Genomic DNA, 270954 nt, shown 5'->3' on the forward strand with positions numbered 1-270954 from the left:
GACAGGCAAGCACACACTATGGCTGTATCCCAATTCAGGGTCTGCAGCCTTTTTTGGGGGGGAACTTTATTAAAGAACAGCATACAGAAAATGTATACAACTTTCAACAAAATTAACATATGCCAAGGGGTGTAATAAAAAAGTTACATACATACAAATAGTACAAATAGTAATAGTTTTCATAGCCTTTTTATTAAGTGATCCACGAATCAATTTTATGTAAGATAAAGTATCATTATAGTAGTGCTTAAAATTAGGCTTTTGGCTACTGTATTTGCATTTGTGAAAATAAAATTTAGCTAAGATAACCTCAAAAAGGGACTGATCATTGCAAGTATTAAAAAAAGAAATACCAAAAAATATTTTTTAGGATCCAACTCAGGTGCTAAAACTTAAAGTGTCCTCGTATTATAAATGAAGCGTACACTTAACGGTCCAAAACACCAGAAGGATCGATGAAAAACAATGAACCAAATCCAAGCAACTGTACAAAATAGTAGGGACTTTTACATTCCGTAACTCCCCCCTTATTCACTTCTCATTCTGAAGATGGGTAAACTTCTGTCCCATTAACAAAACCCTGGCATCCGACATAATAAGACTTTTTATTTTCTCTGCGAGCCTTCTCAATAATGGGTTGCTCCGGCGCTGTGTCTTCTTTTGAAAGGTCCTCAGCAAACTTCAGGTCCCGGTTCTCCTTTAGGAATGGAGATGTCTTGGCTGCTTACCACAGGCTATCTCTGGTTCTGCGGGAGATGAACTGGATGATAATAGTTCATCTGGGACTGGTGCTGTTTGGGTGTTTGGGGCTGACCCAATGTACGGTGTCAATGGTATCATAAAGTTGATTTTTACATTCAGGCCACAAGGCCTGACAAATCTCAACAGCAACTCTCCATGTAGCCTCCTGTTGTACTTCTTTGACACTGAACAGCCTGAGGTTCCACCGTCTGGAGTATCGCTCGAAATCTATGATTCTTTGCTGGTTTTTATCCTTACGCTATTCCTCTTTGGCGATTTTCTGCTCCAAAGTGCCCACTCTGCATTTGACATCTTTTATCTCCTCACATGCAAAGTCCAAAGTTTTTCTGATTCAGGCAATCTGTAACGCAAGGTCATCCATTCTTTCGTTTATTAGCTTTTATAGAGTTTCAACCACATCCACACTATCTTCCTTGGAGTACAACGCTTTCTTTTGCGACGGAGATTGGGTGGGTGAGACGGGTAGAGGTGGTAGAGGTGGAAGGTCCATCACATCCTCAGTTATTGGGAGAGGTAGTGAAATAGCCGAGTAGTCATGGCAGTTGTCGACCAGTGGGTTTACCGACACGGCTGTTTGGTTAGCATTAGCCATTAGCAGTAGCTTTGTTCTGGAGCTAGCCGAGGGTCTTTTATTATCACGCTGTGACATTTTTCACTTTATTCATCAAATTCAGTCCTTTCCTGGATTAAATACCTAAGAAGCTTCCAAAGTCTGAGTTGAGACGATGTTCCTACCGTATTATAAGGTTACATTTGCTAAGCTTGGCAGTAAGCATCTGGTTACTCAGACATCTTGGAACGCCCCCCCAGGTCTGCAGCCTTCAAGGCCGCATTTGAAGGCCGATTATGTCACAGCGACATGACGAAGGGTGTCTCAATTCAAAGGCTGCTCCAAATGCGGCCGACAAATGCGTCTGTCACTACCCGATCCATACCGGAAACCCGATCCGTACCACGCATGTGCGAAAGGCCCCTACTTCCGCTCAAAGCATTTTACGATAGTTACGGGTCAGAGTATCTGTTAAGATGTTAATAATAATAACTATCTTTTAAAATGTTTGCAGTAATGAAACATTTCAATATAAGATAGACAAAAAAAAAAAAAAAAGATAGTTACGGATCAGGTCTACCCGATCCAACCGTGCATGTACAGATGTTCTCTTCTTCTTCTGTTTCGTTTAATGGCAGTTTACTCCCCAGTGTACGAGGATACAGGCAATTGCTGACCGAGCGAATGAGCCGTATTGTAAACTGAGCTTGCGTCATTACAAATGGTGTTTGTGTATGCATGTGAAATTTGACTTAGTGATAGTCGAGTGTGTTTATGCATGTCTGTGTGGAGAGAATTGATTGGAATTGTGATGATGATGTCCGCTATCACTGTCAATTGTCAGTAAACACTTTATCTGCCTGATGAATCATCACGTGACATATTACTAAGTCTGTATTAATTCTGTAATTAGGCACCATTCTTCTTATTTTACAGCGCTGTTGTTTAATCGGGGGAAGCTCTCCACTGAAGTGAAAAGCATGAATTTGTTTGTATACGGAGGTGTCCGTTGTTTAAATGTCCCGGGCAGTCGAAAAGGAGGCAGAGCTGTCGAGAAATGCTAGGAGCTAACTGGGCACTTACCATGCCATTCAAATATATTAATGTTGGCAAAGAGAGGAAGTGATTTGCGCATGCGAGGTATGGATCGGGTTACCAGTACGGATAGGGTAGGGACAGCGTCCTTCATTTCCCCGAACTTGAAGGATGGGTCGGTGTATCCTTCGTGGACCAACCTATCCCAGAATTTATAGCGTGGCAGTGGGTGTGGATAATTTTGCCGAAAAAAACGGTGGATGGCAGAAGCGGGGCAGCCAAAGAGTGAACTTTTAAAAGTAAGTACTGAATATTATGTCACTTATTTATGTGCGAATGTTTTTATAACGAAGAACATTAAAAAATTACTGTTGGGATTCACTGCACTGTTAATGTTAGCTATGTTATACTGCTGCCTCGGACTTCAACGTTTGTTTGAACGAGCTGACGGTTCACTCGTTAAGCTGAAAGAAAGATGGTTTAATCACAGGAGTCACACGTGTGTCCACTGTAGCACCTGGGAACTCTTCTTGTTTAGCACTCGTAATAACACAAACACAAAATCCTCCTTTTCTTGTGCTGTTTTGTAGCAGTGTGTACACCTGAGACTGTCACCTGTCTGTCTGTCTTGCACTCTCTCTCTGTTTCTTTCTCTCTGATTGTGTAATAAAAGTATGAACATGTATTTATAAGTTACACTTGTGTTTGAATCCTGCAGCTTATCACACATTTGATTTCCATGTGTGACAACTGCAAATGTCAAGAGTGAGGACAGACTGAGGGACCCACAGCTGCACATCATCTGTGAGGCTTTGCACCCCTGATGATCCACCAGGACAAACTCAGCAGTGTGTGAGGAAGAGGAGGAGGAAGAGCCAGCAGCAGCTGACAGATGGAGAGAAAAGACAGACTGTTCCCTGTTTGTGAAGGACTGACAGAAAAGTTTAAAATAACTAATTGTCTGTCCTGAATCAGTCTCATTAGGTAATGTTCGAATGATTTTATCATTCAAGTGTTTTCAGTGTGGGAGAAAGTACTCAGGGCCTTCAAGTTACACACTATGAAAGGCAGTAACAAGTTTAATATTCAAAGACCTAAAGTATGTATCAGCAGCAGAATGGAGCTAAAAATAAATGTCCATATGTTTATCAGTTATATGAAGCTTTGAGTATTTTGGATTAGTAGTATTGCTGTGTTTGTTGTATCATATTGCTGTAATTGTTTATATGCTTTATATATTTTAAGATAAGTTCATCTATCCGGTCTTTAAGTCCTATGTCAAATGATCACTGTGGCATCACTGAGAGTTGAAAAACTGTCTAAATTCTTTCTTCTGTAATAAAATGATCAAAATGTGGCTGCTCTACCAGGTGTAACAATTAAGTTTAACATCCAGGCATCCATTAAAACGGAATTTATTAAATTTAACGGAATTAGAAGTTAGCAGGGAGTTAGCTCGCTAGTTTCCTTCTAAATATAATATATATTCTGATCAGAACACAAATTAAGATGTACAGCTCTGCTATCAATTCTGACAAAAATAAAGACAGGAAAGTAAACAGCAGTGACATTTGTAGGGTTACCGAAGTTTGGCTAGCTGGTATATAACGATGTGCTAGCGACACTGCTATGTTAGCATAATATAAACAGTGAAGCTGGAGGATGAACGCTAACTTTTTCCCACTCAAGAAAAGTTCACGTGAGGGTTCCCGAAGGTTAGGGACAAATGCAATTGCATGGCAGGATGCTGTAAACGGACCAGACTTCAGTCAGGAGAACAACTGAGATAATCCATCCACAATACAAGGTTAGTCATTAATATACTCCTGCATGGGCTGGGCTGTAGTTACAGTTTTAAAAACTGAGCTTTAAAATGAATAGCGGTAATAAAACCTGAGAGAGGCCGGCACTGATCAATGACTGTTTCTAGGGGCTTGTTGAGATTAAATAGAACAAGATATAAAGCATTAACAAACATGTTAAAACACAAAAGCCTTATTAAACACAGGGTAGTTTGGGCCTGGAAGCAGGATTAATCACGTCATCACTTAAAGACCGGATAGTGTTACATGATATTCTATAAGGATGTTATGTGTTTGTATACTTTCTGCCCAGTTTGACCCATTTAGCAGAAGTCAGCCTGTTTAAGGATCTGATATTTATTCTGTTTGACTTAAAACACTTATGACTTGGTATGATTTTCTCACCCAATAAAGGAATATTTAATATATCAGTCTACTCATCATTGTATTAGAAACAGTTATCACAGCTCGTACATTTTCTTTTACACATATATGTAAGCGTTGAGCCAAATTCAGTAATGCCAACATATTGAAAGAACAACATTTGTGTCCTATATATAATACATCTATATATACACTCTAAAAGACACTTGTCTTTGAGTGAAGATTTAAGGTGATAGGAAATATAAATAACTGCAACTAGAATCTTTACTGAAGTTCAGTATTTGACACAGAGTTCAAGTTCACTGCTGTAATAACTAATGATGATTAATATAATAATAACTTTAAAGTTGGCCATATTATATTTACATTACCAAAGTGGCACAGGCACAATACGAACACAGAACAGAGGGAACACAGAACAGTGGAACCAAAACCTAAGAACTAACAAAGACAAATCAAGAAATCAAAAATTAATAATAACAAACAGAAAACACTGGGTCACCGACACAGGACCATGACAGTCCTGGTGGTGTATTGGCCTTTCTGCAGTTCAGACCTTTTTGACACATCAAGTAAAAACATGATAAACTGGAGAAGGGGCTGTTTTCAGTCTGGAAAACATCTGTCTCCCACAAGTCCAGCAGCTGTCTCCTCAGTTGTTTATGGACTGTTGTTAAAATAAGTGTGGCTGCTACACAGTGGTAAACATGACCCTGTCCATGTTTTTGAGATGTGTTGTTGCCATCAAATTCAAGTTGAGTGAATATTTTTTCCTAAAATGGTCTCAGTGTAAACGTGATGTGTTTCTATTTTTATGAGATTTGCAAATCATTGCATTCTGTTTTTATTTACACTTAATCCCACCTTTGTTTGGAACTAAATTCTCCTTAACAATTATGTATTAAAGCTCACTCAGGTCAGACTCCAGTCAGACACAAAACTCCTGCATAGATTCATGGTTAACAGTTATTAGAAAAATAAGGTGTTTATTCACTTAGTGTGTGTGTACTTTAAGAAGTGACTGAGGAGTTACTGTTTTCAATTGAAAACAAATTATTGAAATAAAGACTTTAATTTTTATATTAATAGATGTTATATTTTCATTATAATAACCTGTAGTGGGTGTAACAAGTAAACACAGTATTTCCCTGTCACTTTATCACTGTAATATAAACAATGGTACATTTTATTACCAGTAACAGAGACGTTGACAGAGTCACTTGTGGAGATGCTGGAGCCGTGTGAATATTCACACTGGTACAATCCATCCTTGTCAAAATCTACTTGGAGGATCTTGAATGTAGCAGAGTTGGTAGTTGATGTTTTTTTCTGACTGAATGAGCCTGAAATCTGCTTCAGAGTAAATTCTCCTTGTAGAAGCTGTTGGCTTTGAGGTGATATTGAACAAGTGATGCTGACATCGCTTCTCCATTTTACTTTACCAGCAGGAATCATGAAAATTCTGGGCTTTGGGAGGATCACTGAGAAAATAGCAGTCACTGTGAGACAGCTTGTGTAACCATAATGACAACAGTTTTATATTGTCATATTTATAACTATAAGTGTTTAAAATAATTAATTCCTCACCTGAGCAGACAACACCAGCATCCTTACTGTGTGTACAGTCATGTGTCCCAAATCCTCTGTGCTGACACTCAGTCAGAGATCTCTCACTTCCTGAACAGTCCACATCATCAAGCCAGATGGATCCACTTCCCTCACCAAAGCTGGCTGATACAGCAGCACTCTGTACCGTTCCACAGCCCAGCTCTCTGCAAACCACCTCAGCATCATTCATGTCCCAGTTATCATCACAGACTGTTCCCCAAGTGTGGTTGTAAAAGATTTCGACTCTTCCAGAGCAAAGAACGTCCCCGGTAAACCTGATGGGTCCACCTGAACACACAGTACATGCATTTTAAATACCATGTTTTTTTCATGGTTATTAATAGGGATGGGTACCGGTATCCACATAAACGGCAGTAACCAGACCGAAAAGCAGCGCACATTTCGGTGCTTGATTTCAGTGCTTTTTTTTCCTGAGATGTCATACACTTTGGATTCTAGCCAATCATTTTACGTTTCCGAGGATAGTAGGCGGGCCCAGGTACGTACGTTCTTTTAGAGCAGAGCTACAGATTAAAAATGCCCAAGGCGAAGCGGTCAAAGTCTGGCTGTACTTCACAGCAAAAGATGCAAACTCAGCAGCCTGCAACAAGTGCTTTAAGCTGATACTGTGCAAAGGAGGTAACTCCTCGAATCTGATGAAACACCTGGCAACGCATAGTGCTTTAATTAAAAGCCGAGAAATGCACCATATTTGATAGCTTTCTGCGATACTTTACACCGAGCACATCTACTGCGGGTGGGTTGCCTGTTATCGGACCGGAGTTAGCAACATCCCCCAAAAACCCGAAGAGTAGAGTCCTGGCCCCTAGCCCTGTCAGTGTAGCAGAAATGATGACGGATGATGATGGCAGCAGCAGCCGTTCTTCTCTACGTGAGTAGCTTCATGTTGTTCGTGTATAATTAACGTTGAGTACGCTAACCACATTATTACATTAATGCATGTAAGGTGAACTAGCAAACACCGTCGTAGTTACATGCGGCTGTCTTCTTGTTTGATGGCAGATACTCCCTTCACCCTGGCCAAAAAGGCTAAAATGACCAAAGAAAAAGTGGAAAACAGCTAAACATGAGAGGTTTTTGGACAAAGTTTGTGTTTTTTCCATTGTTTAAGCACTGCTTCCAGCCAAGAGTGATGCCATAAATCCCCTATAGCAGCAGAAAAGGCTAACATTGTTATCTTTTTACAAAAAAACAGCTGAACATGAGAGGTTTTTGGACCAATTTTGTGTTCTCCATTCTTTAAGCACCGGTTCGAGCACCGTTTAAGCTCCGGCACCGTTTCAAAAGTACCGTTTTGGTACTGGTATCAGATAAAACCTAAACGATACCCATCCCTAGTTATTAACAGCAGTTAACTGAAGATCTTTGTGAGAATCGTTTCTGTGCAAGTTTTCATCATCCCAAGTTCACTCAAATTCACAGTGGAGAATGAAAAGATGAAAATATGATGAAAAACATATTTCTCTATAAATTACAGCTACATTCATAGTTGAACATTCTACTACTGAATACAGCACAGTATGGCTGTTTACGTTCTCAATCATGCAGGTCGTAGTAATCCAGGGCACTTGGAAAGAAAGGCCATCTTACAATGCTGTGATTGCAGCCATTCCCCAACTCTCTGTGAATGGTACTCATGGCCATTGATCAGTGGGCTTTGATCAGTGGGTTTTGGTCAGCGGTTGTTGATCAATGGTCATGAGAATTTGCATAATTAAGATTAAGGAACTGACCTCTCAGCCCATTGTTCCTTCACTAGCCTGGTTTCAGCCATTATGCAAATGTACTGTTTATAAGATTGAGGAAACCTGCAGTCAGCTGAGATTGAAGAAGTCACTTGGATGAGTGACGAAACGTTTCTCCCACAAAACGCTACGTCCAGATGAACAGATGAATCTATTTAATAATTGTAGAAATTTGTTTTGCATTTGTTTTACACGTGCATTAAATTAAAGTTGATTACGTCAATTAAGCATTATTAGGTGGAGGGTGGGGGGGGTTCCCTATTTTTTTTGCTGGGAGTTGGTAACCCTATTAGTTAGGTTGTTTAATATTTCTGCTAAGTACTCTTTAAAATACCAGAATAGGGAGGATGGTGTAGGTTTAAATTTGTTAGATTGATCAGTGTCGCTGAACTATGAAATATTTTGGTGCAGTGTATTTTTTCATACACGTATAACAGAATAGCTTTAGTGTTTTGTTTTTTAAAACTTGAGTATGAACTTATACAAAATGTAGCAAGATATAGGGAGTGCAGAATTATTAGGCAAATGAGTATTTTGTCCACATCATCCTCTTCATGCATGTTGTCTTACTCCAAGCTGTATAGGCTCGAAAGCCCACTACCAATTAAGCATATTAGGTGATGTGCATCTCTGTAATGAGAAGGGGTGTGGTCTAATGACATCAACACCCTATATCAGGTGTGCATAATTATTAGGCAACTTCCTTTCCTTTGGCAAAATGGGTCAAAAGAAGGACTTGACAGGCTCAGAAAAGTCAAAAATAGTGAGATATCTTGCAGAGGGATGCAGCAGTCTTAAAATTGCATGATCACTCGCTTCTGAAGCGTGATCATCGAACAATCAAGCGTTTCATTCAAAATAGTCAACAGGGTCGCAAGAAGCGTGTGGAAAAACCAAGGCGCAAAATAACTGCCCATGAACTGAGAAAAGTCAAGCGTGCAGCTGCCAAGATGCCACTTGCCACCAGTTTGGCCATATTTCAGAGCTGCAACATCACTGGAGTGCCCAAAAGCACAAGGTGTGCAATACTCAGAGACATGGCCGAGGTAAGAAAGGCTGAAAGACGACCACCACTGAACAAGACACACAAGCTGAAACGTCAAGACTGGGCCAAGAAATATCTCAAGACTGATTTTTCTAAGGTTTTATGGACTGATGAAATGAGAGTGAGTCTTGATGGGCCAGATGGATGGGCCCGTGGCTGGATTGGTAAAGGGCAGAGAGCTCCAGTCCCACTCAGACGCCAGCAAGGTGGAGGTGGAGTAGTGGTTTGGGCTGGTATCATCAAAGATGAGCTTGTGGGACCTTTTTCGGTTGAGGATGGAGTCAAGCTCAACTCCCAGTCCTACTGCCAGTTTCTGGAAGACACCTTCTTCAAGCAGTGGTACAGGAAGAAGTCTGCATCCTTCAAGAAAAACATGATTTTCATGCAGGACAATGCTCCATCACACGCCAGTCCAAGTACTCCACAGCGTGGCTGGCAAGAAAGGGTATAAAAGAAGAAAAACTAATGACATGGCCTCCTTGTTCACCTGATCTGAACCCCATTGAGAACCTGTGGTCCATCATCAAATGTGAGATTTACAAGGAGGAAAAACAGTACACCTCTCTGAACAGTGTCTGGGAGGCTGTGGTTGCTGCTGCACGCAATGTTGATGGTGAACAGATCAAAACACTGACAGAATCCATGGATGGCAGGCTTTTGAGTGTCCTTGCAAAGAAAGGTGGCTATATTGGTCGCTGATTTGTTTTTGTTTTGTTTTTGAATGTCAGAAATGTATATTTGTGAATGTGGAGATGTTATATTGGTTTCACTGGTAAAATAAATAATTGAAATGGGTATATATTTGTTTTTGTTAAGTTGCCTAATAATTATGCACAGTAATAGTCACCTGCACACACAGATATCCCCCTAAAATAGCTCAAACTAAAACAAACTAAAAACTACTTCCAAAAACATTCAGCTTTGATATTAATGAGTTTTTGGGTTCATTGAGAACATGGTTGTTGTTCAATAATAAAATTATTCCTCAAAATACAACTTGCCTAATAATTCTGCACTCCCTGTATAAACAAAAGAAAAACTGTTTTATTGATTATAAAATACACTATATCGGATTCATATTGGTATTGGCAGATATCCAAATTTATGATATTGGTATCGGTATCGGACATAAAAAAAATGGTACTGTGCCATCTATAATCATTCAACTGTAAATTGCAAATTTAGATTTTTGTTTATCCTTTTACCTTAATTTTAAAGTATATATTTATTTCTTACTCTTCTTATATTAATGGTTGTCTTTTGCACTGAATGGAATTGGAGCCTCTACGTCTCGTTTCTCTGTATACTGTACTGTATACAGCAGAGATGACAATAAAGTTTACTTTGACTTTGACTTTGACTATTTCTCTCTGGATTACAGCTGCATGGACCATTTTGTTACTGAATACTGTGTATGATTAAAAAGAGCATCTGTCAAGCTGTGCTGTGTGGCAGGTAGGTTAGGACCCAAATCCAGAACTCGGAAAGCAGGACAGTAAAACTGAGGGCAGCTTTATCACACTGTTAAATGATTTGGCAGAAACCAGGAGCTAATAAGGCTTCGGGGAAAAACAACAACAGGATGCACAGCTAGATGGCCAACAATCAGTGAAAAACCAAGACAATACATACGCACACATTGATGAGGGAACAGGCAACAAATGCAACAACAATAGGAACAAGTGCGAGGTAAGGAGACTAAGGAAGTTAAACTGAACTCATCCCTCACCAAACGAGAGAATATCAAAATAAAACAGGAAGAAACTAACACAGAGACCAAGAATATAAGACACAAACTTGACACAGAGACATAAGCCAAAAACAAGAGACAAGACTGAGGGAACAGAATGGGGGTAATAAAGGGGATAAACTACCTAAAACACCTAAATAAAGTCTGATAGTAAACAATACAAAAAAGAGTAAATTTAGTATAAACAAAACTAAAAAACCCAAAACTCAAAACCATGAGAGCACGAGGCATTGAGACAGAACAAACCCCAAAAAGTGAGCCTTCATTGGCTGTTGCAAAAATCTGAGTACAACACTGGTCCCCAAAGGACCAGTGTTGTACTAAAACGTTGTTTTTATCACAGCATGCTGATATCACCCTGCTTTTATTGCAGTGTGATCATGTCAGCCTGTTATGGTATCACAATGATGCTGTAACAGCTCTCTTCAGTCCTTTTCACATGATATATTACTTAATGTGGTTGCTGGACATTTTTTTCAAGGTCAACTTTGACCTTGGACTCGAACAATAAAGGTCGAGATCAAGTGCTTAGCTAACCTAGATACTCATGATCCCAAAGGCCTAGTCTATTGGTGTGAAGTTTGAAGACATAAAAAATTGAAGGTAATATTAAGTTTTTAAGTTTCACATTAGGTGTGACGTTGACCTGTTTTTTACAAAAATTAAATCAGCTTGAGCTGTTATTGGTATCTACCATCACACAAAATTTCAAAAACATATCTTGTAAACTGTGGATGCTGACTGCTCACAAACAGAAAGAGAACACAAAGAGAAACAATTACAAACTCCTTCCCTTTGGGGAAGAATAAAGTATAAACACACACACAGTGATTGAGAATGAGATGCATGCTTCTATAGAGGAAATCAAACACAGATGAACAAAAGGGGGGGAAAAGAACAGGAAGTGAAGCTAAAAAGCGACACTATATACATTATAATAATTAACATACATATTTCTGTCCTCATTACAGCTGCATGGACCATTTTGTTACTGAATACTGTGTATGAGACAGAAAACATCTCACCTGAACAGATGACACCAGCATCCTCATCATGTCCACAGTCGTGTAAACCAAATCCTAGGTGCTGACACCCAGATAGAGATCTCTCACTTCCTAAACAGGAAACATCATCCAGCCAGATTTGTCCTGTTCCTTCACCAAAGTGAGCTGATCGGGGGGCCTCCAGTGCCAGTCCACAGTCTAACTCTCTGCAAACCACCTCAGCATCATATAAGTCCCAGCCATCATCACAGACTGTTCCCCATCTGTTGTTGTGATAGATTTCAATTCTTCCGGAGCAACGAGTTAACCCAGACTTATCTGGATTAACTAATCTTATCTGAGCATCTAACAAAAGAAAAAGCAGATTACACTGTGTTTTATATTGTAATTCATTATCTTATTTATCTATTTTATTTATAAAATAAATATATCAGTTAAAAACATATGTGTGGAGTATCAGGATGACAAAGCAACTCTAATAAATAATTGAGAAAGGAAATTAAATAATAAAAAAAACAGTTTTTAAAATTCTGAAATCAGATTTTAAAAAATCGTTTTTATTGAGTGTTCAGTTTTCTTCTGTAAATCCTTTCCGCTCACTTTTTTAATTCATGCTTTAATAGTTCAGTTAGAAATACTACTTTAAAATGTATTTTTCCCATTGAAATATCAAATAATCAATTATTCTTTAATTTAAACTTTGTTAATGTTAATGTTTGTTTGTTACTTTTAAAAAACTCAATTTTAATTGTTTTGAGAATGGTTAATATTGTACAATTAATTAATAATTAATGGCAGCGCTGTCCCAGTCAGCTCGAATAGTGTGGAACCCTTCCACAGATGCGTTGTCATTGGGAATACCCTGGTTCATCCATGATTCAGTGAAACACATCAAGCTACACTCCGGTATTCCCTCTGACTCCGTGCTAGCGCTACTAGCTCGTTGATTTTATTTGCTAACGACCAAACACTTCCCAATATAATAGACGGCAGACACGGTTTGTACCCCCTCCTCACTTCGAGCCTCCTCTGTCTCATCATCTCCTTCCTTCTCCTCTTCTGTCCTCGACCTCTGCATCCTCAGTGTATTTTCCTCCAGATTTCAGCTGGTAGGTCTATGGGTTTGACCGATGAGCCAGCCGGCATCAGGGCGATCAGCTTATCTCTCGAGTAAACAGACCGTGTAGTATGTAACAGTTGTGCCGCGGTCCCATTCCTCAATAAAAGTAACAGTGGTGAGTGAGCGTTCAGCGTTTTTCCGCCTGGTCATGTGGCGTCTGCCCATTTTAGTTTGAGCTTGGAGTCCACACCTGCCTCATCCACCTGTTCTTTACTGGCGCCAGTCAGCAGGAGGTGTATTTAAGATCAGCATCTCCAGCAGTTCTCTGCCTGTCCATCAGCTATCTTATGGTTGTACCTTATGTTACATAAGTTGTTTTCGAGTTGTATAAACCTTGATCTGTTCTCCCTCCAAGCAGTCATGCCATGAGTCTAGGTTACACGAACTACTCACCGCTTGCATTAGCCGCTGATCTTAACCTCAGGATTACTCACCTGTCTGGCATCACACTTCTCTAGATTTTCAATGTCTTACCTTCCTGTCCTCCTGCCCACTGGCTCGTGTTGCACCTGGAAAACAGGTTGGAAATTGCCCCTGGGCACTATTTCCTTACTAAAACGTTGCTTTTGGTAGAATACACTGGAAAGAGATCCCAGAGAGAGAGAGAGTATGTTGCTGCTTACACTATCTGTGCCCTCAGCAAATCAAGCACTCAGGCCGTCCGGCCTCCTTCAACCACTATCTACACCATGGTATCACATTGCCGTAGATTTTGTCACCAGTTTATCCACGTCCTCAGAAAAAACAGTAATCCTTACCATAGTTGACAAATTCTCAAAATCTGCACATTTCATTGCCCTTGAGAAGCTACCCACTGCCACAGAAACAGCTAATCTGCTTATCCATCATGTTTTCAGGCTCCTTGCAATCCCACAGGAAATAGTCTCCAATCGAGGGCCACAGTTCACTTCCCAGACTTGGAAGGCTTTCGGCACCTTATTAGGTTAGCTTAAAATCCGTTTTCCACCCCCAGACCAACAGTCAAACCAAAAAGTTAAATGAAGAACTTGAAACTGTTCTCAGAAGTGTCACTTCCCATAACCCGGCCACCTTGTCCTCCCTTGGATTAAATTCATTCACGCAAATGACTCTTCTCTTAAGGCTTTTCTCCACTATTTCCTGAGAAAGAGTTTGACCTGGCAGTCCTGTCCGTGCAAGACCAAATGAAGTGGACCCAACAAATTTAGGCATGTACTCAGGAAGCTTTGCTCCATGCTTCGGACCGTTGTTATGCTGACCGGCGGCGGATGCCTGCCCCCAGGTATGAATCAGGCCATGGGGTTTGGCTTGTTGCCTAGGACATTACAATCAAAGCACTGTCACACAAACTTGCACCCTGTTTCATTGGCCCTTTTGAGATTGAAACTGTCATCAGCCCTCTAGCCGTTCAACTCAAACTGCTGTCAGCTCTCCACATTCATCCTACCTCATCATGCCTCACAAATGAACATCATTAGCTGCTGATCTCAACCTCAGGATTACTCACTTGTCTGGCATCACACGTCTCTGGATTTTCACCATCTCGCCTGCCTGTCCTCATGCCTCGCTCCTGGGAAACATGTTGGAAATGGCTTGCCCCTGGACACTCACTCAGATCCCCAGCTCTCACGACCGCTTGCCTCCAAACTCAAGTAAGACACTCACCATGCCAGGGTTACTCTGTATCTAACTTCTTCTCAATCTGATAAGTAAGTGATCTCCCATATTGCTTTCCAGCCACCTGGACATGAGAGTACGATTCTATTTAAACCTTTTAATTGCTATTTAATTTAAGCACAGTGTAGTTTTAAATAAGTAAAAAGAAAAAGTATCATATCTGATCAATCTGAACTTGGTAAAATATATAATTAAAAGTATATTGTTATTATTATTAAACTTTTTAAATTGTTTTTGTAACATTTAGATTATGTTGCCAGTAATTTAGTTTTCTTTTAAAAGCTCAAAGACATTTTTCTTCAGAAAATATGAACGCTGCAGACTGCAGCTGTTTTCAATTTTTTTAATTATATTTTTTCTATTTCTGTTTTTTATGGTCTTCTTGGTTTGTTTGTTTTTCTAGTTGTATTTTTTTCATTAATAGAGTTTCTGCCCTATGTATTGAATTTTTTGTTGTTTTAACCTCCAGCATCTTGAATCCATATAAAATTATATTTTCTATGAGTTCTGAGTTTTATGGGATTTTACAACCAATAAATTAATTTAGTAATAATTAGATTTTTTTTTTTATTATTATTTTTCTCCTCTTTGGTTTTCCTTTTTAGCTTAGTTATGCATCTAGTACTGTGGTATGCTTTCAACAAAATTGCATTAGAATTAGGTTAATATGTACCAATCAAAACTTATTTTAAAATATTCAATAGATCTCTGGATTTTATATGTTTAAAAATTCATTAAATTATTACAAAATAATACTAAAATAAATATAAATAAATATAGAATTAATCTAATCAAAAAATTAGATAAACATAAAGCATCACATGTATCAAAAGAAAAAATGATTTAATATAGCAAAACTGCTTTACGTGATGGTTGGTAGAACAGGTGTCAGTCTGGTGCTTTCAGTAATGCACAGTTTATTTTTAATATATGATATTAATGACAGAAAAATTGACTGACCTGCAGAAACTGAAGATGCAAACAGATATGAGACTGTAGAAAAGAAAATATAACTTATTATGCTGAAATAATGAGCTGTTCTTGTTTCTAATTTGGATACAATAAATAACAGAGCAAAGAATGAAAATAATTAAGTGATATGAAGTTCATCTCACCGATGGCCAAATAGAAGAAGTTTCTCTGTTGTGTCCACATGACTGAGACTCAAAAAGTGTTCTGTGTAAAATGAGTCATATGTGACAGAAAAGTTCCGTCTGTGGTCGACGCAAACACTTCACACTGTGTTCTTCCCCTTGAAACGCCTCCTCCTATTTCCTAGTGTCTTAAAGACTCTGAAATAAACCAATCCACAAAGTTTATACAAAGTAAAATATAATCATTTTAGATTTGTGTATGTAGAACAGCAGCCCTGTGCAGTGTCATGTGAACCTGCAGGTTCACATCCTGCATTTGACGCCATTGGTTTAGACAAAATTGAAACACTCAGAAGGGTGTCAGTGGTGAGGACAGCTCAGTGTTTCATGGTAAAAAGACAATGAATGCATTTGCATATATGCATATATCTTTCTTATTTTTTTGTCACGACTAGTGAAAAGAAATCCAAAGGCTCACAGAAGAATTTTCATCAACAGAGATAAAGAGATATACTATGACAGGGAAACACATGAAGAGGAAATAAACATTTCATAACTGCTGACAGTTTGTTCCAGCCTGAGTGATACTTGCTGGTGACAGCTGAAAAAAAATTTCTGAAACCAGTCTTATCAAAAGTCTGATCAGATGTTGCAACCCATATTTATGCAAGCACAGGTCTGCTGGTACAACCACTGCTAACTGTTTTACAGACAGATTTTTTTCTCTTTCACTTAACCAACTTACTAACGGACTCATGCTGTTGATATTTCTATTTATCATTTAATTTCATATATTCCTTTTACTGTATCCACCATAGATTAGAACCAAGGAGTGTTTGAATGAGGGTCACACTCAAATGTGTATGACAAGCAAAAAGCCACAGGCTGAAACACGTCCATGTCTTTCTGAGGTCATGTAATATTAAAAACATACAATACTTCAATTTGAGTTCTGACATTTTCATGAATATTTTCTGGGTAATTGTTAGACAAAGATCAGCCTGTGCTTTGATTAGTTCAGTGAAAAATGTACCAGTGACAACTTCACTATCGATATTTCATGAAAGGTTATTTTCATATTGTAACCCTGAAGGATCCGACACAACTCAGGAATCTCACTTTCAGCCTTTTTATTTTGTTCACACTGTTTCTGTGATTAATACTCTGTTGTTCGGTACTTTGCAGTGCTCCCAGCTCCGACTCTCTGCTACAGCCGCTACTAAAAAAGGAAAGGCATGATTAGAAGATGTTCACCAGCTGCAAAACCCAGCCTTCCCTACCAGTACATCTGAATCCACTGCTCCAGTCCTCCCCTGCAGTTGCACCACCAAGCTCACCCCGCCACACAGTTTGCAAAAGGATGGAGATTCATTTCTGCAACCATGAAAAATTGTAATGAACTTGTTATGTATAACACTGACATCTGGTGGAGGAAGAGTGTATATGTGCTTTGTGAACATACAATGAATAACGTGATTCAGAAATTAATGCAAAATAACATAATTGAATACATGATGTTTGTTGAAATAATGATCAAAATTGTGAAAGTCTCTTCAAATGTTCATATTTAATGAGAATGTTTAGCATTCATTGACCAACCAAAACTCACTTATGCTTACTTATTTATTAAAACAAAATTCCGTTGAATCATCAAATTTTTGTAAGCATTTTATCTGTTACATTTTAACCAGTGTTTGAATCATAAAATGTAAGGGTCACCATGGGTGGAATTGTCACAGTGCTGGGTCTGCGATCGAGTATCTGTGTATTATTGATTCTGACCTAATATTCTTTGATTACTGTTATTCCTGATTTTGATTGTCTTTGTTTCTTATGTCTCTGGTGATCGTAGTTCTCCCTCCCGTAGTATTTATCTTAGACTGTGTTTAGTCTCTGTTCTCATGTCTTCTCTGTGAGTGTCCTGTGTCCCACATCTCATGTCTGGACACCATTGTCTCTATGTTTCCCACTGTTCCCGAGTCAGTCATGTTTCCATATATCAGTGTGTTGCACACTTGGACAAACGACACTTCCAGGCGTGCATGAGTTTATAATTATTTCTCTTTACTTGTTCATTTGCTCTGCAAATACAAAAACACAAGCACTTTGGTTTAGCGTAGCTTCACTCTGCAGGCTGTCCGTGCACTAAAACACACAGGACCCCCAAAGGCTGTCCCATCAAGTGCCTGCGTGAGCATCACCCATGGGAATCATCACTGACCAAAATATTCCAGCCGGATTGCCAGTGAGCGCAGTATGTGTCAGAAATACAGTAATAAAGAACTGAATGCACCCAGTAACAACAATAAGCACCCCAAACAGGTAACATTATTGAAGGGGGGCAGTATCTATTACAATACATCCATCTGTGTCCACCCATTAAATGAGTCCCACAAGTGTCTCCGTCATTATGAATGTCTCATGCTTCCTGTTTTATTTTGATAATCCCTTGTCCTGTGTTCAGTGTATTGAGTTTTGCTTCCCCTTGTCTCATTATGTCAGATTACCCTCAGCTGTGTTCCCTGCCTGTGTGCCATTCCGTCGTTCCCCTCCGTGTGTTTATATAGTGTGTGTTTCCCTCTGTTCCTCGTCGGACCGCTTGCTTGTCATCCTCTGCATTTACTCTGTCTGTCTTCCCCCGTGTTTACAGGTTTCTTGTTCCAGGTCTCTGTTTTTCAGGTTGTATATTTAGTTACCCCAGTCTAGGTTCTTGTTAGTTTCTCTCAGTTTTCCTTTGCTTTTTTTTTTAATAGTAGTGTTTTTTAGCCAAAATAAACGCTCATTTTTTGTTCACCTCACTCTGACTCCATTGTCTGCATTTGTGTCCCCAATCTCCTCAAGCCATGCTGTCTGACATCGCAGACGTCACAGGAATAATACGTGTCCTGGCTCAACACTTTGACCTGAAGCTTGTGGCTGGAAGAACTCCAACTCCCTGTGTATTTGTCCAGGTCCCTCCTTTCATGATTGCAAATGGTTAAAAAGCACCAACACATCTTTTCTATTTTGGTTTAAATAAACTGGCTACCAACTTCTGGACGGTATGGTGGTTCAGTGTTTAGTGGTGTTTCCTCGCAGATGGTTCCTGCTTCAAACCATTTATCAGCTGATGGATTTATTTCTGAGTGGATCCTTTTCCACCTACTGAAGGAATATGTGACCCACAGTTCAAAAGTTATTTGATAAACAAGTATACCATTCACCTTTTCTCGACAACACTCCCCAAATCCTGGTATAATGGGTTTAAATTATACATAACGTCATTGAACAATGAAAATGTAAAAGTGCTGACTGAGCTGGTGGATCGAGCAGTCAGTGTGGATTTAGCATGACGTCACTGGAGGTCCTACATCTGGTTCTCAAACAGCTCAGACAGCTGTTTACAGTCTTCTCATATTTACTTTCTTCAAGATTAGAGATGGGAACTGAGGACTGCTTCTTGCAGAGAACTGGTTCCCAGTAGTTCAGTTCCTTGGAAATGTTATCTGCAATTCTGCTTATTGACAATCAGCTGATTTCAGTTTCTGTGTCATTAGGTAAAAAAAATAAATAAATAATGGCACAGTCTACAAAACACACAGTCTATAAAATATAAGCGAAATTTAAGCATTTTATTTATATTTTATTACACAAAATGACAAGGGCGTGATGTTAAACTGAAAACGTGACCCAGGACAGAAACTTTCACCCTTTGAAAGATTCAGCACAGACAGCATGCTAATGCTAAGCTAGCCAAGAACCCAGAGTTAAATCTGAGTGAATGCCGACCCGAGCCAAGCAGCCAGACCCTGAACCTCAACAGGTAGTAAAAGCAGTGATGAGCAGTCATAACGTTAATAAACCAGGTAATAAAAGAAAAAGTATTTAACGTACTAATAGGAAATGAAAATTCTCTACAGTCCTGTTGTCAGTGTTGATCTTGAACAGCAGGGGGCGTAGCTTTGCCATTTAAGCAGTAGCAGTGAGAGCTCAGAGTGCAGCAGGAAAATACAGGAAGTCCAACAACAGATGTTGTTCAGTGGGATCATGATGTGAGAAATTTCACTGATCCTGTACTGTGTCAGAATTAGTCACCACAATACAGCCACATCTTGGATCAGTGTTGTCTGACATGCTCTCAGAAATCAGTATATTTTCCTTGATTTCTTTCCTTTGCAGATGGTTGTGGAATGAAAACGCCACATATGTCCCACCAAGATTTGTTAGCCACATGGACGGAGTCAAAGACAGGGCTGATATAATCTGTCAGGAGGTTTAAGAGTTCCCACTGACCTCCTCCAACCTGAAGTGATCAGATCCCAAGAAAGTAGAGGGTGTTAAAGGAGTCACTTCTTTTCTTCTACAAAAACAATATATGAGGCAAAGACAGTTTGTTCAATCCTAACATGAATGAAAGTCAATATTTGGTATGATGAACTTTGTTGATTAAAACAGCCTGAACTCTCTTAGGCAACTTTCTTCTAATTTCTTTAGCAGTCTTCAGAAATACTTCTCAAGGGTTTCTTGGTAAATGATTCAAAGCACAAACAACTCCTTTTACTTCCTTTTGTTCTGTTCTCTTCCAATACATTGTTGCAATATGCCCTAATCTTATAACATCAGTTATAAAATGATTCTCAATCTAGTTCTTGTGTAATTTGGCAGCCTTTCCTCAGTGTTTCCCTTCCTTAAGAAGTGCTTCTTGACAGCTTCCCACTCTCATACTTTGCATGGAAAATAACCCAAATACATGAGCAGAAACAGGCAACAGATTAAACTGAAAACTAGCTTTATTCCAAGTGGCTGAAGGTCTACAAATCAAAGTCCATAAATTCAAAAGGAAAATACCAAGAAGTTCCAGAAGAAGAGGTAATCTGTACTTTTTAAAATGCTGGAGGAGAAACAAAAACAAAACATAAAAAGTAAACAAACAAGAATTCTAAGTCCTAAAACTCAAACCTCTGAGTCCATGACCCAAGACCACGACAATCTGCCAAATGTGTCTCTCAGGTCCTGTGTCAGGTCTTTATTGGATGTTTTCCTGTTTCTTACTGACATGACTTTCAGAAACTGTTCATCTGGTGTAGTTTCTGACTCCTGCAACATCTTGTCCAGTTTTGTATGGTCACACTGCACACCACGTTTAGATAAGCCAGCTAAAAGCTGTTGCTGGTGATGTCACAGACACAGTTAAGTCACCCCTTGGTCACCCAGCCATAAAAGCCGGATGTAGTATTGTGGTCACCCTGCCATGCAGGCTTGGACATGTAACGCTTTGATATTGATCCAGGTAAAGCAGTGGTGTGTGTGTGTTATATGTTTAGGTCTGGGTCATAACAATACCACAGGTGTATCTACTAGGAGGCTGAGGGTATTTCTGCCTGTATTTCTCCTTCTCATCACTGTCATACATCCATGCTGCAGCCGTCAGTAAAGTTGCAGTCACAATATTGAAACATCTAGCTAGTGCCACATAGTAGGAAGATATAAATGCAGGAACTAAATGTCAGATGAATTCAAAGAGTTCAAAAATATCACCAAACATAAAAACATGTTTATGTGCAGATTGACACACATTCTGTCTGTTAGCCAAAGATACAGTTTAGTGAGAAGTAAAAAACTTAATGTGTGAAAACTTCACTGGCAGAGATGGAGGAAGATGTAAGAAAGTGAGGACTGGAGAGGATGAAGGATTATTTTCAAACTTAAGTCACAGTCATGCTATTAAGAGTTTATACTGGACAGTAAAGGCAGGTTAAATAGAGCCGCTGCAGTAATTTGTCAGACATTTAAAACATAAACATAATTAAACAATATTTAAACAACTTTAATACAAATTCCCAGAAAACTTTAGACTTGTGTGTTTTTTTCTGTTTCTATTCTATTTCTTGGACTGCTTCCTCCTCGGCCTCCACTTCTTCATCTCTGGAAACATCCATCTCATCGTTCTCCTTTTTGTCTGATTTCTGCTTTTTGATGACCTGCAGAGACGGGACAGAATCCATGTTACTGTTCCTACACTTCTCAGCTACTACTCTGTTTCATACATGCTTTTATTCACTCTGATGTACCTTATAGTAGAAATGAAGGGCAATGTTCTCCAAAAGCAGAATCAGTGGCAGGAAAACATATCTCAGGATTGGAGTTCTTGAATCTGTGGAAAGAGATCAGTATCATCAGAATATCAATTGTTTCAACTGCTTTAAATGTCTGAAAACAGATTATATGGAAAACCCTCCCCATAAACCGTCCATGTTAACATGAACAGATTATGAAACAATGGGCTGCCAGTGAATGGCGTGTAAAGGTCTCTCCTCTCACAACCTTACTACATCACACTTAGACACTCCAGACACACATGGTTTAGGAAGCCTGGCTTTGTCTGACCAGTATGGTGGCCACATTGCATCATTATCAGACTGAACAGCAGCCACTGATGAACTATGGGCTCAAATTGTGGTCATAAATATTTTGTACTTTTAAATCAAATGCTCCATAAAGCACAACAGCAAAACCCATCTGTTCTCTCATTGGATTGTTAAATTTGTGATTGACATGACATTGACCAATCAGCTCAAAGGAAGAAAAAACAGGTCAAAATTTGTACTTGTAAGTTGAAATCCACACGCAGCCAGAGGGAACCTGAGCGCAGAGTTTTACACGTAGTTTTTTGCTTTGTATCTGTAACCAACCTTAACAAAAAAATTTGTAACTTGTGTAAATATTCTTTACAAACACAAATCTTTTTTACACACACACAAATTCTCATCTGTAGATGCACAAACATAAAACTTTCAGATATTTTGGTTTACAAGGTTACAAAACTGAGTACACAAATACGCATTTGATTTACAAGTACAAAATATTTATGACCACAATTTGAGCCCATAATGAATTACCTACATTTAGATTTGTAAATCTTTGGATAGTCAAACAGTTGTGTAGTCACAGTTATGTTAACTACAAAGGTTGAGTTCTGTCATCTACTTACATATCACAGAAACATAAATCTGCCGATATTCAGGAGAAGTGAATGTTCCTGCTGACAGAGTTATCTCATACACACAGCTGTACTCGCCCTCATGTCCAAAGTCAGCTACAGGGAAACTAAAGGAGGCTGAGTTGTTGACAGATGGCTTGGTGTGTTTGGTGCGTTTCATATTGGAGCCATAGAAGATGAGATTGAAAACTCCACCAGGATAGTTTTCATTATTTGTGCAGGTGAAGACGAAGCTGTAACCCTTGATGATCTCTGCACCTTCAGAAACCCTGACCAGTCCTCCATTTGGAGATGTCACAGAGATGCTGGGCTGCTGCAGGTACACTGAGAACAAAAGAAAGAACAAATAAAGAAACTGTAGTAAGTAAACAGGGACCTGGTGGCAGAAATAAACTCTGTGTCACTGTCTGTGAGGGTTCTCAGTCATCCAGGTCATCGTAGTCTAAGGAGCTTGGAAAGAAAAGCGTCTGGACTTCTTTAAGTTGCTTGAAGACGTTTTCATATCTCATCTGAGAAGCTTCTTCTGTGTCACTGTTTTAATGTGATATAAAGACACTTTACTTTCATTGTGCACAGGTGGAACTGAAGTTTAAAAAAAAGGGAGTCTCATCTATTATAACCAGTGATGGGAATAACAGCGTAGAACGAGATGTAGTTCATACATCATGTTCTACGCTTTAGAGTTGTATGACTAGAGATCAGACCTTTTGCTGTAAAGAAAGAACAGAAACCATCTACTTTAAAAAGAACAATTATGAAACATATATGTCAAATACAATATATTTTTAAAGATGCAGATGATATATAATGTGGTGTGTGTGTTTGTGTGTATAGATAGGTTGTATAATATATTCTTTACATACTTTACTTTCAAGCAATCAAAACAAGATTTGCAGATTTGTTGGAAAGTGAAGATGATCTCGTGGCTGCTGTGACTTTGCCCAAGTTCAAACTATGTTGGCTGCAGACACAGGAAAGGAAGGACAAGGCCAAGGCAAGTCTGCTGGCAGAGTGATGGAACATTGTCCTTGACAAAGACCAGCGAGCAGGTACCAGCACACCAACATGCCAGCTTAGCACAGACTCAGCCACAGAGGATGACTTTTTTTCCTTTGAAGATGAGGACGACACCTCTGCTACTTTAGAAAGTCAAGTTATAGATTATTTCAAATCAGGATCACATGGAATGGACTCTCTGAATAGATATACACTGATAAAGAATATTTCACTAAGATACAATGCAGCCACGCCATCCAGTGCCCCAGTAGAAAGATTGTTTAGCCTTGGAAAGCTTGTCTTCTCTCCAAAGAGGAACAGGCTCTCTGATGAGAAATTTGAGAAGCTCCTTGTTTTGATATACAACCACTGGTTTAATGGCTAGGATGAATGGATGTAAGGGGTTTGTGGATGTGGCAAATAAGAATTCGTCATGTTTTAAAAAAGCAGAGGACATTAAAACAGGACTCTCTAATATACCTCTACTGCGAGAACAGCACGTATGACTTCAAATAGATTGTAATTGGCCATGGAGTTGACACCTTGTATTACCTGTTTACATTTTTATACCTTATAAAAATGTTTTAGTTTTATTATACAGTGTACTTTTTCAGTATTACATTGAAATCCCTTCGACTATTTACTTATACATGGAGGAAAACACTTGTTTAGCCAGAGTTCTCTAAAGCTGTTACTGTTTGGCTCATTTATTTTCCACTACATTGCTTAAAAAGCATTATTTAATTTAATACTTATTTGATAGCCAGTTTCAGCCTGTTTATGTGCATAAATATCAAAGGCTCTGACACATCTGTTGTGTTTTATTGTATTATTTATTACAAATTAAAAAATAATTCTTTCTACAATTATAAAATATTATCTGATTGGTGTTTTGTCATATTATCACAGTAACATTTGAATAGTGTGTATACATATATATTAATGTTTCCTGTTAGTTCCTTCTGTTAAGTGGCCATTTACTTTAATTATATATTTAGTTTTATGACAGACAGCTGCATATATGTTTTAGTATGTTCAAGTATCTTTTAGTAATTTATATTTTATTATTTTAGTAACTTTGATTAAGACGCCGATCCAAGTTGTACATATTTAAACATTTTTTAAAGTAACGCAATAGTTACTTTTCCTAGTAATTAATTACTTTGATAATATTGTAACTCAGTTACTAACATAGTTACTAACATAGTTACTAACATAGCTTTTTTTGAAGTAACTAGTAACTGTAACTAATTACTTTTTCAAAGTAACTTGCCCAACATTGATTATAACAACATGACTTCATAGTAAAAGAGTCCAGGTGGTGAACTGGCCTGTTAGTCCAGACCTTTTTGACACATCAAATAAAAACATGATAAACGGGAGTCGGGACGGTTGAGCAGCTTGAATCCTCAGTCTGGACAACATTCGTCTCCTATAAGTCCAGCAGCTGGTCTCCTCAGTTGTTTGGCCAAACATAGTTGGTATTTTAAGGGAGGAGTGTTATGGCTCCTGGTTCAATTGGGCCCGCCTTCCTGAATGGAAATTCAAGCGTGCCAGGGCTCAGAGGTGATTGGCTGGCCGGGGACCTATGCCCACCCAACTGCATATCGGAGTGTGCCAGTCTACACACACCACTGGGTGCTGCGGGATCCTCGGGTGCAGCGGACCAATGACGCGGCAGCTCATGCTACCTGCAGTACAAAAAGGCTGAGGATTCTTCACTGTGGGTGACTCTTATTTGAACAGACTGTGTAGGCTGTCCCTCCTGCCTCTGCCTTTGAGCCTCTGTTTTGAGTTGCTGCCCTTATGGTTAGAGTTCTTGTGTTATTTAAATGTATGAGAGTTGTTTTTTGTTGTTTAAATTGCCTAGTGAGTCATTTCACTAACGGTTTTCAGTTGTGGTAATAAACCTTGTGTTTTTTAAGCTGACCCTTCTGGCTTTGGGCTCATTTATGTTACCTCCCCTGTCGCCTATCAGAGCCGGGTCGTAACGATGGACTGTTGTTAAAGTAAGAGTGGATGTTACACAGTAGTAAAGACGACCCTGTCCAAGTTTTTGAGATTTGTTGTTGCCATCAAATTCAAACTGAGTGAATATTTTTTATTAAAATGGTCTCAGTGTAAACATGTGATGTGTGTTCTATGTTTATGAGATTCACAGATCATTGAATTCTATTTCTATTTACACTTGATCCCAACTTTTTGGAACTAAATTCTCCTTAAAAATTATCTGTTAAAGGAAACTCAGGTCAGACTCAGTCAGACACAAAACTCCTGCATAGATTCATGATTAGCAGTTAATATAAATATATTGTGTTTTTTCACTTAGTGTGTGTGTACTCTAGGAGGTGACTGAGGAGTGTAGCTGTTACTAATTGATTGACAAATTATTGAAATAAAGACTTTAATTTTTATCTTAATAGATGTGATATCATGCTAATAACCTGTAGTTGGTGTAACAAATCAATACAGTATTTTCCCTGTCACTTAATCACTATAATATACACAATATTACATTTTATTACCAGTAACAGAGACGTTGACAGAGTCACTTGTGGAGATGCTGGAGCCGTATGAATATTCACACTGGTACAATCCATCCTTGTCAAAATCTACTTGGAGGATCTTGAATGTAGCAGAGTTGGTAGTTGATGGTTTTTTCTGACTGAATGAGCCTGAAATCTGCTTCAGAGTAAATTCTCCTTGTAGAAGCTGTTGGCTTTGAGGTGATATTGAACAAGTGATGCTGACGTCGCTTCTCCGGTCAACTTTACCAGCAGGAATCATGAAGATTCTGGGCTTTGGGAGGATCACTAAGAAAACGGAAATCACAGAGAGACAGTGTGTGTAACAATAATGACAACAGTTTTATCTTGTTATATTTATAATTTTCAGTATTTACAAAAATCACTTCTCACCTGAGCAGACAACACCAGCATCCTGACTGTGTGTACAGTTATGTGTCCCAAATCCTCTGTGCTGACACTCAGTCAGAGAGCTCTCACTTCCTGAACAGGACACATCATCAAGCCAGATGGATCCACTTCCCTCACCAAAGCTGGCTGATACAGCAGCACTCTGTGCCGTTCCACAGCCCAACTCTCTGCAAACCACCTCAGTATCATTCATGTCCCAGTTATCATCACAGACTGTTCCCCAAGTGTAGTTGTAAAAGATTTCGACTCTTCCAGAGCACAAAGTGCTTCCAGATAATCTGACTGGCACATCTAGGCACAGTGAACATAATAAAATAAACAACAAGACAAAACATTTTGATGAAATGAGTGTTATTTAGTGTGTAATTAATTCATCATTACAATCATTAATTTGCTAACTCTACATATTGAGCTGCTCATTTATTCTAAAAAATACTAAAGGGACAGATTCATTTGAATGCTTCATTCTAACACTTGTACTGTATTACCAGCGATTTAATATGAATCACAATGAGGACTGTGCATGCAAGGTGCTTATATCTGAAATTAAAATAAAACAAATTTTAAAAAAATTGGAAGAAAATCAATCTCTTATGAAAGCTAAAGTGCTGAATCTTGATACTGTCAAACTAAATATACCTCATGATTTCCACACAATGCAGTTGCTATTAAACGGCAATGGCTACACAGACTCACCCACATTTTTCTTTTTTTTAAGTATCAGCAATGAAAGTATCTAAAAGCATGTAAACAGCAAGAGATACCAGGATGGCCAATACAGTGGCTAATGGTATGCTGGCACAGCACAGCTGTGCCACTTCCTGTTTTGCCAGTACTGGCAAAAGAAGATCTGTTAACATGATTTTGCTTGTGGGCTATAGACATGTTTCCACGAGGGCCACTTAAAGTTTACTTTGTCATGTATGAAAATGTAAAAGTGCACCAGGCATTGTCCCAAAGTCGCAGTTGTTAAAGGACACTTCACTGTTTATTTGTAAATTACGGAGCCCCTCTGATGACATGGTCCAAAAAATAAATATATTGTGGCCACAAAATACTACTTCTTTTCGTGCCCACGAAATACTATTTCAAGGGCACTAAAGAGGTATAACGTGCGCACGAAATGCTAATTTGTGGGCACGAAACACTTGACCGATAACCGTGATCCTTCCCAGGCCCTTGCAGTTGGTTGACAATAAAATCTATCCCGCGCCCAGGTCGTACTTTCACGCCTGGGCTCTCAATATCCTGTTTAAATGTCTCTCCGTAATAATGGTTCCTTGCATTGCCAGGCTTTTCAAAATGCATTTGTAGCTCATTCCCAGCCTAAAATAAAACTCAATTATACTGTCTCTGTCCATGGTGTATAGGTTTAGCCTACTCTTATGCTTATGTCTCACGCAGCTGTCCAGGAGTTGTATCAATATGATGTGCGACGTTTTCTATTTCGTTGCCACAGGTTACAAATGCGTAATTCATTGGCACGTTATACCTATTTCGTGCCATTGAAATAGTATTTCGTGGCCACAAATAGTATTTTGTGGGCATGTTATACTATTTCGAGGGCACGAAGTAGTATTTTGTGGCCACAATTTATTTATTTTTTGGACCATGTCATCAGAGGGGCTCCATAGTAAATGAATAAAATATTTTGTTTTATTTCTTAAATGACAAATATTATCTTGACTTAAAGTGTCTAAATAATGTGATTGTTTAAGTCTATTTTGACTTTCCATCTTTATTCTGTTTTAGATGGTCTGTATGCTGCTGTTATAGAATGCATTCTATTTCTTTTATAAAGACACACATTGCTTTCCAAGAGCCTTGATATCAGTTTGAACTGCTATAAAAATCAAAACTCCTATTTTGATTTTTATCCCTTGATACATATGGCCTGGACATTATGTTCACTCAGATGTAACTGTGTTTATGTTCAGCTAAAGCTGCTGACTTCTTGCCTACGTCAGTCTTGACAATGACATTTTTATTCCGAATGGTATTTACACCAATATAAAAGAATGATCAAATGATATTATTGGATTGTACATGTGTGAATTTGACAGTAGAGACCGATTTTGAAGTGAAAACTTGCATAAACACACAGCACACAAATAATTATGTTACACAAAGACATGAAGACCTAAATGTGTGATTATCTGCAAATGGAGAAAACCTCTGCCACTTTTGTCCAGATACATCCTTTACATTATGTTTTACTATGTTTTACTATGAACCCGAACTGTGTACTGCACTTAACCGTTTTTATATTTTGTTCTGTTTTGCATGTATGGTTCATTAAATTAAAAGTTGCAAACAATGTCAAGTTTTTTGATCAAGAATTTTGAAAGGGGGGCAACTGTTGTATTTGTTTTGGTCTGTTTGTTGACTGTAGTAAATGTTGGAACAAAGTGTCCTAATTGTTTAAGAGTTGTCATTGTATGATTTCATGTAAACTATTAACCCTTTAGGACCTACCATAGAACGTAGTCCGCCAGAGCTTATCTTTATATTTTTACATGATGTAGTGCCATTTCTGGGAGTATTTCAAGTTGTTATACATCAATACAACCATTATGTCCCAAATTTGAAAACTACATCACTTCCAGTTTGGAGCAGGCAATGGCGGACATGCGATAGTTCACGCTGACGTCTATTCCAACATAAGAAGTGTTATGAACAGCAGGTCGGATTGGCAAAGTGTGTTTCTGGAATATTATGTTTTTGTTGCTGCAAATGCTTTTTATTCAATTTTTTGCAAAGCCATGTGTGGAAGGAAACTGTGACCTAGGACAAGCTGAATGCATAAGATTAAGTACAACTCCTCCGGTTTCATATGCAAAAAAAATTATTGCGCTATCTTATGTGGCTGCAATTCTGCCGGGATTTAAAAATAGTTACGCAAAACGGACCATGCCTGCTCTGACCGGTCATAAAGGGTTAATAATTGTGTAATTCAAGCACAACGTTCTTCCAATATCTGTTGCAGAAGTTCCCATAAATATGTGGCACTTGTAGGCTGCTTTGCTTTCACTCTTCTGTCCAGTTTTGTGCCAAACCAGCTTGACCACAGTCTCCAGCTTAAGTCTGGAGACTGTGCTGGCCACTCCATGTTTCCAAGTTGCTGTAGGATGAACCCCTGACCAACTAGGTGCATACCAGAGGGTATTGGATTGCGCTGCAGAATGCTGTGGTAGCCATTTTGGTTCAGGGTGCGTCTCACTCTGCACAAGTCACCGACCCTGGATCCAGCAAAACAGCCCCAGACCGTCACACTTCCTCCTCCATGTTTGACAGTCGATGCCACACACTGTGGAACCATCCTTTCACCTACTCCACGGCGCATAAACATCCTGTGTGATGAACCTAAGACTTCAAATTTTGATTCATCAGTCCATAATACCTTCTAGTCTTCAGTAGTCCAGTGGTGGTGTTTCATGGCCCAGGCAAGCCTCTTTGTCTTACTCATGTCTTAGCAGTGGCTTTCTTGCTGCAACTCATACTGTCAAACCTGCAACTTGAAATCTTCTTTTCACAGCTGAAATTGAGACTTGATAACTACAACCACTATTAAGCTGTACTTGAGACTGTTGTCCTGTGAGCTGCCTATCACTCTCAGAAACTTGCCCTCTGAATCAGTTGTGGATTTGGGTCTGCCAGACCTCTTCCTCTCAGACTTTGCCCCAGTTTCTGAGCACCTTTTGATGGCGAAGGAAACTGTCCTCACTGACACCTTTTCTTTGCAATTTCTCTGTAGGAAAGACCTACATTTTTAAGTGTTAGGATGGTCTGTCTCTCTTCTATTGTTAATTGCCTTTTTCTTGCCATTTTTGTAGCAACACACTATTTTCTGCATTACAATAACTGCTCATGAGGGTATGATACCACAGTGTTTTCCAACACTGCGTTCATGCAGACAGAGGGGGTTATAAGTAATCCAGAAAAGTTGGAACACGTGTGGGGAGCAAGCAACCTCCAAATCAAGCTATTCATCGGACTTGAACAACTTAAAATACAATAAAAACCTGGAGAAATTGGGTTGTTATGAAGATTTTGACTTTTTTTTTCTACTTTTGTAGTGTATTTCACATCCTCTCATCTCTAGCTATCACAGCCCTGTTTTTATACTCTATACTATATTTGCCTCGTTTGTTATGTTGTGTCTGTTGTTTGGTAATAAGAAAATGTAAAGCTACCAAACTACATTTTAATTTTCATGTTTTAATTACTTCAAATGTTTAGAGAGAATAGCACATTTATTTGGCTAAGAATATTTGTCCACATCTAAGTCTGTTTGCAAGTCATTTAGGTCATATTTTGGTGCAATTACATTGCAGAGTAATGACAACCCTATTCTTTTATCAGCTTTTATCATGAATCATGTTTTAAAAGTGGTGAGAATACATTTTGTTTTACATTACTGAGATGTTTTTCTTCTGAGCCTTTCGAGCAACAGAGCAGTTAATAAATCTGTTTTACTTTCTTCAACTTATCTAATAGTAGTAGAAGTAAAAACATACTTTTAATAAATCAGAGGAGGATGAAATAATGAAATAATGATAATAAATAATTATACGCTCTCTATGTTCTATGTTCCCAGTAATTGAGTTTTCTTTAAAGGCTTAAAGACATTTTTCTTCATAAAATATGAATCCTGATTTCTACTCTTTTATGATTTTTTTTTTCTATTTCATTTTTTTTTTGGTCTACCTGGTGTGTTTCTTGCTGTATTTGAATTTGCTTGTTTATTTATTTATTTATCAATCTTTAAAAAATGATAAATATTTTAACCTCGAACAACTGTGATATTTTCTATGAGACCAGCGCTTCATGAGATGATAATCTATTCTCGCCCATATGGCCTTGTTTTATAATTACTTTTTATAATGTCTACATTTTCAGTTAGTCAGTTACATCCAATAAATTAATTAATTTAATTATGCATTCAGTACTGTCTTATGTGCTATGCTTTCAATAAAATCAAATTATAAAACATTATTTTATTTGAATGAGGTTAATATGTACCATCAAAACAAATGTTAAAATATTCATTGTATGTGATTTTATATATATATATTTTTAAACAATAGCAGCAGCAGTCACCTAAAGCAGCTTTAAAGACTCTACAATAATAGACAGAAACTCTAAGAATCAAATGACCTCCTCTGAGCAAGCACTGGTAACAGTGGGAAGGAAAAGCTTCGTTTTAACAGGAAGAAACCTCCAGCAGAACAAGGCTCAGAGAGGGGCAGCTATCTGCTGGGGGTAAGGCAGGAGAAAGACAGGAAGTGGAAAAGAGACAGAGATTAATAATAACTGTGTTAAATGCAGAGTCGTCTATAAAAACATAATGAATGAAAACGGTGAGTAAAGAAGAAATAATCAGTACATTATGGAAAACGCTGAGGATACTATATTTTACATTGTTTGTGATTTTGAGCGTTAGATCCTTCTTGGCTAATTTTTGTTTTTGAAGTCTTGCGAGCAGACAGTCTTTTATGTGATGGGATTTGGAAGATGACCGGAGAAGAGAAACTGCAGAAAGGAAGGTAAGTGTCATGGTCTGGGCGGGCCTGAGTAACTTTCCTCAGCATCAGCTCTCCTCCTCTGGGTGGAGCCCTTCCTGCCCCTCCCCGTTCCTCAGCTGCAGGCAATTATTCTGGCAGTATTTAGGAGCAGCGCACACTATGAGTCTTTGCCAGATCGTCTGCTAACCTCAGTTAGTTCACAGCCTTATGTTCCTGTGTATTTTTCAGTGTGCATTACTTACCCCTCTCTTCCTGTCTCCTAGTCGGTACCTAGACTCATCATTCCAAAACCTGCCATAGCCTCGTTGCTAGATTCCGGTCAGCTGCTGCTTAATCCTTTTCAGACAAACTGCCACTCACACCTGCCTGCCTCCCTGCATACCTGTATTGGACTCAGCACTCGCCTGGACCTCGCCTCGCCTCCACCTTCAGCTAATCCCCGCCTGCGAACACGTAAGCCATCCCAGCTTGTCAAATGGAGAAACACTCACAACACCTTGGACTGTTCTGATTTTCATCTCCTACGTTTCAGTGCCCTGGTCTGCCACAGCTTCCACCAGCCCCACTCCAGTTTCAGCAGTTTAGTGACCTGACTGTTCCATGCTCACCCTAGCCCCGCACCTCACAGACACCATGCTTTTGCACTAAGTTTAATCTTGTTTTCTGTCTTAAATATTTATGTTAGAAACACGTGTAAATAAAAGTTTTTGTTTTCGCAAATCACTTCGAGCTTCCGGTCTTTGGTTCTGCGCCTGAGTCCATTCCACGTCACGGGCCTCTGAGCTATGACAGTAAGAGTGCTATTCTGCTTCTTGTTCCTAACTCCAGACAGTCACACAAAGGAGAGCTGCTCCATATTTAAAACAATTCATTTAATTAATAAATAATAATAAAAAAATAATAAGAAAGATAAATAAAAACAGAGAATTAATTAATCAAAATTATAGATAAACATAAAGCCAAACAGAAGAGAAAATTATTCATTTAATGTATTTCCATTTGTCAGTCTGGTGTTTTTGGTAACGCCTTCATCCACGCACAGTTTAATTTTAGTATATGAGACTATTTAAAGAAAACTTTTGCATGTGAAACTAAGTTTAAAAAACATGACTGACCTTCAGCAGCTGAAGATGCAGACAGACAAGAGACTGTAGAAAAGAAATTAGAATTCATTATTCTGAAATAATAAGCGCTTCCTGTCTGGATACAATAAAAACAAAAACTTAAACTGGACACAGCATACCAAATTAAGAAAAGAATTAAATGATATTAAATTCATCTCACCGATGGCCAAATAGAAGAAGTTTATCTCTTGTGTCCACATGGCTGAGACTCAAAATGTGTTCTGTGTGAAATGAATCATCAGTGACAGAAAAGTTCAATCTACCCAAACGCCTCCTCCTCCATAGTATTTTAAAGTAAAGACATTGTAAAATTGTTATCATTTAACAGTAAAATATAATAATTTTAGATTTAGATTTTAGAACAGCAGCCCTGTGCAGTGTCTAAACAAACACAAAGCAATTCAAAAATAAAGTTTACTTTGGCACCTAAATGAAATGAGAGAAATATGTATGTGCAGCATTAGAGTGAGTTGAATGAAGGATTGTGTTTCAAACTGTGTTCATTTTAAAAGTTACTGACAGGAAGTTGGCTTCATTACTACAAAATTCCTACATAACATCTCCAGCTACAACTTCCAGGAACGTGAACACAAAATACTGATGTGTGTTTATAAACTGTTCTTCTATATGTTGAAATCAGAAATTGTTCAAATAATCTGAGGTTTTTACACAGCAGGTGTTTTCCTAAACTTGTACATGGACGACTTATCTGTAGAGTATGTTGTTTCTTAAAGTTTTGTAATATGCATGAGCATGACATACAGAGCTAATATTTGAAGTTTTATGGCAGATGGAATAAATTAGTTATTCTTACCAGTTCTGTAATCCACAACAGTTAGAAAGTGAAGGCTACTTCTTGATAGTTGCAGGTTTCTGCAGACGTCTGAAGGCTGCAGGTATTTCTTCCACCTGCAGTCTCAAACTGATGTGATGTTGCCTTTAAACCAGAGTTACACAGATTAAGACACATTGAGATCCTCTGATTGATATTTCTGGCACTCTGCTGCAAAATAACCACAGAAACCTCAGTGTGTGATGTAGCTCAGTACATCAAGTATCTTTCCACTCTGAAAACACTTTAATCTGAACCATGCAGACCATGCAGTTTACTTAAATCTTCTTTCTAAACCAAATTAAACTGTCACACAAACTGCAGTCTCTGAGTTGGAGTCAGAAATGTGTTTGTGTCTGTACAAGTTTTTTAATAGTATTTTTAAAATAGCAGCACTGGAAGCCCTGAAACATTAATGTCATGGTCCATCCTGTCCTCCACCACTTATTCTTTTCTATATTTCCCTCTCTTTTTCCATGTTGTTTGTCTCGTGCTCAAACTGTGGCCTTCACATGTTTCCTGCACTCTGCTGTCTGAAACACCTGCAATCAAACTCCACTTACCTCCTGTTTAAAATCTCTGCCTCAGATTCTTCTGCCTGCTTATGTGTTAGTGACACTCAGGCTCTTAGTTACCTCAGTGATTTAAAGTTCATGCCGTTCGTCCTCAGTGTATCAGTCAGTGTCTCAGTACTATCCAGGGCCTCGTTGCCTGCTGATCTTTCTCACTCAATATTGGATACAAATTCTACCTGGATTCCCCCCGTTCACATTATTTTACTCAATTTAATAAATCTTTTACCTGCATTTGGCACCACTGATTTACAATAACTTGAAACATTCAGAAGGGAGATCGGCCCACTTTAAATCAGGTATGGTTTGACTTCTATGAGTCGAGTCCTTGTAAACTCTCCGCAGTGTCAGTGGTGAGGACAGCTCAATGTTTCATGGTATTAAAAATAATGAATGCATTTGTCATGTTTGCCTAACAAGCTCAACTGTCATGCCCATATCCCAGTATATTTCATTGTGATCTGCAATCAGCTGCAGATTATTCTTAAAAATTGTTTTGAGGTAAATGCTAAATTCCTCACAGTGACAATATTAATATCCACATGTAAAATTACTATATTTTTTCTTTTTGTTTGTCAAGACTGATGAAAAGAAATCCAAAGGCTCGCAGCAGAATTTGCATCAACAGAGATAAAGAGATATACTGTGAGGGTAAAGTGCACAAAGAGGAAGTCAACATTTCACGTCTGCCTCAGAGGTTTTAACCACTGACAGTTTGTTCCAGCCTCAGTGATACTTGTTGGTGACAGCTGAAAAAGAAATTCTCTGAAAGCAGTCTTATCAAATGTCTGATCAGATGTTGCAGTCCTACTTAAGTACATATTTATCAAAGAACAGCTCTGCTGGGGTAAACAGTGCTAACTGTTTTTGTCATGGTCCTGGGTCAGTGACCCAGCGCTTTGAGTTTATTATTATTATTATTATTTTCTAGTTTATTTTGATTTTGTATTAGTTCTTTGGGTTTGGTTGTCGTGTTTATTATCCCTACCTATGTCTTCCCTCTGTGTTCTGTTCGGGTCCCGGAGTTTTGTGTTGAAAAACAGTCTGTGTGTTTCCTGTTTTACTTTGTAGGTCTGTGTCTCGTTATGTCCATTAGTTCCAGCTGTGTCCCCTCCTGTGTGCCATTTCTTGATTACCTGGTGTGTGTATTTATAGTGTGTGTCTGCCTGTGCTTCTCGTCACATCGTCTGTGTTTCTCCGTGTATCTTCTGCATTACTCTGCATTATTTTGGTGTTTCTCCGTGTCTCTCTGCCCCTCGCCTCGTGTCCTCCCTTTGTGTTCATTTTCCCAGTTTAGGTTTATGTTCAGTCCTGCCCTCTCCTTGGTTTATTCTTTGTAAATAAAAACACAGTCGCATCTCCACCATCGTCTGCAGTTTTACACACACATTTTTTTTCTTTTACTTGACTACCAACTTAGTAAGGAACTCATGCTGTGAATATTTCTATTCATGAGTAAATTTGATATTTTTTATTGTATCCACCATCGATTAGAACAAGGAGTGTTTAAAAAGTGTCACACCCAAATGTGTATCAGAAACAGTGAAACAGGCTGAAACACGTCCATGTCTTTCTGATGCCATGTAATATTAAAAACATACCATACTTAAATTTGAGTTCTGATATTTTCATGAATATTTTCTGGGTAATTGTTAGACAAAGATCAGCCTGTGCTTTCATTAGTTCAGTGACAACTTCACTATCGATATTTCATGAAAGGTTATTTTCATATTGTAACCCTGAAGGATCCGACACAACTCAGGAATCTCACTTTCAGCTTTTTTATTTTGTTCACACTGTTTCGGTAATTGATACTCTATGGTTCGGTACTGTGCAGTGCTCCCAGCTCCAACTCTCTGCTACAGCCGCTACTGAAATAGGGAAGGCATAATTAGAAGATGTTCACCAGCTGCAAAACCCAGCCTTCCCTCCCAGTACATCTGAATCCACTGCTCCAGTCCTCCACTGAAGTCGCGCCACTTTGAATCATCAAATGTTTGTAAGCATTTTATCTGTTACATTTTAACCAGTGTTTGAATCATAAAATGTAAGGGTCACCATGGGTGGAATTGTCACAGTACTGGGTCTGCGATCCAGTAGTTTTGTGTTTTTGATTATGACCTAATATTCTTTGATTATTGTTATTCATGGTTTTGATTATCTTTGTTTCTTATGTGGACAAATATTGGACAAACGACACTTCCAGGCGTGCATGAGTTTAGAATCATTTCTCTTTACTTGTTCATTTGCTCTGCAAATACAAAAACACAAGCACTTTGGTTTAGCGTAGCTTCACTCTGCTGGCTGTTCGTGCAGTAAAACACACAGGACCCCAAAAGCTGTCCTGCGTGCCTGCGTAGGCGTCACCCATGAGAATCATCACTGACCAAAATATTCCAGCCGGATTGCCAGTGAGCACAGTATGTGTCACAAATACAGTAATAAAGAACTGAATGCACCCAGTAACAACAATAAACACCCCAACAGGTAACATCATGGAAGGGGGGCAGTATCTATTACAATACATCCATCTGTGTCCACCCATTAAATGAGTCCCACAAGTGTCTCCGTCATTATGAATGTCATGCTTCCTGTTTTATTTTGATAGTCCCTTGTCCTGTGTTCAGAGTAATGCATTTTGCTTCCCCTTGTCTCGTGCCATTGCAGACATCACAGGAGTAATACGTGTGCTGGTTCAACACTTTGACCTGAAGCTTATGGCTGAAAGAACTCCAACTCCCTGTGTATTTGTCCAGGTCCCTCCTTTCATGATTGCAAATGGTTAAAAAGCACCAACACATCTTTTCTATTTTGGTTTAAATAAACTGGCTACCAACTAAATATTGTTCTGGACGGTACGATGGTTCAGTGTTTAGTGGTGTTTCCTCACAGATGGTTCCTGCTTCAAACCATTTATCAACTGATGGATTTCTCTGAGGTGTTTAAATCTTCTGTTCATAGCCTGTACATAGCTTGTACTCACTACAGCCTGTACATAGTTATAGTTATAGAATATTCATAACATACTTCACACCGTGTACATTATAACATACCATAATAGACCCATTTTCTGTAATATACTTACACATCTATATTATTGCTAATATATATTGTAATATATCTATATCACGGTTAAAGCACTTTCTGGATGGATGCAAACTGCATTTCGTTGCCCTGTACCTGTGCATGTGCAATGACAATAAAGTTGAATTCTAATTCTAATTCCAATTCTCCCTGTTCCTGTGTCTCTTTTACAGCAATGATTAGATGTTTCTGTCATAGTTTACATATCACTTTAGTGAAAATGTGAATATTTTTGAGTGGATCGTTTTCCACCTACTGAAGCAATATATGACCCCTGGCTCAAAAGTTATATGATAAACAAGTATACCATTCACCTTTTGTCAACAACACTAATGGGTTTGATTCAGTAAAGGACTAGATGTTACAATCCCGGACAATGCATTGCTTTTAATGGAGAAAATCTTGAGGGATGGCTGTTATGAGAAAAGGAGCCCAGAAACTTTGAAGGTGAAGGGATCTATAACAATTTAAAATTTAAAATTTACAGTTTGATGATTTAAAGTCTCACACACAACCTGTCGAAAGGGGAGGGGGCGGCTGCTTCCAAATAGAGCACATTTCATTCACAATGATGTAAATCCAAGCCCATTATGTATTCATGATTTGAATCTTGGGTTGAGCGAAAACCCAGAAATAAACCGTAGACAAGATGGACAAGAAAAGTTCAAAGCCATCAGGTGCTCGGTTTAGAAAAAAAGAGAAAAGAAGAGGAGGAGAAACGAGCAAAAGATACAGGTAAGCAGATGTGTCATTGGATAATGCCAGGTCATGTATCCTGAAACAATCAGAATCATATTCAGAATACTTTATTAATCCCTGAGGAAATAATGTGGGTTACAGTTGCTCCAAGAAGAAATGATAAAAATAGTTACAGTAACAGACTAAACTCCAAACAATACATTATGTTACAGATTTTACACATTTAAGAAATAGCACTAATATATGCAGATCACTCAGTTATAAATATCAAGGATTAAAAGAGGTGATTATAAATAAATATCAAGAAAACTGACAAGAATATTCCAGAGTAGAAAAGAGCATGTGTAAAAGGGTATAATTATTGCAGTGTTTACAGTGTGTTAGATGGAGGAGTTGTACAGGGAGATGGCCACGGGCAGGAATGATTTCCTGTGTTGGACAGTGGTGCTTTTTGGTAATCTCAGTCTCTCACTGAACGTGCTTCTGTGACTAGCCAGCATGTCATGTAATGGAATGGGTGGGAGGGTGCCAGAGGGAGTGTTCGCCCAGGGTGCCAAACAGGCTAGGACCGCCACTGCACATGAAGGTCTCTTTGTTCTTTCTTAGCATTTTGAATCTGGTGCCAGATGACACTGGCATGCTCCAGACATCCTGAGAAGCCCCGTATGCCAGCCTTCTGCACTGATGTGTCAATATAGTTGTTTACACTCCCCAAATCCTGGTATAATGGGTTTAAATTATACATAACTTCATGGAACAATGAAAATGTAGAAGTGCTGACTGAGCTGACAAAACCAGTCAGTGTGGATTTAGCATGACGTCACTGGAGGTCCTACATCTGGTTCTCAAAGAGCTCAGACAGCTGTTTACAGTCTTCTCAGGTATACTTTCTTCAAGATTAGGGATGGGAAATGAGGACTGCTTCTTGCAGAGAACTGGTTCCCAGTAGTTCAGTTCCTTGGAAATGTTATCTGCGATTGTGCTTATTGGTTCCATCAGCTGATTTCAGTTTGTGTGTCATTAGGTGAAAAGTAATGGCACAGTCTACAAAACACACAGTCTATAAAATATAAGCAAAATATAAGCATTTTATTTATATTTTGTTACACAAAATGACATGGGCATGATGTTAAACTGGAAACTGCACCCAGGACAAAAACAACTGAGTTGTGCTGCTGACACAACTTTGACTCTTTGGAAGATTCAGCACAGACAGCATGCTGATGCTAAGCTAGCCAAGAACCCAGAATTAAATCTGAGTGAATGTCGACCGGAGCCAAGCAGACGGACCCTGAACTTCAACAGGTAGCAAAAGATAAGATAAGATAACCTTTATTAGTCCCACACGTGGGAAAATTGTTAAAATTACGAGAAAGTAAAGAGGAGATAAGAAAGTAGCTCAGAATGAGCGGAGCTGCTGTAACAGACTGCCACGCACGGGGGGCGCCAGAAGCAGTCATAAAGTTAATAAACTGTTTTTTAACCAGGTAATAAAAGAAAAAGTATTTAATGTTCTAGGAAATAAAACCGCTAATGAAAAGTCTCTACAGTCCTGTTGTCAGTGTTGATCTTGAACAGCAGGGGGCGTAGCTTTGCCATTTTACAGCAGCAGCAGTGAGAGCTCAGCGTGCAGCAGGAAAATACAGGAAGTACAACAAAAGATGTTGTTCAGTGGGATCATGATGTGAGAAATTTCACTGATCCTATACTGTGTCAGAATTACTCAGCACAATACAGCCACATGTTGGATCAGTGGTGTCTGACATGCTCTCAGAAATCAGTATATTTTCCTTGATTTCTTTCCTTTGCAGATGGTTGTGGAATAAAAACACCACATATGTCCCACCAGGATTTGTGAGCCACAAGGACGGAGTCAAAGACAGGGCTGATATAATCTGTCAGGAGGTTTAATGGTTCCCACTGACCTCCTCCAGCCTGAAACAATCTGCGGGTGTTTAAGGAGTATTTTTGTGTTACTGATGGTGAGAGGAGGTTTGAAATTTTCGTATATCTGAGTATATTTTTTCACCATCAGACAGTCTCTCAGATAAAACCCCCCTCCCCCCCAAATTTAATAATTAACAAAACTTGATTTGGGTTTTTTTGGAAGGATACAAAAAAAACCAAAATATATTTTAAAAAATCAGAGTGTCAACAATAAAACTGATTTTTAATTTCCTGCAGTTGACTTTGATAAAAATGAAAGTAATGTAACCAAATTCAGGCCCATCATTTAGTCTGTTTTTGTCAAACGTTACACAATCACAACATCTCCGGTTTATTAGCCTTTCATTCCCTTATCTCTCTCACTGACTTCCTGTGTTTCTGCTGTCAGCTCTGTTTTCACACTTTATGTATTTTAAGTTTTAAGCTGCATGAATGTGAGACAGCTTCATGTTCATTATTACAGTACTGTGCAAAAGTCAATTGTTTTCTTTATACAAACACAGTATATGAGGAAAAAACAGTTTGTACAATTCCAACGTGGATGACAGTCAATATTTGGCGTGATAAACTTAATTGATTAACACAGCCTGAACTGTCTTAGCTAGCGTTTTTCTTTAATTTTTCTAGTAGTCTTCAGGAAACATTCTCCAGGTGTGACGATGATTCAAAGCACAAACAACACTTTTTACTGCCTTTTGGGGGGTTTTCTACCAATATATTGTTGTAATTTGACCTAACCTTATAACGTCAGTTTCCTCTGATTCTAAATCCAGTTCTGTGTAATTTATCAGCATTTCCTCCCTGTTTCTCTTCCTTAACAACTGCTTCATGACAGCTGCCCACTCTCATACTCTGCATCGAAAATAACCGAAATACATGTTAAATATATGTTGAGCTCTGGGTCATCACAATAACACAGGTGTATCTACTGGGAGCCTGACGGGGTCCCACTGGCCCCTACCCGTCAGTACAGTTGCAGTCACAATACTGAAGCATCTAGCTAGTGCCACAGAATAGGATGCTATAAATGTCAGAACTTTTTGTTAAGTGACAGATAATTTGAAAGACTTCAAAAATATCACCAAACATAAAAACATGTTTATGTGCAGATTGACTCACATTCTGTCTGTTAGCCAAAGATACAGTTTAGTGAGAAGTAAAAAACTTAATGTGTGAAAACTTCACTGGCAGAGATGGAGGAAGAAGTAAGAAAGTGAGGACTGGAGAGGATGAAGGATTATTTTCAAACTTAAGTCACAGTCATGCTATTAAGAGTTTATACTGGACAGTAAAGGCAGGTTAAATAGAGTAGCTGCAGTAATGTGTCAGACACTTAAAAAAAACATAATTAAACAAGATTCAAACAATTTTAATCTAAATTCCAACAAAAATTTAGACTTGTCTGTTTGTTTCCATATGTTTCTATTCTATTTCTTGGACTGCTTCCTCGCCGGCCTCCACTTCTTCAGCTCTGGAAACATCCGTCTCATCGTTCTCCTTTTTGTCTGATTTCTGCTTTTTGATGACCTGGAGAGACGGTACACAATCCATGTTACTGTTCATACACTTCTCAGCTACTACTCTGTTTCATACATGCAGTTATTTACTCTGATGTACCTTATAGTAGAAATGAAGGGCAATGTTCTCCAAAAGCAGAATCAGTGGCAGGAAAACATATCTCAGGATTGGAATGATTGAATCTGTGGAAAGAGATCAGTCACCATGAAACAAACATGACTGGTTTTAAAAAACTTAAAACAAATTATGTGAAAAACCTCATAAATCATCCATGTTAACATGAACAGATTATGAAACAATGGGCTGCCAGTGAATTGCGTGTAAAAGTCACCCCACCCACCAATAGCCTTACTACATCACACTTAGACACTCCATACACGCAGCGTTTAAGAGGCGTGACTCCATCTGACCAATATAGTGGCCACATTGCTTCAGACTGAACAGCAGCCACTAATGACCTACGTACAGATAAGTTTGGAAATCTTTAGACAGTCAAACAATATTTTGTTATTTCAGCAGTTTAGTCACAGTTATATGATCTAAATGGTCTTAAAGTCAGTTTCTGCTTGATTTTGAAAGATTCAACAAAAGTATTCATTGTGCTGTGAAGGAATTAACATTTTATACCCATAATTTTCAGGGTCTTAACAGGTGTGGGTGTTACGGCCGTGGCCATAAGAAGTCTGTGTTAGCTGTTCCTGTGTGTTTATGTGCTGTGTTTTAAGAACCTTTGCAGATTATTTTCTCTGAGGAAGAGCAATGGGCTGCTGACTGGTTCATGGATCATGTGACTGGGTTTAAAGCCGCTCCAACAGCTGCCGAGAGAGGAGAGAGAGAGAGAAGCGAGGGAGTGCGAGAGTGATCAGATTGACAGCGGACTCAGACCCAGCCCTGGCTTCCAAACTTTTCGTGTTCTCCGTGTATGTGTGAGCGTGCCCTCTTTGAGAGCCGCCAGATTTGTGTAAATAGGTTCAGTGCTTATGTCTGCATAGGCTGAAGCTGAAGGGGTGAGCCGCCTTTTGTTTCCCAATCTTTTTCTCCTGTTTCTGAGCTATGAAGCTAGGGATTGTCATTCATTATTTGTGCAGGTGATTATGAAGCAAAATTGGAGTTTAATCTATTATAATAACATGGCTTTGATAATGAAAGATGTACCTAAACAGATGACACCAGCATCACAATAATGTCCACAGTAGTTTCTTATAATCCTCTGTGCTGACTCAGTAATTTGAAGGTAAACAAGAAACAAATGACAATATCTGAACACTGTTAGCTACATCAGCTGAGCATCCAAATGTAAGACATTGAGACAGAATAAACCTCAAAAGTGAGCCTTCATTGGCTGTTGCAAAAATCTGAGCATATCCCCCCTGATGGACAAGTGCTGTACCGAAACGTTTTTATCACACCTTGTTGATGTCAGCCTCCGTTTATGATGATGTGAGGCCAGTTATGGCATCACAAAGATGCTGTAACAGCTCTCTTCTGGCCTTTTCATATGATATATTACTTGATGTGGTTACTGGACATTTTTTTCTAGGTCAACTTTGACCTTGGACTTGAACAATGAAGGTCAGGATCAAGTGCTTAGCTAACCTAGATACTCATGATCCCAAAGGCCTAGTGTATTGGTGTGAAGTTTGAGGACATAAAAAAATTGTAGTAATATTAAGTTTTTACTGATTTTCACATTAGGTGTGACCTCAACCTGATTTTTACAAAAATGAAATCAGCTCGAGCTGTCATTGGTATCTACCATCACACAAAAGATGTCTTGTAAACTGTGGACGCTGACTGCTAACAAATACACAGAGAAACAATTACAAACTCCTTCCCTTTGGGGGAGAATAAAGTATAAACACACAGACAGTGATTGGGAATGAGATGCAGGCTTCTATAGAGGAAAATAAACACATGAACAAAAAACAAGGGAAAAGAACAGGAAGTGAAGCTAAAAAGCAACACTGTAGCCATTATAATAATTAACATACAGATTTCTCTCCTGATTACAGCCGCATGGAACATTTTGTTATTGAATACTGTGTACGAGACAAAAAACATCTCACCTGAACAGATGACACCAGCATCCTCATGATGTCTACAGTCGTGTGAACCAAATCCTCTGTGCTGACACTCAGTTAGAGAACTCTCCCTTCCTGAACAGGACACATCATCGAGCCAGATTTGTCGTGTTCCTTCACCAAAGTGAGCTGATTGAGTGGCCTCCAGTGCCCATCCACAGCCTAACTGTCTGCAGACCACCTCAGCATCATTTATGCCCCAGCCATCATCACAGACTGTTCCCCAGCTGTTGTTGTGATAGATTTCAACTCTTCCAGAGCAACGAGCTGACCCAGACTTATCTGGATTAACTAATCTTATCTGACCATCTAACAAAAGAGAGAGCAGATTACACTCTGTGTTTCTTATTTTATTTTATTTTGTTTTATTTTATTTTATTTTATTTTGAGTTAAAGAAGCATTAATGGTGTAAACGGGTCATTATATGAGTTAAAACTTAGAAACGTATGTGTGGAGTATCAGGATGACAAACCAAATCTAATAAATAATTGAGAAAGGAAATGAAATAATTTAAAAAAACAATAGTTTTTAAATTCTGAATTCAGATTTTTAAAAATTGGTTTTTTTTTGGAGCATTCAGTTTTCTTCCCTAAATCTTTTCCACTCACTTTATTTATTCATGCTTTCATATTTCAATTAGAAATATTATAATAATAATAATCAATTATTCCTTAATTTAAACTTTGTTGATGTTAAATAATTCATTTGTAATTGTTTTAAGAACGGTTAATATTGTCATACAATTAATTGATAATTATTATATTAATTATTAGTTTATTTCCAAGTCTTTTCAGGTTCTCTCAGGTGGAGGTCTAAGTGTCTGTAATTGATAACTGTGTGGTACAAACATTAAGGTGCACAGATTTAGTCAGCAATATGAGAGAAGATACTCAGGGTATTGTCCCAAACAGATATCAATTTGAGCTGCACCTATTTTTACTTTTATTACATATTGTCTGGACATTATGTTCATTCAGATGTAATGAGCCTTGTTTGAATTTAGGTGTTTATGTTCAGTTGTGACGACGTCTTCTAACTTCTTTTTCTCAATGACACAAACATATGTTTGGATTAAATGTGTGCTAACTTGATAGTAGAGACCTGATTTTAAAACTTTTCTTTCCAGTTTTTGTAGTGAAAACTTCAAAAAACACACAACATATAAATACATATATTAGACAAAGACCTGAAGATCTAAATGTGTCATTATTTACAAATTATTATCTGCCACTTTTCCAAGAGTGGGTAGAAACTGTTTCATGATTTTTTTTACTGTGAACCAGAATTGTCTACTGCACTTGAATTAAGAAATAATTTAACAACAAGCTTGAAACCATCTTCAGGTGTGCAGCACCAGGTGGACTGGATCTTCACGCTGACTCTAAGTTTAGGTTACCCCTGGTTTAATGATTTTACTTTTTCTTATATTTTGTTTGTGTGGGCCATTAAAAGGCACAGAGCACTTTCATTTTTATAACAAACTATCTGAAGTCGCAAATAATTATAATTTTTGTGATCAAAAAAATCTGAAAGGTGGACAACTTCTGTCTTTGTTTTGGTCTGGTCTGGAGCTAATAAGCCTTGTCCGGGGGCGGGGGACTAAGGAAGTTAAACTGAACAGAGACAAAGAATAAGAGACACGAACTTGACATAGAGACAGCTCAGCTTGAGCTGTTATTGGTATCTACCATCACACAAAATTTGAAAAAGATATCTTGTAAACTGTGGATGCTGACTGCTAACAGACAGACAGAGAAACAATTACAAACTCCTTCACTTCCTGGGAGAAAAAAGTATAAACACACACACAGTGATTGGGAATGAGATGCATGCTTCTATAAAGAAAATCAAACACAAATGAACACAAAGGAGGGAAAAGAACAGGAAGTGAAGCTAAAAAGCGACACTATATACATTATAATAATTAACATACATTTTCTCTCCTGATTACAGCTGCATGGACCATTTTGTTACTGAATACTGTGTATGAGACAAAAAACATCTCACCTGAACAGACGACACCAGCATCTTCATGATGTCCACAGTTGTGTGAACCAAATCCTCTGTGCTGACACTCAGTTAGAGATCTCTCCCTTCCTGAACAGAATACATCATCCAGCCAGATTTCTCCTGTTCCTTCACCAAAGTGAGCTGATCGGGGGGCCTCCAGTGCCCATCCACAGCCTAACTCTCTGCAGACCACCTCAGCATCATTTAAGTCCCAGCCATCATCACAGACTGTTCCCCAGCTGTTCTTGTGATAGATTTCAACTCTTCCGGAGCAACGAGCTGACCCAGACTTATCTGGATTAACTAATCTTATCTGAGCATCTAACAAAAGAGAGAGCAGATTAAACTGTGTGCTTCTTATTTTATTTTATGTTAATATCTTATTTATTTATTTTATTTTAAGTCAAAGAAGCAATAATGGTGTAAATGGGTCATTATATGAGTTAAAACTTAGAAACGTATGTGTGGAGTATCAGGATGACAAAGCAAATGTAATAAATAATTGAGAAAGGAAATGAAATAACTTAAAAAAACAATAGTGTTAGGTTGAAATTGTTAAATGTTGTCATTGTGTTACTTAAATTTGTAATCCTTAGTTCAAGCTATAGGATCAAAGACATTCTTCTGTTTCTTTTCCCCTCCCCAGCCTGTTGAATGGTGAGGGGGGCTATAGTGTAACTGTAGGCACATCCTATGTGAGGGTTCTGCTTTCTTATTTAGTGAGAATGTTTTACTTCCTGTCCTTTATGTGCTCACCTGTGCTTGTGTATGGTGAGACTGTTAAAAAGGCAGGGGTGAGGGGAGATGACCGTTTGTCAGCAGGAAGCCACACAAACGCACCCCCATACACACACTCACTCACGTGCACATGCATACATACACACACAGTGTTTTAACCTTTTGTGACCATAGGTTTTTTACAATGGGTGTTTGTGTGACCACTGAGTTAATAACAGAGCTGCGAGAGGGGGACGGTTTTTGGAGTTGTCTGGGATCAGGTGAGGAGCTTACAGCTCCAAGACCCTGGTCTGATCGGCTCCCCTTGCAAGTTAAAATGGATCGAGCTCTGTCTTGCTTTGTTCACGGGAATAAGTCTCTAAACCAGCGGGGCCTGCGAAGCGCAGACCCAACAAATAGTTTTTTTTCAAAATTCTGAATTCCGATTTTTTTTTATGGTTTTTTTGAGCTTTCAGTTTTCTTCCCTAAATCTTTTCCACTCACTTTATTTATTCATTCTTTCATATTTCAGTTAGAAATATTAGTTTTAATTTAAAATGTGTTTCCCATTAAAATTTCAAATAATCAATTATTCTTTAGTTTAAACTTTGTTGATGTTAAATAATTCATTTGTAATTGTTTTAAGAATGGTTAATATTGTCATACAATTAATTGATAATTATTATATTAATTATTAGTTTATTTCCAAGTCTTTTCAGGTTCTCTGAGGTGGAGGTGTAAGTGTCTGTAATTGATAACTGTGTGGTACAAACATTAAGGCGCACAGATTTAGTCAGCAATATGAGAGAAGATACTCAGGGTATTGTCCCAAACAGATATCAGTTTGAGCTGCACCTATTTTTACTTTTATTACATATTGTCTGGACATTATGTTCATTCAGATGTAATGAGCCTTGTTTGAATTTAGGTGCTTAGGTTCAGTTGTGACGACGTCTTCTAACTTCTTTTTCTCAATGACACAAACATATGTTTGAATTAAATGTGTTTTAATTTGATAGTAGAGATCTGATTTTAAAACTTTTCTTTCCAGTTTTTGTAGTGAAAACTTCAAAAAACACATAACATATAAATACATATATTAGACAAAGACCTCAAGATCTAAATGTGTCATTATTTACAAATTATTATCTGCCACTTTTCCAAGAGTGGGTAGAAACTATTAGTTTAGGTGACCTGTGGTTTAATGATTTTATTTTTTCTTCTGTTTTTGTTTCTGTGGCCCATTAAAAGACAGTTGGCACAGAGCACTTTGATTTTTATAACAAACTATCTGAAGTTGGAAATAATTGTAATGTTTGAAATAAAAAAAATCTGAGAATGGGACAACTGGTGTCTTTGTTTTGGTCTGTTTATTAACTTTAGTAAATGCTGAGACAAGGAAAGAAAGTGTGTCGTAATTGTTTATTAAGGGTTGTCACTGTATGTGTTATGATCTGAGTGAGCGTTCAGGGTTTTCCCACCTGGTCATGCGGCATCCGCCCATTTGAGCTTGGAGTCCACACCTGCCTCATCCACCTTTTCTTCACTGCCAGCAGTCAGCAGGAGGTGTATTTAAGATCAGCATTTCTACCAGTTCTCCGCCTGTCCATTAGCAGTATTGGATAAGTTACTTAATTAGTAACTTAGTTACATTACTAGTTACTTCTATCACAAGTAACGCAGTTGCTTCAAGTTACTCGTTACTTTCAAGGTAACTAGTTACTAGGGAAAGTAACTTTGGTTTTACTCAGAATTCTCTTATTGATGTTTTCCTTCCCTAACTGAATGTGCATATTTCCACGGGAGAGGTCCCACGCCTGGGCCTTCGTCGGCTGCCGCCATGATTCTAGCCTACGTCACAGCATCACGTACGCTTTTTACGTCCAACACGGAAACTGCAGTCGTGGTGCTTTCGATTGTACTCGGAACTCAGAAATTCTGCCTCCTGAGTAGGAAGATGTAGGTAACTCCAGACTGCAGATGAGCTGCATATGTGTTTAGTAGTAATTTGTTTTTGTAGAGGGCTACCCCCCTTTTCCCTGTTAATGGCCTACCTGACCCCTGGCAAAACTTTGCTAGACCTGCCCCTGCACAGTTACCAGCCGTCAGCTACGTAGAAAAGGATCCTGGTGTCGAAAGTAATATAAAATAAATTCTAACAACAGCTTATCAAGTTTAAACGTGCTGCTGTTGTTCAGCCGCTGGTTTCTTCTTTCTGGTGCAAAGTGTGCCCAAAAAAACAAGAGAGACGGACTCGCGACAAAAAAGCTGATCAGCTGATCATTGATCAGTTTCATGATTGAAATAGCAGCAGGAGAGGGAGGGAGAGAGAATGAGAGGCAGTCGCTCGATATATCGGTTGTTAATCTCTATGCTTTACAAACATTCAGAGATGAACTTACACACTTGCTTTACTTCTTTGGGACAGCTTTCTCGGAGATGAAATGCCGGTTTGGTAGCGAGGCTCCAAATGCTCAACCAGACTGCCGACAGGTCTCGCACGCCACAGCCGCTCTATCACGTGACGCATACTGCTCCGACGTGCTAAGGTTATGAGCTGTCGCAAGTTTTGTGAGGTGTTTTTGTGATGTTTAATGGATCGGATTACATTTTTTATTTCTCTACGATATCCGATCCAGTGATTTAGGTCAGTATCAGACCGATACGGATCCGTAATATCGGATCGGTCCATCCCTAGTCTGTGTTCCGATTTCCGAGGTAAGTCAAATGCAACACACAAAGTAACGAATAACAACCCTATCTAAATCCCAGTAACGATAAACGCGTTCCTGATTTTGGCGTAATAACTAGTTACCGTTCTCGTTACAACAATAATAACGTAGTTACTTAATAACGCGTTAGTCCCTACACTGTCCATCATTCTTATTGTTGTAACTTATGTTACACAAGTGGTTTTAGAGTTGTATAAACTTTGATCTCTTCTCCCTCCAAGCAGTCATGCCATGAGTCTAGGTCACGCAAACTACTCACCACTTGCAGCTGCTGATCTTAATCTCAGTATTACTCACGTGTCTGGCATCATGTTTCTCTAGACTTTCAACGTCTTACGTGCCTGTCCTCCTGCTCACTGGTTCCTGTTGGACCTGGAAAACAGAGTGGAAATTGCCCCTGGACACTGACCAGCCCGATTCTGGTACCGGGCCCCGCAGATGATGCTATTTTCTCACAGTAGCCTGTTCTGCTGTCATCAATTGGGGCCACACAGCAAGATTCATCTGTCATCCCGGAGTAAGTAGGACCACTTCCTTAATAAAACGTTGCTTTTGGTGGAATACGTTGGAATGAGATGCCAGGGAGTATGTCACTCCTTACACCATCTGTGCCCACAGCAAATCAAGCACTCAGCGACCGTCCGGCCTCCTTCAACCACTATCTACACCATGGTCTCACATCATGTTAGATTTCGTCAGCGGTTTACCCATGTCCTCAGAAAAACAGTACTACCCACTGCCACAGAAACAGCTAATCTGCTTGTCCATGTTTTAAGGTTCCATGCAGTCCCACAGGAAATGTCTGCAAACGAGGGCCACAGTTCAATTTCCAGACTTGGAAGGCCTTCTGCACCTCAATTGGTGTCAATGTTAGTGGTCCAATTTCCATGTGACTTCCCATAACCCGGCCACCGTATCCTAGCAACTTCCTTGGATTGAATTCACACAACTGACTCACCTCCTCCGCTACAGGCTTTTCTCCATTTGAGGTAACCCTTGGATACCAACTACCACTATTTCCTGAGAATGAGTTTGACCCGGCAGTCCTGTCTGTGCAACACCATACGCAGCGCACCCAACTAATGTTGTACTTGGGAAGCTTTGCTCTTTGCTTTAGATCATTGTTACGCTGACTGGCGCTGGACGTCTGCCCCCATGTATGAATCAGGTGCCCCGGACACTCACTCAGACCCCCACTTCTCACAACCATTCGCCCCCATTATAAAGTAAGACACTCACCATGCCAGGGTTACTCTGTTTCTGACTCCTTCTCACTCTGATAAGTAACCAATCTCCCATATTGAATCATACTGGCCTTTACAGCATGATTCAATTTAAATCTTTTAATTATTTTGTAATTTAAGCACAATGTAGTTTTAAATAAGTTTTAAAAAATATATTAAGTCATTGAACAGGAGTTGATTTTTTTTTCCTTTTAAGTTTAAAATTGTAAAACATTTAAAATATTTTGAAAAACAAACATAATGAACTGAAAACTAGTACTGTGTTGCAATTTTATTATTATGTTAATAGGTTATTAATATTTCATTTAACATGTGAACGTTTCAGGTAATGCAGTCTACAGTTATTCATACTGTTTTTATGTTAAGTTAAAAATCATATTTTAATAAATCATTTCGAAATAATTACGTTTTTTAAATCGTTTTTGTAACATTTAGATTATGTTGCCAGTAATTTAGTCTTTTGAGAGCTCAAAGACATTTTTCTTCATAAAATATGAACGCTGCAGACTGCAGCTGTTTTATATTCTTTTTATTATTTTTTTTCTATTTCAGTTTTGTATGCTCTTCTTTATTTGTTTCTTTTTCTGGTTGAATTTGCTCATTAATAAAGTTTCTGCCATATGTATTAATTTTAAAAAAAATAATGTTTTAACCTCCAGCTACTAGAATTCCTATAAGATGATATTTTCCATGAGTTCTGAGTTTTATGAGATTTTACAACCAATAAATTAATTTAATAATAATTTAAATTTCTTTTTTTAATTATTTCTTTTTTTTTCTTTTGTTTTGTTGTCCTTTTTAGCTTAGTTATGCATCAAGTACTGTGCTGTGTGCTATGCATTCAACAAAATCAAGGTGTAAAATATTATTGCACTAGAATTAGGTTAATCTGTAGCTTTCAAAACATATTTTAAAATATTCATGAGATCTGTGGGTTTTATATTTTTAACAATTAATTAAATTATTAAAAAATAATAATAAAATAAATATAAATGAAAATAAAATTAATCTAATCAAAAAAATTAGATAAACATGTATGTATCAAAAGAACAAAACAGAGGAGAAAAAATTGATTTAATTTGATTTAATAACGGTTTTATGTGGTGGTTGGTAGAATAGTTGTCAGTCTAGTGCTGTCATCCATTCACAGTTTATTTTAAATATATATTAGTATTCGCAGAAAAATTGGCTGACCTGCAGACACTGAAGATGCAAACAGATACGAGACTGTAGAAAAGAAAATATAACTTATTATGCTGAAATAATGAACTGTTCTTGTTTCTAATTTGGATACAATAAATAACAGAGCAAAGAAAGAAAATAATTAAGTGATATAAAGTTCATCTCACCGATGGCCAAATAGAAGAAGTTTCTCTGTTTTGTCCACATGGCTGAGACTCAAAATGTGTTCTGTGTAAAATGAGTCATCAGTGACAGAAAAGTTCAGTCTGTGGTCGACCCAAACACTTCATACTGGGGGTTTTTCCTCTTCAAATGCCTCCTCCTCCTTCCTAGTGTTTTAAAGTGAAGTCTGTACAAACATTGTGGATTGGTTTATTTCAAAGTAAAATATAATCATTTTAGATTTGTGTATGTAGAACAGCAGCCCTGTGCAGTGTCATGTGAACCTTTGTCTAAACAAACACAAAGCGAATCAAAACAGAAATTTCATTTGGCACCTAAATGAAATGAGAGAAATATGTATGTGCAGCATTAGAGTGAGTTGAACATCTGAATCTAGATGAAATGAAGAAATGTGTTTCAAACTGTGTTCATCTCTGAAAGTTACTGACAGACGGTTTGTTTTGTTATTACAAAAATCTATGAAAACAGCTGCAGCTACAACCTGCAGGAACTGCTGACCACAAAATACTGATGTGTTCATAAACTGTTCTTATATATCTAGAATTCAGACATTCAGTTCGTTCAAACAAAGTGTTTCCTCAACTTGTACATGGACGACTTATCTGTACAGTATGTTGTTGTTGTTGTTTTAAAGTTTTGTAATTTGCATGACCATGACAAATGAAGCTAATATTTGAAGTTTCATTTAACTGTGAGGCAGATGGAATAAAATGAATTAGTTATTCTTACCAGTTCTGTAATCCACAACAGTTAGAAAGCTAAAGTGAAGGTTACTTCTTGATAGTTGCAGGTCTCTGTAGACGTCTGAAGGCTGCAGGTATTTGTTCCACCTGCAGTCTCAAACTGATGTGATGCTGCTGTTAAACCACAGTTACATAGATTAACATGCCAGATCCTCTGATTGATATTTCTGGCACTCTGCCGTAAAATAACCACAGAACCCTCAGTGTGGTTAGTACATCAGTACATCAAGCATTTTCCCACACTGAAAACGCTTTAATTTGAACCGTGCAAATGTGCAGCTTACTTAAAGCATATTTCTAAACCAAGTACCTCAGGAGTATATGTGTCTCTCTTTTTTTCTCTTCCAATCCCAAACAGGAAACTAGTTTTCCTCAACATTATATTCACAAATAAAACATTTGAATGTAACCTACAAAAAAAATCTGTTTGCATCATTGCGAAGCATGCACAGAAAACACGATGACCACAGGATGTTTAACATGTTCAACAACAATGTGAGGTTAAATCATTAAATATCTGGAAGGACCCCAAAATTGTATCAAACTGTGTTCTTGTCATCAAAAACTCATACTGACATGCTGGTACAAACCAGTCTTGTTTACACAAAATGCTTTCCCTAGAATGACTCAATTCAATTCAATTCAGTTTTATTTATATAGCGCCAAATCACAACAACAGTCACCTCAAGGTACTTTATATTGTACAGCAGATCGTACAATAATAGATACAGAGAAAAACCCAACAATTATATGACCCCCTATGAGCAAGCACTTTGGCAACAGTGGGAAGGAAAAACTCCCTTTTAACAGGAAGAAACCTCCGGCAGAACCAGGCTCAGGGAGGGGCGGCCATCTGCTGCGACCAGTTGGGGTGATTGAAAGAAGACAGGATAAAGACATGCTGTGGAAGAGAGCCAGAGATTAATAACAAGTATGATTCAATGCAGAGAAGTCTATTAACACATAGTGAGTGAGAAAGATGACTGGAAAGGAAAAACTCAATGCATCATGGGAATCCCCTGTCGGGAATAGAAATATTTTACTGCTATTATTTGTTGCTATTTTTATAATCATCATTACCATTTCATGTCGGCTTACAGAACAGGTGCCTGGAGTTATATCCTTATATTCTTTAGAGCTAAGATTTAAGTTTGTATCATTTATCACTTAGATCCTTTTATGTAAGTTTAAGGTTCATTTAGGTTCATTTTAAGTAAGTTTCCTTCATGGTGTGAGGGTGACATTTAGCCTAGAAATTATACATAGTTTAGCTGTGTATGTGCACAGGCCTTATGTCTGGCTGAGACGGGAGGTGTAAGGCTAGCAGAGGTGCAGACGGGGTCATGACACATACATAGCCTACACAGCAGGCACACACACACTCACGCACACACGTACACATCATAGTAGATTGACTAGAGTAGGTAAAAGTCAAGATGTATTTTGGCTGCAAGTGCAAGTTTGCCGGCATATTGTTAGATGCTTACAGGAAGTGGAACAGATGTCCCAGAAGATAAGCGACAGCGAAGGCGGGCTGACAGGAAGCACCTGGCGTTGACTCGAAGAAGATGTTCTGTGTTAGACTATGTTAAGAGTTATTGTGGTTTGGGCTGACGTATGCTTTGTGTAAATCTGCCTAGTAACAGAAGAGGGGGTGGTACAATTCTCACATCTATAAAGTCTTTGTGTTGATTTTGGCAAGACAGTTCAACACTGATTGGGTTGTTGAACTCACACATGTGTTCATTAAAATGCCGTCTAACTACACCAGGCTGGATCTGTGGTTGTTTTTAAATTCCCTTTTTCAATATATATTTTTTGAACCTTAACATTTGGGGGCATCGTCCGGGTGAGAAAGAGGGAGTTTTGGTGTAGATGGAGAGATCCAGGGTCCGTGGTAATTGGACGGGCAGACGGTAATCAGTGGTGAAAGTGAGCAGGCATTCCCCGGGGCATTTAAAGGTAAGACACTGCCTGTTGAAATATATTTCCAAAAGGTGTCACATTGGGCATGTCAAATTAAAAGCCTGGTCACTGAAATTACTGGTGAATGTCTGTTTGATTTTGATGGTAATCTTATGAGCATGCTGGTTGAAGTAATGACATGATGATGATGATAAGTGATAAAAGTACTGGGTTCAAGTCCCAAAGAAAAGGAAAAGAGTTAAAGTGAGTTCAAGTCTCACGTAGAAAGTAGGGAAATTTGGTCATTTTTGTGGGTTCAAGTCCCGCTGGACATTGGGTCTATCTTGTGATGGTCATTTTGTGGGTTCGAGTCCCCTATGTCCACAAAGGTACATCTGCCTCAATCTTAATCCTGTTTTGGGCTTAGATTGTTGTTTCAAATTACTCTAAATTCTGCTAGAACGACAGCGGCGTCTGTTAAGAAGCGCATTTTCTCCTTGGTAACGCTTGCGCTAAGGCAGGACGCTGACCTTAGACCTACTGGACAGTAGGGATAGTACCGTCGACAGCGGGGGAGAGGTTGGGAAACTCCGAAATTGCTAGGGGTTCAAGTCCCCTATTTTTGCGCTTTTTTGGCTACCGGTAAATTAAGTTAGGGCTAGAAATCTGGACAGAGCAGTTCGAGTCTGGTCTGTTAAATTGGTCGCAAAAAACCTGAGGTTTGCCCGTTCGAGTCGGTTATGGTAAATTGTTCGAAATTTGTAGGAGCGACAAGGCCTAAAAAATCTGTGCAGTGTAATATAAGACGTCTTGTGTAAATATAATAATATGAGATCTATGTATGAGATCAGTCTCTGTGTGTCAGAGCACTACCGGATGTGCACTGATGGTGTGTGTAAATGCAAATGAGCAGCGGTAACGCGCAGAGAGGGTGCTTTCGGTTTCGAGTGTACGGAGCTTTATTGAAAATATCGCTGAATGCCTGTATATAAGAGGTTGGTGTTGCTTATTATGAGAGTATAAATGCAGTAATTAATAATACATTAGTGTGGATGTATGGTAATGACTGAATTTTGATGGATGTATATATCTTGAGCCATAAATGCTGGTGTGTTTTATTTTTCAGTTAGGTGTGTGTGAGAGAAGCCGTGAGGATGATGAGAGGTTTCAGTTTTTCTTTTTCTTTTTTCTTTTGACTTGCTCTTTCTGATCATGGAAGGCATGTCCAAAATACTCGCATGAAAGCGTATTTCGTGTGATTTTAACTGTGTGAATGCTGTCAGTATTTGATTTGAGTGACTCTGCGTGAGTTGTCTGAGTGAGAGAAAAGGCAGTGTGTGTGAGACGATTCATGGCGTCTGTAAGAGGTTAGAACTTTTAAATGTGTGTATGAAATAATGGTATGAAAAAGATGTTTCTTGTGTGATGTAAAGTAGGATGTTTAAAGTTTGAAAGTGCTTTTAATTCAAGAAATCCATGAGTGATGGTATGACAGGTTGAGTTTATTTTTTCTGATTGAAAACACATAAGTATATACACTTGGGAAACCCAGTTAAGAGATTATTGGGTGACTGATGCTATAAAACGGACCTAAAGAATGGTCCTGTGTGTGAAGGAGTGTTAATTGTCCTGATGTTTGAAAGAGCTCTAGTTAAATGTGTGTGAATGAAATGAAGGTGTATTGTTTTTTAGATCCAGATTTAATAGAATTAAAGAGGGTTTTTAGACTAGAAATAAAAAAGAGACAGACTCTGCCGAGAACAGGAAGTATGACTCTGTGTACAGCGGCTGTGCGACAGGAAATAGTGAACAGGAACTCTGCATGCCCATAAAAGGAACTGAGTGTGTACAGGAAGAACACAGAGAGACAGATGAGGCCCATGAAGCAAATGAAGCCTTTAAGAAAAATGAATATAATACTAATTATATGCTTAGTGTGTCAATACAGGTGGGCGTCTTTCAACTTTGCAACCTTGAGTGCAGCAGCAGAACAATAGATTAACAGAATTGGGAGAATAAGCCAGTCTTTGGCTCGAAATTGTGCAGCTTCATCAGTCACTTTGTCCCTAAACTGAGAAGAAGTTCAAAGGACAAGTCAATCTCCTGATGAAGACCGACAGAACATCGTGGACTCGAATACAGCAGGCAAACGACAGTGCCACTGATCCATTAACACTGATGACGACTGACGACCAGCAGCAGCATGTAAGAGTAATGCAACATGTACTGTGAAAATACAGGCTGGACAGTTGAACAGTGGGATAAAGAAGTGTGAAGAGCACTGGACATTGAGTGTCATATTTGCCATGCTTGAAGTCATTTTGGAAGAGAAGACTGAAAAGCCGGACGGGAACTTAACTTCGAAGAAGAATACGGAAAGATCAAAACAGAAAAGAAAGAGACTGTGTTTGCTGGAGCTTTGAAGCCCGAACAGGACATTGTGCAGAGAGAGACCAGTGAGAGATGAAGCTGGACGAGTTTGACTGTAAGATTATAGGATATAATTGGAAAAATTGAAGCCAGAACTCATGAAGGTTTAGGGATGTCCATCACAGCATAACAAAGAGGTAAACATTAGAAAAGGTGAGAATAATGAAAGAAAATAATTGTCATTACCTTAATGAACAGAAAACACACATGCACAAATTGTTACATGTGAGATTATTTTTGAAATGAATTAGAAGTGAGATAGTTTGAATTTAAAGCTCAGTGAAAAGAGGCATAAGTTAAATATGAATATATAGGATGCAATGAAGAAACAGCTTACACGTAGTGTACATTAACATGAATACATAAAAATGCAACGAAGAAAGCAGCTTACACTCAATTAACATGAAAATGCAACGAGTAAAATGCTTACATTCATATTCATGATATAAACATGACATAATTGGTATTTGTGACAGGAGAGAGAGCCATAGATGCAAAAATAACACACACAAACAGAAAATGCATTAACTTTACAGAGACAACCTGATGAAGTTTAATGCATAGAGATATTGAATGAACCTGGCTAAGAACACAAGCATATGCAATGAAGATCTGCTTGCTGCTTGTATGAGTGAGAGAATGGTGTGAATGTTGAAGAAAATACACTTAAAACACACTGGGATAAAATAGAGTTGTGGAATAACTCAAACGAAGCTGTATGACAAGGGAGTGAGTTATGGAAAAAAAAAAACAAAACAAAAAAAAAACAAAAGAGGAGTAATTACTTAGAAGTGCCTTTGCACTGATTGATAAGAGTAAGTGATTAGTATAGAAAGAAAATGAAAATAATTCAATAATGTGATAAGGTTTAAACATGTATTCCTCTTCTTAAGTTGGCTGTTGAGCTGTGGGTTTATGCAAATTAGCTGGAGTGAGTGAGTGACAGAGACACTTCCTGTGTGCGTGTGTCTCAGAGGCTTTCAGTTCAAGAGAAAGCGGTGGCTGTTGAAGAGTATTTGGCGAAATATATAATGGTAAAGTATCAGGATATTTGATTACGGTGGTCAGGTCTGCTCAGAGGGGCAGATTTGGACAAGAAATTTATATGGACACATTGTTATAACGTGTTTATATTTTAGGCTGAATCTAAGTATGGTGAAGTGTCAAAGGAGACATGGTTGTGTGTAAAACGGTGCAGCTTTTGACGAGGTGTTCAGTGTGTTGAATGGGTGAAATTTAAGATTGTTTAAGATTTTTTGGGGCTGTTGTTTTTCATTTTAATAGAGGGAGTTTTGATAAACATGGACATGTCTAAAAGGGCCCATAGTTTTTGTAACAGTGCACTTAGGGAAAAAACCTGTCAGGTGATTTTGTTTTGTACTTTGATGAGCTAATAATCAGCTCTCTTTTTTCTTTTTTCATTTTTGTTCTAAGCAGGCCTGGAAGAGAGTGAACTGACGGCGCTGACAAAATTACCAAGTACGAAAATCAGGTGGGCTTTACGGATTATAATTGATTACAATCAGAGACTGATTGGCGGCGAAGTCTCTGTTTAAAAAGGGATTGTAGCGATTCAATCCAGTCAAAAGTATAGAGAACTATTTTCCTAAAAAGGAAAAACGAAATAAAACGGATGATTGAGCTCATTTTGCTGATGTGGAGCATCTGACGTGCGCAGAGGGCTGCAGTATCAGCAAAAATATCATGTGTGGATGTGTGAGTGAATGTGAGTGACTGGACGAAGGTGGGGATGAATAAATGTGGACAAATTTACCATGGGAGGAAAATAAAGGGGATGCTTTGTTTTGCTTTTGCCATGAGCAGGACAAGTGGGAGACTTAAATCTGGGGATGCTGATTTTGGGATGTTGATGTTTACTTTGAGGTAATGATTTACTGGGGTTGGATTATGTTATTACATTATAGAATGCTAAATGCTAAAAGGGAAACATTGTTTGATGTAACTTAAGTTACCATTAACTGAGGTAACACATGATTAATAACTGTTCTGTTTAAGTTTATTTTTGGTATGACATAGACGGGATCAAAAGGGGAGAGTTGAGTAGGAAATGTAAACTACAGGTTTTGTTTCCAGGAAGTTCCAAGGATCCAGACTTTGCATGGAGCAACGAGTTTGAGAAGATTTGACATGATGATTAAATTGATTTTGTTCCTTAAACACAGGTTTTCAAGGCTGGAGCAGAATACCAGAGAGGAGAATTGCTGAGCTGTCCTGAGAAATGAAATGACTAACCTTTTTCCTTTTAATTTCCTAAGCTTGGGTGAAGCAGGTTGAGTTTTTTGCCACATGAGATGTGTCAAAAAAAGAGAGGGATGTAAGATTAATAAGATTTAAATTGTTTAATTTGAAATGGGTTTTAGTATGATTTTAACTATTGGGGTTTTTGATAATTTAAATATGGTAAAACTGAGGCAGAAAATGTTATTTTTTAAGAAAGGAGTAAAATGAACTGAAGTCGGTTTAGAAGATAAAATCCTGGTGTTCATACGCTGCTGTATATAAAACTTAGAGGGAAACTGTGGGAATATAGGATATGCTTTGGGGAAAATAGTGAAGATTTTACGAGTAGAAAATGTGTGATTTCTTGTTGATGTTTAGGATAAGTTGTTATAATGTAGGCTTAGTAAATAGATTTATTTCTAGGGTAGAGGAGAGCTTGTTATGAGGACGTTAGAAGTGTTACTGACCCGAATGAATAGCATTGAAGATTATATACACAGGAATGATTTCATACACATTGCATTTTGTGCTTATTAAAGAAATGTTGCTCAAGTCAATAACTGAAGGTCAGAAGCTTTGTTCGGCGCGAGGTCCGAGCAATTTATTGTGCAAGATGACCTGAGCATTGAAGGCTGCACACGCTTACAAACACATATGGTTTAAACATAGGTGAGGCAAAAGGCCTGGAATCCATTTAGCATTTAACTGAATAGGAGTTTGGTTGTAACTAAATTGTGTGACATGTAAAATATTGAGATAACACATGCAGCTCTAAATTAGTCCTCTTATATAAAATGTAGTGACAGAATAATAAATGCTTGACTAAGTTTTTGTTTAAAATGAAGCAAAGGGAAAAAGCGTATATATTTTGGTTGAGTCTGATGAAGCATAAATTAGAATGTACCATTACAATAAGAGCAGCAAGATGAAATAAAAGGACATATTAAAACAGGTTATCACCCAGGAAATGGGAGTTCAAAATACAGTTAGAGTTCAGCTTTTAGCTATGATGAAGTTTATCTAGGAGCAATTAACTATGTGTTTACATGTAATGATTAAAGTGGTTGTTTTTTTTAATCTTTTTAGTAGAATAAGCCGTCATAATGATTTTCTTTCAATATATCTTGTAATAGGTGACTTTAGGTGAGAGGAACTTGCAGCAGTGACAGTTATGTGCACAGGATGCTGGTAATCAGATAAGGAGCCAACAGGAAGCCTGCAAGAGACGTGCTTCCTTTGATGCTGTTAAAGGCAGTGCTTTAAAGGGTTTTACAAATGCTGAGTACGGTGGAATGAGATATAAAAATAAAAGTCCAAAACCAAATACAAAATTAGGTTCATGTTTTGAGTAATATTAGGATGAATCAGGCTTTTGAATAAAGAGAACAATTGAGGGACATAAGGTAGGAGAGCCGTAGTAGGGAGAAAGTGTTTTCTATCCTTTGCAGGAGGCCCAGAAGAGAGGGACCCAGAAGAGGAGCAGAGACCACTTAAACATGAAGTGTTCTCAAGTGGGAGCGGGCAGTTCATTACTAAGACCACCTAGATGACATGGGGTTGTCCGGTTTGCTAAATCACGGAATGCCGAGAGAGGGTCAGAGTGGGAAAAGTGATCCTGATGTCCATGACGTCAGGGGTGGACAGGGAAGCAGCTGAATGGGCCAAGGAGTGACCCAACATAATGTTTGGTGACCTCTGGATGTTATCCAGAGGTCAAAAGGGGAAGTGTCGGGAATAGAAATATTTTACTGCTATTATTTGTTGCTATTTTTATAATCATCATTACCATTTCATGTCGGCTTACAGAACAGGTGCCTGGAGTTATATCCTTATATTCTTTAGAGCTAAGATTTAAGTTTGTATCATTTATCACTTAGATCCTTTTATGTAAGTTTAAGGTTCATTTAGGTTCATTTTAAGTAAGTTTCCTTCATGGTGTGAGGGTGACATTTAGCCTAGAAATTATACATAGTTTAGCTGTGTATGTGCACAGGCCTTATGTCTGGCTGAGACGGGAGGTGTAAGGCTAGCAGAGGTGCAGACGGGGTCATGACACATACATAGCCTACACAGCAGGCACACACACACTCACGCACACACGTACACATCATAGTAGATTGACTAGAGTAGGTAAAAAGTCAAGATGTATTTTTGGCTGCAAGTGCAAGTTTGCCGGCATATTGTTAGATGCTTACAGGAAGTGGAACAGATGTCCCAGAAGATAAGCGACAGCGAAGGCGGGCTGACAGGAAGCACCTGGCGTTGACTCGAAGAAGATGTTCTGTGTTAGACTATGTTAAGAGTTATTGTGGTTTGGGCTGACGTATGCTTTGTGTAAATCTGCCTAGTAACAGAAGAGGGGGTGGTACAATTCTCACATCTATAAAGTCTTTGTGTTGATTTTGGCAAGACAGTTCAACACTGATTGGGTTGTTGAACTCACACATGTGTTCATTAAAATGCCGTCTAACTACACCAGGCTGGATCTGTGGTTGTTTTTAAATTCCCTTTTTCAATATATATTTTTTGAACCTTAACACCCCCGGCAGCCTACGTCTATTGCAGCATAACAAAGGGAGGATTCAGGGTCACCTGGTCCAGCCCTAACTATATGCTTTACCAAAAAGGAAAGTTTTAAGCCTAATCTTAAAAGTAGAGATAGTGTCTGTCTCCTGAATCCAAACTGGAAGCTGGTTCCACAGAAGAGGGGCCTGAAAACTGAAGGCTCTCCCTCCCGTTCTACTTTTAAATACTCTAGGAACAGCAAGTAAGCCTGCAGTGCGAGAGCAAAGTGCTCTAATAGGGTGATATGGTACTGCAAGGTCATTAAGATCAGATGGGGCCTGATTATTTAAGACCTTGTATGTGAGGAGCAGGATTTTGAATTCAATTCTGGATTTAACAGGAAGCCAATGAAGGGAAGCCAAAACAGGAGAAATCTGCTCTCTCTTTCTAGTCCCTGTCAGTACTCTTGCTGCAGCATTTTGGATTAGCTGAAGACTTTTCAGCGAGTTTTTAGGACATCCTGATAATAAAGAATTACAGTAGTCCAGCCTGGAAGTAATAAATGCATGAACTAGTTTTTCAGCGTCACTCTGAGACAGGATATTTCTAATTTTAGAGATGTTGCGCAAATGGAAGAAAGCAGTCTTACATATTTGTTTAATATGTGCGTTGAAGGACATGTCCTGGTCAAAATGACTCAAGGTTCCTCACAGTGTTACTGGAGGCCAAGGTAATGCCATCCAGAGTAAGAATCTGCTTAGATACCATATTTCTAAGATTTTCAGGGCCGAGTACAATAACCTCAGTTTTATCTGAAGTAAGAAGCAGAAAGTTAGCGGCCATCCAGGTCTTTATGTCTTTAAGACATTCCTGCAGTTTAACTAATTGGTGTGTGTTACCTGGCTTCATGGATAGATAGAGCTGGATGTCATCTGCATAGCAGTGAAAATGTATACTATGTCTTCTAATGATGCTGCCTAAGGGAAGCATGTATAATGTAAACAGAATTGGTCCTAGCACTGAACCCTGTGCTCACAACATTACAACAGAAAAACAGTGTTGGCAATATTTTCTACATTGCTAAATCATGTATATGATACACATGTCTAACAAAAAACAATAATTAAAAGAATCTCCTAGTCACACATCTCACCTGATGCACCAAATTCAAACTGCACAAAAACTGCAGTCTCTGAGTTGGAGTCTGTAAAGTTTTTTGTGTGATTTTAAAATAGCAGCACTGGAAGCCCTGAAACATTAATGTCATGGTCCCTCCTGTCCTCCACCACTGACTCATCTTTTCTATATTTCCCTCTGTTTCTTTCTATGTCTCGTGCTCAAGCTGTGGCCTTCACATGTTTCCTGCACTCTGCTTTCTGAAACACCTGCAATTAAACTCCACTTACCTCCTGTTTAAATCTCTGCCTCAGATTGTTCTGTCTGCTTATGTGTTAGTGACACTCAGGCTCTTAGTTACCTCAGTGATTTAAAGTTCATGTTGATGTCGTTCATCCTCAGTGTATCAGCCAGTGTCTCAGTACTATCCAGGGGCTTGTTGCCTGCCTATCATTCTCAATCACTATTGGATACAAAATCTACCTGGATTCCCCCTGTTCACATTATTTTACTTCATTTAATAAATCCTTTTACCAGAGGTCACATCCTGCATTTGTCACCACTAATTTAGACAAACTTTAAACACTCAGAAGGGAGATCAGCCAAGTTTAAATCGGGTATGGTTTGACTTCTATGAGTCGAGTCCTTGTAAACTCTCCACAGTGTCAGTGGTGAGGACAGCTCAGTGTTTCATGGTATTAAAAATAATGAATTCATTTTCTGACGATGCTGTCTGTGTTGAGAGCTCAGTGGATCTGCGTTCGACCACTCTGCCTAGGCTGTACTGTCAAGCGTAGATCCACTAAGCGCAGTGCAAGCTAGCGAGACAGAAGCTAAGCTCGTTGCTACATGGCAACTGCCTCAACGCTAGCCGCAATTGAACCTCCCCCACCCTCATTCAGATCCCTCCTTTGGAACTATTTTGGTTTTCATGTGAAGTATGACCCTGATGGTAAGCGCGTCATGGACAAAAGTAAAACAGTATGTCGGATGTGCCATGCAATGCTCAATTACATTGGTGGGAACTAGTGCGTTAGCGCAGTTAGCTCGTTAATGTATTGACCCCGTCCAGCCCCATGCACGAGGCGATCCGCGGTAACTCGTAAACAGAGATTTGCTGCATTATGGCGTTAATGTCATTTTAACGAGATTGACGTTGACAGCACTAGTGGGAACACAACGACTATGACTGCACATTTACGCCAACATCATCCTAGTGCAAAGACAAGTGGAAAACACAACAAGCACGCATGCTACAAACTTTACCCGAGTCATTTAGACTGTATTGTTGCACCTCTAATATTAAGTAATCCAAAGTATTCAGAATGTGTTGCTCTCATTGAGTCACGTAATGGAATACGTTACAAAATACATTTTGGGGCATGTAATCTGTAGTGGAATACATTTTAAAAGTAACCTTCCCAACACTGAACATTGACATCTGCTGGAGGAAGAGTGCATATGTGCTTTGTGAACAAATAACTAACCTTGATCTAGAAAGTAATTAAGATAACATAGTTGAATACATGAGCTATCCATCCATCCATTCGCTTCTGCTTATCCTTTTCAGGATCGCGTGGGGCGCCGGAGCCTAGCCCAGCTGTCATATGACGAGAGGCAGGGTGTACCCTGGACCGGTCGCCAGTCTGTCACAGGGCTAACACTAGAGTTGGATGTCTCGAGACCACTTTTACGTGGTCTTGGTCTTGTCTTGGTCTCGACTGACTTTGGTCTCGGTCTTGCGTTCTGAAATCGACATAGTGTTAGGGAGATTTGGAGTCAACCATCAGCGGAGCGGGGGGGTGGCTTACTGGGCTTAAGCCCGGGTCATTTTTTCAGAAGCATGGGGTCTTTTGGAGTGTAATTTGTTAGTTAGATGCCTGACTGACAACTGTATAAAACAAAAACAACACACGAAGCACAGAGCGCACCGTCGTAAATTCCCCCTAATTTTGGTATGATCCGAGCTCAGGCACTAGGCGACTGAGCACAGTACTTACGCCTGTGAGCGAGAGGGGAGAAGCTGCTGCCTGCGAGTTTGTTGCAGACAGAGGAGAGCTTAAGTTTGACCAGATCAGTAACACATTGTTGTGTTACTGATGTACACAACAATGGACATAAGGAGCTTCTTTCAAAGAAAAAACTCAGGCAGATGTTATTTTATATATTATGCCTTGTATGTTGTTCAGTATATTTCTATGCAAAACAAGAGGAATTTCAATACACAGCAGTATATTCACAGTTGAAACCAGATATTTACATACACTTTAGGGAGAAAACATAAAAACTTTTTTTTTTTTACTGTTAAACATCAATTTCGAGTAAACTTGTTTTGTTTTAGATAAATAAATGTTGAAATATCTTTTGAATTAGTTAAATGTCAGAATAAAAGAGGGAGCTGTCTATTTTAATCACTTTCATCAAATTTAGGAGTACATATACACTAAGTTTATTGTTAATTAATAAGAAAACTCCAGACGATTCCATTCTGAGCTAAAGAAGCTTCTGATAGGTTAGTAGAGTCCATGTGAGTAAATTGGTGGCACACCTGTGGATGCATACAAGACACCCCCAACACACAGAGCCTGTTTCTTTGACATGGGAAAATCAAGAGATATCAACCAAAACACCAGGAAAAGAATTGTGGACCTCCATAAGTGTGGCTCAATTTTGAATACAATTTGGTGCCATTTCAATTAAGAAATACAGATAGTTTCTCTCTTTACTCTTAAAGTTAACAAATATGTTTTTATATTTATCAATCTAAAAAATAAACATTTAGTCTGATTTGATGTTACAATTAAAAAGTGTTTTTGTTTTATCTGAAGAGTATGTAAATATCTGGTTTCCACTGTATATTTGATGATGTTGGTGTTTGGCTTGATTGTCAGCACAAAGAGGGAGAGAGAGGAACAGAGCGGGAGAGAGAGGAACAGAGAGGGAGAGAGAGTAACAGAGAGGGAGAGAGAGAGGAGAATGAGGACAGAACAGAGAGGGAACAAGAGCAGGTGAGACACACATGTTAGTCAAATGGTTGTTTGCCAAAACTCATCAGAACATGTATCTAGTACCTAGTGTTTCTTTTTAGATACCATTTGTTACTTTTCAAATTCTATATTTATTAAGTTATGCAGGCTTGTTTGCACAACAAGGCTAAATAATTATATAAACTTTTCTGAATCTAAATAGTGTACTTTGGTAGAATTAAAAAATAAGTGTAGTGCAGGTCTATGATGATTTTTAGTGCTACTATCATCTAGTTTTGATTCTGGTTCTGGATCTTTGGTTAAGTCCTAAGTAGTCCTGATTTTGAACTGTTGTAGTCCTGTTTTAATTCCGGATCAGTTCTGGGTCTGGTTGAATTGGGGTTTAGTCCTCATGTTTTGATCCAGCCCCGACTTTGTTCTGCCTTGCTGCTTAATTAAAAAACTAGTTTAAGGTGTCCTGCATATGTGATTTTTCTTTTTCCTATATGAAGTCATTCTTTTTTGAACAAAACTCAAAACAGAGCCTATTAATCTTTCAGTCATTTCTACCCTCACTTAATTTCCTTTCGCTGCTCAGCTCTCACACAGTGGCTCAGCTATGCTCCAATCCCTCCATATTGTGGCCAATCACATGCGAGGATATAGGATAATGTCATTTTGTGAAAAACAGAGAGGGTGAGAGACGCGACAGTCAAGTGGAGCGTGCGTCTGTCCTCTCAGTAAGTGAGTGAGACAGTAGACAGCGGTGAGGAGGGCTGTGCGAAAGCAAAAACACATAAATATGCCTGACACCCGTAAACGAAGCGGCATCTGGCTGCAGTTTAAAGACTTTTTTTGTCTCGGTCTTGGTCTCGTCTCGACTTGGTCTTGGTCTTGATCTTGACTTGGTCTCGATACCCTCTGGTCTTGGTCTTGTCTTGGTCTCGGATTAGGTGGTCTTGACTACAAGTCTAGCTAACACACATTCACACTCACTCCCACATTCACACCTATGGGCAATTTAGATTAATCAATTAACCTATCCCCACTAACTGCATGTCTTTGGACGGTGGGAGGAAGCCAGAGTATCCAAAGGGAACCCAAAACATGGGGAGAACATGCAAACTCCACACAGAAAGACCCCAGCCTGATGGTGGAACTGAACTCAGGATCTTCTTGCTGTGCTAACAGTGCTAACCACCGTGCCACCGTGCCACCATGCCGCCTGAATGCATGATGTGTGTTGAAATGTTTTTTTAAATAGTGAAACCTTCTTCAAATATTTATACTTAATGAGAATGTTCAGCATTCATTGACCAACCAAAACTACTTACTAGTTCGTCCAGGTCCCTCGTTTCATGATTGCAAATGGTTCAAAAAGCAACAACACATCTATACTGTTTTAGTTCAAATACACTGTCTAGCAATGTTCCCTCTTAACGGTTGTTAAATCCTCCCAATTCTTTCGATCTTTGGGCTGAAGGAAGGACAATACTCGGTGTATAAATGCCCAGTCAACAGTTATTTTATTCCATACAATTCAACACTTTTGAGCATAAACCATCCGGATGGGGAGACATGCATGAAGAGGGACACAGCAAATCTCAAACTGGTGGAGGGTTACTCAAACTCTTATAGCCTCTAGTGGCCCCCACTTAGTCGTAAAAGCCTAAACATTCACATTCTTTCTCTCTTACGGCGCCTAAGTTATGACCTTGGCTTCCTGTGCAGTCTGTTCTGTTCTTTTCTAATCAGACAAATAAGGTGATGACTCTCTGAAAACAGTATTTCTTATAACTCAGCAGTATAATGCATCATAAACAATATCATTCATTCACAATAAATCAGTTTAATAACTGTAATAGTTATCACCTTGTTCTAATTCAGGCGAATAATGCAAACTAAAACTACATAATAATTTCACAATCTTTAATTAGGGGTATAACATGGCATAAGATAATATAATAATCTCACAATTCCCCCTTTGATCTCTTTTTAAAGAGATCACTTACATCTTGCAATCCAACATTACGAGGTCCATTTCCTCTTGCCCTTGAGGCCCTCTGTCCCCCTTTAACGGGTGGACCATATGTGAGATGACCTCTGTGTTTGCGCAGTTCAGATGCAAGACAAACTAGATTTACAACAACAGTAGTTACAGATGACACTCCCATCACTCTCCAGTTCTCCCACAGCTTTTTTTTTACATTGCAGTTTCCCACCCCCATTTTGGTGCCACCTTATACCTTTCAAACGTACTCAGACTTGAACCTCTGTCCGAGGAGCTTTTAACCTTTATTTTATTGCTGCAGCTACCAGTGTCTTCCAGTCGGGTGATTCGCTGCTCCTCTTCTTTCTTCGACCTCAGGGGTTAGAACACCCTTCAGTCGTTGCACAGATCAGGGGATTATTCTGCCCCGATTTTCAAACAATGATCTGTGTATTCTGGGGTCACAGCCGTGTCCCCCTTTTTACCAAGAGCCTCTCGAACCTCGTTGGTCTGATGTTCCTGGATTTTCGCCAACCCCTTCATGGTTATTGCTGTGTTTATGGGATCCATCCTCTCGAGGTGACTAGCTGGAGCCCAAACTGCATGACCCCTGAACCCAGTTGCTGTCTTGGCAGTCTCTGTGTCTGTCTCTGCTGCGAAGAGATCTCCACTCGTATCTCCGTGACCTCGTCTGGTGTCTGTTTCTTTCTCTGTACGAGACAGAAAACCAAAACACCTCTCTGCCTAGACTTGATAATCTAATGTTATCGTCCATTGTTCTTCCAGTGATGCAAATTTGGTTTAGAATATCATGGGGCGATCGTGGCTCAAGAGTTGGGAGTTCGCCTTGTAATCGGAAGGTTGCCGGTTCGAGCCCCGACTTGGACAGTCTTGGTCGTTGTGTCCTTGGGCAAGACACTTCACCCGTTGCCTACTGGTGGTGGTCAGAGGGCCCGGTGGCGCCAGTGTCCGGCAGCCTCGCCTCTGTCAGTGCACCCCAGGGTGGCTGTGGCTACAACATAGCTTGCTATCACCAGTGTGTGAATGGGTGAATTACTGGATATGTAAAGCGCTTTGGGGTCCTTAGGGACTAGTAAAGCGCTATATAAATACAGGCCATTTACCATTTACCATGTTCAGGACTCTCTGACCCAGGGACTTATTCTAATCATAATCTATGTGTGTGTAAGCGTGTTTGCATCCTCTGCACTCAAAGTCAATACCTACAATATATCAGTCCGGACATCACGCCAAATGAAGCTTATGACCTTCAAAAGACTGAGTGCCAACTCATTATGAGCACATTTGCAATGTGTGTATGAAAATGATTATAACCACTTATTTTAGTAAAAGAAATCAAAAACAAATTAACCACTTTTAATTCTAACACATTATAAGCTTAAGTTTTACCATACCTAAATTATTAAACACACAAAGTCATAAAAATATTCATAAAACCATTGTTTGATGTTAAAACTCAATTTCCCCCTTTTGACACACTCCCATGTGTCAATTCATCGGAGCTAGAAAATTAAAAGAAAAGGTTAGTGACATCATATCTCAGAAAGCATCAGAAATTCTCCTCTCGAGTACCGTTGCTCCAGCCTCATCATCCCGTGTTAGGGAATGAAATCAATTTAATTACCATGTTAGATTTGTTAAACTCCTGGCTCCGCCCAGAGCCTGCGTCCGCAGAACTACCTAGAAACAAAACCTGTATTAATAAGAACTTCACATTTGTCACCCCCTATTTTACCCACTGTTTTCCCCTCACTATTTTCAATCTGTTAATAGAGTGCTTAAACATGAAGTAGACTGCGTCCACAACAAGTCAATACAGCTGTAAATATGGCTAATTATCAATCTATTTCCAATCAATAACAGAATGATAGCTTTTATTTTATGCATGCTTTAGTCAACCACTTACCCAGAGGATCTTCAATCCCAGAAAAGTCCTTCTCCTCATTTAATAAAGTCTGTCATCCTTCCATGCCCTGGTAACTGGCCCCTCCAGAGCTCCAACAAGCCAAACCACACCTTGGTCACACCAACCCTTTCTCCACCCTAGACTTGTAGTCAAGACCGCCTAATCCGAGACCAAGACAAGACCAAGACCAGAGGGTATCGAGACCAAGACAAGACAAAGACCAAGACCAAGTTGAGACGAGACCAAGACCAAGACCAAGACTGAGACAAAAAAGTCTTTAAACTGCAGCCAGATGCTGCTTCGTTTACGGGTGTCAGGCATATTTATGTGTTTTTGCTTTCGCACAGCCCTCCTCACCGCTGTCTACTGTCTCACTCACTTACTGAGAGGACAGACGCACGCTCCACTTGACTGTCGCGTCTCTCACTCTCTCTGTTTTTCACAAAATGATATTATCCTATATCCTCGCATGTGATTGGCCACAATATGGAGGGATTGGAGCATAGCTGAGCCACTGTGTGAGAGCTGAGCAGCGAAAGGAAATTAAGTGAGGGTAGAAATGACTGAAAGATTAATAGGCTCTGTTTTGAGTTTTGTTCAAAAAAGAATGACTTCATATAGGAAAAAAATATATATCACATATGCAGGACACCTTAAACTAGTTTTTTAATTAAGCAGCAAGGCAGAACAAAGTCGGGGCTGGATCAAAACACAGGGACTAAACCCCAATTCAACCAGACCCAGAACTGATCCGGAATTAAAACAGGACTACAACAGTTCAAAATCAGGACTACTTAGGACTTAACCAAAGATCCAGAACCAGAATCAAAACTAGATGATAGTAGCACTAAAAATCATCATAGACCTGCACTACACTTATTTTTTAATTCTACCAAAGTACACTATTTAGATTCAGAAAAGTTTATATAATTATTTAGCCTTGTTGTGCAAACAAGCCTGCATAACTTAATAAATATAGAATTTGAAAAGTAACAAATGGTATCTAAAAAGAAACACTAGGTACTAGATACATGTTCTGATGAGTTTTGGCAAACAACCATTTGACTAACATGTGTGTCTCACCTGCTCTTGTTCCATCTCTGTTCTGTCCTCATTCTCCTCTCTCTCTCCCTCTCTGTTCCTCTCTCTCCCGCTCTGTTCCTCTCTCTCCCTCTCTGTTCCTCTCTCTCCCTCTTTGTGCTGACAATCAAGCCAAACACCAACATCATCAAATATACAGTGGAAACCAGATATTTACATACTCTTCAGATAAAAACAAAAACACTTTTTTAATTGTAACATCAAATCAGATTAAATGTTTATTTTTTTAGATTGATAAATATAAAAAAACATATTTGTTAACTTTAAGAGTAAAGAGAGAAACTATCTGTATTTCTTAATTGAAATGGCACCAAATTGTATTCAAAATTGAGCCACACTTATGGAGCTCCACAATTCTTTTCCTGGTGTTTTGGTTGATATCTCTTGATTTTCCCATGTCAAAGAAACAGGCTCTGTGTGTTGGGGGTGTCTTATATGCATCCACAGGTGTGCCACCAATTTACTCACATGGACTCTACTAACCTATCAGAAGCTTCTTAAGCTCAGAATGGAATCGTCTGGAGTTTTCTTATTAATTAACAATAAACTTAGTGTATATGTACTCCTAAATTTGATGAAAGTGATTAAAATAGACAGCTCCCTCTTTTTATTCTGACATTTAACTAATTCAAAAGATATTTCAACATTTATTTATCTAAAACAAAACAAGTTTACTCGAAATTGATGTTTAACAGTAAAAAAAAAAAAAGTTTTTTATGTTTTCTCCCTAAAGTGTATGTAAATATCTGGTTTCAACTGTGAATATACTGCTGTGTATTGAAATTCCTCTTGTTTTGCATAGAAATATACTGAACAACATACAAAGCATAATATATAAAATAACATCTACCTGAGTTTTTTCTTTGAAAGAAGCTCCTTATGTCCATTGTTGTGTTCATCAGTACACAATTGAAACCGATTTAGAGTGCTTTGTTTAGCCCTGGAGGGTAACAACTGAAAATATGAAATGTAAGCTAAGACTCTCTAAAAAACAGCATTGTTGTTCGGCTTTTCATTTCGCCATTGATTCACTCGAAGAGCAAGTAACGTAATATGGGTCAAGTGATCAGTTTGATATGAATCTTTTGTGATACACCGTCATATTTACGTTATTTGTACAGTATGAATGATTTGCTTTGGTACCTGGTCAAACTTAAGCTCTCCTCTGTCTGCAGCAAACTCGCAGGCAGCAGCTTCTCCCCCCTCGCTCACATGGGTGCTGTGCTCAGTCGCCTAGTGCCTGAGCTCGGACCATACCAAAATTAGGGGGAATTTACGACGGTGCGCTCTGTGCTTCGTGTGTTGTTTTTGTTTTATACAGTTGTCAGTCAGGCATCTAACTAACAAATTACACTCCAAAAGACCCCATGCTTCTGAAAAAATGACCCGGGCTTAAGCCCAGTAAGCCACCCCCCGCTCCCCTGATGGTTGACTCCAAATCTCCCGAACACTATGTCGATTTCAGAACGCAAGACCGAGACCAAGACCGAGACCAAAGTCAGTCGAGACCAAGACAAGACCAAGACCACGTAAAAGTCTCGAGACCGGTCCAACTCTGAGGATGTCCAACGCCATCCCAGTCTGGACAGTCAAAGGTGACTTTAACGCCGACTGTTCTGACAGTCCTGTTTATTGCATTCCCTGGTCAGATTATCAAATCTCTGCACACTAGTATAAACCTCATCAACATGGTCAACATTATATTGAGTGTTATTTCACAGTATTATAGATTCCAACGCTCCATCCTTATGTGGTTTGCCAAATTATGTTTATCCAGAACTCCTTTCTGTCGCTAAGTTTTGGAAAATTCTATGCTTGTTGTCAAATTTTTAAGAATTTTGACCATAAGTGAAATTTATGGTTTTATCACCCCCATGGGGGCTTACCTTTTCCACTTTTGGTGATATTCCTCCCTCGAATATTCGTAATTGCCCTCCTTTGGTGGCGAAAAACTGTTGGTGTGGTCAAGTATGTGCTCTAGAAAACAAAAGCTCAGGACAGAACAGTTATCAGTCATGTGCTGCATACAAAATTTGCATGTGTTTGATTTCATATTGATCCTCTGAGTGTAATGGTACATTTTAATTTGAATTTATCAAAACTAAACACAATAGGTTTTTTCTTTCTTTACTTTTCTCTTATTCTTTTGCAGTACCACATCCTAGCACATGTCCCTGTCGGTTCTATTCTACTTTAAATAATTTACTATTTTAAGGGGAAGAAACCTCAGTCACGTGGACCAGTGTCTGTTATTACATAACTCTATTTTGAACATAAAAATCTACCTTTCCCGTTTTATTCACAAATATTGTTTTGATTTTGGCTATTTTCCTCTATAAAATTTAATTGACTTTTTACAGTGGCCTGCTATGGTAAATAGTAACATATTCCAGTCATGAGTGATATCGAAAGTTTTCTCCACTGTAGCATTTGACATTCCCAACAATCTAATGTAATACCTTAATCAAAACACAGCTAATAAAACACAATTTTCGTAATGCAAACATCAATAACTCAAAATTAGCAACCAAAGGGTTCAGCCTGCAGTTCCACACTCCCATGTGAAGCTACAGTCTCCCCCTCTAGTCTCTGTTATCCTCCTGCAAAAACAAAACAAAACAAAGCATCCACCTGTCTGTTACAGGCTGGGTGAATTGTTGCTCAACCTTTACTACTCCTAAGGTCGGTGCAGTTTTTGTCTCAGTATCAAGTCAGTCAAAACAGTCAGTCCATCACAGTCCAGTCACACGCATTCATTCACACACATTCATACCAGATATTGCTGATAATGGAGTCTCACACGCAACCTATTCGAGTATCCATCACCAGCAAGATGACGTCATCATTTTAAAAAGGAAAACAATTCCTTGTTTTTTTTTTGTTGTTCTGGATTGACTCGCTGCAATCCTTTTAGACTCAGGACTATCTCATGTGATCAGTGTCCCATATAAGTGAATTTCTCCCAAGCCCATTATAATCATGGAGAAGCACACTTTGCGACTGTTACCAGTACAGGGCTCTAAAGTGCGACCAATTTGGTTGCAAATGCGACCAAATTTTTCAGTGGTGCACCAAAAAAAAGTATTTGGTCGCAGACAAGTATCACATGTGGAGTTCCCCAAGGTTCCATCTTGGGACCCCTTCTGTTCAATATTTACATGCTCCCACTGGCACAGATTATAAAGAACAACAAAATAAACTATCATAGCTATGCAGATGACACACAAATATATATCGCAATGTCACCAGGAGACCGAGGCCCTGTACAGGCTCTTGGTAAATGCACTGAGGAAATTAATGACTGGTTGTGCCACAATTTTCTCCAGCTAAACAAAAACAAAACTGAGGTAATAGTCTTTGGTGCCAAAGAAAAACGATTACAGGTCACCAGAGAACTTCAATCTATACACCTAAAAACCATAAACCAGGCGAGAAATTTGGGTGTAGTGATGGATGCAGACCTAAACTTAGAAAAACACATTAAGACAATAACAAAGTCAGCTTACTATCACCTCAAGAATATTTCAAGGATAAAAGATCTGATGTCTCAACAGGACCTGGAAAAACTAGTCCATGCATTCATCTTTAGTAGGCTTGATTACTGTAACAGCATCTTTACAGGTCTACCTAAAAAATCAGTCCGACAACTACAGCTCATTCAGAACTTGTCACGGTCCTGGGTCGGTTCGACCCAGCATTTTGGGTTTCTTATGCTTTGGTTTGTTTTTCCTTTATGGATCATTTCTTATCCTCTGGTGATGCTGTTTTGATTGTAATTGTGTTCTGTTCCTTTGCCGATGAGTATTTCTGGTTTGGGTTTTGTTAGCTTGCCCTCATGTTTAGTTTAGGTGGCCTGTGTTTGGTCTTCTGTTTGTCCGTGATGTTATTGTGCTTGCTTATGAGTCTGCGTCTGTGTCTCTGTCTGTCGTGTGCTTCCTGTTTTATTCTGAAGGTCCCCGTCTCATGTGAGTGTGTTCAGTTTACGTTTCCCCTGTCTCGTCAGCTCTGATTTCTCCCAGGTGTGTTCCCCTCCTGTCTCTCATCCCTTGATTACTGCCATGTGTATATAAGCCCTGTGTTTCCTTTGTTCTCTGTCGCGTCGTTAACGTCTCTTCAACCCTCATGTTAACTGTGTGTTCTGTCTGCCAGCCTGCTTAGTTTATTTTCTATTTTCTCAGTTTAGGTTAGTTCTGTTCTGTTGCTATCCAGCAATAAAGCTGTGTGTTTTTGAGTCCACGTCTGCCCCCGAGTCCTGCATTTTGGGTCCTTTCTCCGTGCCTGCCTGCACACAGCCATGACAGAACTCTGCTGCTCGAGTCCTCACTAAGACCAAAAAAGTGGACCACATCAGTCCAGCTCTGAGGTCTTTACACTGGCTGCCTGTCCGTCAGAGGATAGACTTTAAAGTTCTGATGCTGGTCTATAAAGCTCTGAATGGTTTAGGACTAAAATACATCAGTGACCTCCTGACCCAGTATGAACCTTCCAGATCTCTCAGGTCATCTGGATCCGGTCTTTTATCAGTTCCCAGAGTCAGAACCAGACACGGAGAAGCTGCATTCAGCTTTTATGCTCCTTATATCTGGAACAAACTCCCAGAGAGCCTCAGATCAGCTGAAGCACTCAGTTTATTTAAATCCAGGTTGAAGACTCACCTATTCTCAGCTGCATTTGAATAAAACACCAAATCCACACTTTTAAGCTTAAATTTCAAAATTTACATTTTAACTACTGATTTTATCTACTGTCCTGATTTTATCTACTGTTTTGATTTTATCTACTGTTTTGATTTTATCTACTGATTTGATTTTATCTACTGTTTTGATTTTTGATTTTATATACTGTTTGTTTGTTTGCTTGCTCGTCTTAATCAATTTTAAATCATGTTTTTTATCTGTTGTTTTCAATGTTTCTGTAAAGCACCTTGAATCACCCTGTTGTTGAATTGTGCTATATAAATAAACTTGCCTTGCCTTACCAGTGCGACCAACTGTTCGGGTAACAAAAAAAAAAAAATCTGCAACCTTCCGTGTGGTCAACAACAGACACACATTATGCCCCTATCGTGGACTAAACCAATCAGAGATAGTCAGGGGCGGGACCTCTCTGATTGGCCGTGGTCCAGTTGAAAGTGCAGTTGGAAGAGGGAGGTGAGTAGCTTGAATAAAGCGATATCGATTCATTAAATCCTGAATTGACTTTTAAATATAACTGCGTTTTGCCAGAAACGCCAGATTCTCAGATTAAAGCTCACAAAACTATTTCAACAACCACCAAACAACAAATGAGAGCAGGTACACGGATTCCACACAAAGACGTAAACACAGAGCAGACCCGACGCATCACAATCAGCTTTGTCTTTCTCGGCTTTCTCACCCAACGGCCTGTACACGGACACGCTGTCCGAGCTCAGCGATTCTGATGCGTCGGGTCCGCTCTGTGTTTACGTCTTTTTGCGCTGATTTTGAGCTGCAGGTTTTGTCTCTCTCCAACCAAAATTCGCCAAGCCAGCAGCAAAAGAAGCAACAAACTACGCTTCACATTTGATCAATGTCCTCATGAATTCGCTCTGAGTTTTGCTTCCACCACGATAAAAATCACACTTCATGCACAGCTCTCTCTCTCTCTCTCTCTGTACTTCAAGAACAGTTTCCCGTCTCAAATCTCTGTTTTCTGCATTATTCATTCACTTATTACTCACCAGTCTACCATTGTTTACAGCGCTGTCTTTTTCTTTTTTCACTTAAATGACCTCGGACAAGAAAGCCTAATTTCTGCTGTTCAATACTGAAGAAATGTAAACTTTTTAAAATTGTGCAAAATTACAGAATATTGCAGAATATTTTTAAGGTTATCTGCTATAAAAAGCCAGACCAGGAAAATCTCCTTCATGTTTTTCTGTGTTTTATTCTCAGTTACTTTGACACAAAGGCATCTGCTGTGATGTTCACAATTCTGATGAAGTCTCATGTGTATCAGTACTGATAAATGATCAGAATTATAATATTTCTGACTGTCTGAGGCTAAATTGAATCGAATCAGGACTTTGAGAACCGGAATCGAATGGATTATAGAAATCAGTGATGATACCCAGCCCTAGTGAGCAGCCTAGGCCCGACAGAAGTGGATGTAGCTGTGGGTAATAAGAAAAGATGAAAAGAACTATTGATAACTTTTTTGTTAAGTTAAGGACTGATCCGTCTGAAATTCATAGCCACTGCTCTGACACAGTGCCATCAATCTTTCAACACTGAAAAAGCACAGTGTATCCAGAAAACACATTATATGCTGCAATAAATGCACTGCCCAAGTGTCCCCTCTCCCCACTGCCTTTTAGCAGCATGCAACAGCAAACAGGTCGTCAGGCCAAGATGATGATTAAGTTTAACATTTTCTACAATATTGACAAAGCACTTTAAGCACAAGTTTGTTAGTTAATAATTTAGAAATTAATATTGTCTGTATGAACTGCAACTTCCCCCCCAAAGAAAGTGCACATGTAAAACTGCGGTGTTAAGCGATGCGGTTGAAAAATTTGAGTGCGCCTAACTTTTGTGCTGGTACGCCTAAATTTTTAAAGTTAGGCGCACCGGTCCGCCCATGTCAAAAAGTTAGTCTAGAGCCCTGTCAGTAAGAATATTTCATAGCACTTTAAATTTCAATCTTTCAGGCCTGGTTTAAAGAGCTGATTGTTAAATCATGAACTCACAAAATATCACCACCGGTGGATCACACCTCTCAGGTGTCTGTTTAGTGCAAATCTTGTGTAGTTAGTGTGTAGTGTAGTCAATAGTTTTGTTGTGTTTGTCAGAACAATGAGGTGACTGCTGAATGTTACAGGTGTTACAGGAGTGTTGTCAGGCCTGCAGGTATCAGGCTGTTGTTCTCCTTTATCTCATAGTAGACAGAAATAATTTTTTGGAGTGGCACAAATAATTTGTGTGGCATCAAATTTGATGCAGAACACCCGATTGTTCTGTGTTACGACTCGTCTAGGGCCAGGCAATAACATGAGTGAGGCACTCGGTAGCAAAATCAATGATGAGCAATCATAAAATTAATAAACTTTATTTAACCAGGTAATAAAAGAAAAAGTATTTAACGTACTAATAGGAAATAAAACTGCTAATGAAAATTCTCTACAATCCTGTTGTCAGTGTTGATCTTTAACAGCAGGGGGCGTAGCTTTGCCATCTTACAGCAGAAGCAGTGAGAGAGCTCAGAGTGCAGCAGGAAAATACAGGAAGTACAACAAAAGATGTATTGATGCGTGCTCAGTCATCAAGGTAAGTAAATCCCCAAAGTTTGATTCTGTTCATCCGGACGTAGCGTTTTTAGTGGGAGAAATGTTTCCACGTGGAACTGAACTCGCTTAGTCAACTTTCTTCTAATTTTTTTAGTAGTCTTCCTGCGACAGACTGTCGACCTGTCCAGGGTGTACCCCGCCTCTCGCCCTATGACAGCTGGGATAGGCTCCAGCACCCCCCGCGACCCTGAAAAGGATAAGCGGAAGCGAATTGTGAGGAATTGAGGTGTTATTTTTCTGCCATTTTTATTATTTCATTTTACTATTTCTAGTTTCATTATTTTGCTATTGCTATTGCATCATAATCATATAACAAGCATCTGCATTGACGCATTTATTAAGAGTGATATTGCATTTAGATGTTTAAACATATTGGCACCCAATTAAGTTTTTATTACAGGTGCAGTTATAACCACTTTAAACTGTTGAGTTGAATTTATAATCTTAAATGTTTATATGCAGACGGCATGGTGAAAGAAAAGGCCCCACGCAGAGTAACTCTGTGCCAAAATAAGACAGGAAGTTACATGTTTTTTGAAGTTACATGCTTTGCAGGAAGTGAAACCAAAACCAGAGTCTGAGTGAAAGTTATTCTGAGGAGCTAGTCGGCAGGTGAAATGGGGTGCAATTGTGGTTAGCACATAGACATACACGTAACCACACACACACACACACTTAGTTAGAGGGATCATTTATAGGGGAAAGTTTAAATTGTTTTGCTTGGGGTTGCTTTTAGACTATATCTGGAGGAGCGAACATATTGGCAACTTTTGAAACTGTTGGAACTTCTGTTATGAAAACGATTATAATCATTTATACATAATTGCATTTTGTGCTTATTAAAGAGCTGTCGCTCCTTGGTCAAGTGAGGGTCAAAAACTTTTGGTTGGCGTTATGACCAGCCAATCTACTGTGAGTTTGACTGGAGCTGTGGAAGGATCGCAACACACGCTTACAAGACATGTATATCAGGTTATTTTTATGATCTTTTATTTGTTTACATTCTTTGATTAAGTTTTAAGTAGTACCATTTATGTAAGACATTTATTCAATATATTACACATCAGTTTCAGTTGTGTATGTGCTGGCCTTTGTCTGGGGAGAAGGTGAGAGGTGAGACAAAGTGCACCTGTGGTGATGACATAACCACATACATACATACACATAGTAGTAGGCTCATTTTGTGGTAAAGAGTTCAGATTTAATTCTGCTATAACTGTAAGAGTGCCGGCGTACGCGACCGAGCTGTTTTAGGAAACCGATCGGCTGATTCCAGCGATAGCGACAGCGGTGTGGGGAAAACATCTGCATGGAGGCGAAGAGACGATGTTCTTTAATTGTGTCTGGAGTTGTCAAACAGAACATTTGTGGTTTTGTGATGACGCAATGAGGGGGCGCCACTAAATATACTCTGATGCATATAAAACTGTAGTTTGATGTTCGGAGGACGAGATTGTGGGGCTCTCTGCTTACAGAGTCAGCTCATTCTCCCACGCGTGTCTTTTCATTAAAAATCATCGTCTTTACCTTTTGGACCAGTGTGGTTACTTGCATTCCGCCTGTGTTTTCTTCCCAATATTTTTGAACCCAACAGAATGGATGGATGGAGTCTTCAGGAATACTTCTCCAGGCTTCTTGATGAATGATTCAAAGCTCAAACCACTTTTTATACTTCCTTTTTGCCTATCGATTCTGCTTATTTGTTTGATACAATCAGCTGATTTCAGTTTGTGTATAATAGGTGGAAATAAAGGCACAGTCTACAGTGTGGATATGAATATTTTATTTATATTTTATTACACAAAAGTTTTAAAGTGGAAACTGCACCCAGGAGAGAAACAACTGCATTGTGCTGCTAACACAACTTTGACTCTTTGGAAGATTCAGCACAGACAGCATACTAATGCTAAGCTACCCAATAACCCAGAGATAAATCTCAGTGAATGCTGACCCGAGCCAAGCAGGCGGACCCTGAAGTTCATGAGGTAGGAAAAGCAGTCATGAGCAGTCATAAAGTTAATAAACCTTCTTTAACCAGGTAATAAAAGAAAGAGTATTTATTGTGCTAATAGGAAATAAAACTGCACGAGAATGAAGATTTTTATACAGTCCTGTTGTCAGTGTTGATCTTGAACAGCAGGGGGTGTAGCTTTGCCATTTTATAGCAGTAGCAATGTGAGAGCTCAGAGTGCAGCAGGAAAATACAGGAAGTACAACAAAAGATGTTGTTCAGTGGGCTCATGATGTGAGAAATTTCACTGATCCTGTGTCACAATTACTGAGTGCAATACAGCCACATGTTGGATCAGCTGTGTCTGAAATGAGACAGAAATCAGTATATTTTCCTGGATTCTTTCCTTTGCAGATGGTTGTGGAATAAAAACACCACATATGTACCACAGGATTTGTGAGCCACAAGGACGGAGTCAAACACAGGGCTGATATAATCTGTCAGGAGGTTTAATAGGTCCCTCTGACCTCCTCCAGCCTGAAGTGATCATATCCCAACAAAGTAAAGGGTGGTCAAAGAGTATTTTTGTGTTATTGATGGTGAGAGGTGGTTTGAAATTTTCATATATCTGTGTAGATTTTTTCACCATCAGAAAGTCATAGATAAAAATTTGTCCCCCAAATTTTAAGAATTAATAAAAGTTGATTTGAGGTTTTATTTTGTAGAATACAAAATAAATAAAACAATAAAACTGATTTTTAATTTCCTGCAGTTGACTTTGATGAAAATGAAAGTAATGTAACCAAATTCAGGCCGAGCATTTAGTCTGTTTTTGTCAAACGTTACACAATCACAACATCTCAGGTTTATTAACCTTTCATACTGTTATCTCTCTCACTGACTTCCTGTGTCTGCTGTCAGCTCTTTTCTCACACTTTATGTATTTTAAGTTGTCAGCTGCATGATTGTGAGACAGCTTCATGTTCATTATTACAGTACTGTGCAAACATCTTAAGTCAATTCTTTTCTTTATACAAACACAGTATATGAGGAAAAAACAGTTTGTACAATTCTAATGTGCATGAAAGTTGATATTTGGTGATCAACTTTATTGATCAGCAAAGCCTGAACTCTCTTAGCCAGCATTCTTCTGATTTCTTCAGTAGTTTCCAGGAAAACTCCTCCAGGCGTGATGATGATTCAAAGCATAAACAACACTTTTTACTGTCTTTTGGTTTTTTCTCTGCCAATATATGGTGCTATAATTGCAGGAATTTTTTTGTAAGCGGCAGATAATTTGAAAGACTTTCAAAAATATCACCAAACATAAAAACATGTTTATGTGCAGATTGACACACATTCTGTCTGTTAGCCAAAGATACAGTTTAGTGAGAAGTAAAAAACTTAATGTGTGAAAACTTCAATGGCAGAGATGGAGGAAGATGTAAGAAAGTGAGGACTGGAGAGGATGAAGCATTATTTTCAAATTTAATTCACAGTCATGCTATTAAGAGTTTATACTGGACAGTAAAGGCAGGTTAAATAGAGTCGCTGCAGTAATGTGTCAGACATTTAAAACAAACATAATTAAACAAGATTTATACTATTTAAATCTAAATTCCAACAAAAATTTAGACTTGTCTGTTTGTTTCTATGTTTCTATTCTATTTCTTGGACTGCTTCCTCCTCGGCCTCCACTTCTTCATCTCTGGAAACATCCGTCTCATCGTTCTCCTTTTTGTCTGATTTCTGCTTTTTGATGACCTGGAGAGACGGGACACAATCCATGTTACTGTTCCTACACTTCTCAGCTACTACTCTGTTTCATACATGCTTTTATTCACTCTGATGTACCTTATAGTAGAAATGAAGGGCAATGTTCTCCAAAAGCAGAATCAGTGGCAGGAAAACACATCTCAGGATTGGAATGATTGAATCTGTGGAAAGAGATCAGTCATCATGAAACAAACATTGCTGGTTTTAAAAAACTTAAAACAAATTATGTGAAAAACCTCATAAATCATCCATGTTAACATGAACAGATTATGAAACAATGGGCTGCCAGTGAATTGCGTGTAGAAGTCACCCCACCCACCCACAACCTTACTACATCACACTTAGACACTCCATATACGCAGCGTTTAAGAGGCGTGACTCCATCTGACCAATATGGTGGCCACATTGCTTCAGACTGAACAGCAGCCACTAAAGAACTACCTACAGATAAGTTTGGAAATCTTTAGACAGTCAAACAATATTTTGTTATTTCAGCAGTTTAGTCACAGTTATAAGATCTAAATGGTCTTAAAGTCAGTTTCTGCTTGATTTTGAAAGATTCAACAAAAGTATTCATTGTGCTGTGAAGGAATTAACATTTTATATCAAGAATTTTCAGGGACTTAACAGGTGTGGGTGTTACAGCCCGTGGCCATAAGAAGTCTGTGTTAGCTGTTCCTGTGTGTTTATGTACTTTGATTTAAGAACCTTTGCAGGATATTTTCTCTGAGGAAGAGCAATGGGCTGCTGATTGGTTCATGGATCATGTGACTGGGTTTAAAGCCGCTCCAACAGCTGCCGAGAGAGGAGAGAGAGAGAGAAGCGAGCAAGTGTGAGAGTGATCAGATTGACAGCGGACTCAGACCCAGCCCTGGGTTCCAAACTTTTCATGTTCTCTGTGTATGTGTGAGCGTGCCCTCTTTGAGAGCCGCCAGATTTGTGTAAATAGGTTCAGTGCTTATGTCTGCATAGGCTGAAGCCGAAGGGGTGAGCCGCCTTTTGTTTCCCAACCTTTTTCTCCTGTTTCTGAGCTACGAAGCTAGGGGTAGCGATTGTCATTCATTATTTGTGCAGGTGATTATGAAGCAAAATTGGAGTTTAATCTATTATAACAACATGGCTTTGATAATGAAAGATGTACCTAAACAGATGACACCAGCATCACAATAATGTCCACAGTAGTTTCTCCCAAATCCTCTGTGCTGACTCAGTAATTTGAATGTAATGAAGAAACAAATAACAACATCTAAATACTTTCAACTACATCAACTGAGCATCCAAATGTAAGACATTAAGACAGAACAAACCCCAAAAAGAGAGCCTTTGTTGGCTGTTGTAAAAATCTGAGCACATCTCCCCTGATGGATAAGTTCTGTACCGAAACATTTTTTATCATGCCTTGTTGATATCAGCCTCCCTTTATGATAATGTCAGTCAGTTATGGCATCTCAAAGATGCTGTAACAGATCTCTTCAGGCCTTTTCATATGATATATTGATGTGGTTGTTGGACATTTTCTTGTTCAAGGTCAACTTTGACCTTGGACTCGAACAGTGAAGGTCAAGATCAAGTGCTTAGCTAACCTAAATACTCATGATCCCAAATGCCTAGTGTATTGGTGTGAGGTTTGAAGACATACAAAAATTGTAGGTAATATTAAGTTTTTACTGATTTTCACTCTTGGGAAGCATTCATGTAACAAAGTGTTTTGCAGGTTACCTCTGTGGTGGCCATCTTGTTTTCCCAGTAAAGAGGAGGCCTGCCTCAATTGCAGCTCTTTTATAGGCCAGTCTGAATTGAGAAGGCGTGGTCTTTAGAGTATTTAAAGGGAGCAGGAAATGGATTGGGGGCCATTTTGAGAAGTTGCTGTCTGTATGTGCATGATATTGGCAAGAGACAATAAAGCAATTACTTCAGTTAAGACAGAGTGAAGTCTGATGTTTCCCCTCACTGCGCCTCTCTGCGTAACATTCACATTAGGTGTGACCTGATTTTTATAAAAATTAAATCAGCTTGAGCTGTCATTGGTATCTACCATCACATCACATCTTGTAAACTGTGGACGCTGACTGTGTAAATGACCTCATTAATATTTTGTAAAGTAGTTTGTTAACTTATGAGTGGCTATTATATTGTTGGAGCGGATGATTTTATTTTGAAAGTCACAGAGCGACAAGATGCCGTAAATTAAGTGGCATAAATTATATAGCAGAAGCGCGAGTTTTAATGCACAGAGAGAAGGTGTGCTCAATAGTTAATGGACGAGAATATGAGAAAACAGCTATTAAGGTGCAATCCTGAGTTGTAAGCAGTTCCTTAGCACCTGGTTGATGAGGGAACAAGGTTTGTAACAAAGTTTGTCCTGTGGATATGTACTTTGTTGTTTTACGGAGCATATAGCTGCTGACCGCTACTAAGCATAAAGGCTAAGTTTTCACCCACTAGAGGGTGCTAACATATGTCGTCAGGTTTAGGCAGCGATGCAACAATTTCACTGTTATATGCAAATTTGTTTCACTGTTATATGCTATGTAGGTTAAAGATAATTACTTTGTGATTAATGAATAACTCAAAAGGTTAAAGGAAACACACTGTTTGATTTACTAATAGTCTTTTATTCTGTATGTTGTAGCTCTTACGGTGTGTTCACATACACGGCTGTTTAATAAAAGGATTGTGAACCATCAGTTTGAGAGACCATCTTTTCAACCGGGGATGCTACAGACTGCTAACAAATAGAGAAACAATTACAAACTCCTTCCCTTTGGGGGAGAATAAAGTATGAATACACAGACAGTGATAGGGAATGAGATGCAGGCTTCTATAGAGGAAAATAAACAAATATTAACACAAAAGAGGAAAAGAACCGGAAGTGAAGCTAAAAAGCAACACTGTATACATTATAATAATTAACATACATATTTCTGTCCTGATTATAGCTGCATGGACCATTTTGTTACTGAATACTGTGTATGAGATGAAAAGCATCTCACCTAAACAGACGAAACCAGCATCCTCATCATGTCTACAGTCGTGTGAACCAAATCCTCCATGTCGACACTCAGTTAGAGAACTTTCACTTCCTGAACAGGCCACATCATCAAGCCAGATTTGTCCTCTTCCTTCACCAAAATGAGCGGACTTAGTGGCATTCAGAGTAGTGATGCGCGAATCATGAACGAATCGTTCAATACTCGAGAATCACTTTACTGACTCGTGAATCATGATTCACAAGCGCAACTGACTCACTGACTCATCCCTGTTGCTGTTAGCAAACTAATTTCATTAGTAGAAATATATCTAGCTTATAATTCAAATTGTGAAGAAAAACACAACATCCAGTATCTTAACAAAACATTTCTGCTCTGAACTGGAAGAAAAACCCTGAGTAGAAGCTCACATCAAGACAATAGCTCCTCGGTTCACAGTAGCATCGCTCTGCTAACATGCTAACAGCACATTTGAGCTACTCACCCCTCCTTTCCTGCGCTGAATCGTAGGGGAAACAAATCACTCATGACTCACTAACCCCTCCCTCCTGTGCTGAATCATAGAGCTAGCGAATCACTCATGACTCGCTCACCCCTTCCCTCCTGTGCTGAATCATAGAGCTAGCGAATCACTCATGACTCGCTCACCCCCTCCCTCCTGTGCTGAATCATAGAGCGAGCGAATCACTCATGACTCGCTAACCCCTCCCTCCTGTGCTGAATCATAGAGCGAGCGAATCACTCATGACTCGCTCACCCCTCCCTCCTGTGCTGAATCATAGAGCGAACGAATCACTCACTCACTCACCCCTCCCTCCTGGCTCGCAGCTACTTCTTCTTCTTCTTGGTTGGCAACCAATGTTACAGGCACTACCGCCCCCCTGGCTCACAGCTCAGTGGACATTTAGATGAGAAAATATATATTTGACACATGTAAGGAAAATACTAATAAAATAAAAATAAACAAAAGAAATGTTCCTTTAGAAATTCTTTTGCTCTTTTTTGCTATATAAAATAGTTGTTTTCTTTAAGAATCACTCATCTTAGCAGTAGGATATACATTAAAAGAGAAACAAATTAAGTTTGAGTGAAAATGTACATTTTTTTTGCACTCTCTGGTCAACTGACTCAGTGACTCAAATGACTCAAAAACCCGATTCACTTTGGTGAGTGACTCATTAAAACTCGATTCAGTAAAAAGAATCAAATTTACCATCACTAATTCAGAGCTGTTCCACAGTCTAACTGTCTGCAGACCACCTCAGCATCATTTAAGTCCCAGCCATCATCACAGACTGTTCCCCATCTGTTGTTGTGCTAGATTTCAACTGTTCCGGAGCAACGAGCTGACCCAGACTCATCTGGATTAACTAATCTTATCTGAGCATCTAACAAAAGAGAGAGCAGATTAAACTGTGTGTTTTTAAAAAAATATTTTTTATTTATTTATTTTAAGTCAAAGAAGCATTAATGGTGTAAATGGTATCATTATATGAGCTAAAACTTAGAAACATATGTGTGGAGTATCAGGATGACAAAGCAAATCTAATAAATATTTGAGAAAGGAAATTAAATAACTTGAAATAAAACAATCATTTTTTTTAAATTCTGAATTCAAATTTTTAAAAATTGTTTTTATTGAGTTTTCAATTTCTTCTGTAAATCGTTTGCATTCATTTTATTTATTCATGCTTTCATAGTTCAGTTAGAAATACTAGTTTTACTTTAAAATTTGTTTCCCAAAATATCAAATAATCAGTTATTCTTTCATTTAAACTTTGTTGATGTTAAAAAACTCATGTGTAATTGTTTTAAGAATGGTTAATATTGTCATACAATTAATTACTAATTATTACATTAATTATTAATTTATTTCCATGTCTTTTCAGGTTCTCTATATTTACAAAGTGCATGAAAAGTTGTGGAAAGTACAGCAAAACAGAGTGTGGAGGTGTAAAGTGTCTGTAATTGATAACTGTGTGGTACAAACATTAAGGTGCACAGATTTAGTCAGCAATATGAGAGAAGATACTCAGGGTATTGTCCCAAACTAATTTAAATTTGAGCTGCACCTATTTTTACTTTTATTAAATATTGTCTGGACATTATGTTCATTCAGATGTAACGAGCTGTGCTTGAATGTAGGTGTTTATATTCAGTTGTGACAATGTCCTGAAGTATTTTTCTCAATGACACAAACACATGTTTGTATTAAACGTGTGCTAACTTGATAGTAGAGACCTGATTTTAAAACTTTTCTTTCCAGTTCTTGTAGTGAAAACTTCAATAAACACACAACATACAAATACATATATTAGACAAAGACCTGAAAATCTAAATGTGTCATTATTATCTGCCACTTTTCCAAGAGTGGGTGGAAACTATTTCATTATGTTTTATTGTGAACCAGAATTATCTACTGCACTTGGATTAAAAAATAAAATCACAACAAGTGTCCAAACATCTTCACCTGTGTAGCACTGGCTGGACTGGATCTTCAGGCTGACTCTAAGTTTAGGTTACTCCTGGTTTAATGATTTTTATTTTTTTTCTGTTTTGCTTGTGTGGGCCATTAAAAGACAGTTGGTACAGAGCACATTCATTTTTATAACAAACCATCTGAAGTTGCAAATAATTGTAAGTTTTGTGATCAAAAAATCAGAAAGGGGGACAACTGGTGTCTTCGTTTTGGTCTGTTCATTAACCCTCTGGGGTCCAGGGTATAATTGGCCGTTTTTGACTACTTTTGATTTTACCTCTATATTTCATTGTTTATTTTGCTTTGTTTGGTATCAGCACAACCTCAAATATCTGAAATTTGAGTTATTTTTTTCATTTTGACATACTATATTAGCACAATTGATCCAGTATTTTTTACTGTAAAAACCACAATGTTTGTGGTTTTTACAGTAATTCTTACATATACTTACATGTAAGAAAGAATTCTTACATATACTTTCATTTCTTTATGTGTCAGAAACTGGTAGAGACTAACAATGGAGCAGAAGTAAAAGTGGCGCAGAAATTTAACCAGTAATACCGTTGCAGTTTTTTTATTTTGTCATCTCTTTTCACCTCCCATCATATAAACCTAGCAGCTTCTCAGGAGCTGTCACGAAGACACAATCAGCACCGGGGCATGAGGGATATTTCTCGCTGTTAATCCCTGTTTCCTTCACGTAAATCTCCGCACTTCGGTCCCGGCTGGTAGAATTTATTCACTTTGAAGAAGTCATATGTTCTGACAGGTCAAACTTTCACAGTGGCTTGCTACTCAAACTTTACATAAGCTCCTCGAATAAGCTCCTGAGCGGTTTGTATACTTGCACATAATCACGAGTACTTACTCATTTGTGCTCTGCTGCGCATGCTCGTCTGAAAAAATAACCATTACTCATCCACACATAAGTAAATGCAAATGGCTACTTAGCTGTTATCTATGCACTAGCATGCGGGCTAAATTTATTCTCTCTCACGAACATCTACCGATGATTATGTTGATGCATGCTCACGCACTAACCTCCATGCAAGACTTTAACGTGGACGGGGTCTGAGAAGGGTCCGTCCCCAACGGAGGTGAAGGCGAGGACCTGGATGGTGTAGGTCTCTGAAGTTACCAGGTTCGGAATGGTAGTGAGCACGCTATCCTGGACGTTATGAATCTGCCACTCGTTTATAGGCCGGGACGGATCCATGGTGTAGTACACACGATAGCCTTTCACCTACAAAACATAGCAAAAGGAAAGCCACCCAGTGAATAGTGTGGCCGAGTTTGTTTTGAATGGGACTGGATTTTAAGGTCATCGGGGACTGGGATGCATTACGTCAGCGGTCCCCAACCTTTTTTGCCTCATGGACCGGTTTATGCCCGACAATATTTTCACGGACCGGCCTTTAAGGTGTCGCGGATAAATACAACAAAATAAAACTAGTATCGGTACCGAAAAAAAGAAGATTTATTCATAACACACGTTAAAAGACCCAGGAAAACCGAGTTAACGATAAAAACGATAACAAAATAACGCTGAAAACCGATAAAAACCCTGAAAACCATACATTTCACACCTAAGCCTCAACTCTCGCGGCACGGTACCAAACAACTCACGGACGGGTACCGGTCCGAGGCCCGGGTGTTGGGGACCGCTGCATTACATGACTTTCACCTAATCCCACTGTCCTACAACCGGGGTAATCCATAATGCCATCTTTTAACAAAACAAGAATTTATGGCAGCCAAGTATGGAACGCCAGAACTGCCATAATGAATTAATTAAATACACCATTAAATAATTAATTAAATGTGTCAAAATATTTATTTAATTAATTATTTCCAATTTTAATTAATTATTGCCACATTTAATTAATTATTTAATAGTGTATTTAATTAATTCATTATGGCAGTTCTGGCGCCCACAGCCAAGGTCATCGTGTCTGAATTATTGTTTGACTTCAGGCCAAATGGTCCAACAAATTACAGAAGGTGCAGTTTTACATTTGGTCTTGATAAAGCTTCAATAAAATAAATAAATAATACTGTGGACGCCATCAGATTGTAGCATTTAAAATGTGATCACGATATTCCTCGTCTGTGGGATTAGTTTATGGGTAGTATAAAGTATAGCTCTCCTGTTATTACTCTTTAATATCCATAATCCTCATATGCACTCAGTTTCAGTCTTGTACTTTTATGGACCTGCGGTGCAGGTTGGTAGGCTTGAAAAAGGAAACAGGCCTCTGGAGGGGGCGCTCTCTACTTAGAGAGGACTGTCCAATTACCCTTTCCTTCTTTAGAGAGAAGAGCATAGCCAGGGAGACAAGAAATAAGATATAAATCTATCTATCTATCTATCTGCCTGCCCGCCCGCCCGCCCGTCCGTCCGTCCTCTCTGTTACAGTACACAAAGCAGAAAAAATGAAGGACTTTTTTCTGTTGAGTATCTGAGGTCTCGGTGCAGGCATTCACCGCCCCTTTGAGAACATTTTTCAGGTTGACAGCTGGAGAAGCATGCCAGCAGATAAAAGAAAATGTAAAAATGTGTGTTTTCCTCTACTGATAACAGATCAAACAGAGCTGTTCCAATCCTCATCTCACCTGTCCATTGGGCTCTTCCGGTTCTTCCCAGCGGACCATCACAGTGTTCTCAGAGATAATGTGAGCCTGGACGTTTCGCGGCGGGCTGACGGGGGCTTGCTCTCCCGTACGAGCCTCCACACGAGCGGACGGGGGCCCCTGGCCGATGGTATTATAGGCTGAAACTCTGATTTCGTACTCTGTGTTGGGGTAGAGGCCCCCGATGCTGTAGCGGGTGGTGGTGATGCTGTCCACTGTCTCATACTTGCTGTCGGGCCCTTTGGCTCGGTACTGAATGATGTAGTAGGAGACGGGGTCGGGGTTGCCAGAGTCCCATGTGATGGTCACACTGGTGGCTGTGGTCTCGGTGATGATGGGCGTGCCGGGAGGCTTTGGTAAAGCTGGGGATTAGAGTGGCAGCAGGTGATTTACACGTTTAAAAAAGAAAAATACTCTCTTGGTCTCAGCGTTGAAATTACATTTTATATTTAGTGGAAATACTTGATTCTTTTACAGTATAAATGTTGCTTTGTTTAACATAAATTACATTTGGATTCGACCTGCTAAACTGCTTTTCTTTAGTGGCACTTGCAGTGTCCAGTGACAGTAACATTTAACCTGAAATACACTGATTAATAAATTAAGGATGCTACGTTATACTATTTAAATTGCTGCACTTTCACTGACAAAGGATGCCAGAACCCTGCTGAGTACATATGAGAAGACAGCTGAACTTTTCTACTTTCTCAGGCTAAAATTAAAAACACTCTTAGGCGTCTAAAGGTTGCCGGGGCCCTTACTCTTCACTAAGACCTGAGCGCTGGCCTCAATGATACCCAGGCTACTCATTGCCACACAGGTGTAGTTTGCAGACTCGCGGACACCACTGAGCTCCAGCACGTTCCGTCCAATCGACATTTCATCCTCGGGAGTCAGGTCCTCATTACCCAGCATCCACTTGACATAAGGCATGGGTGAACCCACGGCCACGCAGGTGATGTTGATGCTCCCTCCTGGCATGATCTCATGGTTGGAAGGGAGGATGGAGAAACGAGGGGGCACGCGGCGCACTGGGAAAGGAGGAGAGTCGGGAGGGGAGAAAGGAAGTGGGACGGGGGTGGGGGAGAGGGGTTAAGGAAAGGGAAGGAGAAAAGTGGGGAAGGGAGTGAGAAGGAGAAAGGTGGAGAGAAAGAAGGAGGAGGGGCAAGGGAGTAAAGGGGGGAGAGAATGAGAAGAAAAAGAGCGAGGCAGAAAGCGAGATAGAGATTGAGAGAGAGAAAGAGAGAGAGGGCGAGAAAGATAAAAAAGAAAGAGAGAGAGAGAGAAGGAGAGGAGAGGTAACAGGAAGGGGGAGAATGAACTTCAGGGTTTTTACAGAGATGCATCGAGAGACTGAACTCATAGGTCACTTGCATGCCTGGGCGACTCAAGAGGGATAAAATGGTGGAGAAACACAAAGAAGAGAACGAAGAACTGTGAGGGGGGACAGAGAGAAGCAAGATAAGAGCAGAGACATGGGAGGGACAGATCGAAGGATAGAAAAGTTAAAGACAGAGAGACAAAGAAAAAGAGCGAGAGGGAGAGAGAGAGAGAGAGAGGCAGCTCTGCTTCTCTTCCAGACAATGAAACGCAATGTAGCAAAGGACAGCCACATTGTACAACAACATACTGTACAATACATAGGATTCAAAACTGATACAGTGTGTAGTCAAATGAATAGGAAATGTGGACAGGAGTGGATCAAGGGTTCTAAAAAGGTGTTGTGGCATTTACAAAGTGATCATCGGACACATTTAAGTAAAGAACACCAAGACAGCATGAGAGAACGAGGCAGAACGGAGAGAACGAGTGCGAGCAAAAAGAGATATGTGAGGTAGTATGTGCATGTTTATAAGTTAATAAACTTATGTACATGTGTCTGTCGCTCCTACACATCAGGGTGCAGACAGAATGCAGAAGAAGAAGAAGAAGAAGGAGAAGAGAAAAAGGGAGGGGGTGGGAAAGGAGGGGAAAAGACAGGGGAGAGAGGATTAGAAGAGGGTTCGTGGGGAAGGAGGGAAAATCCAGCAATAAATCTAATGCTATATGAAAGAAAATGTCAAATTAAATACTTGAATGAATACATAAATATTGATAAATTTGCTGCACAACCTCCACTCCTTAATGAGTAACATCATTACTGGGAATCTTCGTGGGCCACATCCCCCCTACTCAAAGCATCTAGAGACAATTGGATAGAAGTTAACATTTTTGCATGATTTCAAGAAATTAAAAAAAAAGTAAATAGTCGTGGTCATTTCACGAATAACAAAGTTCAAAGCAACTTGGAAAAACAAACCAAAGCAATAAAAAAAAAAATAAAAAAAAAATAAAACTTAAAAATATACCCAGAATTGGATACAGAAGTTAAGGACAAGAAAGAGACAAAGAGACAAAAACAGGTAGATCTGTTAGAAAACAGACATGATTGGGCAGGCATCTCTTCATCTGAGCATGCTGGAGAGACACGCACACAGACTGCATCCATGACAGCTCCATGCACAAGACAGAGCAGGTGCAATGCAGCAGGACCAAAACGTCAGTTTAAGCTACACGGGCATGTATCTGTTAACACAGCAAGAATAAATAAAAGATGTCAATGTAAGCATGGGCTAATTTGATAATGCTTTAAGTTTAAGGATGAAAGTAAAGACTCAAGATGACTGTTCGGTAATCTCCTACATCAAGCGGTGGAGTAGTTCTAAAAATACCGGTCGTGAACACAGACGACGACTGAAGAATCCACCGGGAGGCAAAGGTGAGTACTTTACAATAAAGCGAGCTCATAACAAGGGATAATCCTTTTCATGCTCACAGAGCCTCTAGCTTAAAGTTAATCGAGCCACGACGCATGATTCCCCACCATTTTCTATACAGTTTATGCGAGCCAGGAGCTTCGCTCTTTATTAGTGGAGCTATCATTAGTCCTGTTCTCTGCAGGGAGTCTGGAGGCTACGGGCAGGGGAGACCTGGGCACAGCCATAAGGATTACCGCTGAATCTCAACATCGCTATATAGCTGACATTTACTCAGCACCATCTTGTCTGTCTCAAGGACACAGCTTTCATTAACCACTGTAATAAGAGAGAATCATTAATACCCCTCTCAATATGGATATAATTAATTTCAAATGTCAGTCAATAGAGACGTATCACAGTGTTTGGTGGGGATGGAAACAGTCAAGCAAGGTAAGACGGGGGGTCACGTGACGTCAATGGCGGAGTAGCTGTGTTTCTCACCCGCTCCCGCAGCTTGGCATTTGTTTAGGCCTCTATATATGTCTTACTTGGTTAAAGTTTCTGTTTATTTCGACTTTTAAACTGCGTACGATGCCAAGCACCCAGAAGAAGCTCAACCTCGGGTCAAAACCGGGCAAATCCGGGAGAAAATCACCCTCCGCTCAGCGATCATGCTGCAGCGGTAATGGCGGAGCCCAGTCGTCCCCACTCCTCGCCAAATGGACGTCGATAAATTGGTGGAGAGGATATCGGGCGGAGGTGTTGAGGGCTGTGGAGACCTCCTTTGAGAAGAAGATTGACCCGGTTCTGAAAAGACTGGAAACATGCGCAGCTAACATCTCTGCATTGGATGTTAAAATGAAGGAGGCAGAGACACGCATATCAACGCAGGAAGATATTACAGCGGGATATGGCGCCAAGATTTCAAAGTGAAGCTTAAGCTGGAGGCCGCTTTGGATAAGATTGATGACTTGGAGAACAGGAGCCGACGGTTGTAACATACGTGTTATTGGGCTACCCGAAGGCAGTGAAGGTACCAACCCTGTGTCTTTTTTCAAAACGTGGTTACCGGAGTTGCTGGCTGTGAGTTTCAAGGGCGGTGCTGTTAAAATTGATCGCTGCCACCGGGTGCTTGCACGCCTCCCTACCAATGCCCAGCGGCCCCGCGCCGTCATTATAAAGCTCCACAACTTCCAGGATAAAGCACGGATCATGCAAGCGGCCAGGAAGAAGCAGCAGGCACGTGCAGAGGGGGGGGCTGGAGGGGCTTGAGCACCCGCCCCTTTCCTGATGGGTGCCCAAAGTGCCCTTTTCTTCAAGTCAAGTCGGCTTTATTGTCACTTCAACCATATACAGTTTGTACACAGTGAAGCGAAACAACGTTCCTCCAGGACCAAGGTGCTACATGCAACATAAATAAATTTACAACATAAATTAACAGAAAAACACTAAACTAGCTAACTAGAGACAGGACAGACTGACCTAACATAAATTACAACATAAATTAACAAAAAACAAAAACTAACTATCTAACTAAAACTAACTATCTAACTAGGTAGGTAGTGCAAAGGTAACAGTAAACATACTTGGTATGTAGGTAGTGTTGGACAGTAAACATAATAATATTGTGCAAAAAGAGCATTTACAGGTTGATGCTTTGAGGTAGTTGAGTTGAGCTGAGTGATAGAGTGTGTGTGTGTGTGTGTGTGTGTTTATCAGTCCAGTCCCTTTTTGTTGAGGAGACGGATGGCTTGTGGTAAAAAGCTGTTGCACAGTCGGGATGTGTGTGCCCGAATGCTTCGGTACCTTTTTCCAGATGGCAGGAGTGTGAAGAGTGTGTGAGAGGGGTGTGTGCAATCAGCCACAATGCTGGTGGCTTTGCGAATGCAGCGTATGTTGTAGATGTCCTTAATAGAGGGGAGAGAGACCCCGATGATCTTCTCTGCTGTTCCCACTATCCGCTGTAGGGTCTTGCGGTCCGATATGGCACAGTTCCCAAACCAGACAGTGATACAGCTGCTCAGGATGCTCTCGATAGTTCCTCTATAGAAGGTGGTCAGGATCGGTGGTGGAAGCTGCACCTTTCTCAGTCTTCTCAGAAAGAAGAGACGCTGTTGGGCTTTCTTGTGCAGGAAGCTGGTGTTGAGGGACCAGCCGAGGTCCTTCTCTTCTTGAGGCAACTTTTTTTTAAAAAAAAATATTTTTTTATTTTTTTAATGTGTGTGTGCGTGCGGAGTCCTGTCTGTGCCCCTCAACAATAATATTTAACTATTAATCACAGTTTTGCTAAATAAAAGAATCTGGCTTGCATCAGTCACATGATCACTATTAACCAATGATCGCCCTTGACGGCAGAACGCGCTGGGAACGAGCTCATAAAGAGCACGCGCATTTTTAGCGGTCCGGAGCTGTAGGAGAAACACAAATTAACTCAGAGACAGACTGATGCGACACAACCAGTAAGTAGGTGTACAGCGTACACTGTAGTGTATAGCACACAGGAGTATTAGCTTATTACGTACACGTTGGTAAGTTGTCTTGTTGCAACTGACGAACTGAAAAAAATGAGCGTGCTGTGTGTGCAACAGCGCGACAAACATTACCTGTCCTTTTATTAACTGCACAAGTAGTGCTGGTCATAGCTGCTGGCTAACTGGGTAAGGCTGTCATGGGTCTGTAGCTCTGTCCACCGTTTTAGGGAACATATTTAGTTTTAAAGCAAGTTACAGGGCTTTTCCTGCCTTTCTGTGGGGATTATATTTCACTAAAAACGATCTAATATACATGTCCACATAATTATGGATTATTATAATTATAATATTTAAAAAACATACACTGTATTTTAAAGAACATACATTAAGACACAGATTATAGTAGATATATATTTTAAAATGCTGATTTTATAGCAGTAAAATTATTGTATCTCTACAGTTAAAAAATGTAATAAGATTTCTGCCTGCACAGAGTGGATAGTGAAACAAATGGAATCATCATAAATACATTATTTCATATTTATTACTTTTTCCCCCTCATTGCTTTATTATTGTAGCTCTAGTAATAAATAATAAGGGAAGGATTCTGGATCAGCACCATGATGCCCATATTATATACAGTATTCTGAAGAAGGTCTAAAATGTCCCTGTGTGTGCGTGCATGTGTGTGTTTTATGTATATGGATTTTTTAAATTATTACTCATGATATAACATTGTCCAGACATGGCTGGTAAGGACATGAGGAGGAAACAGTAGGAGCAGTGTGAGGATACTAAAGGCAGTGGATCCCTCAGCAGCTGGATTACAAAGAGCACAGGTAACATTAACACATGTACCAGTTGTTGGAGAGGTATTCCTGTATAAAAATAATAATAAGCACAACTGGAATGTTTTGCTTCTATAACATTTTTCTGTCATCATTTTATTATAGAGTAAATGCAGCAGTTGTTAGGTGTGGATAATTAAATAATAGTTTATTGCAATAGCAAGTTGTGCCTTGTTCTCAGATAGACAGCAAGTGGAGAGTGATAGATGAAATGAGGGGATGGAAAGAAGAAGAGAAGCAGCGTGATTCACAGGCAGAGCCTAGTTTATTTCTCACACTTTTTTGTTGCCTTGTGGTTCCAAGCGCATTTTGTTATGTTCTTTGCATTTTGTTATTATCTCATGACACTTGTTTAATCAGCTACCATCTCTCCTATGAACATTTTAATGTCTACAGTCTCAGATCAGCACAGCCCTGCCCTCCAGCACTATCAGCAGCAGGAGCAGCAGCAACCCCTCAACAGCAACATTGTACCCATCAGGTAAAACATAAGCTACGTTTGCTTTGCCTTGTTGCCACATCACAACAGTGATGTAGTATGATGCGATCCCATATTAGATTCTTGATGAATGTGTGTTGTTGTTATTCAGCCTGGTTCAATGTGCCCCTTTTTAACTTTGAACACCCACCCCTTTAAACGTCTCTGCACGGCCCTGAGAAGCAGTCCTTACTTCATAACGGTATTCCCATTATGATATTCGAGGACTTCTCCACCGCTGTTCTGAAGAAACGCCAGGGATTCTACCACATCAAACAACGCCTCAGGGAGATGGGTATCCCCTTCGCCATGATGTACCCGGCTGTCCTTAGGATCAAGATCGATGGCCAGGAGAAATCCTTTAGAACCCCAGAAGCAGTTTCAGCTTACCTGGATAACGTACCTCAAGGGGCGGGACCGCGCTCATCCTCAGTGGCTCCAGCGGACTGTTGATCTGTGCTCCTATCCCATATGTGAGGCATTCGCCAATCACTCATCTCCTCCTTTCTTTTTACTTATTTTTTTTTGTTTCTGTTTATTATTGTTGTTTTTTTTTTTTGTTTTTCCGTTTGTTTTCTTTTTTTTTCTTTTCGGGTCTGCGCGGAGATAATACCTTTATACATATAGACTATTTTATTTAGCCATTTACAATCCGAATCCTTGTTTTAGCTGCGGGCGGGCAGCTATTTCACATTACTGATTGAGAAAAGACTCGTACTCTGGTCCGGCATCTTTCTACGTCCAAGTTGGAAAGTTTGCTTGCGCCCCCTGCTGGGTGTTGGAGACCTTTGTCTGACCTCCATACTCACTGGTTTCTTGACGGTTCTGTTTCCTGTAAATAGTTTTTTGTTAATTGTTAGCAAAGCAGGACGTTTGTTTTTCTATGTGTATTTTACTTGCCACTGGTGTTGTAGAGCAGTGTTTGGGAGCCCTACATATCAGCTATGCTTTGGTCACCTGAGGTTGGTTCCATGCTTCTTTCAAATATTGTATGATAAGTGATAATTCAGTGTTAAATGTTTGTTCCTGGAATGTAGGAGGTATACATAACCCTATTAAACGGAAAATAATATTGAGTTTTCTTAAGAGGGAGAATGTCCATGTTGCCTTGTTGCAAGAAACTCACCTGTCTCCTCAGGAGCATCTAAAACTGAAACGTGATTGGGTTAGTCAAGTTTTTAGTTCCTCCTTTACGAGTAAGAGCCGCGGTGCAGCCATTTTAATACATAAACACCTACCGCTGACAGTTGACCAAACAATTTGTGATAAGTCTGGTAGATATGTTTCCTTAAAGGGCACCCTAGGTGGTCAGGCAGTGTCATTTCTGAATATTTACTTTCCACCAGTACAGTCTAACGACTTTATTGCTCATACTTTCTCTTCCTTTTCTGACTGGATTTGTGATAATTCTGTGATAGCCGGTGATTTTAACTGTTATTTTTCTACAACTAAGGACAGATCCCCTCCCAAACAAATTCAAATGTCTACAAGGGCCAAAGCACTGTTAGATACTTGTAACGAACTTGATCTGGTTGATACTTGGCGGACTCTTCACCCCAACGATAAAGAATTTACTTTTTTTTCTGGTGTTCATAGAACAAGTAGTAGAATCGATCTCGTTTTCACCCCCAAACGATCACCAGGAAACATTTTGAGATGTACAATAGGCGATATTATTATATCAGATCATGAGCCGGTTTTTGTTCAGCTAAGTGATCTAAATCCTGTCCCTCGGTCTCATAACTGGAGATTTAACAATTTTTTGATTCACGACCCAAAATTCGAAATTTTTTTAAATGATCAGCTTGAACATTTTTTAAAGGTCAATGCAACCCCTGAAGTTTCTCCAGGCCTGCTTTGGGACACCCTGAAGGCTTACACCCGTGGGCTGATTATATCATATTCGGCAGGCCTGAAGCGGAAAAATCAGATGGAACAACGGAAATTAGAACTGGAATTAGAACTGCAAGCTAAACATAATGAATCACCTTCAGAGCAATTAAGGAATGAAATTCAGGTGGTTAAAACAGCTTTGGAGGCACTACTGACAAGAAAGGCTGAGAAATCTCTTTTCTTCATGAGGCAGAGGTTATATGAGTTTGGCCAGATAGCGGTTAGGTTTATTGATTGATTGATTGATATACCTTTATTAGTCCCACAAGGGGGAAATTTCATAAGGCTGCCGACCTATTGCACGCAATGGCGGCGCCATCTTACCCTCCGACCATACATACATTACACAAAACATCACATGGGGAAGACAGGTCAGAGGGGTATAACATGGCAAAAGCACCACACGAGGAAAGATAAGGAGAAAAAAATAACTCCCCCCAGACTGAGCTCCAACAGGGAGATCAGTTTGAGAACAGAAAAAAAACACCTCTGCACATAGCACATGAAAAAAACTCTTAATACACCAAAGAAACACATGACAAGCAACAGGGGCGGGTAAGGGTGAGAGACAGCCGATTTAGACAGTACATCCGGGCCTGCAGCCTATGCGCTGGTCTCCATGATCCACGTCAGCATTGGAAGGGAATAAGCGTCGAAGGCATTTGGAAAGGGAGGGGGGATGAGTGTGTGCATATCAGTGTATATGTATGTGTGTGCGTGTCCAGAGTTCAGCTGAGACAGTGTCCTTCGCCCTGCCAGGCTAAGTAAACAGTCTTCCAGCCCAACCTAGGTGGCCTTGCATGGAATGGGAAGGAACAGACTAAACACAGTCTGTAATCAGGGTGTTGTTGTACAGCTCCAGCCTTGCGACCGCAGCTGGCGCCGAGAAGGTATCCGCATGAAGTGATGGTGGTTTTTACTTTAGTGCGAACAGCTTATATGAATTTCAAAGCAGTTCTACAGTCCAACACTGGTCTCTCAATCTCCCGTTGGAGAGCCGCGAGCTTCGCCATACTTGCGTTCTGTGATGTTGTCATTCTTGTGCTCAAGGAGCCGATTCTGAAAAACTCACGACAGTGTGCCTCCCCGAGATGTCATCCAATTTGCGCTCAGAGATGTTATTCCGAGCTAGCCCTTCCGAGATGTAATCCAATCTGCACTCAGAGATCTTATTCTGAGTATTCACAGCAGCTGTAGCCTTTCCAAGATCTTATCCGTGCTGCACTCAATGAGCCCATTTTGAGAAACTCACGCCTCGTCCCATCGTTTCAATTCCAGCGGGCAGCCTTGTGGAGGTTTGAACAGCCGGTTCCGCTTTCTTAATTCTTCGATAAGCCAGGGCCAAGCCAGCTCCGATCAGCCAGAACCCTGTTACCATGGTTCCGAATAGGTAGAAATCTTCAGCAGTCAGGCTCACCCAAGCCCAGACTTCTCGTTGAGAAAGGCGTGTCAATTGCATTCAGAGACCAGTTGATCAAATCCATAATTCCTCTTTAGGTTTTAGAAAACAGACTGTGAGAGAGTGTTCCAGGAAAGTAATACAAAAACACGAGACTAGACAAGGACATAAGAGGCTAAGCAGGGAAGCTAAGGGAGAGGAGGAGGAGGAGAGGAGAAAAATGCGACCGCCTTCGTCAAGAGCAAGAGCAGAGCAATTTTCTTCATAATAAGGGTGCTGGTTGTAATATCCCATGTGTTAGAGACTCATCTGGTTTACCTAAATATGACAATTTAATCATTAATGATACTTTTAAAACTTTTTATAAGCAGTTATATACCTCCCAGTTTAAATCAACATGCGAACAAGGTATGCACCATTTCTTCTTAGGACTAAATTTACCTAAAGTTACTGAAATCCAAAGGGATGATTTATGTAAACCTATCACGCGAAGCGAAATTTTGAAAGTTATTCAGATGCTTCCAAATAACAAAGCCCCGGGTCCGGACGGGTTCACGGGGGAATTTTTTAAGAAATTCAGTAAGATTCTAACTTCTCCACTGTATAAGATGCTTCTGTCCTCTTTTGAGGCAGGCACTCTCCCCCCCTCCTTAATGGAGGCTAATATTTCGCTAATTCTGAAGAAGGGGAAACCTCCTGATGAATGTGCTTCCTATAGGCCTATATCTGTTTTAAATCTTGATTTGAAGATACTTGCTAAGGTCCTAGCTATACGTCTTGAGCCAATACTACCTTCGATCGTTAAGAATGATCAAACTGGTGTGCATAATTGTGCATAATTATTAGGCAACTTCCTTTCCTTTGGCAAAATGGGTCAAAAGAAGGACTTGACAGGCTCAGAAAAGTCAAAAATAGTGAGATATCTTGCAGAGGGATGCAGCAGTCTTAAAATTGCAAAGCTTCTGAAGCGTGATCATCGAACAATCAAGCATTTCATTCAAAATAGTCAACAGGGTCGCAAGAAGCGTGTGGAAAAACCAAGGCGCAAAATAACTGCCCATGAACTGAGAAAAGTCAAGCGTGCAGCTGCCAAGATGCCACTTGCCACCAGTTTGGCCATATTTCAGAGCTGCAACATCACTGAGTGCCCAAAAGCACAAGGTGTGCAATACTCAGAGACATGGCCAAGGTAAGAAAGGCTGAAAGACGACCACCACTGAACAAGACACACAAGCTGAAACGTCAAGACTGGGCCAAGAAATATCTCAAGACTGATTTTTCTAAGGTTTTATGGACTGATGAAATGAGAGTGAGTCTTGATGGGCCAGATGGATGGGCCCGTGGCTGGATTGGTAAAGGGCAGAGAGCTCCAGTCCCACTCAGACGCCAGCAAGGTGGAGGTGGAGTACTGGTTTGGGCTGGTATCATCAAAGATGAGCTTGTGGGGCCTTTTCGGGTTGAGGATGGAGTCAAGCTCAACTCCCAGTCCTACTGCCAGTTTCTGGAAGACACCTTCTTCAAGCAGTGGTACAGGAAGAAGTCTGCATCCTTCAAGAAAAACATGATTTTCATGCAGGACAATGCTCCATCACACGCGTCCAAGTACTCCACAGCGTGGCTGGCAAGAAAGGGTATAAAAAAGAAAAACTAATGGCATGGCCTCCTTGTTCACCTGATCTGAACCCCATTGAGAACCTGTGGTCCATCATCAAATGTGAGATTTACAAGGAGGGAAAACAGTACACCTCTCTGAACAGTGTCTGGGAGGCTGTGGTTGCTGCTGCACGCAATGTTGATGGTGAACAGATCAAAACACTGACAGAATCCATGGATGGCAGGCTTTTGAGTGTCCTTACAAAGAAAGGTGGCTATATTGGTCGCTGATTTGTTTTGTTTTGTTTTTGAATGTCAGAAATGTATATTTGTGAATGTGGAGATGTTATATTGGTTTCACTGGTAAAAATAAATAATTGAAATGGGTATATATTTGTTTTTTGTTAACTTGCCTAATAATTATGCACAGTAATAGTCACCTGCACACACAGATATCCCCTAAAATAGCTAAAACTAAAACAAACTAAAACTACTTCCAAAAACATTCAGCTTTGATATTAATGAGTTTTTGGGGTTCATTGAGAACATGGTTGTTGTTCAATAATAAAATTATTCCTCAAAAATACAACTTGCCTAATAATTCTGCACTCCCTGTAAACTTATAAATAGGCTTTATATTACACCTGAGAAGAGGCACATAATGTTTCCAGCTTTGCCTAATCTCTGTAACAAATGTCAGTCTGCTGTTGGTTCCTTTTTTCATTGTCTGTGGAGCTGCCCTGTTATTCTACAGTTTTGGAGATCACTCATAGATAAGCTATGTTCTATATTTAATTGCCGACTGCATTTGGGTCCAAGGACTTGCTTGTTAGGACTAAATGATGAGCTACCTGCCGGCTTTCGCAGCAAGATCTCCTTCACATACTGCTACACTACGCTCGAAAGTGCATTATGGTACTGTGGATTTTTGATAAGGCTCCATCTGTCAACTAGTGGCTACAGTCTGTGATATGTATTGTGCCAATGGAAGCCTTCTCCACAGCACTTAAGGACAAACCTTTCCTTTTCTATCGCACATGGGACCCTTTTTTGGCCCATCTGGACACTCCCTCTGCTCAGAGGTTAAAATCGGGCTTACGGGATTTAGCCTGGCAACAAAGGGACGATTGTTAACTTTTTTTTTTTTTTTTCCATTGTTTGTTACTATTGCTGTTGGGTTTTTCTTTCTACCTCCCACGTCCTGCTGTACATGTAGATGCATCTTTGTCCTGTGTATGTATATGCTGGTGACTGCTGTTCTCCTGCTTTGCAATTAAAAGTTCAATAAAAAAAAAAAAAAAAAAAAAAAAAAAAAAGGTAAGACATGGCCTAGACCAGGGGTCTGCAACCTTTAACACCCAAAGAGCCACTTGGACCCGGTTTCCACGCAAAAGAAAACACTGGGAGCCACAAATACTTTTTGAAATCTAAAATTAAGATAACACTATATATTGTTTTTTTTACCTTTGTGCTTTGTGTGAACAACTAAAGTAAGTAAAGTTTATTTATTAAGCGCTTTTCACAGACAGGCAGTCACAAAGCGCTGTACACAAATATTAAAATAAACAATACAATCAATAGACATTATACACAATGTAAAAGATCAAATGTAAATAATAATAAAGAATATAAAATACGTAGATCAACAATAGGCTTGTTTAAACAGAAACATTTTTCATTGCTTTTTAAAAGAATCCACAGAGCAACTAAGGGGTGTTGCTTATAAAATCCATGAAGTGCTACAGAGAAAATTACATTTTGTTTATGTAATTAACACATTTTGAACTCTTAAAGCAATATAACAAAAGGAAAGACACCCAGCTGAACTAAAATGATCCATGTGGGAAACAAAAACTGCTGTGAGCCGCCACCCTTTTAAAAAGTAATTGGAAAAAAAGCACTATGCCGCTAAAACAAAATAGATATTTGCTGAATTCTGCCTAAATATCTATTTTACCTTGTTAATATGTGTGGCGGGGCGTGGTCTGCAGTGCCGCTGAATGGGAGTCGGACGCACCTGAGCGGCACCCGCAATCACGCCTTGCCGCCTTAAAGTCTGTGCTCTCTCTGCTGTTGTGTTGTCGGGCTGTGAGCTGAAAAGCTACAGCCGGCTGTATGGCGACAGCAACCGTGTGTGAAAAGTGGTCAATAAAGAGATGCTGAAAAGCGTGTTCATGCAAACATCGTCGGGTCCGCCGTGATATGAGACTTCTGGTCCCGAACCTCTGCTCACAGCGTCTGCAAATCGGGGCTTTCATCTTTACGCAGGACTGAAAGCTGTCATCTGTGAGGCGTGAGCGGTGTTTGTTTTTAACATAGTTCACGGTGGAGAATGGCTGCCGACATAATGTGGATCCGAAGATCCATAATTGGCCTATCTGGGATTGAAAGTCTCGATAAATGCACGGTGTTTCGGTGGTACACCAGCTTCCCCGAGTGTGACGCTTATTTTGAGCGATGAAAAAAAATAATAAAATATAATTTTATTTTTATATTTCAAAATCACAACAATCTTCTAATATAGAACTACAATTTAAAAAAAAAAAAAAAAGAACTAAACACAAATAAAATGCACTTCAGCTAAATACTTCTAATTTATTTTCCCAAACCACGCGGAGCCGCACTCTAAGGACTAAAGAGCCGCATGCGGCTCCGGAGCCGCGGGTTGCCGACCCCTGGCCTAGACTGTATAACAGTCCATTAAAGATAGCTTATTTTACATATTGCTGTATAATAAACCTTCAGAGGCTACCTGTAGAAAATGTGCAGCATTAGTATGAATATTTATAAAGCACACAGGTGGAAAAGGGAAAAAAATAAACAATTAAACAACATTAAACAATTAAAATAATTAAACAATTAAAATAAATAAAACCTGCTAAAAAAAGTAAAGCAAAAAGGTACTGCTAGAACTTTACCGAAGAGTACTACTACTTATTTTATACAGTTTTGTAAACTTTATTTCTTTTGTCTCATAGCTGTGGAAAATACAAATCAATTGAACTTGGTCGAGGTGTAGCTAATTTAAGTACAGTGGAACCCCGACTTACGAAATCAATTCATTCCCGAGGGTCTTTCGTAAGTCGAAAATTTCCGTAAGTCGAAGCACCCATCGCGTGTTTTGACTGAGGCGATGCTGAACGATAGGCTATAGGCTAATTGCTAACTAGAACAACAATACGTCGTTCAAGTGGAACAGCGAAGCGCAAGTACGGAAGCCAAGGGGTTGTCACATGATTCGGAAGGCATTGTGGGCATTGTAGGCTCAGCCAATCAGAGCCAGCGGATTTCGTTACTCGGGCATTTTGCCGTAACACGGGCAAAAATATTGCCGTTCAGTGCCTTCGTAACTTGAATTTTTCGTGAAACGGGGTATTCGTAAGTCGGGGTTCCACTGTATTCTATAATGTCTAAAGAAAGGCATCATATTTTTCATATTATGCTTGAGTATGTAACACAAGCAGCAACGCTGGGTGTTAAAAAAAAAGCCACAGAAGGGGCAAAAAGCTCAGCTCTTCAAATGGCTACTTGAGGACGACTCCAAAAGAGAGTCAGCCACTGTATCCTACACCGAGTAAAAATGCTCAGCTTCAGAGCAGAAATAAAAATTAAATTTCTGCTCTACAGCCCGTCTATTATTAGGAGTGCAAACAGACATGTGTGCCAGCACAGGAGGCTCTGTGGCTACCTGTCTTGAAGTGTCTCTAATGTTATGACTTATGGACATGATATTAATGTAATTGTCTGACAAATAAAATGGCTTTCTGAATGGTTAACACAGTATCCTAAAGAGATGCATCTCTGTGGATGCATCTTGCTAATCAGTCTTGCTAATGCGCATCCACCTTTTCATCTAAACATGCTAACGTCTCGATCCAAAGAAAAAAATAATAATAAAGCAAACAAACAATTGTTGCTCACAGTCCATCTTTTATGTACAGTCTATGATGCTCCATCATAACACATGTATTCTGAACTGTAGTGCAGTGGTTCCGGATAATTAAGCCAAAGTTAATGTTAGTTTCAACACTAGTGTCCATCATCAGTCACGTGACCGTCCTCTTGCCATCTTGAGTTTGCGTCATGAATTTATACCAGTGAGTGATTCTCGTCCAAACCGAACGTAAAACTGCAGAACAAAGGGGCATACACAAGCAAGTGCAAGACTTCCACTCAACAAGTGCAGCAATGGAGCAGATGTGATGACATGGGAACAAGGACAAACCGCTAAACAAGATGGTACAAAAGGAAAAAAAATCAAAACAAACAAAAACAATAGCAAGACATGACAAGACAGCAAGTTCAATCAGATCACAATCTGAGCATATCAATAAGCGTGATAACACACTGTGCCATGCTCTGGTGTCAGTCCGTCAGTCAACACACATGCAAGCGGTGCTCCTTTCTCTTTCTCTCTCACTCCTTCCATGCAAACATTGCCTCTTTTTATGTGTGCCTATGCCAAGAGGCACACATATTACTATTCCTCGGATTTATTATGTGTGCCAATTCCAAGAGGCACACATATTACTATTCCTCGGATTTATTATTATGTGTGCCTATGCCAAGAGGCACGGCACACATATTACTATTCCTCGGATTTATTATTATGTGTGCCTATGCCAAGAGGCACACATATTACTATTCGTCGGATTTATTATGTGTGCCTATGCCAAGAGGCACACATATTACTATTCGTCGGTTTATTATTATGTGTGCCTATGCCAAGAGGCACACATATTACTATTCTCGGATTTATTATGTGTGCCTATGCCAAGAGGCACACATATTACTATTCCTCGGATTTATTATGTGTGCCTATGCCAAGAGGCACACATATTACTATTCGTCGGATTTATTATTCTTATTATTATTATTATTCTCCATCTTCCGCCTAAATTTCGGCACGTATCACGCCCGCAGTTTTGAGACAAGCTTCATATATATTACCTCATTTTGTGCGGCCGGATCTGGAATGGTGTGCTATGACTTTTGGTGTTTATGAATTTTATAGTTTTTTAAATATTAATATTTTAGTGAAAATTTTCCCGCGCTCCTCTGCCGAACAGTTTTGACATTAGGGTTACATATGTTAGATCATTTTGTGCGGCTGGAGCTGGACTATTATGTCATGACTTTTGGTGTTTATGACTTTTATAGTTTTTTAAATATTAATATTTTAGTACAAATTTAGGCCAATTCATCTTTTGGCGCCAAATAAACAGACTTCATTTGTGGTTTCTTGGCTCTCTCTAGTGGTATACCGGGAGTAGTACAGCCGAAAAGATTTATCCTTGTGTTGAAAACTCCATATCCCACAATTCATAGCACGCCTCTACAGAGTGAACAATGGCGGCCACCACTTCGTTTTATATGTCTTTTATTCGTGTTTCTAGGTCACAAAATAAACTTTTAAGATATTTTCAGGCGAGAATGTAGGTGTGTAAACTTCAAATATCTGCTTGTTTTATCAAGACATCCCATATTTAGCGACAGTGCTCTGACGACGCCGGTCCTGCCTGAGAGAGCTAGCCGGCTACCTAGCTAGCTGCCGCACTTGGCTGCAAATGGATAGCGAGGGGACTCTCTCTGTCGGTTCACCTCCCCGGTCTCTCGCAAATGCTCGCATAGAATCGGAGTTACAGCTGGATGTGGAAAAAATAACTCAGTTGTTTGGTGGTGGAGCTACAACAGAGGGCAGCTACCCACCGGTGTGTGACAGAAAGGACATGCCGCCAACGAGACATATGAGGCCGGGCAGGCGACAGCTAACGCGGTGGTCAATCATGGATCAGGGAAAGCGAAGGCAGGGCGTGAGGTGAACTGAATTTCAGGTAAGAAGTTATGAACTGCACTCTATTTGGGTCAGATATAAACCGAGTTTAGGTGTAGTTTGTTTTCATTGTGCTGACTTTTTACAATCGTACTGCGTGCTAGCTAGCACGACGGGAGTTTGTATACAGCTGTGTGCGCTAAGTTACTGACGTTGGACTTTATTTTATTCATAAGGGTTCGCTCGTAGAGTTGCCGTACAAATGGAATCGTGCCACATTCAGAGAAAATATTACGATTTATTCTGTCGTTACGAAGCCTCCCTGTCATTCTCTGCCTGTTGCAACTTCAATCATGAAACTGATCAACGATCGGCTTTTTCGCTCTTGTTTGTTTATCGCCTAAACAACAGCTGCACGTTTAAGCTTGATCAGCTGTTGTTAGAATTCATTTGCTTCTAATTTCTAGTATCAGCTGATGTCGATGTGGAAAAAATAACTGAGTTGTTTGGTGGTGGAGCTACAACAGAGGGCAGCTATCCACCGTGTGTGACAGAAAGGACATGCCGCGAACGAGACATAAAAGGCGGTGAGGCTACCGCCGATCGACCGGTGTTTGCTAACGTGGAGGTCCATCGTGGATCAGGGAAAGCGAAGGCAGGAGCGTGAGGTGAACTGAATTCAGGTAAGAAGTTATGACCTGCACTCTATTTGGGTCAGATATAAACCGAGTTTAGGTGTAGTTTGTTTTCATTGTGCTGACTTTTTACAATCGTACTGCGTGCTAGCTAGCACGACGGGAGTTTGTATACAGCTGTGTCTTGTATTCTAAGTTACTGACGTTGAACTTTATTTTATTCATAAGGGTTAGTTCGTAGAGTTGCCGTACAAACGGAATCGTGCCACATTCAGAGAAAATATTACGATTTATTCTGTCGTTACGAAGCCTCCCCTGTCATTCTCTGCCTGTTGCAACTTCAATCATGAAACTGATCAATGATCGGCTTTTCTCTCTTGTTTGTTTATCGCGCTAAACAACAGCTGCACGTTTAAGCTTGATCAGCTGTTGTTAGAATTCATTTGCTTTTAATTTCTAGTATCAGCTGATGTTTGCTGGAGTCACAGCTGTAAAAACGGCTGTTCCAAACCAGATGTCCTTACTGAATCATCAGAGGTGAACAGGTGATGGAGAAACAGGTTTACCCTTTAGGTGACATGAATGAGTTGAAGGGAAGTTATGAACCGTTTCTGAGAGACAAATACAGGGAGTGCAGAATTATTAGGCAAGTTGTATTTTTGAGGAATAATTTTATTATTGAACAACAACCATGTTCTCAATGAACCCAAAAAACTCATTAATATCAAAGCTGAATGTTTTTGGAAGTAGTTTATAGTTTTAGCTATTTTGTGGTGACTATTACTGTGCATAATTATTAGGCAACTTAACAAAAAACAAATATATACCCATTTCAATTATTTATTTATTTTACCAGTGAAACCAATATAACATCTCCACATTCACAAATATACATTTCTGACATTCAAAAACAAAACAAAAACAAATCAGCGACCAATATAGCCACCTTTCTTTGCAAGGACACTCAAAAGCCTGCCATCCATGGATTCTGTCAGTGTTTTGATCTGTTCACCATCAACATTGCGTGCAGCAGCAACCACAGCCTCCCAGACACTGTTCAGAGAGGTGTACTGTTTTCCTCCTTGTAAATCTCACATTTGATGATGGACCACAGGTTCTCAATGGGGTTCAGATCAGGTGAACAATGAGGCCATGTCATTAGTTTTTCTTCTTTTATACCCTTTCTTGCCAGCCACGCTGTGGAGTACTTGGACGGCGTGTGATGGAGCATTGTCCTGCATGAAAATCATGTTTTTCTTGAAGGATGCAGACTTCTTCCTGTACCAGTGCTTGAAGAAGGTGTCTTCCAGAAACTGGCAGTAGGACTGGGAGTTGAGCTTGACTCCATCCTCAACCCGAAAAGGCCCCACAAAGCTCATCTTTGATGATACCAGCCCAAACCAGTACTCCACCTCCACCTTGCTGGCGTCTGAGTGGGACTGGAGCTCTCTGCCCTTTACCAATCCAGCCACGGGCCCATCCATCTGGCCCATCAAGACTCACTCTCATTTCATCAGTCCATAAAACCTTAGAAAAATCAGTCTTGAGATATTTCTTGGCCCAGTCTTGACGTTTCAGCTTGTGTGTCTTGTTCAGTGGTGGTCGCTTTCAGCCTTTCTTACCTTGGCCGTGTCTCTGAGTATTGCACACCTTGTGCTTTTGGGCACTCCAGTGATGTTGCAGCTCTGAAATATGGCCAAACTGGTGGCAAGTGGCATCTTGGCAGCTGCACGCTTGACTTTTCTCAGTTCATGGGCAGTTATTTTGCGCCTTGGTTTTTCCACACGCTTCTTGCGACCCTGTTGACTATTTTGAATGAAACGCTTGATTGTTCGATGATCATGCTTCAGAAGCTTTGCAATTTTAAGACTGCTGCATCCCTCTGCAAGATATCTCACTATTTTTGACTTTTCTCAGCCTGTCAAGTCCTTCTTTTGACCCATTTTGCCAAAGGAAAGGAGGTTGCCTAATAATTATGCACACCTGATATAGGGTGTTGATGTCATTAGACCACACCCTTCTCATTACAGAGATGCACATCACCTAATATGCTTAATTGGTAGTAGGCTTTCGAGCCTATACAGCTTGGAGTAAGACAACATGCATGAAGAGGATGATGTGGACAAAATACTGATTTGCCTAATAATTCTGCACTCCCTGTAAACACCAAGCTCCTTTTTTGTGTAGCTGACAGCTGGTAACTGTGCAGGGGCGGATCTAGCAAAGCTTTTGCCAGGGGCCAGGTAGGGCATTAACAGAGAAAGGTGGACATAAAGATATACTTTTCTTTCTTACTCTCATATAAAATATTTAGCTTTTATTAAATAGTTATCTGAATCTCACAACCAAAGTTTGTATAATAATACACAAGATTGGCTGTAGACCATTGTTCATCATTCAGAACACTGTGTAAAAATAACAAAAAACAAAAAGTGAATGCAAAAGTGCATATATATTTATTTTATGTGTTTGATGTGTGTGTCGGGGCGTGGTCTGCAGTGCCGCTGCAGGGGAGGTGGACCCACGGGTGTAAAGTCTGTGCTGTCTTGGCTGTTTTTTGGGTGTGTGTTGGGCTATGAGTTGAAAAGCTACAGCTGCCTGTGTGGGTACACCAACCATGTGTGAAAAGTGGTCCATAACATAATGCTTCAAAGCGTGTTCATGCAAACATTGTTGGGTCTGCCGTGGTACAATGGGACTTCTGCTCATGAACCTGTGTGCACAGCGTCTGCAAATCGGGGCCGTACAAAGTCACTTCATCTTTACCCAAAACTGTAAGCTGTCATCTGTGAGGCGCGAGCGGTGTTTGTTTTTATCATAATTCATGGTGGAGAATGGCTGCTCTGCTGAGTTTTGCTCTCTGTAGCTGTATGAATGGCAAACTACACTGATTACCAGCGGCATAGGCACACATAAAATTTCTTCTGAAATTTTCCCTTTCTAGTTATTATTATTATTATGTGTGCCTATGCCAAGAGGCACACATATTACTATTCGTCGGATTTATTATGTGTGCCTATGCCAAGAGGCACACATATTACTATTCGTCGGATTTATTATTATTATGTGTGCCTATGCCAAGAGGCACACATATTACTATTCCTCGGATTTATTATTATTATTATTATTATTATTATGTGTGCCTATGCCAAGAGGCACACATATTACTATTCGTCGGATTTATTATTATTATTATTATTATTATTATTATTATTATTATCCAGTTTCCGCCTGAAATTTTGCAGCGAATCTCGCCCCGCAGTTTTGAGACAAGCTTCATATATGTTACCTCATTTTGTGCGGCCGGATCTGGAATGGTGTGCTATGACTTTTGGTCTTTGTGAATGTTATAGTTTTTAAATATTAATATTTTAGTGAAAATTTTCCAGCGCTCCTCTGCCGAACAGTTTTGACATTAGGGTTACATATGTTAGATCATTTTGTGCGGCTGGAGCTGGACTATTATGTCATGACTTTTGGTGTTCATGACTTTTATAGTTTTTAATATTAATATTTTAGTGCAAATTTAGGCCAATTCATCTTTTGGCGCCAAATAAACAGACTTCATTTGTGGTGTGTTGGCTCTCTCTAGTGGTATGCCGGGAGTGGTACAGCCTGTGTACCCTTATTTGGATTACCGTAATGATGACAATTTCAACGGTGCGCACAGCGTCGCTGCTTTCAGGAGCCATTGGAATTTTTAAGGTTGCGCAAATCATTCAAAAGTTATGGTAATGCTTGGTGGAAAACTCAATATCCCACAATTCATAGCACGCCTCTACAGAGTGAACAATGGCGGCCACCACTTCGTTTTATATGTCTTTTATTCGTGTTTCTAGGTCACAAAATAAGCTTTTAAGATATTTTCAGGCGAGAATGTAGGTGTGTAAACTTCAAATATCTGCTTGTTTTATCATATTAGCGACAGTGCTCTGACGACCTCGTCCTGCCTGACAGCTAGCCGGCTACCTAGCTAGCTGCCGCGCCTTGGCTGCAAATGCACAGCGAGGGACTCTCTCTCCTTTCACCTCCCTGGTCTCTCGCAAATGCTCGCACAGAATCGGAGTTACAGCTGGATGTGGAAAAAATAACTGAGTTGTTTGGTGGTGCTATAATGCGGAGCTACAACAGTGGGCAGCTATCCACGGTGTATGACAGAAAGGACATGCCGCGACCGCCGATGACCGGTGTTTGCTAACACGGAGGTCAATCGTGGATCAGGAAAGCGAAGGCAGGGCGTGAGGTGAACTGAATTTCAGGTAAGAAGTTATGACCTGCACTCTATTTGGGTCAGATATAAACCGAGTTTAGGTGTAGTTTATTTAGCAGCAGTTCTCTTATGTGTTGCTGATAGCCGGCTAGCTAGCTAGCGCCGCTAGCATAGTTAGCTAGCGCTGCTAGCGACCCTTCGTGAAAAACCACCCAGGCTTGGCTGATAGTGAGGTGGCTAAAATTTGTTTCATCGCCCGATCGCTCGGCAAGGGTCTGTGTCTTAGCTGGTGTCTAAACCGAGTTTAGGTGTAGTTTGTTTTCATTGTGCTGACTTTTTACAATCGTACTGCGTGCTAGCTAGCACGATGGGAGTTTGTATACAGCTGTGTGCGCGCTAAGTTACTGAAGTTGGACTTTATTTTATTCACAAGGGTTGGTTCATAGAGTTGCCGTACAAACGGAATCGTGCCACATTCAGAGAAAATATTACGATTTATTCTGTCGTTACGAAGCCTCCCCTGTCATTCTCTGCCTGTTGCAACTTCAATCATGAAACTGATCAATGATCGGCTTTTCGCTCTTGTTTGTTTATCGCCTAAACAACAGCTGCACGTTTAAGCTTGATCAGCTGTTGTTAGAATTCATTTGCTTCTAATTTCTAGTATCAGCTGATGTCGATGTGGAAAAAAATAACTGAGTTGTTTGGTGGTGGAGCTACAACAGAGGGCAGCTATCCACGGTGTGTGTGACAGAAAGGACATGCCGCGAACAAGACATAAAAGGCGGTGAGGCTACCGCCGATCGACCGGTGTTTGCTAACGCAGAGGTCAATCGTGGATCAGGGAAAGCGAAGGCAGGAGCAACAGCAGCACGTTTAAGCTTGATCAGCTGTTGTTAGAATTCTTTTGATTTTAATTTCTAGTATCAGCTGATGTTTGCTGGAGCATGAAGATGAAATCAGGAGATGTCCTTACTGAATCATCAGAGCTGAACTGGTGATGGAGAAACAGGTTTACACTTTAGGTGACATGAATGAGTTGAAGGAAGTTATGAGTTGTTTTTGTGTGTAGCTGACAGCTGGTAACTGTGCAGGGGCGGATCTAGCAAAGCTTTTGCCGGGGGCAGCTAGGGCATTAACAGAGAAAGGTGGACACAAAGATATACTTTTCTTTCTTACTCTCATATAAAATATTTAGCTTTTATTAAATAGTTATCTGAATCTCACAGCCAAAGTTTGTATAATAATACACAAGATTGGCTGTAGACCATTGTTCATAATTCAGAACACTGTGTAAAAATAACAAAAACAAAAAGTGAATGCATGTGTGAAAAGTGGTCCATAATGTAATGCTTCAAAGCGTGTTCATGCAAACATTGTCGGGTCTGCCGTGGTACAATGGGACTTCTGCTCATGAACCTGTGTGCACAGCGTCTGCAAATCGGCGCTGTACAAAGTAACTTCATCTTTACACAAAACTGTAAGCTGTCATCTGTGAAGCGTGAGCGGTGTTTGTTTTACCATAGTTCATGGTGGAGAATGGCTGCTCTTCTGAGTTTTGCTCTCTGTAGCCGTATGAATGGCAAACTACAGTGATTAGCAGCGGCATAGGCACACATAAAATTTCTTCTGAAATTTTCGCTTTCTAGTTATTATTATTATTTTCCTTTTTCCGCCTGAAATTTTGCAGCGTATCTCGACCCGCAGTTTTGAGACAAGCTTCATATATGTTACCTCATTTTGTGCGGCTGGATCTGGAATGGTGTGCTATGACTTTTGGTGTTTATGAATTTTATAGTTTTTAAATATTAATATTTTAGTGAAAATTTTCCCGCTCCTCTCTGCGAAACGGTTTTGACATTAGGGTTACATATGTTAGATCATTTTGTGCGGCTGGAGCTGGACTATTATGTTATGACTTTTGGTGTTTATGACTTTTATAGTTTTTGAAATATTTGGATTTTAGTGCAAATTTGGGCCAATTTCTAGGCTCCTGAGAAAGAAACTGACTTTTGGCCCCATAGAAACAGACGTCATTTGTGGTGTGTTGGCTCTCTCTAGTGGTATACCGGGGAGTAGTACGGGCTAAAACTTTTATTCTTGTCGGAAAACTCCATATCCCACAATTCATAGCACGCCTCTGCCAGTGAAACAATGGCGGACACCACTTGGATTCTATAATGCTTTTTTGGTGTTTCTAGGTCACAAAATAAACTTTTACGATATTTTCAGGCGAGAATGTAGGTGTGTAAACTTCAAATATCTGCTCGTTTTATCAAGACATCCCATATTCTCTTACGTGTTGTTGATAGCCGGCTAGCTAGCTAGCGCCGCTAGCCTCTGCCAGTGAAACAATGGCGGACACCACTTGGATTCTATAATGCTTTTTTCGTGTTTCTAGGTCACAAAATAAACTTTTAAGATATTTTCAGGCGAGAATGTAGGTGTGTAAACTTCAAATATCTGCTCGTTTTATCAAGACATCCCATATTCTCTTCACGTGTTGTTGATAGCCGGCTAGCTAGCTAGCTAGCGTAGCCGCTTAGCGACCCTTCGTGAAAAAAGCACCCAGGTTTGGCTTATAGTGAAGCGGCAGAAAGTCGTGTCAACACCCGATCGCCGCCAAGGGTCTGCGTTTAGCTGGACTTATTTTTCGCTTATATGGGCCAATGATGCTGGAAACCGAAGGCAGGAGCGTGAGGTGAACTGAATTTCAGGTAAGAAGTTATGAACTGCACTCTATTTGGGTCAGATATAAACAGAGTTTAGGTGTAGTTTATTTTCGTTGTGCTGACTTTTTTACAATCGTACTGCATGCTAGCTAGCAAGACGGGAGTTTATATACAGCTGTGTGCGCTAAGTTACTGACGTTGGACTTTATTTTATTCATAATGGTTAGTTCGTAGAGTTGCCGTACAAACGGAATCGTGCCACATTCAGAGAAAATATTACGATTTATTCTGTCGTTACGAAGCCTCCCCTGTCATTCTCTGCCTGTTGCAACTTCAATCATGAAACTGATCAACGATCGGCTTTTTGCTCTTGTTTATCGCGCTAAACACAGCAGCACGTTTAAGCTTGATCAGCTGTTGTTAGAATTCATTTGCTTTTAATTTCTAGTATCAGCTGATGTTTGCTGGAGCCACAGCTGTAGAAGCGGCTGGTCGAAACCAGGAGATGACCTTACTGAATCATCAGAGCTGAACTGGTGATGGAGAAACAGGTTTACCTTTTTTTAGGTGACATGAATGAGTTGAAGGAAGTTATGAACTGTTTCTGAGAGAAATAAACACCAAGCTCCTTTTTTATTTAGCTGACAGCTGGTAACTGTGCAGGGGCGGATCTAGCAAGGCTTTTGCCAGGGGGCCAGGTAGGGCGTTAACAGAGAAAGGTGGACACAGAGATATACCTTTCTTTCTTACTCTCATACAGGAGTGCAGAATTATTAGGCAAGTTGTATTTTGAGGAATAATTTTATTATTGAACAACAACCATGTTCTCAATGAACCCAAAAACACATTAATATCAAAGCTGAATGTTTTTGGAAGTAGTTTTTAGTTTGTGTTTAGTTTTAGCTATTTTAGGGGGATATCTGTGTGTGCAGGTGACTATTACTGTGCATAATTATTAGGCAACAACAACAAAAACAGATATATACCCATTTCAATTATTTATTATTACCAGTGAAACCAATATAACATCTCCACATTCACAAATATACATTTCTGACATTCAAAAACAAAACAAAAACAAATCAGCGACCAATATAGCCACCTTTCTTTGCAAGGACACTCAAAAGCCTGCCATCCATGGATTCTGTCAGTGTTTTGATCTGTTCACCATCAACATTAGCGTGCAGCAGCAACCACAGCCTCCCAGACACTGTTCAGAGAGGTGTACTGTTTTCCTCCTTGTAAATCTCACATTTGATGATGGACCACAGGTTCTCAATGGGGTTCAGATCAGGTGAACAAGGAGGCCATGTCATTAGTTTTTCTTCTTTATACCCTTTCTTGCCAGCCACGCTGTGGAGTACTTGGACGCGTGTGATGGAGCATTGTCCTGCATGAAAATCATGTTTTTCTTGAAGGATGCAGACTTCTTCCTGTACCACTGCTTGAAGAAGGTGTCTTCCAGAAACTGGCAGTAGGACTGGGAGTTGAGCTTGACTCCATCCTCAACCCGAAAAGGCCCCACAAGCTCATCTTTGATGATACCAGCCCAAACCAGTACTCCACCTCCACCTTGCTGGTGTCTGAGTCGGACTGGAGCTCTCTGCCCTTTACCAATCCAGCCACGGGCCCATCCATCTGGCCCATCAAGACTCACTCTCATTTCATCAGTCCATAAAACCTTAGAAAAATCAGTCTTGAGAGATTTCTTGGCCCGGTCTTGACGTTTCAGCTTGTGTGTCTTGTTCAGTGGTGGTCGTCTTTCAGCCTTTCTTACCTTGGCCATGTCTCTGAGTATTGCACACCTTGTGCTTTTGGGCACTCCAGTGATGTTGCAGCTCTGAAATATGGCCAAACTGGTGGCAAGTGGCATCTTGGCAGCTGCACGCTTGACTTTTCTCAGTTCATGGGCAGTTATTTTGCGCCTTGGTTTTTCCACACGCTTCTTGCGACCCTGTTGACTATTTTGAATGAAACGCTTGATTGTTCGATGATCACGCTTCAGAAGCTTTGCAATTTTAAGACTGCTGCATCCTCTGCAAGATATCTCACTATTTTTGACTTTTCTGAGCCTGTCAAGTCCTTCTTTTGACCCATTTTGCCAAAGGAAAGGAAGTTGCCTAATAATTATGCACACCTGATATAGGGTGTTGATGTCATTAGACCACACCCCTTCTCATTACAGAGATGCACATCACCTAATATGCTTAATTGGTAGTAGGCCTTCGAGCCTATACAGCTTGCAGTAAGACAACATGCATGAAGAGGATGATGTGGACAAAATACTCATTTGCCTAATAATTCTGCACTCCTGTATAAAATATTTAGCTTTTATTAAATAGTTATCTGAATCTTACAACCAAAGTTTGTATAATAATACACAAGATTGGCTGTAGACCATTGTTCATCATTCAGAACACTGTGTAAAAATAACAAAAAACAAAAAGTGAATGCACAGCCGGCTGTGTGGGTAAACCAACCATGTGTGAAAAGTGGTCCATAACGTAATGCTTCAAAGCGTGTTCGTGCAAACATTGTCGAGTCTGCCGTGGTACAATGGGACGTCTGCTCATGAACCTGTGTGCACAGGTCTGCAAATCGGCGCTGTACGAAGTAACTTCATCTATACGCAAAACTGTAAGCTGTCATCTGTGAAGCGTGAGAGGTGTTTGTTCTTACCATAGTTCATGGTGGAGAATGGCTGCTCTGCTGAGTTTTCCTCTGTAGCCGTATGAATGGCAAACTACAGTGATTAGCAGCGGCATAGGCACACATAAAATTTCTTCTGAAATTTTCGCTTTCTAGTTATTCTTATTATTCTTCAGTTTCCGCCTGAAATTTTGCAGCGAATCTCGCCCCGCAGTTTTGAGACAAGCTTCATATATGTTACCTCATTTTGTGCGGCTGGATCAGGAATGGTGTGCTATGACTTTTGGTGTTTATGACTATTATAGTTTTTGAAATATTAATATTTTAGTGAAAATTTTCCCGCGCTCCTCTGCCGAACAGTTTTGACAATAGGGTTAAATATGTTAGATCATTTTGTGCGGCTGGAGCTGGACTATTATGTTGTGACTTTTGGTGTTTATGAGTTTTATAGTTTTTTAAATATTAATATTTTAGTGCAAATTTAGGCCAATTCCTCTTTTGGCGCCAAATAAACAGACTTCATTTGTGGTGTGTTGGCTCCATCTTTTGGTCCCATTGAAACAAATTTTAAACTTCATTTGTGGTGTGTTGGCTCTCTCTAGTGGTATGCCGGGAGTGGTACAGCCTGTCTACCCTTATTTGGATACCGTAATGATGACAATATCATTGGCGCGCACAGCCTCGCTGCTTTCAGGAACCATTGGAAGTTTTAAGGTTGCGCGAACCACTGAATAATTACGGTAACCGCAATGCTTTTCATAGCATGCCTCTACCGAGTCAAACAATGGCGGACACCACTTCGTTTTATATGTCTTTTATTCGTGTTTCTAGGTCACAAAATACACTTTTAAGATATTTTCAGGCGAGAATGTAGGTGTGTAAACTTCAAATATCTGCTCGTTTTATCAGGACATCCCATATTAGCGACAATTCTCTTCACGTGTTGCTGCTAGCCGGCTTAGCTAGCTAGCGCCGCTAGCATAGTTAGCTAAGCGCTGCTACCGACCCTTCGTGAAAAAAAGCACCCAGGCTTGGCTTATATTGAGGCGGGTGAAACTCGTGTCAGCACCCGGTCGCTCGCCGACAGTATGTGTTTTAGCTGGACTTATTTTTCATTTATATGGGCCGATGATGCTGGAAACCGAAGGCAGGAGCGTGAGGTGAACTGAATTTCAGGTGAGAAGTTATGAACTGCACTCTATTTGGGTCAGATATAAACCGAGTTTAGGTGTAATTTGTTTTCATTGTGCTGACTTTTCACAATTGTACTGCGTGCTAGCTAGCACGACGGAGTTTGTATACAGCTGTGTGCGTGCTAAGTTACTGACGTTGGACTTTATTTTATTCATAAGGGTTCGTTTCAGTAGAGTTGCCGTACAAACGGAATCGTGCCACATTCAGAGAAAATATTACGATTTATTCTGTCGTTACGAAGCCTCCCCTGTCATTCTCTGCCTGTTGCAACTTCAATCATGAAACTGATCAATGATCGGCTTTTCGCTCTTGTTTGTTTATCGCCTAAACAACAGCTGCATTTAAGCTTGATCAGCTGTTGTTAGAATTCATTTGCTTCTAATTTCTAGTATCAGCTGATGTCGATGTGGAAAAAATAACTGAGTTGTTTGGTGGTGGAGCTACAACAGAGGGCAGCTATCCACCGGTGTGTGACAGAAAGGACATGCCGCGAACGAGACATAAAAGGCGGTGAGGCTACCGCCGATCGACCGGTGTTTGCTAACGCGAGGTCAATCGTGGATCAGGGAAAGCGAAGGCAGGAGCGTGAGGTGAACTGAATTTCAGGTAAGAAGTTATGACCTGCACTCTATTTGGGTCAGATATAAACCGAGTTTAGGTGTAGTTTATTTTCGTTGTGCTGACTTTTTCAGTCACTTACAATAACTCGTACTGCGTGCTAGCTAGCACGACAGAGTTTGTATACAGCTGTGTGCGCGCTAAGTTACCGATATTGAACTTTATGAGAGCCTCCCCTGTCATTCTCTCGCCTGTTGAAACTTCAGTCATGAAACTGATCAATGATCGGCTTTTCTCTCTTGTTTGTTTATCGCGCTAAACAACAGCAGCATGTTTAAGCTTGATCAGCTGTTGTTAGAATTCATTTGCTTTTAATTTCTAGTATCAGCTGATGTTTGCTGCAGCCACAGCTGTAAAAACGGCTGTTCCAAACCAGATGTCCTTACTGAATCATCAGAGCTGAACAGGTGATGGAGAAACAGGTTTACCCTTAGGCAGTGTTGGGAAGGTTACTTTTAAAATGTATTCCACTACAGAATACTGAATACATGCCCCAAAATGTATTCTGTAACGTATTCCGTTACGTTACTCAATGAGAGTAACGTATTCTGAATACTTTGGAATACTTAATATATTATCATGCTGTTTACAACTACATGAATGTCCTATTGCTGTGATTTATTACTGATACTGGAGGTCCGCGGCTCCGAAACGTAGTAAAGGGACCTCTGGCTAATACGGTGGGTTCCGTGTCGGGCTGGTAGCCTTAAAATAGCTTTACTTTGTTGTCTGGGTCAACTTTGCTTGCCAGAGACAGAGAGAGGCGTTGAAAGGCTTCTCCAACGGAACTTATTTTTTCCAGAGGAAAACACGAACACAGTGTACAGTTGAGTCTTAATAGCTTACTTACAAATGGGCTCCTCAGGCACTCTTCTTGGCTGCAGTGGTTATTATTATATTTACATGCTTCCAGCTCCCGTTTTTGCTCCGTGACAGCTCGGACTTTTCCTTTCTCTCGCTCCCTCGCTCACAGACACATAACGGGTATGGTAGTCCATTCTCCCTGCAGCACGGACTACACTGCCCATCAGGCTACATGCTTTAGAGCTATGCCTGTAGCGTTCTGCCTTTTAGCTTAGCACAACAACAACAACAACAAAAAAGCGCTCTCTCACCCAGGAAACACGCAGAGAGAGAGCGTCACCCTGTAACCATGGCAACCATAACGCTGCCGCCTGGAACAACAGAACGTAGCTGTCAAACAAACCCAAACAGTCCTGACCCGTGACAATATGAAACAGGGAAGTACCGCCGTGTATTCCATTTATTTCAACAAAGTAACTGTATTCTGAATACCACCTTTTTAAACGGTAACTGTAACGGAATACAGTTACTCATATTTTGTATTCTGAATACGTAACGGCGGTACATGTATTCCGTTACTCCCCAACACTGCCCTTAGGTGACATGAATGAGTTGAAGGGAAGTTATGAACTGTTTCTGAGAGACAAATATACACCAAGCTCCTTTTTTTGTGTAGCTGACAGCTGGTAACTGTGCAGGGGCGGATCTAGCAAAGCTTTTGCCAGGGGGGCCAGGTAGGGCATTAACAGAGAAAGGTGGACACAAAGATATACTTTTCTTTCTTACTCTCATATAAAATATTTAGCTTTTATTAAATAGTTATCTGAATCTTACAACCAAAGTTTGTATAATAATACACAAGATTGGCTGTAGACCATTGTTCATCATTCAGAACACTGTAAAAATAACAAAAACAAAAAGTGAATGCAAAAGTGCATAAATATTTATTTTACGTGTTTCATGTGTGTGGCGGGCGCGTGGTCTGCAGTGCCGCTGCAGGGGAGGTGGACCCACCTGAGCGGCACCTGCAATCACGCCTCGGGCGTAGTCTGTGCTCTCTCGGCTGTTTTTTGTGTGTGTCGGGCTGTGAGTTGAAAAGCTACAGCCGGCTGTTTGGGTACACCAACCATGTGTGAAAAGTGGTCCATAACATAATGCTTCAAAGCGTGTTCATGCAAACATTGTCGGATCTGCCGTGGTACAATGGGACTTCTGCTCATGAACCTGTGTGCACAGCGTCTGCAAATCGGCGCTGTACGAAGTAACTTCATCTTTACCCAAAACTGTAAGCTGTCATCTGTGAGGCGCGAGCGGTGTTTGTTTTTACCATAGTTCATGGTGGAGAATGGCTGCTCTGCTGAGTTTTGCTCTCTGTAGCTGTATGAATGGCAGACTACACTGATTACCAGCGGCATAGGCACACATAAAATTTCTTCTGAAATTTTCCCTTTCTAGTTATTGTGTGGATGCCCTCAAAGGGCTTCCACACTATTGAGTTCCTGTTTCTCTTTATTCTTTATCTTTATACTTTATTCTTCTAGTTGCTCCGTAATTCGCCGTTTAACTACTGCTTCAGTTTTCAGCCGATTTTCACCGTTCAAACTCTAAACTGTTCTGCTCTTTCTGCTAATGACTGCTATGACTTTTGGTGTTGATTACTATTATACTTTTTAAAATATTACACTTTTTTTCCTTTAATTTGTCCCATTGAAATGAATGGAAAACTTCCACAGTTCTGCTAAAACTTGCTTGTTTTTGAAACTTAACTACTTTGTCATACTTTCACCTAGAAACTCCATTCAAACTTGTTAAGAGATTTTGTTTAATGTTTTATTAAATAACATCTTTCCCTAAATAGGTTTGCGAATGTACAATGATGTTCATATATTTTATACTACATGTATCTTGTCACTACACATGCACGTGAGCCTTGCTGACTTCTAAGAAAATGACTGGTATAAGGAGGTTGCCACAGGAAACCTCACCTTTGCTGAGTTTGTTGAGTCTGCCGTTGGGAACAGGAACCAACTGGCTTCTGTCTCCTTTAAGATAGGCTTGACCAGTTCCTTACTGACAGTTGAACGATATATGTTTATGCTTTGTAAGGAGTGGTATGTTATCTCTTCCTACATGTGTCTGTGACGCAAACATGCTTGAGTATAAATAAAGCTGACTGCAAAGCCTCGGGGTGAGTATCACCCGATTACTCACCCGTGCGCACGTAGTTCTCTGAACAAAACTCTGACTGTTTTGTATTCCTTCAATGTGTTTTATAATGTCTTACCACTGACATTTAATTGGTCCTTCGAGCGGATTTGTTGATTGATTTTATTATATCATCTAACTATTTACAGACGGAGCCGCCGGATCCTGACGCCGTGACTACCTGCACTGTAAACCACCGCTTCCAGCGAAGCGAGGAAAAGCCCAGAGTCGTAGATTCGCCTACTGGCCAGTGTCGTATACAGGTCCACGACGCCAGGACCCGTGACGCCGAAAAAAAAAGAACACAGCGCAACATTGAAGGTGAATATAAAGCAGCCAGAAACACTTTATGTTGAATAATCGATTTTAGGCTGACACTGCTCAAAGTAGAAGGGTCCTGTGTGGCCAAAAGGACAGACGTGTCCTATTGTAAAACGTCCTGTGTGGACCGGGTCCTGTGTGGACCCGCACGTAACGCGCCGCCTGTGTAAGACGGACTAAGTCGCCCGGTGTGGGCCCAGTCCGCAACAAAAAGAGAGGTTGGTAGCTCAGTGGTTTCATTTCACTCCGGGAGTGAAAGGTAATGAGAGTGTCAAATAAAAATAGGATTTTTTTTCTAAACGCGCTGTATGTTTGTTGAGGAGTAAGTGCTTCATTGAATAGGAACTCTAGGCTCCTGCACTACTCCTAGTGTTTTCCTGTGAGTACTGAATGGTGAGGAAGAGAAAGGTTGCGCATCAACGCATAAAAATTAAGTCCGCCCCTGAATTTAGTTCAGGGTAGAAGGCTGACTTAATAAACCTCCTCTGACTCTAGTGCCAGAATGTCTCACAGTGTGTGTGTTGGCAGTATTAATAAATAAATAAAATAGTATTAAGGAAAAAATAAAAAAACAAATATAAATATTGCATCGACTAAATAAAATTAGAAATGGGCAACAAATCCACAAAACCCGAATTAACACCCGACGAACAGTGGATGGAGAAAAAACACCCAGGTGCAGGTCAAATAAGTGCAGATAGATGGAGAAACCCCAAAAACAAAACTAATTGCAGTGCCTGGGACGGGAATGCCAACCCCGCCCCAATACAACGGCTGCACAAGTGCTTGCAGCAAGAAATAGAAAAAACTAGCGGAAAGAAAAAGGATTTGCGAACGTTTGAATATGTGAGCTTTTTTGTACCATGGCAGGAGGAAAGTAAAAGGCGTGAGGATAAGAGAAAAGAGAAGCAAAACAAACAGAGCGAAAAACTAACTACTGAGATAGTAAACCCCCCTCCTTATCAGCCGCCTCCCCCTGCCTTGGCCCCCCCAGATAGTGAGCAACCACCAAAACCTTATTCCCCAGTCTCAAAGAATCCCTTTGTGAAACCCCAAGACCCCTATGCTGCAGCTAGGCAACAGCTTAATTTAACCGCACATGAAAACCCATCCACTCTAGGGTTTCCTCCACCGCTGTTCCCACCCACACTGGGTCAATTTCCGTTAATCCAGGTACCAAATCCCAATTTTGGCCGAGTAACTGGTCCTGCGGTCGACGGTGTGATCCCCAGGGATCCGAACGCGTTCACATACACATATCAACCGTGGACAGCTGAGGATCGGAAAATGTGTTAAAGGATGTTCCCCCTTTAAACGAGGGACACCAACAGTGGAGGGACGCAGTAGACATAATACGCTCCAATTGGCTGTTAAACGGCAGAGAAATGCTACAGGTGCTCCAGGACTTATTGGGCCTGAAGCTGGCCCGGGTCCGAGGAGAGTACACGGGTAACGGGCGGACGGGAGGCTTTAAGAGGCGATAATTTAATTCAGGCATTAAACCCAGTTTATGAGAGGATAAGAACCATTCTGGCACCTAGGCCAGATTATGGAAAAATAGGAGAAACAAAGCAAAATGAAAACGAGTCTGCCTCTGACTTCCTGGATAGACTACGGCCAGTTTTCAGACAAAACTCAGGTCTAGAATATGATGAGGGCGTGAACACCCCTTTCAACAACAGTTAAAAAACGCAGCGTTTCTAAAAGGCCTCCTCCCAAAAGTCCGCGCCCACGAGATAAACACTGGGTCACTCAAAATACTGGAAGCTTAGCTGATGCCCTACAGCATGCAGAGCACGCAGTAAAAGTGCAGAAAAACAAAGCAGCACAAACAGGAGTTTTTATAGTAACAACAGAGGGAGGCATGGTCGCTTATGCGGGAAAAAATCCACAGCAAAGAGGGAAAAGTAGGAAACAAAACACAGGCGATAAAGAAAGGCACACAAGGTGCTATAACATGCGACAAAGAAGGTCATTTTGCTAGAGATTGTAGGAACAAGCCTAGAGACCAAGAGATAGACGCGACCGCAGAGAAGGCAGAGACAGAGATAGATATGACCGCTCAGATAGACGAGATAGGCAGGACAGCGAAGAGGAGGAAGACAGTGGAGAAATATGACTAGACTCCCGCCCCAAAGTTCAGAGCAACAACAGCAGGGATAGTACAGAAACTTTCAACATACATCAACTGCTGTTGGGCTCTGAACACAAACCCGAAGTGACAATCCACATAAATGGCAAACCGTACCTCATGTTGTGCGACACAGGAGCCTGCATGACCGTGCTGAGGGAGGAGCCACCGCGAACATATTTTTCAAAAGACGCTCGCGTTGTGACCTCCGCTTTAGGGCACACCACAACACAGCTGCTGACGCAAAAACTAGATTTTCTACACTCAGATAGTAGTAGATGCTGCAAATTACAATGCATTATCGATTCCAGCTGTCCTGTAAACTTACTGGGGCGAGATGGTTTAATGAAGCTGAGAATAGGTGTGGTGCCTGAGAGCAATGGCATGAGAGCAGAGCTCATGCTCTCTGAAATCCATGAACTAACATGTCACTCAGACGGCGAGCCACATTATTACTGGACATTGGACCTGCCACCATTACCCCAGTTGATTACCACAGCTGAGCGCTATCTGCCCAGCTCATCATCTACCATGTCATTTAATGAGCTGCACAATACCATACGTTTTAAACAAACACCAGGCCCCGATTCGGAGTATGACACACAGGTCCATCGTTTAGGACCTCAAAAGCTAACACTACAACATCTCTACGTCACAAAAAGCGGAAACGCAGTGTGTTCAGTGATACAACCCCCTAAGGTCAGAGAGTTAAATCGAATGCTTATTCCACATGTTTCTGTAGCAAAAAGCCCAGAAACTCAATGGAGAGACCTGGCCACCATCCTTAAACGAGTACAAAACGATCATTACGAGAAAACTGAAGAAACACACGGAGGCTGGCTCCAGGGCCGCAGAACTGGTTGTATGAGATATACTCTAGGATGGGTGCTAAACACACAGCCCAGTACCCACCTGGATACCTCCCCGGCCACATGTTATGTGATCGAGGAGGCAGAATGATTTATCCTAACACCCGTCGAGAACGCGGAAATAAAAATGCTTCCATCATCATTGTGGTCAAAAGGACCCACAGACGTAGGCTTAATAAAAAATGCTGACCCAGTAAAAGTAAAAATCATCTCAAAACACAGACCGATGAAACCACAATACCCACTCTCTGCAGAAGCTAGAGACGGCATACGCCCAGTGATAGCAGACATGGAGAAAGCAGGAATTCTGATCAAAACAACAAAAACAACATGTAACACACCAATATTTCCAATAAAAAAAGCAAATACAGGAAAATATAGGCTAGTACATGATTTAAGAGCAATAAACGACATCACTGAACAAATACCACCAATAGTGGCAAATCCACACACAATTTTGAACCAAGTGTCACCACGGGAACAATGGTTCTCAGTAATTGACCTGTCAAACGCTTTCTTCTCAGTACCATTGCACCCCGAGTCACGTGGGCTGTTTGGCTTCACATTTGATGGCCAAAGATACACTTATACACGGCTGCCACAGGGTTTCCAAAACAGCCCCACTCTATACGCTGAGGCCCTGAGACAGTCAATGTCCTCCTGCACTCTGCCTGCTCCAGGACAGTTCCTACTTTACGTAGATGACATCCTGGTAACCGGAAACACGCAGGAAGATTGCAGGACGAACACTCTAGTGGTGCTGAGACACCTCGCAGAACAGGGACACAAAGTCTCACAACATAAATTGCAACTATGGCAACCTAAGGTCACATACCTGGGTCATGAGCTAACAGGACAGGGTCGAAGGTTATTAGACAGCAGGAAAACGGCGGTGCAAACTGCCCCAAAACCACTAACAAAACAACAAATGATGAGTTTCCTCGGCCTCAGCAATTTTTGCAGAAGTTGGATTCCAGAGTACGCTCTCAGGGTCCAACCCCTGCAAAACCTTATCTATGGGAAAAATATGGCCCTGAAGGATAAACTGACCTGGACTGCTGAAGCAGAAGCTGCCTTCACCAATCTAAAACTGGCTTTACAAACGAGCACGGTTCTAGCATTACCAGACTATGATAAACCTTTCTATTTACACGTGGACGGAAATTCTGGATATATGAAAGCTGTGCTAACCCAAGCATTTGGGGATAAACAACGTCCACTTGCATTTTATTCTTGCAAATTAGACTCAGTGGCCTCAGGCCTACCAACCTGTGTACAAGCCTGTGCAGCAGCAGCAGAAGCAGTAAAAAAGTCAGCAGACATCATACTCGGCCACCCGTTAATAGTCAAGGTCCCACACGCGGTGACCTCAATTCTATTACAAGCAAACCTATCATATTTGACACATGCCAGACAGCTGTCATATGTAGGAATATTATTGTCACAGTCACACATAAATATAGAGAAATGTGGTCAGTTGAACCCAAGTACCCTACTTCCTGCGGAAACGGATGGTGACACGCATAGCTGCCTACATAAACTTGATGAAGAAACGAAACCAAGAGCAGATATATACAGCTTGCCGCAAACAACCTTCGCCGACATCTTTGTAGATGGCTCTGCTAGCAAAGACAAAACTAGAGGAAACTGTGTGGGTTACGCAGTAACCACGATTGACACTGTCATCGAGGCACGACCTCTACCTTCCACACATTCGGCACAAAGTGCAGAACTAATAGCAGTTATCCGTGCCTGCGAACTACATAAAGATAAAGATATTAACATTCACACAGACAGTCAGTATGTCTTTGCTGCAGTACACCATTTCGCAAAAATATGGCAAAATAGGGGCATGATTACCTCCACAGGGGCACCAGTACAACATGGCAGTCATCTGAAAAAGTTACTAGAAGTAATCACATTACCCAGAAAATTAGCACTGTGCAAATGTGCTGCACATCAAAAAGATGACTCTTACATCACTAAAGGAAATAACTTTGCAGATAAAGCAGCAAAAGAAGCTGCACAGCAAAAAACAAATGTTCTTACATTAACCTCGTGCTCCCTGATACCAATAGAAATCCTTAAAAACGAACAAAAGGCGGCACCACAAAATGAAAAATCCTCGTGGTTAAAAGATGGCGCAATTCTGAAAGATGATATTATGACGTGTAATGGGAAACCTATTCTACCTAAATCCCTACATAAAACAGCAGCATTAGTGACACATGGGCAGTGCCATTTGTCAACAGCAGGGATGGTAGATATTCTTTCTAAACAATTCTACTCAAAAAATTTTGAAAACTCAGCTAAAGCATATATAAGAACATGCATGATATGCCAAAAACATAATGCACAGGGAAATTTAAGGCCAAAGAGAGGCCATTTCCCAACACCGCCACATCCTTTTCATACGATACACATGGATTTTATCCAATTACATAAACACCAACAAGTAGAATATGCACTAGTAATCATAGACGTATTCTCAAAGTGGCCAGAAATCTACCCAGTGAAGAAAAATGATGCAATCTCGGTGGCAAAATGTTTGTGTAATCATTTTATCCCAACATATGGAATACCAAATCTAATAAGATCTGACAATGGCACACACTTTGTAAATGAAGTAATATCAAAAGTCTCCGAAGCGCTAGGTTTCAGCATAAAACATCACTGCTCATACCACCCACAGAGTGCAGGGCTGGTAGAAAGAACCAATGGCACTATAAAACAAAGGTTAAGGAAATGCATGGAGGAAACTGGTCGCCCTGGCCTGAATGTGTAGGTCTGGTCAAAATGTGGATGAGACTAACACAAGGCTCACAGAAACTGACACCCTTCGAAATAGTACATGGGCGACCCTTTCCTCTACCCATTACAAGTGAACCGATAGATAAATCCATAAGAGACACAACGCTGGCAGAATGGATGACAAAACTGTTGGAAAACAAGGAAATAGTTTTGAACAATCAACTGCCGAGTGATTCTTTTTCAGTCTCTTCCAGGTTGAAACCAGGGGATTGGATCCTGATAAAAGTGCTCCAGAGGAAAAACTGGTCCTCCCCGAGGTGGGAAGGACCCTACCAAGTCCTCCTGGCCACACCAACAGCCTGCAAAATTGCTGAACGCCCTCCTGGATCCACCAAAGCCACACGAAGAAGGTCGAACTACTCCAGGATTCATCGACGTCAGCCCAAAGTGAGTAACAGCCTAGATTCCAGTCCTCCCTAACCTCCGGTGTTCGCTCGGTGGGGAGTAGGGTGATCAGTGGCAACACTTGGGATCCCACTCCTCTGGCTGAGGTCTACTCACCAGGGGCCCTGGGAGTGACAAGGGGTCGAGAAGAAACTCACTCACAAAACAAAGAAGATCTAAAGACACCAAAAGTGCTGCAATGACACTTGTCATCACAGTACTATGTACACTCTTGTGGTTGGTGGCCATCAAGAGCCAGGTGAATGGATTCAACCCCTGTAACGAAACGGCCGCAACACAGGTCACAACCACAGCAGACCTGTACCTGTGTTACAACCAAACGAGCTTCAGTCAACAGTATGGATTCCCTGAACTCATTCCATATCGGAGGATACTTAGGGAGCCAGTGGCCTGGATATGACTGGTACCTGTCAAGCTCAGATGCCACCAACCCAGGCTGGGACACAGTCTTCACCTATACTGGAAACGACTGGACACCAACGCCAACACAAGGATCTGCTAGAAATTTGTCTAAACAGCTGAATCTGACTAAGACAAACACACATCTGGTGGTCAACTTCCACACAACAAGCCACCCACTACTGGAAAACCCACCTAAATCACAGAAGAGGACCTATGTAGTTCCACAGACGTCATCATCACACACTGAACATTGGCGGGCAGCTCTAGCTGCTACCACCTAACCTTGTTCATATATAAGAGTGGAAAAGACCCCACCATTTCTTATCTATATGTAACAACCTCACCAGGAATGAAGAAAGCAACGCAATACGACCACCGTCACAAGCAGCGGCCCCGCCTTGACCAAAGGGCCACTCTCAACATCTATGACCACAGTAGTCATAGCCGGACCAGAACTGGAAGCCGACGACTGGTTTAAAATTACCACAGGCATTTCAGGACATTCCAACAACTGGCTATTGCTGGCAGAACAGGCAGCTCGAGATGCCAACGATGACTGTATGGTCTGCCTAGGGCCACGACCAACACTAAGAGTAGTGCCTGCGCCCGATTGAAGAACAATGCCTGGTAGAGGTCATGAACTCCACTAACATAGAAGACATCAATTGCACGAAGTGGGATAAGATCTTTCCTTTAACAGGACCAGAGAAGAAAAACCTATATTTGCACGAGGACGTTACAGCGACCAATCACACCTGTATCAACATGACCGGACCAGGTGAGCGCGCCAGGCACGCTGAACGACTCAAGCTGCCTGACTCTCACAGACGTGGACCCCTATTCAACCCAGTGAGCAGAGCTGACATCTGGTGGTGGTGTGGAGATCCACAAATCTACGATCGACTGCCCAGGAATAAGACCGGAATGTGTGGCCTGATATCTCTCCTACTACCAGTTCAGGTTATAAAACTTTCAGTGATTGACATCACCATGAATGCTGAACGGCAATGGGTTGCAAGCCGGAAGAAAAGATCGGCTCCAGCCCCAGCGCAACCTGAGCCCGACCCAACGTACATAGACGCCATAGGGTCCCCAGAGGAGTACCAGATGAATACAAACTAGTGGACCAGGTGGCTGCTGGTTTCGAGTCATCAGTATGCTGGTGGTGCACTATCAACAAAAAACGTGGACAGAATAAACTATGTTCACTATAACGTGCAGCGATTAGGCAATCTGACCATGTCCGGACTCACGCAGTAGCTGAGCAACTGAGAGCCACATCCCTAATGTCGTTCCAGAATAGGGTCGCACTGGACATGCTCCTGAGTGAAAAGAATGGGGTATGTTCAATGTTTGGAGAACAATGCTGCACATTCATACCCAACAATACAGCGGCGGATGGAAGCCTCACCAGAGCCCTGGAGGGTTTAAAGACCCTAAATGAAAAAATGAAAGAACATTCGGGAGTCGACACTTCGATGTGGGACAGCTGGATGGATATGTTCGGAAGTACCGTACTCTGGTGTCATCAGTTCTAGTGTCCATGGCGGTATTTGCAGCAATACTCACTCTATGTGGATGTTGTTGTATTCCCTGCATTAGAGCATTAATCAACAGACTCATAGCAACTGCCATCACACCACATGTTACGTTTCACCAAGAGACGATGATGTTGCTTACACATCAGGACCGAAACACAGACTTTGAAGAAGAAGACAGTTTTTAATTATTGTCAACGAAGTGAAAACAAACCTAAATGTTGATCATATCAATTTTACTAAATGATACTCTGGTTGAAAATGTATACACAAGTGACTAGAAGTTGAAGTATGTAAAAAATATTTGAACAACAGCAGGGAATGTTAAGAGATTTTGTTTAATGTTTTATTAAATAACATCTTTCCCTAAATAGGTTTGCGAATGTACAATGATGTTCATATATTTTATACTACATGTATCTTGTCACTACACATGCACGTGAGCCTTGCTGACTTCTAAGAAAATGACTGGTATAAGGAGGTTGCCACAGGAAACCTCACCTTTGCTGAGTTTGTTGAGTCTGCCGTTGGGAACAGGAACCAACTGGCTTCTGTCTCCTTAAGATAGGCTTGACCAGTTCCTTACTGACAGTTGAACGATATGTTTTATGCTTTGTAAGGAGTGGTATGTTATCTCTTCCTACATGTGTCTGTGACGCAAACATGCTTGAGTATAAATAAAGCTGACTGCAAAGCCTCGGGGTGAGTATCACCCGATTACTCACCCGTGCGCACGTAGTTCTCTGAACAAAACTCTGACTGTTTTGTATTCCTTCAATGTGTTTTATAATGTCTTACCACTGACAAAACTTTAAAATGTTCTCAAATTATTGGGCTATTCCTGTCTGATTCAGCTTTTTCAGATCTTCTACCGTTTTAATCTTATCTCTCTTTAAGTTTTCAGTTGCAAAATTGTGATTTTTCAGAAAATACATGCGTTGCTATGGTTGCTATGCAATTAAGTCAGAGTGAGTGCTGGTCCGTTCTGAATTTTCTCTTCATGTCCGAACAACTTCTAGCTACTCGCTCAATTCCCACTCAACTCTCACAAATTATACATCAAAACGTAGGTATTTTTGCAGGCTTTCAGAAAATGTCACTATCATTGTTGTGGAACTTAGAGATGTTTTGCAAATCTCCTCAGAGCAACACAAAGTCTGAAAACTCTCCATAGAAAGTCAATGGAGAGCTTGTTTAAAATCACCGCTGGATTTCTCTAATGAGAGGCATTTTCAAATTGTCATATCTCCTTAACAAAACAAAGTTGAGACATGAGGCTTGTGCCAATATATCTTCAGACACTCCTGATGCTCACAATTCAAGAATTTTTTTCTCACCTATTACCGTTTGGCCATGAATTACATTTGTTTGAGAGTAGGAAATTTGTCCCTCGCTCAGATTTCTTCAGATTTCAAACTCTGGAAATGAGGCACTTTTTTCTCTCGTCATATCTTTTTGATGGATTTCAACAGAACCCTGAAAATTTCCATGACTGTTCACCAAAGCCTGCTGTTTCTTATGGTGAAAGAATGATTTTGATGCTCCATAGAGATTTAGAGTTACAAAACATTGTTTGAGGGCATGTCAAGGCAGTTTTTGCTTTGCCTCTACTCAGTTACAGTGTGTTACAAGTCATATATCTTTAATAATTTATATTTTATCTCTGAATTATGAACACCTGAAGATTCCCCCATCTCTTCTGAACAAAACGGTGTCAGAATGACCGTTCTAGCCCCTACGTTTAGGAAATTATGGCCATTTGTTCGAGGGGAATCCTGAATGTCAGAAATACACTGCAGAAAACTCACACCTCTCTCTGTGTCTGTGTGTGTAAGGGCTGATTACAGCAGGTGCAGCTAATTTAACTGACCTAGATATACCAAGCCCAGACTCTTAACAGCCACTGTTCACTTTAGGCTCTCTGTGTATGTGTGTCTGTGTATCAATATTTCTCCCATGTTAAAGTATTACTCCTCCATAATAGTATTTCTGCTAAATCAAAGTACTTCTACTACATCTCAGTACTTCTGCTCAATCATAGTATTTCTGCTAAATCATTGTATTTTTCCAAATCATAATATTTGTGCCAAATCATGGTTTTTGTGTCAAATCATGATATTTCTGATATGTTATTGTATTACTACTAGGTGGAGGTATTTCTGTTATGTTATAGTATATGTGCTGAATATAGAATCTGTGCCAAATCATAGTATTTATCCCAAATCATAGTATTTATGCCACATTACAGTATTTTTGCCAAAAGGCAGAAATAGTACCTTTTAGCAGAAATTTCTGTCAAAAGATAGTATTTATGTTAAAACATAGTATTTCTACTAAATCATAGTATTCCTTTCAAATCATAGTATTTGTACTGAATCATAATATTTCTGCCATATCATAGTATTTGTGCCAAATCATGGGATTTTGCCAAAACATGGTATTTGTGCCAAATTATAGTATTTGTGCCCAATTAATATTTCTGTTATGTTATAGTATTACTACTAAGTCATAGAATTTCTGTTATGTTATAGTATATCTGCTGAATATAGTATATGTGCCAAAGCATAGTATTTATACCAAATCAAAGTATTTGTGCAAAAACATAGTATTTCTGCCATATTGTGGTATTTGTGCAAAAACATAGAATGTTTGCAAAATCATAGTATATCTGTTATGTTATAGTATTACTACTAAGGCATAGTATTTCTACCAAATCATAGTATTCCTTCAAAACCATAGTATTACTGCAATTTCATAGTATTTGAGCGAAATCGTAGCATATGTGCAAAAACATACTATGTCTGCAACATCACAGTATATCTGTTATGTTATAGTATTACTACTAAGTCACAGTATTTCTGCCAATTCGTAGTATTTGTACTAAATCATACTACTCGTGCCAAATCATAGTATTTGTTGCAAATCATAGTATTCAAATCAAAATATAGTATTTGTACCAAAGCATTGTATTTGTACGAAGCACAGTATTTCTGCCAAATCACAGAATTACTGCAATTTCATAGTATTTTGAGGAATCCCTTTTTGTTATAGTATTACTTCTAAGTCATAGTATTTCTGCTTTGTCATAGTATTTGTACTGAAACGTAGTATTTCTGCCAAATCATAGTATTACTGCTATTTCATAGTATTTGAGTGAAATTACAGTGTTTCTGCAAAAACATTGTATTTCTGCTAAATCATAGTATTTCTGTCATCTTAAAGTACTTGTACTCAATTATAGTATTTGTGCCAAAGTTTAGTATTTCTGCCAAATCATATTATCTCTGCTAAATCATAGTGTCTGCCAAGTCATAGTATTTGTGCCTAAGCGCAGCATTTGTACCAAAACATAGTATTGCTGCTAAATCATAGTATTTGAGCCAAATCATAGTACATGTCCTAAAACATAGTATTTCAACAAAATCACAGTATTTCTGCTATGTTATAGTATTTGTGCTAAAGCATAGTGTTTGTGCCAAACCATAGCATTCACCCAAATAATAGTATTTCTGCTATGTTATATTATTACCGCTCATAGTATTTCTGCCAAATCATGGTATTCGCTCCAAAGCATAGTATTTCTTCCAAATCATAGTATAACTGCAAAATAAAAGTTTTTGAGCCAAAACATATTTTTTGTGCTAAAACATAGTATTTGTGCCAAATCATAGTATTTCTGCTAAATCCCAGTAATTTTGCTCAATGATAGAATTTCTGCTATGCTGTAGTACCTTTTGCTAGATTATAGTATTTCTGCTAAGTCAAAGTATTTCATGTAAATCATAGTATTTCTACCAAGTCCCAGTGTTTCTGCTAAATCATAAATAATGTTTCAGCACAAATTGTATGATTTGGCTCAAATACTAAATGAGGCACTTTTTTTCTCTCGTCATATCTTTTTGATGGATTTCCACAGAGACCTGAAAATTTCCATGACTGTTCACCAAAGCCTGCTGTTTCTTACGGTGAAAGAATGATATCGATACTCCAAATAGATTTAGAGTTAGAAAGCGTTGTTTGAGGGCAAGTCAAGGCAGTTTTCGCTTCGCCTCTACTCAGTTATGGTGCATTAGAAGTCAAATATCTTCAATAATTCATATTTTAATGATAAATTGTCAACACTTTAGGATTCCCCCATCTCTTCTGAACAAAACGGAGTAAGAATGACGGTTCTAGCCCCTACGGTTAGGAAATTATAGCCATTTGTTTGAGGGGAATCCTCACTATGAAAAATAGACTGCACAAATCCTGTCTCTGTGCTGCGTGTGTGTAAAAACAGGTGCACCTGTTTTGGCGGGAAAAAGTACACAGCCTCTCTGATTGGTAGATTCAAATTTAGCAGCTCCAGGCTGTTTGGCTGCTGCTGCTGCTGAGTGTGTGTGTGTGTGTGTGTGTGTGTGTGTGTGTGTGACAAAGAGAGAGAGAGAGAGAGACTTATTATGGGAGCATCTCATTGTAAGATTCAAATTCTATGTATTTAGACTGATTGACTGAATTGGATCTTGTGTGTGTGTCTCTCTGTGCATGTGTGTTTCCATATGTGTCCATATTTGTGATTGTCTGACTGTTATACTTTTTTTTGCTGTGTGTGTGTGTGTGTGTGTGTGTGTAAAAGCCACCCCTGCACTAATTACTGATAGTTCAGAACAAGTCTTTGTGTATTAACAGGTTTCCACTCTATGAAACCGATTTTTCTTACAAATATGATTTTTACATTAACATGTGGATTCAGAAACTGTAACTGTTAAGGCTATAGTTTAGATGGTTGTCTTTAAAACCTTCACTGAAGAGTCTTGTTGGAGACAGCCACAGCTTTACCTCACTGTAGCTGTCCACGCTGTAGCTTTACCGCACTGTGGGTGAACAAGTGGGTGCAAGTCCATTTAGGTCAGAATTTATATGATTACAACCACTATGTATTAGAAAAAAGAAATAAATGTGCAATGAACATGTCAGGAGTCACTGTTAAAAAGTCTCATGGCAGTGGGGTTAAAGGACCTCCTGAACCTCTTGAGTCCTGCAGAGCAGTGAGGTGAGCCTCTGCAGCTCCTACTGTCCTGTGCGGATGCTTTGGCGATCACCAACACCAGCTCCTTGGTGTTGGTGTTCAGAAGAAGACTGTTCTTATTACTGCAGTCAGTTAAATAAATTTATCATAATACAGTACATTTTAACATAATGACCTTATGTTTATTTATGTGTTTTAACCATTATTTCAAATTCAAAGAATCCTGTTTGAAACATTTATTAAATTTATAGAATTAAATTTCTGCGTTAGTTGTTTTTGTTGCAAAAAAATCTAGTATAATAATATTTAAATTTACATATATTTTTTTCACGTTTTCAATGCCAATTTTGTGTAATGCCAAAGTTTCCCACTACCCGTGAATGCCTCTTTTTTACGTCTCTGGCTGACTCCTGAATCTCCGCCCACTCTCTGCTGATCCCTGCCGGTAAGCCTGCTTCTCTGTCTCTCTTCTCTGAAATAAAATGTCTATAAGCTGTTTGAGTGATTTACCGAGTTGTTGTTAGTGACTTATGAAGCCAGTCGAAGTATAAGTCATGTTAAAGTAACACAATGGCTGCTTTTTAGTGAAACGTTGTAATTTTAGTATTTAAAAGGAGTGTTTGATATGCTAGCCCTAACAACCTAAGCGCTAACGCCTAGCTCCTATAGGCCCAGTGTGAAATGAATATGGTTCATTTGATTTTAATACAGTTATTGTGTTGTATTTGGTTCATTCGGTGTGTTAGTGTTTCTGAGTCTCTTAGGGAAGCTGAAGTTAGTTCTCCTCTTCACAAATCAGTCAGTTAAAACGGCCTCGTTCTATAGGTTGTAAGGTAATGAGCCGCCATTTTAGAACCACTGATTAGCTGCTGAAGCAGCAGGGTCGGCAACTTCAAAGGAGCCATTTTACCGCCTCTGACTGAAAGCCGGGAGAAAAAGAGTCACGTGCCTGTGTGTTTGTTTTATAGGTTAATTAACAGAAGGGAGAGAGAGAGTGAGGATAAAACACATAATATAAGAATAATAACATCTCTTAACAAGAAGAATTTTTTAATTAATTTATTTTATTTTTTTAGTTAAATTTTAAGAACCGTTTAACAAACACTTGTTTGTGCAGGTTGTTTTTTTGGTTTTTTTAAGTTAAACCTACACCTGCAGCTCTGTTTGACTTCTCACTTTGTGAAAGATTAATGAAATATAAAAAGGCCACCTTCAAATAAATAAAATGCAGCAGTGCGCCATTAATATTATAAATATGATGTGTAGATATTTAAAACAACATCATATTAAATGATACTGTGTGCAGGTGATAATATTTTTAGGAAGCAGAATTTGAATGCAGACCAACTCAAATGTTGAAGCCTACAAATATATCACCCAAGCTTTCATTTATGATTGTTCATGCTTTGAAATTGTGATGTCAGAATTTGATAAAGTGTGCAAATCATTGCTTATTAAATCTACTGTGTTATCTAATAGCACCAAACTAATAGAGCTATCACATAACTGAGAAACTTGTGTGGCTTATTACAAATGGATGAAACCACATATTACCTTAATGAAGACAGTAATCTTTAATAAGGTGTAGAAAAAACTGGTGAGTTGTTTGTTGCTGTGGTAAAGAAAGAAGTGTACTGAATCTTTTGGACTACACAGAGTGATGTAGTATTGACTCTGATGCTGATTTGAGTTGTCTCATTCTGTATTTTTGTGCTTTGTCTTTTGTTACAGAGATCTTTGGTTTTCCTTTGCTGGTAAGTAAACAGTGATTGTAACTGAAGCAGTATAAACCTGGCATTGTGTAGCACATTTGGCAACTTACATACAGTAGTTTGACTTTTTGTGATATGTTTCCATTTACTGATTGGCGAAACACAGGATTTGTGACCTGTAGCAGCAAGCCCCACACAGGGCCTCTGACTGTCCCTGAAAATGTCTCATAGTTTAATAGCCCATTTATGTATGATTTAAATTTTTCATGGCTTATTGAATCCAAACATAGTTAAATGTCAGATGTCTTTATACAGTTGTTCATTTCCTCCTTATGTTTGTGGATTTAAGTAGCAGACAAAACAATGAAAGTGTTTTAGGGAGTCAGTATAAGTGGTTGCTCAAACACTTAAGAGCTGCACAGGTATTGATTTATATTGCCTCTCAAATTATGCTGATGTATTACTTTAAAGTCAGAACACTGTAGAAGTACTTTGCCTGACTCGGTATAAGTAATAGCTTTAACAGTTAAGCAATACTAAAAACTAAGAGAACCAGAGGTGTGAGTAGAAATTGTTAGATACATTACAGCCAGTGTGTCTAATTAGTTTATTACTTATTTAGTGAATATAATGTGTTTTGAAATTAAATAGAAATGTTGCCAAAAAGGGACATTGCAAAATACATAAATATTCCTAGCAACTGGTACAATGAAAGGATTTTTTAGTGTAATATTTTTAAGACATTTCATTTTAATCACAAAGCATTCTGCACCTCTGTTATTGTAACATGTTAATATTTACATGTATTTTAGGAAATGTTGGAGCCACTAGGCTTCTGTGTAGGAAATATTTGGTGTGTCCTGCACTTGTGCCAACAAATATTGGTGCCTATTCTTTGCATTTCTGTAGTATTAATGCTTTTATTACACTTGCTATAGCCATGTGAGACCACACAGTTCAATTATCTCTTCTTTAGACTAAAAAAAAAGCTTAAAGTAATTGAGGATTTTACTAGTTAATTTGTGTCACAGTAAATTGGATTGTGTGAAGAGGCTCAACAGTCTGAATCATCAAACAGTGATCTGATGAATTGTTTCCTTTCTCTAGACTGCTGATCTGATCGCCTCAAGTCTGGTAAGTAAAGGTTCTTCTGAGGTGCAGTGCTGGGAAATGTTTCTCATTATAGGAGGTCCAGTGTAGTGCTGTGAGTGAGCACAGCTATTGGTGATCATCAAAATTTAAGTCTGTGTAAACATTTCCAGACCTACAGAGGTCGGTAGGTTATTGTAGCAGCACATATTTTTTTCACATTAGAGCAGCTCATGAACAGCAGTTTAGGTACAATTACGTCTTCAAGTAGGGCCTTGTGGATTTCAAAAGCTTCTTTCCTTCAATAATTAAGTGACTGTCTGAAAACTGCTCTTTGAATTAGTCTTTTAATTAAAGATTTTGGTGATGACTGGAAAAATCAAAAGCACAGATACAGATCTACTGAAGAAATTATCATCATACATAGGTAGCTGTAGCTCAGGTGGTAGAGCAGGTCATCTACTGATTGGAAGGTTGGTGGTTTGATTCCTGGCTTCCCCTAGTCTGCATGCCAAATATCCTTGGGCAAAGTACTAACCCCAAGTTGCTCTCTGATGCGTCCATCGGAGTATGAATGTGTGTGAATGTCAGTTAGGAAGCACTTAGGAGAAATGTGCGAATGGGTGAATGTACAAGTTTTATAAAGCGCTTTGAGTGCTCAGAAGAGTAGAAAAGCGCTATATAAGAACCAGTCCATTTACCATACTACATTTTTAATTAGGCCTTTAAATTGGCCATTATAAGTACGTCCTAGATTTAGTGGAGTGGTTATGGCTGTGTATTAAACATACCCCAAATGTGACTGAAATATGTAGAAACTGCTTTGTAGGAACCATTCATCTCCAAATTTCTCATTTTGCCAAAAGTCATACTGAATAAAGTATTGTTTACTTTTATATTAGTTATCGGATCTCAAATCCCTGTTTCTGTGTGCCCAGATATTATGATGTACTGTTGTCCCAGGTAAGTACACACAGAAACGGGATTTGAGAACTTTGGGGATTAAGGAACATGTGATGTGGCATAAATTTTAAGTAGGTGGCCTGAAACTGTCTGCTCTAACCTCAGTGTGTTGGTATTGTTGGACCATATAATATTTACAGTAAGTTATTGTAGCAGCACATCTTGGTGTAAGTTTATAGACTCTGTTTGTTTTTGTGTTAATAGAACTTGAATGCAGGCCACCTCAAATGTTAAAGCCTACAAACATTCCATACAAGCTATCATTTGTGATTGTTGCCTACTTTTAAATTGTGACATCACCATTTGATAAAGTGTGCAGTGCTAGGTGTTGCAAATCATTGGTTACGATATCTACTCTCTTAAGTAATCGAACCTAAATATTGGAGCATTACATGACTAAGAAACTTGTGTGGCTTATTGCAAATGGATAAAACTACATATTACCTTTATGAAGATGATCATCTTTATTAGGGTGCGGAAAAAGAAAACAGAGGAGAGTTGTTTGTATTCCAGCTGTAGTACACACAGAAGTTAACTGAATCTTTTGACTACCGAAAGTATTAAAATTAAATTAGTATTATTATTATTAAATTATTATTATAATTAAAATTAATAAAGCAGTATTGACCGACGCTGTATTTTTGTTCTTTGTCTTTTGTTACAGAGATTGAAACAGATCTTTGGTTTTGCCTTTGCTGGTAAGTAAACAGTGATTATAACTGAAGCAATATGACACTGTCATTGTATAGCATGTCTGACAATTTACATACAGTAGTTTTGCTTTTGTGACATCCATTTACTGATGGGCAAAACAAATGTTCAGGATTTGTAATCTGAAGCAGCAAAGCCCGCACACAGGACCTCTGACTGTCCCTGAAAATGTCCCTGAAATTTAATAGCCCGTTTATGTCTGATTTTAAGCACTTAAGAAATGAGAAAAAAAACTAAGAGAACTAGAGCTGTGAGTGCACAGTGTTTGGTAAGTCAGCGTGTTCTCTATTTATGCTATAAGTTAAAATTAGTTTATTAATTATTTAGTGAATACAGTGTGTTTGAAAATTAAATAGAAATGTTGGCAAAAAGGGAAATATTGCAAAATACATAAATATTCCTTCCAACAGGTATATCCTGCATTTGTGACAACAAATATTGGAGCCTATTCTTTTCACTTCTGTAGTATGAATGCTTTTATTACACGTTATAGCCATGTGAGACTCTGCAGCTAGTGTTCATAAAAGCTTGAAGAAATTTAGGATTTTACTAGTTATTTTATGTCACAGTAAACTGGATTGTGTGTGAAGAGGCTCAACTGTCTGAATCATTGAACAGTGATCTGATGTATTGTTTCCTTTCTTTAGACTGCTGATCTGATCGTCTCAAGTCTGGTAAGTAAAGGTTTGTCTGAGGTCCAGTGCTGGGAAAAGTCTTTCTTCCTTGCAGATTTAGTTTGTTTATGGTTTTTTTTCACGTTTAAATGTTTAAAATCATCTAACAAGGATAACCTGGATAAATACAAAAAGCAGTTTGACGGTGATGATTCTGTTTATGAAGCACAGAAAATCAAACCAGAACAACCTGGTCTAATGTAAAAACATGTTGCAGTCTAAAAGCCAGTCTAATAGCCCTGATAGCAACAAGTACCATCAAGCATTTACAGTAACTATTAATGACTGATTTGCATCACTGGGGGGATTTTGGACAGATTTTGTTTCATTAAGGTCCAATATAAGGTTTTCAAGTCATGTTAAGTTCTCAATTTCATTGAAGTCCAGAATCTGATTAGTCTGCACCAAGAGTTTTGTTTCGTTCAGAGTTCCTTGTGCGTTTTGGATCAACTCATCAGTTTCCTGCTGTGAATCCCAAGTATGATTAATCTGAAGCTCAGGACCTGACGGCATGATGCAGGTCCTGAAGTAGTAAAGGAACTCTGGACCATCACAGTAACAGCATCATGTTGGACTTTAATGCTGGTGTTTTTCTGAAATTCGTCTCTCACTGTAGGAGACTCAGTTTAGTGCAGTGAGTCAGCACAGCTCTTGGTGATCATCAAGATGTTTTTAGGCAAATGTGAGAAATGATTTGTCTTCTTTTTGGCCAGTGAATCAATAAATTTGAGTTGACCGGATGTAAGGTTAATGCAAAGCAGGGAGCCTGAAACTGACTGCTCTAATGTTAGTGTGTAGGTTTGTTTGGACCACATAATATTTACAGTAACTGTTGCAGCACATCTTGGTTTCAGTCAATACACTGTTTGTTTTTATTGTGTTAACAGAATGCAAAAATGTCCTTATATCAGTTCCACCACCATTTGTTAAACATTGTCGTTCAGTCCAATATGCACTGTATTTTTCAGATTATAAGGCATAAGGGCAATGAACGGGTCTGTTTTTTAAACATAAGGTACATTAAGCCAAACAAACCAGCCAGATAAGTCAAGCTGTATTTAACTCATTCACAATAACTCACAACATTGTTCAGTTGTAACACATAAAATACAGAACGACACATTCACTTTGAGCTGATCAGTTTGAAACCTGCTTTGTAAGCATGGCTCTTAACAGTTGCCAGGTCCTTATACACATACACACAGCATAATAATATGGTTAAGCACAGTGCGAATTACACCGCGAGGCTCCTAACTACGGTAGCTTACCAAAGTTGTACTACAACATTTTGAGAGATTTTGCAGCGCCGTGTCCCACATAGAATTGGTCTGAAGTCGGTAAGCACAGCCAGAATGAATACATAAGGCGCTCAGTCTATTTTTGAGAACATTAAAGATTTTAAGTGTGCCTTATTGTCCGAAAAATACAGTAAAGCCAGCTTTACTGGAAATGTGTCTAATTCCAGTCCCTTTGTGTCTTACAGGTGACCTGCTGCAGAAGCTCTCTCCCTCTATCATTAACAAGCCATTCAGTCTGTCCTATCACTCTCCCCACTCTATCTATTTTGACAAGCCGTTCTATCTTGCTTCACTCTATCCCACAAGCTCTATCTAAGTTATCAAAATCACGTTTTTAACTGGAATCAAATTTTGAATGGAATCAAGTTTTGTCTGGCGAAATCAAGTTTTGACATGGCCCCAATTTTTGGGAAATTGAAGTTACCAGTACTTCATCGATCTGTTACAGAATTCTGAGAGATCTCTGCTCTCACTGCTCCTTCTTTCCTATCGTTAAACTCTCTCACATCCAGTCTTTTTGCTGGAAATTACAAGTAGAAAGTTGAAATTACAATAGTAGAATTACAGTACAGTAGAAACTATTTACACAGCTGTAGATTTGTAATTTATTTAATCTACATATTTTTACTTGGAACACTTTGGAATAAACACTGATAGTTTGGCTTAGAGGTGCAATTACTTTGATACATTATATAAAATTTACACCTTAAAGGTTTTTTGTAATAAGATAAACTTGTTATTTTAGACGACACATTCAGACTGCTGTATTCACAAAAATATTAAATTAGATAACTTCAGATACATTTTGCTAGTCTGTTTCATTGTCAGTAACATTTGACTATAGTAGGGTTATACTATTATTATTTAGGGACATTTCTGTTACTCAGTGTAAGTATTCAGTTAAAATTGTCATCTAGAGGCTGCCCTGAGGACCCAGGCTTCCTGTTTCCTGACTGCTGCAGAACATCCAGCTGAAGAATCCTCATCGCCTGTCATCTGATCACCACACCATCACAGCTCCTTATACTTGCTTTAAATTTTAGATATCTGAAAGTTTTACACAAAGTCTATTTAAAAGCTAAGAGTTTTATTATAGCCTGTTGATTGTTGAGATTTATTCTGCATATTACTTTACAGAAGTATAGACCTATTTGTTATCCAGTCTGGTTAAAAAAAATAGAAGTAATAATATACAGTTTTTGAAAAAGCTACAATAAAACAGTTTGTAAAGAACTTTCAATAACTTTTATATTGAGTTTGTATTTAAGTCAGCCTTTTACATCAATTACATAGTTATAAGAACACTTTACCATTTGTATAGTTTTACATTTCTCCATTTAATAGAAACTTGAGGAGTCATTAGTTTTTCAGTGTATCCAGGTTGAATTTTGTTTACATTTGTGTATAAATACATATAAGGGCCAGTTTGTACTTGCACAAAATGCCAAGGAAAGGTCAAAGGTCGCAGTCCCAGAAGCTTAGATGGCAAAAGGAGAAGGAACAGGTAAATGTTTCTCAGACCGGTGAGCAGGTAAAGGTGTCTGTTACAACTATTCCCAGTCCAGAAGTGCAGAGCAGTGCTCAGACAGCTGCAGTGTCTTATGCAGATGTGGTAAAGAGAGGTGTTCGCTCATCATCATCATGTGTGCCAGATGCTAAAGTACAGCAGGTAATCCAGACTGAACCCCAGGTAACTGTGCAAACGCAGCATGATGGAGAAGCTCCAGGACCGTCTCATGTACAGGTTACAAACAGTGAAAGTCGTCCACGAGTGAGTAGCATCTGTGCATCCCGAAGCCAGGCCTCTGCTAAGTATGGGAAGTACAGGAATCAGCAATGCATGGCTAACAGTTTGGTTTTCCTGTCATTCTTACACGAGGATGAATTCATTACCAGAGCAGATCTTAACCGTGTGTTGGACAAAGGCCATGCTGTGTATTCAGATGCCAGAAAGAGGTTTGTGAACAGCGCTTTCTAGCCTGTGATGAGCTTCCCACAGTGGTCACCAGCCGCAGACACGAGTATCAAGTGGATATGTCTCAGTTTGCTCGTTACGGCATATTTGATGGTACAGATCATCTTCCGAGCCTTGAACAGGGACTACAGTGTTTGGCTTCAGACGTCACTACGCTTTGCTAGTCATGGGAGGAACAGTGATCGCAGTTTGCAGGCTGACTTCAGGTGAATACGCATACTTTGACCCTCACCCACGTAAGTCTACAGGAATGCCAATGTCCCTAGGTGTAAGTGGTGGAACTGCAGTTATGTTAAAATTCACACGTCTTAACGACATGATTGACAGGATCAAATGCTTGTACCGAAGGTTTAGCATCGCACCAACCTGCACTTATGAGCTACAGCCTGTCGAGTTTCACAGTGAAAACGCTGCTGTCCTACGAGGTAATAATCAAACCACTGAAAACAGACCACCTGCTACAAGTGCTCCAGCAGCAGCTTTAAATGAACCTGTTCATAAATTAAACTCCAAAACATCCACTGAGCAAACACAGAAAAATACGACCGCACTTTAACCACTGAAGTCACATCATCCAGACTGGATTATTCAAGTGCTACTGACAACAATTGTCCAACTGATTATTATTCAGAAAAAGAAATCAATGCATCTTCTGTGGACAAAACTCAGATAATATCAGATTATGTTCCTCAGAATGATTCAAACACTGCCTCCTGTTCAACTAAGAAAACACAGGAAATTGCAAGTAAACTGCTGAAATGTAATAAACACTTAAGGCAAAAACTGATGAGAAGATTATTGTCCCAAGAACAACTACCACAAAGGAAGGAAAATTCCAGTAAATCCCATGATCCTGATCACAGACAGAAGAAGCGTGTACAAAAAATAATTTATATAAACTAAATGCTACATATAGAGAGAAACAGAGAGAACATTTCAGAAAGATCTATAGAGAAAGGGATGTTTATAAGGAAAACAAAAGGAGCAAATGAGAAGGCTCTATAGAGAAAGTGCTCAAATTCGAGAGAGAAAAAGAGAACGTGTAATAAGGATGTATAAAGACAATCCTATATTCAGAGACAAGCAGAAGGAACGTATGAGAAGAACATATACAGAGTCTCCTATATTCAGAGAAAAGCAGAAGGAACGTATGAGAAGAACATATACAGAGTCTCCTATATTCAGAGAAAAGCAGAAGGAACGTATGAGAAGAGAGCATACAGAGAGTCTACCAAAGTCAGAGAACAGCAGAAAGATCGTATAAGAAGAACTTATAGAACTTGTGCTGAATTCAGAGAGAAACATAAAGCTTACATGAGGTCATATATACATAATCTTTACAAAGAAAGTGAAGAATTTCAACAGAAAAAACGATCTTACATCACGAAACGTTATGGAGAAGAGAGACAATTTCAGCAGCAACACAAGGACAATATGAGAGAACGAATGAGAGTAAAATATTGGAAGTGCTTTTCTTTTAGACAGATGCATAATATCAGATGTGCAATGAACATAAAAGAAAATATCGTCAGATGCATCGGCCAGCTGAAAGTTTACAGTCTAATCCAGATAACACTTTAATGAATGAGGCCATATCTCGCTTCAGATCAAACATTAAGTCAGCACCATCTTATGTTTGTACTGTTTGTCTAAAAAGCTTCTTTTCCTAATCAGGTGAAAATCTGCAAAAGAGAAATTACTCAAAACACCAAACTGTAGCTCAGCAGTGTCTAACTGGTAAATTTGTTCATGTGTGTGATGAAGCATATAATGATCAGTGCAGTTTTCCTGTTGAGAGAAAAAAAGAGTATATCTGTCACACGTGTCACAGTTCCCTCAAAAGTGGACGCATGCCAAGGCTTGCTGCTGTCAATGGTTTAGAACTGCAGGATATTCCAGCTGAACTGTGTGATCTCAACATTCTGGAGAGACATCTGATTGCCAAATGCATACCATTTGCAAAGATTATTCCTCTTCCAAAGGGCAGACAAAGACTCATACGTGGTAATGTGGTGTGTGTACCATCTGAAGTCCAACAAACAGTTGACTGTTTACCTAGGCTCAGAAACCAGTCACAGATAATGAGGATCAAGCTGAAAAGACGACTGTGCTACAAAGGCCATCAGCTGTTCCAGACTGTCACCTGGTCTAAACTGATCCAAGCCCTGCGTAAGCTCAAACAGATTCATCCACAGTACACAGATATTGTTATCAGAGACGATGCATTGCTTTGTGATCCAACATTACCTGATGATGACAGCAGTGATGAAGCCAGCATGGGAAGTGATGATTATGATGAAGCAGATTTAATGGAAATTGACAACTATGAAAAAGAGGCCCTTTTGAGTGAAACCGAGTCTGAAAGTGATCAAGATGTTAATATGCAATCCTGTGATGAACAACCAGAGGAACAAAATCCAGAGGAACCAGAAAGTGATTTGAACAACGGAGGTTTTGCTCTAGAAAGTTGTCTGCAGCCTGTAGACATTTCAGAAGAGATTCTCTGTTTCACTGATAACACATATTGTGTGGCTCCTGCAGAAAGAAACAGTCCTGTTAGCTTCTTCAGAACTCCTCATTTGGAAGCCATGGCATTTCCTGTGCAGTTTCCTACTGGGCAAAATACACTGGATGAAAAGAGACGTCTTAAACTCACACCAAGTGCTTACTTCAAGTCAAGGCTTTTCAACATTGATGCAAGATTTGCTAAAGACACAAATTATCTATTTTTCTCACAGTTTGTCACTGAAATACACTTGGCCAATTCCAGCATGACAATACAGCTAAGGAAAGGTAAAACTATGACCAAAGATGGACGCAAAATCACATCAGGAATGTTACAAAGTAAGACAGAGGTAGAGAAGCTGGTAAGAAATAAAGATGCAATCAGATTCATGCAGCCACTCAGAGGAACTCCAGCTTACTGGCAGAAAACCACCAAAGATCTATTCAGTATGCTTCACAAATAGGAACACCTCAGTTTTTGTCACATTCTCTGCTGCTGAGATGAGATGGCCTGAAGTGATTCAAGCAATAAAGAGACAGCAAGGTGAAGAGGTTGATTTTGAAGCCCTGGACTGGTCAGAAAAGTGTGAAATTCTAAGATCAAATCCAGTAACCACCATGCGAAGATGTTTGATAAGCGTGTTGAGGCTTTGTTCAGAGATTTGCTTTTTCTCCTGCACAGCCCCTTGGTGAAATCATTGATTACTTTTACAGAGTTGAGTTCCAGCACAGAGGCAGTCCACATATACACATGTTGCTGTGGATTAGAGAAAAGGTAGAAGTAGATGTGGATGATGACCAAACTGTCTGTGACTTTGTAGACAGATACATCTCAGCTCAACTCCCTGATCCAGAAAAACAGCCTGAACTGCACAAAAAAGTCACTGAACTACAAAAGCACAGCAAAAACCACACAAAAACATGCTTTAAGAGTGTGAACTCTGGTTGTAGATTTGGGTTTCCAAAACCACCATCCACAAGAACAATGATTGTGAGACAGGATGAGGATTCAGACACTGAAGCTGCAAAAGCCAAACTCAGACCTTTGTTGAACCTGCTGAAGGAACCTGAAGCTGCTTCTCTCACCATAGAGCAGATTCTGTCACGATGCAACTTGACAATGAATGAGTATGAACAATGCCTCCAAGACATAAACAAGAAAACGGCGCTGATTCTGAAACGTGACCCAAAGGACTGTTGGATTAACAATTACAACCCAGACCTGCTTGAAGCCTGAACTCCAATTTAGATGTCTCGCTCATTTTGAATGCCTATTCATGTGTAGAATACCTCTGTAAATATATAACGAAGAAAGAATCTGGCCTCTCTGAATACCTGAAGACAGTTATTGATAACTCTGATAAGAACACGGTCAATGAATGTGATGAAATGAGAGCTGTGATGCAGGCTTATTCAAAAAGAGAGAAATCAGTGCACAGGAGTGTGTGACTCGAGTCTGTGGCCTAAAATGAAAAAATGTTCCCGCAGTGTTGTATTTGTATCAACAGATGATAACCCGGTAAAATGAGTCGCCCGATGAGCTATCTGGAAACCACAACACACGACAGTTGTAATATTTGGATGACAAGTTTGACTGATAAATACAAATGCAGACCTGAGACACCAGAATATGAGCAAATGTCCCTGGCTGATTTTGCTGCCTTGTGCCGGTTGGTGAGTGGTCCAAATGAAGGAAAAGATGTGCTTCCTCTTCTAAACCAGCTTGGATTTGTACAAAAGGCGAAAGAATGATAAACCAGCTATAATCAGGTATTACCACTGTTCACAGGAAAAAGATCCTGAGCAATATTATGGTCGACTGTTGAGACTTTACCTTCCACACAGATCAGAGCAGGAACTGAAACCACAAGGGTTCCAAACCTATCAGTCCTTCTACAACTCAGGTTGTGTGCGACTTCCATGTTCAGACCACAGTGAGTCTGTGAAAAGGGTTGTGAAGAGAAATAAAGACAAGTATGAGAAGAACTCTGAGGATATTGAGAGTGCACTGGAAGAGTTTGAACAAAATAGGGATGTTGTGATTGATGAATGGTGTAATCTGGCTCCTGAATCTGAAGTTGTGAGGCTACAATGTGATGAGAATCTTCCTGAGAGACATTCTGATGATGAGAACGAACAGGAGAATGTTCCCGACTACAATCGTCAGTCTGATGCTGTAACAGAGATCAGAGCCATCAGAGAACAACCTGCAGTCGATCCAGCTGTGGTACGTGTAATGTATCAGAATCTGAACCAGAAGCAGGCCTGCGTGTTCTATGCCATTAGAGACTGGTGTATTCAGCGAGTTTGTGGTTTAAACCCAGATCCATTTTTCTTGTATGTCAACGGTGGTGCAGGAACTGGAAAGTCACATCTGATTAAATGTATTCACTCTGAAGCATCAAAGATCCTGAGCAGACTGCCTGCTAATGCAGAAGAAGCTGACATATCAAATCCAACTGTTTTACTGACTTCATTTACTGGGACAGCAGCTTTTTCTATCAATGGCTCTACATTACATTCTCTACTCAAACTACCCAGGAGTCTGAAACCACCCATTCAAGGACTTGGTAACCAACTGGATGAAGTCAGATCTGAACTGATGAATGCTGAAATTATTGTTATTGATGAGATTTCAATGGTTTCAAAACCCCTTTTCGCCTATGTGGATGCAAGACTGAAACAAATCAAAGGCACTCAGAGACCTTTTGGTGGAATGTCAGTTTTAGCTGTTGGAGATTTTTACCAGCTGCCACCAGTGCGACAGTCTAAACCTCTCTGTGTTTATGATCCAGAACAGATTGACCTATGGCAGGAACATTTTCAGATGATCACTCTAACCGAGATCATGCGTCAGAAAGATGATGTGGCCTTTGCAGAGATGTTGAACAGGATTAGAGTGAAAGAAAAGACAGATGAGCTTTCTCAGTGCGACAGAGATTTGTTGTCACAGGCTGTGACTGCACCAGAAGAATGTCCAATTGAGGTCTTACACATTTATGCCACCAACAAGAATGTTGAATCCCACAACACAGATACGCTCAAGAAGCTTCATTCAAACATCATAATCATCACTGCAGACGATTTCCAGAAGGATAAACGTACAGGCAGAATGGCACGAAGAGACAGACCATTTACAGGTGGGAGAAATGATTTACCCGACAACCTGAATGTTGCTGAAGGAGCTCGAGTGATGCTGACCAGAAACTTGGACACACTAAACGGTTTGGTCAATGGTGCTTTTGGCATACTGATAAAGGTGGTGAGATCTGAAAATGATGGACACATAATTAAACTGGGGCTCAGAATGGACAACCGGCAGCCTATGAGACACAACCGCAGTGCTAATGCAGCATCTGATGATCTGGTTTACATTGAGAGAGCAGAGGAGAGTCTGAAGTTTAAAGGAGCGGTACGCAGACAGTTTCCTGTAAAGCTAGCATTTGCCTGCACAATCCACAAAACCCAGGGTCTGACAACACAGACAGCTGTAGTTTCAATGAAGAACATTTTTGAACCAGGTATGGCTTATGTTGCTCTCAGCAGGGTGACGTCTCTCAGTGGACTCTATTTGCAGGACTTGGATGAGAAAAAGATTTACGCCAATCCCGAGGTAACTGCAGCGCTCCAAACCATGAGACAAGCCAGTGTTGAGGAAATGATGCCTCTTCTTCAGGTCAGAGAAACAGCCAGCAGACCTGACACTCTTACACTGATCCATCACAATACAGAGGGTTTACCATCTCACATCAGTGACATCAAGAGTCATCATGAAATGTGTTTAGCAGATGTTTTGTGTCTCACAGAGTCTCACCTTCAAGGCTCCTTTGTTGCAGACAGTCTTCATTTGGACGGCTACACCATGTTCAAACGCAACAGACATGTGTCCTACACAAACTTTCCTCAGATGGCCAGCAGAAGTGGTGGTGGAGTTGTTGTGTATTTGAGGAATCATTTTCAGGTTCAGGTAAAACAGTATCTGCATAATGTCACTGATCTTGAGTTCTTAGTGTTGAAGGTTCAGGCTCCATTCCCTGCACTCATTGCTGTTGTGTACAGACCTCCTGACTACAGTTTGACACCATTCATGCAAAACCTGGTAAGTCTTTTTAGATTCACTTGAAATAATGGACTGTCACCCAATAATTGTGTGTGGAGATTTTAATGAGAACCAGTTACAGAGTGGAAGGAAACAGATTCTGGAGCAGTTTCAGTCGAGAGGGTATTCACAGCTGATCACTTCTGCCACTACAGACAAGAACACCCTGCTTGACCTCATTTTTATTTCTCAGCCACAGCACAGTCTACATTCAGGTGTCCTGAGGACATATTACAGTTACCACAACCCTGTGTTTTGTGTCCTGTCCCCAGCCAATCATGAAGTCGTCTGGTGAGTTTTGAAACAATTACAGATCATGTTTGTTACAGAGTTTACTGATTGTAGAGTATGAAAAGATTTTTGTTGACAATGGAAGGCTTCCCAAAATTCGCTTCCCTGCTCTGTTTGTAAGAAGACCATCCTTCAATTTATCAAACCTTTCTCATTGCAATGTTATTAATCATTTCACCAAATCATGGCTGTACTTCATGCAGAGCAGGGACATCTGCCTTCTGTTATCATGCACCTCAGATCTGAAATATGCTGCAAAAGTATTAAACAGACATCATTTATTTTTATTCTCATGTTTTAAATGACTAAATCTACTATTTTAAAATGCATTTTTCATGGATGTTAATTGTCATCTCCTTTTTGACACTTTTATTTATTGTGACATATGTATCTCAACAAACGAGATCTTTGTTGAGGGCTTTCAAATATGAAATAGTAAATAAATAAATCCCAGATAAATGCAGGTATTTATTATTGGTCACATAAATAAATACGGACAATTATATTTTCTTGATTATAGTAGATTTTGTTGAATCAAACGTTTTGGGAATGAATGAGGTTTTGCTTATCATGTTTTATAGGTAAAAAATGTTAAAAGTTTTAAACTATCTTTAGGCTACCAGAGATGTCTATAATGATACATTATGTAGAGAACAACATTTTTACAGCTTACAGAATTTGTATAAAAACTGATTTAGAAGTACATGGAAAGTTTCTGCATCCATTTTCTGACTTGGCCTTTATCCGGGTGGGTTTGGGTTTGGGTGGATAAAGGCCAAGTCAGAATTTTCTGAGCAGCTGCAAAAAGACATCAGAAAGCGGGGGCTTTAGGTGTAGCCCCCGCTTTCTGATGCACTAATTAGATTTAGTAACTGACACCCCATACCAGCATTACATAGACACTTGGGGGCTGAGCTGGGTGGGTGGGGAGGGTGGGTGGTGTTAAAAGCACTTTATGTTTTGTAGATGTATTTTTTTCAGACAGGGCACACACAGTTCTGTTTCCTTTGTGGGAAAACCTTCAAACTTCACCATCCTCAGCTAAAACAACAACATCTTAACACCATCTTCATGAACTGCTGAGCCAAACCTGATCCATCAGTGCTGGACTGCACACATGCCACAAGGAGACTGCTGTGTTATGAACTGCCATACCAGTGTGTCTTCAATGGAGAAGATGACACACCCATCACCTGACCTCCTGCCTGATCTGGAGACCATCATCATGCTGCCACACTACACACCTCTGAGACCATCAATGATGACTCATACTGAGGAAACTGTATTTCCTGTCAGAGATGCTCAGTGATCCTCAGAGCAGAGAGAGGTATGATTCTTTATCTTTGATAAAAAAAAATGTTAGTGCTTTTAATTCATTTAATTAATTTAAATCCTATTTATTGCATAAATAATTCCATACTGAAATTATTATACTTGTTGACACTTTTGAGTTTTAATTGACATTATGAATTACAAATCTGTGCTTTTTCTACTCTGTCTCTCTGTGCAGGTAATGCTGTCTTCTGAGTTCTTCAGTGTCCCAACTGAGACATTCAAACCTCATTGCAGAGCTCATGTCTTTCCTCACCATCATGTGAGTGTGAGATTGCTCTGGATTCTGGTTATGTGGCCTGCAGCACCTATAAGGTATTTCAACATTGTCCATTTTATAACTTATTTGTAGTTAACACAAATAAAATGTTCCCTTTTCTGTATTTTTTTTAGAACAAGCTCGTCCTGTTTGGCTGCATTCCAGCTTCTTAGACTCTACACAAGTGGACAGAGTATCAGTGTTTGGCCACTCTTACAGACACCGACTTCTGTCAACTCACTGCTACTGAACAGGCACCTCACTCCAGGAAGACAGAGGGCTGCAAGCCTGTCATCGCTTTCCAGTGTGGCTTTGGATTCTTGGGGTAGCATCAGATTTTTCCCACAAATATTCAAAGGTAACACTTATTTTAAGCTTAGTTATTAAATCAAAAGTCTTCCTTGTGTTAATTACATTTTATTTGTTTTGTTTTCTTTTAGATTTATATGCAGTGATCGGATGTGGTGGAGCTTTGTTAACTGTGTGGAAAACATCTGTTTGTGATGCTATTTACAATGAGGCTGTAAGGTGACAGTTTCCATGTAATTTCAATACTTTTATGAAGCAAAAACATGTTTGCAATTAACATATTTTTTCAGTTTTGTCTTTTGGACTTATGGTTAACATTCCTCAGTGACAGCAAATACTAAACTAGTCCAAGTGACCAGCATATCATTGGTCGAGGGTAAAAGGACCACAATGAATTTTTGACTGTGTTTGTGTCACCAGATTTAACAAACAATATCAGACATATGAAACTGAACTCTGGATTAATGTGCAGATGTTTTTTGGGGGGGGGGGTTGTTTTTGTTTTTTGTTATTTTGTAGAACAAACCCAATCTATTTACCCAAACCATATAACTTGTTTTGGTAAATAGTGGATTAATATATCTAAGTCTATAAGTATAGCAAGCTGAATTCATACAAACACACAGCTCTAAATCTTGAATTGTAGGATGTACAAAAATGATCATGTGATTATTATGGACATTTAAATAACTATATCTATTGAACCATTACACATATTCTTTATACACAATCTCAAAATGTGAAAAAGTGTTTAAGAGAAAAGTTAATGTGTGTTTGTATGAATCCTGCCTTAGTATGGGGTGTCAGTAACTACTTTAGTATACAGTATGTCTAACAGTGGTTTTACACATCTGCTCTAATATATATAGATAATGGGTCAGACATATAAAGTCATTTTGAAAAGTTCATGAAGGTCCCATCCATTTATAGGTGTTCCTCTTTATCATTTTATATCAGGTCACACAGCTGACTTGAGTTTTGATCAGAGTAGAACCATAACATTAATGCTAATGGTTCTACTGTTTACAGTTACTTTATGATGGATTTCACCCTGGTCACAGCACTATGTAAAAAGCTGTTAGAGGTAAAGTTAACCCAATTAATACCTCATCATAAGTCACTCTCTAATGCAGGGCAGTGGTTATTTTTAACTGTAATTCATTCTACAACAATGTTCTTTATTTGATCCCTGTTTCTTTAAATATGTGCATCGATTGTTCAGCTGTGTGACTCTCCACACCTCAAATATATCACAATGTGGACTTCATTTCGACAGTATTTTGTAGTTTGGTACCATATTTATCATCAAATCAGGAAGCAGTAAACTAATTGAAAAAATAAGCTTTTGAAAATTTTAATGTGGTATTGGAATATGCTGTTTATCCTTGCCAAATGGTATGTGCACAAAACTCCAGCAAATGAGAGGATATATTTTTGTCTCTCACTCGCTATTTATATATGTATATATTTTTGCAGTTAATAGCCTATCATGTGTCTGCGCATCTTAGGGCCATAAACATAAACATGGAAAACAAGGATATGTTCACAATTCCAACATATGCTTCACTTGTTTGTATATTTAGATTCATTTGATTTGCATTTTCTATTGATATTTTTCTGTTTGTCGCAAATGGGATTTTTATTTCTGTTTGCCATTATTGTAATCATTGAAACAACTGAGTAAATATTTTGTATCATATGTTTCTAAAAATATTTAAATGTTCTACTTTTCTATTACTGGTTTTCTATTTTCTAAACTTTCTGCCACTCTTTGACATTTCACTAACATTATTTTTGGGTGTTTTTTCTCTGACTGCAGCATCTTGTACATTTATTACCTAACTGTTTTTGTGGGTTTTTTGTTTGTTTGTTTGTTTGTTTGTTGCCATTTTTACATTTCACCAGCTGTGTAAACTCTGCAATTTTACCTTGGTTTTGGTCCACATCAGTTTATCTGCTGGCTGTTTCTTTTTTTTTTCCTTTTCTAATGTTTCTGGTAATTTTTCACAGTTAAATGAGTGACTTTGAGGTTAATTCCATGTTTTCAGCTGTTATCTGTTGACAGTTTTGCCTAATTATTACATTTCTGCAAAATTAGAGCAGTTCTGGTAAGTTGTAATATTTCTGTGAAGTTATGTTATTCTAAATTGTTACATTTCTGCTAAGTTGTAGCTTCTGGTAAACTACAATGTTTCTGCTGAATTGTTATGTTTCTTCTAAGTTATTGCATTTCTGCTAAATTATTACATTTTTGTTAACTCGATGTTGTTCTGCAAAGTTATTAAAATTTCAACAACTTTTAAACACTGACTTTGATTTCTTTAGCTTCTTCAGCTATTTTCAACTATTTTCAGCAAACATGCGTTGTTATGGTTGCTATGCAATTAACTCAGAGTGGACAGTGGAAGTTTGTGAATTTTCTGTTCAAGTCCACAACTTCTTGCTACTCGCTCAATTCTCACTCAACCCCACAAATTATACATCAAAACGTAGGTATTTTTGCTGGCTTTCATTGTTATCATTGTTGTGGGAGTTACAGATTTTTGCAAATCTCCTCAGGGCAACAAAAGTCTGAAAACTCTCCATAGACAGTCAATGTAGAGTTTGTTCAAAATCACCGCTATTGTTGCCCATTGAAATGAATGGAACACATTATCAATGTGGTCACTTATTTCGCTCGCCGCGACGGAGGTACAAAGAGCTATCAAAATCGCAGTCAAAGTTCACCAAAATCTGCTGATTCGCCCAGTACAAGAATTGTGCTTTATCCCACCTAGTTTTGGAGTTACGTGACGTTTTGTAACTCCAAAAACGGCATTTTTCGCCTCTCACTGCGATCTATTTCTGACTTCTAATCAATCTGTTTTCCAGCCACCCGCCCCCTTTTCAGGTGGCGCAGTTGGTAATGACATGGGCCTGCAGCTCAAAGGTCGCGGGTTCAATCCAACCTTGTTCAACATTTTGTTTTCACTACAAATTTATACACTATCACAGACCTGTAATTTATATTGCTAATTTATTACAATTCTGCAAAGTTTTATGATTTCAGCAGCTTTTCTAATATGGACCTCAGATTCTTGTTAACGCTCCATGGCAGAAATACATACAAGTACACAGCCTGATGAAGCAGACAGAAGCAGTACCTCTAATTGGTGAATTTGAGCAGAACCAGGTTGTTCTGCCTCTTTTCTGCAGAAATTCTGCTCATTCACCTCTTTTCAGCAGTATTTTGAGCTTTTTCACCTCTTCCAAGCTTTTTCAGCTTTTTCTTGTGTTTTCCGGAGAATTTTCATGTTTTTTTCACCTCTTTTCATTTGCCAGTCTTTTGCATCTGTTTTCAGCTGAATTTTCAGTTTATTCACCTCTTTTCAACACATAGTTTTACTTCTTCTGCTCTTTTCAACAGATTCCACTACAAGGCATCCACACAGCATTTTCGCAGGAAATGCAAATTTTTCTAGTTATGTGTGCCTATGCCAAGAGGCACACATATTACTATTCGTCGGATTTATTATGTGTGCCTATGCCAGGAGGCACACATATTACTATTCCTGGATTTATTATTCTTATTATTATTCTCCAGTTTCCGCCTGAAATTTTGCAGCTTAATCTCGCCCAAGTTTTGAGACAAGCTTCATATATGTTACCTCATTTTGTGCGGCCGGATCTGGAATGGTGTGCTATGACTTTTGGTGTTTATAAATTTTATAGTTTTTAAATATTAATATTTTAGTGAAAATTTTCCCGCGCCTCTCTGCCGAACAGTTTTGACATTAGGGTTACATATGTTAGATCATTTTGTGCGGCTGGAGCTGGACTATTATGTCATGACTTTTGGTGTTTATGACTTTTATAGTTTTTTAAATATTTAGATTTTAGTGCAAATTTAGGCCAATTCCTCTTTTGGCGCCAAATAAACAGACTTCATTTGTGGTGTGTTGGCGCCATCTTTTGGTCCCATTGAAATAAATTTCAAACTTCATTTGTGGTGTGTTGGCTCTCTCTAGTGGTATGCCGAGTGGTACAGCCTGTCTACCCTTATTTGGATACCGTAATGATGACAATATCAATGGCGCTTTTGGCACAGCCTCGCTGCTTTCAGGAACCATTGAGGTTTTAAGGTTGCGCGAACCATTGAATACTTACGGTAAACACAATGGCTTCTATGCTTGGTGGAAAACTCCATATCCCACAATTCATAGCACACCTCTGCCGAGTTAAACAATGGCGGCCACCACTTCGTTTTATATGTCTTTTATTAGTGTTTCTAGGTCACAAAATCAACTTTTAAGATATTTTCAGGCGAGAATGTAGGTGTGTAAACTTCAAATATCTGCTTGTTTTATCATATTAGCGACAGTGCTCTGACGACCTCGTGCTGCCTGACAGCTAGCCGGCTACCTAGCTAGCTGCCGCGACTTGGCTGCAAATGCACAGCGAGGGACTCTCTCCTTTCACCTCCCGGTCTCGCAAATGCTCGCACAGAATCGGAGTTACAGCTGGATGTGGAAAAAATAACTGAGTTGTTTGGTGGTGCTATAATGCGGAGCTACAACAGTGGGCAGCTATCCACCGGTGTATGACAGAAAGGACATGTCACGACCGCAGATCGACCGTGTGTTTGCTAACGCGGAGGTCAATCGTGGATCAGGGAAAGCGAAGGCAGGAGCGTGAGGTGAACTGAATTTCAGGTAAGAAGTTATGACCTGCACTCTATTTGGGTCAGATATAAACCGAGTTTAGGTGTAGTTTATTTAGCAGCAGTTCTCTTATGTGTTGCTGATAGCAAGGTTAGCTAGCTAGCGCCGCTAGCATAGTTAGCTAAGCGCTGCTAGCGGCCCTTCGTGAAAAAGCACCCAGGCTTGGCTTATATTGAGGCGGGTGAAACTCGTGTCAGCACCCGGTCGCCGCCGACAGTATGTGTTTTAGCTGGACTTATTTTTCATTTATATGGGCCGATGATGCTGGAAACCAAAGGCAGGAGCGTGAGGTGAACTGAATTTCAGGTAAGAAGTTATGACCTTCACTCTATTTGGGTCAGATATAAACCGAGTTTAGGTGTAGTTTGTTTTCATTGTGCTGACTTTTTACAATCGTACTGCGTGCTAGCTAGCACGACGGGAGTTTGTATACAGCTGTGTGCGCGCTAAGTTACTGAAGTTGGACTTTATTTTATTCACAAGGGTTGGTTCATAGAGTTGCCGTACAAACGGAATCGTGCCACATTCAGAGAAAATATTACGATTTATTCTGTCGTTACGAAGCCTCCCCTGTCATTCTCTGCCTGTTGCAACTTCAATCATGAAACTGATCAATGATCGGCTTTTCGCTCTTGTTTGTTTATCGCCTAAACAACAGCTGCACGTTTAAGCTTGATCAGCTGTTGTTAGAATTCATTTGCTTCTAATTTCTAGTATCAGCTGATGTCGATGTGGAAAAAATAACTGAGTTGTTTGGTGGTGGAGCTACAACAGAGGGCAGCTATCCACCGGTGTGTGACAGAAAGGACATGCCGCGAACGAGACATAAAAGGCGGTGAGGCTACCGCCCGATCGACCGTGTTTGCTAACGCGAGGTCAATCGTGGATCAGGGAAAGCGAAGGCAGGAGCGTGAGGTGAACTGAATTTCAGGTAAGAAGTTATGACCTGCACTCTATTTGGGTCAGATATAAACCGAGTTTAGGTGTAGTTTATTTTCGTTGTGCTGACTTTTTCAATCACTTACAATAACTTGTACTGCGTGCTAGCTAGCACGAGGGAGTTTCTATACAGCTGTGTGCATGCTAAGTTACCGATGTTACCGATGTTGAACTTTAAGACAGCCTCCCCTGTCATTCTCTCGCCTGTTGAAACTTCAGTCATGAAACTGATCAATGATCGGCTTTTCTCTTGTTTGTTTATCGCGCTAAACAACAACAGCATGTTTAAGCTTGATCAGCTGTTGTTAGAATTCATTTGCTTTTAATTTCTAGTATCAGCTGATGTTTGCTGCAGCCACAGCTGTAAAAACGGCTGTTCCAAACCAGATGTCCTTACTGAATCATCAGAGCTGAACAGGTGATGGAGAAACAGGTTTACCCTTAGGTGACATGAATGAGTTGAAGGAAGTTATGAACTGTTTCTGACAGACAAATATACACCAAGCTCCTTTTTTTTTGTAGCTGACAGCTGGTAACTGTGCAGGGGCGGATCTAGCAAAGCTTTTGCCAGGGGGGCCAGGTAGGGCATTAACAGAGAAAGGTGGACACAAAGATATACTTTTCTTTCTTACTCTCATATAAAATATTTAGCTTTTATTAAATAGTTATCTGAATCTTACAACCAAAGTTTGTATAATAATACACAAGATTGGCTGTAGACCATTGTTCATCATTCAGAACACTGTGTAAAAATAACAAAAACAAAAAGTGAATGCAAAAGTGCATAAATATTTATTTTACGTGTTTGATGTGTGTGGCGGGCGTGGTCTGCAGTGCCGCTGCAGGGAGGTGGACCCACCTGAGCGGTACCTGCAATCACGCCTCTCGGGCGTAGTCTGTGCTGTCTCGGCTGTTTTTTGGGTGTGTGTCGGGCTGTGAGTTGAAAAGCTACAGCCGGCTGTTTGGGTACACCAACCATGTGTGAAAAGTGGTCCATAACGTAATGCTTCAAAGCGTGTTCATGCAAACATTGTCGGATCTGCCGTGGTACAATGGGACTTCTGCTCATGAACCTGTGTGCACAGCGCCTGCAAATCGGCGCTGTACGAAGTCACTTCATCTTTACCCAAAACTGTAAGCTGTCATCTGTGAGGCGCGAGCGTGTTTGTTTTACCATAGTTCATGGTGGAGAATGGCTGCTCTGCTGAGTTTTGCTCTCTGTAGCTGTATGAATGGCAAACTACACTGATTACCAGCGGCATAGGCACACATAAAATTTCTTCTGAAATTTTCCTTTCTAGTTATTATTATGTGTGCCTATGCCAAGAGGCACACATATTACTATTCGTCGGATTTATTATTATTATTATTATTATTCTCCAGTTTCCGCCTGAAATTTTGCAGCGAATCTCGCCCGCAGTTTTGAGACAAGCTTCATATATGTTACCTCATTTTGTGCGGCCGGATCTGGAATGGTGTGCTATGACTTTTGGTGTTTATGAATTTTATAGTTTTTAAAATATTAATATTTTAGTGAAAATTTTCCAGCTCCTCTGCCGAACAGTTTTGACATTAGGGTTACATATGTTAGATCATTTTGTGCGGCTGGAGCTGGACTATTATGTCATGACTTTTGGTGTTTATGACTTTTATAGTTTTTAAATATTTAGATTTTAGTGCAAATTTAGGCCAATTCATCTTTTGGCGCCAAATAAACAGACTTCATTTGTGGTGTGTTGGCGCCATCTTTTGGTCCCATTGAAACAAATTTCAAACTTCATTTGTGGTGTGTTGGCTCTCTCTAGTGGTATGCCGGGAGTGGTACAGCCTGTCTACCCTTATTTGGATACCGTAATGATGACAATATCAATGGCGCCGCACAGCCTCGCTGCTTTCAGGAACCATTGAGGTTTTAAGGTTGCGCGAACCATTGAATACTTACGGTAAACACAATGGCTTCTATGCTTGGTGGAAAACTCCATATCCCACAATTCATAGCACACCTCTGCCGAAAGTTAAACAATGGCGGCCACCACTTCGTTTTATATGTCTTTTATTAGTGTTTCTAGGTCACAAAATAAACTTTTAAGATATTTTCAGGCGAGAATGTAGGTGTGTAAACTTCAAATATCTGCTTGTTTTATCATATTAGCGACAGTGCTCTGACGAGGTCGGTCCTGCCTGACAGCTAGCCGGCTACCTAGCTAGCTGCCGCGCTTGGCTGCAAATGCACAGCGAGGGACTCTCTCTCTCTCCTTTCACCTCCCGGTCTCTCGCAAATGCTCGCACAGAATCGGAGTTACAGCTGGATGTGGAAAAAATAACTGAGTTGTTTGGTGGTGCTATAATGCGGAGCTACAACAGTGGGCAGCTATCCACGGTGTATGACAGAAAGGACATGCCGCGACCGCAGATCGACCGGTGTTTGCTAACGCGAGGTCAATCGTGGATCAGGGAAAGCGAAGGCAGGAGCGTGAGGTGAACTGAATTTCAGGTAAGAAGTTATGACCTGCACTCTATTTGGGTCAGATATAAACCGAGTTTAGGTGTAGTTTATTTAGCAGCAGTTCTCTTATGTGTTGCTGATAGTCGGCTAGCTAGCTAGCGCCGCAGCGCATAGTTAGCTAAGCGCTGCTAGCGACCCTTCGTGAAAAACCACCCAGGCTTGGCTGATAGTGAGGTGGCTAAAATTTGTTTCATCGCCCGATCGCCGGCAAGGGTCTGTGTCTTAGCTGGTGTCTAAACCGAGTTTAGGTGTAGTTTGTTTTCATTGTGCTGACTTTTTACAATCGTACTGCGTGCTAGCTAGCACGACGGGAGTTTGTATACAGCTGTGTGCGCTAAGTTACTGAAGTTGGACTTTATTTTATTCACAAGGGTTGGTTCATAGAGTTGCCGTACAAACGGAATCGTGCCACATTCAGAGAAAATATTACGATTTATTCTGTCGTTACGAAAGCCTCCCTGTCATTCTCTGCCTGTTGCAACTTCAATCATGAAACTGATCAATGATCGACTTTTTCGCTCTTGTTTGTTTATCGCCTAAACAACAGCTGCACGTTTAAGCTTGATCAGCTGTTGTTAGAATTCATTTGCTTCTAATTTCTAGTATCAGCTGATGTCGATGTGGAAAAAATAACTGAGTTGTTTGGTGGTGGAGCTACAACAGAGGGCAGCTATCCACGGTGTGTGTGACAGAAAGGACATGCCGCGTAACGAGACATAAAAAGGCGGTGAGGCTACCGCCCGATCGACCGGTGTTTGCTAATGCGGAGGTCAATCGTGGATCAGGGAAAGCGAAGGCAGGAGCAACAGCAGCACGTTTAAGCTTGATCAGCTGTTGTTAGAATTCTTTTGATTTTAATTTCTTGTATCAGCTGATGTTTGCTGGAGCATGAAGATGAAATCAGGAGATGTCCTTACTGAATCATCAGAGCTGAACTGGTGATGGAGAAACAGGTTTACACTTTAGGTGACATGAATGAGTTGAAGGAAGTTATGAGTTGTTTTTGTGTAGCTGACAGCTGGTAACTGTGCAGGGGCGGATCTAGCAAAGCTTTTGCCGGGGGCAGCTAGGGCATTAACAGAGAAAGGTGGACACAAAGATATACTTTTCTTTCTTACTCTCATATAAAATATTTAGCTTTTATTAAATAGTTATCTGAATCTCACAGCCAAAGTTTGTATAATAATACACAAGATTGGCTGTAGACCATTGTTCATAATTCAGAACACTGTGTAAAAATAACAAAAACAAAAAGTGAATGCATGTGTGAAAAGTGGTCCATAATGTAATGCTTCAAAGCGTGTTCATGCAAACATTGTCGGGTCTGCCGTGGTACAATGGGACTTCTGCTCATGAACCTGTGTGCACAGCGCCTGCAAATCGGCGCCAGGCAAAGTAACTTCATCTTTACACAAAACTGTAAGCTGTCATCTGTGAAGCGTGAGCGGTGTTTGTTTTACCATAGTTCATGGTGGAGAATGGCTGCTCTTCTGAGTTTTGCTCTCTGTAGCCGTATGAATGGCAACTACAGTGATTAGCAGCGGCATAGGCACACATAAAATTTCTTCTGAAATTTTCGCTTTCTAGTTATTATTATTATTCTTCAGTTTCCGCCTGAAATTTTGCAGCAGCGAATCTCGCCCGCAGTTTTGAGACAAGCTTCATATATGTTACCTCATTTTGTGCGGCCGGATCTGGAATGGTGTGCTATGACTTTTGGTCTTTGTGAATGTTATAGTTTTTTAAATATTAATATTTTAGTGAAAATTTTCCCGCGCTCCTCTGCCGAACAGTTTTGACATTAGGGTTACATATGTTAGATCATTTTGTGCGGCTGGAGCTGGACTATTATGTCATGACTTTTGGTGTTCATGACTTTTATAGTTTTTTAATATTAATATTTTAGTGCAAATTTAGGCCAATTCATCTTTTGGCGCCAAATAAACAGACTTCATTTGTGGTGTGTTGGCTCTCTCTAGTGGTATGCCGGGAGTGGTACAGCCTGTGTACCCTTATTTGGATTACCGTAATGATGACAATTTCAACGGTGCGCTGGCGTCGCTGCTTTCAGGAGCCATTGGAATTTTTAAGGTTGCGCAAATCATTCAAAAGTTACGGTAATGCTTGGTGGAAAACTCAATATCCCACAATTCATAGCACGCCTCTACAGAGTGAACAATGGCGGCCACCACTTCGTTTTATATGTCTTTTATTCGTGTTTCTAGGTCACAAAATAAGCTTTTAAGATATTTTCAGGCGAGAATGTAGGTGTGTAAACTTCAAATATCTGCTTGTTTTATCATATTAGCGACAGTGCTCTGACGACCTCGGTCCTGCCTGACAGCTAGTCGGCTACCTAGCTAGCTGCCGCACTTGGCTGCAAATGCACAGGAGGGACTCTCTCTCTCCCTTTCACCTCCCTGGTCTCTCGCAAATGCTCGCACAGAATCGGAGTTACAGCTGGATGTGGAAAAAAATAACTGAGTTGTTTGGTGGTGCTATAATGCGGAGCTACAACAGTGGGCAGCTATCCACCGGTGTATGACAGAAAGGACATGCCATGACCGCCGATCGACCGGTGTTTGCTAACACGGAGGTCAATCGTGGATCAGGAAAGCGAAGGCAGGAGCGTGAGGTGAACTGAATTTCAGGTAAGAAGTTATGACCTGCACTCTATTTGGGTCAGATATAAACCGAGTTTAGGTGTAGTTTATTTAGCAGCAGTTCTCTTATGTGTTGCTGATAGCCGGCTAGCTAGCTAGCGCCTGAAAAACCACCCAGGCTTGGCTGATAGTGAGGTGGCTAAAATTTGTTTCATCGCCCGATCGCTCGGCAAGGGTCTGTGTCTTAGCTGGTGTCTAAACCGAGTTTAGGTGTAGTTTGTTTTCATTGTGCTGACTTTTTACAATCGTATCTGCGTGCTAGCTAGCACGACGGGAGTTTGTATACAGCTGTGTGCGGCGCTAAGTTACTGAAGTTGGACTTTATTTTATTCACAAGGGTTGGTTCATAGAGTTGCCGTACAAACGGAATCGTGCCACATTCAGAGAAAATATTACGATTTATTCTGTCGTTACGAAGCCTCCCCTGTCATTCTCTGCCTGTTGCAACTTCAATCATGAAACTGATCAATGATCGGCTTTTTCGCTCTTGTTTGTTTATCGCCTAAACAACAGCTGCACGTTTAAGCTTGATCAGCTGTTGTTAGAATTCATTTGCTTCTAATTTCTAGTATCAGCTGATGTCGATGTGGAAAAAATAACTGAGTTGTTTGGTGGTGGAGCTACAACAGAGGGCAGCTATCCACCGATTGTGTGTGACAGAAAGGACATGCCGCTGAACGAGACATAAAAGGCGGTGAGGCTACCGCCCGATCGACCGGTGTTTGCTAATGCGGAGGTCAATCGTGGATCAGGGAAAGCGAAGGCAGGAGCAACAGCAGCACGTTTAAGCTTGATCAGCTGTTGTTAGAATTCTTTTGATTTTAATTTCTTGTATCAGCTGATGTTTGCTGGAGCATGAAGATGAAATCAGGAGATGTCCTTACTGAATCATCAGAGCTGAACTGGTGATGGAGAAACAGGTTTACACTTTAGGTGACATGAATGAGTTGAAGGAAGTTATGAGTTGTTTTGTGTAGCTGACAGCTGGTAACTGTGCAGGGGCGGATCTAGCAAAGCTTTTATGGGGGGCAGCTAGGGCATTAACAGAGAAAGGTGGACACAAAGATATACTTTTCTTTCTTACTCTCATATAAAATATTTAGCTTTTATTAAATAGTTATCTGAATCTCACAGCCAAAGTTTGTATAATAATACACAAGATTGGCTGTAGACCATTGTTCATAATTCAGAACACTGTGTAAAAATAACAAAAAAAAAAAGTGAATGCATGTGTGAAAAGTGGTCCATAATGTAATGCTTCAAAGCGTGTTCATGCAAACATTGTCGGGTCTGCCGTGGTACAATGGGACTTCTGCTCATGAACCTGTGTGCACAGCGCCTGCAAATCGGCGCTGTACAAAGTAACTTCATCTTTACACAAAACTGTAAGCTGTCATCTGTGAAGCGTGAGCGGTGTTTGTTTTACCATAGTTCATGGTGGAGAATGGCTGCTCTTCTGAGTTTTGCTCTCTGTAGCCGTATGAATGGCAACTACAGTGATTAGCAGCGGCATAGGCACACATAAAATTTCTTCTGAAATTTTCGCTTTCTAGTTATTATTGTGTGGATGCCCTCAAAGGGCTTCCACACTATTGAGTTCCTGTTTCTCTTTATTCTTTATCTTTCTACTTTATTCTTCTAGTTGCTCCGTATTTCGCGATTAACTACTCCTTCAGTTTTCAGCCGATTTTCTCCGTTCAAACTCTAAACTGTTCTGCTCTTTCTGCTAACGACTGCTATGACTTTTAGTGTTTATTACTGTTATACTTTTAAAATATTACACTTTTTCCTTTAATTTGTCCCATTGAAATGAATGGAAAACTTCCACAATTCTGCTAAAACTTGCTTGTTTTTGAAACTTAACTACTTTGTCATACTTTCACCTAGAAACTCCATTCAAACTTTAAAATGTTCTCAGATTATTGGGCTATTCCTGAGTGATTCAGCTTTTCAGATCTTCTACCGTTTTAATTTTATACCTCTTTAAGTTTTCAGTTGCAAAATTGTGATTTTTCAGAAAATACATGCGTTGTTATGGTTGCTATGCAATTAACTCAGAGTGGACAGTGGAAATTTCTGAATTTTCTCTTCTTGTCCGAACAACTTCTTGCTATTCGCTCAATTTCCACTCAACCCCACAAATTATACATCAAAACGTAGGTATTTTTGCTGGCTTTCAGAAGATGTCACTATCATTGTTGTGGGATTTACAGATGTTTTGCAAATCTCCTCAGAGCAACACAAAAGTCTCAAAACTCTCCATAGAAAGTCAATGGAGAGTTTCTTCAAAATCAGCGCTGGATTTCTCTAATGAGAGGCATTTTCAAATCGTCATATCTCCTTAACGAAACAAAGTTGAGACATGAGGCTTGTGCCAATATATCTTCAGACATCCCTGATGCTCACAATTCAAGAATTTCTTCCTCACCTATTACCTTTTGGCCATGAATTACACTTGTTTGAGGATAGGAAATTTGTCTCTCGCTCAGATCTGTTCAGATTTCAAACTCTGGAAATGAGGCACTTTTTTCTCTCGTCAGATCTTTTGATGGATTTCAACAGAGACCTGAAAATTTCCATGACTGTTCACCAAAGCCTGCTGTTTCTTACGGTGAAAGAATGATTTTGATGCTCCATATAGATTTAGAGTTAGAAAACGTTGTTTGAGGGCAGGTCAAGGCAGTTTTGCTTTGCCTCTACTCAGTTACAGTGTATTACAAGTCATATATCTTCAATAATTTATATTTTATCTCTGAATTATGAAGACCTGCAGATTTCCCCATCTCTTCTGAACAAAACGGTGTCAGAATGACCGTTCTAGCTCCTACGTGTTAGGAAATTATGGCCATTTGTTGAGGGGAATCCTGAATGTGAGAAATACACTGCAGAAAACTCATAGCTCTCTCTGTGTCTGTGTGTGTAAGTGCTGATTAGAGCAGGTGCAGCCAATTTAGCTGACCTAGATATACCAAGCCCAGACTCTTAACAGCCCCTGTACACTTTGCGCTCTGTGTATGTGTATGTTTGTGTGTCTGTATCAATATTTCTCCCATGTTAAAGTATTACTCCTCCATAATAGTATTTCTGTTAAATCAAAGTACTTCTACTACATCTTAGTACTTCTGCTCAATCATAGTATTTCTGCTAAATCATAGTATTTTGCCAAATCATGGTTTTTGTGCCAAAACATAACATTTCTGTTATGTTATAGTATTACTAATAAGTGGAGAAATTTCTGTCATGTTACAGTATATGTGCTGATTATAGTATATCTGCCAAATCATAGTATTTATCTCGAATCATAGTATTTATGCCAAATTACAGTATTTCTGCTAAAAGCAGAAATAGTACGCTTTTAGCAGAAATTTCTGTCAAAAGATATTAGTTATGTTAAAACATAGTATTTCTGCTAAATCATAGTATTTCTGCCAAATCATAGTATTTGTACTAAATCATAGTACTTGTGGCTATTCATAGTACTTGTACCCAATCGTATTATTACTGCCATATCATCATATTCGTGTCAAATCATGGTATTTTTCTGCCAAATCATGGTATTTCTGCCAAATTATAATATTTGTGCCCAATTAAAATTTCTATTATGTTATAGAATTACTACTAAGTCGTAGAATTTCGGTTATGTTATAGCATATCTGCTGAATATAGTATGTGTGCCAAATCATAGTATTTATAGCAAATCATAGTATTTGTGCTAAAACATAGTATTTCTGCCCAATTGTAGTATTTGTGCAAAAACATACTTATGCAAAATCACAGTATATCTGTTATGTTATAGTATTACTACTAAGGCATAGTATTTCTACCAAATCATAGTATTCCTTCAAAATCATAGTATTACTGCAATTTCATAGTATTTGAGCAAAATCGTAGTATTTGTGCAAAAACATACTATGTCTGCAAAATCACAGTATATCTGTTATGTTATAGTATTACTACTAAGGCATAGTATTTCTGTCAAATCATAGTATTTGTACTAAATCATAGTACTTGTCCCTATTCATATTATTCATACCCTATCATAGTATTTCTGCCAAATCATGGTATTTGTGCCAAGTTATGGTATTTGTGCCCAAGTAAAATATCTGTTATGTTATAGTATTACTACTAAGTCGTAGAATTTCTGTTATGTTATAATATATCTGCTGAATATAGTATATGTGCCAAATCATAGTATTTATAGCAAATCATAGTATTTGTGCTAAAACGTAGTATTTCTGCCCAATAGTAGTATTTGTGAAAAAAACATACTTATGCAAAATCTCAGTATATCTGTTATGTTATAGTATTACTACGATTTGGCATAGTATTTCTACCAAATCATAGTATTCCTTCAAAATCATAGTATTACTGCAATTTCATAGTATTTGAGCAAAATCGTAATATTTGTGCAAAAAACATACTATGTCTGCTAAACCACAGTATATCTGTTATGTTATAGTATTACTACTAAGGCATAGTATTTCTACCTATATATAGTATTCCTTCAAAATCAAAGTATTACTGCAATTTCATAGTATTTGAGCAAAATCGTAGTATTTGTGCAAAAACATACTATGTCTGCTAAACCACAGTATATCTGTTATGTTATAGTATTACTACTAAGGCATAGTATTTCTACCTATATATAGTATTCCTTCAAAATCAAAGTATTACTGCAATTTCATAGTATTTGAGCAAAATCGTAGTATTTGTGCAAAACATACTATGTCTGCTAAACCACATTATATTTGTTATGTTATAGTATTACTACTAAGGCATAGTATTTCTACCTATATATAGTATTCCTTCAAAATCAAAGTATTACTGCAATTTCATAGTATTTGAGCAAAATCGTAGTATTTGTGCAAAACATACTATGTCTGCTAAACCACAGTATATCTGTTATGTTATAGTATTACTACTAAGGCATAGTATTTCTACCTAATCATAGTATTCCTTCAAAATAATAGTATCACTGCAATTTTATAGTATTTGAGCGAAATCGTAGTATATGTGGAAAAACATACTATGTCTGCAAAATCACAGTATATCTTTTATGTTAAAGTGTTACTACTAAGTCACAGTATTTCTGCCAATTCGTAGTATTTGTACTAAATCATGGTACTTGTGCAAATCATACTATTTTTTGCAAATCATAGTATTCGAACCAAAACATAGTATTTGTACGAAATCACAGTATTTCTTCTAAATCATAGTATTTCAATTAAATCTCAGTAGTTGTGCTGAAACGCAGTATTATTGCCAAATCATAGTATTTGTACTGAAACATAGTATTTGTGCCAAAAGAGTATTTCTACTAAATCATAGTACTTGTGCCAAATCATAGTATTTCTGCCACATTGTGCTAGTTGTGCAAAACATAGACTGTCTACAAAATCATAGTATATCTATTATGTTATACTATTATTACTAAGTCGTAGACTCTCTATTTTGTAATAGTATATCTGCTGAATACAGTATATGTGCCAAATCATAGTATTTATAGCAAATCATAGTATTTGTGCTAACACATAGTATACTGCCACATTATAGTATTTGTGTAAAACCAGAATGTCTGCAAAATCATCATATATCTCTGATGTTATAGTATTACTACTAAGGCATAGTATTTCTTCAAAATTATACTATTTTTGCAGAAACATTGTACTTCTGGTAAATCATAGTATTTCTACTAAATGATAGTATTTCTGCCAAATCATAGTATTTGTACCCAAACATATCAGTTCAACTTATTTAACTCTTCTCAACAGCCCAACACCTCTTCTTCTCCCCGTTTCAGCAGAATTGTGAGTTTTTTCACCCCTTTTCAGCACAAATTCCAGCTTTTTCAGGTGTTTTCAACAGAAATCTCTTTTTTAGCAGACATTCTGCTGATTCACCTGTTTTCAGTGCAACGTTCTACTTCTTTACCTCTTTTCAGTAGAAATTCTGCTGATTCACCTATTTTAAGCAGAATTTTCAGCCTTTCACCTCTTATCAATACAAATCTCAGTATCTTCTGCTCATTTCAGAGGAAACCTTTTCACCTCTCCTCTTTTCAGTAGAAATTTGAACTTGTACCCCTTTGAAGCAGAATTTTTGCCTTTTCACCTCTTTTCAGCAAAAGTTTCTGTTTTTCACTTGTTTTCAGCATAATTTTTCAGTTTCTTTACTGCCATACAATTTTGCAGCTTTTCATCTTTTTCAGTCATTTTCAGCAGACAGCTTCAGCGTTCCGGCATCCACACAGCATTTTCGCAGGAAATGCAAATTTTTCTAGTTGTGTGGATGCCCTAAAAGGGCTTCCACACTATTGAGTTCCTGTTTCTCTTTATTCTTTATTGTGTGGATGCCCTAAAGGGCTTCCACACTATTGAGTTCCTGTTTCTCTTTATTCTTTATTATTATTATTCTTCAAGTTGCTTCCGTACGTTTTTTGCCGCTTAACTACTCCCTCAGTTTTCAGCCGATTTTCTCAGTTCAAACTTTAAAAAATTCTGCTCTTTCTGCTAATGTTTGCTATGACTTTTGGTGCTCATAACTTCTATACTTTTTGAGATATTGAATTTTTTTGCAATATTTTTTGCCCATTTTTGCACATTATCAGTGGGGTCACTAGTTTTCCTTGCCGGTTGAGCCGTGTTTTAGCTCAGTGAGATGAGCAGCCGTTCTCAGACTGGGAGGCCCGGGTTCAAATCCCGCTTATGGCAACATTTCTTTCAGTTAACAGTTAAACTTTTTAACTCTTTTCAACACAAATTTCAGCTTTTCCACCCTTTTCAGCAAAATTTTCATTTTTTCTGCTGTTTTCAGAAAAAAGTCTTTTCAGCAGAAATTCTGCTCATTCACCTCTTTTCAGCGCAATGTTCTGCTTCTTTCCATCTTTTCTGCAGAAATTCTGCTCATTCAACTCTTTTCAGCAGAATATTCAGAATTTTCACCTCTTTTCAGCCCAAATTCTGCTTATTCACTTCTTCTGCAAAATTCTCAGCCTTTTCACCTCTTATCAGCACAAATCTCAGCTTTTTTCAGAAAAAAACTCTTTTGAGCAGAAATGCTGCTGATTCATCTCTTTTCAGCGCAACTTTTTGCTTCTTTACCTCTTTTCAGCAGAAATTCTACTGATTCACCTCTTTTCTGCAAAATTTTCAGCCTTTTCACCTCTTATCAGCACAATTCTCAGCAGCTTTGTCAGTCTCTCCACCTATTATTTGTCAGAATGAGTTTGGCTCAGTGAGATGAGTGGCTGCCTTGAGACCAGGAGGGCCAGGTTCGAATCCTGCTCAGGGTGAAACTTTTTTTTTTCACCACCATACAACTTTTTGCAACTTTTCATCTTTTTCAGCTTTTCAGCAGACACCTTCAGCGTCAAGGCATCCACACAGCATTTTCGCAGGAAATGCAAATTTTTCTAGTTATTCTTCAGTTTCCGCCTGAAATTTTGCAGCGAATCTCGCCCCGCAGTTTTGAGACAAGCTTCATATATGTTACCTCATTTTGTGCGGCTGGATCAGGAATGGTGTGCTATGACTTTTGGTGTTTATGACTATTATAGTTTTTGAAATATTAATATTTTAGTGAAAATCTGCCGAACAGTTTTGACAATAGGGTTACATATGTTAGATCATTTTGTGCGGCTGGAGCTGGACTATTATGTTGTGACTTTTGGTGTTTATGACTTTTATAGTTTTTTAAATATTAATATTTTAGTGCAAATTTAGGCCAATTCCTCTTTTGGCGCCAAATAAACAGACTTCATTTGTGGTGTGTTGTCTCCATCTTTTGGTCCCATTGAAACAAATTTCAAACTTCATTTGTGGTGTGTTGGCTCTCTCTAGTGGTATGCCGGGAGTGGTACAGCCTGTCTACCCTTATTTGGATACCGTAATGATGACAATATCATTGGCGCGCACAGCCTCGCTGCTTTCAGGAACCATTGGAAGTTTTAAGGTTGCGCGAACCATTGAATAATTACGGTAACCGCAATGCTTTTCATAGCATGCCTCTACCGAGTCAAACAATGGCGGACACCACTTCGTTTTATATGTCTTTTATTCGTGTTTCTAGGTCACAAAATACACTTTTAAGATATTTTCAGGCGAGAATGTAGGTGTGTAAACTTCAAATATCTGCTCGTTTTATCAGGACATCCCATATTAGCGACAATTCTCTTACGTGTTGCTGCTAGCCGGCTAGCTAGCTAGCGCCGCTAGCATAGTTAGCTAGCGCTGCTACCGACCCTTCGTGAAAAAGCACCCAGGCTTGGCTTATATTGAGGCGGGTGAAACTCGTGTCAGCACCCGGTCGCTCGCCGACAGTATGTGTTTTAGCTGGACTTATTTTTCATTTATATGGGCCGATGATGCTGGAAACCCGAGGCAGGAGCGTGAGGTGAACTGAATTTCAGGTAAGAAGTTATGAACTGCACTCTATTTGGGTCAGATATAAACCGAGTTTAGGTGTAATTTATTTTCGTTGACCTTTTACAATCGTACTACCACGGGAGTTTATATACAGCTGTGTGCGTGCTAAGTTACTGACGTTGGACTTTATTTTATTCATAAGGGTTCGTTCGTAGAGTTGCCGTACAAACGGAATCGTGCCACATTCAGAGAAAATATTACGATTTATTCTGTCGCTACGAAGCCTCCCCTGTCATTCTCTGCCTGTTGCAACTTCAATCATGAAACTGATCAATGATCGGCTTTTCGCTCTTGTTTGTTTATCGCCTAAACAACAGCTGCACGTTTAAGCTTGATCAGCTGTTGTTAGAATTCATTTGCTTCTAATTTCTAGTATCAGCTGATGTCGATGTGGAAAAAATAACTGAGTTGTTTGGTGGTGGAGCTACAACAGAGGGCAGCTATCCACCGGTGTGTGACAGAAAGGACATGCCGCGAACGAGACATAAAAGGCGGTGAGGCTACCGCCGATCGACCGGTGTTTGCTAACGCGGAGGTCAATCATGGATCAGGGAAAGCGAAGGCAGGAGCGTGAGGTGAACTGAATTTCAGGTAAGAAGTTATGACCTGCACTCTATTTGGGTCAGATATAAACCGAGTTTAGGTGTAGTTTATTTTCGTTGTGCTGACTTTTTCAATCACTTACAATAACTTGTACTGGAGTTTCTATACAGCTGTGTGCGCGCTAAGTTACCGATGTTACACGATGGTACGATGGTACAGCCTGTCTACCCTTATTTGGATACCGTAATGATGACAATATCAATGGCGCGCACAGCCTCGCTGCTTTCAGGAACCATTGGAGGTTTTAAGGTTGCGCGAACAATTGAATACTTACGGTAAACACAATGGCTTCTATGCTTGGTGGAAAACTCCATATCCCACAATTCATAGCACACCTCTGCCGAGTTAAACAATGGCGGCCACCACTTCGTTTTATATGTCTTTTATTAGTGTTTCTAGGTCACAAAATAAACTTTTAAGATATTTTCAGGCGAGAATGTAGGTGTGTAAACTTCAAATATCTGCTTGTTTTATCATATTAGCGACAGTGCTCTGACGACCTCGGTCCTGCCTGACAGCTAGTCGGCTACCTAGCTAGCTGCCGCACTTGGCTACAAATGCACAGCGAGGGACTCTCTCTCCCTTTCACCTCCCGGTCTCTACGCAAATGCTCGCACAGAATCGGAGTTACAGCTGGATGTGGAAAAAAATAACTGAGTTGTTTGGTGGTGCTATAATGCGGAGCTACAACAGTGGGCAGCTATCCACGGTGTATGACAGAAAGGACATGTTACGACCGCCGATCGACCGGTGTTTGCTAACACGGAGGTCAATCGTGGATCAGGGAAAGCGAAGGCAGGAGCGTGAGGTGAACTGAATTTCAGGTAAGAAGTTATGACCTGCACTCTATTTGGGTCAGATATAAACCGAGTTTAGGTGTAGTTTATTTTCGTTGTGCTGACTTTTTCAGTCACTTACAATAACTCGTACTGCGTGCTAGCTAGCATGACAGAGTTTGTATACAGCTGTGTGCGCGCTAAGTTACTGACGTTGGACTTTATTTTATTCATAAGGGTTCGTTCGTAGAGTTGCTGTACAAACGGAATCGTGCCACATTCAGAGAAAATATTAGGATTTATTCTGTCCTTACGAAGCCTCCCCTGTCATTCTCTGCCTGTTGCAACTTCAATCATGAAACTGATCAATGATCGGCTTTTCGCTCTTGTTTGTTTATCGCCTAAACAACAGCTGCACGTTTAAGCTTGATCAGCTGTTGTTAGAATTCATTTGCTTCTAATTTCTAGTATCAGCTGATGTCGATGTGGAAAAAATAACTGAGTTGTTTGGTGGTGGAGCTACAACAGAGGGCAGCTATCCACGGTGTGTGACAGAAAGGACATGCCGCGAACGAGACATAAAAGGCGGTGAGGCTACCGCCGATCGACCGGTGTTTGCTAACGCGGAGGTCAATCGTGGATCAGGGAAAGCGAAGGCAGGAGCGTGAGGTGAACTGAATTTCAGGTAAGAAGTTATGAACTGCACTCTATTTGGGTCAGATATAAACCGAGTTTAGGTGTAGTTTGTTTTCATTGTGCTGACTTTTTACAATCGTACTGCGTGCTAGCTAGCACGACGGGAGTTTGTATACAGCTGTGTGCGCCGCTAAGTTGCTGACGTTGGACTTTATTTTATTCATAAGGGTTCGTTCGTGAGAGTTGCCGCATAAACGGAATCGCGCCACATTCAGAGAAAATATTACGATTTATTCTGTCGTTACTGAAGCCTCCCCTGTCATTCTCTGCCTGTTGCAACTTCAATCATGAAACTGATCAATGATCGGCTTTTCGCTCTTGTTTGTTTATCGCCTAAACAACAGCTGCACGTTTAAGCTTGATCAGCTGTTGTTAGAATTCATTTGCTTCTAATTTCTAGTATCAGCTGATGTTGATGTGGAAAAAATAACTGAGTTGTTTGGTGGTGGAGCTACAACAGAGGGCAGCTATCCACCGGTGTGTGACAGAAAGGACATGCCGCGAACGAGACATAAAAGGCGGTGAGGCTACCGCCGATTGACCGTGTTTGCTAACGCGGAGGTCAATCGTGGATCAGGGAAAGCGAAGGCAGGAGCGTGAGGTGAACTGAATTTCAGGTAAGAAGTTATGACCTGCACTCTATTTGGGTCAGATATAAACCGAGTTTAGGTGTAGTTTATTTTCGTTGTGCTGACTTTTTTCAATCACTTACAATAACTTGTACTGCGTGCTAGCTAGCACGAGGGAGTTTCTATACAGCTGTGTGCGCTAAGTTACCGATGTTACCGATGTTGAACTTTATGACAGCCTCCCCGTCATTCTCTCGCCTGTTGAAACTTCAGTCATGAAACTGATCAATGATCGGCTTTTCTCTTTGTTTGTTTATCGCGCTAAACAACAGCAGCATGTTTAAGCTTGATCAGCTGTTGTTAGAATTCATTTGCTTTTTAATTTCTAGTATCAGCTGATGTTTGCTGCAGCCACAGCTGTAAAAACGGCTGTTCCAAACCAGATGTCCTTACTGAATCATCAGAGCTGAACAGGTGATGGAGAAACAGGTTTACCCTTAGGTGACATGAATGAGTTGAAGGAAGTTATGAACTGTTTCTGACAGACAAATATACACCAAGCTCCTTTTTTGTGTAGCTGACAGCTGGTAACTGTGCAGGGGCGGATCTAGCCAAGCTTTTGCCAGGGGGGCCAGGTAGGGCATTAACAGAGAAAGGTGGACACAAAGATATACTTTTCTTTCTTACTCTCATATAAAATATTTAGCTTTTATTAAATAGTTATCTGAATCTTACAACCAAAGTTTGTATAATAATACACAAGATTGGCTGTAGACCATTGTTCATCATTCAGAACACTGTGTAAAATAACAAAACAAAAAGTGAATGCAAAAGTGCATAAATATTTATTTTACGTGTTTCATGTGTGTGGCGGGCGTGGTCTGCAGTGCCGCTGCAGGGAGGTGGACCCACCTGAGCGGCACCTACAATCATGCCTCTCGGCGTTGTCTGTGCTCTCTCGGCTGTTTTTTTGGTGTGTGTCGGGCTGTGAGTTGAAAAGCTACAGCCGGCTGTTTGGGTAAACCAACCATGTGTGAAAAGTGGTCCATAACGTAATGCTTCAAAGCATATTCATGCAAACATTGTCGGATCTGCCGTGGTACAATGGGACTTCTGCTCATGAACCTGTGTGCACAGCGTCTGCAAATCGGCGCTGTACAAAGTAACTTCATCTTTACACAAAACTGTAACCTGTTATCTGTGAAGCGTGAGCGGTGTTTGTTTTTACCATAGTTCATGGTGGAGAATGGCTGCTCTTCTGAGTTTTGCTCTCTGTAGCCGTATGAATGGCAAACTACAGTGATTAGCAGCGGCATAGGCACACTTAAAATTTCTTCTGAAATTTTCGCTTTCTAGTTAATCTTCCAATTCTTGGGTCTCCATGACAACAAGATCATACCATGCAGAAAACATTGATTGGGGAGTGAAGGCAATACCAAGGGTTCTGCACACAAGGCCTCACAATGCAGTCAATGCACTCTGCTGAGTAGGCAGACCACTTCATCATCGCAGCAGCTTAACTCTCATCATTTTGGATACAGGTTTGAATCATTTCACTTCAAATCTACTCCGCTGTCCTTTAACTCTTACTGTGGTTTTTTTTTTTTGTCGTCTTTTTTTGTTTCCCTCTGTTTCAATAAGTGAAGCTTTCTGAAACAAAGGAGTAACAAAAGAAAAGAAAGAGCGCACCAACCTTCTCGAAGCTCTGAGGGATGGAAGGGGGTTGATGCAGAACACAATGACGTGAGAGGGGAGAGAGAGAACGGGGAAACACAGAGAGAATAAAAACGGCCAGCGCAAAGCCACTCGCTTCACTGCACACACACGCACACGCACGCTCCATTCAAACTGCATTCACGCTTCTCTGTTATCCCACGTAAAATAGAAACTAGAACTTGCAATTCTGGACATTGGTTGTGGCCTTTGAGCCATAAGCCAGTGTTACAACAGCACCCACAGATTTATTTAAGCATGTGGGGTCCACAGTGATCCCATTAATGTAAAACACTGTAAAGCCAAAATTACATCTTGACTCTCACTCCCAATTTTGTTCAAATCTCTCAACCAATTAATCTGCCTCTAGTACAGAAACCACTTTAGCAGACAGATCAGTGATGTTTCCATGCAGTTAAACCAAGGTGTGGTCCCCACTTCATCCTCGCTTTGATTTAACTGTCGGAGCTCGCACCAAGGTTTAAGGTGGACTTGTTAAAGGTGGTTGTGCGAAATACCAAACAACAGAGTCAACATATATTGTAGACAATGGATGGGTTAGTAATACTTGTTAAAGAGCACAGTAATACAGAAGAGGTAGTTTTACTAGTAATACCTAAGGCACCTTCGTCACAGTGATTTTTCGGTGTCTGTGTCTTGTTCGTGCGTGTACGTGCATGTGTGTTCTGCGTTTCAGGTCCTACCTCGCACGTATAAGTTGGCGGGAGATGAGTAGCGCACGCCTTGGGAGTTGGTGGCCACACACTCGTACTTCCCTTGGTCTGTTTCCTCGCTGTTCTCAATCTGTAATGCTCCTGCAAGAGAAAAAAACCCCCAGATAAACATGTTTGCAGAAAACGCTTCTGCCACTGTCCGCCATCCTTTTGCATCCTCTCCTTTTCATCCTGCGATATCTGCTATAGTTTGACCCTGGGGTATCTCTTTGTCTGTTGCTTCGACATCCAATAAAGTCAGCTCAGTTGTTATTTCTGCAAGGCAGAAATGAATGGTCCACACAACACTCTCTGTGTATCAGGAGTTGGATTTTCCACAAAGAACTGTGTCTCCTCTAACCATCCCCGTCTCCCATCCTACTACCGAAAGGGTGAAAGGAAGCGGCAACATATTCAAAAATTCAGAATTCCCTTTCGAAAAGTTTGGAAGTCAAAAACAAGTCTCAAACTCACTTTTTATGAACTTAGATGACACTTAAAGCGCCTTTAGTTTATACCTCTGTACTAGCTGGTGATTCCTCTCCAGCAGCAGGCACACTGCTGAATGAAGAAAGCCTGTTTCTATCTTTGCAGTTAACTGGCAGCAGCTACACAGCTTTACCCCAGGGCAACGACCCAGCGATGCTCTTCGGCTCTTTCGCTTCCTCAGTTTTTATCCTAGTACTCTGATCCCCCCCCGTCATAAACAGTGTCTCCCTAAACGTGCTATAATTACACACGGCACTCGTCAGGTGTTCTTTTGCTTCACGTGGTACTATTCTTATTGCTGTGTTTTTTAGCTAACGGCCTTTTGAATTACCAGCAGAGATGTTCTTTCTCTGGTTTTGTTTTTTCCCCCCCTCTTTCAGTCTGCTCTGTCACATCCATCTCATCTGAAACTGACTTTGACACGGAGCCCGAGGAGGAGGCACAAAACCATGCATCACTCTCTGCTGCACTGCACAGAGTGGAAAGTGACACAAATCTAAATGCACACGGCACACACACACACACACACACATTTTAAGGAAAGGATGGAAACACACATACGGGAGTGTGTAGATAAACAGCCACACAAAAAGAGCAAGTTTTAGTCTCATACAAAGCACTGTGTTTTATATCAGATCTTCTGTGAGACTGATAAAAGGCATCTGGCTTTTAAGAGATGCACAGGGATATTTAGAGAAAAGCAAGATATACTGTGCTTCGCTCTGCAAGGATTTTTATTTTCCATACACAATACACAAGATAAAATACAAAAATAAAACTCAAAATACTGAAAAACAATCCCTCCGTTTATATTGATATTAAAAGGAAGTAATCGCGAAATAACATCAATATGCACAACCATTCAATCTAAATATTATTTCATTTTAAAAGATAACCAGACATGGGAAGTAACAGAGTACAATTACTTTATTACCGTAACCCTGTAAAAGTGATGTAAACCTAAAGGAGGAAACCATCCATCCATCCATCTTCATCCGCTTTATCTGAGGCCGGGTCGCGGGGGCAGCAGCCTAAGCAGAGAAGCCCAGACCTCCCTCTCCCCAGCCACCTCCTCCAGCTTATCCGGGGGAACACCAAGGCGTCCCAGATATAATCTCTCCAGCGTGTCCTGGGTCTGCCCCAGGGCCGGGGGGCAAAGGAGGAAACCATATAACATAAAAGATAACCCTGTTGGTCTATCTATCACCAGTGCTTATCACACAAAGATAAGAAAGAGGCAAAGAAAACCATATAACTAATGCATCAGCTCTACAGTCAGAGGTTAAAGTGAGCTGAATCAGTATTTCTTAACACAAGCATCTGTACTTATGTGTGTACTTTTGCCATCTCTGAAGATAACTGCACATTTATGTCATTGCTGTATGTTGTAACTCTCGAGCTGCTAAATTTAGTGGGTTTATTAATTCATGTGGACCAGAAACAAATTATTTATAGACATTTTTTTTCACTTTAAGTAAGCTGACCTTAAGGAAAGACTCTGTAAAAGAACTTTAATGGGAAAAACCGAGGTCACCTCGGGAAGAGCAGCAGATGTGGAATACCTCTTCCACGAGAGATAGACATTGTCATTGATATAATAGGCAGAGGTGCACGGCAGTGACAGACAATATGAGCCAAAAGATGGTAGATGTTAAATACCTCAAGCATCTGCTCCAGTGCTGGATGGTTGACTGATGCCTTTTACTGTATTCATCATTATGTACAAATGTTCTTTTGAATATTATCTGTTGTATAAAAACGGTAAAGATAAAATGCACAGTAATAATATTTAGAAAGAATACACTAAATAGATGCTTCATTAGGTACATTGGTTAATTGGACCCCTAATTTGACATAAACTGCTTTAATTCAATATTTAATTCAAAAGAAAAGAGATTTTGGTCCATATTGACATGATAGCATCACACAATTGCTGCAGGTTTGTTGGCTGCACATCCCAAAGGTGCTCTGCTGGTTTTAGATATACTGGCTGTGGAGGCCACTTGAGTACAGTGAACTCATTGTCATATTCAAGAAACCAGTTTGAGGTGATTTGAGTTTTGTGACATGGTACGTTTTCCTGCTGGAAACAACCATCAGAAGATGGATACACGGAACTCATACTAAAGTCATGTCCCATTACACCATTATTACTGATACTAGGCAGGATGGATCCATGTTTTCATGATCCTTACACTAAATTCCAACCATAACGTTGTCACAGCAGGCAGAACCTTCTGTTGTCCGTGAAGATTGGAAAAAATTGCAGAAGAGCATTCAGAGATGCTCTTCTGCATGGCTTGCTAAGAATGAGTGGTTATTTGAGTTACTGTTGCTTTCCTCTCAGCTTAAAGCAGTCTTGCCATTCTCCTTTCACCTCTGACATCGACAAGGCATTTGAACCACTGCTCACTGGATATTTTCTCTTGTTTGTACCATTCTCTGTAAACACTAGAGACGGCTGTGTGGGAAAATCCCAGTGGATCAGCACCAACAACCATACCATGTTCAAAGTTATGGAGGACCACAAGAGCCACGCGCATCGAAATAAAAATTTCTGTGCTTTAATAATGAATTGTAGAATAAATTCTGCAATTGTAAATTCATTTTTGAATTCCAATTTAATAAACTGCATTTCAAAATCCTTTTTCCGATTGCATTTCAAAATCCTTTTTCCAATTGCACTTTAATAAACTGCATTTTAAAATCCTTTTTTCAGTTGCACTTTAATAAACTGCAGTTCAAAATCCTTTTTCCACCTGCAATTTAATAAACTGCAGTTCAAAATCCTTTTTCCACTTGCAATTTAATAAACTGCAGTTCAAAATCCTTTTTCCACCTGCAATTTAATAAACTGCAGTTCAAAATCCTTTTTCCACTTGCAATTTAATAAACTACAGTTCAAAATCCTTTTTCCACCTGCAATTTAATAAAGCAGCTCGTGTGGCTAACGAGCAGCGAAAATTTGAAATTGCCAGTTCTAATCTACTGCTGTAAAACATGACATTACATTACACTGGGGTGGACAGTTGTTCTGAATATATACATAGAACGGTCAGCAGGTCAAAACGTATGTACACAAGCGGAGACAGAAAACGGGCATCAAAACGACGTGATGATGGTTTGTGGGACAGCAAAGCAAAAGGTCGAAAAAGTAAAGAAGAGAGACGAGGAGAGAAAGCAGTTTTGTTAGTCTGCCTGGAAGCTGCTGACAGGCCCAGAATGAGATGTGACTTAAGTAAATTGAGCTACTGTGAAATCGTGGATGGTGTATTCTGTCTGTGGGCTGAGACTCAGCTGATCAGATGACAGCGGATGCTGTTAATCTGATAGCTCTGATGGGACGCTGAGGTAAAACAGATCACTTGGGCTCCGGTCTCCCACAAGTTGAGACATTAAATTAACTGGAGGCACATGTGAACAAGCGTCGACACAAAGGACAGTTACTACGAATGCAACACAGTTATGAATAAACTGCTGGTAATTTTTAAAACCGAAACTTGTTTCCAAACCATTACTAACCTGCTATTTAATTTCAATTTTTCCTAAAACATGCACACAAAAGCCTCAAAGCAAAGTTTTATGCAGCAATTTAGGTATAGTTTAACCCAGCAGTTACTTAATAAATCAATAATGAATCGTTCATAGATGCAAAAACGCTCAAAATTTCCAGGTTCTGACTTAGTTCTGGTTTTTATTCTCGCACACAGAGACAGAAACTATTCCTAATTGTCACTTTGCAGATTTATCTGTGTCACAAGTTGCACATTTTCTATCAGCCTGAAAGCACGTTCTATCAAAGGATTTGTACTGCTCACCATTTTTAGATTTTTCTTTTCTTAGAAATAGATTGTTACCAAAAATGAATGATTTACTTTAGCTAAAGTCCCAATTTCAAATTCTCTTGAAATCTGGTTTTGAAATATCCTGCTGAGTAACAGCCAACCAAATATAAACTCCATGAAAATAGCATTTCACGGTGATGCACGATTTTGGGTCAGTCTCTTTGACGCAACCCTATATAGGTACATACAGCCTATATAGGACATACAGATGTCAGCAAAAGTTCATCTCTATACCACACCATATGTTTCTGTCACCGAGGACTGATTGTCATGACCCTGTGCCCTCTCGGCTGACTCTGTATGGCTACAAGTGTTTTTGTTGTGTTGCATCTCTCTCTCCCCTCCCGGGCACTGCGCTCTACCGGGGCGGAGTCATGATGGCTCCAGCCCCTGGCTCGGACACCTGCAAGCAATCGTCTCATCACCACGCAAACTTCTTAAGGCGGCTGCTGAGAGTGCTTCTTCGCTGGATTATTGTGTAACACTCGTCAGTGTCATTGCAAGTCTGAGCTTTTTCCCGAGTTTCTTTCGTGCCGCAACTTACCTGTTCTTCCTCCCTGTGCCAGATTCTCGCCACCCTGAGGACCGCCGTTTGGTGAGCTAAAAGCCGGAGTCCGAGCTAACCTGAGCTTCAGTGAAGGATTGTGTACATAGCCCGTTCCCTTCCTGTACCTGTGTTCCCCGGAGACCCTCTTCCTGTGCCCCCTCACCTGTATATATCCGCACCTGGTGTCTGGGTGTAAATAAATTGTGAACTTTAGTGACGGTCTGCCTCCGAGTCTCTCCTGAGCCTGACACTCATGGGGTGAGTGTGCATGCATTTGAGGTGGGTAAACACAGAGTTCACGGCTGTCAAAGGCCACCGTGGACAGTTATCTGCAGTGATAAGCCCCCACACATGATGGATACTTATGAGCTATGAAATGGCTAAGATGAGACATCCTTTGTGGGATTCGACTGCAGTCATTCTCTATCTCATTTTTCTTCCTGACCCATATGGGTCATAAAAGTATTTCCAAGAGCCAACAGAAAAAGAAAAGAGACCGAGAGAACAGAATGACTGTGGCCCAAAACACACTCCTGGCTGCAGTCCAATAAGAGCTGGCAGCTATCCACTAAATCAGAAGCATTGCTTGGAAAGTGCCTCCATTAAACAAATCTTAAAGGAGTGTTTTATCCATAACGCATTTCTTGCCCAGCTCAGGTGTAATTGATTTCCTCCAAGTCATTTCGCTGCACTGTTCGGTTCATTATACAGCACATTTTGTTGTTTGGCTTTGTGATGGTTTTGGTGATTTCAAATCCTATTAAAGCCTGGGGTGAATCTCAGTAGGCCATTCGTCTTGCTACTGTTTCATTGATGTGATATGTAGCCTAACATACTGTACCACTGAATCATTGTCATGTCTGTATGACACACAAGCAGGGAGCAAACGTCTCAGAGCAGATCAAGTAAAACTAAATATACAATTTTAGGTGTCTAAAATTTAGCAATTGTTGTATTATTGTTATAGTTTAGTGTGAGATTATTTTGTTATCATATGTTACCTTATATATGTAATCAAAGTAGTTGAATTATGATACTGCTGTAGATCATATTATACCCCTTAATATAGAGTGTGTGATCAGTATGTAGTTTTAGTTTGCATTATACTTCTAACCTAAAAGAGTGTGAAAATCATTAGATCTATTGGATTGACCTGTATTATTCGACACTGTTGAATGTGTTACATGGTTTCTTGACATTTCATACTGCTGAATCATGAAGAGAATGTTGGGTGCAGAGGGCCTTGTACTGATAAATGGGAGAAACAGACTACATTCCATGCCCCCACCTTTACAGAGAGCAGAAAGACAGGGAGCCGAGGTCATAACTTGGGCGCCATGTGAGAGAAAGAATGTGAATGTTTAGGGTTTTATGACTAGGTGGGGGCTACTAGAGACTATAAAAGGCTGACTAACCCGTCACCATTTTGAGACTTGCTGTGACCCTCTGCAGGCAGGTCTCCCCATCATGATGGTTCATATGCTCATAAGTGTTGAATTGTATGGAAATAAATAATTGTTGATTGAGCATTTATACACCGAGTATTGTCCTTCCTTCAGCCCAAAGATTAAAAGAACTGGGAGAGATTTTAACAACTTGGTGCCTGGTGACCCGGATCTTTGGTGTGCTGAGGAGGGGCAGATTTGGCCTGTGGTGAGATCGTGGGGCAAGGCGAACAGAAGGCCGGCCTAAACAAAAAGGTAAGCACAGCCTGTTGTATTATAAATACCAAATGTGCATATTGGGCTTTCCAAATTAATCTGTTCGCTGAGTTACACGTATTTTCACATTAAATTTGTCGGTGTCTGGTTTTTGGCACGAGATACTAACAACATAAGTTGAGGCCGAATTCCAGTGTGTTAGATAAACTGCTTCTACCAAGAAACTAATAACATACTACGTTGAGCTAGTTGCAGCTGAACTGCTTCTACCAAGAAACTAATAATATACTACGTTGAGCTAGTTGCAGCCCACTTTACCTTCCACATTTAACTTTGTCTAAGACTGGCTTCTGTAGCAATAATACATTAGAATCTTTGGAGACGCGGCCATAAGTCCAGTACATTGAATAGAGGTTTTGAAGTGGGTTATGATGTCGGTTGAGTTCTCGTTGATGCGGCCATGAAATTAGTATGAAATTAAGGTTAAGCAGATCCTGGCTTACGGTGCGGTTGAGCGCCGGCAACGCGTAAATGCGAAACACGTCCGTAGGTTTTGGTTTATGATACGGCCGTGTTCCGGTGATGCGGCCATAAGTACAGTAGTGAGGGGTTGCTGGTTTCAGCACATTGAAAAGAGGTTAGACGGTGGTTTATGGTGTCGGTTTTGAGCCTCGAGGGCTGCGGTCATAAAATTATAAGTAAAATATTTACTTCACCCCGATTAAAGGTAAAGTAGACGCTGGTTTATGGTGTCGGTTTTGAGCTTCGGGGACGAGCATCACTTCTGTTTTATGATGCGATTTTGCCCCGTTGTGGCGGCCATAAGCGCAGTAAAAGGGGTACATGGTGTATGGTGCGGTTGTGCTTCAGAAGAGTTCTAACAGTTGAGTTCAGAGGTTTCTGTGTAAATTTCCGCTGATGAGAAGCGCTCTCTGTGGGTCTCACTGCTGGTGAAACGTGCTGTGTGTGAGGCGCGCACTGGGTGCTGTTCTGTGTGTGAAGCGCGCTCTGGGTGCTGCTCTGTGTGTGAGGCGCGCTCTGGGTGTGTTTCCGTGTGTGAAGCGTGAACACAGTGACAGTGGCGGTTGATGTGTGAATAGGAGGTCATTAGTGCGAAGAGAATGCTTTAAGATCAAAGGTTGACGCCTAGTGTACCTGTGGAAATTAATTTTGTCCTGGGGTTGGCTCCCCACCGTGTGTCGGACGCGACGCACGGACCAGCGGCGTCTGGAGGTCCAGGCTTATCACCTGAGAACTCAGGGCCCTCAAACGATAACAGAGTAACACTGGAACGGCCGTGTAATCACGGGTTCACATTTATTCTGGAATAGAACAAGAGAATGCTTTGACATCTAAGGTTGAGTTCTATAGTAGTCAAAAAGAAAACCGAGGTTAGAGTCCTCATTTCTTAAAATAGAGGTTAGAGTCCTCGTTTCAGTGACGTTTCAGTGGTTAAAATTGTTGTGTGCCTGTCCCCTGAAAACGTGAAATTAAATAAAGAGGGAATTTGGAGCCACATAGAGATAGACGGGCATAATTGGGTGTATTACTCTGTGGTGTAATAAAAAATAATAAAAAAAAGGAGAGAGAGAGTGTAAGGAGGGTGTAGCGGGGTGAATATGCCGGATCTTAAATCTGACATAGAAAAAGGAGAAATGCAGGGTGAGTAGTGGAGAATTATTGAGAAGCAGAGAGAGGAATGTGTTGGGAGACTGACGTGCAGTTTGCGCTGTCAAGGTGGGCGTGTTGCCTGCTTATCTGTTTAACAGTGATGAAAATGATATTAAATAAATCTCTTAGTGTGTTAATACAGGAAGCTACGGACCTGGACCAACTGCCCCCACAAGCAAAGCGGCCGAAGCAAAATTATAAGTAAGGGGAACCACACCCAGCAAGAATCAGCAGCTGTGAAACAGACAGCAGCGAGGAGAGAATTAGAGGAGAAATTAAGAGAAGTTTTAACACATAAAATTGGGGCCAACAGACTTGTGGAGGTTGGGAAGGCGTCCGGAGCATCACAACAAAAGGTGAAACAAAAACACACACAAGCAGAGAAGTGTGAGAGAAAGGCTCCTTTTAAGGTAATGCCTAGTTTGAGAAAAAGTTAAAATTAACCTGCCTACAAATGCACACACATGCAATGAAAAACAGCTTACACTCATGAACATGTGAAGATTTTCCAGCAAGGTTAAAGCAGCAAAAATTAACATACACCTGTTGTTAAATGATGAAGTTTATCCATTACTAACAAATAAACCCTCTGGGTTGCAGGACAACAATTTAATTTCAAAGAAAAAGAAAATAAAGAGACTGGTATGACCAACCAGTGATGAAATAACAAATTTAGTGGTTAAGAGTCAAATTGTGAGATGTTTTCTGATGATTGAACAACACAAGTGATTACTGACGGAAAGAAAATTCTCTTTTGTGAGTTTAAACATGATCTTAAGAATTTGAACATGTGCATGTTGTCCTGTCAACTTGGTGAGTTATGAGTTGATTATATCGTGAAAGAAAAAAAAAAGGGGGGGAGAGAAGGCTGACACAGGGCCTGGCCCGGTGTTTCTCCCCTCTCGTTGTAACACAACATCATTTTCCTGTTCGCACACTTCTGTTTGTTTTTGTTTTGTTTTGTTTTTGTTTTTTCTCTTTATGTTTAATTACAGGCTGCTTTGCCGGCCCTGAAAGCCGAGGCTGACCTGGACTCCTGCTCTCCCCTCTACGTGACCCTGACCAAATGCTGCAATAGCTGGACCCACAACAACCTGAAAATGTCAACAAGTGCTGCAGGAATGTGATCTCATGCAGCAGAGACAGAGAGCGTTAAAACCAAGGCCCGTTTCACTACACGGGGGGAAAATTTCCAGACTACGTCAGCTGACAGAGCTGTGACGAGACGCCCGCCAAGCCCGAATGAAAAGTAAGGTCAAGCAAAAGGATGCTGATCTTGATAACTCTGCATTAACACTGTGCAGGACCGTGATGGACCGACACGGCAGCAAAAGGACGTGACAGAGACCGAAGGAGTAACTGAGGTCAAAAGGCACCTCAGAATGGACAAAAACACAGAAGAAGATGCAGGTCTCACCTGCGGTGAGCATGGACATTGGAGAAAGGACTGCCCCAATTGGGGTCAGAACCAGCACGGACTGAACTTTGAGCAGCAGCAGCAGCAATGGTCGCAAACAGACTGAAAAGGAGGAGGGCAGGACCCCAGGGCACGCTTCAGGCTGTGGTTTACCCAAGACACCAGAACAGGAAAGTGATGAACACACACACACACACACACACACACACACACACACACACACACACACACACACACTGGAATGCTGATTCCCTGAGAAGTGATCCACACACATACACATGCACACGCTTGTGCAACGAAGAGTGATGCGCACACACACATACACGCTGATGCAATGAAGAATGCTTTGCTAACAAAGGCTTATGCTGATATGCAAAATGCTGCACACAAATATCCCAATACATAATTTTTATGAGGCCATTGATTAACATTGATTACGTAAAATGTGTTTTATGTCACCCAAAGGGCATTTATGTAGATTTAAGGGGTAAGGTCTGAAACAGTTTGGTTATGAAAACAATGTCTGTGCGTGATGTCTGTTTATGGCTCAAGGTCTTGACTGCATTCTTTGCTGTGCTTCACACAGCCTGATGAGGAGCAGAGGCACAGAGTGAAAATGATGAATTAATAGTGTAAGTTTTAGGTCGAAGTACCGCATTTTCTGTGATTGAGATTTAATTCAAGGAGGAACAAAGGTGCTATGGTACCTGAGGTTCTCATTCCCACAATATTGTCCCGGCAGGAAGCAAAACGTTCCTGTGAATTTCTGGTTGATTTTTTGGTTTTGCTTAGCGCTAGCTTGATTTTATCAGTGAGCTTTGGGTTGTGTTCTTTCTCGTAAGCGAGAGAGGGATAGTTTTATGTTTGGACATGTCTGCAACGGGCCCTAGTTTGTGTTATTTTTTTATTAGTATTTTGTTGGTTACGTTTGTGTTTGTTTTTGTTACAGTGCACTGAGGAGAAAATCTGAGAGGTGTGATCCACCGGTGGTGATATTTTGTGAGTTCATGATTTAACAATCAGCTCTTTAAACCAGGCCTGAAAGATGGAAATTTAAAGCGCTATGAAATATTTTTACTGAAAACAGTTGCAAAGTGTGCTTCTCCATGATTGTAATTGGCTTGAGAGAAATTCACTTATATGGGACACTGATCACATAAGATAGTTCTGAGTCTAAAAGGATTGCAGCGAGTCAATCCACTCCAAAAAAAAAAAACAAGGAATTGTTTTCCTTTTAAAATGATGACGTCATCTTGCTGGTGATGGATACTCGAATAGGTCACGCGTGAGACTCCATTATCAGCAACATCTGGTATGAATGTGTGTGAATGAATGCATGTGACTGGACTGTGATGGACGGACTAAAAGTTTTGACTGACTTGATACTGAGACAAAGACTGCACGAACTTTAGGATTAGTAAATGCTGACAAACAATTCACCCAGCCGGCAAGAGAAGGGTGGATGCTTCGTTTTGTTTTGTTTTTGCAGGAGCAGGAGGATAAGAGAGAGCAGAGGGGGAGACGGTAGTGTCACATGAGAGTGTGGAACTGCAGATTTAACCCTTTGGTTGCTAATTTTGAGTTCTGAGATATGATGTCACTAACCTTCTCTTTTAATTTTCTAGCTCCAATGAATTGACACATGGGAGTGTGTCAAAAAGGGGGGAGTGGAAGCTGAGTTTGAACATCAAACAATGGTTATATAAAAATTTTTATGACTTTATTTGTGTGTTTAATAATTTAGGTATGGTAAAACTTAAGCTTATAATGTGTTAGAATAAAAAAAAAATGGTTAATTTGTTTTTGATTTCTTGATTAAACTAAGCGGTTATAATCACTTTCATAAACACATTGCAAATGTGCTCATAATGAGTTGACACTCAGTCTTTTGAAGGTCATAAGCTTCGTTCGGCGTGATTGTCCGGACTGATAAATTGTAGGTATTGACTTTGAGTGCAGAGGGCTAAATGCAAACACGCTTACACACACATAGATTATAATTAGAATAAGTTCCTTGGTCAGAGAGTCCTGAACATGATATTTTAAACCAAATTTGCAGCACCAGAAGAGCAATGGATAACAACATTAGATTATCAAGGCTGGGGAGAGAGGTGTTTTGGTTTTCTGTCTCTTGCAGAGAAAGGAACAGACACCAGACAAGGACACGGAGATATGAGGACCTTCACAGCAGAGACAGATGTAGGGACTGCCGAGACAGCAACTGGGGTCAAGTGTCATGGCGTTTGGGCTCCTTGAGAAGATGGATCCCATAAACACAGCAATAACCATGAAGGGGTTGGCGAAAATCTAGGAACACCAGACCAACGAGGTTCGAGAGGCTCTTGGCAAAAAGGGGGACACGGCGGTGACCCCAAAATACACAGATCTTTGTTTGAAATCGGGGCAGAATAATCCCCTGATCTGTGCAACGACTAAAGGGTGGTCTAACCCCGGAGGTCGAAGCAAGAAGCTGAGAATCACCCAACTGGAAGATACTGGTAGCTGCAGCAATAAAATAAAGGTTAAAAGCTCCTTAGACAGAGGTTCTAGTCTGAGTACATTTGAAAGGTATAAGGTGGCACCAAAAATGGGAGTGGGAAACTGTAGCACCAAAATAAAGCTGTGGGAGAATTGGGGAGTGATGGGAGTGTCATCTGTAACTGCTGTTATGGTTGTAAATCTAATTTTTCTTGCATCTGAACTGCTAAACACAGAGGTCATTCCACATATGCTCGACCCGTTAAAGGGGGACACAGGGCCTCAGGACCAAGAAGAACTGGACCTTGTAACGCTGGAGTGTATGTTATAAGTGATCTCTTTTTAAGAGATCAAAAGGGGGAATTGTGAGATTATTTTGTTATCATATGTTACCTTATATATGTAATCAAAGTAGTTGAATTATGATACTGCTGTAGATCATATTATACCCCTTAATATAGAGTGTGTGATCAGTATGTAGTTTTAGTTTGCATTATACTTCTAACCTAAAAGAGTGTGAAAATCATTAGATCTATTGGATTGACCTGTATTATTCGACACTGTTGAATGTGTTACATGGTTTCTTGACATTTCATACTGCTGAATCATGAAGAGAATGTTGGGTGCAGAGGGCCTTGTACTGATAAATGGGAGAAACAGACTACATTCCATGCCCCCACCTTTACAGAGAGCAGAAAGACAGGGAGCCGAGGTCATAACTTAGGCGCCATGTGAGAGAAAGAATGTGAATGTTTAGGGTTTTATGACTAGGTGGGGGCTACTAGAGACTATAAAAGGCTGACTAACCCGTCACCATTTTGAGACTTGCTGTGACCCTCTGCAGGCAGGTCTCCCCATCATGATGGTTCATATGCTCATAAGTGTTGAATTGTATGGAAATAATTGTTGATTGAGCATTTATACACAGAGTATTGTCCTTCCTTCAGCCCAAAGATTAAAAGAACTGGGAGAGATTTTAACATTAGTTAAAAGGACAACTAAGAGAAAAAAAATAAAAGCATGGCCACTGATGATCAGGTGTGGTATAAGCTGCCACCATTACCAAGCTGGCACAGATACTGATGTTTTGTCATTTTTTATTTCTGCACATTCTGATGTAATAACAGTGATAGTCTTTGTTTTCTGGTCACTCACTCTTATTGTGTGCTAGGCTTTGTGTGGATTTTGAGGTTCAAATTCTTAGTCTATACATGTAAGTTTGGTACTTTGATTTTTGTTAGGTGGAGTTTTAGATTCCTACCTTGACTTCATTATCATTCTAGTAATTTTCAGCATTAGTTCTTTTTGTTTTATTTGATTTTCGGTCTGTTTCATTTCTGGGGAGGTTTGGGTACCAGACTGCCTTACTGTTCTTAAATTTGAATTATCTGTTTGTGTTAAGCCTCAGGTCCTATTTTGAGTTTGTTATTTTTTGACTGTGTATGGTTGCTTCAGCGTTTCATTATCTATTCCTTCCTCGGCTTCGTCTTTTTGTGTTTATGCATTTGCCCCTCAGTACTCCCCGTCTCTGTTTTCATGTTTAATGCGAGTCTTCTTGCCTCCTTGTTTAGCATTAGTACTTTAGTTGCTTCCTGTTTTACTTTGAAGTTGTGTTTTTCTGTGTATCCCATGTCTTCTAAGTCTTACCTGGTTGACTCATTCTGTCTGTCTGTCTGTCTATTTATGTGCCGGCAGGATGAACAACTTGTGCCTTTCAGAGAGAAGACCCAGCTTCTGCAGTATATGCCGAGCAAGCATACAAAAGTGATACAAAAACTCCAATTTCTTAAAATTAATGGAAAAAAAAAAAATGCAAAGGGCCTCATGTCACAAACATGTTTTATGAGGAATAACTCAAATATGAAAATGTTACAACTCTTTGTTTTAAAGATTTTGAAGAATAACAACCGAGTTTATAGCAAAATGCATTGTTTCTATTTGGGGTCAGTTTTGACCCCATTCATGGAAGAGTGTAGGTATTGGTAGGTTGTGCATCCAAGGGTTAAGAGATCCACAGCCTACGACTCTTCAATGGGGTGTCACAGGGTCCCCAGGAAAAAAAATTGTAAATGTAAAATAATAAAATAAATATTCTTCTGTAGCAATAAAGTATAACATAAATTATTCTGTAGCCATTACACAAGAATATCCAGTAATGTCCCTGCCTACAATTAAACATTTACTTGCCAAAAATCGGGGGCTTCTGCTGTGGCAAATGGGTGCAAGCCTTTGACCACAAACTTAGTCACTGCTCGGTGACATTCGTCTATCCTGGCGTGAAAGGAGACGCTAACGGTAGACTGCAGTGAGAACTGCCAGCCAGACTCTGTCCGTCTCTCTCATCATGGTCACCTAAATGCAGCGCACAGTAATGGCAGGTTTTGTAATAAGGCAGATCGCGCTAACATAATATGCACTGTTAGTTGATCATTTCAGTTAATCAACGCCAGTAAAACCAAGGAGCTGGTGGTAGACTTCCGTAGGCACAAGCATCCTCCACTGCAACCACTGAACATCCAAGGTATGGACATTGAAGCTGTGGACAGCTACAGGTACCTTGGTGTTCATCTGAACAACAAACTGGACTGGACTCATAACTCAGACGCCCTCTACAGGAAAGGGCAGAGCAGGCTGTACCTGCTGCGGAGACGCAGGTCGTTTGGAGTGGAGGGCCCACTCCTGAAGACCTTCTATGACTCTGTGGTGGCCTCAGCCATCTTTTATGGTGTGGTCTGCTGGGGCGGCAGCATCTCTGCTGGGGACAGGAAGAGACTGAACAGGCTGATCCGAAGGGCCAGCTCTGTTCTAGGATGCCCTCTGGACCCAGTGGAGGTGGTGAGTGACAGGAGAATGGCGGCTAAGCTGTCATCTCTGTTGGACAACATCTCCCACCCTATGCAAGAGACTCTGACAGCACTGAGCAGCTCCTTCAGTGGCAGGCTGCGGCACCCACGGTGTGGGACGGAGAGATTTCGCAGGTCTTTCCTCCCCACTGCTGTCAGACTCCACAACAAAGACTTTTGCAGCTGATCAAACCCACACACATGCAATAAGACTGCTATATGTGCAATTCTTTTTCTGACAAAGTTGTACTTTTGTATTTTCTTACTCAGTTGTATACAGCATTTGTATTCTATTTTATTCTATTGGATATATTATTCTATTTTATTCTATTGTATATAGTATTTTATTTTATTTTATTGCATTCCAGTGTTTTCTAACTTCTGCTACATAACTTTGCACTTTTGCTGTAACGAAACAAATTTCCAACCTGTGGGACTAATAAAGGTCATCTTATCTTATCTTACCTGCCGCATTAACGGGAGAGGACGTACAAATGTTACCGCTGCTGCTGGGTTGAGATTCACGGAATTAAAAACACGACATTCATATAAGGTTATCGCGTGTTTTGTGAGCAAATGCTTTTGCATATTTGTAGTGTTTCCTCCCTTCAATGAAATATCTACTTTGCAAGTATTGCAAGTTGCCCTGTTGTCATCCGTTCTCGTAAAGTATAACCAAACTTTTGAGCGTTTGAGCCACTTAGGCGCCATGATTCCTGCCAGGTAAATGACGCTCCGCAACGTGGTGACGTCGCGGCGACTGGAATCAATAAGGGAATCGTTTGCAAAAATGGCAAATATTTCCAAGGAATTGAAACGGTGGGAACCGGTTCTCAACAAGAACCGGTTTTTGATACCCATCCCTAATCATTGCAGCTCATTTTACGGCTCACTAGAAAAGAAGACTTATTAATACAGAAGCAGTATGCTGGAAACTATTTTGGTCTGTTTCTTGTCATAGTTATTGAGCAGTGGCTCTATTGTTCTGGTATTAGTTCAGCCAGAGCTGGCCTGCTTGAGCTGTTAATCCCAAGTCAGAAGTGCTCTGACTAAATCAAAAGACCTAATCCTGCATTAGCATGAATATGTCTTTAATTTTCTTCATGTTTTTGTTGTGCCCTTAAGCAGGGGAAATAGTGAGGAGAGGTGAAAGAACGGCACGGACACGCAGCTCTCACTCTTAGGCTGTGTCCCAATTCAGGGTGTGCACGCTTGAAGTACGCATTTTAAGTGCGATTACGTCACCGCCACGCGACGACGGCTGTCCCAATTCAAAGTGTACTTCAAATGCATGTCTCCAAAAGTTGAATCTGTTCATCTGGACGTAGCGTTTTGTGGGAGAAACGTTTCGTCACTCATCCAAGTGACTTCTTCAGTCTCTTCTCTTCTTCAGACTGAAGAAGAGAAGAGCCGGGGACTGGTGAGGCCGGGGACTGGTGAGTGTCAGCACCACAGTCCAGGATGAGACAAGAAACATCCACGAATACATCACGAAGATGGCCCCAACTGACAGTGTGCTCAGTGAATACCTCAGGCAGCAGAAACCCAAGAAAGAGGAGGAAGGCGAGGAACCATCATGGAAGGACAGGCCCCTGCACGGTATGTACCACCGGCAGATAGAGGAGGTGGCTGATATACAGAAATCCTACCAGTGGCTGGACAAAGCTGGACTGAAAGACAGCACAGAGGCACTAATCATGGCAGCACAAGAACAAGCTCTGAGTACAAGATCCATAGAGGCTGGGGTCTATCACACCAGGCAAGACCCCAGGTGCAGGCTGTGTAAAGATGCCCCAGAGACAATCCAGCACATAACAGCAGGGTGCAAGATGCTAGCAGGCAAGGCATACATGGAACGCCATAACCAAGTGGCCGGCATAGTGTACAGGAACATCTGTGCCGAGTATAACCTGGAAGTCCCGAGGTCAAAATGGGAGACGCCCCAAGGGTGATGGAGAATGACCGAGCTAAGATCCTGTGGGACTTCCAGATGCAGACGGACAAAATGGTGGTGGCTAACCAACCGGACATAGTGGTGGTAGACAAACAGAAGAAGACGGCTGTAGTGATCGATGTAGCGGTTCAAATGACAGCAATATCAGGAAGAAGGAACACGAGAAGCTGGAGAAATACCAAGGGCTCAGAGAAGAGCTCGAGAGGATGTGGAGGGTGAAGGTAACTGTGGTCCCGTGGTAATCGGAGCACTGGGTGCGGTGACTCCCAAGCTAGGCGAGTGGCTCCAGCAGATCCCGGGAACAACATCGGAGATCTCTGTCCAGAAGAGCGCAGTCCTGGGAACAGCTAAGATATCATGCGCAGGACCCTCAAGCTCCCAGGCCTCTGGTAGAGGACCCGAGCTTGAAGGATAAACCGCCCGCAGGGGCGTGCTGGTGTTTTTTTTTTTATATAGATATATATATATATATCTATATATATAAAATAATCTGACAATAGATATAATATTGTCCATATTATATTAACATTACCACAGTGAGATGACTTTAGTCTCATGAATAACATTAGCTAATTATTATTTACTAACTAATCTTGAAATGACTGTTCAGTACAGGAATGAAGCCCAACTATCATGTTTTACAGTCCTGTGTCCAATCTCAACTAATCAAAGTGATGTCATGACAAAAATGAATGAACAACAAAACATTTTTTCTTCTTCATTTCTGTCACACAAAGCTGTATGAAACATTTCTCGCGGTTAGTATCATGGTTGCTAGGCAACCTGAACAGCGCAACGAAGGCTAGACCGTCCCATTTCACAAGCCTCGCACTTCCGCACTTCCCGTACTTGTAGTACGCACCGTACGTAGTACACGTAGTGTGCGTACTTCAAGCGTGCAGACCCTGAATTGGGACACAGCCTTACTCGTCTGTATTGAGTGAAGGAGGAGGCGCGCGAACCCACCTACTGGAGCCCCGAGGCATTAACAATGGATTGACGCACAATCAACCCAGGCAAAACTTTCACTACTTATCTTCCTCTATATTCCCACTGCATATTCTATTCGAAAACACAGTCAAAACAACAAATAACACAATAATAAAGGCATCACACGAAATGTAAGGAACAGAGATGTACAACTTCAAAACTAATAAAATTTATGATCCACCACATTTTTATTATTTTTTCTACATTAGTATAAAGTATTGTATGTTTTCCATCTTCCTTCATGGTGCGTTGACATTTCAGATGCTGCTCTAAAAGCAGAATGATGAATCAGAGGTGACGGAAATATGCCTGACCTTCCTTCTTTTTTTCCTCTTGTGTCTGCAGAGTGCCTATCCCTGTTGAGTGAAGCCCTACTCAAATCTCCATCATCTCTAACCAATCCACGGTGGTGCCATGCCTCGGCCCAAGACTGGCGGAGTCCTGGCCCGGGCCAGAAGGCCAATCCTGGGGCTTTGGATTAGCCTATCTCCCCTGTGTCTGCTGCTGCCTTTGATTATCCTGCTAACCAGACCTTTCAGCAGCATGGGTGAAGCACTAGGTACATCTATCTATCTATCTATCTATGGCACTCCACACATCCCCATGATTGCCATGTAGAAGTACACCATGTGAAAAGGAAACACTAAATAACAACATTTGTTGTTTTTTTATTGTTCATGAAGGTCACAAGATAATTGCAAAATCTCTGACTGTGCTGTCAAAACGTGTCAGTGTTGGATCGACAGCAGAAAAATAGCTACAGGATGTACCTGCAGTTCTAGTATGTGTGCAGCTCCCCTAATGCACTGTTCCAAAAAAATAGTAATGTCAAAGTATCTTACTGTATATTTTACAGTTTTGTACTGTCTTTCTAGAATATCATTAAATTTACATAAGTAGACTGTGATTTTACATGTCAAAGGCAAAATAACACAACATCACTGTAAATATAGTAAAACACAATTTACTTGTTTTTTAAATATATTTTTTGTACATATGCATATTTAGATTGTAAAATACATTCAGAAATGTATCATAATTTCACAAATATTTGTCTGTTATGTGAGAGAATGATCTGTTAAATTCAAATGTAATACTATGGAAAAATATATAAAATGATCGAAAATTAATGAGAATAATCAATAATTAAAGGAGTATTTGAATTATAATTTTGCTGAAAATTTCATGTCATCTAGGTCTGATTCAATAATTCAGAGGTAACAAGTGAAAATATAATTAATAGGCATAAAACTAAAAAAAATATAAAAACATTGCACGCCACGCTGTGCCAATTATATATTTTTAAAAATAAATGTAGAGGTAGGAATTGCAATTAATATAAATCTCAAAGTATTCACAACATTCCTGAACACAAATAGGCCTCTGCACCTGGGGTGAGGGTGTGGCCATGAAAACAATGTGACATGCCATTGGATGTTGGGACACATAATAACATGACGCTAAGCATCGGCCAATGAATGTGAACTAACAACCACAAGGTCGTGGGCATGGCTGCACTGTAGGAAAAAATCCTAATATAAAAGTATTTTACTGTGCATTTTACAGTTTTGTTCTGTTTTTCTAGAATATCATTAAAGTTACGTAAATAGACTGTGACTTCACATTTCAAATGTCAATTAACGTTAAATCACTGTAATGTAATAAAACATAATTTTCATGTTTATTAAATGTATCTGTCTGTACATATGCATATTTAGATTGTTAAAATACATTCACAAATGTATCATGATTTCACAAATATGTGTCCGTTATTTGAAAGACTGAACTGTTGAATTCAAATGTAATGCTATGGAAAAGTATATAACATGATTCCTATAAGCTTGTGTTACATCACATAAGTATTATTATCATTGCTAGTTAGGGCGATCGTGGCTCAAGAGTTGGCAGTTCGCCTTGTGATCAGAAGGTTGCCGGTTCGAGCCCCGGCTCGGACACTCTCGGTCGTTGTGTCCCTGGTCAAGACACTTCAAGACACTTCTGTCAGTCTGTCCCAGGGCATACAATCCATTATTATTTAAACCAACTGTTAACTGTATATTTCTGTACATTTACGTATTATGATTCATATTGCCACATTCATTGACCTTGTTTATAGGTAATTTCATTGTTTGATCACGTTAAAATGTTCCTAATTTAATGTCTAAAAGCATTTGGAAAAGGCAGAATCCCATGTAAAATTAGCGCAACAAACTCTATTTTCATTACTGAAAATAACTGTATTTTTATGAGAAAGTTATTTTCTGTTATTTTACGGTAGTATTTTGGCGCCCCAGCTGCCGGAATATTACCGTTTTTTTAAGATGTTTTTTTTTTAACAGTGTGGGCTTCCCCACTGGTTGTATGTAACAGACTAGTCAGTAGTGGTCGTGGCTGTCCTTTGCCATCCCTTTGCTCTGCGTGCGTGACCAGGGGAGGCTCTTTACTTGGTGTTGCACCAAGGGGACCAAAATGAATAAAAAGAAATTATTGTGAATAATAAAATACTGTTCTGCTGAATATGCAGGTTTAAAAGTCCTATTTTTCTTTAGAGAACTCAATTTAGGGTTTCTCCACATAATTATGGCTACTTGTAACAGCCGGTGTAATTCTGCAGGTGCTGGAGCAGCGTGCACTGGACGATAAGCTGTGTTTGAAGAATACGAATGAGCGAGGAAAAAAGAAGAAACGAGACTGTAAGGAACAGATTAAACACTGCATTTATTTGTCCTTCAATACGCTGCAATCATTAGCTTTCCTGCTAGCTGGTTCACTACTTATAGGAAACTAAACTCATCTTTAGTTAATATTCATTTATTTTCCAGGATTCAAGGTATATCAAAGTGTTGTACTAACACATCTTAGCTGGTTGTGCATGCCATCTAAGATTAGGCAGACATTATGGCTTTGTCCAGTAGTTTATTACAGTTCCACTCCAGTCCAGTCTTAGCCAAACATGGTATCCAAAGGAGTAATACTGCCAGACCTACTAATTAGTCTTTATCTAAAAAGCCTTGTCTTAAAATTTGGAATACAAAGAAATTGTATAATTCTGCAGTTTAACTACAGTTGTCTGTGTAAAGTATCCACACTGTCAGGCTCCTGGGTTTTGGATGCAAAGTTGTGAGTTATTGCGCATTAACAGTTCTTTTGTTTCTGAGAATCATGTCTGTTTTAAGTTTTGTTCCCTGTTTCATAGGTAAATGGAGTTGTCAGCACTGCTTATATTCTTTGCTGTAGCAGATATTCAGCTCTTGAAGAGCTGAATCAGGAACCACGCTTCCACCCTAGAAGAGAAAGCGTGGTTCCTGATTCCGGAATTGGCAGCCCCAGCCCTCTGACGCTGTGTGCCCTGCAGAGCCGCAGTTTGAGCCTGCATTTCCGCCACACCCGCCAATGCCCGGTCCCTGCCAGTGCCTGTTTCTCCGGCCACATCTACTGATGCTGGGTTTCCTGAAGCTGTGAGTAAAACATATTTATTTCCTTGTGTGTTCTTCAAATGTCCAAATATAGTAAGAGCACACAAGGGAACAAAGAGACTGTAACCCCAGAATGTTTCCCATGCCCTAAAGCATGGTTTGTTTTCTTGTTGTTAACCAGTCCTAAAAAGTGATATAAAACACTGTATAGGAGCTCTCATTAGAATTTCTTTGACATGGATCACCAGCCATTACGAAAGGTAACTTGTTGCTTGGGACAACATGGTAAATGTATTTAAACATTATAAATTCGGCAAATGGAAATGCAAACACACAGCTAACAGAGGGCACTGGTGATCGGTAAAGGATATTGGCTGACAGGAGGGATATATCAGAGCTGGCAGGCTGGAGCAGCACAGAGAATATGGATGAAACAACAACAAAATGGTTTCGCCTCACCATCACTTTCATTCCCCCTGAGGACAGCTGAGTGGGAAAGGCTGAGAAAAAAATGTTTCTGCCTCCTCCTGGAGACACTGTACTCATCTATACAGAAGAGCATAAACAAAGCTGAATAAACTGTCTTAAGCGCACAATGTGATTCTTTGGTATTCATCCCTCAATCCGTCTCTGCAGACACATAGTCTTTGCTCTTTTTGTGTCTCTGGTAAAGTGAGCTTACCTTCACATTTTGGGACACTGAGCCATGTCGCGTACATTTAGGCAGTGGGTCAAAACAAAAGCTTCACCAGTTAAATGCCTCATTTTAAGAAGCGTCAAACACATTTGACATCAGAAAATAGGGTATTGTAGTTGCTTTGGGATAAATTGAGGAAGACAGATTCATTCTATGTGAAATTTTTGAACCCATTTGAAATGACTATACAATTATATGCTTCTATTTTTTTCTTATAATTATGATACTTAATGGAAAGCAAATTTTGCCTTTTAAGTGATATATATTTTGTATAATCCGTTCTCTCAAACTTAATAAACAGCACATTTTTTTTCTTGGCTTAAGGATGGCACAATTATCCTTTTTTATGAAATTGGCTTTAAAAAGGTTTTATACCCCCAAAGGAGAGAGATAAACTCAGAGAACAGCATGTAATCCCTCAATCATAATTAAAATAATCACCAAATTTAGAGCAACAGGGATTTACCTGATCGCAAAAAAGTGCAAAGCTGTAAATGCACTGTTGGTTCCGTTAGTGGAAAACACCTGTCTCACCTGATCTGAGCTGTTTGATGCGACCCTGGCTGGTGCTGGGGTCGACAGGCAGGAAGTCTTTGAACCAGGAGATCTCGGGGTCCGGGATGCCGCTGGCAGCGCACAGCATGGTGGCCGTCCTCGTCCGCTCCACCACTTTCAACTGAGGGCCCATGTCTATACTAGGGAAGCCAAATGGCAGCAGGTCCTCTGAAAGGATCAAGAGAAAGAAAAGAGTATGAAATGTGCAGCATTTAAAACATGAAATATAAATGTCTAATTGCACTACTTGTGCATGTCTGCTGGTAACATATGATAACAGGAGCTAACATGTATATTTAGCACATATAATGACTTGTGTTTTCACCATTAGTTTAGCATGTAAGCATGCTATGATCTGCTAATTAGTGGTAAAGGCAAACAGGAAGACGTCATACACTGAACAGTGATCATCCCATTATAGTGCAGCGCAGTGCTAGGAAACATGACAACACATGTGCATGCTGTTTTCACACATACCACCCTTCAACACTGTTGCTAACCAATCACATCAACCCATAGCAACAGGAGCACCAGCCTCCCCTAGCAAGACGCCCCACCATGTTGCAAAAAAATGTTCCTAAACAACCCAAGGCACAAGACAAAGAGCCTGTGGTGCTAACCACGTCTCCAAATTCCTCAGAAATCCTTAAGTATGCCTGAAAAACACGATTCTACTGAAGCCCCAGCAGCAACCACCACAGCACCCAAAGGATTTGCTGCCAAAGTCCCAAAGTCCCTGTGCCAGACACCATAGGACATCCTCTGAGGTCCATGCCCAATCTGTGTAAATCAAAGTACAGGGTTGGAGTGGGGCGAAGTGCAGTATGTGTACTTATTTCATTAGGACAGTGAAGGCTCAGTTTTTCTAAAAACAAATAACTGGTGTGTCAGCTTCTACAGCCGTGCATTCAGTCCTTACTTTCCCACACATGCAGTGATGTGAAAGCCCCCCCCCCCCATAGCTGCTTAAACATTAGTAGGTGTCAAGGGATTTCAGGATTTTGGGATTTTTCTTATGTTATGCTTAAAAGTACATTTCATTATCTAGATGTGTTTGCTCTTTTAGTATTCAGCTTAAATGGGGAAGTTACACTCTGTGCAGACTCAACAGGAAGCCTGCACGCAGCACAAACGTGCTTATCTCTTCCTGTACGTCTCTGAGAATGCTATGAATAATAAAAGGCTGACAACTATTGCACTGGGTGCGAGTCTCCATGAGTCTCCCCCGTGTACACGTTAACCTGTCTGTCTGTGTGTCTTTATTCTGACCTGAGTTGCAGTACAGGAAAACTCCTGACAGTAGGCTTATGGAAGTAAAGATATCAGCAAAGACAGCAGAGCCACTATAGCCTCGGTGATCAAAGTCTTGTGTTCATTCCTACAGCTAGCTAGTCATTAGGTGATATAGCAGGCGGGCAGAAACACAGCTAGGATTTTTCTGTGTGTTTGACAGGCCATTTCTGGAAGAGTATAAACATACCGCCCAGTCAGCAGGAGTTACTTATGCCTACACACACACATTCACACACACACGAATACACACACTCAGGCTTTGCAGTACATTACTAACCTAGAATTACAGGTGTTTGGTGGTAGTGGCGATGAACTACGAGTTTTCAAAGGTGTGGTTCTGTGTTATGTGGTGCTAACGATTCCTGTCTAATAACTATGCAGAAAGCTGCTCAGAAACAGCAGCGGCAATTAGAAGCTGGGATCAGAGGAGGGGCAGGGCACTGGGGGTAATAAGGACTTGTTAGCAGTAATTGTTAAAATGTACCAACGATTAGAGAGGCCGATCTGGGATGTGTCTGAATGCGTCTGGATATGTCTTATTACGTTGTAGGAGCTGAGGACAAGTGTGTGTGTGTGTGTTTGTGTGTTGGCTGTGTGTACATAAGATAAGATAAGATAAGATAAGATAAGATAACCTTTATTAGTCCCACACGTGGGAAATTTGTTTTGTCACAGCAGGAAGTGGACAGTGCAAAAGTTATGAAGCAAAAATTAGAATAAAATAAAATAAGAATAAATACAGTACACAACTGTACAGAATAGAATACAATAAAATACTATATACAGTAGAATAAAATAGAATAAAATATACAATAAGATAAAAATAGAATACAAGTGCTATATACAACTGAGTAAAAAATGCAACGATGCCAGGAAGATTATTGCACTTAGTGTTATTGCACATGTGTGTGTTTGATCAGTTAAAGTTTTTGTTGTGGAGTCTTACAGCAGTGGGGAGGAAAGACCTGCGAAATCTCTCCGTCCCGCACCGTGGGTGCCGCAGTCTCCCACTGAAGGAGCTGCTCAGTGCTGTCACAGTCTCATGCATGGGGTGGGAGATGTTGTCCAACAGGGATAACAGCTTAGCCGCCATTCTCCTGTCACTCACCACCTCCACTGGGTCCAGAGGGCATCCTAGAACAGAGCTGGCCCTGCGGATCAGCCTGTTCAGTCTCTTCCTGTCCCCAGCAGAGATGCTGCCACCCCAGCAGACCACACCGTAAAAGATGGCTGAGGCCACCACAGAGTCATAGAAGGTCTTCAGGAGTGGGCCCTCCACTCCAAACGACCTGAGTCTCCGCAGCAGGTACAGCCTGCTCTGCCCTTTCCTGTAGAGGGCGTCTGAGTTATGAGTCCAGTCCAGTTTGTTGTTCAGATGAACACCAAGGTACCTGTAGCTGTCCACAGCCTCGATGTCCATACCTTGGATGTTCAGTGGTTGCAGTGGAGGATGTTTGTGCCTGCGGAAGTCTACCACCAGCTCCTTGGTTGGTAGACATGCTTCTATGGCTATGTTCTCATTAGCATCTTCACAGATTTCTGCAAAGTGTCGAATAATGTTGAGCGGCACGCTCGCACATATCCAGGCAAATGAGTGTGTGCACGCAAAAAAGCAGTTGCTTTCTATTTCGCACACACACACACAAACACGTTCACATACACTTTCTCTGGTGAATGGGATTAAGAGTCTCAGTGACAACAGTCCAGATGGCCAGACACGTAATCAAGCATCCATCAGCCCTCCTGCTTCCTTTCCTCCTTACCCTTTAAACCACTCTCTCTTTCTCACACATGCACACAGACACCTCCTCCATACCTGGAACTATAATTATATATTCCGCATTCCCGCAGCAGCGAAGCAACTATCGAGATGGCAATTTCCTTGGCTAATAAATCAAACCCATCGGAACATCTTGATTGTCAGGCAAAACAAAACCTGCTAAAGTTTGCTTTGCTTGAGCCCAGAATCACAGACATATCTGGAGCTGAACGCAGTCCAAGATGCAGACCGTGGCCACGTCAACTGTCTGTGTGTTTTCCTCTCCTCCACTCCTCCTCCGGGCCCCTGCTACCTAACCACATGACAGACATATACCATCTGTTCCCACACACTCTGTGATGGGGATGAGAGGCTGAGTTGAGATAGGATCTATCGCTCTTTCTCTCTTTCCACAGTCATCAGCGCTAGAGAGACCTCGTCAGATAGGAATGTCAAGCTGTTGCTGATGCTGCGCCTGAGAGAAGAAAGTGGAGAAATGCCACAAAAAAAGCAAGAGAGGAATCAAAACTTGATGATCAAGATGTTTAGTGCAGCAATTAGGCCTCGTGAAGACAGGAGCCATCAGACAGCAGAGACTGGGGTGGACAGAGTGGACCACGCTAACACTAACACTATCTAAGAAATATGAGAGCCCAGGTTAGGGCAAGCAAGATATTTGCGTGAGTGCACACCCGTGCACTCACGCACACACCCGTGCACACTCTTGCCAGCGCACACACAACGGTGAAGGTCGTGCACACAAACACATACATACAGCGCTGCGGTGATGAGAATCTCTCGCCCACCAGAGGCTTTCAAACATGCAGAGCTGCAGATATTCATGTCTCCTGAAGGGAGAGCAACACAACTGCAGTGTCCATAGAAAAGAGCAGCTGGGATGGAAAGGGGAAGGGGTGGAGCAGCGGAGGGCATGTAGAAATGCAAGGGGAGGAGTTAAAAACAGAGTCATGCAGACAGAATAGATGGCTAAGAAAATGAAAGCATGAATAAAACAGAAGAGAAGAAATTAGAAACGGATATTGCTGTAGGGCCAAAGTACGGCTCCTGGAGTTAAAGAAAGAAAGATATAAGGAGGAAAAAAGGTCATTTTACAGGTGATGTGTGAGGATGATAAAGATGATGATGATGTTGGTGAAGGCCCTTAACCTACCACATCTCAACCCATTAGGCAGCCAACAGTGCAGCAGTAAATATCCTGTGGCCAACCGCAAGCCCCTCATTCTGTATGAAACTGCTATTAGTCTTAGTCCACCGTTATACAGAATGATGAGATAAAGCACATCAGTGGATGAAAAAGACTTTTCAGTGGAAGTGGAAGGGTTTTGGCCAGTAATGGAAAGCCTTTTTTCTACTTTAGTGGTGGACCTTTTCTACGATGGACTGACCCAAGCACAATTTCTGCAGACATTTGTGCACTTAACAGCATTCTTGGATGACATGATCTATTCTGCAAAATATCACTCAGCCTACAGTAGGCTGCATGGATGCAATACACTGGGAGTATTCTGTCAAACAGAAGGATGAAGTTTTAGATTTTTCAGGCATATACGTTTGAAGTAGGAGGAGGTGCTGTCACTGTGTAAAGTTTAAGTAAAACACTGCGCAGTAACTTGCAGGTAATTTAAATCCCTCTCCTCGTGTTTATGTACATATGGAGCAAAGAAGCTTTAGATTTACTTTTGAATTTAAAAGTTAAAAACACTTAGAAACATCTTGGCAACAAACTTGTACCTGAAGTTTTATATCTTTACTTTAAAAATTTCTGAAAAGTTTGATTTAAAATACACAGGCATTAATCATCTAAAACTAAATTGTTCATCATGTTAAAATTTTGACCTCAGCTCATGCAAATCAAAGTTTTCAACAGGAATCATTAGCAACTGCGGGTTTAGTGTATTGTCCAAGGGTAATGGCCAGGGATTAAAACACCAACCCTGGGATTAGTGGACAACCTTGACAACCAGCCTACACTGTTGTTTGATGTGCAGCACTTTCCAGAATGACTTCATGCACCCTGATACGTTAAAGGGACAGCTTACAAAAAATGTCAAAAGCTGATGTGCGACAAATTTCTAAGCAGCATAAAACTCTTAAAAATATATATATACACCAAATTATTGCCTTTATTGCCAACTGAACGCAAGAGACCTGTCTGTGCATGATCATTCAGGCCAGATCTAACTATTACAGCTACAGTCAGCTCTGATTCTGATTGGTACTCTGTGTGAAATATTATCTTATTCATTGCTCCCCTTCACTCTGCTCTCAAAGACTGAAGATTGTATTGTCACTGAAGGGATGGGGACATCACCGTACACAGAACAGTGTGAGAGAATAGGTTACGGCACCAGGAACACACTACCACCCACACACACACACTGGGAGGCTCGCCCTCGAGGTGTAGTTTATGTGGTAATGTGCTTTAGATTGGGGCTGTGTGTGCAGAGAGGATGGGCTGGGTAACAGATGGACAGGAGTCTATTCCCTGGGCTACCAGCCTTCTGCTTACCACACCGCCCTGCCAGCTCCACAATCCTCACCCATCTCCTTCACTCCTACACCCCCACCTCCCACCAAACCCCATCTCCTATGACATCCCATTCCATCTCTTTTGTTTCACAGCATCCTGCTGCGTTACTCGACTTACTGCCATCTTTTCATCTTCCATCATCTCCATTTGACCTCTTCCACCCCCCCTTTCCCTTTTTCCTCCTTATTTACTCCTAGCGAGCAAAGGTTCTTTGCCAAACCAGGGCGTAATCCCTTGATTTTCCTTCATGTAGTAACAGCCTGAGCAGTCATGCCGCTGTTTCTTCTTTCATTCCTGCTGTGCTGGGCCCAGTGCTCAGATCCCAAGCTATCAGCCACATGCTGCAATTTTAGTCCATAACATGTTGGAGCTCCACATTAGATAAGTTTTCCTCCAAGGGGCCAGTGTACATTAGATTAACACCCTCGCTCTGGATGGGAAGTGCAGCGTTTAAGGCAAGCCAGTACAGTATGCTAAAATACCCCTTAGCTAGCATGCTAGCTGGCCCTCTCTGTGGCCAGATCACGCTCTCTGCACTCAGAGGGACTATAAAAAGAGCAGCTCCCTGCAGCCTCCTGTGCTGGTAGGGTGTGGCCCTGCTTTGCTGTTACATCTACGACTGACAGCTCAGTGAAGCAGGGACGCCGGTTGAAGGCGAGCGTGCAAAAGAAAGCACCTCTTGAGTGGACACAGTCTGTGTGTGCGTGTGAGTACAGTATATGTGAGTTTTTTTGCCTTACCTCTGATAATGGACAGCTTTGCAGTGACAGACTTCTCGTCTACGCTGTTACGTGCCACACACTCGTAGGTGTTCTCATCTCGGGGACCTCTAAGTGGTTGGATCCTCAGCACAGCACCTGCACCATCATCAAACTCTATGGTCTGGACAGCCACAGAACAAGACATATTAGTCACAGCAGAGGAGGCACATAAACCCTACTATTAGAGCAGCTGACTATAATGTTGCGTGTCAGCACCTCGGCCCAGTGTGTGTTGTGTTAATATCACAACAATTACACCTAAGCACTTCATCATGGCCCACCAGAAAAAAAGAAATACAAATAATAATAATAAGTACAAATAATAAATGTGTTTGCTCTTCTCCACAGAAATGCTAGAGGTCAGGCACAGATACAAAACATTTACCTGTGCTCACACATTTACCTGAAGAGGGTAAGGAGGCAGTTTCTTGCACAAATACACTTCATCTGGGTTGATACTTACTGATATGGGGGAGTTGAATGAGGTCCTCTGGTAGAAACTGAGTATTTCTAAGCATTAGGTCACAGGATCAATACACAGTCAGGCCTCTACTGAGCCACAAGAATTTACTCTCCGGACTAGGCTGCTGTATAGCTCCTGACAGCAATATGTGAATTCAATAGGAAGTAAAGTCAGTAATACTTAAGGGTCCATTGATTAGTTTTATTTTAGGTTTGTAAAATGATCTGAAGTTTAATGGAACCTTGTGATCTACTGTATATTGGAAACATGTATTTTTAAATAATTATTTTTCACTAATAGTTTAAATTTTGGGCCTCTTTAAATTCTTGTTAATACTGATACTGACTGTTTAACTTTGGAGCTGGAGCCAAGAAGCCAGTTAACTTGGATCAGCATAAAAGAAGGTGGGCACTACACTTAGCTTCAGCATAGACAAGCTAGCTGGCTAATTGCATGTGTAGAGTACTGATTTAGCATGTAAAATGTAAACAACAACAATAATAACCCTTTAATACGTTTGGCACATTATACTTATTGTACAGATTAAACAAACAATGAATTACCTTTATATTTTTATTTTCAGAGACTTAAAAAAAAAAAGAATAGCTGCTTTACCCAGCTACTATTCTGCATGCTAAGCTAAGCTAATCAGCGCACTGGTGTAGCCTCTTATTTAATCAGACACATCAAAGATACCGGTCTGTGTATTTCAAAAATTTATAAACATACCTTGATTCCAAAACATATTTTTAGTATTTTATATTAAAATTTTAAAAAATAACTGGAAAAAAACAATTTCTCACATACAGAACAAAGTTTTATCTTAGCAGTTTATCCACTCTCTGTACAAATTTATTTACAGTGTAACGTCAAGGTTGTAATTAATGTATACATTCAAATAATATGCATGTCTTTTAAATGGATTTGCATATTGATATCTGTCATGCGGTTACAGTAGGAGTTGAACATTGAGCACTGTGACAACCACCTCGATACGCTGGGAGTTGACCTTCTTGCCCTTCTTGTTCCAGTAGACAGAGGGCTTGGGATTGCCTGTGGCTTGGCACACAAATGATGCTACACCTCCTGATACTCCGATCTGGTCTGTGGGAGTCTTGGTAAATTTTGGGGGAGCTAAGAGAGAGAGAGAAAAGGAGGGAGAAAAATGAGTGAGGGATGGGGGAAAATGAAAACAGAGGCAAGACACCAGAGGGCTTCAAATGAACTCCACAACCAGCAACAACCGTCCCCCGCTGACCACGCCCCATTTCACTGTCAGTGACTGGTCAGGCCGACTTGTGTTCTGATGGCTATGTGTTGTGCTTACTTCCTGGGTATCATCTAGAGCAGCGGTCCCCAACCCCCGGGCCTCGGACCGGTACCGGTCCGTGAGTCGTTTGGTACCAGGCCGCGAGAGTTGAGGCTCAGGTGTGAAATGTATGGTTTTCAGGGTTTTTATCGGTTTTCAGCGTTATTTTGTTATCGTTTTTATCGTTAACTCGGTTTTCCTGGGTCTTTTCACGTGTGTTATGAATAAATCTTCTTTTTTTCGGTACCGGTACTAGTTTTATTTTGTTGTATTTATCCGCGACACCTTAAAGGCCGGTCCGTGACAATACTGTCGGGCATAAACCGGTCCGTGGCGCAAAAAAGGTTGGGGACCGCTGATCTAGAGGACAAACTGAAGGACTTCCTGTGGGCCATAAATAAAAGATGGGGCTGGGCTTCACAGGAACATCTCTTTCTCTCTCCCTCTCTCTGCTTTCTCGAGGGCAGGCTGCCATTGTATTTCATGCAGCACAGGCTGTCATGACACATGAGTGTTTCACAGGTAGGTGAAGTGTTGGCTGCAAATTCACAGCATATAATTGGTTTAAATGTATTAATATCAGAGGTGTCATTTTGTGCCTGCGCATGCCAAAGAACTGCACAGAGATCCTGATGATGTTAACAAACACAATGAACACAGCAGCGCAGGGTTTTGTTAATTTTCAGAGTCGACTCGAGGAGGACAATTTCATCTTGGAGGCTGAAAGCATCTGAGGTGGGACGATATGAGCGCTGCGGTCGCCCTCTAAGAAGAAAACAGCAATTTCCAAGTGTGATATTGAGCCAGGCGTAGCGAACCTACACTTCTCACAGCAGCTGAGTCAGATCAGTCAAACAACCTCATGCATCCACCCTTTGCTATCTGTCTGTGGCCTGTTTCCATGGCGCCCAGCTTAACTCCTCCTCAGCTACAAAAACACCGCCATCCATCAGGGTGAAATCAGGATGACCCTTACCATGGCAACCTGGATGCCTCCTCCCCTACATCTGAGTGGGTGAGGTCTGCCTGTGTTGATTCACTTCTGCTCTGAAGACCGCACAGGAGCGAAAAAAAAGAAGAAGCCCTGCCTATCAAGAAATCACCAGCAGATTCTAAAGCATTTTGCACGTCTTCCCAGTCCTACTCACTTCGTTGGTTAACAGCCACACAGAACACTTCCCAGTGCCTTGACAGTAACTGGAATAACATCATGTCAAAAGACTCCTCCTGTCCCGGCTGCCCCGTGTTGTCTCTTAAAGACCCACTCTGAATGTCAGAAATAAAGTGGTTTCATTTAGGCTTGCCATAATCCTCACAGGAAGAAGCAAAAAGCTGGTACAGTAGAGTCAATCAGAACAAATTTATGCCCACCATTTTGGGACTCAAGAGCAGGGTAGTTTTTTCTGAGGACTCTTAGAAAAGCACAGAGTATTGAGCAGGCTGCTGTTTTTTTTTCTGCCAACAATATAAAAACTATCAAAAGTAAAAAAGAAAAAATGTCATGGCTGAAACTGCTTTCTCCATCCTATAGGGTTATGAATGAATTTCATGTTCTTCTTAGGGCTTGAACATGGTTTTCGTGGCTTTACGCTGAGTCCAAAACGTTTTCTATGTTCTTTTTAATGTACTTCAACACCAATCCGCTGCAAAACCGACCCCACTGGCAGTGTTACCACTTAAGCCTCTTCTGAAAGCCAGAGAAAAGCCCTGCAAGCTACTGGCTCTGGATGGATTTGGACTGAACAGCAACTAGTTATGAGAGGAAGATTCCAGAAAGCTGCCCCAAAATGAGGCACTAATGAGGACCCGTGGCTCTTTAATACCAAGTTCCACTCTGTTTCCACAGAACAGGATGGTCTACCACTGAAATACCTATTGTCTGTTTTAATGGAGCACCTTTGTAACCAGTAATCATTTGACTGAAAGACTGACTGCTGCTGAGCTCAGATACAGCTGGGACCTGCAGGCGTAGTGCCATAAATGAGTTCGGAGCTTGTTTCAAGTAACGCTGTGGGCTAAAGAGGAGCAAGTTTGGGTTGGAAAATTTCTTTTGGGGGAATTAGAGTAACCTCTTGTGAAATGTACAGCTCTAAAGGACGCTACTTATGGCAAAGGTATTAGTGCAACCAGCTGTGGTCTGACAAGCCCTTAAGCCACTTTTAATAATGCATCGCTTCCTGATTGTGTGTTTTTTTGTTGTCAACTTTGTTTGCATTTCATGGCTAAATCCGTGACAAAAATAAAAGGAAATTAAAAATAAAACCTCCTGTGATACAAAGATGATGAATGAAGAGTACGATGTGTTGCTGGGCACATAAGAGACAAAAATAAAAGGAGCACTGTCTCGGAAGAGGATCGCTGTCAGGGAAACGCTAACCATGTTTTGCATAAAATTCGACAAAGTGATGGTGAGGCATAATATCTGAAATTAATTTTCAATAATTTGGAAAGAGCTGAGTTGAACCAGTAAATACTCAGAGGCACTGAGGGCCTACAAGCAAATCTCTCCCTTTTAGAAGTACTTATTGTCCATTATATGGTGTAATCTGTTTTCTCCACCACTATTTTATATATAAATATATATATATATATATATATATATATATATATATATATATGTATAGGTGTAGCTGTAGGTGGTCAAAAGCAGCAATATTCAGTCCCACAACATTTCAGCTGAAAGTTGGCTGTTGTGTAATTTTTTTTCTCTTCACTGAATATAAAAATATTTCAGATATGATGTCAGTCTTATAAAAGAACCGTGGACGCAAATTGGTTACACAAATGGGAGATGAAAAAAACGCACGAGGCAACTGCCGTGTCTAATGGTGAGAGGTGCCATCTCCGTCTTTAACCTAGCTTACCTTCTTATCCAAAAAAATTAAAATATATCAGTTTAGTAACATTTTCAGAGCTCTGACAGCTGTGTGTGTGTATTTGTGTATCCTATGTGTGTGGCCAACTGAGGCAGGAAATTTGTGGAAATGTTGTAATCAAGGAGATGATGAGGAACATGCTGATGGGACCTCCTGGCTTATCAAAACACATTAACAACGCCACAGCCCTAAGATGATGTGCTGACAGGCCTGGATCCACTCCTCTCATACACACACACATACACAACACACACCGCACACATAGATTCACATACACACACACAGAATCAAAGATGCACGCACACACAGCCACATATATATACACGTCTGTGCCTCGCATTCATTGCTGACAATGTACATTCAACCGAAAAACAGACAAAGAGACAAAAAAAGACTGCCGACACATAAATAGACACAGACAGACAGACAGACAGAGAGATAGATAGATAGATAGATAGATAGATAGATAGATAGATAGATAGATAGATAGATAGATAGATAGATAGATGGATGTACCTAGTGCTTCACCCATGCTGCTCAAAGGTCTGGTTAGCAGGATAATCAAAGGCAGCAGCAGACACAGGGGAGATAGGCTAATCCAGAGCCCCAGGATTGGCCTTCTGGCCTGGGCCAGGACTCCACCAGTCTTGGGCCGAGGCATGGCACCACCGTGGATTGGTTAGAGATGATGGAGATTTGAGTAGGGCTTCACTCAACAGGGATAGGCACTCTGCAGACACAAGAGAAAAAAAAGAAAGAAGGAAGGTCAGGCATATTTCCGTCACCTCTGATTCATCATTCTGCTTTTAGAGCACCATCTGAAATGTCAACGCACCATGAAGGAAGATGGAAAACATACAATACTTTATACTAATGTGGAAAAAATAATAAAAACATGAAGAAAATTAAAGACATATAAATTTGGCCAACGATAGAGATTTTGACTATACCGCTCTATCGCGATAGCGCATGTTGATGATGTCATCAAGCTGCGCCTGTTTTGGTCGAAAGCATCGCAGCGGCTACAACCATTATCATCTGCAAATTATGCCGGGCGACAGTCATAGCAAAGAGATGAAGCACTTTTGAAATATGGGGAAAGCCAAAAACTGCGCTTCCTCCACTTACGTAATATTGATTCATTAATGTTGAATTCTGTCGCAGCTGTTCTATTCCTATGTTGTTGCAGTATATTAATAACTAACCTTGTATTGTGGATGAGTAATCTCAGTTGTTCTCCTGACTGAAGTTTGGCCCGTGTATAACATCCTGCTATGCGATTGCATTTGTCCATACAGAATCCCTCACGTTAACTTTTATTGAGTGGAAAAAAAGTTGGTGTTCATCCTCCAGCTTCCCTGTGTTAATGTTATGCTAACATAGCTGTGTCGCTAGCAATCACGTAGCACAACATTATATACCAGGTAGTCCAACTTCAGTAACCCTGCAAACGCCACTGCTGTTTAGTTTTCTGTCTTCATTTATGTTGGAAGTGGTAGCAGAGCTGTACGTTTTAATTAGTGTCAAAAATCTCTCAGTCAGAACATGGTATGTCTTGTTTAGGTGGAAACTAGTGAGCTAACTTCCTGTTAACTTGTAACTCCGTTAAATTTAATAAATTCTGTTTTCATGGATGCCTAGATGTTAAACTTAATTGTTACATCTGGTAAAGCAGCAACACTGATGATTTTATTAAAGATGAAAGAATTTAGACCGTTTTTAACTCTCAGTATTCGTTTGACTTTGGGACCTGAAGCTACGGAGTTTGGGACCCAGATTACTCCGCGAAACTCCTCACTACGGCAGCCGTAATGCTCTGACAATCCATCAAGCAGTGCGGCTTACCAAAGTTGTACTAAAACATTTTTAACAGATTTCTGCACGCTCAAATCGGTTCGAGGTCAGTAAGCACAACCAGAATTCATACATAAGGCACACTCTCGATTTTTGAGAAAAATTAAAGGATTTTAAGTGTGCTTTATAGTGTGGAAAATACGTTATACAGAAGAAAAGAATATATCGCGATATATATCGTTACCGCACATGCGTCAAATTATATCGCGATATGGATTTTAGGCCATATCGCCCAGCCCTAGTAAGACGTCCTAATAATTTCATTTTAGCTCTGGCCTAATTCCTTCTTAGCGTTCAGTATTTTAGTTTTCTGGTGCCACATAAAAGTGTTAATGCAATAATACATCCAGAGTGTGCCACTGTAATGGAAAACACTTAAACAAAGAGGATTGGAGGGGGGGGGTCAGTAGGAATGCGGCAAAATTCAGTAACAGCAAACGTATCAGAAGCTGCTGCTTTAATAGATGTACCCCCTTCTTGTTAATCCCTAGCCTTGGGGGGGGATCTCCATCAGCATTTCTTTTTTTTTCGCTCTCTTTCTTCACACAAACACAAGCGCACATGGGCACACAAATCTGGAAGACTGAACATAATTCAGCTCTGTCTGCTTACAGAGATTTAGACAAGCTGTGCAGAAGCTCCCCGTCTGGGAGTCAATAACTTCTCAGTCCTATCGAGCTCTTCCGACCCCCGCCCATCTCACCCGATGTGTCAGAACGCAGGTGGGGAGGCCAAATGAGAAAGGAGCCTTTGTTAACCTGTCATAAATCACGCACATACATGTTCTCCTTTCAAGCAGCAGTACGGGATAACATATACGCTCCCAGGGAGACATAATAAGCATTAACAGGTGACAGGGCAGGCTGTGATTGGCACATAAATATGCGCAAACACCCATAAGCACACTTTCACCCTGACATCCGCCGATAGAGGATGTTACGAAAGGTTGAGAAAACAATGTAGGACCTTTTACCAGGAAAAGCTAATGGTATGTGTTTAGACTTTACAGTGTGCACTGAGGGAAGTCAGGAATAGTTTTAAACTGGGATTGAAAGAAAATTAAACTGGGATTTTAGTTGAAAAGGGGGTGTCGGAAGTAGATTTAGGACAGCTCACAGCCTGGCGTAAATGCGAGGTGCTGTCTCACAGCTTGATTTATGGGCATGATTTGTTTAGTTATATTTCTATTATTTTCACATGCAAGTAACCTTATTGGGATAAATTAGGTTTATGTCGCCTTTTAAAAAGACGAAAAGGGGAGAACTGTCATGAAATTAATATATATTTTAAGGCTTATTTTGCTGATTATATTGTTTTAGGTATAAAAGAAGGCCAGCTTTGAGACTAGGTCACATTCTGACAGGAAACTGGATGTTTTTTTGTAGAGTATCAGCAACAGACAGTGAAACTAAGTTCAGATAGGTTGCCCTGGCAACAGGCCTTAGAAAGGGGAAGTTCTTGCAAGCTGCACAGGAAGTTTTAGTGCACAGCAAGGGCGTAGATTTGGTTTTGGCATTGGTGGGGACAGGTGTTTCAACCACCGAACCCTGCCCTGTTTCTTTTTTTTCCTTTTCGTCTTTGCTTCTTGATAAAAAAGGGGAAATATACTTGCCTACATATGCTATTCTACATGCTATTAAACCATTTAAAATCACAATTCATAGTTTTATATGTGAATTATATAATGTTAAATTACTATTAAACAAATGACTAAGTATTTTAGACTTTAGTTTACTTCAGCCATATTCCACATAAATCAGGTATCATACAAAAATAAAAATAGCTTCAAATACAGTAAAGACAATAAAAGAATATGACTTTAAGGACGATTTCGCAGGTCTTTCCTCCCCACTACTGTCAGACTCCACAACAAAGACTTTTGCAGCTGATCAAACACACACATGTGCAATAAGATGTTGTAAGTTGTATTTTTACTCAGTTGTATATAACATTTGTATTCTATTTTTATCCTAATGTATATTTTATTCTATTTTATTCTACTATTTTAGTCTATTCTGTACAGTTGTGTACAGTATATTATTCTTATTGTATTCAAATTTTTGCTATATAACTTTGCACTGTCCACTTTCTGCTGTGACAAAACGAAAGGTAATCTTATCTTATCTTAACACGATTACTTCAGTTATAGTACACCAACTTCTCTTATACATTAGCACTAAGGGAACACTAAATGAACTGGTGGTTTTTGTCGATAAAACTCATCTAAGATGACCACAAAATTATTATTATGTGCCTGATGTGCCTCACCTTTGGCCCTGGCTTTTCCCCTCTGACTGCACTAGGACATATTGCCTCTTGATAAAATAACACATTGATTCGTGCCATATAAAAAGTGAGACATATCAATTCAGATTCTTTGTCAAATCTACACTAATCAATCAATTTACATCAGCAGCCTAACAATTGTAGTGCAAACTGCACTACAAGGTGGAATATTTGCAAAATCATGACTACCTCATGATATTTTGTCTCAAAAATTAACCCTATGAATATGTCAGTGCCATTAGGATGAAATTATTGTGTCACCAACATTTTAACGTTAGACATATAATTTTAACAGCCTCTGTAAACTAATATCCTGGCTTGCTCGAGGCTGCCGTTTTCTCTGACAGTTTCAATCAAAATTAGAAATGCTATGAGACTGGGAGAACTAATAGTGCTGCATGTTCTGCAGTTAGTTTCCAAAACACGTTATTCATGGTTACAATTTTAGACTGATGTGGGCCAAAGCCCAGCATAGCTTGTAACGTTATTATGATGGACACATTTTATGAGTGAGCTTGGCTTTAAGTGACTTACAGGTTTCTTTGAAAAATACTTTCTTATATGCACGTTCTTCCTCTTTGCTACCGTCCTCCTCTCCTCCTCTCAGCGCAGGATTGCCGCTGCTGAAACTAAACAGAGCTCCCTGAAAGGCTCAGCCAATCACATTGGCCATATTTGTCACATGAGGTCGGACTCCAGTAGAGAACGTAATTTAACTCTTTCTGCACCGCTGGGTGAATGAGACGCTGACAGATCTTTTTTTTCTTTCTATCGGGTTTGTTGTTGTTTTTTTACAAGAAGCGATCAAATTATTGATGGGGACATGTCCCCTCCGTCCATGCCAAATCGACGCCCTTGGTGCACAGGCATATTAATAAATAAGACACAGAAAAGAGGAACTGAGTAGAAGGAGTTTTGTTTGTAATGAAACTGTGTGTGACGTGTGTGACGTCTGGAGTACAGAAATAACATCATATAAGACACATGTTGAGCTTGTAATGTTAGAGATCCTGTAACTGGCTTTTGGGGCTGTGCAGGGCTCTCTCTCTTCCGGAAGATGATTGAATAAAAAGAAATATAAAATGTTTTGACCACTATGAGTCGGGTTTTCTCTGTTCTATCATGGGGACAAAAGAATCGGGTTTAATAGCTGCCAGAAATGGAGTAGCAGCGATCAGGCCGACCCTTAGTCGCCTTTCCTAAGCGAAAGCGGCATTTCTGGTGAGTTACATATTCAAAGTCTCCTCCAACCACTTATTGAGCTAATGACCTGCTCATACACATTACTGTCTGCCAGTTCCTACACTAAAAATAGCTCGACTGAAAACATGGCTGTCTATCTGATAGAGACTCTTCTCGCCGCTCTGCCCTCGCCTTATCTAACGCCGTGTAATAGCCGCTGAATAGAAAAGCTTTCAGCGTCCCCTTTTCAATTGAACAATGTGATAAGAAAAATCAGATCAGAGCTCATTCGAGCACCATTGGCAGCATGTTAAGTAAATTCCCCTCTTACGGAAACTCAATTTGCCAGCGTTAATCTAACCAGGGTTACCGTTCTGCGTGGAGCCACATGGCCACTGAAACATTAGGCACTCCTTGCATGATGCAGCGTCTGCTTCCACTGTCCTGTGTGCTGGATTTGCCGTGGCACTAATATCCCTCAGTGACCTCAGTCCAACCCTTTCTATCATTTCGTTTATCCTCTCCTCCCTGTTGTCTTTTCACCTGCTGACAAAAACCCCTCTACCTTCACTATAGGCGCACAGCCTCTAATCCTTAATCTTACTCTCGTCTCACTCCTGCATTAGTCTCAGTATTCCAGAAATCTCCTCTTCTCCCATTTCTTTTCATCCGCTTCCTCCCCTCTCCTCCCCGTTTTTCTCTTTTCCTTCCTCGTTAACCTCTCCTCCCTTGATGCCATCTCCTCTGTGATACCCGATCTCCTTTTATTCGTTTTTTTTTTTTTTAATGCGCACTCTAACCCCTGCTTGTATACAAATCCTCTTCCTCCGCCCCAGCTGCCCTGCACCGGCTGCTCCAGCTGTTGTTGGTCCATTGACACAGTTCAAACAAAAGAGCTTAGAGCATCCTACAGCTGTGAAAGTTAAGGGAAGAAGCCAAAACAGATACACAGAAGCCCCAGCAGGAGCAGACCCAGCAGACCAGGCCCATCTAAGCATATCTGAGCTCGTGCTTATGGTAACTAACAATCGTCTTCACCTCTCAGCATACAAACAGTCAACAACCAGGCACGTTGCTCATTGCTGAAGCAGAATTAAAAGGTGTGAGCACAAAAATTCTCATGACTCAGGCCAATAACTACGGTGGCTGGGAAGTGCAAATCGCAACAAATTAAAAAAACGCAACAAATTAAAAGTTACAATTCTTTTATGTAAAAAAGCATTTTTATTTTTGTATATAAATAAATGTTGATGTTGTGCGACGGGATTGTGTGCTTCAGTTTTACTTATAATGTGCCAAATCACTACAACAGACGACTCAAGGCAATACCGTCCAGAGTAAGGATCTTGTTAGCCACAGTGTTTCTAAGATTTTTACGCCCCGTTACAATAACCTCAGTTTTATCTGAACTTAGAAGCAGAAAATTAAAGCTCATTATGTATCTAAGACATACCAGCAGTTTAACCAATAAAAGTGGGTATCATATGCATAGCAGTGAAAATGTATGCTATGCCTTCTAAAACGTGTTTATGTAAACAGAACTTGTCATAACACAGAAGCCCGTGGAGCTTCATAATTGACTTCAGTGTGTGAAGAGGACTATCTATTTAATAATAGCTGTAATAAAATGTTATGGCCAACGGTATCAAACGCTGCACTTCGGTCTAGCAGGAAAGATTTCAACTTTTCAATATGAATGAAGGCTGAAAACTGATTAGATTAATGTCTGATGATCTTTTCGGTGCTTCTTCAAGTTTGTAACACCGAACATACTAAAGGACGATTTAAGGTTCACAGGAACAGTTTAATTAGACACACGTTTACTATTTTTCTTTATATTCTTGTTTCCATCACTGGCATGTTCAATATGATTACTATCAGAGGAGAAAATAAACCCTGTGTAGTTTAAAAACGTTAATTTAATCAAACTGAAATGTTGCTGAACTCTGATGGACGTGTCTTTTAATCTTGTCAACAAAATCCTTAATCATCTAAATCTGCCATTTATCATCTTGTAAAATGTTCCCTCTGCTTCTGTTGCACATCTCCCCCGACACTCTCTTCTTCACCTGTCCTGTGCAGCTGGTCCAACCCCTGCCTGCGTCCTTAAGCTGGTGTGTTTAAACCTCTTTACCTCTGTTGTGAACTTTACACAAAGTTTGTAGTAACAAAATCAAAAGGATGAAGACCTCGTTTGAAAAACACACACACACTCACGAGACAAAATAAAAGCAGAGCCCTCACAGTTGGTAGTACAAAACACAGTGACAACGTGCGTATGAGATACCCTTACTCCAAAAGCATAAATATAAAAAAATGAATCTCCAAGAATATCAACCTAAAAAATGGTACTGAGGGGGGTGTTACAGTGAAAAAAAGCAGCCAAATCTTCATCTGAAAATGTTGAATTTTAGTAAAAACAATGCTCTGCAGTTTGATACTGTCGTTACAGACAAAGTGGATGTTTAAAGCATTTGGATGCACAATTGAAATGCCGTAAGCCTCCTTATCAGCTGGAAATATTAAAGCCATAAAATGACTTTTGAGAGCGGCTAAAAACTATTGAACAACAGCAATGTTGAGCCTGTTCCAAAATTTGAATGTACATGTGTTGAAGGTGCGGCTCTTGTTGAATTGTTAAACATATTTTTCTTTAATCTGTAGAGCAACAAAAAAAAAAAAAAGTTTAATTTTCTTCTGCTTGAATATCGGCAGGTTCAGCAGGTTCTGAGGTAACTGTTTACAAAATGTTGTATCCTATCCAAAAGTTCTTTGCAATTTTACATTGAGAAACATTATCCTTAACATATTTGACCCGCATAAAGTACTATGGCCATCACACTGTCATTTATAATTGTTTAAATAACTCATGTCTTAAGTGATTCCATCACACAGAAAATAAAAAAGCTGCGTGGTTCACTTTTATATCACAGAATGTTAGAAATATAAGCCATTCATAACAACCTGAAAGGTTGGGAGGTTAAAATGCAAACCAATGGAAGCAGAAGTAGAAGACTATAATGTCACAGAGCACACGGTGTCTATTATTGTGTAGACATTTATAAATAAGAACTTAATAAAGACGCTTCATTTCTTAAGAAATATGCACATGGAGTGATCTTTATCAAAAGTGGAAGTTACATCTGTGGCTAAACCATTGTACACAAGAACTTTAAAAATTTACTGTCTGTGAGGCTGTGTGAGTAAAGGGTGGCTTGCCCTTCTCGCCCGCGTGTAACAAACCATATGTTGGGGGTTGTGGATTTGACACCTTAGCATTGTGATTGTGGGGAAACATGCTTCTGGCTGGGCATAAGATTTCTGCTTACAACTTATAATCTCAGTTATAAATGAAATTACAAAAATGTTTTTTGTAAGTGTGGCTAATGTATATGTTAAAAGTCCGCTTGTTCACTTCAACTGTTTAGATTACGTTACCCATGATGCACCTCGGTATCTGTACTTCCGGTTGGGAACGTGTTCAGCGCAGTTCTGCACAGATGAGAGGTGTGTCGGAGGTGTCGGAGGATTAACGTTTTTCCTTGCATTCCTGTGTGTGTTAACCCTGTGTGCGTGCTTATCATGTGAGTATTATAAGATGCGAGTGATGATTGTTTGACTTTATCTGTGTAATCTGCTCTGTGTAATTTGCTACGTAAGAAGCTAGTCCCGTTGCTATCGCTAAGCTACGTTGTTGGCCTACTACAGGCAGCCTTGGTTGCAGTTGATATCTCATTTCATATACGACTTACTGTCAAGCATTGTGGTTGGAGGTGGATGTAACTATTTACTGTGTTTGTTATCTGAATCGTTGTAATCTGTAGAGGTCCTGTTTGCCAAGGTATATACTAGCTAGAAATTCATTTATGGTCTTAGGGTGCCATCTAGTGGCCATGAGGTTATGGCAGATTATATAACATTACGCTGGAAACCCACAGTACTGCAGAAGCGGTACACTGCTATTCATAGGGGTTAATACAAATGTTTGTTCTTTCTGTTGACAGATGACCACACACTCATATACACACTCACACTCCCTTTACCTGCATGTGAATGCTGTAATGCAATTGCTTCCCCACCAAAGCTGTACATCCTGTTGATGTCATCTGCCACCTCCTTATTAAAGTTATTTGAACTACGTCACTGTGGAGTACCATTCCTTCTGACCGAGGACGACTCAGTTGAAGCGTGATCGGCAATCAGTGCAAACATACATTACAGTATAATTTCACTTCTAAGGCACACACACACACACACACACACAAGAACAACAACACAGAGAAGAAGACGAGGTGGGGAGTTTACTACGCATCATAAAAACACAATCATTAATCTTCCAACTGTATCTTTCTGTTCTGACTTTAGAGTCCTTGTTTGTTTACTGAGCCGTACTTTGGGAGTCATACTGTTGTGATGCTGGGGAGAAAATGGTAAGGTGTGAGAGACTAAACCATTACACACAAAACTTCAAAAATCTAAAGAGAATGTGAGACTGTTAGCTGTGTTGTCCAGCAACAAACTTGTCTACAATGTGTTAGTAAAGAGTGACTTGTACTTCTGCCCATTAAGCAACGGTTTTAACAAATTTCACTGCAAACTATAAAAGGAATCTGGATTTAAATAGAACATAGTAGTGTTGGATTAAGTGCAGGAAACACTAGTATAAGGTCTCTATGGAACAAATCTCCTTCAATGTTCGCAATGACCAAAGTGAGGACTACAAGCGTTTCTCTCAGTCAACTGATTGTGTTTAGGGAAAAAGCAGCTAAATACACTGAGACTGCTCCACATTGTTAGTGAGTTAACTCTGGATGTCTGTGGGTTTTGTCAAACTTGGAGTGAACAAAAGCAGAAAAACAGTAAAAGATGCAGACAGTGAAAGTTTGGTTTATTTCATGAACACAATGAAACATTTTACAGTCCACAGAGCAAAGCAGCATACATGATAAATGGATACACATAACACGACCTGTGAGAAGTAAAACTCTCGTCTTACCAGATCTTATATTCTGTAAACTTAAAATAAACCCCTGAAATTAGAGTTTAGTGTTTTAAGTCTTCTATTAAAAAACATGAGTCAACTCTTCTTTCTCCCGGCAGCATTACTGAAGTGACACTTTAACGATGCTTCACATCACAGTCTTTATGATGATAAAACATGTTCTCTCATTAGCAGATGTCTGCGCTGTCACTTGTCATGAAAATGTCCAGAGCCTGGGTTCAAGCTTCCTCTTCAATCACCATTGATCATTAATAGAGCCCACAAAAGATTTTTCACATTATCCCCATAAACAACATGCTTTTATAGAAATCATTGTGACAGAAAGATTTAGATTCTTGTTTCACAATGTGCATGAACTCAAAATATTTAGTTTCATATTTATATAAAGTATAGACAAGAATACATTTATTCCAATGTATGAAATACACTTCTTGTAAAAAAAAAAAAAAGTTGATCATAAATGCATTAAAAAAAAAAGCTTCTGCCGTGACCTTCCTTCTGCGAGCACGCACACACACACACTCACACACAAACTCACATAGTAGCACACGCAGCATTACACACACACACACACACACACGCACACAGAGAGAGAGAGAGGGAGAGAGAGAGAGATCATTAATACAAAATATTGCAGCAGCTTTTGGATTTTCACTCTTTAATATGAACATAAAATTCATTCCAATTTTTTTGCCTTTGCTTCAATTAAGATGTGTCTTTAAATCTACGATACCTTTCTTGTTCAAAAAGTTTACTGACATAGTAAAGAAGTAGCTAGGGAACTCAGTAAGTATGAGACGCAGTAGCTTAGGGACACTTTCTCAAATAAATATGATTTCATCATCTGCAGTTCGTGGGAAAAAAAGTGCCACATTAAAAACAAATCAGCAGATCCACAAAGTATGGATACAAACTCTTTTCAGCTATAGAGGTACGCTTCATGTACTTATCAACATACAGTTTAAAGGCTTGCATTAGAGTGCATTGGTGCACACTTGGGCATCGTTTATTTAACATGGTTATACCACTGTGAATTTTGCGATATAAATATGCTCAAGAGTCTATCATATGTGTGACATACAGCTAAAAATCGAAAATATATATTTTTAAATCAGTTACTTTGCAAATTTAGAGGAAATGTTTTTGGACAACAAATGAGTCGCGTTTTAAACAGGGTTTGAATAATCAGCGCTGACAGACAGACATTTATGAAGCGCAGGCTATAACAGACATACTTACTGCGTAAAAGGACCGCTGATGTCTTGGAGCAGAGAAGCACGCTGTATTGTTGCTTTTCTCTTATGCATAAGCAACGCACGCCTGTCAGAAACTCTGTGTGGGTAGCAAAGTCAGTTCCAACGCACGTCGGGCATCAACTGGCCTTTCTGCCGGCTGGCTGGTCCCTCAGCTTTCATGCTGGGATCTGCAGCACAACTTCGCACTGGCCACTGGGGCACGGCAAAACTTGTAAGTCCTAGTTTGGCTCTTGACTGCTCACAGAGAATTAACAATTAACGAAAGTGATCCAACACGAAACTCAAATCAAACAGCGCAGTCGGAATTGTCCACAACCACGCTCAGTTTCACAAATAAACAAAAAACTTGCACCAGCCATACTGTCCATAGACACAGGAGGGAAAACTGAAAACTTCCCAGAAACTGAAATTGTAATATATTAATCACGCTAAAGCCGCCTCTACGTCAAGGTCCAGAGCCTTTATACACAGCATATGCCAAGCAAACTCAGTATGAGATAAATAATATGTAGCCTTAGAATTTAACATTTATAGTATAAAGAGACACACAGGTCAGTACCTTCGCTATTGTCTCTAAACATTAAGATCCATAAAAGAAAATCCAGTTTTATCAACAGAGGACCCATGAAACGAGTAAAGCTGACAGTTCTGAAGGGCGGTGTACGCTCTCATTTCACAAGTTGGCCTACATTTTCCAGAAAGATAGAAAGACCAGACAGTTAAAACCTGTAAAAATACTGAATTAAGAAAAAAAAGTTTCACACTATGTTTCACCAAGTTAAAAACAAATCCAGCAAAGGTGATTCTACCACAAACATTTATCTTTCAGATCAGTGTCTAAAAAGCACCATTAAAAAAAGGATCCTGCATTTACAAAAGTAACTCCTGTTTGTACAAATTCACACTAAAACCCAAAACGCACACAGCGATTGATGAACAAGATTAAAATAATGTATTGCAGATCTATGTTTTAAAGATGGCATCAAAAGTCAATGCGTATTTTGTCTAGACAATTTGAAATTTAGACGGTCAAATACACAAACTAACGTGCGGGTGTCAGGCTCAAGGAAAGAGTTTGCTGGCTTTTATCAACCTTTATGCCTCTTCCCCCACCCTCAAAAACAGACAAAAAGCAGTTCATCTCCCCATTTCTTGAGATACACAGCGTCTTAAAGTCTGAAACAGTCAACAAAGCGCAGTTGTCAAAACAATCCTGCAATGCAACACAATTCCGGTGGCATTTGTTTATTTATTTGTTTGGGAAGACCTCAAACTCGACTTTACTATCCCCCTTCCCAAAGCACAGTTGTTAAAACACACGCAATTTGCCGTTTCAGGTCGACTGTCTAACAACAAAAGTCTTTCTATAGTGTTAGGATAAAAAGATAAATTAATTCCAGCTTGTATAAAATTCGCACTGAAATACCACTTTATAAAAAGATAAACCTGATTAAAACCCACACCCCCGCTAGGAGAAGACAGAGCATGCGCAGTGGAACGGCATGGCCCGGAAGTGCCACTTTTTCGGATGAGTGAACGCGCGTGCATGAGCGTGCGAAAGGTGCCAGTTTTTAAGCTCGGCAATGGGGGTGTGGGGGGAAACCCCCCCCCCCACCACCACCCCTCACCCCCCCTCCTCCCCCACAAAGCTGCCATCTATATTCTTCTCTGGTTATTGTGCCCCATCAGGCTGATGAAATAACATTGTTTAGGTGGCATCCAACCTGGCCCTGCTCCGCTGGGGCCCCTCGGAAAGATGACGTTTTGTTTTCCTCACCTCGTCCTCCCACCCCGCACCTTCCTTCCCTCCACCCTCCTCACTCCCTCCCTTCCCACCATACCCGCAATGCCTTGCACCACAAGTGGGTTGAGATGGTCTCCCAAGGCCCATCTCCATGACAACGAGCCACGAGCACTCACGGAAGGACCAGATCTGTTTCCTGCTGCACCACGTTAGCTGTGAGTGAGCACACCTGATAAGGAGGCTCGTGTTGATTCCTTTTACCTTTAATTTGGATCCAGTTCTGGGAGTAAGCATCAAAGGAGTCTTGGAGAGGAGGAATCAGTCCAACTATATATATATATATATATATATATATATATATATATATACGTAGTCTGGCATTTATAATTACAGGGAACACAACTGAAATAAACAGAAATAAACACATGGCTGTGCACCACTGAGTTATTTTTGGATTTTAATGAGAATGCATGCACTGCAGTTAGCCTTCTCTCACATTTTTATCAGTGATTCTGAAATCATGTACACAGATATATACACTTAAACTTTTTCAGCACAAATATAACCACGTCTTGAATTATGCATGTCTTAGTGTGCCAGCTTGGAGTGGAGGCATTTGGAGTGGAAATCATGTATCAGTAACATACATGGCCGGACTAGGAGCGATATTACTTCATGTTTCTACGACCCCGGACCCTGTAGGCAAACGACACTCGCAAATGCTTGCACACCCACAGGGCCGTGCACACACAACATGAACGCACATGCATAAACATGGCAGATGGCAAAGCATCATGGGGGAGATTGGCACTCGCTCGCTCACACTTCCCTTCACTTTCTCTCTTAAACACACAGCCCACAGACACACACACATTTATGAACACACACACGCTCACACGCTGAGGATCAGAAGCACAGGATGAAGTACGGCTTACTGCAGGCATGAGCTACACCGCCCTGGTTACATTTTTAGCAGTGGAAATAAAATATCTGAGGCTCCTCTCTAACAAGAAAAAAAAACACCTGTCACTCAAACACGGAGATGCCCCCCCCCCCTCGGAATTTAAATGAATATGTAGACCTGCTTACTCCAACTAAACCTCCATCGGTCTTGCTTAATGCTGCAGGATGCTGAAGCAAGGGCTGCCTCATACAACGCGCATCCAAACAGCGTTATCAGGGGACATTTTGACAAACACCAATAAAATTCCCAACCCGCAGCTACCATTTTCATCACGGGTCTGAGCCTATAAACAAGGCTGCTGCTGGAGTTTCAAATCACACCTCTGAGAGCAAACACGACTCACAGAAATAGCCTAAGAAACATGTAGGCATGGAAGGAAAACCCATATATGTCGCGTGCATTGCCTTCTTTTCTAATCGTCACGTAGCATATAACTGAGGGGAAATGCGGATCATCAATTCATTGATGAGATTGTGACTTTTCTGTCATCCATTCATTTAAGCCTTAGCCCGATTACTGTTATTCTCTATCTTCACTAAGTGACTATTTTGCTTTAAATCATGTCACACTGAGCTGAGTAATTAGGGGGCTTGATGATTGGTCAGGGGGAAAAAAAGGCAATTTAAAGGCACCACTCTGGTCTCAGATAAATTGTGACTTGCATTTTTCATCGACTTAGTTAATAATTACTAAAGTGAACTATGAATGAAAGCACTAATTGCACACAAAATGATTACTTGTCCAAGAGAGAATAACAGCTTTGTTCATAATGAAAATAAGATTGGAGGATTAGAGTGGTTCCGCAGTACGGTTTACACATTTGCTTAGCGAGTGAAAGCTCCCAGGTTCGATCCCGGGAGAAGACACAAACCTGTTTGGGTTACGTCAGGAAGGGCATCTGGTATTTTTAAAAAACATCTGCCAAATTAAGCACGGAGCGCTACCTGCTGTGGCGAGCCCGTGTGAATAAGGGAGCAGCTCAAAGTATCTTGTTGTAAAATTATAAATAACTATGCTTAACTCTGCCAGATCTGACTTACAACAAAGCATCTCAACAATTTTAAAAAGTACATTTAAAAGCAAATCACTGGAAATTATCTGTCGTCTTATTTTATTTGAAAATTATGCATTTCCATTTTCCTATTTGGATTAGTAGACGGACAACAGCATACATTATTGTGTGAATGCCTCACAGGCATTCACACTATTGAGTTCCTGTTTCTCTTTATTCTTTATTATTCTAGTTGCTTCCGTACGTTTTTCGCCGTGGAACTAGTCCCACAGTTTTTATCCGATTTTCGCCGTTCAAATCTTAAAAAATTCTGCTATTTCTGCTAATGCCGGCTATGACTCTCGTTTGGCTCTCGGCGAAGGCGGTCGCACTCTTTCTCCTCTCCTCTCCCTTATTTTCCCTGCTTAGCTTCTTATGTCCTTGTCTTGTCTTGTCTCGTGTTTTTACTTTTCCTGGAACACTCTCTCACAGTCTGTTTCTAAAACCTAAAAGAGAATTATGGATTTGATCAACTGGTCTCTGAATGCTATTGACACCCTTTTCTCAACGAGAAGTCTGGGCTCGGGAGAGCCCGAGTGCCCTGGATGTTCTTTCCCTGCCGGATACACGATGGACGGGTGGCAGACATGGAGGATCGTGTGCCTGGCGGGACTGTTGATCGAGGACGCTGAAGATATCTACCTATTCGGAACCATGATAACAGGGTTCTTGCTGATCGGAGCTGGCTTGGCCCTGGCTTATCGGAGAATTAAGAAAGCGGAACCGGCTGTTCAAACCCCCCCAAGGCTGCCCGCTGGGATTAAAACGATGGGACGAGGCGCGACTTCTCAGAATGGAATCACTGAGTGCAGCATGGTTAAGATCTTGGAGAAGCTTACGGCTGCCGTGAATACTCAGAATAAAACCTCTGAGCGTACATTGGATTACATCATGGAGAAGTTCACTCAGAATAACACCTGAGCGAAAGTTGGATCACGTCTTGGAGCAGCTCACTGCAGTCGTGAGGTCTCAGAATCTGCTCTTTGAGCACAAGAATGACAACATCATGGAGCGCAAGTTTGATAACATCATGGAGAAGCTCGCGGCTCTCCAACGGGAGATTGAGAGACCAGTGTCGGAGTGTTAAAGAACAGCTTTGAAATTCTCATGAGTTGTTCGCATAAAAGAAAAACCACCATCATAATGCGGCTATCCCTTCAGCGCCAGCTGTGGGCTCAAGGCTGGAGCTGAACAACAACACCCTGATAACGACTGTGTTTAGACTGTTCCTTCCTATTCCATGCAATAGGAAGGAACAGGGGAAGGAACTGGGTTGGCTGGAAGACTGTTTACTTAGCCTGGCAGGGCGAAGGACACTGTCTCAGCTGAACTCTGGACACGCACACACTCATCCCCCCTCCCTTTCCAAACGCCTTCGATGCTTGTTCCCTCCTGGGGAACACGGTGGGTCTGAGCCCGCGCTGGAATGGTAGCGCTGGGCAGGATGGCTGCTATGTTTGCTTCGGATTACTCCTCACCCCTCACCCAACCCTGTGGCTTGTCACGTGCTCCATAATGTTGTGATGTGGACATTTATGTGCTTTTTTGTGCAGAGGAGTTTTTTTGTTTCCTGTTCTCATGCTGTCCTCCCATAGGAGCCCAGCATGAGTAGAGATCTCTCTTTTTCCTCTTGTACTTTCCCATTGTAGTGTTTTTCTGTAACGCTACCGATCTCCGACCTGTATCCCCATGTGATGTGTGTGTTGTGTGTGTAAGGTCGGGGGGGTCCCATTTCACTGCAGGGCAACTTGCACGTGGCGAATAAAGCCTTGATTGATTGATTGATTGATTGATTGATTGATTGATTGATTGATTGATTGATTGACTTTTGGTGCTCATAACTTCTATACTTTTTGAGATATTGAATTTTTTTTGCAATATTTTTGCCCATTGAAATGAATGGAACACATTATCAATGTGCTCACTTATTTCTGCTTGCTGGTCTAAGCTGTGTTTTAGCTCAGTGAGATGAGCAGCCGTTCTCAGACTAGGAGGCCAAGGTTCAAATCCCGCTTATGGCAACATTTTTTTCAGTTAACAGTTAAACTTTTCCATCTCTTTTCAACACAAATTTCAGCTTCTTCACCCCTTTTCAGCAGAATTTTAAGTTTTTCACCCCTTTTCAGCACAAATCCCACCTTTTTAGCTGTTTTAAGCAGAAATATTCAGCAGAAATATAATCAGCAAAAAATTCTGCTTTTTCAACTGTATTCAGCATAATTTTCAGTTTATTCATCTCCTTTCAGCACATAGTTTTACTGCTTCTGCTGTTTTCATCAGATTCCACTACAAGGCATTCACACAGCATTTTCGCAGGAAATGCAACTTTTTCTAGTTAATACATGTGTCTTTGTTCATCAGTTCTTCTGTTTGTTTTTTTGTTTCTGGGTCATACTGTGTGACAGGTGAGTGCTGACATTAATTCCTCAATTTCCAATTTAGCTGTATCAAATAAGAAGGCACACAAATTATTTGTGCCACTCCAAAAAAATAGTCTCTGTCCACTATAAGACAGAGGACAATACCACAGGCCTAAACCCTGCAGGTCTGACAACAGGAGGTGTATCTGTCCTGTTTTCCATGTGGAGACAGTGTTTACACTGGAATCTGCCTTTGATGGCTTTTTTGGAGCAAATGTGACATTCACTAGTATAACTGACACACAAAACAAAACAACGACTACACAACACACTAACTACAGCCTCCAAACACACTAAACGTCACTAATGTCTCACATATGAAAACACTGTCTCTCTCTTTCTTTCGCTCGCCCGCTTTCCCTTCTTCCTAAACAACCAAGTGCCACATGTTGCCATATCATTTTTGATTGGTTGACGTGGTACACTTTAACACCAATAGGGAAGGGTGTTTTTTCTTTTTCTTTTTTCACTCGCAAGCGGAGAGTGTTTGCTAGCGCTGTCCTTAGAAAACGCAGTTTTTACCGTTCTTCCCACTAAAAACACCACTGTTTTGTTCAGAAAAAAAACATTGCGTGTATTTTTCATCATATCTCTGGTTTTACGTCCGCATTTTCGACCCAAGTTGAAATGGAGACTCTGGGTTGCTGCATCTTGTTGCTGTGTCGTCTTAAATTGGTCATGTGACTTTGACGTGCCGGCACATCCCTCGACCCCAGAGGGTTAACCGTAGTAAATGTTGAGACAAAGAAAGAAACTGTGTCCTACTTGTTTAAGCGTTGTCACTGTATGTGTCATGATCTGAGTGAGTGTTCAGGGTTTTTCCGCCTGGTGGTGCGCCATCTGGCCATTTGAGCTTGGAGTCCACACCTGCCTCATCCACCTGTTGTTCACTGCCAGAAGTCAGCAGGAGGTGTATTTAAGATCAGCATCTCTACCAGTTCTCCCACCTGTCCATCAGCTATCTTATGGTTGAAATTTATGTTACACAAGTGGTTTTCGAGTTGTATAAACCTTTATCTCTTCTCCCTCCAAGCAGTCACGCCATGAGTCTAGGTCACACAAACTACTCGCCACTTGCATTAGCTGCTGATCTTAACCTCAGTATTACTCACCTGTTTGGTATCATGCTTCTCTAGACTTTCAACGTCTTACATGCCTGTCCTCCTGCTCACTGGTTCCCGTTGGACCTGGAAAACAGGGTGGAAATTGCCCCTGGACATCGATCAGCCCGATTCTGGTACCCGGCCCTGCAGACGACGCTATTTTCTCACAGCCTGTTCTGCTGTCATCCACTGGGGCCACACAGCAAGATTCCTCTGTCATCCCGGAATAAGTAGGACCACTTCCTTACTAAAGCGTTGCTTTTGGTGGAATACATTGGAATGAGATGCCAGGGAGTATGTCACTCTTTACACCATCTGCGCCTACAGCAAATTAAGCACTCAGCGACGGTCCGGCCTCCTTTAACCACTATCTACACCATGGTCTCACATCACGTTAGATTTTGTCAGTGGTTTACTCTTGTCCTCAGAAAAACAGTAATCCTTACCATAGGGTTAGAAACTACCCACTGCCACAGAAACAGCTAATCTGCTTGTCCATGTTTTAAGGTTCCATGCAATCCCACAGGAAATAGTCTGCGATCGAGGGCCACAGTTCAATTTCCAGACTTGGAAGGCCTTCTGCACCTCAATTGGTGTCAAGGTTAGTTTAAGGTCAAGTTTCCACCCCCAAACCAACTGTTAAAACAGAAGGTTAAATGAAGAACTTGAAATTGTTATCCGAAGAGTGGCTTCCCATAATCCGGCCACCTTATCCCAGCAACTCCCTTGGATTGAATTCACACAGTTGACTCACCTCCTCCGCTACAGGCTTTTCTCCATTTGAGGTAACCCTTGAATACCAGCCACCACTATTTCCTGAGAATGAGTTTGACCTGGCAGTCCTGTCTGTGCAACACCATACGCAGCGCACCCAACAAATTTAGCTATGTACTCGGAAAGCTTTGCTCTGCTCCTCAGACCATTGTTACGCTGACCGGCGCTGGACGCCTGCCCCAGGTATGAATCAGGTGCCCCGGACACTCACTCAGACCCCCGCCTCTCACGACCATTTGCCCCCATTATCAAGTAAGACACTCACCATGGTAGGGTTACTCTCTTTCTGACTCCTTCTCACTCTGATAAGTAACCGATCTCCCATATTGAATCATACTTTCAAGTTTAAAATCGTAAAACATTTAAAATATTTTAAAAAACAAACATAATGAACTGAAAACTAGTACTGTGTTGCAATTTTATTATTATGTTAATAGGTTATTAATATTTTATATAACAAGTGAACGTTTCAGGTAATGCAGTCTACAGTTATTCAGTCTGTTTTTATGTTAATTTAAAAATCATATTTTAATAAATCATTTTGAAATAATTACGTTTTTTAATCTAAATGTTTTTGTAACATTTAGATTATGTTGCCAGTAATTTAGTTTTCTTTTAAAAGCTCAAAGACATTTTTCTTCATAAAATATGAACACTGCAGACTGCAGCTGTTTAATATTCTTTTTATTATTTTTTTCTGTTTTTATGGTCTTCTTGGTTTGTTTCTTTTTCTGGTTGAATTTACTTATTAATAAAGTTTCTGGCATATGTATTCAATGTTTTTTAAGTAATGTTTAACCTCCAACAACTAGAATCCCCATGATAAGGGAGAAAAGATGATATTTTCTATGAGTTCTGAGTTTTATGAGATTTTACAAACAACAAATTAATTTAATAATATTAAATTCCGTTCTTTTGAATTCTTTTGGCGACAGAGAAAGACTGGACTCAGAGTGGTCAAGCTCAAAAAATGATATTTATTTTACATTTCCGGAAATGGAGACCTGTCACACGAACACACACGCTCAGGTCTGAAAGCCTTAGAAGCCAGCATGGTTATACATAGTTCTGCTATACGTCACACACACAGTTTACTTAGTTCCGCTTTTTCTGTCTGGTTTCCTGTGTTTTATTAATATGCTTCTGCAGCTCTACACTAACTTCCTGTTTTTTAACTTCCCCTTACTAAAGTCTCTGTTGCCAAGGCGACCAGTCACCCTCTGATCTAGTTCTTTGTCACAGACTCTATCACAAAGTACAAAAACAATATGATCAGAAAATAAGCACTAAGAATCTATATTTATTTCTTAACAATAATAATTTCAATTTCTTTTCTTTTTTTTATTATTTTTCTTTTGTTTTGTTGTCCTTTTTAGTTATGCATCAAGTACTGTGCTGTGTGCTATGCATTCAACAGAATCTAGGTGTAAAATTGTATTGCAGTAGAATTAGGCTGCAATACATCTGTAGCTTTCAAAACACGTTTTAAAATATTCACTAGATCTGTGGGTTTTATATTTTTAACAATTAATTTAATTATTAAAAAAATATAAATATAAATATAAATAGAATTAATCTAATCAAAAAATTAGATAAACATGAAACACTGCATGTATCAAAACAACAAAAGAGAGGAGAAAAAACTTGGTTTAATGTAATTTAATATAGCAAAACTATTTATATGTTGGTTGGTAGAACAGTTGTCAGTCTGGTGCTTTTATCCATGCACAGTTTATTTTAAATATATATTATTATTCACAGAAAAATTGACTGACCTGCAGACACTGAAGATGCAAACAGATATGAGACTGTAGAAAAGAAAATATAACTTATTATGCTGAAATAATGAGCTGTTCTTGTTTCTAATTTGGATACAATAAATAACAGAAACCTTTAAGGAACTGAACACTGATTGCCAGAGTCCTCTGACAAACTCTATTAGTATAGCAAAGAATGAAAATAATTAAGTGATATAAAGTTCATCTCACCGATGGCCAAATAGAAGAAGTTTCTCTGTTGTGTCCATATGGCTGAGACTCAAAATATGATCTATTATGGAGTTCCACAGGGTTCGGTGCTAGGACCAATTCTGTTTACATTATACATGCTTCCCTTAGGCAGCATCATTAGAAGACATAGCATAAATTTTCACTGCTATGCAGATGACACACAGCTCTATCTATCCATGAAGCCAGGTAACACACACCAATTAGTTAAACTGCAGGAATGTCTTAAAGACATAAAGACCTGGATGTCCGCTAACTTTCTGCTTCTTAATTCAGATAAAACTGAGGTTATTGTACTCGGCCCTGAAAATCTTAGAAATATGGTATCTAAGCAGATTCTTACTCTGGATGGCATTACCTTGGCCTCCAGTAATGCTGTGAGGAACCTTGGAGTCATTTTTGACCAGGACATGTCCTTCAATGCACATATTAAACAAATATGTAAGACTGCTTTCTTCCATTTGCGCAACATCTCCAAAATTAGAAATATCCTGTCTCAGAGTGACGCTGAAAAACTAGTTCATGCATTTATTACTTCCAGGCTGGACTACTGTAATTCATTATTATCAGGATGTCCTAAAAACTCCCTGAAAAGCCTTCAGCTGATCCAAAATGCTGCAGCAAGAATCCTGACAGGGACTAGAAAGAGAGAGCATATTTCTCCTGTTTTGGCTTCCCTTCATTGGCTTCCCGTTAAATCCAGAATTGAATTCAAAATCCTGCTCCTCACATACAAGGTCTTAAATAATCAGGCCCCATCTTATCTTAATGACCTTGTAGTACCATATCACCCCATTAGAGCACTTCGCTCTCGCTCTGCAGGCTTACTTGTTGTTCCTAGAGTATTTAAAAGTAGAATGGGAGGCAGAGCCTTCAGTTTTCAGGCCCCTCTTCTGTGGAACCAGCTTCCAGTTTGGATTCGGAGACAGACACTATCTCTACTTTTAAGATTAGGCTTAAAACTTTCCTTTTGCTAAAGCATATAGTTAGGGCTGGACCAGGTGACCCTGAATCCTCCCTTAGTTATGCTGCAATAGACGTGAGGCTGCCGGGATTCCCATGATGCATTGAGTTTTTCCTTTCCAGTCACATTTCTCACTCACTATGTGTTAATAGACTTCTCTGCATCGAATCATATCTGTTATTAATCTCTGTCTCTCTTCCACAGCATGTCTTTATCCTGTTTTTCTTCTTTCACCCCAACCGGTCGCAGCAGATGGCCGCCTTCCTGAGCCTGGTTCTGCCGGAGGTTTCTTCCTGTTAAAAGGAGTTTTTCCTTCCCACTGTCGCCAAAGTGCTTGCTCATAGGGGTCATATGATTGTTGGGTTTTTCTCTGTATTTATTATTGTGCTATCTACTGTACAATATAAAGCGCCTTGAGGCGACTTTTGTTGTGATTTGGCGCTATATAAATAAAATTGAATTGAATTGAATTGAATTGTAAAATGAGTCAGCAGTGACAGAAAAGTTCAGTCTGTGGTCGACCCAAACACTTCACACTGGGTTTTCCCCCTTGAAACGCTTCCTCCTTCTTCCTAGTATTTTAAAGTAAAGACTCTGTATAAACTTTGTGGATTGGTTTATTTAAAAATTATTTAAAAAGTTATTATTTAAAAATATAATCATTTTAGATTTGTATAAGTAGAACAGCAGCCCTGTGCAGTGTCTTGTGAACCTTTATCTATACAAACACAAAGCAAATTAAAACAGAAGTTTCATTTGGCACCTAAATGAAATGAGAGAAATATGTAGGTGCAGCATTAGAGTGAGTTGAACACCTGAATCTAGATGAAATGAAGGATTATGTTTCAAACTGTGTTCATCTCTGAAAGTTACTGACACACGGTTTGTTTTATTATTACAAAACTCCACGAAAACAGCTGCAGGAACTGCTGAAACAGCATATTGATGTGTGTTCCTAAACTGTTCTCAGAAATTGTTCAAATAAACTGTTTCCTCAACTTGTACATGGACGACTTATCTGCACAGTATGTTGTTGTTCTTTTAAGTTTTGTAATTTGCATGACCATAACAAATGAAGCTAATATTTGCAGTTTCATTTTACTGTGAGGCAGATGGAATAACAATGAATTTGTATTCTTACCAGTTCTGTAATCCACAACAGTTAGAAAGCTAAAGTGAAGGTTACTTCTTGATAGTTGCAGTTCTTTGCAGACATCTAAAGGCTGCAGGTATTTGTTCCACCTGCAGTCTCAAACTGATGTGATGTTGCTGTTATACCACAGTTACATAGATTAAGATGCCAGATCCTCTGATTGATATTTTTGGCACTCTGCTGTAAAATAACCACAGAAACCTCAGTGTGTGATGTAGCTCAGTACATCAAGTATTTTCCCCCACTGAAAACACTTTAGTCTGAACCATGCAAATGTGCAGCTTACAAGTCCTTTAGGAGCATCTGTTTCTCTTTTTTCTCTGCCAATCCCAAACAGGAAACTAGTTTTACCAAACAGCATATTCACAAATAAAACATTTGTTCAACAACACTATGAGATGAAATCATTAAATATCTGGACTGACCCAGACATTGTGTCGAACTGTGTTTTTGTCATCAAAAACTCATACTGACATGTTGGCACAAACCAGTGTTGTTTGCACAAAATGCTTTTCCTGGAATGCCTCAAGACTTTACAACAGAAAACTGTGTTGGCACTCTTTTGAATGCAACATTGCAAAATCATGTATATGATGCATATGTCCAACAAAAAAAACAATAATTGAACCAATCTCCTAGTCACACATCTCACCTGATGCACCAAATTCAAACTGTCACACAAACTGCAGTCTCTGAGCTAGAGTCAGAAAAGTGTTTGTGTCTTGAGTGATTTTAAAATAGCAGCACTGGAAGCCTTGAAACATTAATGTCATGGTCCCTCCTGTCCTCCACCACTGACTCGTCTTTTCTATATTTCCCTCTGTCTCTTTCTATGTTGTTTGTCTCGTGCTCAAGCTGTGGCCTTCACATGTTTCCTGCACTCTGCTTTCTGAAACACCTGCAATCAAACTCCACTTACCTCCTGTTTAAAATCTCTGCCTCAGATTGTTCTGTCTGCTTATGTGTTAGTGACACTCAGGCTCTTAGTTACCTCAGTGATTTAAAGTTCATGTTGATGTCATTCATCCTCAGTGTATCAGTCAGTGTCTCAGTACTATCCAGGGCCTCATTGCTTGCTGATCATCCTCAATCACTATTGGATACAAATTCTACCTGGATTCCTTCTTTCACATTATTTTACTTCATTAATGAATCCTTTAAGTTTGACCAGTGGTCACATCCTGCATTTGACAACATTGGTTTAGACAAACTTGAAAAACACAAAAGGGAGATCGGCCCACTTTAAATCAGGTATGGTTTGACTTCTGTGAGTCGAGTCCTTGTAAACTCTCCACAGTGTCAGTGGTGAGGACACCTCAGTATTTCATTGCAGTAAGATAATGAATGCATTTGCATATATTTTTCTTCTTTTTTTGTCAAGACTGGTGAAAAGAAATCCAAAGGCTCACAGCAGAATTTGCATCAACAGAGATAAAGAGATATACTACGTGGGTAAAGCACATGAAGAGGAAGTCAACATTTCATACCAGCCTCAGAGGTTTTAACCACTGACAGTTTGTTCCAGCCTCAGTGATACTTGTTGGTGACAGCTGAAAAAAAATTCTCTGAAAGCAGTCTTATCAAATGTCTGATCAGATGTTGCAACTCACCTTAAGTACATATTTATGAAAGCACAGCTCTGCTGGGACAAACTGCCACCTTAGTAAGCAACTAACATCTATTTATCATTTAATTTGATATTAATTTTATTTTAGCCACCATAGATTAATTTCTGCAACCATGAAAAATCGTAGTGAACTTTTTATGTTTAACATTGACATCTGGTGGAGGAAGAGTGCATATGTGCTTTGTGAACATATAACTAATACTAACCTTTATCTAGAAAGTAATTACAGTAACATAGTTGAATACATAATGTTTGTTGAAGCCATTTTTAAAATTGTGAAACTTTTTTCAACTGTTTATATTTAATGTGGATGTTCAGCATTCATTGACCAACCAAACCTCACTCATGCTGACCTACTTTTTTTTATCTCATCACAGATTTTGTTGAGTTGAATCAACAAATACACTGTAACCATTGTATCTGTTACATTTTAACGAGTGTTTGAATCATAAAATGTAAGGGTCACCAAGGGCAGCATAATATTTATGCTGGTTCAACACTTTGACCTGAAGCTTATGGCTGGAAGAACTCTACTGTGTATTTGTTCAGGTCTCTGGTTTCATGATTGCAAATGGTTCAAAAGGCAACAACACATCTACGGACACTAAACTTTGTTGAGGTAAAAAAAAAAGCAGTGATGAGCAGTCATAAAGTTAATAAACTTTCTTTATCCAGGTAATAAAAAAAGTATTTAATGTACTAATAGGAAATAAAATTCTCTACCATCCTGTTCTCAGTGTTGATCTTGAACAGCAGGGGGCGTAGCTTTGCCATTTTACAGCAGTAGCAGTGCAGCAGGAAAATACATGAAGTCCAACAAAATATGTTGTTCAGTGGGAACATGATGTGATAAATTTCACTGATCCTATACTGTGTCAGAATTAATCACCACAATACAGCTACATGTTGGATCAGTGGTGTCTGACATGCTCTCAGAAATCAGTATATTTTCCTTGATTTCTTTCCTTTGCAGATGGTTGTGGAATGAAAACACCACATATGTCCCACCAGGATTTGGAGGCACATGGACGGAGTCAAAGACAGGGCTGATTTAATCTGTCAGGGGTTTAATGGTTCCCACTGACCTCCTCCAGCCTGAAGTGTTTAGATCCCAAGAAAGTAGAGGGTGTTAAAGGAGTCACTTCTTTTCTTTATACAAACACAATATATGAGGCAAAAACAGTTTGTTCAATCCTAACATGAATGAAAGTCAATATTTGGTATGATGAACTTTGTTGATTAAAACAGCCTGAACTCTCTTAGGCAACTTTCTTCCAATTTCTTTAGTAGTCTTCAGAAATACTTCTCCAGGCTTCTTGGTAAATGATTCAAAGCACAAACAACTCCTTTTACTTCCTTTTGTTCTGTTCTCTTCCAATACATTGTTGCAATATGCCCTAATCTTATAACATCAGTTGCCTCTGATTCTCAATCTAGTTCTTGTGTAATTTGGCAGCCTTTCCTCAATGTTTCCCTTCCTTAAGAAGTGCTTCTTGACAGCTTCCCACTCTCATGCTTTGCATGGAAAATAACCCAAATACATGAGCAGAAACAAGTAACAGATTAAACTGAAAGCTAGCTTTATTCCAAGTGGCTGAAGGTCTACAAATCAAAGTCCATAAATTCAAAAGGAAAATACCAAAAATTCCCAGAAGAAGAGGTCATCTGTACTTTTTAAAATGCTGGAGGAGAAACAAAAACAAAGCATAAAAAGTAAACAAACAAGAATTCTAAGTCCTAAAACTCAAACCTCTGAGTCCATGACCCAAGACCACGACAGTCTGCCAAATGTGTCTCTCAGGTCGTGTGTCAGGTCTTTATTGGATGTTTTCCTGTTTCTTACTGACATGGCTTTCAGAAACTGTTCATCTGCTGTAGTTTCTGACTCCTGCAACATCTTGTCCAGTTTTGTATGGTCACACTGCACACCACGTTTAGATAAGCCAGCTAAAACCTGTTGCTGGTGATGTCACAGACACAGTTAAGTCACCCCTTGGTCACCCAGCCATAAAAGCCTGATGTAGTATTGTGGTCACCCTGCCATGCAGGCTTGGACATGTAACGCTTTGATATTGATCCAGGTAAAGCAGTGGTGTGTGTGTGTTATATGTTTAGCTCTGGGTCATAACAATACCACAGGTGTATCTACTAGGAGGCTGAGGGTATTTCTGCCTGTATTTCTCCTTCTCATCACTGTCATACATCCATGCTGCAGCCGTCAGTAAAGTTGCAGTCACAATATTGAAGCATCTACCTAGTGCCACATAGTAGGATGATATAAATGCAGGAACTAAATGGCAGATGAATTCAAAGAGTTCAAAAATATCACCAAACATAAAAACATGTTTATGTGCAGATTGACACACATTCTGTCTGTTAGCTAAAGATACAGTTTAGTGAGAAGTAAAAACCTTAATGTGTGAAAACTTCACTGGCAGAGATGGAGGAAGATGTAAGAAAGTGAGGACTGGAGAGGATGAAGGATTATTTTCAAACTTAAGTCACAGTCATGCTATTAAGAGTTTATACTGGACAATAAAGGCAGGTTAAATAGAGCCGCTGCAGTAATTTGTCAGACATTTAAAACATAAACATAATTAAACAAGATTTAAACAACTTTAATACAAATTCCAACAAAAAATTAGACTTGTGTGTTTGTTTCTATGTTTCTATTCTATTTCTTGGACTGCTTCCTCCTTGGCCTCCACTTCTTCATCTCTGGAAACATCCATCTCATCGTTCTCCTTTTTGTCTGATTTCTGCTTTTTGATGACCTGCAGAGACGGGACACAATCCATGTTACTGTTCCTACACTTCTCAGCTACTACTCTGTTTCATACATGCTTTTATTCACTCTGATGTACCTTATAGTAGAAATGAAGGGCAATGTTCTCCAAAAGCAGAATCAGTGGCAGGAAAACATATCTCAGGATTGGAGTTCTTGAATCTGTGGAAAGAGATCAGTATCATCAGAATATCAATTGTTTCAACTGCTTTAAATGTCTGAAAACAGATTATATGGAAAAACCTCCCCATAAACCATCCATGTTAACATGAACAGATTATGAAACAATGGGCTGCCAGTGAATGGCGTGTAAAGGTCTCTCCTCCCACAACCTTACTACATCACACTTAGACACTCCAGACACACATGGTTTAGGAAGCCTGGCTATGTCTGACCAGTATGGTGGCCACATTGCATCATTATCAGACTGAACAGCAGCCACTGATGAACTATGGGCTCAAATTGTGGTCATAAATATTTTGTACTTCTAAATCAAAAACTCCATAAAGCACCCCTCCAACAGCCAAACCCATCTGTTCTCTGATTGGATTGTTAAATTTGTGATTGACATGACATTGACCAATCACCTCAAAAGAAGAAAAATCAGGTCAAAATTTGTACTTGTAAGTTGAAATCCACACGCAGCCAGAGGGAACCTGAGCGCAGAGTTTTACACGTAGTTTTTTGCTTTGTATCTGTAACCAACCTTAACAAAAAAATTTGTAACTTGTGTAAATATTCTTTACAAACACAAATCTTTTTTACACACACACAAATTCTCATCTGTAGATGCACAAACATAAAACTTTCAGATATTTTGGTTTACAAGGTTACAAAACTGAGTACACAAATATGCATTTCATTTACAAGTACAAAATATTTGTGACCACAATTTGAGCCCATAATGAATTACCTACATTTAGATTTGTAAATCTTTGGATAGTCAAACAGTTGTGTAGTCACAGTTATGTTAAGTACAAATGTTGAGTTCTGTCGTCTACTTACATATCACAGAAACATAAATCCTCCCATATTCAGGAGAAGTGAATGTTCCTGCTGACAGAGTTATCTCATACACACAGCTGTACTCGCCCTCATGTCCAAAGTCAGCTACAGGGAAACTAAAGGAGGCTGAGTTGTTGACAGATGGCTTGGTGTGTTTGGTGTGTTTCATATTGGAGCCATAGAAGATGAGATTAAAAACTCCTCCAGGATAGTTTTCATTATTTGTGCAGGTGAAGACGAAGCTGTAACCCTTGATGATCTCTGGACCTTCATAAACCTCGACCAGTCCTCCATTTGGAGATGTCACAGAAATGCTGGCCGGCTGCAGGAACACTGAGAACAAAAGAAAGAACAAATAAAGAAACTGTAGTAAGTAAACAGGGACCTGGTGGCAGAAATAAACTCTGTGTCACTGTCTGTGAAGGTTCTCAGTCATCCAGGTCATTGTAGTCTAAGGAGCTTGGAAAGAAAAGCGTCTGGACTTCTTTAAGTTGCTTGAAGACGTTTTCATATCTCATCTGAGAAGCTTCTTCTGTGTCACTGTTTTAATGTCATATAAAGACACTTTCGTTTCAGTGTGCACAGGTGGAACTGAAGTTAAAAAAAAGGGAGTCTCATCTATTATAACCAGTGATGGGAATAACAGCGTAGAACGAGATGTAGTTCATACATCATGTTCTACGCTTTAGAGTTGTATGACTAGAGATCAGACCTTTTGCTGTAAAGAAAGAACAGAAACCATCTACTTTAAAAAGAACAATTATGAAACATATATGTCAAATACAATATATTTTTAAAGATGCAGGTGATGTACAATGTGGTGTGTGTGTGTGTGTGTGTGTGTATAGATAGGTTGTATAATATATTCTTTACATACTTTACTTTCAAGCAGTCAAAACAAGATTTGCAGATTTGTTGGAAAGTGAAGATGATCTCGTGGCTGCTGTGACTTTGCCCAAGTTCAGACTATGTTGGCTGCAGACACAGGAAAGGAAGGACAAGGCCAAGGCAAGTCTGCTGGCAGAGTGATGGAACATTGTCCTTGACAAAGACCAGCGAGCAGGTACCAGCACACCAGCATGCCAACTTAGCACAGACTCAGCCACAGAGGATGACTTTTTTTCCTTTGAAGATGAGGGCGACACCTCTGCTACTTTAGAAAGTCAAGTTATAGATTATTTCAAATCAGGATCACATGGAATGGACTCTCTGAATAGATATACACTGATAAAGAATATTTCACTAAGATACAATGCAGCCACGCCATCCAGTGCCCCAGTAGAAAGATTGTTTAGCCTTGGAAAGCTTGTCTTCTCTCCAAAGAGGAACAGGCTCTCTGATGAGAAATTTGAGAAGCTCCTTGTTTTGATATACAACCACTGGTTTAATGGCTAGGATGAATGGATGTAAGGGGTTTGTGGATGTGGCAAATAAGAATTATTCATGTTTTAAAAAGCAGAGGACATTAAACAGGACTCTCTAATATACCTCTACTGCGAGAACAGCACGTATGACTTCAAATAGATTGTAATTGGCCATGGAGTTGACACCTTGTATTACCTGTTTACATTTTTATACCTTATAAAAATGTTTTAGTTTTATTATACAGTGTACTTTTTCAGTATTACATTGAAATCCCTTCGACTATTTACTTATACATGGAGGAGTTCTCTAAAGCTGTTACTGTTTGGCTCATTTATTTCGCACTACATTGCTTAAAAAGCATTATTTAATTTAATACTTATTTGATAGCCAGTTTCAGCCTGTTTATGTGCATAAATATCAAAGGCTCTGACACATCTGTTGTGTTTTATTGTATTATTTATTACAAATTAAAAAATAATTCTTTCTACAATTATAAAATATTATCTGATTGGTGTTTTGTCATATTATCACAGTAACATTTGAATAGTGTGTATACATATATATTAATGTTTCCTGTTAGTTCCTTCTGTTAAGTGTCCATTTACTTTAATTATATATTTAGTTTTATGACAGACAGCTGCATATATGTTTTAGTATGTTCAAGTATCTTTTAGTAATTTATATTTTATTATTTTAGTAACTTTGATTAAGACGCGATCCAAGTTGTACATATTTAAACATTTTTTTAAAGTAACGCAATAGTTACTTTTCCTAGTAATTAATTACTTTGATAATATTGTAACTCAGTTACTAACATAGTTACTAACATAGTTACTAACATAGCTTTTTTTGAAGTAACTAGTAACTGTAACTAATTACTTTTTCAAAGTAACTTGCCCAACATTGATTATAACAACATGACTTCATAGTAAAAGAGTCCAGGTGGTGAACTGGCCTGTTAGTCCAGACCTTTTTGACACATCAAATAAAAACATGATAAACGGGAGTCGGGACGGTTGAGCAGCTTGAATCCTCAGTCTGGACAACATTCGTCTCCTATAAGTCCAGCAGCTGGTCTCCTCAGTTGTTTGGCCAAACATAGTTGGTATTTTAAGGGGAGGAGTGTTATGGCTCCTGGCCTCAATTGGGCCCGCCTTCCTGAATGGAAATTCAAGCATGCCAGGGCTCAGAGGTGATTGGCTGGCCGGGGACCTATGCCCACCCAACTGCATATCGGAGTGTGCCAGTCTACACACACCACTGGGTGCTGCGGGATCCTCGGGTGCAGCGGACCAATGACGCGGCAGCCTGCGTTTACCTGCGAGTACAAAAGGCTGAGGATTCTTCACTCGTGGGTGACTCTTTTATTTGAACAGACTGTGTAGGCTGTCCCTCCTGCCTCTGCCTTTGAGCCTCTGTTTTTGAGTTGCTGCCCTTATGGTTAGAGTTCTTGTGTTATTTAAATGTATGAGAGTTGTTTTTTGTTGTTTAAATTGCCTAGTGAGTCATTTCACTAACGGTTTTCAGTTGTGGTAATAAACCTTGTGTGTTTTTAAGCTGACCCTTCTGGCTTTGGGCTCATTTATGTTACCTCCCTGTCGCCTATCAGAGCCGGGTCGTAACGATGGACTGTTGTTAAAGTAAGAGTGGATGTTACACAGTAGTAAAGACGACCCTGTCCAAGTTTTTGAGATTTGTTGTTGCCATCAAATTCAAACTGAGTGAATATTTTTTATTAAAATGGTCTCAGTGTAAACATGTGATGTGTGTTCTATGTTTATGAGATTCACAGATCATTGAATTCTATTTCTATTTACACTTGATCCCAACTTTTTTGGAACTAAATTCTCCTTAAAAATTATCTGTTAAAGGAAACTCAGGTCAGACTCCAGTCAGACACAAAACTCCTGCATAGATTCATGATTAGCAGTTAATATAAATATATTGTGTTTTTTCACTTAGTGTGTGTGTACTCTAGGAGGTGACTGAGGAGTGTAGCTGTTACTAATTGATTGACAAATTATTGAAATAAAGACTTTAATTTTTTATCTTAATAGATGTGATATCATGCTAATAACCTGTAGTTGGTGTAACAAATCAATACAGTATTTTCCCTGTCACTTAATCACTATAATATACACAATATTACATTTTATTACCAGTAACAGAGACGGTGACAGAGTCACTTGTGGAGATGCTGGAGCCGTGAATATTCACACTGGTACAATCCATCCTTGTCAAAATCTACTTGGAGGATCTTGAATGTAGCAGAGTTGGTAGTTGATGGTTTTTTCTGACTGAATGAGCCTGAAATCTGCTTCAGAGTAAATTCTCCTTGTAGAAGCTGTTGGCTTTGAGGTGATATTGAACAAGTGATGCTGACGTCGCTTCTCCGGTCAACTTTACCAGCAGGAATCATGAAGATTCTGGGCTTTGGGAGGATCACTAAGAAAACGGAAATCACAGAGAGACAGTGTGTGTAACAATAATGACAACAGTTTTATCTTGTTATATTTATAATTTTCAGTATTTACAAAAAATCACTTCTCACCTGAGCAGACAACACCAGCATCCTGACTGTGTGTACAGTTATGTGTCCCAAATCCTCTGTGCTGACACTCAGTCAGAGAGCTCTCACTTCCTGAACAGGACACATCATCAAGCCAGATGGATCCACTTCCCTCACCAAAGCTGGCTGATACAGCAGCACTCTGTGCCGTTCCACAGCCGAGCTCTCTGCAAACCACCTCAGCATCATTCATGTCCCAGTTATCATCACAGACTGTTCTCCAAGTGTAGTTGTAAAAGATTTCGACTCTTCCAGAGCACAAAGTGCTTCCAGATAATCTGACTGGCACATCTAGGCACAGTGAACATAATAAAATAAACAACAAAACAAAACATTTTGATGAAATGAGTGTTATTTAGTGTGTAATTAATTCATCATTACAATCATTAATTTGCTAACTCTACATATTGAGCTGCTCATTTATTCTAAAAATACTAAAGGGACAGATTCATTTGAATGCTTCATTCTAACACTTGTACTGTATTACCAGCGATTTAATATGAATCACAATGAGGACTGTGCATGCAAGGTGCTTATATCTGAAATTAAAATAAAACAAATTTTAAAAAAAATTGGAAGAAAATCAATCTCTTATGAAAGCTAAAGTGCTGAATCTTGATACTGTCAAACGAAATATACCTCATGATTTCCACACAATGCAGTTGCTATTAAACGGCAATGGCTACACAGACTCACCCACATTTTTCTTTTTTTTAAGTATCAGCAATGAAAGTATCTAAAAGCATGTAAACAGCAAGAGATACCAGGATGGCCAATACAGTGGCCAATGGTATGCTGGCACAGCACAGCTGTGCCACTTCCTGTTTTGCCAGTACTGGCAAAAGAAGATCTGTTAACATGATTTTGCTTGTGGGCTATAGACATGTTTCCACGAGGGCCACTTAAAGTTTACTTTGTCATGTATGAAAATGTAAAAGTGCACCAGGCATTGTCCCAAAGTCGCAGTTGTTAAAGGACACTTCACTGTTTATTTGTAAATTACGGAGCCCCTCTGATGACATGGTCCAAAAAATAAATATATTGTGGCCACAAAATACTACTTCTTTTCGTGCCCACGAAATACTATTTCAAGGGCACTAAAGAGGTATAACGTGCGCACGAAATGCTAATTTGTGGGCACGAAACACTTGACCGATAACCGTGATCCTTCCCAGGCCCTTGCAGTTGGTTGACAATAAAATCTATCCCGGCGTCCAGGTCGTACTTACGTCTGGGCTCTCAATATCCTGTTTAAATGTCTCTCCGTAATAATGGTTCCTTGCATTGCCAGGCTTTTCAAAATGCATTTGTAGCTCATTCCCAGCCTAAAATAAAACTCAATTATACTGTCTCTGTCCATGGTGTATAGGTTTAGCCTACTCTTATGCTTATGTCTCTACGCAGCTGTCCAGGAGTTGTATCAATATGATGTGCGCACGTTTTCTATTTCGTTGCCACAAATGCGTAATTCATTGGCACGTTATACCTATTTCGTGCCATTGAAATAGTATTTCGTGGCCACAAATAGTATTTTGTGGGCATGTTATACTATTTCGAGGGCACGAAGTAGTATTTTGTAACCACAATTTATTTATTTTTTTGGACCATGTCATCAGAGGGGCTCCATAGTAAATGAATAAAATATTTTGTTTTATTTCTTAAATGACAAATATTATCTTGACTTAAAGTGTCTAAATAATGTGATTGTTTAAGTCTATTTTGACTTTCCATCTTTATTCTGTTTTAGATGGTCTGTATGCTGCTGTTATAGAATGCATTCTATTTCTTTTATAAAGACACACATTGCTTTCCAAGAGCCTTGATATCAGTTTGAACTGCTATAAAAATCAAAACTCCTATTTTGATTTTTATCCCTTGATACATATGGCCTGGACATTATGTTCACTCAGATGTAACTGTGTTTATGTTCAGCTAAAGCTGCTGACTTCTTGCCTCACGCCAGTCTTGACAATGACATTTTTATTCCGAATGGTATTTACACCAATATAAAAGAATGATCAAATGATATTATTGGATTGTACATGTGTGAATTTGACAGTAGAGACCGATTTTGAAGTGAAAACTTGCATAAACACACAGCACACAAATAATTATGTTACACAAAGACATGAAGACCTAAATGTGTGATTATCTGCAAATGGAGAAAACCTCTGCCACTTTTGTCCAGATACATCCTTTACATTATGTTTTACTATGTTTTACTATGAACCCGAACTGTGTACTGCACTTAACCGCTTTTATATTTTGTTCTGTTTTGCATGTATGGTTCATTAAATTAAAAGTTGCAAACAATGTCAAGTTTTTTGATCAAGAATTTTGAAAGGGGGCAACTGTTGTATTTGTTTTGGTCTGTTTGTTGACTGTAGTAAATGTTGGAACAAAGTGTCCTAATTGTTTAAGAGTTGTCATTGTATGATTTCATGTAAACTATTAACCCTTTAGGACCTACCATAGAACGTAGTCCGCCAGAGCTTATCTTTATATTTTTACATGATGTAGTGCCATTTCTGGGAGTATTTCAAGTTGTTATACATCAATACAACCATTATGTCCCAAATTTGAAAACTACATCACTTCCAGTTTGGAGCAGGCAATGGCGGACATGCGATAGTTCACGCTGACGTCTATTCCAACATAAGAAGTGTTATGAACAGCAGGTCGGATTGGCAAAGTGTGTTTCTGGAATATTATGTTTTTGTTGCTGCAAATGCTTTTTATTCAATTTTTTGCAAAGCCATGTGTGGAAGGAAACTGTGACCTAGGACAAGCTGAATGCATAAGATGTAAGTACAACTCCTCCGGTTTCATATGCAAAAAAAATTATTGCGCTAGCTTATGTGGCTGCAATTCTGCCGAGATTTAAAAATAGTTACGCAAAACGGACCGTGCCCGCTCTGACCGGTCATAAAGGGTTAATAATTGTGTAATTCAAGCACAACGTTCTTCCAATATCTGTTGCAGAAGTTCCCATAAATATGTGGCACTTGTAGGCTGCTTTGCTTTCACTCTTCTGTCCAGTTTTGTGCCAAACCAGCTTGACCACAGTCTCCAGCTTAAGTCTGGAGACTGTGCTGGCCACTCCATGTTTCCAAGTTGCTGTAGGATGAACCCCTGACCAACTAGGTGCATACCAGAGGGTATTGGATTGTGCTGCAGAATGCTGTGGTAGCCATTTTGGTTCAGGGTGCCTCTCGCTCTGCACAAGTCAGCGACCCTGGATCCAGCAAAACAGCCCCAGACCGTCACACTTCCTCCTCCATGTTTGACAGTCGATGCCACACACTGTGGAACCATCCTTTCACCTACTCCACGGCGTACAAACATCCTGTGTGATGAACCTAAGACTTCAAATTTTGATTCATCAGTCCATAATACCTTCTAGTCTTCAGTAGTCCAGTGGTGGTGTTTCATGGCCCAGGCAAGCCTCTTTGTCTTACTCTGGCGTCTTAGCAGTGGCTTTCTTGCTGCAACTCATACTGTCAAACCTGCAACTTGAAATCTTCTTTTCACAGCTGAAATTGAGACTTGATAACTACAACCACTATTAAGCTGTACTTGAGGCTGTTGTCCTGTGAGCTGCCTATCACTCTCAGAAACTTGCCCTCTGAATCAGTTGTGGATTTGGGTCTGCCAGACCTCTTCCTCTCAGACTTTGCCCCAGTTTCTGAGCACCTTTTGATGGCGAAGGAAACTGTCCTCACTGACACCTTTTCTTTGCAATTTCTCTGTAGGAAAGACCTACATTTTTAAGTGTTAGGATGGTCTGTCTCTCTTCTATTGTTAATTGCCTTTTTCTTGCCATTTTTGTAGCAACACACTATTTTCTGCATTACAATAACTGCTCATGAGGGTATGATACCACAGTGTTTTCCAACACTGCGTTCATGCAGACAGAGGGGGTTGTAAGTAATCTAGAAAAGTTGGAACACGTGTGGGGAGCAAGCAACCTCCAAATCAAGCTATTCATCGGACTTGAACAACTTAAAATACAATAAAAACCTGGAGAAATTGGGTTGTTATGAAGCTTTTTGACTTTTTTTTCTACTTTTGTAGTGTATTTCACATCCTCTCATCTCTAGCTATCACAGCCCTGTTTTTATACTCTATACTATATTTGCCTCGTTTGTTATGTTGTGTCTGTTGTTTGGTAATAAGAAAAATGTAAAGCTACCAAACTACATTTTAATTTTCATGTTTTAATTACTTAAAATGTTTAGAGAGAATAGCACATTTATTTGGCTAAGAATATTTGTCCATATCTAAGTCTGTTTGCAAGTCATTTAGGTCATATTTTGGTGCAATTACATTGCAGAGTAATGACAACCCTATTCTTTTATCAGCTTTTATCATGAATCATGTTTTAAAAGTGGTGAGAATACATTTTGTTTTACATTACTGAGATGTTTTTCTTCTGAGCCTTTCGAGCAACAGAGCAGTTAATAAATCTGTTTTTACTTTCTTCAACTTATCTAATAGTAGTAGAAGTAAAAAACATACTTTTAATAAATCAGAGGAGGATGAAATAATGAAATAATGATAATAAATAATTATACGTTCTCTATGTTCTATGTTCCCAGTAATTGAGTTTTCTTTTAAAGGCTTAAAGACATTTTTTCTTCATAAAATATGAATCCTGATTTCTACTCTTTTTATGATTTTTTTTTCTATTTCATTTTTTTCTTTGGTCTACCTGGTGTGTTTCTTGCTGTATTTGAATTTGCTTGTTTATTTATTTATTTATCAATCTTTTAAAAAATGATAAATATTTTAACCTCGAACAACTGTGATATTTTCTATGAGACCAGCGCTTCATGAGATGATAATCTATTCTCGCTTCCATATGGCCTTGTTTTATAATTACTTTTTTATAATGTCTACATTTTCAGTTAGTCAGTTACATCCAATAAATTAATTAATTTAATTATGCATTCAGTACTGTCTTATGTGCTATGCTTTCAATAAAATCAAATTATAAATTATAAAACATTATTATTTTATTTTATTTTATTTTATTTTATTTTATTTGAATGAGGTTAATATGTACCATCAAAACAAATGTTAAAATATTCATTGTATGTGTTTTATATATATTTTAAACAATAGCAGCAGCAGTCACCTAAAGCAGCTTTAAAGACTCTACAATAATAGACAGAAACTCTAAGAATCAAATGACCTCCTCTGAGCAAGCACTGGTAACAGTGGGAAGGAAAAGCTTCGTTTTAACAGGAAGAAACCTCCAGCAGAACAAGGCTCAGAGAGGGGCAGCTATCTGCTGGGGTAAGGCAGGAGAAAGACAGGAAGTGGAAAAGAGACAGAGATTAATAATAACTGTGTTAAATGCAGAGTCGTCTATAAAAACATAATGAATGAAAACGGTGAGTAAAGAAGAAATAATCAGTACATTATGGAAAACGCTGAGGATACTATATTTTACATTGTTTGTGATTTTGAGCGTTAGATCCTTCTTGGCTAATTTTTGTTTTTGAAGTCTTGCGAGCAGACAGTCTTTTATGTGATGGGATTTGGAAGATGACCGGAGAAGAGAAACTGCAGAAAGGAAGGTAAGTGTCATGGTCTGGGCGGGCCTGAGTAACTTTCCTCAGCATCAGCTCTCCTCCTCTGGGTGGAGCCCTTCCTGCCCCTCCCGTTCCTCAGCTGCAGGCAATTATTCTGGCAGTATTTAGGAGCAGCGCACACTATGAGTCTTTGCCAGATCGTCTGCTAACCTCAGTTAGTTCACAGCCTTATGTTCCTGTGTATTTTCAGTGTGCATTACTTACCCTCTCTTCCTGTCTCCTAGTCGGTACCTAGACTCATCATTCCAAAACCTGCCATAGCCTCGTTGCTAGATTCCGGTCAGCTGCTGCTTAATCCTTTTCAGACAAACTGCCACTCACACCTGCCTGCCTCCCTGCATACCTGTATTGGACTCAGCACTCGCCTGGACCTCACCTCGCCTCCACCTTCAGCTAATCCCCCTCCTGCGAACACGTAAGCCATCCCAGCTTGTCAAATGGAGAAACACTCACAACACCTTGGACTGTTCTGATTTTCATCTCCTACGTTTCAGTGCCCTGGTCTGCCACAGCTTCCACCAGCCCCACTCCAGTTTCAGCAGTTTAGTGACCTGACTGTTCCATGCTCACCCTAGCCCCGCACCTCACAGACACCATGCTTTTGCACTAAGTTTAATCTTGTTTTCTGTCTTAAATATTTATGTTAGAAACACGTGTAAATAAAAGTTTTGTTTTACAAAATCACTTGAGCTTCCGGTCTTTGGTTCTGCGCCTGAGTCCATTCCACGTCACAGGCCTCTGAGCTATGACAGTAAGAGTGCTATTCTGCTTCTTGTTCCTAACTCCAGACAGTCACACAAAGGAGAGCTGCTCCATATTTAAAACAATTCATTTAATTAATAAATAATAATAAAAAAATAATAAGAAAGATAAATAAAAACAGAGAATTAATTAATCAAAATTATAGATAAACATAAAGCCAAACAGAAGAAAATTATTCATTTAATGTATTTCCATTTGTCAGTCTGGTGTTTTTGGTAGCGCCTTCATCCACGCACAGTTTAATTTTAGTATATGAGACTATTTAAAGAAAACTTTTGCATGTGAAACTAAGTTTAAAAAACGTGACTGACCTTCAGCAGCTGAAGATGCAGACAGACAAGAGACTGTAGAAAAGAAATTAGAATTCATTATTCTGAAATAATAAGCGCTTCCTGTCTGAATACAATAAAAAACAAAAAACTTAAACTGGACACAGCATACCAAATTAAGAAAAGAATTAAATGACATTAAATTCATCTCACCGATGGCCAAATAGAAGAAGTTTCTCTGTTGTGTCCACATGACTGAGACTCAAAATGTGTTCTGTGTGAAATGAATCCTCAGTGACAGAAAAGTTCAATCCACCCAAACACTTCACGCTGTTTATTCCCCTCGAAACGCCTCCTCCTCCATAGTATTTTAAAGACATTGTAAAAATTGTTTTAATTAACAGTAAAATATAATTTTAGATTTGTGTATGTAGAACAGCAGCCCTGTGCAGTTTCTAAAGAAACACAAAGCAATTCAAAAATAAAGTTTACTTTGCCACCTAAATGAAATGAGAGAAATATGTATGTGCAGCATTAGAGTGAGTTGAATGAAGGATTGTGTTTCAAACTGTGTTCATGTCTAACAGTTACTGACAGGAAGTTGGATTCATTACTACAAAATTCCTACATAACATCTCCAGCTACAACTTCCAGGAACATGAACACAAAATACTGATGTGTGTTTATAAACTGTTCTTCTATATGTTGAAATCAGAAATTGTTCAAATAATCTGAGGTTTTTTACACAGCAGGTGTTTTCCTAAACTTGTACATGGACGACTTATCTGTAGAGTATGTTGTTTCTTAAAGTTTTGTAATATGCATGAGCATGACATACAGAGCTAATATTTGAAGTTTTATGGCAGATGGAATAAATTAGTTATTCTTACCAGTTCTGTAATCCACAACAGTTAGAAAGTGAAGGCTACTTCTTGATAGTTGCAGGTTTCTGCAGACGTCTGAAGGCTGCAGGTATTTCTTCCACCTGCAGTCTCAAACTGATGTGATGTTGCCTTTAAACCAGAGTTACACAGATTAAGACACATTGAGATCCTCTGATTGATATTTCTGGCACTCTGCTGCAAAATAACCACAGAAACCTCAGTGTGTGATGTAGCTCAGTACATCAAGTATCTTTCCACTCTGAAAACACTTTAATCTGAACCATGCAGACCATGCAGTTTACTTAAATCTTCTTTCTAAACCAAATTCAAACTGTCACACAAACTGCAGTCTCTGAGTTGGAGTCAGAAATGTGTTTGTGTCTGTACAAGTTTTTTTTAATAGTATTTTTAAAATAGCAGCACTGGAAGCCCTGAAACATTAATGTCATGGTCCATCCTGTCCTCCACCACTTATTCTTTTCTATATTTCCCTCTCTCTCTTTCCATGTTGTTTGTCTCGTGCTCAAACTGTGGCCTTCACATGTTTCCTGCACTCTGCTGTCTGAAACACCTGCAATCAAACTCCACTTACCTCCTGTTTAAAATCTCTGCCTCAGATTCTTCTGCCTGCTTATGTGCAGTGTTGGGGAGTAACGGAATACATGTACCGCCGTTACGTATTCAGAATACAAAATATGAGTAACTGTATTCCGTTACAGTTACCGTTTAAAAAGGTGGTATTCAGAATACAGTTACTTTGTTGAAATAAATGGAATACACGGCGGTACTTTCCTGTTTCATATTGTCGCGGGTCAGGACTGTTTGGGTTTGTTTGACAGCTACGTTCTGTTGTTCCAGGCGGCAGCGTTACGGTTGCCATGGTTACAGGGTGACGCGCTCTCTGCGTGTTTCCTGGGTGAGAGAGCGCTTTTTATGTGTGCCTATGCCAAGAGGCACACATATTACTATTCCTCGGATTTATTATGTGTGCCTATGCCAAGAGGCACACATATTACTATTGCTCGGATTTATTATTATGTGTGCCTATGCCAAGAGGCACACATATTACTATTCGTCGGATTTATTATTCTTATTATTATTATTATTGTGTGGATGCTTTATGCATCCACACTATTGAGTTCCTGTTTCTCTTTATTCTTTATTATACTTTATTATTATTATTATTATTCTAGTTGCCACTTTTTGCACTTTTTTGGCACTTTCTCGTCCACAATTTTCAGCCGATTTTCACCGTTCAAATTTTAAACTATTCTGCTATTTCTGCTAATGATCGCTATGACTTTTGGTATTTTTGCTCTTATACTTTTTAAAATATTAAGCTTTTTATGCTTTTTTTTTGTCCCATTGAAATGAATGGAAAACTTCCACAATTCTGCTAAAACTTGCTTGTTTTTGAAACTTAACTACTTTGTCCTACTTTCACCTAGAACAACCATTCAAACTTTAAAATGTTCTCAAATTATTGGGCTATTCATGACTGATTCAGCTTTTTCATATCTGTTACCGTTTTCATCTTATCCCTGTTTAAGTTTTCAGTTTCATTTTGTGATTTTTCACAAAATACATGCGTTATTATGGTTGCTATGCACTTGGCTTTCAGTGAGCCACTGTAAGTTTTGCAGTCTTCTCTTCATGTCCGAACAACTTCTTGCTACTCGTTCAATTTTCACTCAACCCACACAAATTATACATCAAAATGTAGGTATTTATGCTGGCTTTCAGAAAATGTCACTATCATTGTTGTGGGATTTATAGAATTTTGGCAAATCTCCTCAGAGCAACACAAAGTCTCAAAATCCCCATAGAAAGTCAATGGAGAGTTCGTTTAAAATCACCGCTTGATTTCTGTAATGAGAGGCATTTTCAAATCGTCATATCTCCCGAACGAAGCAAAGTTAAGACATGAGGCTTGTGCCAATATATCTTCAGACACTCCTGACGCTCACAATTCAAAATTTTTTCTCATCTATTACCATTTGGCCATGAATTGGGTTTGTTTGAGGGTAGGAAATTTGTCCCTCGCTCAGATTTCTTCAGATTTCAAACTCTGGAAATGAGGCACTTTTTCTACCGTCATATCTTTTGATAGATTTCCACAGAGACCTGAAAATTTCCATGACTGTTCACCAAAGTCTGCTGTCTCTCACGGTGAAAGAATGATATCGATACTCCAAATAGATTTAGAGTTAGAAAGCGTTGTTTGAGGGCAAGTCAAGGCAGTTTTAAACTCGCCTCTACTCAGTTATGGTGCATTAGAAGTCAAATATATTCAATAACTCATATTTTAATGATAAATTGTCAACACTTTAAGATTCCCCTATCTCTTCTGAACAAAACGGTGTAAGAATGACCGTTCTAGCCCCTACGGTTAGGGAAATTATAGCCATTTGTTTGAGGGAGTCCTCACTATGGAAAATAGACTGCACAAATCCTGTCTCTCTCTGTGTGTGTGTAAGCTGGTGCACCTGTTTTGGCGGGAAAAAGTATACAGCCTCTCTGATTGGTGGATTCAAATTTAGCAGCTCCCAGGCTGCTTGACTGACCTAGAAACTTGCTTGTCTCTTCCTGTGTGTGTCTGTGTGTCTGTGTGTGTGTGTGTCTGTGTGTGTGTGTGTGAGAGAGAGAGAGAGAGAGAGAGAAAAAGCCTTTTTATGGGATGATCTCATTGTAAGATTTAAATTCAATATATTTAGACTGGTTGACTGAATTGGATCTTGTGTGTGTGTGTGTGTGTGTGTGTGTGTGTGTGACAGAGAGAGAGAGAGAGAGAGACTTTTATGGGATAATCTCATTTTAAGATTTAAATTCAATATATTTAGACTGGTTGACTGAATTGGACCTTGTGTGTGTGTGTGTGTGACAGAGAGAGAGAGAGAGAGAGAGAAAGCCTTTTTATGGGATGATCTCATTGTAAGATTCAAATTCAATATATTTAGACTGGTTGACTGAATTGCACCTGTGTGTGTGTGTGTGTGTGTGACAGAGAGAGAGAGAGAGAGAGAGAGAGAGAAAGCCTTTTATGGGGTGATCTCATTGTAAGATTCAAATTCAATATATTTAGACTGGTTGACTGAATTGGATCTTGTGTGTGTGTGTGTGTGTGTGTGTGTGTGTGTGTGTGTGTGACAGAGAGAGAGAGAGAGAAAAAGCCTTTTTATGGGATGATCTCATTGTAAGATTCAAATTCAATATATTTAGACTGGTTGACTGAATTGGATCTTGTGTGTGTGTGTGTGTGTGTGTGTGTGACAGAGAGAGAGAGAGAAAAGCCTTTTATGGGATGATCTCATTGTAAGATTCAAATTCAATATATTTAGACTGGTTGACTGAATTGGATCTTGTGTGTGTGTGTGTGTGTGTGTGTGTGTGTGTGTGTGTGTGAGTTTGCTTGTGTTACAATTGGGGACTTCTATCAGCTCACACACCAGTCAATTGGGGACACTCTCTACCTTTGGGGACCAAAACCACCGTCCCCAATTAGATTTACCTCTAACAGCGTTCAGCATGCTCTAAAACATATTTTAATCCAAAATCTCACCTGTCCCCAGAAGTGACATTTTTAAGATTTTTTGTGTATGTGTATGACATTGCCCCCAAAATTTTTTGTAATCTGTGTATAACTCTATGTTGCCCCTAGTGGAAGTGTGTGAAATTGCAAAAATTTCCACTGTCCCCAAAAGTGACATTTCTTGGATTTTTGTGTGTGTATTACACTATAATAATACAAGGGTTAGGGAGAGGTAAGATTTCTTTTAATATACTGATCTTTGTTGAAAATCTTATTCAACATTCTTCTGTATGAATGGTTTTATATAAACAAACATTTGTTCTCTTGACTAAATAATAGAAATCAGTAGACTATTTTTTAGAAAGTAGATTATATTTTCAAAAGGTAAAGAGGACACTAGAAAATACAAAAGAGTCGTATTTCACGTAATTATGATATAAATAGCTTTAATATTTTTTTAAAGAATTATCTGGCATGATGTGAAGCCGATGCATGAAATAATGGAGCGCTTTAGGTTCATATTTGCTTTCTGAACTGAAGTGTAAGGAAGAGGACTCCCTTACTACATTTATTTATATTATATGATTTGTATAGCACTTTAGAGCACACCTTTCACTTTATTAAAAGCACCTTATCAAGCACTTTATTAAGCATTGCACTTAAAGCATGGATTTGCACAGTAAAACATTTGCACACAAGAAGTTTAATTATTTATTGAATATTTATTGGGAATTTTAAAATCAGTTGGTAGCCTTGTTTTAGATCCTAGATCCTTAGATTTAAGAATTTACCTGAGAGTGGAAGAATGGTTTAGTCTGTGACAGCTGAACATATTTAAGGCTGCCGGTTGTCATTAGAGAGGGTGGATTTGTGCTGTGAAGAAGCTCGATGAGTTAATTGTTGCAAGGAGAGCTGTATAGCAAATAAATACTTTTGTTCCACTACACTTGCCTTGGTCCATCTCACTGTTTCCAGCTGCTAAGGGCCGCCTTGTTACATGCAGCTTGACATAAATTACTCTAAATTCTTGATACTTGTATTGCAACATATTTAAGATGTTTCTTGAATTTCTATTGAATGGTGATAAAACTTAATTCTCACCAAAGTCTCTTTAACAGCTGATCAAAAACTGTGTAAGACTATGGTCACTAGATATGGATCATGACAGAAAAAAAAATTACATCCTGGATACAAGCGGGAAAGATTAGCTTCTGTAGCGTGGTTGGACTGGGCCTTAGAGATATGTGCAGAGCTTGACTCAAGTCAAATTCAAAGTCAGCTTTATTGTGAAAACCCATATGTACAGATGATGTACACAGGAATTTTAAATTGTAATGCTCCCACAGTCTTCAGTGTACAGTGAACAACTTAAAGATAAAAACAAAACAAAAATCCTATGTACAACACAATACAATAAACACTAGTGTCATGCAATCAGAGTGCTTTTGGGCAAGAGTTTGTGTGCAAGTAGGGGTGGGGCAGTCAGTCAAAGGGCGATGTTTAGAGTTTTGTATGTCTGTCGGGTGGGGGGGATCAGAGGAAAGAGATGAACGCAGGTCTGGAGTTTGTGTGTGTGACAGTCAAGAGGGACAGAGCAGGGACAGCCTAAAGGTAGGGGAGGTGAGGTAAGACCTCTATGTCACCATAGGCCTTGATCGCAGCCATGGAGGTGTGTGCCGGGAAGCAGCAGCATGTAGAGCAGCTTTAAAGGTATGAAAAGTGATTAAAACTTTTTTAGTTTCTTATACCTATATCTTAAGGTTTCTGCTGAAATGTTTCAGCATTTTCTGTTTGAATGTGAGAAAGTTATTTAGTAATAATTTATAATATTGGTTTGCTAGATTTGCCCTTGATAATTTTGAAAAAAAAAAGGCTTTAGCTAATTAGCCCGAAAAAGCTAGCCACGTATAAATTACACATTCAGAGCTGTCTTGGATTAAAAATCAAGGGATGTTTGAATGAACCAAACTTTCAATATTTTAGGGGGTTTCATTTTTTTATGCTTTTATGATTCTAAAATAAAAAAGGACGTTTATTAGCATCCTTAAGTTTTTCATGTGCAAGCTAACAATGAGGATTAGCTTGTTAATTAAGAGAGGCTAATGAAATGGAAAAAATAAATAAGCTTCACAAAAAGGAATATTATGTTATTTGTGTAATTTATTTATTGATTTATTATTCTGAAACAAAGAAACATAAATAAGCTGCAGGATTTTGAATGTCCCCATTTAGGTTAAAGTGGAGTGTATTTGTGTTAGAAACGTCCCCAAAAGTCATAAGAATATGGCATACTAAAGACTATAGTTGGATGTGGTTTTGTATTTTTTTTTAATGGTATCATGTCCCTATTTTCTGTATAAATCTACCCATGAAGTCGGAGAACAATTTATCAATGATTCCCACACTCAAGCAAGGGTTATGTTGTAAAATCCTTCATTATGTCTAAGATTTAGAAATATGGAACAAATACCAATCAGAATGAGGACTAAGATAAAGAAATCAATCCGAAAAGTAGTTACACATACCTTAACATATGCAGATGTTTAATAATCCGAGTTCGTTGTATTTACCAGTTCCCTAAGGAAAGTTTCCCATTGAATGTCCCCATTTAGGTTAAAGCGGAGTGTATTTGTGTTAGAAACATCCCCAAAAGTCATAACTATATGGCATACTAATGACTATAGTTGGATATATTTTTGTATTGTTTTTAAAAAAAAATAAAATAGTGTCATGTCCCTTTTTCTGTATAACTCCATGCATGAAGTTCGAGAACAATTTATCAGTGATCAGCCCACTCAAGTAACTGTTATGTTGTAAAACCCTTCATTATGTCTAAGATTTGGAAATATGAAACAAATACCAATCAGAATGAGGACTAAGATAAAGCAATCCCTCCCCCAAATCATTACACATACTTTAACATAAGTAAATATTTAATAATCAGCATATCGGCAAATCAGATATGTCAGCAAAAATTATTTAAGGTCTTGAGGGGCTGCTTTCCATTTAGTGTTACCAGCATATTTTACCAAAATATCTCTACAAATAGGAGACTGAATCTGAAAAACCACTATAACACTGCTTTAGTAGTGAGTGTAACGCAAAGTTATTGTCACGGCGAGTGGGATGAGCCGTGTGGAAAATAATAAAGGAGGATCCAATCGCAGGCAAGAATGAAGGTGAGAGGGTGGTTTATTAAACACAAAATGAAATGGACAAAACAGCAAAACGGGACCGAAACTATCTAAACTGAGAACAACTAAACTACTGACACAAACCAGGACCTGAACATGAAGGAGGATGAGCGGAGGTAGCAGGCGACGGACAGCAGGGAGACACACAGATGAAGCAGGGTGGATACGCAGATGGACCAGCAACTACAATGACTAAAGACGTGACTTAAATACACACAGAGAAACACAGGGAGATTATACACAGGTGGTGGACACAGCTGGGAGTAATTAACAAGATGAGACAGAGGTAAAACTGAACACACTCACATGAGACGAAGACCTTCACAATAAAACAGGAAACAACACTACACCAAGACGCAGACCTGACACTGAGAGACAGACAGAATGACACATGGAACCTGAACTCACACAAAACATGAGAACACAAATCCTAAATACAAATAAACAGAAACATGGAACTCTAATAACAATAATCATCACCATCACCAAAACACCAAGATAACTGAAACACAGTACCAGAGAAACATAAAGAATAATCCATGATGCAAAAAGTAAACCAAAACATAATAAACTCAAAATACTGGGTTCAACGGACCCAGAACCGTAACAGTTATTTAAGGGCTAGTTTTATTGCAATGGGTGAGTTTACTGACTGACGCGCAGAAGAAATAGTTCTTTATGGAGCCTAGATGATGTGAATGACGAGACCAAAGACTGCAATATCTTGTACCAAAAATATATTGAATAAATGGGGCAAAGGGAACAAAATAATTAATACAACACACAACATAAATAAATGCCCACGATTAAATAATAAATCAATTGCTGTGATTTTCTGTGCAAGAGTCCTTTTGTTAAGAGTTCTTTTTGGTCCTTTTCTTTTTAAAGTTCACTTTTAAGGTATTCCTCCTTAGGGTCCAGCTTCATACAATGGGGAAAAATATGTCCGTAATCCAAAGACGGCAAAGTGGGGGAAAAGAGGGGAAAAAAACAAAGAATGGTCCTACCGGCTCGCCACTTCAATATGAAGAAGATCAATTCAAAGGGGGGAAAAAAACCTGACCTGTAGGCCAGAAAAATGTCCATTAGCACATCAAGTTCAATTCAGTTTACCGGTAAACAACTACATTTTTCTGCAAGTCTATGTAACAATGAGAATCATTAATCATCATCATTATCATCCACAAATGTACAACAATTAAATTATTGATCATCTTGGCTACGTAGCTTAATTCATACATTCCAGTAGCGTTCGCTACAAACAAATACAAAAACAACAATAAAGAAAACCACTGTCTAACAGACAGCATAGCAACACATAACAATAATCATTCAATTGCACTTTGTTTCAAAGTAAGCCCATTAAAGTGCTTAAGTAAATAAAAGTGTTCAAAAACAGCGGTTTTTGAACCGGAGTTCTTCCCGCGGTGGGAACGCCACCGAACAGTCATTTTTTAATAGCGAAAATGATCGACTGGTTACTGAGAACTAAAAGGTTGTTATTGGTAGATGTTAAGGACACTTACCGCTGAGGTGATACGATTTTATAGATGAATCGAGGGGAGAAAACGCTTGGTCTTCCAACGCTGTTCTAAACGCCATAAGCTTACAGCCACAGCAAGAGTCGAACCCGGAAGTATCCCTCCACAGCCGGTTTTCAGAGTTGCCGTGACGTGGAAGGAGCCAATCAGGAGAGGGACCTCAAATCAGCTGACGTGGGTCATGTGACAGGGTGTAGTTGATATGGGTTACATGAGCTACAAATTGTGTCTACATAACACACTGTATAGACAATGCGTAAGAAACTGTATTTTTGTTTCAAGCATTTTTCAAACTATTATAAATCAGACTGGTGAATTTTGATAGATTATATGAAAGCATGGGCTTCTGTACAAAGGATACATATATTGCTGTGTTCCCTTTTATATTAAAAGCTGATTCCTCTACTGTAAGCTTCTATTAGTGAAAATCTACCAATACATAATCTGTAATGCAATATAATATTGACTTATGTGTTCTTTAATACTTTGTAAAAATTAAATATTTCCCATCCATCAGAAGTGCCCATCTCCTTATGGCTGCTTCCAGGAGGATAATAACCAGTGTCAAGAAGCTCAAATGATGTCAAATTGCGCTCTCAAACATAACAGTTCAGTTCACTGTACTCAAATGGCCTCTACAGTCACCAGATCTCAATCCAAAAGAGGACCTCTATGATCTCTATGGTGGATCAGGTGATCACATTACATATTATGTAATGTGATCACTTGATCCATCATAGAGTTCATATTATACATAAATATGTATAATATATTTTATATATATATATATATGTATAATATATTTTATTATATGTAATGTATTTTATTATATATAATATATTTTAGAGAGAGAGAGAGAGAGAGAGAGATGCTCTCTTTAGGGGTCACAACACCAGAGGCCCTGCATCTATGTCAACCCTGATCCCAGCTTTCTCCTTTTTCACACCAACCCTCATCATGTCCTCCTTCACTGCATCCATAAACCTCCTCTGAGGTCATCCTGTTTCCTCCTGCCTTTGTCCAGTATTTCCACTATCCCTCTTCTGCATATGTCCGAATCATCTCAGCCTTGTCTCTAACTTTCTCCCCATACCATTCAACATGAGCTGTCCTTCTTGTATACTCATTTCTGTTTCCTGTCCCTCCTGCTGACTCCAGATCCCTGATTTAATCCCACCCTCACTTTGAAAACATCTGTCACGCCTATTGAAACCTCACCACTGCCTCACTGTCCTCATACATGTCCTGCACCACCCTCACATCCTGACTTACCTCATGCAGTACCACAGTTCCTCTCTTAGCATCCCATCATATTCTTTTGCCAGATCCGCAAAGACACAGTGCAACTCTTTCTGACCTTCACTATACCTCTGCATGAACACACTCAAAGCAAACATCACATCTGCACTGCTCTTTTTCAGTGAGAAGCCATACTGCTGCTCATTGATCATCATCTCTCTTCTTAACCTAGCTTCAACAACTCTTTCTTGGTGTGTCTCATCGACTTTATCCCTCTGTAGTTACTACAGCTCTGCATATCACCCTTGGACTTGAAAACTGGTACCAGTACACTTATTCATTCCTCACTCTCCAAACTTGTGTTAAACAATCTGGTTAAAAAGTCCTCTCTCCTCAACATCTCCATACTGCCACAGATATGTCATGTGGACCAACTGCCTTTCCTCTCTTCATAGCTGCCTTCACTTCCTCCTTACTAATCCCCTGCACTTCCTGATTCACTAACTTTCCTCCATCTGTCTTCATTTTCTGTCTTCATTAATGTCTTCATTAATGACGACAATGAGAGAATACTTCCATCTTCCATCTTCTCTTTTGCTGGTGACACCAGTTTAGTTGGATCATCATTTATTTTTCAATGGGACAATGACCCCAAACACACCTCCAGACTGTGTAAGGGCTCTGTGACCCAGAAGGAGAGTGATGGAGTGCCTACCAGATGGCCTCCACAGTCACCTAACCCAATCCCATTGGAGATGTTTTGGGATGAGACGGAGCACAGAGCAAAGGCAAAAGGGCCAACAAGTGCTCAGCATCTTATGCGTATTTCTGCTTTCCATTCAGAAAGAACATAACTGTCCACAGCCTTCTGTCATTATTTTCAAACTAGTTACACTAAGCTACTATAAAAATGCTTATACAGAAAAAATGTTTGATCATCATCAAAAGCCAGATATTTCAAAGTTTCATCTATGAAATATCTGGCTTTCCCATCATAGCAGATGAAATACATATTTTGCATTAAATTGCATCATTTTGCCCCCTGAAGGGCTCGCCATGAGTCCACTGTGTGTGTATATATATGTATTTTTTTCCCCTGTGGTAATAATACTTTTAGATAAATACTAAGTACTTTTCCACTACTGATGTATATAAAGTAAAATTAGGCTGTAAATTTAAATCTTACTTTAGATAAATCTTAGTATGTGCTTTTATAATGTGTACTAAATTGTAGTGAAAAATGTCAGGGTTCCTTTGTTTCATGTGTTCAGGCCTGTACAATAAGCCAGAGTCTGTTAGGAGGCCTGAGTCGTTGACCCAGGGTTTTTGAGTTTGTTATATTATTTATAATTTCTAGTCTTTGGTTTCTTTGAGTTCTGTCTTATGGTTTATGTCTCTGTCATCTCTAGTTGCTCTGTCTCCCCTGTCAGCTGTATCCCCTGTCTAGTTCGCGTCTCTGTGTATCCTTAGTTGCTATATTCCGTGTCCAGTCAGTCTGTGTCTGTAAGTTCAGTCTGTGTTGTGTTTCCTGTTTTACTTTGAAGGTCTCTGTCTTTTCTCAGTGTGTTCAGTTTATGCTTCTTTGTCTCGTTAGTCCTGATTTGCCCCAGCTGTGTTTCCCTCCTGTTGCCCATTCCCTGATTACTCCCTCTGCGTATTTAAGCCCTGTGTTTTCCTGTGCTCTCTGTCGTGTTCTACCGTTTACCTAGCTGTGTGTTCTGTCAGTTCTCTGGTTTAAGTTTATTTTGATTTTCCCAGGTATGTTTTGTTACCCTTTTGAGTTCAGCATGAAAGCTGTTTTGAGTTCACCTTTTGTCTCCGGAGTCTGCACTTTGGGTCCTTTTCCTGTCTGCACACAGCCGTAACATAACAGAGTCAGAGCTGAGCAGAGAATTGTAGCTCACTCTGCTTCCAACTTAACTGAAGCCCTGCACCTCCCCATAGCTGCTGCAGTGGGGAGGGGCGGGCAATGTTTCAACACTTTGGCAGGTCTGAAGGCAAAAGAGTCCAAACCAGGACTAGCAAGGTGTACCTAATATAGCTGTTTAGTGTGTGTGTGTGTGTGTGTGTGTGTGTGTGTGTAAAATAAATAAATAATATGGTAATGGCTCTTTCCACTACTGATATATATATATATATATATATATAAGTTAAATTAGGCTGTAAAACTAAATCTTACTTTAGATAAATTTTATTTTGTTATTTCATAATGTGTCCTAAACTGTAGTTAAAATAAATGTCAGGCTTCCTTTATTTCACATATTGTAGCCTGTAAATCAGGTTTGAGAGTCAGAGCTGAGGAGAAAACTTTGGCTCTCTCTGCTCCTCCATCAGTGACCCTCCCCCTCCCCCCGCGCACCTGCACTGCAGCTCGCAAACTTTTGCAGGGCATGTGACGTCATTCAGTCCACAGTCGGAGTAGCCGTTTAAGTGGAGCTCTGAAGACTGCAAAGCTTTCTGCAGGTAAGATTTCACATTTTTGCTATATGAAAACTGTTCAAATGCTGTTTTTCTAAGAAACGAAAGAAAAAAGTATCTTAAAATTAAACTTAATGACACGCCAGTAAATATACTTTTTTTAATTGAACAATGCATAAGGTTCGTCTCAATCTATATTTTATTACAATTAGCTAAGCATAATCTTTCTTATAATTGAACATAGGGACAAAAAACGATTCCTTCGTGATATATTTAACACTAATTTTTATGCCAAATCTACCGTCCCCTCCCCCACAATTCCTGGCATTTTCTATCTGTATTTGTCTTCAGTCTCGCTCTTAGAAATATAAAATTAACGTAAGAAATTATTATTGGATCTGGATTTCAGTTTAAAAGGGAAAAATGTACGCTTAATTACAGTAAAAACATGATTTTTGCAAGAAAACCTGAAGTTAGAGATTTTTCTCGGTTTCAGTGAGTAAAAATCTATAATACAAATTCAAATGCAGTGTTTTGGTTGCAGACCTGTGTGAGTTCCAGGCTTTTAACAAGGCAGCTTAGTGGAATTCTTTTTAATTGTTCACAAACTTTATTAAAGATAACAAGCGGCCAAACTGTGGTTTGCACCGTTTTATTTGGGGTATCTCTTTAAGGCATTTTATAGCTAGACTGGGTTTTTCCCCCCCTTCTTTTTAAGTCACAGTTTTAGCCTAGATTTAGTCAAAAGGCACTTTTATTCCAAGCGCTTTAATCTTTTGTTAAAACCCAACCTCAGTCGCCCAGCTATAACATCTATCAAGTTAGCATTTCAAAATATGTAAAGGAAACGGCTTTCGTTGTCTTAAAGTGTTTACAATCCAAAATGACTGAAATCATTGTCCTCCTTTATCCATCAAATATAAACGTTCCCACATGTTTATGCCAACATGGCGTTTTATGGTGGTGTCGATGTTTCAGTGACTGAGCGGCGTCTGTCTGGACGGACACTAGCCGCACATCAGCATGACCCAGCTGAGCAGCGTTCAGTCTCATTTGTCTTATTCCTCACGTTTGTTTTTCACTGTCAAACATAACTGGACAGAAGGCCTGGCGTTCTGCTGCTAAAGTGGGCTTCAGACAGTGTTTTTCTGTGGAACATCAAGGCTGTCATGTAGTATTCATTTGGCTATTCAAAGCAAATAATGTACATGCTTATACGAAATGTAAGCCTTTGTATAGTGTGTTATAACTGTGCCTACCAACAATTGAAAGTGTGTTTATGTGTTGTCTCTTTGGCTGCTATGTTTTAGTGCAGGGGTGGGCAATCTCAGCCCACGAGGGCCTGTGTCACTGCAGGTTTTAGATTTCACCTTGGGTCAACACACCTGAATCGCATGATTAGTTCGTTACCAGGCCTCTGGAGAACTTCAGGACATGTTGAGCAGCTAATTTAGCCATTTGAATCAGCTGTGTTGGTTCGAGGACACATCTAAAACCTGCAGGGACACCGGCCCTCGTGGACTGAGATTGCCCACCCCTGCTTTAGTGTTATAATAAGACTCACCTTGGAGGCAACAATAACATGCTGTCCTTATGTTGTTTTATGTACAGAGAGTTATTAATAAAAGTATATTAAAAAAGGAAATGTCACTCTAACAGTGTAGCCATCAGAAGGCATATAAGCTATCCTATATGACACACTGTTTTTTAAATGCCTATTACTACTACATCTAAAACAGGTGAAACATTGTGATGCTCCATGTTTTGTTTTGTTTTACTTTAAATTTGATAGAGTTGTAGGTCACAGTTTGCACAGCAGGTTCACCAGCATGAGCGCTCACTGCTAAGACACCTGTAGATTTATTGAGGTGAGCTACTGTAAATGAATGAAAGGAAAAAGGAGGTGGAAACGGTGGGGAGCACAGTAGTCCAGTTACACATGGGTAATGGGCTGCATCAAAACTGTTGGTGCACTTTTACTGTATCACCTCCAAGTCATTATTGACTGTAACTGGATTATTTAAATGTAACTTTGACTTTTGTCTTTGGTATTAGGTGAAGGAAGCCACGGCAGCAAGCCAAACACAGGTATGTGCCGCCTTATCGAATATTTGAATATGTAGTCTTTAATCGTTACTGAATCGTACGTAGGAGTGTCAAACAACAGACCAACAACAGATACTACAAACTATAATCTGCATTAAGAATCATTATCAGTTAAGGTGGGATTAGGCGATTCTTAGATCAGATGTGATTGTTTTCTAAATGTGATTCTTTGTTGCTCTTAATATGAACTGCTGCTAGAACAACACTCATGTGTGTCACATCGGCCCCACGTTCTGCATAAAATCTAAATTAAAAAGGCATTGATCAGAAAATCATTTGAAGCCTCTGTACCTGAAAATGGCACAAGGACAACAAATGGTTAAAACTCAGCATTCTATAATATAAACGATGTAAGCCAGATATGAGAAACAGTCCCAAACAGACAAAAGAAACAGGACAGAGGTGGATGAATATGAAGGTTTGAATAAAGACAGAAAGTTGGTGAACGTAACGTTTGTTCGCAGCCTGTGTCCACATTGCAGACCTGTGCAGTCCTCTGCAGTCTGATACCACGGTCATGCCATAACATCTTATTTTACTCACAGCCAGGAATACATGAGCTCAATGAAGTCTTATAACTTTAAAAATGTATCTTTTCACATGTGAAACATCATATTATTAAGAAGGTTGAAATGGTGAGCAGATTTTCAAATGACAAATTTATTTGGATTTATGCAATTTATTTATGCAACAGGTAGTTTTATCCACTGAGAATTTATTTTACATTTAATTTCATGTATAACGTGTGTTTACAAGCACCGTCTCATGGTATATAATCAAGCAATAGGACAAAGTCAGCATCACAGCAGTGGTATGTTTTAAAGAAATTTTTGGTTGATTATTTTAATAAATGTATTTTTCCTACACAAATTTAAAAAATGCTTATTAACCAGGTTTCCCATATTCTCAGTGATCTTATGGTCGTATTTAGTTTTTGGCTCGTTAGCTTCCAGCTGGAAGCTGATGTCACTTAAATCCCTGTTTGGCGAAACGGCTTTTCCTGGTCAGGAGAGAACATGTAGAATTCCTTACTAGAGGACCTCAAACTGAATCATGACTGGCATCATTTTAAATTTTAATGGGCACTGTTTTTAAAACAAGATTAGTCTTCTATTCATGATCTCCTGCTTATTGTTTTATGGTGCATTGTTAGTGTTGTGTATTTTAACCATATGCAGACATCACATTTTCGGTTGTCTCGACCAAAATACTAAATTTTGCTCTACAAGGGAAGGATATCCACTTACGAGGACATTATACTGCCACTGTTCTATCGAAATTTAAAACAAATGCCCTCATATGCCCACATCACTTTAAGCTGCTTTTATTTCTTTTTAAATGTTTGTCCAATGCTGCCCCTCTGTACCTCTCTGAGCTTCTTTATCCATACATACCTTCCCGGTCCCTCAGGTCGGCAGACCAGCTCCTCCTGAGTGTGTCCAGGACTAATTGTAAGCTCAGAGGGGATCGGGCGTTTGCTGTGGCAGCACCAAAATTGTGGAATGAGTTGCCTTTACATGTTAGACAGGCACCTTCTTTATCGGTTTTTAAATCACGTCTAAAAACATATTTATTTACCTTGGCTTTTAGCACAGCAGGACTTGTTGATGTCTCTTAATATTTTTTTTCTTATTAATTATATTATTTTGAATTTTAAGATATTTTATATGTACTGTTTCCTCTGTTTTATATTTGTAGCACTTTGGTCAGCATTGTTGGATGTAAAGTGCATTATAAATAAAGATGCTATGCTATATGTGGATCTCATTGTTCTCAGAAACAAGAGGTAAAAATAATTCAGATAATTCTTTGTTTTTACATCAGGTCCCAGTCAGCCCAAATAGCAAAGAGAAATTAAAAATGCCATGAAAGAGTTCAGGTCTTAGGAGGTTAAAGCTCATGACAATAGAAATTAGCGTAGGTTATACATTTTACAGTAATGTCATGTTATAGACTTCTCTCTTCATAAAAAATGTCCACATATAATTGCATTCTTTCAATATTTATTTCTTACATTGCAGACGATAATGTGGCCCTCACATGCAGCGATGACGGCTGTTCTGATAGTGGTGGTAAGTGTTACCTGCTCACTAGTACAGCTGTTGGTATACTGCCTCATGAATAAGCTGCGTTTGTGATAAACTGCTATGCAACTGCAAGTTATGTATGTGACATTGACTAATATTAGAGAGTGACGTTAACCTGTTAGCTTGGGTTCCTAATGGTAAAATGAACTGGGTGGCATGTTACAGCCAAATAAACATGCTGTTGGCAGAGTTCAGTGCTCAGTAATCTATAGAACAGATAACACTTGATCATGTACACTCACTCTATAGTGAGCTCTTTTATTACAGCAAGAACTAGACTCACAACACATGGAAAAAAGGACATCTCAGAGATCTGTGGTTTTATCACCACGACCCAGATTCTAAATTAATCTGATACATCTGTCCAGTGCATGTTTACGCAAATGCCACCTTTGAATGGCTGTGCTGCATTTTTTTTTAATTATCTTAACTAAAAGAAGAGTAATTTCATTTCTAGGATGACATAGTGACACTTGGAGAAGTTGAGATAGCTTCTTTGCACGTTGTTGTTGCATCTTTGTTTTTTGTCATATTTGTCAACAATACTGTTTGTGTTTGAAGTTTTTTGTGACTCCTGATGGCTAATATTTGACATCTGGTATCAGTTGTAGATGAAAGTCCCACAGCAGCTACTCCGTGTCGCCCAGAGAAATGAGAAAGGAGGAGGCAGTGAGATGGATGAAGGTCAGGTTTTCACAGAGTCATTCAGTACAAAAACTCAGTGAATTAGGAAGATGTGGCACATGAATGTTTCTGTTTTTCAGGTGGAAGTTCTGAGCATTTCTCCTATCAAAAGAGACCGGAGCACACCAGTGAAGAGAGTGCAGATGTAGATGGTGAGTTTAAGCATTTGTCTGACATGTAGTGACACTGTTGTATGTATTCTACTCAAATTCTATTCCAGTACAATCTGCTTTGTACAATAACAGCTACCATTGTTTGTCTGTTTCTGTTTTAGAAGAGAGCAAGGACGCAAGACTGGCTCTGAGGAAAAGAGGAAAAACCAAAGTGGCCAAAGCAAAGGGTGAGATGTTTTAAGCTTTAAATGTATTTAAAATTTTCTGTTTGCAGTATATGAATCAGGTTGTAGACATGATTTTATTTCCTTATAGTTTTGTCCTCTGTGGCAGAATATATGCCAGACAAACACAACTCTTGATATTGATCCAGAATTATTTCATTGGTAAGTAGACATAAATTAATCAAAAAAATTTAAATATCGCTTCACATTGAGTTGAAGAGGAGAATGCAGGCAGGGTGGAGTGGGTGGAGATGGGTGTCAGGGGTGATGTGTGACAGAATAAAGCAGCAAGGGCGAAAGGGAAGCTTTACAAGATGGTAGTGAGGCAAGCTATGATGTATGATTTGGAGATAGTGGCTCTAACAAAAAGACAGGAGGCTGAGCTGCAGGTTTTCATTGGGAGTGACCAGTGTAGGGTGAGATGGGGGCAGATGATCCGCTGTGGCGACCCATAAAGGGTGCAGCTTAAAGAATTAATGCTTCACATTCATTGTTACATCTATGATAGTTAGGCTACCTATTCTGGTAAGGGACTAGTTTAACCTGCTGTGTTGCAAGAACAACATTTTAATACACATCGCAGCGTTCTGCAGGTCATTTAAAAAGTCTGAAATGAAAACAAAGAAAAATACAGTCTGAAAATGTCTTATAATATTGTGAAAGAAAATTTCCGTTAAAGATCCCATGATTTACCACTTAAAGACAAGCACTTTATATCAATGTTATTTTCCTACAATGCATATTTCAGTTTCCACCAAAATACCACACAGATGTTCTGCCTTAAAAATCAAAAGCTTTAAAATGAACTAGAAGAACAGCTGGGCCCACCACTGTCAGTGAGAGGTTTGTGAATGACAGAAACAGCTAATGGTAGCACCAAAGCTCATGGAGTAGATTACATGGCTGCTGATCACTGACTGACTGCTGGGGCTCTCATTTGGTGTTGGCTCAGCGGTATCGTATCGCTTCCTGTTTCATGGTTAGATAAACTGCAGGAATGCCTTGAAGACACAAAGACCTGGATGGCCTCTTATTTTCTGCTTCTTAATTCATATAAAACTGAGGTTATTGTACTCTGCCCTGAAAATCTTAGAAATATGCATCTAACCAGATTCTTACTCTGGATGGCATTACCTTGGCCTCCAGTAAGGCTGTGAGGAACCTTGGAGTCATTTTTGACCAGGACATGTTCTTCAACGCACATATTAAACAAATTTGTGAGACTGCTTTCTTCCATTTGTGCAACATCTCTAAAGTTAGAAATATCCTGTCTCAGAGTGACGCTGAAAAACTAGTTCATGCATTTATTACTTCCAGGCTGGACTACTGTAATTCATTATTATCAGGAAGTCCTAAAAACTCCCTGAAAAGCCTTCAGTTAATCCAAAATGCTGCAGCAAGAGTCCTGACAGGGACTAGAAAGAGAGAGCATATTTCTCCTGTTTTGGCTTCCCTTCACTGGCTTCCTGTTAAATCCAGAATTGAATTCAAAATCCTGCTCCTCACATACAAGGTCTTAAATAATCAGGCCCCATCTTATCTTAATGACCTTGTAGTGCCATATCACCCTATTAAAGCACTTCGCTCTCGCACTTCAGGCTTACTTGTTGTTCCTAGACTATTTAAAAGTAGAATGGGAGGCAGAGCCTTCAGTCTTCAGGCCCCTCTTCTGTGGAACCAGCTTCCAGTTTGGATTCAGGAGACAGACACTATCTCTACTTTCAAGATTAGGCTTAAAATACTTCAGATACTTCATATTTTTACAATATTATAGTTTTATCTTCTTTTGAAAAACCAGCCTGTTTCAGTACACTTCTCAATAATCATGATTGATCAGATATTATAATATTTGCCTTATTTAAGACAATTGCAAATTATTATAAGTCTGACAGTTTGTTTTTGTTTTTTTACAAAAATTGTTTTATGGTGAATAATTTTACCAGCAGTAACTAGTTAGTATCTGATTTGCCTAGATGCAATAAGTAGCTGTGAAAACAAAATGTATCAAAGTCAATTGGCTGTTGTTTCATTTTCTAAGTACATTACTCAATAATTGATCCCATGTTTCTGTAATCTTTAAAATACTAAATTTTAAAGTGCTTACTACATATCTTGGGTACAAATTTTTGAGTAAACCGTTCAGCCTACAGTTGGGTTAGGCATTTCCTGTAAATATATACAAGCAGAACCCAGTTTCTAATAAAATCTACAGTTGCATATATGTTGTAAAGTTAACCGTCCACATTGTGTTTTGTGTTATTTGTAGAGAAACCCTGTGTGAAGGTCAAGAGGCCGTGGAGTGGAGAAAACAACAGTACAAAGACGGTTATCAGCTTTTCTGATTTGTTATTTTTAACCCATACAAACAAATCAAGTACTTAATGATCACTTTGTTGGTGTAAGTCATGAAAAGTAGTTACACATACCTCAACATATGCAGATGT

At 39.8% G+C, this 270954-nt stretch overlaps 3 protein-coding genes and 1 long non-coding RNA gene across 7 annotated transcripts; 1 reads left to right on the forward strand and 3 right to left on the reverse strand.

Annotated features, from left to right (window-relative positions):
- Positions 1 to 5973: 5973 nt before the first annotated feature.
- LOC120436898 (deleted in malignant brain tumors 1 protein-like) lies at positions 5974 to 15709 on the reverse strand (the record flags this gene model as incomplete). The annotated part of the gene is made up of 5 exons (XM_039607732.1): positions 15598 to 15709; positions 15443 to 15475; positions 11728 to 12051; positions 6121 to 6429; positions 5974 to 6014 (listed from the first exon to the last, which is right to left on the reverse strand). Coding segments are annotated over exons 1-5 (747 nt in total), but the record flags the coding sequence as incomplete, so codon positions are not given.
- Positions 15710 to 21055: 5346 nt separating this feature from the next.
- Positions 21056 to 52854, reverse strand: LOC120436884. Of its 2 annotated transcripts, XM_039607725.1 has the most exons (8): positions 52668 to 52854; positions 33297 to 33357; positions 33128 to 33160; positions 26470 to 26778; positions 26077 to 26364; positions 22547 to 22879; positions 21627 to 21709; positions 21056 to 21536 (listed from the first exon to the last, which is right to left on the reverse strand). In XM_039607725.1, exons 2-8 carry the CDS (start codon positions 33334 to 33336, stop codon positions 21432 to 21434), a joined length of 1191 nt encoding a protein of 396 aa, XP_039463659.1. In that variant the 5' UTR covers positions 33337 to 33357; positions 52668 to 52854; the 3' UTR covers positions 21056 to 21431. The 2 variants fall into 2 exon arrangements, 1 of the variants encoding a protein (XP_039463659.1); XR_005610639.1 differs by lacking the exons at positions 21056 to 21536; positions 21627 to 21709; positions 22547 to 22879; ... (2 more) ...; positions 33128 to 33160; positions 33297 to 33357 and adding exons at positions 45470 to 46201; positions 51768 to 51800; positions 51923 to 52104.
- Positions 52855 to 80101: 27247 nt separating this feature from the next.
- Positions 80102 to 215485, reverse strand: LOC120436883 (receptor-type tyrosine-protein phosphatase S-like). 3 transcript variants are annotated; one of them, XM_039607722.1, is made up of 12 exons: positions 215428 to 215485; positions 211270 to 211483; positions 207554 to 207702; positions 206085 to 206226; positions 199721 to 199909; positions 177170 to 177280; positions 91869 to 91883; positions 90757 to 91026; positions 89978 to 90357; positions 88406 to 88607; positions 81974 to 82056; positions 80102 to 81883 (listed from the first exon to the last, which is right to left on the reverse strand). In XM_039607722.1, the coding sequence occupies exons 2-12, from the start codon at positions 211412 to 211414 to the stop codon at positions 81779 to 81781; spliced, it is 1791 nt and encodes a 596-aa protein (XP_039463656.1). In that variant the 5' UTR covers positions 211415 to 211483; positions 215428 to 215485; the 3' UTR covers positions 80102 to 81778. The 3 variants fall into 3 exon arrangements, with proteins under 3 accessions (XP_039463656.1, XP_039463658.1, XP_039463657.1); XM_039607724.1 differs by lacking the exon at positions 91869 to 91883 and having other exon boundaries at positions 207557 to 207702; XM_039607723.1 differs by lacking the exon at positions 91869 to 91883.
- Positions 140089 to 142768, forward strand: LOC120436886. Its single transcript, XR_005610640.1, has 3 exons — positions 140089 to 140122; positions 140783 to 140809; positions 142293 to 142768. It is a non-coding gene; the product is annotated as an uncharacterized LOC120436886 (long non-coding RNA).
- Positions 215486 to 270954: the final 55469 nt, after the last annotated feature.

Source organism: Oreochromis aureus, unplaced genomic scaffold (genome assembly GCF_013358895.1).
Source record: "Oreochromis aureus strain Israel breed Guangdong unplaced genomic scaffold, ZZ_aureus HiC_scaffold_32, whole genome shotgun sequence".
Taxonomy (NCBI): Eukaryota; Metazoa; Chordata; class Actinopteri; order Cichliformes; family Cichlidae; genus Oreochromis; species Oreochromis aureus.

Excerpts from the sequence above, each read along its gene's own strand:
- LOC120436884 (XM_039607725.1), bottom strand. The coding sequence starts at position 33,336 with ATGTGGACACAAGAGATAAACTTCTTCTATTTGGCCATCG. Across the intron at positions 26,365-26,469 it reads TGCTGGTGTTGTCTGCTCAG|TGATCCTCCCAAAGCCCAGA; the intron begins GTGAGAAGTGAT and ends CCGTTTTCTTAG. Across the intron at positions 21,537-21,626 it reads CCCTTCATTTCTACTATAAG|GTCATCAAAAAGCAGAAATC; the intron begins GTACATCAGAGT and ends CCGTCTCTGCAG.
- LOC120436883 (XM_039607722.1), bottom strand. The coding sequence starts at position 211,414 with ATGCCTCGGCCCAAGACTGGTGGAGTCCTGGCCCAGGCCAGAAGGCCA. Across the intron at positions 82,057-88,405 it reads CGTTAAAGTCTTGCATGGAG|ATTCAATCATTCCAATCCTG; the intron begins GTTAGTGCGTGA and ends CTCTTTCCACAG. Across the intron at positions 81,884-81,973 it reads CCCTTCATTTCTACTATAAG|GTCATCAAAAAGCAGAAATC; the intron begins GTACATCAGAGT and ends CCGTCTCTCCAG.